This window comes from Schistocerca nitens, chromosome 1 (genome assembly GCF_023898315.1).
Source record: "Schistocerca nitens isolate TAMUIC-IGC-003100 chromosome 1, iqSchNite1.1, whole genome shotgun sequence".
NCBI lineage: Eukaryota > Metazoa > Arthropoda > Insecta > Orthoptera > Acrididae > Schistocerca > Schistocerca nitens.
The window spans coordinates 522,727,999-522,958,335 of NC_064614.1; the positions used below are offsets into that span (position 1 = coordinate 522,727,999).

Genomic DNA, 230,337 nt, shown 5'->3' on the forward strand with positions numbered 1-230,337 from the left:
TTTTGCCTTAGCAAGGAGTATCCCAAAGTGATATTCCACATAATATTGATAAATGGACATTTGAAAAATATACCCATTTACTAGTTCCCATGACTCTTAAAGTTGACGATTGTTGTAGTGGTTAAAGGAGATGAATCTAAATGTTTTTGTGGGTCTATTTATCTGGACCTGGGGTGGGGCATTTTGATAGCACGGAACTCAAGGAGTTGCATTTCTCAAAATCTGAAGCCCACCTATTTGTGCAGAGTCACTTTGTAACATTCACAAAATCATTAATTAGTTACTCTGTTAATACTTCAGTCAGCTTGACAACATTAACTGTATCATATGCAGAAAGGTACAATTCTTAGTCCCTAGGCAAATAAAATATCAGATAATTGACACAGAGCTTTAGCAGTACTTGATGCAAGTTTGAATCCTGTGGTATGCTCTGAGTAGGTGATGCTGTATCCCTCTATGAATTACTTGAACTGCCTAGTGTATGGTAGCTTGTAATATAAATACAAAATAAACCAGTCATGTACTGAACTCTGTATGACACAAAAATGTAAAGTTTCTGATGCCAATGTTATGATTGTCACAATCAAATACTTTCAGTAAGTCACATTAGACACAGAGGGTGGCATTTTATCATTTAAAAATTAGTTTTTGTAATCAGTGGAGGTATAAATGGAGGAGATTGGCTGTTTTGAAACTCAGATAGTGGTTGTAGGTATCCAATATTGACACCTGAGATCATACTATAGCTTCCAGTATGTCTTGAATAGCTTGTAATGATGTTTTGTACAGGAACTGCTTAATATGACACCATAGGAACAAATACATACAAGCAAATACATGTGATCTTGATGGAGAGCTGACACCAAGACTTTGACAGAGCCAGCATTTAAGAACTGATATGAGGGCTGAATATACTCACATATGTAACACAGTCATTCGATCCATGACAAGAGGTTACTTTAAGATTGGAACTACTACTGCCTACACTCAGTAGGGGTCTGAAATACACTGGCAAGACTCAGACAGGCAATGCAGCTATGGGCTTACCATGGCAGACTCACAGCCTCTCAAGGGCTTTTAACTCATAACTAGATTCAGCTCAATACTCAGCTGTTGAGTAACTCTCGGACCACCTGTTCACAGCTTATAGACTACTCTCTCTGACCCCAGACCCACCCTGTCCAGATCATGAGATGTTCAGAGTTCATATTCCACTGACCTTCTCATGGCATCCGGAATCTTCTCTGGAAAGTTCCTGGTTTATGTCAAGTAGCTGCTGTGGCATCTGCATCTGGACACAGTATCTTATTTCCAAATTAAGGAAACACAAGGTGGCACTTCTGTTAATGGCAGTATTTGAAATACAGATCATCCAAGGGTTTAGTCTGGAACATTCAGTGTATGGCAAAACAACCTGTTGGTGGAAGTGTTATCTCAATGTACGCAAAAGCCACTCATCATCCTCAGCCATAGCTGAGCCTTTGTTTGTTCCTAACTAGTGCTTACCACTATAAATTTAAAAGACATGATTACACTCTGCATATGGTACACATCTCTTCCTATAAAACATTTATAGACACTTACAAGAAAATGCATATTTTCCAAGGTAACAGTTTAATATTATTAAAGTCTCTTATCATACCCAATAAGAGAACAAGATACTTCCTATCACTATGATGATTACATTACATTAATACTTGTTCATAAATCATTAATATAACATTTCATAATGATGTGGAACGTGTCAGTTTAATATAAGTTTTCATGACACAGTTTTTTATTTTTTATTTATTTTTTACAGTTACTACTTCATATCTAAGAATTCATCTATTGAGTAGAAAGAGTTCTCATTCATAAATTCTTTTAATTTGTTTTTAAATGTTGGTTGACTATCTGTCACACTTTTAACGCTATTTGGCAAATGACCAAAAATTTTTGTGGCAGCATAATTCACCCCTTTCTGTGCCAAAGTCTATTATGAACTAGAATAGTCATGATTATCCTTTCTTCTAGTGTTGTAGCTATACACTTCACTGTTATTTTTGAACTGGCATCTGCAACGAACCATACAAATGTTGATTGATTCCTGCTCTCATGCAATATGATCGTCCCCAATTTGTGCAGCTCTGTCAGGGTGGTCAGTATGGAACTAGATAAGCTGCTTTGGGTGGCAACTTAGTCAGACATAGGTTTGGTTTCTGTTGATACTATTGGTAGATGGAAGTTCACAAGGCATGGCCTGCATATCATCAAGAAAGAGAAGGGTAAATTGACCAGGACAATAGCAAAATCTTTAAAGGGGGGGGGGGGGGGAGACACTGAAACTCATGGAAGTACCTCATTTTTAGGCTAAGATCAGTGTGCAATGATGTAACATTGAACAAAATTAAGCTTAATGAGAAGCTCATACAGGCAGGTACTAGAGATGTTAAAATGTCACAAGATTGTCATAAAAGCACAGTGAAAAATAGTGTTAGTATATTGCATCAGAATATCAGGGGATTAAAAAACAAAGTACATGAGCTTCTTGTTTGTATAGAAGATTTAGAAAACAAGAGAGGAAAAGATGTACTATGCCTGTTTGCACATAATATAGTCACAGATATGGAAAAAGGTAAATGTAGGTAGATACAAGCTTTCGGCCATGCAAGTAGAGACGCTATGGACAGAGGGGCAATTGCCATATATGATAAAATTTATTATAGTGTGAAAAAAATTGATTATAGTGTGAAAAATTAGGAAACTAAAAAATTTTGTGTACAGCAATATATAGAAGCATGTGCGAGTGAGCTTAAACTAAATAATGGTACTTTTATAATTGTAGCTGTGTATAGGTCCCCATTGGGAAATTTTCAGCTATTTCTGAAAAACTTGGATTCTTTGTTGTGCTGCCTGTCAGACAGAGGGAAGCAAATTATTGTTTGTAGTGATTTCAATGTAGATTTTCTGAAAGAGTCCAATAGAAAGTTAGACCTTGATGTATTACTTGGTTCTTTCAATTTGATGTCAGTTATTGATTTTCCTACTCAGATGGTACAGGGATGCAGCACACTGATAATATTTTTATAGACCAAGATAAATTTAATCAAATAAAAACCATCCCAGTTAAGAATGGTTTGCCTGATCATGATGCATGATGCATAGCTAATTACAGTATATGACATAACTCAATACAGTAATGCAAAACAGTCCTCCAAAATAGTGCATTCAGTTAATGATTTAACAATTGAAAATTTTAGGGAAAGACACAGTTAGACTGGGATGAGGTGTTCCTGATGCTAATTAAAAATTCAACCTATTTCATGAAACCTTTGTGAGTACATTTGAAAACAGTTCCCCCAAGAAAACAGTGAAATATAATTGTAAGAAACCATCTAAAAATTATGGCTAACTAAAGGGATAAAAGTATCTTGTAAACAGAAAAGGGAAACATGTCTTATAACTAGAAGGAGTAATGATCCAGAAACAGTCAAACATAAAAACTACTACATGCACTGTATTAAGAAAAGTTAGTAAAAAGTCCAGAAGTATGTGCAGTCTGGGGTCAGCACCTCTGACAATAAAATTAATACAATTTGGAATATTGCTAAACTGTAAACAGGGCAACCAAGAACACAGGAAGACTATATTTCTGTCATATTCAATGAAAAGTTTGTTAATAATAAGTTAGAAGTAGAAAATATTTTTAATAATCATTTCTTAAGTGCTGTAGAGAAAATGGGATCCAGCTATTCATTAGAAAATGCAAGGTTATATATGTAAGAGACAATACCTATGCAATTTGATAAAATTGAAATCTGACCCATCTTTCCTACTGAAATTAGGAAAATAATAAATTCCCTCAAAAATAAAAGCTCTTATGGAATTCATGGCATTTCCAATAGCGTACTAAAAGCTTACTCCCAACAGATAAGTAGAATTCTCAGCCACATATGTATCGGCTCACTGAAACAGGGCATTTTTCTCACAGACTGAAATACGCTATTGTTAAACCATTGCATAAAAAAGGGGATAGGTCTGAAGCTAACAACTACCGCCCAGTCTCACTTCTGACAGCTTTATCCAAAATTCTGGAAAAAGTAATTTATTCAAGAGTAACTTCACATATTTGTAAAAATGAAGTACTAACAAAATGTCGATTGGTTCCAGAAAGGCTTTTCAACGGAAATGTTATATATGTTTTCGCTGGTCAAATATTAAATGCTCTGAATAACTGAACATTACCCTCTGGGATGTACTGTGATCTCTCAAAGGCTTTTGACTGTTTGAATCATGAAATTCTTCTAGATAAGCTTACGTATTGTGGTACGAGTGGGACAATGCATGAGTGGCTTAATTATATTTAACTGGAAGAATGTAGAAGGTTGAAATTAACAGTACAGATAGTCTGCAAAAATCAGCAGAGTCCTCAAATTGGCGAGGTATCAAGGATGGTGTCCCATGGGGTGCCTTATTATTCTTAGTATATATTAATGTCTTGCCACTCTATATTCATGAAGATGCAAAGCTAGTTCTTTTTGCTGATGATACTAATATAGTAATCGCACCCAACAAACAAGAATTAACTAATGAAACTGCAAACAATGTCTTCAAAAAATTATTAAGTCATTCTCTGCAACTGGACTCTCAAAAAATTTTGAGAAAACACAGTTTATACAATTCTGTGCAGTAAATGACATAATCTTTCTCATCTCTGAAAAAGAAACAATTCACAGTGAATTATGTCACTCCTACCAGTGATTACAACATTTAAGCTGAAAGAGGACACACATTACACCTGATAAGCAATTTCAGCTGTCCACTGGAAAGAGGCACTTTTTTTTTTACATATACATGTACTGGCTATCATGAATACAACATTTGTGTTTGGTAAGCCATTACATATTTACAATATTTTCTTATATTTTGCTGGCTCTTTTTCTATTTTGTCCTCTTTCTGTTTGAATAAAATGTATCAACTTTGTCTACTTCTGTTACATTTTATAATGCTATGCTTTACAATGACTGACAGTTGTCATATCATATTAACTCTGTTCACAACTGTAATATTGACACAGGCTTTTCAACAATAGTTATCTGTTATTGTTCCCGATATAAACTGGTAATTCTCTGCAACATCTGCAGTATCAACAAATGCATCATGTAAATGGGTAAGAAATTTCTCCCTTGGGAATATAATTCTTCCTCTACTTCTTTAATTTATATCCAGCAATTTTAGATTGTGAAGTTGCCTAATTGCACAATCTAGGCATGTATTTAATTTTAATTCTGTTAAGTTCATTTTCATTATTAATTGTGCAGCAGTCAGCCTCCATCTAGACTGCTGCCATAAAGTCATTACTCATGATGTTAATAGATACTACATTTTCCAATTGAATTAATATTTGGCCACTATAATCCCTGCATTTGCCATGAAATGTAAATTTACCTATGCCTTTTATCAGAACATTTGTGGCTTTCCCATATACTAACATTAAGATAAACACTTTTTGTTATAATCATCAGCTGTCCCATGAATTAGTTGTAGCTTCCTAGCCTTGCAAGTTTCGTTAATAGGGTACTCATAAGAATAAAAGTCTGTTTACAAATCCTATGGTTTATTCATTTACACTGAAGTTGTTCTTTACTCAGTTTTGCAGACTATCTTTTTGCACTGTCAGTTAGAAGTATGCCTTACTTTGGAACAAGATACATATGTATTTTCTGTGTAGAATCTCTTTCCATTGGTAAAAGTAACACCTTTTATAGGGTGAACTCATTTTTCTCTACTAGTGGAACATTTAAAACATAGCTCAGCATGCTACCTGAAGCTGTTATTTGAAACAGCAGATATCCACTGTCCTTAATTAGTGCTATTGGAAATTTCTTATCTTTAATGTCATCCCTGATTAATTCTAGATACTTTACATCAAATGTTGGATTAAAATGCATGACTCTAGGGCTCCTTTCTGCGAATGAACAATGGCATTAATTTTCTTATCATATTCTCTTTCTGATTTATTAAATACATGTAGTCATGAACAATATTAACTACTTGTTTACAGCAGTTATTACAGAGAAATGCTGCAGTCTTTTATCAGTAGTGTTAATGTACCTATTTAGGGTATTTCTTTAACTCCTGTGTGCCATCAACAATAATTTCTTCATGTAATCTATTGCGGACAGTGTTTTGTTGAAACTAGTTAAAGTGGGTTCACTATGCTAACTTTTTCCTTACTAAGCCATAAAAATTGTCTTTATTGTCCTTCCACCATGTCTATTTTTGCTTTAAAGTACAAGGCATATTTCTCCTCCAGTGTACCAAATAGTATCTTATTAACTTCTTACACAAAGTGAAATACTCCACATGTGCTTTGTGTTTCCTGCTTCATCATTTGTCCTATTAGACTCTGAGCTGTCTCTATCTTCACTTTTTATACTACTCAACAGCCTAGCAAAGTAGGAGCAGTTTGTTGTTAATGCCCAGAGGGGTCCAGCTGCACGAGGAATATAATATAGATATAATTCTAGTCTTTGCAGGTATAACACGATTTTGGAGTAGTATGAGTGACAGAGACCAGAGGTAATCAGGCATAGTTTCCACTGCTCCATTGCAGAGACACTGCCAGAAACTGGGGCAGGCCTTACCGCTACCCCTCTCTCATGCCTCCACATCTCAGTACATCCTTCCACAGTGATGAATCTGTAAATCCTTCCACAGTGACGAACCTGTTTTCCTTTTCCCATCCCACATATCAAACACCTAGGAGCAGCATCAGGTTGCCAATACTGCCTCCACACTCCTGAATTACGAAACTGCAGGACTGCAGGTACACTGACATTAGTAAGATGTTTCCCTTTCTCCACCCTGCTCTTCGCCTTAGCATAGCTAAGGTCTACTGGATGCTGCATCTCATGTATACCCCCATTTCCCTGTACTCTAGCAAACTGTGCTGTCTCTCACCCCTCCTCACCCACCTGTGTGTGCATCTACAAAATGTTTGCAGCCATCTGGCTGGACCCACAGCCACAGCTGCACCCGGGCCAGAACTGCCAAAACTGTGCTCTATACTGTGCACCTCCCCCCCCCCCCCCTCCACCACATACAGACAAAACTACATTTCTTTAATTTTTTGTACACATATAAAGGAAACTTTGAAATTTGTAAGGTAGGTGTAAGATAGATGAAGTATTATTGAAAAATATTACTTAAATGAACTACATAGCTGAAAATTATTGCACATGGCAAAATCATAGTAAATAAATTTCAGATTCTACAGATTTTCTGAAATAACTGAAAATGAAACAAAATCTATGTATTATTGTTTGTGGCAGTTGTTGCATATTTATTTTATCATTATGTATAATAAATAACAGATTTTATTTGCTCCTATTAAATTATTTATAGTAATGGTCCACCAACAGAAATAAAAGAAAAATGGCTCTAATTAAGTACTGAGAACATATTCCTCTCGAAATTTTGTGTTCTGATTATAGCTTTACTTTTCATTTGTTTACTCTGATTGCAGAAAACATATTGAGATCACTGAAGTCAAATTTAGCAGTTGTGTCATATCCTTTCAACAAGATAGCTGAATTTGATGGACTGCTTCACCTATAATTGATATTAAGTAGCTTTTATTATCTTTCATTTTCTAAAACTACATTGAAATTGTCTGAAATATCCTCAAAGATACTTTGGTTTTTTGCTAAGAGCTTTGTAACCCCTACTTCATACAAAAATCAGAATATCCCAGTGGGAGTCTATGTTAGTGCACTTCATCAGCTATTTTTGTCCGTCCTGATAGCTGAGTTGTCAGCATGACAGATTGCCGTCCTACGGGCCCGGGTTCGATTCCTGGCTGGGTCGGAGATTTTCTCCGCTCAGGGACTGGGTGTTGTGTTGTCTTCATCATCATTTCATCCACATCCAGTGCGCAGGTTGCCCAATGTGGCGTCAAATGTAATAAGACCTGCACCAAGGTGGCCGGACCTGCCCTGCAAGGAGCCTCTCAGCCAATGATGCCAAACGCTCATTTCAATTTCCATCAGCTATTTTTAACGGAATTTGAAAGCAGCTGTTTCATTAACTAGCTTTGCTGTATCAATATTTAGTTTATATTTGCCACCAAATCTTCATATTTTTCAAAATAAGATACAGAGCTCTCTAACAAGAAATTAAAATGAGATGAAATTTTGTGTTATAGGTGATATCTGTTTACCATTTAACTTATTATTTTATCAGAATTTAACTTATTATTCTTTCAAATATTTTGAAGCAGCCTAGCTTAAATAGTTTCACTGCAGACCTCAGTTGGCAGAAATTGGAAAAAATAGGCAAAAGCTCTATTGCTGAACATGAGCTAGACCTCCCCCCCAGCCTGAACTTTCACTCAAATCACTTTCCATATCCTGGAGCTGTGTGGTTGGAACTCATCCTTCTGAATCTGCTTCCTGTATTCATCTCTTGGTCTCCCTCTCCAATTTTTACCACCCCACAATTCCCTCCAGTACTAAATTGGTGACACCTTGATGCCTCAGAATGTCTCCTGTCAACCAATCACTTCTTCTAGTCAGGCTGCGTCACAAATTTCTTTTCACCCCAGTTCTACTCGGTACCTTCTCATTAGTTAGATGATTTACACATGTAATCTTCAGAATTCTTCTGTAGCACCATATTTCAAAAGCTTCTGTTCTTTTCTTGTCTAAACTGTTTATTGCCCATGTTTCATTTCCATACAGGGTTACATGCCATACAAATACTTTCAGAAAAGACTTCATGACACTTAAATCTATGATTGATCTTAAGAAATTTCTCTTCTTCAGAAATGCTTTCCTCACCATTAGCATTATCAATTTTATATCCTCTCTAATTTAGCCATCATCAGTTATTTTATTGCTCAAATAGCAAAACTCATCTATGATTTTAAGTGTATCATTTCCTAATCTCTATCCCTCAGCATCACCAAATTTACTTCAGCTATGTTCCCTTATCCTTGTTTTGTTTTTGTTGGTGTTCATCTTACATCCTCCTTTCAAGACACTGTCCATTCTATTCAACTGTTTTTCGAAGTCCTTTGCTGTTTCTACTACAATATTACACACACTGACACATACTCTCTCTCTCTCTATGTCTGACACACACACACACACACACACACACACACACACACACGTGTTCACTTATGTATACTCTTTATTATAGCCACAACATTTTGTGTATTAAGCCTATATTTATAACTGTATAATTAACATACTTGCAATTTTCTAGTGTTTTTAAGCAGTATGACATAAAAGAAGATTACCATAACAAACAATTCAGAAAAATTTTACTAAGAAGTTTTACTTTTATGTAGGCACCACCAACGAAGATTAGCACTAGCTGCCACTGTAGTAAACTCTATCTCAGCCCTCTTTTACAGACATCTACCAATACTTGCAATATTTGTTTCGTTTTTGTGGTTTTTTATTTTTCCTCCTCCTTTTTTTCATATTTATCTTTCAATTCTTTTACACAATTGATTGTTTTCCAAGTGATGCTGTATAGACTAGTTTTACTATATTATGATAGTACAGTCTTGGTGCATATTTAAATTTTTTCGCTTTGAAATCTGGTGTTTCCTGATAATATGTGCTGTTGCATAGGTGCATGCTCATATTTCCAGTGTGAGCCATTGCATCATCTGTAATTCAAGACAACTCCTTTAGTCACTTAGTATGAATGGTCAGGAAGTTGTTCCTTCTTAAAATTAGTACTACATTAGGTCCTTTGGTTCTGACTACGTGTAATGGACCTCTGAACTGACTATCTTGTTGTCTGCTTACATCATATAGCAAGACTTTGTTTCCCATCTTGAATACTTTCAGATTTTTAGTTTGATTGTAGTGTTCCTTATATTTATTTTACATCTATTATTGAACTCTTTTGCACACTGATGCATTTATTATAGTCTTTCCTTGGGATCCAGTGTGTACTCATTACAATTGTACATTAATCCAATGGGGTCTTTTTGCAAAAAATAGTATATTACACTTTCTGTCACAAAACAATTAATGTGGGATATTCCCTGTTACAATGTATGGTGTCATATTAAAAACAAATACTGAATAGGTTATCCATGAATCCCAATCTGTTTGACTCATATTCACAAAGTGTCTCAGAAACTCAGTCAATGTTTGGCACAATCTGTCTAATGTACAATTACTTTGAGGATAGTACTGGTTGTTTGATTCTTCTCAGTTCTCAGTAATGTGCACACCTGTTGGAACATGTCACTGAAAAGATTACTTCCCATGTTGCTGATGACAACTGAGAGTATATCAGACTTCAAAATCATTTTTTCTAAAATACTCTTGCTACTGTCTCATCATCTTGCATCTCTATTGGCTCTGCCACTATATATTTTGTCATTACATCTTGAAATGTTAATATGTATTCATACCTTTCTTCTGTCTTGGCTGGTGGACCTAAAATGTCGATGGCACATTCCTCAAAAACACTTTCTAGAGTTTTTATTATCCTTGGCAGCATCCTTATCTTATTTTGCATGATTTTGTTTCTTTGTTAACATTCACATGTCTGTATATATCCTCGCATCTTTTTTCATACCTTCTTAGGTGAGATACTTTCTAACCCATTCAAAGGTTCTACCAATAGGCACATCATGTTCTTGTTATAGAACCCTTTTTACTTCTTCAAAACTTGACCTTTGCTTTCCTCTATCTTTGAGTAAAGGCCCTCTGTTAATCTCATCTGCAGAGGTTGACTCTCTCATCTTCAGTGTGTCTGTGGCTATCTTGATAAGGGGCCTTGTTACCTTAGGCATTGTAGTTGCCACTTTGACTTCACGAATTTCTGATAGTGATCTGTGATGATTGCCTTTCCTGTTCTTATATAGAATTTCATATTCATACTCTTCTAGCTCCAGTCTAAGCTTCATTAAGGACCAAAAATATTTCCAATCCCTGTTAGAAGTTTATGATTGGTACATATCATAAATTTGTGACCAAACACATATGGGCTAAAACGTTTCACTACCAAGCAATAATGAATAATGAATGTTTCATTTTCAATGGTGTTAAAATTTCTGTTTGCTTTATTAAGTGTCCTGGATGAACATGCTATGGGGAGATTCTTTCTCAGCCCTCCTTGGCTTAGCACTGCACCAACTGCATCCTACATCAGTTCAATTATGAATTATTTTTTGAAATCTAGATACTGTGACATTAGTGGACTTTTCTTTGTACTCCTCATACATGTTTTCATGCTTTGATGTCCAGGTATATGTGACCCCTTATAAGATCATCATATGTGTGTAGGGAAAAACCAAGTACATTTTCATAATCAAAGTGCCATCTTCTATAAAGTATGTGCCTATCCAAAATTCAAAGTGCTTAAATCAAACATTCAATTATGCAAACATAGGTGTGTAAGTTAGAGATAAAGGACAGTCTAAGAAAATATGTGAAATCAGAAATGTGTTACTGTGGAAGTAAATGTCATGTGGCTAGGGCCCTTGCATTTGCCACATGCATGATGCACAAATGAGTACAATCCTCTTGAATGATTCTAGTGATTTTACACTTCTTCATCAACAGTAGTTTCTTTCCTTCCACTTTTCTTTTACAAATTTACCCTCCACAAAGTGTGTAATGACTACAAATCATTTCCACTACCCTCCATTTTTGCATTTTCTGTAACTTCCTTTCAACTTTCTTCTTTTACTGGTGGGTACACCATAGGGTTCAGTGAAAAATGACTCACGATGTTTCAACTTTAGATGAAACTGATAATTCTTCACTTTACCTGGTCTCTCATCAAAGCATCACTATATTCCCTTAAAGTTTTTTCTAGCTCCTCTTTATCCTCTGCAGGTTCTGCTATCTGTTTTGCTATAAGTTCACTGTAAGAATCATTAGTTATTTCTCCATCACTAAATCCTTCATCTTCCTCATAAAGCCTCTACCATCTAATTCTTCTACCCCCCCACCCCCCTCCTGATCTGATTGCTATTACTGTTATTTATCATCACAATATCTATCTCCCCAGAAATTCACATCTTAAGAGTCAGTAAATGACAATATTGTCTCATTCCAATTAAAAATAACTGTTGCCTTATGCTGGTATTTAACTACTGGCACTGTAAGGATGTGCAAATAATGCTGATTATTTTGAGGTGTGTGGCTGGCAGATACTTTCACTACCAGCAATTCACATGTCTAAGTTCACACCTCCACAGCCTCACACTATGATTACCAAGATAACAGTCTAAATTGATTGATATATTAACTCTCCTTTGAACAGAGTGATATTTACCCCTTCTTTTTCAAAGAAAAGGGTGCACCAGCCTCCTTCGTAATAAAGAATGTAGTATAACACAATCATAATTAATGTCACCATGTTTTTTTTTTTAGTTTGCAGACTACAGTGTATCAAAATATCATTTTCAGGATGAGCAATTTAGAAATGAAAGAAACTGCCTCCCTTTCCAGAAGATCTATTGTAAACACTTTTACACAAATATGTCTTATTGTCTGACATAAGCCCAATACTTGGACCTTGAATCATGGATGGAAAGAGACATATGGTTGAAGAGTGAAAAATTTGATATCAGCTTAAGGAAACATTAGAATACAGATATACATTCATCTTTCTTTTTGTACACCTCGTTTTTTGGTGTGAGCATGTTTATACTGCATCTTTGCCTTTCACAGTGTTCTGATACTTACTCAATGGTATATAATTTATAGTTAAACCAAAATAAGATCTATCACAGCCTTGACAACCCAATTCATTCTCTGTATTAAACTTTCACTCAGATCCTCAATTGCTAAACATTCCTGCACAAAAGGAACATAATTTATTTTGAAAAACAATAAAAAACCATTACCTAAATCATCTTTAGTAACACTAATATTCACAGTATAAGCACCATCAACATCACAACTACTATCTATCCTATCTTTTCTCCCTCAAGTACATGATGCTCAGTCTCAACACATTTAACCTCAGCTCAAATAGATTCATCGTCGCTCTTTATACTTTCATTATTCATTAACCTCACAAGACCAAACTAATCACAATTTTCATCATCAGCATCTTTAATGAAAACTCTGTTAGTTACAAGATTCATTAAATAAGTTTGTCAAGGCATTATCATCAAGATGAACTTCACCCCTCTGTCTCTTATTTTCTTTGCCTTTCATTTCTCTTAGCATGTCTTCCCAACATTCTCTGCTAAACTATATTTTGTTTACCTGATGTGAAGTAATGTAATCTCTACTGTGGCACCCCCTCTGGAAATTACCTCTTCTATTAGTCTGAGTGTGGTATCTACTTCTTCTATCTTCAAAAATCATATCATCAAATCTTCTATTACTACCTTCCCATTGGTTACTTCTTTACTCACGACCCCTTTCATCATCCCTATGCCTATCATTCCAATTATTATTTCTCCTGTCATCATCCCTGCATCTGTCATTCCAGTGATCGTCTCTTCTGCTACGATTATGATGTTAATGTTTCCTGTTCTCTCTTCTTCTATCTCGGTCTCCATGATTATCACTGAACCATACTCCCATTCTGACAAAATTCATTTTCTCTTTGCTTATACCTCTCTCTCTCATTTCATTCCCATGCCATATCTAATTTATCAACATGTTTTTAAAATTGTTCACTAGAATCATCTTGTCCATACACTAACCTCACTGTACTGTACTTTATTTCGCATCACCTCATTAATGCAGTTTATTTGTGTTGTCTCATCTAATGGTTTATCTAATTGTATGAGTGTTTTAAGTCACTGTTCACAAAAGTCTTTCATGAGAATGCTGCCTTCTCTAAAACATAGTCCACTAAGAAATTTTGATTTGGTCCTAGCTTTCTTGATATCAGGCCAAAAAATTTGATCAAAAATGATTTTCAAGTTCTGCAACAAGTCATATTTGTATATATTCTGATTATCCCATGACAGTGCCTTCCTACCTACAAATTTCTTTACAAATTTAATTTTCAAGTTTTCTGACATACCATTACTAAAATTATCATCATGCTGGTAAACGAAGTCCACTGGGTGAATTTTGTTTACCCACGAAAATTCTTTGTTTTATACTATTCCAAGTACTGCCATGCTACTACAAAAATTTCTACTGGCATTTTCTTCAAATTCGTTTACTTTTGCTATTACTAGCACATGTACCAACATCCCCTTTTACATCTGACAGTTCTTTGTTAAATATTCTATTTGTTTCACTCAATTTCAAATTAATGCCATCACCTTCATTTTCAATCATAGAATATAATATTTTTAAGCTCCTGTCATTGCTCTCTGCCTCACTGATCAATTTGCTTTCAACCTTCTCATTTTGTGTTCAACAGAATTAATAAGTGTTTCAAATTTGGAATGCTTTGTGGTTACATGTGTTTTCAAATCATTCAAATCTACTTCCAGACCCTCAGTTGTCTCTGCAGTTTTCTCTACCTAAATTTTTATATCATCTAAATCTTTCATGATGCATTTTAATGCTTGCCTTTGCCTTGTCTCTACAAGTTTTTATGCAAATGATCTAAGTTTTTCACCTGTTGATCCAACTTTCTGTCTCATTTCTGACTCTGTTTTTCAAGTTTTTTCTCAGTCCTGCTGTCTAGTATCTGAGTTTGTTTATTTAATTTCTCTCCAATGAGTTTTGCAAGCATATTAAAAAGATTGGCACTATTTCCAAGTATGTCTTCACAACTGAAACTTTGAATCAGTGAACAAATAGTGTCTGAATCTCCACCTACTTCTTCCCCTTCTGGTTCCATATCACTAACATTATTTCTAGCTGTCTCCTTATTATCTTGTGTCAGATTTTCTACTCCCACCACCTCTTGACTGCCAACCCTACTGTTGGCACACATCATGGAAATATTATATTCAAAACACACACAAAAAAGAAAAACACTCCCTAAATAGAAAGTTTTTCACATGGCCTACTGAATTGATGACATTGTATAAAATATGAGATAATTGTAGATGGTGTACCGTGGTTTTTGTGATTTTGTGGTGGTTCACCTGCTTTTATTTCTTCATCTGTTGTCCTCGGTGTCGATGTACTGGCTGAAAAAATAGAGGGTGGAAGTGCAAGTACTGTCTACTGTAAATGATGTAGCTGACAGATGCACAGTTGCGTTTCACAGTCTTTTACTTCACTGTTCACAACTCCCCAATATTTCACAGTTGAATAAATGGCCAGTGCACTTTTGTTTAACTTTCAATAAGCCTCATTAATAGGTTGCAGGTTGGCACCACATACTGCTGCAATAGTTTACTATTGAACATCTATGAGCAATAAAAACCTAACCACAAAGTTCACAGTTCTTATAGAAACGTATGTATGGAGCAGACACTGTCATTGATTTAACACATGGTCTATTGGTGTAACACTTATTTCACTGTTAAGTTGAGGCATTGTTGTCATTCTAAGCAACACAGGTTCCTCGTCTGCAACTCGGCCGTGGACTGACTGTCTTGAGACCAAAAATCAGGCCCTTATATATCCTCACAATAATAGGCACTGAAACTACACATTGTTTGAAGTGTAATTTACAGAAATTAAAATGAAAACTTAACTCATTAAATTAACTGAATACATCAAAAATTTCTATCTCTTTAACAGTTTCTCCTAATACAAGGTTTAGGCCGAATTATTTGTTTAAATGATGAAATTAACTTATATAGTTATGCAAACAATACTTTTGATGAAATTGGAAATTACTTTGGAATTAATTAAGGGCAGCTTCATTAACATGTTTTCAAATACAGCCAAAGAGATCCTTTAAGGATACTATTAGTTGTTCATCCAAATATTTATAATTAGTACAGAATTTATATTTGTTTATACATCAACCATAGAATTTAAGTTACAAAACAATTACTGATTTCACCCTATAATGAAAGATACCAACTAGGAATAGTCAAAATAAATTATAAAAGCAGTTAAACACATAAAACTAAGCACAAAATTAGATCTGGTGTTCCCTCCCTTATAACTAAGGGTCAACTTTCCTCTTTTATGAAAATGCAGATTATACTCAAGTATGTTGATAGTAATCAGTTAAAATCGGGGGAAAAAAAAGAATGAATTTAAGAAGGCAGGTGGCAGAACGAGAGGGGAAGTAAAAATATCCCAGCTTGCTTCCTCACAATGTCCAAGTTGATTGTAGCCGCTGGTACTCACAGTTCCACAGTCCAATTTCTTTATCCTCATATTTTTTGGTTTTAGAATGTTTCAGTGCCCTGTCCAAAATTTTACTTCCAAATAAAATGGTCTTTTCAGTCTTGATGCTGAAAATGGTACACCTGGAAAATCATGACCGACTTTAGCACTTTGACCCAAATTAAATTATTATCCCAGCCCTTTCCACTATATTGTGGTGCAACTGCCTTGCTGGAGATACATGTTATCAACAGAAAATAATTCAAAACAAATGTCTTTATAAAATATTAATTTTGTCAATGGTAGCTGAAATAAATGTTCTTGAAATATGGTGGGTGTAACTCTGTTTGTTCAAAATAATACAAGATGACCAGAACTTATTTTCATCTCATTGTTTCATTGCACCTAATGATTGCACCTAATGTTTCCTGTTGAGTATCTTAAGTGAAAATTGGCCAGAGACCACCATGGTTCTCAAATGACACATTCCAGATGCACAATTTATTATGTCACAGAGAGCTGCTCAAGGACTCACATCATAATGGGCCTCCTACAAGATTTCTCACAGGTCTTATATAATCTTGGTAGCAATCAATGTATTGTTGTGTATAGTAAATTCACTAATAACAACTACAGAAGCTGTTGATAATTACAAAAAAATGTTATAATCCAGTGGTTAAAACTGAAATGCGTGGAAAGTGATACAATGACAATTACGTATCTCTTGTTTTCATGGAAAAATAAGTGAAACAATGTGAATAAACAATGTTGATTACATTTTTGTTAGTTGCACTGAAACTACATCATCTCAAGTATTCCTACCAAGTTTCCTGTTTCAAATATGAATACATTATTTTTTAGTGTGAACAGAATTTCAATACACAATACAGCAGCCCATATAAACACTTTGTTTACATTGTTAATCTGGTTTTATTTTATGGATTACAGTAATTATGAGGTAAGTAGATGTTGCTATATTAGCCAACAGCATAGCAAGCTGCCAATATGATAAACAGAGTTGTTCCACTTTTCAAACATTATAATTACATTATATATGGCATCTGTTCTGTTACTCAATTGCTCATAAATGGAAAGCCCTAATTGCAATTAAACTAATTGACTGTATGTGTTCCTACCAATTGATGGAAGTAATAGTAGTGACTATATTGACACGAAATTGTTGAAAATTATGTTACAGAGCTCAGAAGGCGAAATTACTTATATGGATTTTACATAATGACATAACAGTTAATTATACAATCCAGTTAGCTTCAAAATCATATGGAAAGTAAACTGTTTTGTTTTGGGATCAGTCAGGACCAGGAAAACATTCGAAAATTTATGTGAGTGAAGGGAACCAGTGGGATCAATGTGTAGATGCGACAATAATTTTATCAGCAGAGAGAATGTGGATATGATTCACTGCATCTAAAGTTTGCATGGGCACATAGCCATGTGTTATGTGCGGACAAGATCATTAATGATACAGGTTGTCTCAAAAGTCAGAGCTTCACTGGGTATGTGATAAATTGACGGAAAGGGTGTGTAGTTTTTAAGATGACAAGGAAATGTAGGAAAGTAGGGAATCAAAGGGATGAACACTGAGTAATGTAATGTGATAGAGAATAGGAACAAATGGAAGCAGAACTGGCTTGAAGGAGGAAGAGAAGCTGTTCGGTTAAATCAAATAATGCAAAATCTGGTACAGAATAACAACAATAAGAAAGGATGGATGCTACTCACCACACAGAGGAGATGTTGAGTGGCAGACTGGCACAATGAAAAAGACAGCTACAGATTCTTTAACTATCAGATCAAGTCCATCAGACATAGGCGACAAAACTCAAACACATTAGCATAGCTCACACACATGGTCACTCTTGTTACTGGACATTAAGGCCTGAGCATTTTGTCCCGGCTTCTCTACATTTCCTATTTATTTTATTTCTAAGCAATTTATATTGTTGTATTCCTGTCTTCCCCTGCATAGTTTAGTACTTCCCTCTTTCTTTGATGAGTTAAAAGTGTTTCTTCTTTTACACAAGGTTTCTTGACAGTTACTTTTCTTTAACCTACATTTCTCTGTCCTGCTTCTATGAATGTCCATTTTAGAGATATCCATTCCTCTTCTACAGTGGTACTCATTATCACAGTATACACAGCCTCAGAGAACTTCAAATACACCTTGTTATTCCTCAGTAGTTAAGTATCCCACTGCTCTCCACATTTATTCTTCTGGAGATTCTTTTAGGCTTCAGTCTACACTTAATCAGTACTTAATTCTGATCTGAGTTTGTATCTATTCTTGGGTATGCCTCACACTCCAACACTCAATTTCTGAATCTCTATCTGGCCATTATGAAAGCCAGCTGGAGTCTTTTCAAGTCTCTGTCCCATTTGTAATTTTTTGAAAGCATATCCACTATTATTAGCCGAAATTGGTTGCATAACTCAATCACTCTTCCTGCTTTCACATTTGTGCTATCAGACCAATATTCTCACACAACTGTGTCTTCTGTTTCTGCCCCTACTACTGCCTGGAAACCATGAACACAATCATAGAGGGATATGTCGAGGGAAAAAGACCAAGAGGAAGACCACGACTGAGGTACATGGATCAAATCGTGAAAGATGTGGGATGTAACACCTATAAAGAAATGAAGAGAAAAGCTGAAAGACGCACAGAATGTAGACAAGCTGCCATTGTAGCTGTTGCAAACCACTCCTTGGATTGACCACTACAGAAGAAGAAGAAGATGAGGGGCTATTGAAAAGTTCTTGGCTCAGCCAGGAAGTATTTGTCCTAGCCAAATGTCAGTTCAGCAACCAATAGTACATTCCTTTGCTAGATTACATACCACAATCTTCATTACTACCTTGCTTTTTGTTTCAGATGTTGGAGTTTGAAGTGTCAAACATGTATGAATTTTGAAAAAAGAGAGCAAGCATTTGGTCATCCAGTATCTGCCAAAAAAGGGCTTGAATGCATAGGAGTTTGATGAAAACATTAGGGGAGGTGTCCCCTTCCTATTTCACTTGAAAAGAAAGTGGCGGAATTCAAGTGGGGCAACACCTCTGTCCAAGATGCAACTCACGGATTTTTCCCTGATTTCCCCGTTAAAAATACACTTTCTCCAGAATGAAAACACACTTTTTCCGTGTTATTAAGTGACAGTATATTTTCCCTCAGAACTGTAAAAGTAATCAATCCTTTGCACTGTTATGTTTTTATACACGGGCGTAGAATTTCCCGGCACTTTAGAAAATAAAACTCAGGGAAGAAAACTTCTTTTGGAAAGATTATTGATGTGCAGTAAAATGTATGCTGCATATATTTGTATTATGAAAGTATAAATTTAAATGCAACCAAAACCCCGCATGTTACTTTTCAAACCATTGTAATCAAGATTGCGATGCGCTTTTGTAAGCCAGTCATAGCTCATGTCATGTGATTCCGCCAGCTGATGACTGTGAATATTCAGACCACAGGACACATGACGTAGTCAGCTAATAGCAACATCACTGTGAAGAAGCATGGATACACAAACAGGAAAACTTAATGTTTTAAATTAATATACATGGTGTTGCTACAAGAAAAGCAAAGCTTTCACATATAATATTGGTCTCTAAGCTTTCACTTATAATGTTGATATTTTTTGCATGTGTCACACTTTAAGGTATATCACACAAATTTATTTATTTATTCATCCGTCAACAAATTTCTTTGTATGGATGTCATCATTATACATACATATGTACATTATTTTGTCATATAAGGTAATGATATACAAGCTATATATAATAAATTCATAATATATATATATATATATATATATATATATATATATATATATATATATATATATATATATATGTATATGTATATGTATATTACACACACAATTTATCATTGAATTACATAATGCTGAAGAACCTGCTTCAATCAAAAGAAATATATCACAAGTCTCCTGTAGTACTTGTATGGGTAAATTACAATCTAGAATGTCCACTTTATAATTGATTAACCTGACTATTTATTTATGCCAATTTTATTCTGCATGAATTCTCTAATCGAGTAAAAACTATTTTTTAATAAATATTCTTTAAGGAATGCTTTAAATTTACATAGTTCCTTTATGCTTTTGATTTCTTTTGGCAATTTATTGTATATCTTGACACCTTGGTAAAACATAGTGATTTGGGTTTTAGTTTTATTCATTTTGTCTAGGTGCAAGCAGTTACTGTTTCTGGTTTGGTGATCATGTATGTAGTTGTTTGCTAAGTATTGCTCAATATTTTTGTGAATAAAAACTGTAGTTTACAAGATATATTCACTTGGGATAGTCAGAATACCCCATTTTTTAAATAGATCACTGCAGTGTGCTCTTTTGTGACTCTTGCTCATTATTCTTACAGCTCGTTTTTGCGATCTGAACACATATTTCATATTTTGGGCATTTGCACCCCAGAATGTTATGGCGTAACTTATTATAGAATGTATGTGTGCAAACTATGTCATTCTCTGGCATGAACTATTGCACACAGTGACTAATATTCGTAAGGCATAGCATGCTGTGCTAATTTTTTTCCCAAGCATCCTAATATGTCCATCCCATTTTAATTGTTGTTCAACATACATACCCCAAAAATTTGTGCTGGCTACACACCCTACAGTTTCATTTTGAACTTTAAGTTTTGTCATATTTGGTTTTTTCTTTGTATAGAAGTTTATGTTATTAGTCTTCTTCACATTAAGGGTTACTTTGTTGTTATTTGACCAGTTGTGAACTTCCTTAAGTGCCTTTTCAGCTTTTAGATTTAACATTTCTGGTGTCCTGTCTGTAATTATTATATTGCTGTCATCAGCAAACAACACTGTTTCTCCTTGCGTTACTCACTGTGGGAAGTCATTAATATAAATAAGAAATAGTATTGGGCCTAACACACTCCATTGAGGTACTCCAATGCTCAAATATTCTTCATCTGAAAGATGTTTCACTAAATAATTTGAGCTATTTGAAATTTGTGATATCTCCACCCTCTGCACTCTGTCTGCAAGGTAAGATCTAAACAATTTGTTTACAACCCCCCTGATTCCTAGTGCTTCAAGTTTACCTAGTAGTATTTCATGGTCAACTGTATCAAATGCTTTGCTGAGATCTAGGAAAATGCCTGTTACTTGTTTTCCTTTATCTAGGGCTTCTAGAACTACTCTTGTAAATTTTTCTATAGCTGCTTCTGTTCCCTTTCCAGTCCTGAAACCAAACTGTTCTTTGCATAGGAGTTGGCATTTATTTAAGTAGTCCATAAGTCTGTTTTTCATAATAGTTTCCATTATTTTTGAAAAAGAAGACAGCAATGAAATTGGTCTGTAATTCTCTATATTTTCTGTGTCACCTTTTTTGTGTATGGGAAGAATTTTTGCTTGCTTTAGATAATTAGGGAAGCAACCTGATGAGAACGACTCATTTATAATGTCTGCTAAGGGTTCTTTTATGCTGCTAATGCAGTCTTTTAGTATACATATTGGAACTTCATCTAAACCTGTGGATGATTTACTCTTGAATTTATGTACAATGCTACTGATTTCATCTCCATTGGTGGGTACTAAAGTAGTTGTTTATAAAGTTAGCCAGGCCCTTAGGATTATCTATTAAACTACCTTGATTTTGAGTTACCAGTTTCTTATTTTACTATATTCCAAATGGCTCTGCTTTTATTGTTTGAGTTCCGTATGGTCTTTTCATTTTGGATTCTCTTTGCTTCCTGCAACAGTTTTCTGAATGTCCTCTTGTTCCTAAGAAAAAACTGTAAGAAGGTTGGGTCACTCTTATCATTTTTGATAGATCTCAGATATTTGAGTGTTTCAGAGGATTTTCTGATACCTTTTGATACCCAAGTCTTCCTACTAGATCCCCCAACAGAAGTACTACTTTAGGAAATGTTTCCTCAAATTTTAACTTCAATATATTCATGAATTCAAGTGACAGTAAAATTTTTAGCCGAGTCCAGTGACTTGTCCTCAAAGTTTTCCACAAATAAATCAGCTACCGCAGAGGAGTTGCTCATAATAACAACATAAATGTCTGATCTTCTGGGCTCAAAATACTTCTAAATGGCTCATCATCAAACGCTCTTTGATTTAAGAAATTCATCGTACACTCTCGCACATTGTTCAACTTGCGTAAAAGGAAATTTACTTTGAAAGTAACGCTTTTCAAACCACCATTCACAATATTTTCCTGTGACCTGTTAGAAATAGGTTTGTTTCAGTAGTCGTCAGAGCGCCAGATAATAGGCGACACCCCACTTTGGCAACTGCTATGACACAGGAAGTCCATATGTTCATACATGTAAAACATTACAAGATCTTACATTATGTCATAAAAGAAAAAAGACATCAGATGATACTCCAAGAGCATCAGAATTTCGTGAACCATACTACAATGGCACATTTAAAGTGCACACTTAAAGAGCACATTCGTATGTCCAGATTCCCAATGAAGTAGGCCTCGACTTGATATTAAACATTTCAGTATGGGTTTCGGGATGTAAATTTTCTTGTAGTAGCCTACCAGTACTGTATTAACTCATTTTTGATTCTTTATTATGGCATAATAACATATGTGCTAGAAGATGAAAATGTGCACTTGAAATGCAGCGAGCAGTTGAAATTAGCCAATAGTGTGTAATTAAACACTTTGTTTCAAACACATTGACTGCCTCAATGTAAAAGATTAATAAACACCAAATTTCTTTAGCAAACCGACAAAAGAACTTAATTGTTCTACAAGGTGATTAATGCATGGCTGTCAGAAAATTGGAAATAAAATGAAATCTGAAACTAATAATGTATATTAGCCTTCCGTAATTATGTGAATTTATTTTAATTCACTTGATAGCTCCGGATCACAGAAATTCATTTTATTTTCATTTGCCGTGAGAGCAGTAAACGTAGAGGAAACAGCAAAATTACTAAATGTAAACATGGGTCACATGGAGACTACACACTTCCCCACTATAACTCAGACTGCTCTGCGCTTCAACCCCAGATTATGATATTTCTGAACCGGGGCAATACTAAGATAGTAGCGCCCCCCCCCCCCCCCCCCGCCACTCTCCCTCAAGCGTTAGAGACATGACGTCAAAAATTTTAAAAAATCGAATTTTCAAAAATATGTTCATTTCATAGCACACATCTTTCTGAAGAGTCTGATACATAAAACATATATATGTTCAAGGAAATGTAAGACATGTTATTTGGTCTTAAGTGTGACAGAGTGCAGTGCCATCCCTCTTCACACAGCATTCTTCTATCACAAAGCACTGTATTTTGCTCCGTGGAACTGAAATGTGTACATTTTGTACTGGATGTCATCAAACTATATTCAGGACAGTGGAAATTAAAATGTCCTGTGATGCCTCTCCTGCTCCCAGTCACCAGGTTTAACATCCTGCTCCTCTTTTTTTTTAAAAAAAAATACTCACAGTTAATACTGGATGGGATTATTTGTAATTGAGAGAACAAGAACTCTTCAGAAAATTTGCACTCTTTATTGCCTGTTAGCTAATAACTTTCTGTTTTGGGTGACATAAAATTAAATATAAGATACATAAAACCAGTAAAGACAAGAGACAAGCACTACAGTACACATTTATTCAATCCTTACCTCCTAGCATTGTTTTCTCTCTAATCTTGCTACAGCTTTACACGGCATGCTTTACTTTTTGCGAAAGAATCCATTACCTCATCAAAGTTTGTCAAATGTTTTGCTACATGAAAAATCGAAATATTGTTGTCTAATGCTGCGTAAGCTGTTAATACAAATAGTACCCAAGATTGGTGTGGTTTCTGGATTTGATTTCGTCTATTTTGTCACTGTCTGCTAGATAAAACAAAATAGGCCTTTCTAACACTGCACATATTGTAACACACAGCAAATAAACGAGACTATTTTGCCACAAATGGTCATTTTTATTACACGACAGAATATAATTCATGAAGACCAACACAAAATGCCTATTAGGCCTACTACAAGCAAAAAGCTTTATGTTAGAAAATAGTTTCACGTTTCATTCATACCCTCCAGTTTCTCAAGTATAAGATTGAAAAGTAGTAGTATGAGATTTTTATATAAATTTGGAGTCATCATATTCTTCCCTAATTTGTGTGATGGCCCCATTTCATCTCATTCCTCTTTCTAACAAACTATCTTCTCATGACTAATTCTGGAACTATTCCTGCCTTTGTCAAAACTTATTTGCTGGTTAACTTTACTAACCCTGCCAGAATCACCGGTTTAGTTATCCCTGATTATTCTCCGTGTAGGTGTTGTTATTTTCATACAAACCATTTTCCGCGCTACTTCCATAATAGAACTTAAGTGGCTGCTAGATGGGGACTGTACAACTGGCCCTTACTAGTGTAAATCTGGCCAAAAATTTTCTGACAAAATTTCATTTTGCTGGATACACTGAGAAGAAAATAAGTAATCTTTCTTACCTGTTATTCCTGTTAGTCGTTTATTTCCATTCTAGTAATCTGAATCTATGGATTTCCCTAGTAATTACAACAACTCTGATCATTCGCAAACCCAATCAACAACATAATCAGACAGTGATTGGCGTTCACTCGTTCAGCTTTACTCCGCTCAGCTTGTATAGCCCAGTCCCCTTTTGCCTGCAGGAAAGTTTATTTCTACATGCGACGAGGATTCCCCTGACAGAGACATCACGTACACTACGCATGCATTCAAAAATCAACTTATGATATTTATATATATTTTTTTATTTTTATTTATTTTTTTTTTTTTTTTACTATGCCACCAAACTGCTGATGTCATCGCTCCCTAGGCTTACACACTACTTAATCTAACTTAAACTAACTTATGCTAAGGACAACACATACACCCATGCCTGAGGGAGGATTGGAACCTCCAGCGGGGGGAGCCGCACGAACCGTGACAAGACCACACGGTTACTCCATGCAGATTATGATTCATTCAGAAATCAACTTACAGAGTGTGTTCAGAAACCAACAGGGATGCGCATCAAAATCATATGAGTAATTGATACACCAACATGCGGTGGATGCTAGGCGCTTTGTGAAACAAGTTTTTTTCTCCTCAAGAATATGAATTTGGCACCACACCCCACACCCCCAACCCTCATAGATCCGGGCCACTGCCCAAGAACGAATCTGGCAGCTTGGGCGCAGCAGTAAAATTTTTCCTGGTTGCATCTAGCTGCTTGTTGCGAGTGTTTACGCAGCCAAAAGCCACATTTCTGTAGCCAGAAATGGGAGAAAGTACTACTCATATGCCACCTAACTGCACATGCACATGCACATGAACCTGCTCGTAATTGCTAAAATGAATCTAATGTAAACAGTTGTGACGTCATGCTATTGGAGGCAATTTGTTGTTATGAAGCATTGCATAGTCTTCCTAAAGCCTTTGACATGTTTGCTGTTGGCAAACACTTGTATGAGCATTGTGTTTTGTTGTTGTATATGGCACATTTCCTTTGCAATGTATGTTTCATTTTTTTCTTTTTTTTTTCCTCATTCACATTTTATTGTTGCAGTATTATTCTGCAGTAGTGGGATACAGTAATATCCTTTGTTAGAGTATCGATTCTTACTAGACAAAATTACAGAAATTTAACTGAAAACTTAAACAACGAAAAGTTCCCAGGTTTTCTGGGTTTTCTCTCAGATGAAAAAATTTCCGGGTTTTTCCCAGATCTCCCGGTTGTCCTGGGTCGTATACAACTTGCTACCATTGACCCCTGTGGCTTCAAACTGCTTCAGAACCCGCATTATTCATCCAATTTGGCCCCCTCTGACTTTCATCTCCTCCCTAAGCTCAAGGGGCATCTAGCTGGAACCAGATTTTGACAAGACTATATCATGACTGTAGTGGAGGGCTTTTTTGTCATGTAAGAAGAAACATTCTACAAGAAAGGTATAATAAGCCTGCAAAACTGATGGCAAAAGTGTGTGGCCCTAAAAGGGAACTATGTTGCAAAATAACCATAAACATTTGGTCTACTGACAAACTTTATTGGGTGGGCTGAGAACTTTTCAGTCATCCCTCATACATTGTCAATATCCTCATACACTTTCTCTGTCTCTTCATCTTCTGCTTGTGAAATCAGCATGTACACCTGACCAACTGCTGTTCTCATTGATTTACCATAATTCTGACAAGAGCAACCCCATCACTGAACTGTTCATAATAAACTCACTCTGTCCTATGTTCCTATTTATAATGTATATTATGCATGTTATACCATGGCCTCATAGCATATTAATCCTGCTTCACTCCCCAGTTTCTTCCTGCATCCAGTTCCCCCTGACACCACACCTAACTGCCTCTCCTGACACCACACCTAACTGCCTCTCCTCCATAGATACCAAGGCAATCACACATTTCCTTATTTGTTGGTATATGGTGAAAGCTAGGCACTTATAGCTACCATTTTACAAAAGAAGCCAAACTATGTTTGTCTCTCCTAAGTATTTTAAGACACCTACTCACAGTGCAGAAAAACCTAAGTAGTTTCATTTTATGTAGGTTAGAGTCCAAATTAGCATAATTACATTCAGTCAATAACAAGCTTACAAGAGAACATGCATGTCTTGACAATATTTTTGTAAATTTTAAAACAACAGAAGAATCATGTTTTGTGACAGTATTTCCATGTTCTGATCATGATTCAGTATCTTTAAATTATACAAGTAGGTTTCCTCTTGATAAGAGTAATGTAAATAAGCCTGTCCCAGAAGTTGTGGACACTAGACCAGTCACAGATGAGAACATTGACAGGTTTCGTATATCCCTTTCTAACAGAGATTGGTTTGGCCTGTGTTATGACGACACACATTATACTCTAAGCAATTATCTGCCAGCAAATGTACTATTTGATAGGTTTCGTAAAGCATTTTTGGGACACTTTAATGATTGCATTCCAATAAAGAAATGAAAAGTAACTGACAGAGTCCTAAAAGCAAAAGTTCCAAATAGACAAAATACATGGTATATAAAACAGCTGTCTACTATGAAAAATCAAGTTATGTTGTTGTACAATATTTATAAAAATCTGAAAACCAACCATGCTAAATTAGCCTATGTTAAATCTAGGAATGAATACAAAAAAGCAATTGTGGAAGCCAAACAAGCACACAATCTCAGAAGTATCGAGAAATCCACCAATAAGTGCAAAGCAGCATGGACACTAATAAATAGTGTCACCAAAGATAAAAGAAGTGACAAAATTAGTATCTCTCCCCAGGAATTTAATGACTTTTTTATTAAATCAGTTGAGGAAGTAGGAAGTGCTATAATTAAACCTGAAATCAGCCCATCACAGTTACTGTCAAAAAATATTGCTAGGTCATCAACAAACACAAGTACCTTCAATTTTTCTGAGGTCTCACCAGGTTTTGTGTTAAGAATAGTGAAGCAGTTAAAATCATCAGACAGTGTAGACATATATGACATGTCTTGTAACATGCTGAAGAAAGTAATAGACTGTATAGCGTACCCCCTAACATACTGTATAAACAAGTGTATACTGGAGTGTTTTTTCCCTGATGAGCTTAAACTGTCAAGGGTAGTTCCAGTACATCAAAAAGGAGATACAAATTCTGTCTCAAGTTACAGGCCAATATCCATAGTCCCGGTTTTTTCAAAAGTTCTAGAATGCATAATTTACCAACAATTATCTGTTTACTTTGATAATATAGGATTAATAAGTGGATCACAATATGGCTTTAGGAAAAATCTGTCAACCATTGATGCCATAGACAATGTTGTTAAATACATCCATCAAGTATTTGAAGATAAATGCTTTGCTCAAGTGACTTTTTGTGACCTAAGCAAAGCCTTTGACTGTGTAGAACATACACTACTACTCGAAAAAATGGACTTTTATGGTGTTAAAGGTAACAGCCTGAAGCTATTAAGATCATATTTACAAAACCGTAAGCAAGCCATCTGTGTTGGGAAAGAAATGTCCAGTATAGAACAAGTTAACGTAGGTTTTCCACAGGGATCCGTGCTGGGCCCTTTCCTTTTCCTAATAATGATAAATGACCTGCCATCATTTATTAAATCCAGAACAGTACTCTATGCTGATGATACAATGTTTCTGAACAGCAGTAATGATCTTAATAGCCTTAAAACATGTGTTACAGAGTCAAGTGAGCAAGTTTCCCTCTGGTTTAAAGCAAATGGGTTCTTGCTTAATGAAAGCAAAACCCAGCAGATGGTATTTAGTTTAAAAGACAAGTTTCCATCAGATGATCCTAGTTGTGTTAAACTTTTGGGGGTATATTTGGATGATAAACTTTCGTGGAATCCACATATTACGTATATTAGTGGTAAATTGTCTAGGGTAATCTGTTTGTTAAGGCGATTAATGCACTGTGTACCTAAAAATTATGTTAGAGTATCTTACTACTCATTTTTCCAAAGCATCATATCCTATGGTATTATTTTATGGGGAAACTCCACTTGTGTGCATGATATACTATTGCTGCAAAAGAAAGCTATTAGGATAATTACAGGCTCACCATACAAGGCTCATTGTAAACCTTTGTTTACTCAACAAAAAATCATGACAATAATAAACCTATATATTTATTATGTTTTAATCTACACAAAAAAGAACTTACCTATAGTAAAACGCAGGGCAAATATACATTGTTACAACACTAGGACAAACAGCTGTATCTATATGCCCTACCACAGACTGTCAAAATCAGTTAACAGTTATGAACTTATGGGCCACAAATTATTTAACGAACTTCCACAAGCTATACAAAATTTACCAGAACAACAATACAAACAAACACTTTATGACTGGTAGTTGTAAACCCATTCTACAATATAAAGGATTTCATGATGTGTGATCTTAAACTGTAACGTTATTAACAATTCTGTTCTTTTATTGCATGTACTATATTGTATTATGTGTATGACTTTGTCTATTGCTGTAATGGCTTGTTTTATTTATTGACAATAAGAGCTAGTGACGGTAATATTTCTATGACCAATGTGGTACATAATTTTATCTCTCACAATCAGATTTTCTCAGTATGTTTGATTAATGCTGTGCTTCCAGGTGTTCAGTGAAGTTGTTGTTTCCATTTTATGCACGTATTTTGGCAGTCTACTCAGTTATCTCCTTAAGGTGCTGTGAGTTGCACTGTTATGTGTACTTGCTGCCCATGTGGTCCAAGTAGTGAATGTATTCAACAACTCTACCCACAGCACATGAAGGAGACAAATGTCTCAGTCATTGAAATATTGTGTGTAAAATGAAAAAACAATGTGGCTGAACACCTGGGAGCATACTATCACTGGTACTTAATCTGTTAGAATATCCATCCAGTTTCTGATAGCCCTGTGATATTTCCCCTCTCAAATGTCTATATCTAATTATATACATAGCTGAGTAAAAAATTCAATCACTGGCTATTCTTTTGATACAAAAAATATATATCAAATTTCAATCATATTGGCTGGTTCCTTCAGGGTGCAACTGTTTCCAAGCTGATGAGTGATTTGCGTACCACCATATAAACAACTGTAAACCTCCAAAATCTGAAACTGGTTTAAAATATTCCTGACACACTTCAATTGTAGTTCAACTTTATATGGTAATAAGCATTAGGGTTCCTCTGAATCACTGTCAGAAGTCAGATGGCCATATATTTTAAACTTTATTGATGAAATGTATAATCTAACGATCAGTGCATGGTTTCAGTGCACTTAATTATCAGTTCCATGAAACTGATGTTTAAGACCAACATAAAAAGTTCTGAAATGAATGTTCAAAATTTAGTATGATACTGGAGAGAAGTGCTACTGGAATTTGTCCACCCAGTTGGATGTGGAAGGAGCAAGAGCAAGAGCATGAGTTGGGGGAGGGGGACGAGGGGGGTTGTTTCAGGATAGCAGAGACTGAGAGAATAAATATTACAGAATTAAAGGGTGTACTGCAAGGACAATTACTATCTACACAAATGAGAGAAACTGGTATTTGGGGCAAGGCGGTGGTGTCTATATTCCATGGTCTGTAAAGCAGACACTGGTGTTGACAGTGCTGGGCCCAAGGAAGTATGGGTGGCAACATTTTCACAAAAAGCTGAATAGAAGTTGTATGATTATTCATAGGAAATTTTGTCCCAGCATTATTTCATGAGAAATTTGAGATTCAGACTCTCACAGAGGCTTCATGGCAATCATTATTCCTGCAAACCATTTGTGACTGGAGTAGGAAAGAAGGGAAGTGACAGTGGTACACAAAATATCTCTACTACAAAATGCAAAGTGGCTTGCAGAGTACAGATGTAGATATATTTAGAATTCTCACCAAATTTTTATGGTGTGTTTATATCAAAGTCAAAATAGTCCCATACTCTGGGACTTTGAATGTAGGGGAGCAGATCTAGCAACATTGCATCACTGTCAAGGCAATGTCATAGCAGATGTGGCTTGCCATTGCCTTCCTCCGAGCTGCTATGAATTGTCAAGCATGCATCTGTGTCATATGTGTGACTGTGATGAGTGATTGTACAGTGTTGTGTTGGAGTACTGTTGTGGATGAAGAGAAAGGGGGGTGGGGGTGGGGGTGGAACCCACTGCTATTACATAGCCTATTCCTATCAAACAACACCAAGGGAGTCATCAAGCATAATGTCCCCATCCAATGGACGGATTGCCAACAATAGCATCACATGCCGTCACTTTGTGCGATACTATTGAGAGGTTTGGAATCTAATCCAGCGCACTGGTGCAAAGACTGGACACCAGAAACTTTACACACCATTATCTGTCCTCCTCTTGCTGGCCAAATATTGGTGGTGAAAATTTTCCATCACCAGGATTCAAACCGGGTTATCTCTGAGTCAAGCACCATCTAAGAAGCATGCAATAGCAATCTCAGTTACAGACTTGGGTGAACGTTTATATACAAACAAAAAATATTTTCTTTCAGACCAGTGCCCCAGAGTAATTTTTGTTTGTTATGAGGAAAACAGAAATATTTAGGCATTGTTTGCTTCTGATCAACAAATGTACCTCGTCCTGGAGACAACACTCAGTTATCGAGAAGCTGCAAAAAATATTCTGCCCTTACTCATACTTGGAAATATACTTTAGTTTCACAACAAGACTAAAAGTTAATACCAGTTAACTACATCAGTAAGGAAAGTAAGAATTTCAGATAGTTTTTTGTTCATTTTCTGGTACTTATTGAAATTATTCATGATATCAGAGACATGGAAAAACTTGAAGATGAATGAATAAATAATTTTTATATGTTTGGCTTGTCATATTAGAAAACATGAATACATACTAAAAATATCCATGTTAAATGACACAAATAATATACAAAGATATGCTGAAAATAGACATGTAATCATAAACATTTTGATAAATAAATATTATTGAACCACTCATGTATTATAATTATTTATTGTTTGACCCATCAGTCCCTCTGTAATACAAAGATACCATTCACTACCAGATAACACAGTTCCTTTTAAAATGTGTCTTAGAATGTCACAGTATGTGACAGGTTGCTTGCTAACTACTTCAAAAGAAATCTGTATAGAGGAGGCACTAATTTTTAATAATTCATGGACTGTCTTATCTACTGAATGACAAATAGTTATCCCTGCATTCATGAAACTCTGATGACCTTTAAGATATGGGGTCATCTGCAAATGCTTTTCTGTTTACAGAAGAGTTCTGACAGGAATACTTACCACATATTTCCACATGACAGATATAACAAGTCAACTCAAAGAACAGTGTGTTTTTCATTACATCTCACTTGTGGAGACCTCTTATATGTTTGTTCACTCAAGAAACTAATTCAGTTCTGTTCAGAAGGAGCAGCGATGTACATAATTTACTTGGGGATAGTTATTGCATTAGCAGTTTTAATATATTTTGATACCTTCAAACCACACAGATTTCCACCAGGTATACTCTTTCACTTGTCTTCACAATGTTTTGTAGTTGAATGTGATGTGTTTCTTTTAGACAGATACAAATGTTCATTTTAGCAGAGATATGCCCAGATATAACTTTCATGAGCTGTTATATGAGTTGGTTTGTATTTTATAGAAAATTAATATTAAATATGTGTGACATAATTGATGCCCTGCCTCAGTAAACTGTGATCGCAGTTGTTATAGTGAACAAAAACAACTGTTTGGAACACTATTTCTTTTAATATGATAATAATGACCAGTTTTGATCTGACTATTGGATCATCTTTAGATCTGGTATGCAAAGTGAAGTTTGTCAGTAGTGATAAGAGTCCTTCTTACAAACCTTGCAGCACCAGATCTAAAGATGGTCAGCTGGTCCAATTGAAATTGGTTATCCTTAATAAAAGAAATAGTGATCCAGGTGGTGTTTCTCAATCATTATAAATACTTGTGAGTCACACGATTACATTTTACAATCACATCTCACAATTATAATGATCTCATTATTTAGAATTCTCTCCATATATCTACAATTAAATATGGGAGCTGTTACATAGAACATTAGCAGCATTCATATATTATTAGTTGACATATTATTTAAAACAAGTGGTTAGTGAAGTAACTGTTGGAAAATTTTGTATTGTTAGCCATATCAATATTGGAAGATGATCCTTGAGAAATTTCAATTTCAATTTCAGATCACCAAAATGGTTTCAATTTCTTAACAAGTCATTATACAGTCTGTTTAAAAATGAAGAAAAAAGAGAATAGTAAAATGCTAGGAAACAAAATTACATAATCAAATTAATCCCTATACACCTGAATATACCACATAGTAACTGAACAAAGTACAGCTTAACAGCCCAAGAGAAATGTTCGCAATGTAAATACATCTCTGCTCTGGTTGTTGGAACTGAAGGCTACAGTTAACTATGTCGGAGTAGAAAGATGGGCACTTTTAAATTGCAAGTATAAGATTAAAATATTAAAATATTAACAAAATAAAGTTCTTTTGTCTGAAGTGAGGCATAAGTACATAATAAAAAATTTTTACTCAGGTTTTACTTCCTGCGTGTAAGAAATGCAAAACAACTGACAGTACTTTTTCTATAAACTGATAGTCTCAGGTCTTCTAAAACAGTACTTTTTATCAAAACAGCACATCCAATGTATTTTCATTTTTAAAATGACTTTAAGAAACTGAGGGACAAATTCCATGCTGAATATCACACTGTAAGGAATCTGTCATGATTCTTGAAGTTTTCCCAGTGTAAAGAGTATTCAATGATGTTTCTGGATAGCAGGTAGATGATGTTGACATCTTGACACAATATTTCAGCTGACAACCATTCAGCCATTTTCAGGTGAGAGTTTTAGACTGAAGATTAAAGTGAATGTAGCTAACTTTAACAAAAAATTGTCACAGAGACACAATCACATTGGCACGCGCTGCAACATGACACCCCACTCCCCCTCTGTTGAGTTTAGTGTCCTTTTTCAAATATGGCTCCATTTATTGTGTGCAGGCACATGGGTAAAGGTAAATATAAATGTCATGTGACTAGGGCCTCCCATCGGGTAAACCGTTCGCCAGGTGCAAGTCTTTCAATTTGACACCACTTCGGCAACTTGTGTGTTGATGGGAATGAAATAATGATGATTAGGACAACACAACACCCAGTCCCTGAGAGGAGAAAATCTCTGACCCAGCCGGGAATTGAACCTGTGGCCCTTAGGATTGACACTGTGTTGCGCTAACCACTCAGCTACCGGCAGCAGACATGGGTTGAGGTGATATTACAGGCACGACCTCTGTCAAAATGCGATCTTGTGGAGTTAAAATTCAGATGGCAAATTAATAAAATTAATTTTCACTAGATGTGGTATTAGGCATAAAATATTTTTCTTCCACAGATATTAAAGAAATCACCAAGTCTCATGGCTTACCCAATCAAAAGCTGAAATCGCCATTAATAAGATCTTCTGCCAAATGGATTTCAATAGATTCCTTAATAATTGATTTCCAGAAGGATCTCATAAGGGCACAGATTTCCACAGCAGAATAAACCATAGAATGTCCTGTGGAGATACAGTTGTCAGCAGTGGAAGGCAAGTGTGGCAATTGCGATCAGTGCAACTTTCATGTACATGTGTGTGCAGTCTGACCACTGTAGGATCTACATCTAATCTACATCTATACTCTACAAACCACTGTGGAGTGCATGGCAGATGGTATGTCCCATTGTACCAGTTATTAAGGTTTCTTCCTGTTTCACTAATATATAGGGCACAACAAGAATGATTGTTTGAATGCTTCTGTGTGTGCAGTAATTATTCTAATCTTATTCTCACAATCCCTATGTGAGCGATAGATACGGGATTGTAGTATATTTCTAGAGACACCATTTAAAACCAGTTCTTGAAACATTTTTAATAGACTTTCTCAGCATAGTTTGTGTCTATCTTCAAGAGTCCTCAACTTCAGTTCCTTCAGTATCTCTGTGACATTCTCCCATTGGTTTAACAAATCTGTGACCATTTGTGCTGCTCTTCTCTGTATACATTCAATATCCTCTGTTAGTCCTATTTGGTACGTGACCCATATACCTGAGCAATATTCTAGATTCAATCGCACAAGTGATTTGTAGGCAATCTCCTTTGTAGACTGACTACAGTTCCACAGTATTCTTCCAATAAACTGAAATCTACCACCTGCTTTACCCTTGACTGATCCTATGTGATCATTCAATTTCATATCCATACAGAGTGTTACATCCAGGTATTTGTATGAGTTGGGTGATTCCAACAGTGACTCATTGATATTATAGTCATAGGATACTATGTTTTTTTCATTTTGCGAAGTGCACAATTTTTCATTTCTGAACATTTAAAGCAAGTTACCAATATTTGCACCACTTTGAAATCTTATCAAGATCTGACAATGTTTATGCAGCTTCTTTCAAATACTATTTCATTATATACAACTGTATCATCTGCAGTAAGTCCGAAGCTACTATTAATATTGTCTGCAATATCATTAATATACAACATGAAAAGCAAGGGTCCCAACACACTTCCCTGGAGTACACCCAAAGTTACTTCTACATCTGCCAATGACTCTCCATCCAAGATAACATGCTGTATCCTCCCTACCAAGAAGTCCTCACTTGATACCCCATACGATCGAACTTTTGACAATTGGCGTAGATGTGGTGCTGACTCAAAATGATTTGCCACACTGCAGGATATTCTGTAGATCCAGCCTTCCATAATCTCAGATCATCCTTTACTGCACAAAGAAGAACACAAGTCTTTGTAAGTGGCTGCAAGATAACTTAAATATAATCTTTTTTTAGGATTCTAACTAATTTTGGTGAAATATTGCTGACATATAAGAGGAATGGCTGCTTGTCCTCTTGATATTATTATTGGTCAAGTTTCTTCCTCCTTGAAGCTGTACTAATGTGATGTAGAGAATATCCATTATATTTTAACACAGATTTCCAATTCCTTTGCAAGGCCCTCTGTATCAGGCACAACATGTGCCCACAGCACCAATGTTCAAATGATGCCCATAGCTGGTCAAAAGTGATGACAATAAGATGCCTTCAAATACAGATCTGTATGTGTGGCCTTATGGTAAATGGTATGCGCCAGTGAACCTTTCACTTTCCAACTAACCAACCTAGATGTCCGGGAACGACAGACAGCCACCCTTCTCTACTTCCATCATAAATTGAATTTTCTCATGGACTGAAATCAGGTGCTATAAAAACTGTGACACATCTTCTTCACCATGGGACCATACTACAAAAGTATCATCAACATATCACCAGTAGACAATATTATGAAAAGGAAAGTTTCTACTCACCATATGCTGAAGATGTCACAGATAAGCACTACAAAAAAGACTCTCACAATTAAAGCTTTCAGCCATTAAGGCCTTAATCAGCAACACACACACACACACACACACACACACACACACGCTAAAGCAACTCTCACACTCATGACTGCAGTCTCAGGCAACTCTACATTCCATCCTGGATTTTCCATTGTTTGATTATCGCCAGATGACTTTTGGTTTAAGCTCTGCTGAATCACATGTCCTCTCTTTAAAGTCTACCAGAAGAGAGAGAGGACTGCCCATGACAACACCATCAATTTGCTAAAAATATTAATTGTTAAATAAAAAGTAGATTGAGGAAAAGACATGATGAGACAGCACTGTTCTGTCAGCTCTGAACTTACTGCTAATGAGTGACCATAAATATTCATTGAGTCATAGTGACTACAGCCTCCTGATTAAAATCATCAGAGCTGTGAATACAATGTGAGCATTTTCCCACAGAAGGTCTCAGTAATGAAGCGAGATGTGTAGCTAAGTCATATGTCAAAAGCCGATATTGCTCACAGTAGGCTGTAATGGTGCACTACTTTGTAAATTTTTGGGAGATCATATAACCTTGGTGGAAAAGAACTGTGATGGCAAAATTTTTTCACAACTTCTTGCAAAAGAGAAGAAGAATTCAACAATGCTGACATTTTCTTTTCTGCTCTCTGTGTGAAATCTTTATCAGTCTTCCAGTACGTTAGTTCACTCATCAAGCTATAAATCTTCTTGTTGTAGACCTCATGCAGTAACAGCACAATGACATTTCCTTTGCTGCTGGAAGAGCCACCACATGAGCATATTCCCACTCCTTGCATAGTTCAATCCTTTCCATGGAGGAAATATTGCTCTTGTAATGCAGAGCTCTCATATGATGTTTCATGCCTTAGTTCTTCTTCTGCATCACTTGGAAGAGGTCTGATAGTTTCTTCAACAACACTAATCAAATCAGCTAAGGACAAGGTTTTAGGTGTAAGTGCAAGGTTCATGGCTTTCCCAAGCACTGACAATGTCACATTGTCCAAAATCTTACCTGTAAAATTGACCACTGAGCTTGAAAAAGCATGTACTTGCTGTGACATTGCTGACAGGTGTGTGAACTTAGCTGATTGTCTTGAAGCAGAATCACTATGATAACAATCTAACTTGGCCCATGTCACACTGCTGAGCCTCACCCATGAAAGGGATGGGAGATTTGATGCAATCACCATGTGCAGATAAAACAGCTATTTTGGAATGATGTTCAGTTCATGGCAAGTAAAACGAATTCTCTCCTTCATGAGTGCTAGGCTTACCATACATGTGATAAACTTCACAGTGGTTTTGATAAAATGTGTCACTGTGGAAAAATTTATAGTGAGGCCACTGTTAAGGCACTTCAGTTGCAAAGTCTAAGAGAAAGAAGAAGGTTCTGCTGTTAGGTAGTTCTCATGGTAGAGGTGTAGGCCAGCAGTTGCAGGAAGTTTTGGGGAGTGAGTACCAGGTCACCAGCATTGTGAAGCCTAATGCAGGATTGGCTCAGGTGACTTTTAACATAGGGGGTTTATGTAGGGATTTTACTAAAGAGGATCAGGTAGTGATTGTGGGTGGGGCTGGTAATAGTATTGATAGGGATGGGGAGTATGACATAGATGGTGACCTGGAAAAGATAGCCACTCAGACTGGCAACACGAATGTGCATTTCGTGGAACTGTTTCAGCGTCACGATCGGCCTCATCTTAATACAGCCGTCAGGCGTAATAACATGAGACTTGGGGGTGCGCTGATGACAGAAGGCATGAGTCACATTTCAGTGGTGTCGGTGGAGTCTATCGGCAGGACGGGTTTCACTAGACATGGCCTACACCTCAACAGGTATGGGAAGGGGAGGTTGGCAAAACTTATAGGTGACAGCATAGGTGGGGGTGGTGGGATCACTCATGGGAAAATTCCGGTAGTTGTGGGTGTTAGAGCTGTACCTTTTTTAGATTGAAATCAGCTGATAGGTATTCCTGCTTAAGGGAAGTCTCTCTAACAAAGAAACCACTTTCTACAAAGCTTGGGTATCCGATTAATGACGGAATTAGTATATTTCATCAAAATATACAAGGTATTAGAGATAAAGTTAGTGAACTGCTTATAGATGTTGACTCTGAAATTATTGGTATATCTGAACACTTCTTAAATAAGGAGATAATTCAGAGGCTTCCTTTACCAGGATACAGGTTGGCTGGCAGCTTTTCTAGGAGCTCTTTGCGGTGTGGGGGAGTAGCCATGTATGTGAAAAACGGTATCCCATTTGAGTCAATTGATGTTTCAAAGTACTGCACTGAAAAGGTGTTTGAATGTTGTGCAGGTGTGGTTAAATTTAGTGGATCTAAACTTCTTACTGTTGTTATTTATAGATCCCCAGACTCCGATTTCACAACATTTTTGCTAAAGCTAGAGGAGGTTCTTGATTCACTTTATAGGAAATACAAAAAGTTAGTTATATGTGGTGACTTCAATATTAATTGTATAAGTGATTGTGCAAGGAAAAGGATGCTGGTAGACCTCCTTAATTCATATAATCTTATGCAAACCGTATTCTTTCCAACGAGAGTGCAAGGGAACAGTAGAACAACCATAGACAATATTTTTGTTCATTCGTCATTATTAGAAGGGCATTCTGTTAGCAAAAAGGTGAATGGCCTTTCAGATCATGATGCACAAATTTTAAGTCTAAAAGATTTTTGTGCTGCAACACATGTTAAATATAGTTACCAACTTTTTAGGAAAGCTGATCCAGTTGCTGTACAGACTTTTGTAAACCTTATCAAGTAACAAGAGTGGCAAGATGTTTATAGTGCTGATATAGGAGACGATAAATATAATGCTTTCCTCAAGACTTTTCTCGTGCTCTTTGAAAGTTGCTTTCTGTTAGAACGTTCAAAACAGGGTACTAGCACAAACAGGCAGCCTGGGTGGCTGACTAAAGGGATAAGAATATCTTGTAGAACAAAGTGGCAATTATATCAAAACGTTAGAAACAGTCACAATCTAAATGCAGCAGCCCATTACAAACAGTATTGTAAGGTGCTTAAAAAAGTTATTAGGAAGGCAAAAAGTATGTGGTATGCAGATAGAATAGCTAAGTCTCAGGATAAAATTAAAACCATATGGTCAGTCGTAAAGGAAGTGGCTGGTCTGCAGAGACAGGTCGAGAATATAGAATCAGTGCGTAGTGGGGATGTCCGTGTTACTGATAAGTCGCATATATGTACAGTACTTAATAATCACTTTCTGAATATAGCAGGTGAACTAAATAGAAACCTAGTCCCAACAGGGAATCATATAGCGCTCTTAGAAAAAAGTGTTCCGAGACTGTTACCTGAAATGCTCCTCCATGATACTGACAAGAGGGAGATTGAGTTAATAATTAAATCACTAAAGACCAAGAACTCTCATGGATATGACGGGGTATCTAGCAGAATACTGAAGTATTGTTCCACGTATGTTAGCTCAGTACTTAGCCATATCTGTAACTTTTCCTTTAGGAGTGGTCGGTTTCCTGACCGATTAAAGTACTCGGTAGTGAAGCCACTTTATAAAAAGGGAGACAGGGATAATGTTGACAATTATAGACCTATTTCTATGCCATCGGTGTTTGCTAAAGTTATCGAGAAGGTTGTATATACAAGGTTACTGCAGCATTTAAATTCACATAATTTGCTGTCAAATGTACAGTTTGGTTTTAGAAATGGCTTAACAACTGAAAATGCTATAGTCTCTTTTCTCTGTGAGGTTTTGGACGGATTAAATAAAAGGTTGCGAACGTTAGGTGTTTTCTTTGATTTAACGAAGGCTTTTGACTGTGTTGACCACAAAATATTACTGCAGAAGTTGGAACATTATGGAGTAAGGGGAGTAGCTTACAATTGGTTCGCCTCCTACTTTAAGAACAGAAAGCAGAAGGTAATCCTCCGCAATATTGAGAGTGGTAATGATGTTCAGTCCCAATGGGGCACTGTTAAATGGGGCGTTCCCCAAGGGTCGGTGCTGGGGCCACTGCTGTTTCTTATTTATATAAATGATATGCCTTCTAGTATTACAGGTGATTCAAAAATATTTCTGTTTGCTGATGACACCACCTTGGTAGTGAAGGATCTTGTGTGTAATATTGAAACATTATCAAATAATGTAGTTAATGATATAAGTTCGTGGCTTGTGGAAAATAATTTGATGCTAAATCACAGTAAGACTCAGTTTTTACAGTTTCTAACTCACAATTCAACAAGAACTGACATTTTAATCAGACAGAATGGGCATGTTATAAGCGAGACGGAACAGTTCAAGTTCCTAGGCGTATGGATAGATAGTAAGTTGTTGTGGAAAGCCCATGTTCAGGATCTTGTTCAGAAACTAAATGCTGCTTTATTTACCATTAGAACAGTATCTGAAATAAGTGACATTTCAACACGAAAAGTAGTATACTTCGCATATTTTCATACGCTTATGTCATATGGTATTATTTTTTGGGGTAATTCTTCTGATTCAAAAAGGGTATTTTTGGCTCAAAAATGGGCTGTTCGAGCTATGTATGGTGTAAGTTCGAAAACCTCTTGTCGACCCCTATTCAATAGTCTGGGAATTTTGACATTGCCCTCACAGTATGTATTTTCTTTAATGTCGTTTGTTGTTAGCAATATTAGCTTATTCCCAAGAGTTAGCAGCTTTCACTCAGTTAATACTAGGCAGAAATCAAATCTGCATGTGGAATGCACTTCCTTGACTCTTGTGCAGAAAGGAGTGCAGTATTCTGCTGCATCCATTTTCAGTAAGCTACCTCAAGAACTCAAAAACCTTAGCAGTAGCCCAAACACTTTTAAGTCTAAACTGAAGAGTTTCCTCATGGCTCACTCCTTCTATTCTGTCGAGGAGCTCCTGGAAGAGCTAAAAAATTAAACAAATTCCAGTGTTACATTCTTGATTTTCTTTATTTAAACTAACGGCTTGTCGCCTGAATATGTTTCTTATATTTCATTTCATTCTGTTTCTACAATCGTGTTATAATTTCATGTATTGACTCGTTCCATGACCATGGAGACTTCTCCTAAATGTGGTCCCATGGAACAATAAATAAATAAATAAAAAAAATAAAAATAAATAAAAACACATCAAAATTAGTGATGTGCACTAGCAGTCTCTAGTCTAAAACACTCACCTGAAGATGGCTGATTGGTTGACAGCCAAAATATTGACCTCATAAAGCTGCAGTTCAGAAATATCATGGAATTCTCTTTGCAGAGAAGATAGCATCACACATCAAGAGGTTGTACAAGTTGTGCAATAAATGAGCGTGACTGTTAAAAGTTCTTTGGGTTTTTTACTGAAGTGGTGGAACAATGGCCTCAGTTAAAAGTTTACCAGAGTGACACATTTTGTCAAGACCACTGCTATGAAGTTTATCACAAATTAGGTAAGCCTAGTGCTCATGAAGAATGAAATGATCTTTTAAATGTTACTACTTAACTTGCATTGGCCTGTGGTTCATCGATGTTGTGGATGCTGCAAATAATGAGAACATCACAAAAATTTCAAACTTGACAAATTACTTATTGACATCAGCTGATTGACAGAACTGACATAAGTGCTAAACAACTGACAAAACTGAGCTAAGCCGAACTGAAATGCACTGGCTCAAAAAGTAAACAAAATTTGACTGACTGCCTGCGCAGCCTCACTGCATCGCTTTAAATACAATTTTAACAATCACTACCAATGTTAATTTCTTACAAAATATAACTTACAATTAAGAACAATTTAATATGAACTAATTGCTGTTACATTTGTACAGGTTATAAAATATTATGTCAAATAACATAATATTTTTATCATCAACTTGCTTTTATGTGTGAAAATTAATTCACAATCTGATTTCAACAATTATTTTGATTTAACTTTAATTTTGTAATTAGTGACGGTATGGATTTTACTGCTAACATTTATTCAAAGTATACACACCGTGCTTCACCAGATTACATAAATTAAATACACAAATGTTTTCTCAAATACCAGAATTTTGTAAATTTGGGTGGTGTAACTAGCAAGAGGTTCATATCTGTGTAATTTATAAGCATCATTACTTACAATGAATTACATAAAAATGAATAATGAATGAAACATCACTGGACAATGACTGTTGTTTTCGTTTGAATCATGATGAGGTTTTTGTGTTAGCAAATTGACGAATTGCAATTATGGTAGTTAGAGTCATTAGTTATTTATTACTTTTATTTAATGATCTGATATTTAATTTGGCATATGTACATATCTTTGTTAATGACAACAATCTATTAACAATCACGAGGTTTTACGTCATTCCAGAATATTCTACATGTATTTACAAAGAACAATACCTGTAAAAGTACCCATAAAAGGCCCTAGGAAGCACTGAATCATACGATAAATACACAGATTCATATAAGAAAGGTAGTATTGGACAGTTCATAATGATCTCGGGGGGGCTGTTGCATAATAAGGAGAACACTCATTTTGCACACCATGAATGGAATGCCATTTCAAAACAGCTGTTTTATCTTTACGTGGAGGTTGCATCCAATCTCCCATCCCTATTATGGGAATGGGACAATGGTGTGATCTGGACCAAGTCAGACTGTGTCCATAATGAGTCTGCTTCAAGACACCCACCTGTCAGTAATGTCACCAATGCTTTTTGATGCCCTGTGGTCTATTTTATGGATAAGGTTTCGAATAACGTGTTGCTGACAGTGCTTGGGAAAGGCTTGAACATCACACCTATATCTAGAACCTTATCTTTAATTAGTTTTATTTAGTGCTGTTGAAGAAGCTGTTAGATCTCTTCCCAGTGACATAGCAGGTGAAATATGGTGTGAAACGTGTCTCACACTTTAGAGATCTCTGCGTCAGAAGAGTAAAATTTTCTCCATGGGAAGGGCCACACTGCACAATTAATGATAAGATCCTCACACTGTTGACCTTTCAGTGGATAAGGGAATTGCCACTGTGATGTTGCTGTATGAAATATATGACCAGAAGATTTATAGCTTGTTGAGTGAATCGATGTGCTGGGAAACTGATAAAGACCCAGCAGGGAGAGTAAAAGAAAAATGTCAGAATTGTTGAATTCTTCTTCTCTTCTACAAGTAGTTCCAAAACGATTAAGCCATAACTGCTTGGTTTCATCAAGTTTATGTGATCTCCGAAAAATTCACAGAGAAGGTCCACAATTGCATCCTATTTTGAGCCATATCATCACTGTGACATATGACTTAGCTAGACATCTTACTTCTTTACTGAGACCTTCTGTGGGAAAATGATTGCACTATATTCACAACTCTGGTGACTGTCAAAAGACTGAAATCACTATGACACAATGAATCAGACTTTTTACCAAGTTTTGATGTCACCTCACTCTTCACTCATGGATTCATTGTCAGTCATCAGCAGTAAGTTCAAAGTCGATATAACAATGCCATTTCATTATGCCCTTTCCTCAATCTATTTTTTATCCAACAATGAATGTCTTCAGAAAATTGACAGTTTTGTCATGGGCACTCCTCTTACACTTCAGGTAGCCAACTTTTATTTTTGAAAACTTTGAGGAGAGAGCACTTGATTTGGCAGAGCTGAAACCAAAAGTCTTCTGGCAATATGTTGATGATACTTTTGTAGTGTGTTTTCATGGTGAAGAAGAAGTTTCATGATTTTTGTAGCATCTGAATTCAACTCAAGAGAATATCCAATTTACAAAGGAAATGGAGAAGGATGGCTGTTCACCATTTCGGGATGCCACATGTACAAGTCTGTATTTGCAGGCATTACCAACTAAGGGCATCCTTGATGCACTGGTACATGTGAATGATAGAGACAGCCTTGCAAAGGAGCTGAAACATGTACAAAGTGTGTTCAAAGATGTAGGAAATTCTCATATCAGGTTAGCACAGCTTTACGGAGGAAGAGACATGACCACTCACGAGATCAAGAGGAGAAGGAGCTGTTTAAGTCTAGGGCATTCCTCCCATATTTTGGCAATATTTTATCAAAATTATTTAGAATCCTAAGAAAACATTATTTTAAAGTAATTGTCTGGCCATATATGAACACTAGCATTCTTCTCGGCTCAGATTACAGAACGCTGAAATCTACAGAATACCTTGCTAGTGTGGCAAAGGCTACGATGATAAGACCAAACCCACAGTACTTGAAAAGTGTGCTGAACATGATCACCACACTCACTTTTCACAATCCAGTACATCAGCCACTGCTGAGCATTGTATCTCCACAGGTCATTCTATGGATTATTCTGCTGTGGAAATCTTGGCCCCTACAAGATCTTCATGGTCTTCAAGTCTTAAGAAATCTCTATAAATACATTTGGCAGAAGATCTTATTAATCATGATGGTGCCTTTCAGCTGAATAAGCCCTGGAACCCAACATTTTCTTTAGTATCTTCAGAAAGAAAATATTTTATGCCTAATGACATGCTTAGCAACAATTAACTTTATTAAGTGGACATCTGAATTTTAGCTGTGCAAGTCCACATTCTGACAGAGAGGCCGCATGTAATATCACACATGCACCTGCACACCACAGATGGGGCAATATTCAAAGAGGAACCAAAATCCACTGAAAGGGGTTGTGTGATGGTTACTATGTACATGCATCTCTGCAGCAATTTTTGGCATAACATTAATTATGTGCATTAGCAATCTCCAGTCTAAAACACTCACCTGAAGATAGCAGAAAGGTTGCAGCCTGAAATATCATGGCAAGTTGTCAACCTCATCTGGCTACAAATCCTAAAACACCAAGGAATGCCTAGAATCTGCAGGAAACTTAAGAAAATGAGGCTAAATTCAGAGTTTTAAATAGACAAATAGCACAAAATTAATTTAATTGAACAGAGCTCTGAAAACATTTTAAACTTTGAAAGAATGGAAAATCCAGGATGGAATAATGACAACATTGTGAAAAGGACAGATAGCTTCTTTCGATATAGAGGAGACATTGAGTCACAGACAGGCACAACAAAAAGACTGCTATACATTTATGCTTTCCACCATAAGACCTTCCTCTTTAGTATCTTGCATTAATTTGATAATATCATTATTATAATCCCCATGGAATTGACAGACTGAATAGCGATAATGAAAGAGTCAAAATTTTTGTTGTATAATGGATGTGCTTAAATATTTTTTATGTTGTAGTGAAAAAAAATTAGTATACTTGCTATTTTAGTAAACACAGTTTCTTATATTTTCCCAAAAGAAGTTTATTTACTCCAAAATCACAAAGAATATTTTCATTTGGAAACTGTTGCAAAAGAACAAGAGAACAAAGTACTATTGGGTCATTTGTTCTTCATAATTCAAATAAAATTTTTCCTAGTCAGTGGACTGGGAGAGGGGCTTCATTTGAATTAATGATTTTTTGTGGAGATATACTGAGACATATTAAAGAGTCAACTGTGTCCTGCAGTAAGAGATTAGATGGTTGACCAAATCTGGTAAAGATGTCAATCACTGCCAGCTATAGAGATACTTTGGTAAATTCTAAGTGCATGAGGATAGAGCAGCATGGTTAGAACAAGATAAAAGACATTTTGAACCTTTTTTGAAATCAAAATGAGTAAATTTGTTACATTTCATACAAATAAGGACACTGCAACCACTGCTGAGTTTGTTTTTAATCATCATTTTGGAGGGAAACACGTTTATGAATATTACACCCAACTTTATTTATCTGCACAAGCTGATATGCTATAAAACACCAGACTTTTCTTCGACCTCATGTGGCAGAGAACAAAGAAGAAATAGTAGATTTTAATATTCTCACGACTCAGAGGTGAAGCACAAGCATGTACTAGAGTAGCGTGAAGAATGAAATGGTCGTTGCCTTTTCAGGGTGTCATCATGAAACTCACATTATTTAGTTAATTTAGAAGAAACATGGAAAACTTAAATCTGGATGCCTGGAAAAAGGTTTAAGTTCCACTCCTCCCAAATATGAGTCAAAATAGAGAACAGCACAAACAAAATATAAATATTCCATTGCAAACATTGTAAATCAACTCAACAATGATTATTTATGATGTTTTGTTCGTGTATAAAATATTATAAATCTTAAGTCATGAAAGCAGCCTGCCCATCTACATGTTACAGCAATCATCTTCTGTGACTTTTCTGACTTTCCCAGTGGGTCTGATGCAAATACACTTCTTGTGTTTGCTGCCAGATAATACTGTGCAAGTCCCACAATATTTCATTGAAACAACTTTTCAACATCTTCAGGTGTTGGTGGTTGGTATCATTATAGCTGCAAGAAAGGCTGGTGATAAACAAGTAGCATAATTGAAATTCAGGTCAGGAACAGGAATTACGCATGTTCAGGAAGCTGCTCACAATCGAATGGAAGTGGCACTCACAGCATCCCCTACAAGGATCTGAAGAGAAGCATTCCATGCATACATAATGTGCTGTTGGGTGCTCCTGTGGTTGAAAGATAAATTAACTCTCTGCAGTGTAATACACCAAGTCATAAATTGAAGGCCCTTTCTTCTCCTGTTGTAATCTAATGGCAGCCAGTGTTGGATTCCAGGCGGTGCTTGCAATTAATTGAAATCCCACATTCCTGTTGATAAGATTGTCCACCATATGGACCTAGAATAATGATGCTGCAGAAAAAAATTCAGTTATCTTGTAAAAATGCAATGTCCCATGTACAGGCAATGCTCTGCTGATATATCAAGATGGCCCAGGGATGTATATGAATGGTGTTCAACACAACATTCTTCCATGGTGTGACACGTCTGTCCAGTATAAGATTTCTCACCCTTGTGCGGGATCTCATACAGGGTGGCCAGAAATTGTCTGAAAAGCCTGTAAGGGTGTTGCAGGGTAGATTGTGCTGTGAAGGGGATGAAAGAGGGGATGAAAGGGTTTTTGGAAAATGTTGTTGTTAAGGAAGTTTTGAAGCTAACTCTGGAAATTAGTATTTGGTTTGTTGATCAGAAACAAAAAGACACATGTTCCAGAATTTTCAGAAATTAAACCCCTAAGGAGGTGGAACAGTGGCTGAAAGTCTTTTATTAAATAAATCATTATTAAATAACTACTAAAGTATTTTAAAGCTAAATCTATGAAAACTGCTATTCCACTTCTCAGTTATAAATAAAGAAATATGTGTTAGTGGACGAAAGTTTCAATGAAAATATCACCAAAAGAACTCAAAAGGCAGGATTAATGACAACCTTCAACTCCAGCTATCAGAATTGCTTTTTGGTTAGAAGTACATTCAGAAACGACCTAGCTTCTATGGCCTTAATTAGTGTGAAACACTTATAAAGTGTTGCAGACTGTCTACAACAAGTTTTAAGCTATTAACAATCACCACGACTAACTGACTTTGTCAGAATTGCATAGAAAAAGAAACAGATGTTTGATACATTAATTTTTCAGTGGGCCTTATACATGTTTACAAAATTATTCTTGATATAAGTACTACACAAACTATCATTAATGATGACAAAATAGATGCTATATTTAAATAGGTAGGCCTACAGGAATATCTGTTTGACATGAGAAAATTCAGTGCCAGTTGTGAGACTGACATAAATAACTGTAGAACTACTTCTCTGATTTGTCTCTTTCTTTTTTTAACTTACTACATGAAACTGAGTTAAATCCATTGGGACACTTTAATTATCTAAAGACTGGCAGCCATGTAAAGGTCACTAATTCTTTTATTAAATTTTAATACCTTGACTGAGCTTAGTTTGCATACACTATATACACTGTTTGCACAGTGTGTAGATTCATGCATGAGCAATGGACATAACAACATAGAAATTTGATTACAGAAAAAAAATATCTGTGCAGTCTGCATGAACAAAGCAGTGGGTGCTAAACAAGTGTTCTCAAAATCAATAAATTTAATAAATGAAGTATAAAAACCAGCAGCTGAGTAGTGTAAGAGGGGGAGCAGTGCTGCCTTTCAAAGTAACTGCTTTCCTCCTATCGTATACAAATTGGTATCCAGACCTTAAGGACAAAAGTAATTTTCACATGATGTTTTATTACCAAGTAACATAGCTCAATGAAACTTGAGACATACACTGAGAGAAACCTATAGTATAGTACAGAAGGTAACTGACTGAAATATGTAATGAGATGAACAGAAATGACATTTTTATCCAAAGACAATAATTAAACTGAAGTCAGACAGAAAGCAATATTAAAGAAAAGGTATTGAACTAGTATTTTTGTCAGAAACTATATCAGATCCTCATTAAATGCCTCCAATTTATCGAAACCATTCTAAACCAGAATAGTGTTCCACTTTTCAGAACTTATTGAACAACAGCTCAGTTCTTCTTGCAAAAAGAATTCTCTATAGAGAATGCCTAATAAATGAAGTCCTAGCATTGCTAAATAACAAAAATTATTCTGTGTTAGCTCAACAAGGATATTGAGTTTGTAGATCAGAAAATGATATTTGAAAAACAAAATTTTACATTATTAAAATTGGTACTGACATCCTCTTAGGTAAAATATTCTGGAGTTAAAATAGTCCCCCATTCAGATCTCCAGGTGGGGGCTACTCAGGATGATGTCGTCATCAGGAGTAACAAAACTGGTGTTCTACGGATCACAGTATGTAATGTTAGATCCCTTAATTGGGCACATAGGTTAAAAAAATTAAAAAGAGAAATGGATAGGTTGAAGTTAGAATATTGTGGGAATTAATGAAGTTCAGTCCTCCTCAGGGGACACTGCCTTAATGTAGCATGACTATTCCTATGACTTGTTCCTCTATGCTGTCTTGTGTGCTTGAGACATGTCAATTGGTGCTCTGCCTGTCCCCAAAATCAGTTTGTTGTAATTTGAGAATGTGTCCTTCTTCTTACAAAAAACAAAGTGCTGGTTTCCACACCTCACTAAGGTTGTAACTGAAGTAATGTTTGTCCGATTGATCCCTTACTTGAATCTTGATGGCTTCTTTAATCACTCAGTACCAGAATTTTGATATCTATGCCAGAACGTCAGTGTGATAATAATCCAGCACATATACTCCCAATAGTTACTGCTCTGTGGCAGACAGTTTGTCAGATTTATTGGCCAGAAACAAGTCTTGACAACCTCTAACTTGTTAAAGCATCTCTTTATGTTGACATATTTATTTTTGGCAACGTTTACTGTGAGCAGAGAGAATGAATTCCTTACATATCTCAGTTCCATACATACAAACATCAACTTTACCCTGGAAGTTGAAATGGTTAGAATGCTCTTCTTTCTGAATGACCTGTTAAAAAGAAGAGCATATGGTACAATGAGCCACACTGTATACTGCAAGAAGACACATATTGATTTGGCACGCAAAGCATTGGTACATAGGGCTACATACCCTTTCAGAAACAGTATCATCCAAAAACTAGAAAATCTGGCGACAGTTCCTCATAAGAAAGGGTACACGGAGTGGCAGCTCCAGTGAGATCTACAACCTACATTGACAATACAACCAGCAAAAACAAAACAGGAACTGAGAAGTATGTAACTATTGCATTTACTTCCTACAGTGGTGCATTATCTGGGAACATAGGATGCACTGACAGGAAATGCCATGTAAAGACGGTTTTCTGCCTACAGGCTAAAACTTGTGCTCTCACCTTTGTAGCTGAGGTGACTAACAAGTGCCTATGAGGTGTCAGTTAGAATCCTGGTGGTGGATGAAACTTTCACTGCCAATTTTTGGACAGAAAGAGGAGGAAAGGTGGTAGCATTAGTATCCTGATCATCAGCCTTTGTGCCAACATCCTGGATTAAATTTCAAACCTCTCCACAGAGTCTCTTGAAATAAGGAAATATGACACTGTTGATGGTGATCCATCTGTCAGATGGGGACATTAAGCCTGGTTGCCTCCTTGGTGTTATTTAAGAGAAGTATGTTATGTGGCAGGACTGAGTTTCACACTTTGTGTTCTCTCAACATCATCATACAAAACAAACTTAACATTATACTTCACATGTACCCATTACACTAACCTACACTCCACAAATACACATCCAACACCCTTTCACTTATACAGAAGAAAAGTGGCCATATGCATGCAGGAAGAACATCTTTTCTGTTAGGTGAATCCATCCTATGGGATTTCCCTGCCAATAATGCCATACAACTTTTACATTTACATGTACATCGCTTGGCAGTGTCTAACAAATCAACTGGTAATGTGACATGTCATACTTCGTCAGATGGTGGGAAGTGTTAAAGATCACTTCCATGAAAATCAGCAATTGACCCAAGTACTACTGCCTAACAAGTTTGCCAATGCAGAGCACTGTCTATGGAATGGAATGGATTACGGCCACACTAAGGTTCTGGCAAATATGTCAAAATGCTGAGACTTAGTCATTAAAGAATCCACAGAGACTCAAGTAGGGGATTGGCTGATTGATTGTAACTGTGGCTGCAACTTTAGTAAGCCATGGGAACCTGCACTTTATTTTATTAAGAAGAAGAAGGAAGTATCCTGCAGTTACAACTTCACTGATTTTGGGGGCAGATAGAGTACCAGTGGACATGTCTTGAGCGTGTGTCCCGGAGTGGAAACTGAGGACAGAGCAGAGTCAGAGTGATCATAGGGAAAGACACATGCTGCATGCTAACACCAAGGCAGTCGGTCCATTGGTGCAGTGGATGATGGCAACATGCTCTTTTGCTGAAATAATGTTCTAAATCTAAATCTACGTCCACACTTTGCAAATTACCATGAGGTGCATGGCAGAGGGTACATCTCATTGTACCAGTTATTAAGATTTCTTCCTGCTCCATTCACATACAGAGTGTGGTAAGAATAATTGTTTGAATGCCTCTGTGCATGCAGTAATTATTCTATGTTCATATTCTATCTTACTCTTATGACCCCTATGTGAGAAAAACATAGGGTAGTGTAGTATATTCCTACCATTTAAAGTCAGTTCTTCAAACTTTGTTAATAGGCTTTCTTGGGATAGTTTTCGTCTATCTTCATGGATCCTCGAGTTCAGTTCCTTCAGTATCTCTGTGGCATTCTCCAATGGATTAAATAAACCTGTGACCATTTGTGCTGCCTTTCTCTGTATATTTTCAATATCCTCTGTTATTCCTATAAGGTACATGTCCTACACACTTGAACAATATTCTAGAATCAGTCACAGTGATTTGTAAGCGGCCTTCTTTATAGACTGACTGCACTTCTCCAGTATTTTACCGATAAACTGAAGCCTACTACCTGTTTTACCCATGACTGAGACTATGTGATCATTCCATTTCATATCTTTACAAGTATTTGTTTGAGTTGGCTGATTTCAACAGTGACTCATTGATATTATACTAATAGATTACTATAATTTTTCCTTTTATGAAGTGCACAATTTTACATTTCCGAACGTTTAAAGCAAGTTATCAATCTTTGCACCACTTTGAAACCTTATCAAGATCTGATTGAATGTTTATGCGCTTCTTTCAAATACTACTTAATCATATACAACTGTATCATCTGCAGAAAGCCTGATGTTACTATTAATATTGTCTCCAAGGTCATTAATATACAACATGAACAGCAAGGGTCCCAACACTCTTCCCTGGAATACACCCAAAGTTACTTCTACATCTGATGGTGGCTCTCTATCTGAGATAACATGCTATGTCTTTTCTACCAAAATTTCACTTGACACCCCATATGATTGAACCTTTGACAATAAGCATAGATGTGGTACTGAGTCAAATGTTTCTTGCAAATCAAGAAATACTGCATCTATCTGATTGCCTTCATCTATAGCTTTCAGTATGTCATGTGGGAAAAGTGCAAGTTGGGTTTCACATGATCGATGTTTTTGGAATTCATGCTGGTTGGCATTGAGGAGGTCATTATGTTCAAGATGCCTCATTATGCTTGCGCTCAGAATATGTTCTAAGACTCTACAACTAATTGATGCCAAGGATATTGGATGGTAGTTTTTTGGATCACTTCTACTACCCTTCTTGTAGATGGGTGTGACCTGTGCTTTTTTCCAAGAACTGGGTACCATTTTTTATTCAATTAATCTATGACAGATTGTAGTTAGAAGAGGGGCTAACTCAGCAGCAAATTCAGAATAGAATCTGACAGGGATTCCATAAGGACCTGGAGCTTTGTTCAGTTTTAACAGTTTCCACTGTTTCTCAACACTACTGACACTAATACTTATTTCATTCATCTATTCAGTGGTATGGGAATTAAACTGTGGCAGTTCTTCTGGGTTTTTCTTCACAAAGGAACATTTGAAATCTGGCTGTTTGGCCATGAATTGTTTTGTTATACAAGGTATCTCACAGGATTCAATTGTGGGACTATTCCTGTTCTTGACAGTACTAGGTCTACTCCTGTTCTTCATTGACACAACTCGCCTATCAGAAAACATAAAACACTTCTAAAATCTGCAATTCATGCTGATGATACATATACACTTATCAGTAGTCCAATCTCAGTCACATCAGAAACATCCAAGATGATTGATGAATGGTATTCTTGAGCACAAGATGAGTCTGTAGCAGTTTCAGATGGAAGTTGCTCTGAGTGCTGCAAAGTGACTGGAAGCTGCTGTAAATGTGTGTGTTGGGTCACCTAAAGATAGTGACATACCAGATATACCAAAGATATTTCAAGTACTACCTTGTTCTATGGATACTGTCTCCTATACAGGTAGCACAGGATCTATTATCGCTTGTCCACTTGTCAATGATATGTCTTGGGACCATGTACAGGAGTGGAAGAGATAGGTGATTACTCAGGGCCCTAACCAAAAAGACTGAGATGCCGTCTCCTACCAAAACTGCAAATGTGTCAGTGATGTGTGATGGATAATGATACCCCTTAGGGAAATGGCAGCAAAATAGTGGAAGGGTCACCTCCTACACTCATATATGTCTTGGACCACATTCATTATGCTGAAGAGGCTGTTCTGGAAGCTACTGGGGGAACAACGTGTAACCAGTTGCAAATTGTAGTCTGTATTGGAATAAACAAAGCCTGTCACCTGGGTTTTGAGGTCATACTTGGTTCATTTCAGTGAATAGCTAAGAAGGTGAAGAAGATCAGCCTAGCTCATGGAGTTTCAAATGAAGCTAACAATCAGTAGCGTCATCCCTAGAACTGATTTTGGCCCTTCAACACTAAGCTGAGTAGAAGGCTTGAACCAAAAATTTGAGGGTTCTGTGACAAGATTAGGCTGTGACATATGGTTGAGAACTTTAGGGTACCCTAAATGGGTCAGAACATACTACCCATCAGAGGCTTATTCCCAGTTGATTGCTTGTGTGTGGAATGCACACAAGGTTTTTTTAGCTTAGGTAACTCTCCATCCAATCCGGATGATGATAGCTATTGGAGACCTCAAAGTATCAGTATAAGACTTAAAAAAAAAGTCCCTCAGAGATAAGACAATTAAAATCATAACGACAAATGCCATGGCATTTGCAACAAAGTGATGGGTTTTGAAGCAGTACTGAAGAGCAGTGGAGTTCACATAATACTAAATATAGAAACTCAAAAATCTCAAAACTGATAATAGAGAAATTTCTGGAGTAAATTTAAGTGTGTAACAAAAAGAAAAGTTAATAGGAAATAAAAGTGGTGTACAATTCGTTAGGATAAGTGATAGGGGTGACAAGATGTCATGCAAAATATTATGAAACGTCTTCTCTGAAAACTACTTAAAACATATGGTTTGGAAGCTCGTTTGTGATGTAATTTATTAGATCTAATGGCATCAAATAAACCTGACATTTTTGAGGATGTCAATAGTACAAAGGGCAACTAAAACAATTTCAAATTGAAAGTTCAGCAAACTCGATAGCAAGGTAGTCACACTATGTCTCAGGGAAGACCCTTGAATTTTTAGCTCTGGGCAAGGTCATGTAGAGGAACTGTGGCTAAAGTTTAGAAAAAAACAGCTAATTTAGTAGAAAATAAGTCTAGTCCTTACTTTTAAAACTTCAGATGTAGGAAAAGTTTTCTACCCTCAATCCCCAAACAGTTTGTGATGAGGGTGACTGTCCACAATACATAGTTTCTGTAAAGGAACTGCAAAAGAAACCAGTGTAACAAAAAGGACAGGGCTATAGGTACAGAGATCCTGAATGAAATATGCAGCTCTCAGTGGGATGATGGGTGAAGCCTTCAACAACTACTGTACCAGAATCTTATTGAAAGCTTGATCATATGACAAGGCTATCAGTGGTACCAAAGTTAGTGCCCAGGCACAAATGAATGACATATGAATTGCAAGTTTTTCTTTTCAAAGGAGGATCCAGGAATATTGCCTTAATTGGATACTCATGCCACTGCAGATATGAGTGCAAGACAAGTAGTAGTATAAGTGGCATTGGGGAGCAGATAAAATTGTCAAAATTGATCAAGAATCCAGGACCTGGTTTTATCTATATCAGATTATACACAGAATTTGTGGCTGAGTTTCCCTCTTTTAATTATAATGTATGGTGTGATTACAGTTAAAGTTCCAGTTTTGAAATGCTGTAAAAAATAAACATCTCCTCAGAATGACATCAAATTTAAGTAGAATATTATCAGAGAAGGGGGAAACACTATCGGAAAAAATAACAAAAATTTTACTACTAGATGGTACTCTAAGCAAAATAAAAGACATGGGTTACATAGCTGTTTGTCAGTTTGCTTCTGAGATGCTTGGTGTGACTGTCTCAATGCAGCATCACACACTGCTGCTAAAGCTCTTTTACAAGAATGGTGACTGTGTGTCAGTAGCTCTGCAGAAGTTCTGGACAATCTAGGGTATGAAAACAGACACTGGTCCAATGTCTGCCATGGGTCTGGGGAAAATGATTACAAATTTTGAAAAGACGGGTAGTTTTGAAGTGCAGTGTGACAGAGGAAGGAAAACAATCGATCTGTTGTCAGTAGAAGATGTGGTCACAGCATTGCAGGAGGGGTTGAGTGGTGGTGTGCAAACATGCAGTGTATGTGGAATTGCCTGAACATTGAATATGCCTGTGAGTACAGTGCATAGAATTCTATGAAACATATTGCATTACTACCCATACAAAATGACCAATGTTCAGGAATTGATTCATGCTGACCTGCCAGTAACAAAAACATTTGATACAGAATTTCTTACTCATGTGGAAGTGAACAATGAATGGCCATGAAACATTCTGTGGAGAGATAAATCCCATTTCTAATTCCAAGGACAATTCAGCACACATAATTGCTAAACATGGTCAATGGAAAATCCACTTGGATTTCGACTGGTATCACTTCATTTTGCAAGGGTGATAGTGCGATGGCATCATTTATCCTAGGGCCATATTTTCCCCCAAAGATGGGGGAAATTATACAAGAGTCTTCCGTGCACCAATGTCATTCCAGCCCTTCAACAGCATGGATGTATGGGCAGGATCAGTTTCATGCAAGATGGGGCTCTTCTGCTCATTTTACAGCCAGTGAAGCAGCTGTTGAGACATTTTGGAAATACTTAAATTGTCAGCCACCATTTCCCTATGCCTGACCATCCACATCACCTAGTCTTAATCCGTATCACTTCTGCCTGGGTGGTTAACTGAAAGATGCTGTGTTCAGTACTCTGATTAAATCAGAGAATGGAGAAATACTATGGGAAAAAAATAACAAAAGCTGAACTGAAGGCTCTGAGTGTGCAGCACATTCAGAAAATGACCTACAAGATACTCCAGTCTGTTGTGGGACGTGCTGTTTCTTGATTTCAACTTATGGCAGAAAATAGTGGATAGAATACTGAACATAATATTAATGATAATAATAATAATAATAAATCCCATGGAGGCCTGGGAAAAGAATTGGCCTCAGGTATGTTCCGCCAGTCGTAAAAGGCGACGAAAAGAACAAACCACTAATAGGGCTAACCCCCCTTTTTGTGTGATTAGTTGGTTCAGACAGAACTAATGAAGCCTTGGAGAAGCGCTGTCATGGTCGGGGATGACGCTTGAACCCTATGCCCGTCCACAATGGTAACGACACATAGAAAATGATTTAAATCCAAATAGAGGTGTTTTGCAGGATATGCTTTCTGCAACCACAGACAGAGGATGAGATGGTCAGATGAAGTTAACTGACACCTCGGGTTCTGTTATTACCAAGCAACAAACTTAGGAATCAACACAACTGGATACAGATCACAAGTATACACAACATTTATTACCAGATACCCAGAATTAAAATTTTTAACAGAAAAGCGACTAGCTGATCAGATCCGTGTAATAATCAAAAATAGCAGGATACCCCAGTCAGAATTAGAAAACATCAAACAACAAGTACAACAAATACTGGAACAGAATAATGTGCAATCAGAAGAAGAAGAAAATACGGTAATGGACTCAAACATCCCAGAGCAAACAAACAAAGAACAACACGCATCAATTAAACAATCAGAGGAAAACGAAATCTTAAGACAGCCACCAGAACAAGCACAAATAAAACACAAAGTGACACACATCTTAGATATAGAAGAAAAATTTCAGCTGACATATATACACTCCTGGAAATTGAAATAAGAACACCGTGAATTCATTGTCCCAGGAAGGGGAAACTTTATTGACACATTCCTGGGGTCAGATACACCACATGATCACACTGACAGAACCACAGGCACATAGACACAGGCAACAGAGCATGCACAATGTCGGCACTAGTACAGTGTATATCCACCTTTCACAGCAATGCAGGCTGCTATTCTCCCATGGAGACGATCGTAGAGATGCTGGATGTAGTCCTGTGGAACGGCTTGCCATGCCATTTCCACCTGGCACCTCAGTTGGACCAGCGTTCGTGCTGGACGTGCAGACCGCGTGAGACGACGCTTCATCCAGTCCGAAACATGCTCAATGGGGGACAGATCCGGAGATCTTGCTGGCCAGGGTAGTTGACTTACACCTTCTAGAGCACGTTGGGTGGCACGGGATACATGCGGACGTGCATTGTCCTGTTGGAACAGCACGTTCCCTTGCCGGTCTAGGAATGGTAGAACGATGGGTTCGATGATGGTTTGGATGTACCGTGCACTATTCAGTGTCCCCTCGACGATCACCAGTGGTGTACGGCCAGTGTAGGAGATCGCTCCACACACCATGATGTCGGGTGTTGGCCCTGTGTGCCTCGGTCGTATGCAGTCCTGATTGTGGCGCTCACCTGCACGGCGCCAAACACGCATACGACCATCATTGGCACCAAGGCAGAAGCGACTCTCATCGCTGAAGACGACACATCTCCATTCGTCCCTCCATTCACGCCTGTCGCGACACCACTGGAGGCGGGCTGCACGATGTTGGGGCGTGAGCGGAAGATGGCCTAACGGTGTGCGGGACCGTAGCCCAGCTTCATGGAGACGGTTGCGAATGGTCCTCGCCGATACCCCAGGAGCAACAGTGTCCCTAATTTGCTGGGAAGTGGCGGTGCGGTCCCCTACGGCACTGCGTAGGATCCTACGGTCTTGGCGTGCATCCGTGCGTCGCTGCGGTCCGGTCCCAGGTCGACGGGCACGTGCACCTTCCGCCGACCACTGGCGACAACATCGATGTACTGTGGAGACCTCACACTCCACGTGTTGAGCAATTCGGCGGTACGTCCACCCGGCCTCCCGCATGCCCACTATACGCCCTCGCTCAAAGTCCGTCAACTGCACATACGGTTCACGTCCACGCTGTCGCGGCATGCTACCAGTGTTAAAGACTGCGATGGAGCTCCGTATGCCACGGCAAACTGGCTGACACTGACGGCGGCGGTGCACAAATGCTGCGCAGCTAGCGCCATTCGACGGCCAACACCGCGGTTCCTGGTGTGTCCGCTGTGCCGTGCGTGTGATCATTGCTTGTACAGCCCTCTCGCAGTGTCCGGAGCAAGTATGGTGGGTCTGACACACCGGTGTCAATGTGTTCTTTTTTCCATTTCCAGGAGTGTAGAATACAAAGACAGAAATACAGACATTAGACCATTTTTGCATAGTCCCCCAAATAACCCACAAGCCGAAGCAACAACAACAACTATCAACACAATCATACACAACAAAATAAATGAAAATACAACTATGGAAGAGTTACAACTACTGGTTTGTATAGGAGCACTCACTACACTAAATATAGACACTAGGCAGAGACCAGAACCAACCAACACACAGAAGAAACCCACAAAACCAGCATGGCAACACAGGCTACAGATCAGAATAGAAAAACTGAGAAAAGACATCGGACAGCTGACACAATTTATAAAAAATGAAATATCAGACAAAAAACGAAAAAGGTTAGGTAAAATCTCACAACAAGGAGCGATAGAGCAATTAGATGAAAAGAAGCAGAAATTACAAGCATTGGCCGAACGACTTATAAGATACAAAAAAAGTGAAAATAGAAGGAAACAAAACCAAACATTCAACACAAACCAAAAGAAATGTTATCAGACAATAGATAACACACACATTAAAATAGACAATCCACCAAACATAACAGACATGGAACACTTCTGGAGCAACATATGGTCAAACTCGGTGCAACATAACAGACATGCATGGCGGATACAAGCAGAAACAGACACATACAAGATGATACCACAAATGCCTGAAGTGATAATTTTGCAACATGAAGTCACTCGAGCAATTAATTCTATGCACAATTGGAAAGCCCCTGGAAAAGATAAAATAGCAAATTTCTGGCTAAAGAAGTTCACCTCAACACATTCTCAGCTAACTAAATTATTTAACAGTTACATTACAGACCCATACACAGTCCCTGATACACTTGCACAAGGAATAACATATCTGAAACCTAAAGATCAAGCAGACACAGCAAACCCCGCAAAATATCGCCCCATAACATGCCTACCAACAATATACAAAATATTAACTTCAGTCATTACACAGAAACTAATGACACGTACAACACAGAACAAAATTATAAATGAAGAACAACAAGACTGCTGCAAAGGAGCATGAGGGTGTAAAGAGCAACTGATAATAGATGCAGAGGTGACATATCAAGCTAAAACTAAACAAAGGTCGCTACACTATGCATACATTGATTACCAAAAAGCTTTTGATAGTGTACCCCGCTCATGGTTACTACAAATATTGGAAATATACAAAGTAGATCCTAAATTGATACAGTCCCTAAACATAGTAATGAAAAATTGGAAAACCACACTTAATATCCAAACAAATTCAAATAATATCACATCACAGCCAATACTGATTAAGCATGGAATATACCAAGGAGACTCATTAAGTCCTTTCTGGTTCTGCCTTGCTCTGAACCCACTATCCAACATGCTAAATAATACAAATTATGGATATAATATTACTGGAACATACCAACACAAAATCATACATTTGCTATACATGGATGATCTAAAACTACTGGCAGCAACAAATCAACAACTCAACCAATTACTAAAGATAACAGAAGTATTCAGCAATGATATAAATATGGCTTTCGGAACAGACAAATGTAAGAAAAATAGCATAGTCAAGGGAAAACACACTAAACAAGAAGATTACTTATTGGATAACCACAGCGACTGCATAGAAGCGACGGAAAAAATAGATGCCTATAAATATCTAGGATACAGGCAAAAAATAGGAGTAGATAATACAAATATTAAAGAAGAACTAAAAGAAAAATATAGACAAAGACTAACAAAAATACTGAAAACAGAATTGACAGCAAGAAACAAGACAAAAGCTATAAATACATATGCTATACCAATATTGACCTATTCATTTGGAGTAATGAAATGGAGTAACACAGAACTAGAAGCACTCAATACACTTACATGATCACAATGCCACAAATATAGAATACATCACATGCATTCAGCAACAGAAAGATTCACATTAAGCAGAAAGGAAGGAGGAAGGGGATTTATTGACATAAAAAACCTACATTATGGACAAATAGACAATTTAAGAAAATTCTTTATAGAACGAGCATAAACTAGCAAAATACACAAAGCAATCACTCATATAAATACATCGGCTACACCATTGCAATTTCATAACCACTTCTACAACCCTTTAGATCACATAACATCAACAGATACAAAGAAAGTAAATTGGAAAAAGGAAACTCTACATGGCAAGCACCTGTATCAACTAACACAGCCACACATTGATCAAGATGCATCCAACACATGGCTAAGAAAAGGCAATATATACTTCTGCAACATGAGCCAAGTAAATATATAGGACGCTGTAGCAGAGGCAGCGAAAAATTCTAAGTCCCAATCAAGGTCACGTGCTGCTCGACGCGTAACACATATCTAACACGTACTTAATGTATATATACAGTGAGACGGAAGGATTCATGATTGCAATACTGGATCAAACAATAAACACCAGATATTACAGCAAGCATATTATTAAAGATCCCAATACCACAACAGATAAATGCAGACTTTGCAAACAACAAATAGAAACAGTAGATCACATCAAAAGTGGATGTACAATACTGGCAAATACAGACTACACCAGAAGACATGACAATGTAGCAAAAATAATACATCAACAACTTGCCATACAACATAAACTAATAAAACAACACGTTCTGACATACAAGTATGCACCACAAAATGTACTGGAGAATGATGAATACAAATTATACTGGAACAGAACCATTATAACAGACAAAACAACACCACATAACAAACCTGACATCATACTCACCAATAAAAAGAAGAAATTAACACAACTAATCGAAATATTCATACCGAATACAACAAATATACAGAAAAAAACAGGTGAAAAAATTGAAAAATACATCCAACTGGCTGAGGAAGTCAAGGACATGTGGCATCAGGATAAAGTTGACATTATACCAATTATACTATCAACTACATGAGTCATACCACACAATATCCACCAGTACATCAACGCAATACAGCTACATCCAAACATATATATACAACTACAGAAATCTGTAATTATTGATACATGTTCAATTACCCGAAAGTTCCTAAATGCAATGTAACATGTACCATACAGTTAAAAGGAAGTCACGCTTGATCAAGGTCCGTGTCACTTTCCATTTTTAACCAGACATAACATCTGAGAAAGGAAAGAAATAATAATAATAGTATTTATTCAACATCAAATAATCAAATACAATCCTCAGAAATAATACAGTTTCAGGACATCATACTGATTATTCTTCTGAATATGTCAATAAGTTTCAAACTAAAGATTAGTTTGTGTTAATAAATTTTACATTTTGTTGTTATCAAAACATTGCATCAGTTGTGAGTTATTTAAAACTATGTGCTTGACACACAAGATAAAGTACTCATCTAGGGAATAAAAAGGGTTTTTAGTTAGAATTTTTTTTAGCTGTCTTTGTTAGTAGGAAAGGCTGTGAAACTTTTCAGTAGGGCATTGGCTAGCTTCATCCCAGCATGGCTCTGAGCACTATGGGACTTAACATCTATGGTCATCAGTCCCCTAGAACTTAGAACTACTTAAACCTAACTAACCTAAGGACATCACACGACACCCAGTCATCCCAGCATGAAGTGCATTTTTTTTCACATAAAGCTGTTCTGTGGCTATTTACACAGTATCTAAATTTTTGTCTTGTATCATACTGGTGCAGCTCACAGCTGGAATTTGGATTTACTGTTTTCACAAGCAACATAACTTCCAATATTTATACACCTGTAATGGTATGCATAACTAATTGTGAGAACAGGTTCTGATATGTTTCCCTAGTTTGGCACCACAAATAATTCTGATAACTTTTTCCTGTAGTGTTTATAATGTGCTTAGGGTGGCTTGAGTTGTTGCACCCCAAATTTCTACAGCATAGTTTAAATTTGATGAGAATAGTGTGTGATAATCAGTTTTTAGTACACACATATCCTTAAAATATTTGCTAATCGTGTTTATGGCAAATACATTCTTCAACAGCTTTGAGGCTAAGAAATCTATATGCATGTTCCATTTGAGGTTGACATGGATTGTGATTCCCAAGAATTTTATCCAGTTTTCCTGTTTTACAATATCATTTCCTATGAATAATTTCATGTCAAATTCTATTTATGTCCTAGTGTTAAATTACATTATTGCAGACTTAGAAGCACTTACAGTGCCATCTAGTGGGAAAATTTTCATTTATTTATTTTTTTCCATAATATTTCCTTCTTCTTCGATAATATTTCTTTCAAGTTTGATCTCATTAGGAGCAGTGGTTCTTTTTTTACATGGTTTTGAAATTGGGACTTTAATTATAATCACCCCTTACTGTTGATTCTTTGGAAAAAAAAAAAAAAAAAAAACTGTGACCTGTAGCTGGAAGAAAGCAAAGCTCACATTCATCTACAAGATGGGAAACAGAAGTGATCCACAAAACTGCTATCCTATTGAATTGATGTCCATCCATTGTAGAATCTTAGAACATATTCTGAACTAAAACATAATGAAGTATCTCAGACAATGTGATGTCCTCTATGTGAACAGCTCGGATTCTGAAAAAATCGGCAGTACAAAATGCAGAATGGGATTTTCACTCTGCAGCAGAGTGTATGCTGATATGAAACTCCCTGGCAGATTAAAACTGTGTGCTGGACTAGAGCATTTGCCCACGAAAGGCAAAGGTCCCGAGTTGGAGTCTCGGTCTGGAACACAGTTTTAATCTGCCAGGAAGTTTCATATCAGCGCACACTCCACTGCAGAGTGAAAATCTCATTCTGGAAACATCCCAAAGGCTGTGGCAAAGCCATGTCTCTGCAGCCTACTTTCTTCCAGGAGTGCTAGTTCTTCAAGTTTCGTAGGATAGCTTTTGTGAAGTTTGGAAGGTAGGACACAAGGTACTTGTGGAAGTAGAGCTGTGAGGATGGGTCATGAGTCATGCTTGGATAGCTCCATTGGTAGAGAATTATAAGAGCCATGGAAGGCTCAGCACCTTGATCTTCATGCAAACCCTCATTTAAAAAGCTTCATATTCTTCCATTACCATGCCTATATATCCTATAAACAATAATGTTTATAAGGAAAATCGTAGATGAAAATAGCAAGATTGCTCCAAAAAACCAAAATATCCATTCATACAACACAAGGAGTAATCAAGATTTACATATGCACTTTTCACATACAACACTAAAACAAAAAGGACCATTGCAAGCAGGAAAAAAAAACTGTATAACAAACTACCTAAAATAATTAAGGCAATAACTGGCATGCATAAATTCAAAACTGCGATGAGTGACTACTTGCTACAGAATTGCTACTATAGTGTTGATGAATTTTTATCAACAATGTAAATATGTGAAAAATTTAAATAGTTTATACAATTAAGGCCAAAATAAGAAATGTGTACATGTAGATTTATCTGTGTATTATATGTGGTCTATTACATATATGTGTGTGTCTGTATAATCATGGCCAAAAGTATGAACTGTGTGCGAGTAAAATTTATTTGTGTATTTGTGAAATGTTATTCCCATATGTTAGAGTTATATTGTTACATACTGAAAACCATACAACAGTTTTTCTGCGAACTTTATTGCAAATTATTTGACTTGTCCTATATCATTATGTACCCCTGTACAGTGTATGATTCACAGGACCAATAAATATACAATACAATGCAATACAAGAGCACTTGCCCACAATAGGTACAGGTCCCAAGTTCAATATAAAATGCAGTTCACACTTTTCTCACATGATTTTCTGATAGCCATGATCAAGGCGGTCAGGTTGATGTAGTATTTCTTGATATCCAAAAAATATTTGACTCAGTGCCACACCACCAAAACATATTAACAAATGTACTATCATATAATGTATCAAACAAAACTGTATCAGATTAGATTCAATTTTTTTTTCCATAGACCCAAAAATGAGATGATTCTCATGGGTGTGGAGCATGTCACTAAGTATAACAAGGATACAGCATGTTATCTTGGATGGAGAGACATTAGCTGATGCAGGGAAGTATATTACAATTGTTGCTATTCACATTGTATATTATCGATCTGGCAATCAATATTAATAACAATGACAGACTTATTTAATGAAGTACCATCTGCACAAATATTCAGTCAGATCTTGACAAGACTTCAAAGTGGTGCAAATATTAGCAGCTTGCTTTCAATGAATAAAAATATAAAATTGTGCACTTCAGAATACAAAAAAATGTAGTGTCATATGACTACAATATCCAAGAGTCACAAATGAAATCAGTCAATTCATTTGAATACCTGGGTGAAAAAATTAACAGGGATAGGAGAATTATAAGTTTCAAAAATCTGAGTTATTATCAATAGGAAACAAAAACATTTTAAGTTTATATTTATTAACACAATATATACATGTTCAAAAGACAACAGCAGTAGAGTAGTAATACTTTTATTGAGCTTTTAAAAATACAAAAAATGAGAAATGCACTCACTTACGTTCAGCTGTGCTTAAGAGCACGCAAACAAGCCCAAAGACTATGCATTTAGCAAATGTCACAAAGAAATGCAATACCAGTCTCAAATGAAGAGCATTGTTCATGCCATCATCTCTCAACTTAATGCACTGGATCCACTCTTCTGGAATTGGCTTCTCTTATTTCTTGTCACATACTGGACAGAAAATAGCTGACCTGTCTGCTGTCTCTTCACGTGCAGTAGGTCTATTCTGTCTGGAACAGGATATATCCTCAGAAGCAATGTTTCTTATGTAGCTGAATGTCTCCCCAGTATTAGGTCCATAAGACGGTATGTATTTTTGTATGGATGTCATGACCTCTGATCATCTGGCTTGTTTTCTCTTACTTGTTTGCTTGGCTTCCAGTACAGGCAAGATTTCTGCTGGAGACACTGACGTTTCTGCTGTGTTCTCACTTCCCACAAATGGAGAATTTCTACCTGGGTCACTGTTGGAGGTGCTGTTCAGATCTACCACTTTAGGTGGAAGTTGTTCTGTTCATCGAGAATTCTGGTTTAGATCTTCCTGGGGTCAATCACTTATGTTTGATGGAAGGAGTACCTTATCTGAAAGCACATTGGGGTTAAATGGGTGTTTACTTGTTGCGTGGAAGGAATGCTTTGTCTTCTGAAGAGTGATAACTCATTCATAGGCATTAAGAAATACCGGGCAGATGTCACTTAACATAATTGCAGTCCCTGGCTTGTCATGCACCCATTTATCAGCTTCAGATGCATAAGCAGTTTTCAGTGGTCCAAAGAAACAATTATCTAGGGGCTGAAGTTTAGGACTGGTGTGTGGTGGCGTGGATAACAAAGTTATGATAATCTTGACAATAGAGAACAGCTTGAAGACTGCAATGCGACTTGCGATTCTTAAGTATCAAGAAGAATGGACCATCTTTAGTTGGGTTGGCATAGCCATTGAAGTGCTTTAGGTAGTCAATGAAGAAACCAGAGTTTATGAAACCACTGTCTGAGATCATGGGGAGAGTTCCTTTGGGTGCATCTTTGAAGAACGTAGGCTCCATCCTCTTTCATGGAAAGATTATGGCTGGTGGTATGAAGAAACTGATAGGGTTCATTGCACAGGCAACTGTGATGGTTTGCCCTCTTTTTGCTGACAGAACCTACACAACCAAATGTTTTCCTTTTGGAGTTATGATGTTTTGGATCTTGTTAGAACAGAAAGTATTCCTGTCAAATCCATGTTACAGATGTGATGAGCAAGAAACTTTTCCTCTTCTGCTCCCTGCTTCAAATTTTTTTAGAAATCTCTCAGTTTGAGGTTTACTGAAACCAGTACTCCTCCCTATATTGCATTTCTATGGAGTCCAAAGTGTAAGATGGTGGCTTTTGTAGAAATCTTGAATCCAGTGCTATCCAGCTGCCTTTGCATCGTTACTGAAGTGGGGATCCAACTTGTTAGCCTCTGTGCGCCCAAACGCTAATTGCATGAGCTGCAGCCTGCTGAGACCAAAGAACATAGCATAAAGATCACTGACATAGGTTGCCAATTCTTTTTCTAATTCATATAAGAAATTTTTTAAAACATCCTAGTGTTGTTGGTACAGTGCCCTAAAAGAAAACACTATCTGTAATCAGAATATTTTGAATGTAGCCTATGCATTTGTATATTGGATGCTTAATAAGGGAATACATAAACTATGTTCCCTACTCATTGCAACCAGTCTTTTGCTTAAAGTAAATTCCTATGTACCAAGAGCGGCGGCAATCTTTCATTTGCTTACTCCATTTTTTATTCATTTTCTGGCCTCATTGAGCAGCGCTTCAGTAAAGATGAACTTCCTGTCCAATTTTTGTACTTAATTTGAAGTCAGTCTGAAACAAAACCTATCCTTCAGACTCCACAACACATGCAAAATGGTATAAATTTGCAGTTGCACCCTAAAGAGTAAGCACTCACTCTTTGGGGATGTAACATGCATATTCTTTCATACAGTAACAATGATTCTACCCAAAGTCAGGAGATGGCAGCACATGGCAAATTTGCAAAACATGTGGATGCATTATAGTAGACTGAAAGACAACCTCTCAAAATGCAGTCAAGAACTGAAGGCTATTGCTCATGTATTCTGTGAATAACTTTTGCAACACAGTAACAGAATTACTTTAAGAAAGCTGAAAAGTGGTTCTTACCAGTTTCACTTCAGAAATACAGGGTTTCTTCACACAACTTCTATGAGGAGTTTCTGATACCACTCCAGACACTACTACATAAGTTGCAAGCTGATCAGTTTAATCAGCTATCAGCAATACAAGCTGCACTCTCTTTGAGACTGTGCACCCTATGAAGCAATTTGATCACATTGTTTGTTAGTTAGTCACATGTTCCAAGGATAACTTTGCTTGATAGATCATAATGATGTGGAATGAGACATTTTACATTCACATTGCAAATTAATTTGTACATAGGCTCAACTATAGGTAAAGCAGGAAGGTGACTTAGTTTCATTGGTAAGGTACTGACAAAATGCAGTCTATGAACTAGACTGTCTACATGACACTAAGGTGATCCAACATAGACCATTACCCACGTGTATAATCAAATAAGACCAACAGGGGATATTGTATGTATACAAAGAAGGGCAGTACAAATTGTGACAGGTTTTTCTCTCCCATGGGAGAGCATCATGGAAATGCTGATTCAGCTGAACTGGCCAACTCTCAACTCTTAACAACAGATATCAAGTGTCTGACAAAACCTTCCCTATGAAATTTAAAGAACCAGTATTAAGTGAGGAACTTAGAACTATGCTACAATCCACTATGTATAACTTCCACAGGGATGACAAAAACTACATTAGAGCATTTCAATATGCACACAGTGGCTTAAAAGCAGTCATTCCTCCTGCACTCCACACATGCATGGAATGGGAGGAAAACATAATAATTGATACAGCATGAAGTATCCTCTGCCACACTTCTCAGGGGTTTGCACAGTTTGGATGTTGATGTGGGTGTAACTAGTTTGAGGAGACATAGTGGTTCATAGGACCTAAATGAGATTACTTTGAGGAGAATGGAAGGTAAGGTTTTGGAACAGAAGGAAGATGCGTTACTTCCTCAAAATGTTCAGAATGCCGATCATGTTCATTTTACAGCATAAAAAATGACTAGAGCCTACATTTGAACTATCAGGCATTTTACATGGAGCTAGTCACATTAGAGGATATAGAGTAATGCTTCTAAAAATAAAGAACACTTTCTCTTATGAACATGACTGAAGAATTAATTGTGATAGTTTTACAGCCAGTTCTGCCTATATAAGGATTTACACTCGCTAGCTCCATCCAGTCCTGTTTTAGGAGCCTCAATGAAATGTTGACTCCCGGCATGTTTCGATGCAGCCACAGAATGAGCAACATTTATGGTATCACATTTAAATTATACAGTGTAGTTAGATAATTTTTTGTTTGTAAATGTAATATTAGTCAATATGTTTTGTACAATGTTTCTTATTTGTGTATGGCTGTTGATCATGACTGTACAGTTGAAACTGTTATAGCCACCAAATAATTTTGTGAGCATTAACTGAAATAAACTATAAAAATTTTGTAGTAATATTTCTTATTCCATGTGTTTCCAGTGTAAATAGAAAAACTGACTTGTATTTCATTCATGACAGTAATGCACAGATATTTAACTCTGGATGCACAGGCCAATGGCCAATTTTTGTGCTACACTCGTATATGAAATGATTGCTATTAACTACTCTTGATCTTGCAGTCAAGAAGTACAGAATTTTCTATATTCTGAATCTAGTTCATAAATTTCTGTGACTTTTGTTCTAGTATTCTTACATTTATGGAGTCCATTTCGTACACTTTATAGGGCCAAAATGGTTGCCACTCGTTGGAAATTATTTGCAGCTTCAGAAATTAAGACACCGCCTAGGTTATCTTCACCTTGTATGGGATGATTTGGCACTTTCTTATGGACCAATCATTGGTCTTAGACTTGGAAATAATCTCATTGCAGTTATCTGCGGAAAGGAAGCAGCTTCTACTGTTCTCTCTACAGATGCTTTTGATGGTCGTCCTGATGGTTTCTTCTTCCAGACAAGAACATTTAACAAACGATTAGGTAAGAAAATTTTTACATCACTTGCCTGATATTCAGTTTATAGAGTTTAATTATTTATTAAAACAATTACTCTGAGATGCTGTAAAATGAGCAAGCTTGGGCCCACATTTTCTAGTTTTTCAAGATTTGTCCTCCATTTTTGTTCCTAAAGTGCAAAAACATTTTGGGAAAAAAGTGGTGATTTTACATGTACATTTTGACACAGAATGCATAACTAATCATTCTTGTATGGGAAAAAAACTTCTTTTCCTAAACGGACTAATGTTGATGCACTATAAGAAAACTTTAATTTTTAATTTTTGGGAAAAAAGTTTTTGATCAGATGGCCAATATTGCTCATGATTTATGAAGAAATAATGTTAATGCAGGTTCTGTAAAGTAAAGTAAGGCAGAGAAAAGGCAGTTAAAGTTAAGTACTGATACTTTACTAAATATTTTACTGAGTGAAAATATTATAGATGGGAGTGTAACACAAGCAGGGGAAGTATCATTATGAGATTAGAAAAGAATTTAGTGACCCAGTTCCAAAACAGAGTAATATCCTCTCCTAATTGCACTGGGCTCATTTTTCCTTATTTTTATGTCCGAAAAATTATAGGTAATTACATCTTGTTTCCTTTCAGCTGGCTTCTTCCAAAACTTCATAGTTTCCTCCAGGCATGACGCCCTAACTTTCTTGGCACATTATAACTGACTACAATATAGTTATTTTCTTTCAGGTTTTTGTTCCATGATACATTATCTTTTTAAGCAGGGTTTTTATAAGTGTTACTGTCCTCCTGTCCACATTCCAGTTCATCACTTGTAGAATAATCAACAGTGAAGTCAGACTTGTCAGTAGAAGAGGTTATACACCACTAATTTTTTCTCTCCTTCTCATTTGCAGGTGATCCAAGCATTTGCACTTCCAAGTCTGCAGGGATGACTCATTTTCCAGGCCTCACATTTATTAATTACCTTTTTCTTCTTACAACATGTGCAGACTCTGCTCTCTTACCAATTGCTGCTTTAAGAAATGATTCACTGACACATTCAACTTTCACAGACCTTTCAACATCTGACAGCCTTTTCAGAACTGCATTTGCCTTAAAACTTCTAAATCCTGAAACCATGTTATCTTCTTTGCCTTGAAGAGTCACTATTTTTTAAGCTATCTTGGAAATGCTTCCTTAGACAGTTCTTAAATTTTTCTCCATTTGTGTTTTGCACCATTCATGTAGGATACTGTATAGAACAATTATGTAGGTATATTTAAGTGAAACTGGAGCAACTTTGTGCCAAGACAAAGTTGTCCTAGGTAACCTATATTGCAACACCAAGCATAATTTCCAAATGATATAAGAAAGTAAACAGAAATTAAGCTTTATTAAAGGGACAATGTAATTTTATACTACTTAATGTAAAGAAACTGATACTTATTTGAATTTTAAGGTTGAAATTAATCTCTACAGGCAAGATAGTTGTTACACTACTTTACCATGACCAAAGAGGGGAATTCTTGTAACAATGCTTCCAACAAGGAAAAAACATTTGGAAACCAGTGCAACCAACTTAGACTGAGACTATACATACTACCAAAGAGTATAGAACACCTGTATTTCCAGAATCTTCAGGATAATCTCCAGAGGAGAATAATTTATCTTTTCCTTGTATGTGGGACACAGTTGTTCCAAAGAGCCAATTCAGAATCATAACTCTGAATTATTAAGTCATGGGAGAACAGTACATTAAATAAGGATGATAGCAAACCAGCAGTTCAACAGTCTTGAGGAAAGATATACATCACTGTCACTTCCCAGTTCTACAAACTGATGATGAGGAATTGGCAAGGAAATAGAAACTCAGGATTTTGCCACAATGCTTGAATGTCATTCTTCTGTTTGTGAATTTACAAGTGGCTATTGTTAGAAATCCTATTGTAAGCATAGAAGAGCCAGTATAAAAACAAAGATAATAATGATGCAAATTCGTCATTTTCATTCTCTAAAATGGCAATTGCTTTAATAAGATTTGGTAAAACAAAATTTTTTTTTTATTCTGTGTCCATGATAATCTGCTTGCCTTCATCATCAGAGCTTGCTCCTTTCAAAAAGTTGTAACAATAACATCAAAAAATCTTATTGTAGAATACTCTTTTAGATGATGATCAGAATCATTGGAATTTTAGAGATGAAGCCAACTCACTCTTCTTTCAAAATGAATATTATGTTGTAATAAACAAGTTCATAAGTGTTAGCTCTGGTAAAAGGGAGAGGGTGGGTGGCAGAGAGTGGGGATCAAAGGCTGAGTGTTCACAATGGATATTTTTGGCAATTTTATGAAAGGAAGGCTCTGAACATGAACTCTGGACATCTTACACCATATTCTATTGAAGGATAAACAACATCTGACTATGGAACAAAACTAGCCTAATGTGTTTAAGGGTTTTAGGAGCTATTTATACTTACCTTCTACTGAATGCAGGTGTAAGTACAACATTACCAGTAGGCTGAACACAACTTCATTCCACATGAAAGCATTAACAACTTGAATGCATACAATGTAGGCTTTCACGGCTGGTGTTGTCTTCAGTTGAAACTTCCGGACAAAGAGGCCATGGTCAATGTATAAAATTTCCACCTAATGTTTCGTCTCCATCTGCTGGCACAACGTCAACATCCATATTTTGTCCAACTTTAAAACTTTAGTTTTAAAGTTGGACAATCAATTACTCTTAATTGAGAATGATGACGCCTTCCAAAGATAGGCATACCATCGGCATTGCATGACAAGTGGTGGTGCCCTCTATGCACTCTATAAATGTGAGAGTACCTGGAGCCTCAGTTGCAGTAGCCGGATGATGCGGGAGACATTCAGAAGATGTCTCCCGCAGATGGAGACAAAACATTAGGTGGAAATTTTATACATCGACCATGGCCTCTCAGCCCAGAAGTTTCAACAGTATTTAAGTGTGAATGTACATGGACATGTCACTGCATCCTCAGGAGGTAAAGTTCACAGTGTTGCTGATAGAAACACATGCAGGATGCTAGCTAGTCCTCAAGCAGGAGGCATGAGTTACAGGGAGGACAACTGCAGCAGAGTTAGTACTTTGTTTATGCTTTGTGCTTAATTTCCTTTACTAGATGTGAATAGCAGCTCATTTTTTTACTTATTTAGTACTTTCAATTGCTTTACTATTTTTTGTACTTGCAAAAGTTAGCCTCATTTGTAACTTTCAGTAGCAGATATGGCAAAGAACTGTGGTCCTTGAGAGAGCATGCTCATCACAAACACTTGGATTATATTGAATTACACTGTATGTACTATTTGTTCTGTAGACCAATAGAGATGACATTTTCTAGGCTGTGAAATCTGTTAAAACCTAAAATATGTAATACATATCTGCAGAGTAACTGTATTCGATGAAGTTCCTTTCGCAGATTCTAAGTGAGGTGGTCCACAGCAATATGTAAAGTCAAATATTTTACAGATGTTTCTTTTAAATCTTAATTAAGAAGCAGACCACAAATATTTAAATGTATAAATACTGAAGTGCACTGGATAATACCAGTTCTGTTGTAGCTAAGCACTATCAAAACCAAAATCAATTTTCAAGGCTTACTTATACTGATTTGCATTACTGCATTGAAGTTGTATTGGAGTTAGATATTACATACACACATCAACAAAAATTTTGCATCACCCTGGTTCCCAGAACTCTTGAAGATAGATGTTGACCGTGGATATTGCATCACAACCACAGTCCCTTTGATGGTTCAGAGTCATCACTAAACCTGCCCAATGATGTAAACAACCATGCATGAGCAGGGCCTAATAGGCGCATGGGGTCCGACAACCAATCAGTTCCAGTCATTCCACCAAGAAGGAGGTACACAGCTTGTGTTGTCTATAGTTATGCCTAGATGGTCAATACCACAGTTAGATCATGTCCACATTGCTACTTTGTGCCAGGAAGGGCTCTCAACAAGGTAAGTGTCCAGGCATCTCAAGAGTGAATCAAAGTGATGTTGTTCTGACATGGAGGAGATTCAGAGGCACTGCCTCACTCAGGCCACCTAAGGGCTACTACTGTAGCAGCTGACCGCTACCTACAGTGGCTTGGAGGAACCCTGACAGCAATGCCACCATGTTGAATAATGCTTTTCATGCAGCCCCAGGACATCATGTTATGACTCAAACTGTGCGCAATAGGCTGCATGATATGCAACTTCACTCCCGGCGTCCATGGCGAGGTCCATCTTTGCAACCACAACACCATGCAGCACTGTACAGATGGGGTGAACAACATGCCGAATGGACCGCTCAGGATTGGCATCAAGTTTGCTTCACCGATGAGTATCGCATATGTCTTCAAACCAAACAATTGCCAGAAAAATGTTTGGAGGCAACCTGGTCAGGCTGAATGCCTTAGACACACTGTCCAGCATGTTCAGCTAGGTGGAGGTTCCCTGATGTTTTGGGGTGATGCTATGTGGGACCGATGTATGCTGCTGATGGTCATGGAAGGCACTGTAATGGCTGTATGATATGTGAATGCCATTCTCTAACCAATAGTGCAACCATTTTGGCAGCATATAGGTGAGGCATTCGTCTTTGTGGATGGCAAATTGCTCCCCCATTGTGCACATCTTGTGAATGACTTCCTTCAGGATAACAACATCGCTTGACTAAAGTGGCCAGCATGTTCTCCAGACATGAACCCTATTGACCATGCCTGGGATATATTAAAAAGGGCTGTTTATGGAAGATGTGACACACCAACCACTCTGAGGGATCTACACTGAACCACCGTCGAGAAGTGGGACAATCTGTACAATGCCTTGATGAACTTGTGGATAGTATGCCACGATGAATACAGGCATGTATCATTGCAAGAGGATGTGCTGCTGAGTATTACAGGTACTGGTGTGTACAGCAATCTGGACCACTACCTCTGAAGGTCTCGCTGTATGGTGGTACAACATTGCAAGCTAACATCCCAAAGATGTTTGGGCTCACATGAGGTTCCTCTTCATCAAAAAGTTAATACAACATATAATAACAGTAATAATAATATCAGGTGCTAAATTAATGACCCATAAATGATGTAGGCCACACAGTTGCTATTTGGTTAGAATAATGTTTATTCAGAAAGAAAACTAATAGTAAAAGTGGTCGTATTTAGAGTTACTGTTACACTCAACTGCATATCCATTTGACACAGTTCAGTCACTTACAATCTCATCGCAAAATACAAGTCCAATACTCCACCTTGTAATCTACACAAAAAGTTAGAGTTGACACCAGGTGCACGGCTGCTCACCGCTCAGAGACTAAGTCCCGTGATATCACACACGCGAAATTTTCTAAGTCATTTCACTTCCTAGCTACCTAAAGACCGACTGACTGCTTTCGAGTTCCAATCCAAACTGTTCCTTTGGTGTCTAGACCAGAACTGTCCACTTTGGTGTCTCCAGCCATACTGTCCCTCTGCCCATCTCCGGCTGCATCTCCTGCGTGCTGAACATTGTCACTCAACTGACTAGTGCAGTTCCCTTCCCAGAAGCTGTCCATCTGATTGGCTACAGATTATTCTACAATATTTTACATTTTAACATATTTAAATAATCACAGCTTGACCACTTACACATTCTAACTAAGGTAACAATAATATCCATTACATAATAAACGTTAAATTCTTTTACATAAAACCAATACAATTTCCTTCTTAACTTTGAATGTCACAGCCAGTAGCCTTGCACCAATGTGCTCTCTGATAAATAAATAAAGAACAAAAGTAACTATTATGCACTAAACATTACAACAAATATTCTATTACCTAATGATTCAATGAGGTGTCATGCTGTATCATTCAGTGTGTTTTGTGTGGAGGAGATGATGATCTGGTGCTTAACTGAAAATTCTGATAATATAAATTTACTATAGTTTTTAAACAAATAAAGTTATAGAGTTGGTATGTCATTTTAATGATGCGCTATTATATGAAATGTTGATTGTTAAGATCGACCAAAGCACTCAGATTTTAGCATTCAGGTCTTTGTTACAAAACATGATAATTTCACTTTAACAGTAAATCCTAAACTATTATAGATATGATAAATATTCAAGTTTTATTGGGATCACCATGAAAATTTAAGAAAGATGGTATATTAAAATTACTGTGGCTTCATTCCTTGAATTACTACAGAATTAAATAGTTTTCATAAGTGTTTCCCTATATGGCCGATCTTAGGCCTGCCATATTTAACACTGCTACACCTCCCTGGACACAAGCAGCTCCTACGGGGTTTCCCTAAGATGTATGTTCTCGTCTGTCTCACTTGCATGCTACAGCACTTAGGCCTGATCAGCCTGGCCTCATTCAGCACAATAGATGCCTGTGAATTTCCCCATCTCATGGCGAATCTGCACTATTTGTAGCACACTGTCCTGGATGGCAGGGTTTGTTTCACAATTCCTGGAAGGCTGTCTCTTTCGGCCATGTACTTAAATGAGACCAAAATGCTCATTAACTCACAACGTGGAATGTGTGGTTTTCTTGGGCAATAAAAAGGGCGGAAATGATGTTTATGTTGATCTCTATTCCAATTTTCTGTACAGGTTCCGTAACTCTCGGAACTGTGGTGATGCAAAATTTTTTTGATGTGTGTAGTATCATATTGTGTGATACAGTTAATAATAAGTACAGCTAATGGTTTTGCTAAGAAATTCATAAGTGGAGTAGAAGTTTGCCACTGAAATAGCTCTAAACTGTTTAGGGTTTCTAGCCAGTTATTGAAAAGAATGTGTTTCTCAAGGACGTACCACTTTCTGGATGAAAGTGAGTGACCTTAAGCCCTTACGAGGATTGTGTTTAGTCCTGGTACTGCTTCAGTAAACTGACTTTTCGGTGTTAATGAAATACGTATTACTTATGACAAATTTTAGTAAAGAAGAAATATGCTGAGAAACAATATAAATTATACTCCATTCTTTGAATATGTTTCTCACAAACAGTTTTGCTTGACTTGATGAGTCTCCTCAAAATATGATATCATATGATATTATGGAGTGAAAATAAGCAAAATATGTCAGATGTTTCACTTTTACATCACATAAGTCTGACGACATCCACATTGAACATAAAGGTTTGTTTAAGTGCTTTAGGAAGTCTGTAATAGTCCCCTCTCAACTGAATTTGTTATTGAGTTATGATCCCAATAATTTAGCATAATCTTTGATTTATTTAGAAGTTTAAGTAGTTCTTTTGTATGTACCTTCTAACTAAATGTATTATTACATTTTAATCTCAAGAATGCTGTTATCTCATTCTATTGCATGTCTTCATATTGTACTTATATGTTGGGTGAAACTCTTTCAAATCTTGAAATGCACACAATTGGTTTTTTTTTGTTTCCAAAGTTGAATATCAGTGACTCGGTTAACAACTTATCAATGTACATTAGCAGCTCTGTATAAATCTACATTTGATTTTCTATTGGCAATGTTTGTATCATCTGTGATCACTATGCATAATAAATAGTAACAGAATAAATAGTAACAGCCCTTTGATGGAACCCTTTGGGATACATCTTGTGATTAGTTCCCATTCACATAAAGACTGATTACTTAATACAGGACACTTGCCTACTGATACCATTTGTTTCCTGTTAGATAGATATGATTCAACTATTTCAGAGAATTTTTTATGACATCACAATATTCTACCCTACTTAAAAGGATGCTGGGAGTTTTAGTGACAACTGTTCAGTTGATGTCACAAATGCATCATGTAGCCTGACAGGTTCTTGTACTGCTCATGTGATCCACAGAGAAATCTGATCTGGCACCAATGATCTCTTGACAGTGGCTAAAAGATCATGCTCAGTTCTGGATCTGTGTGATAGAAAACCTTTTACATGGCAAATGGCCAAAAGGTTAGTTCATATTTCTAATGAGCAGTTTAGAGAGGTGATCATAAATGATAATAAGACAGAGCCAGAAGGCTTTGCCTCTGCTGCTCGAACAGTGGCTCACCGAGGTCCAAGTGGTAACAGGTACATTGTTAGACACATGAAGGCTCTCTGTAACTCAGTAGAAAGTCTGGTTAATTCATAAAGCATGCTAGCAATGAATTATGGCTAGTGCCAATCTCATCATACTTATGTTTATCATAATTACTTCAAAATTATACACATATATCAGTGTGGGGAATGTGATTCTTCAATGTCTACAGGTGTATTTTATGATGAAATAAATCTTGGGTGAACAGCCTGGTATGAGGGTGCATAGGACACAATATTTCGGCAATCAACCACGTTTCCATCATCAGGTGCGCTGATGTACTGACCTGCAGTGGGCCGGCACCAGGTATATATAGGGCAATCCCACTCCTCCCTCAGGCGCTTCCTATGAGTCGGTGCAGTCCGCGCCCCATGCATAGTTCAGGTACAGCATCCATTCTCCCGCCATCTGGGCACTGCGTCTTAGGTCTTCTCATTCAGGAGGGTTGCCGGCACTGCTCTCGTTATTCTTCCCTCCTCCCCCAGAGTTGGTACACTCTGGGAAATATCCTTTTTCTTCTTAATCTGGGTGATCACATGTTGCCACGCCTTGCTAAGGATGTAACCACTGTCACGATTTAGTTGTGGCTCCCTTACTCTAATCTCTATGGCTTCTTTGATGACACAGTCCCAGTATTTGGAGGTCTGTGTCAGGACTTTGGTTTGGTCATAATCCATGCTGTGGAGCTCCAACAGGCAATGCTCAGCGATTGCCGACTTACTGGGCTGTTGCAGTCTAGTGTGCCATTGATGATGTCCACCGCTGGTCAGTACATCAGCGCACCTGATGATGGCAACATGGTCGATTGCTGAAATATTGTGTCCTATGCACGCTCATACCAGGCTGTTCACCCAAGATTTATTTCGTCAGTGTGAGGAATATTTTACTCACTAACCTTTCACACATGGCTCTAATGTACACTAGTATATATGGATGTTAATGGAAAATAAAGGTTGAACTGGACAGGAAAGTACTTTTGATTTTTCAGCTCCTTTATTGGAACATAACACAATTACATAAAAATTAATATGGGACATTATTAACACAGTGAAAATGACATAGCAATAAAAATGGACACAGTGGAAATAATTCCTGTAGCACACAGTAGCCTCACAGAACTAAAGGTTTCAGCAAGTGGCAAGTACGAATTTTAAACATCAGAAAATATACACAGCTGTTCCACACCTAGCAAATACAGGAAAAGAAAACTTGCAGGCACACATGTGAAAGACTACAGCAATCAGGCAGTATGTGGCACACTATCCGCTGTCATACAATCGTCACTGAAAATCTTGTTATGTGGAAGTAGTTTACAAATCTCATGAAACAGTCAGGAGTGGCATGAAAAATATCAATCTAAAACTGGTCTGTATAAACAAAATTCTAACGCTGTGCCACTAGCACTCAGCAAGGCTTCAGCAGATCCTGCAGTCACTGTTGAGGTGAAGCATCTGATACAGACTCACTGGCATCATCTTCTCTGCAAATGTACATGTCCTCGATATCACCACTGCACGACATGGCAAATCCTGTCTTCAGATCCACACTGCACAAAAGACACTTACTACAAAACACCAGCTCACTTGTGTAAGTTATATCAACTGTTCGGCAGGGAGGTGTCAGGAGCTCTTTCTGTCTCATGCTTCTCTCCACAAAAACCACAAGGCTACCATGAGGCAGTGCATGACAGCCACTTTGATACATTTTGCATGTGACCAGCAAGTGTCATCTGCTGAAGCAGATGGGTGGCAAATGAGCATGCACTGTATCGCATCACCAGACATTTCTCATCCAGTGGGGAGGGGGATGTCGTAATCAGCAACAGCAGTGGTGGCGGCAATATTATATCGGCTGTGGTCCCTGTGCTGGGTGGTGGTATGTTGTCGGCAGGAGGTGCCGTCGGCTGTGGCAGCAAGACAGGTGGTGAGACAGAGGTGATGGCGACACATGTCAGGTCCTCAGCTGGCTGCAGCACGGAGTCAATGAGGCCAACATATGCTGCAGCAACAGGCATGGTGATGGTGTGCACAGTAGGCCTTGCTTTATTCCATGGTGAGCCAGGTGACATGATGCCACACCACCAGCCTTGGCGTTGTGTGCTATTGTACGTCAGTTTGCCGGCACACTGGGGTTTTTGCAGAACAGAACAAAATTTGAGTTTAAAAAATTGAAGCATGTGCATGAGTTACACTGTATGGCACATTCTGACATTTCATAGACTCACATGGAATGATGTTGTATACTGTGGTCTGTATTTTCTGCTGTAATAGTTGACCCATTTACTGTTCAAGGGTAGCACTAAACAGCAAGGAGACTCGTGCAGTTTTCGCACCTCTGCACAAATAGTGCTGTATGTTACAAGAATGGCAGAGTGCAGCAAGATGACACAAAATGTGCCACACAGCATTATTCATACACACACATTCAATTTCCAGTTTAAGTTAAAGCTTCGGTAACTAAAAAGTGTGTAGAAATTTGTGCGTGAGATTTTTGTTCATTTACATTAAAATCAGATGGAGAATTTTGCACTTTATGTCAGGGGCTTGTAAATGTAGGTTCAGAATTGGGACATGTTGACACTTCCTAAATGTTGCCTAATCCTACAAAAGTAGCATGAACTATTAAAAGATAAGCCAATGGAATACAGGCTATAGGAATCCAGGCTATAGGCTTATATGCGTGTGCATGTACAGTGGACATGTGGACAAACATTTTGGAAAAGGTGTTACGTATCTGTTACTGCACACTTTACTTACCAAGAATAGGCACAGTGACATATGGTGTTGGTGACCACTCACTTTACTGACAAGAAAAAAATCTGGTGAATTTATTAAGAAGGAATTGAGGAAATATTATTTAATCAGCATCTTAACAAGATTTCATTTGTCACTGACTGAGGTGCAAATTTAAGCAAGTCATTGCAATTCTTTCAGCATTACTCAAATTATGAACACAAGTTTGAAACACACTTTTGACAATGATTATTTGAAAAATGAAGTTGCAGTGGTTTCTTCCATGATTTATACTGCCAAATATACTACCTGTTCCATGAAGAAAACTAGTGATGTGACATCAGTATAGATAAGCTTGAAGTCAGAAACTGACTAGGTGATGTGCTTATCTAGAATACTACATTCTGTAGTTATCAATATGATAAAATCATGGAATTGCTTGTGGAGAAGGGGGTCTCTGAAAAAATTGCTGCTTATGACAGCACAAACTGAAAAGTCATTGTAATACATGGTTTGAAGACACAGAGTTACAGTTTCTTGTTTAATAGGCATGCTGCACGTCCAGTAAATAAAAGTCTTCCTTAACTGCAAAATGACATTTTCAGTATCACGCATATTTTGGCAGTACAGTTTAACTGCCATATTATTGGTTACAAACTGTAAATACTATGAGAATTGAAAGAGGGCTTTCCCTGCCTTATAGAGGTGAAAGTCAGCATTTTGATTTTGTGCAAGATAGTAACATTTCTGATCCTGCCCTTCTGATTAGCAAAATTTGTGTCTGTTTCTGATAGAGATGACTAGTTAAATATGGTGCAACACATTTATGATGGTACATCAGTTCCAGGTAAGCTGGGACAAAATTATAACATGATAGTAATATCTTACTCTGTTTTTGTGACATATGTAAATATTTATTTTATGTCATCCGTGCTTACCTGCTAAAAAAAGACAGTGTTTTCAGAGTCAAAACACTGTGTGTCATGTTATACTCAATCTGCCCATGAGGTTGAAAGGATAGCGCCAATCTCGGCGATCTGCTTGTGAGGTGGAAGCATAACAGTAAAATCTTTTCTAAGCTATCTAATTTAGTGAGAAGAAATTTTTGTGGTCCAGGTTCAAATGTGGCTAGCAAATATATTACAGTAGACAGAGAACCTTATTTTGGACACATGAAGCAGACTTGATCCAAAATGAGTTAGATGATATTCTAACAATTCATTGTAATTATAAGGCTAACAGAAGAATTCAGAAATGATTTTGTTCCTCTTAGATTTCTAATTTCTTATGTGGTCAAATTTACATATGAAAATCTGAATCAATAATACAGATGATGTTATAAAAAGAGAGCATTTTTATTTTTCACTCTTAGACCAACCATCATTGCAAAAGTTGGTATCTAGTTAGTTACTTAATTATCTTGTGAGACTTTAAACTGTTTCAGAATTTTTGTTATTGTGTAAAGCAAGCTATTTTCTCTTATGGGTCATAAATACATCACAATTAGACAATACCATTCATGTTGATATTAGACATTACCATCCAGGAATATTCGTCTACAGTGTAACTAAATTGATCTGAATGTAGTTTCATAAGGTGGTGGGAGTGTATCAGAAGCAACACCAACCTGCAGACTACTACTACTACTACTACTACTACTACTACTACTGGTATTACATTTACAACGGCATTGCAGTGGGTGCACCAGGCCCGGCAGCCTCTGTCCTCCTCATCCCTTGGTACCTCATTCAACTATAGCCTGCTCACTCCAAGCATTCACACTTGTGAACACCGTGACTGAGCGTGGTGTGCTCGAGTGAGTGTGAGTGAGCAAAATGCCAACTTGCAGACCTCTAGCAGGCAAGTGCTTAACCAACAGCTATCCAAAAGCATGACTCACAATCTGTCCTCACAGCTTTACATTCACCATTTCCTTATCTCCTACCTTCCAAACTTCTCGCTAGTTCTCCATTAGAAGTTTGGAAGGTAAGAGATGAGGCAAAGTTGGATAGAAAGCTGTGAGGACTGGTTGTGGGTCATGTTAACACAGCTCAATTGCTCTATCACTTGCCCATGAAAGGCAAAGAGCCAAGGTTTCAGTCCCAGTCTGCTACACAGTTTTAATCTGCCAGGAAGTTTCAAATCAGTACACACTCTGCAGCAGAGCGAAATTTCACTCTGGAAGTCAGAAATATCATAATATTACCCAGTATTAAGTTAATACATTTTACTGAACTTCACCAAGACATAAACCAATTGCTCATCACTGAATGAAGTTTATATTTTTCTGTCCTGCATTGTCATCAGGTAAATAACAATTTAACTAAATCTACTTTGTACTACTAACAATAAATATAATTAAGAAACAAACATAGTGGGAACTATTGACTCCAATTTAGCTCATTATTCACCTGGACTCAAGAATTTTTAAGCACAGAGTTTAGTTTAAAATTGCACAACATGAGTCTTGACGAGATTGGAGCTTATAGAATCTGCTGTGGAACAGTTGCAGGCCTACTTGACTATCATCTGTGCTTTGTATAGTATGATTCAGTTTGAGTCCTTTAATAATATTCTCAGTAAACACTAAAGATTTTGAATAATCATTTACAATGATTGGAATATGATTTGTGTAGGGTATGGACAGGAGTGGATCCAATACTGAAGACTATTTTTCAAGCATGAAGGATGTCACTAACACCATAATAATTTAGTATTTAGTTACCCAAGTAGAATTACATGGTACACACAATTAAAGGCCCTGTTGGGGCCACAGAACATGTCTCCAGCACAGTTTATGTTGTTTATCTCTGTCAGAAATTCATTTGTAATATCATATATTGCCTTCTCTGCAGATGATCATTTACCAAATCTAGAGTTAGAGACAGCAAGCTACTGTATGCTGTGAACAATGTGTCAGTTTTCTAATGGAGGAGACACTCTAAGAAATGTTTTACATGTCAGAAAAACTTAAATGGGTCTGTAATTGGATGTGATTTGCTGATCTCCAATTTTAGAGATGTTGCTACTGCACGTTTAAGTCCGTCAGTAAATATTCCTTGAGCCATTGACTGATTACAAAGATAGCTCAAGGGTGGTTCTATCAAATCAGCACAATATTTTAATACTCTAATAGAAATGGCATTAAAGTAAGACAAATTACCATCATTCATCAGTACAACAAAAATTTCACTTAGGGTTGGTAATGTAATAAATGCATAATCTGCAAAAGGTCTGAGGTTACTATTATATTGCCTGCAAGTTCATTAATTTATAACATGAATAGAAAGGGTCTCAACACCCTTCTCTGGAGCACACCTGAAGTTACTTCTAGATCTGACAATGACTCTCCATACAAGGTAACATGCTGCATCCTACCTACCAGCAAGTCCTCAGTCCACTCACAAATTTTGCTTGATACTCCATATGATTGAACTTTGGACAATAAGCATAGGTGTGGTACTGAGTCAAATGTTTTTTGGAAATCAAGAAATACTGCATCTACCTTACTGCCTTGATCCAAACCTTTCAGTGTTCATGTGAGGAAAATGTGAGTTGGGTTTCACATGATCAGCATTTTTGGAATTCATGCTGACTGGCATCGAGGAGGTCATTCTGTTTAAGATTCCTTATTATGTTTGAGCTCAGATTATGTTTTAAGATTCTACAACAGACTGATATCAAGGATACTGGATGGTAGTTTTGTGGATCACTTCTGCTTCCCTTCTGGTAGACAGGTGTGACCTATACTCTTTTTTCAAGAACTGGGCCTGTGTTCTTCTTCAAGAGATCTATGATATATTATAATTAGAAGAGGGACTAGCTCAGCTGCAAACTCAGTATAAAATCTGTCAGGGATTCCATCACACCCAGGAGCTTTGTTCAGTTTTAACAATTTCAGCTGCTTCTCAACACCGCTAACACTAATACTTATTTCATTCATCTTTTCAGTGATCTGCAGATTACATTGCGGCTATTTTTCTGGGTTTTCCTTTATAAAGGAATATTTGAAAATGGAGTTAAGCATATCATCATTTGCTTTGCTACCCTCAACTTCAGTTCCTGTCTTATTCACTAGGGACTGGACACGAACTTTGGTGCTGCTAACAGCCTTTACATACAACCAGAATTTCTTTGCACTTTACGAAATATCATTTGACAGTATTCTCGTACCATATTCATTGAAGTTGTCATGCATTGCTCTCTTGGCAGCCAAATGTGTTTTGTTCAGCATTTCCCTATCTACAGTTCTGTGCATTGTTTTACATCTATTATGCAGTAGTCTCTGTTTCTTGAGAAGTTTCTTTACAATGATTGTATACCATGGAGATAACATCCCATTATGAACTGTTCTGCTGGGTACAAAACAATCATGTGCATGGTCAACTATTCTTTTAAACTCGAGCCGTAGTTCCTCCATGTGCTCCTGCCCTCTGCTGAAAGTTTCAAGTTCCTGATTGAGATATAATGCTACCAATTTTTTATCTGGTTTGCCAAACATGTATGTTTTTGTGCTTGTTTTAATTGTCCTTTGTACTTTGGTAATCACTGTTGCCACTATCACATCATGGTCAATGATACCAATTTTGATGTGATCATTCTTAAAGAGATAAGGTCCTACATTTGGAGTCAGTTGGGTGTTGGGAAAAGTAGTGTTAAATAGTGGCAAGGCCATGGGCATTAGGGATGTAGAGGGAGGTTGCAACAACATTAATGAGCAGGGCACCATGTGGTAAAGGAACAGGAAGAGTGAAGAGTAGGTGGAGGAAATGGTTGGCTTCTTTTATTGAGAAGGGAAGGTTATGGTAGAAGCCTGAAGGTGTTGGTCCAAGAAAGCAGAGATTCTTTCCATGGATGAACAGTAACCAGCCACAATGGGTCATCCTGGCTGGTTGAGTTTCTGGACTTAAAGAAACATATAGAAGTCAGAGTGCAGGGAGTGGTAATAGTGAGGAGAGACGTGGACTTAAGGAAGAGGTTCTGGGTTGGATGTAAGGATTCTGGTGAGACTGGAGATTCTGTTGGATTTCTGGAATTAGGTCACTATGGGAGGATTTGACAGCTGCTGGAGTCTCTTTGCCAGGTAACACCTACAGTTCAAACCCATAATGGTAGAGCCTTTGTCATCAGGTAGGATTATAAGATAAGGAACAGTTTTTAGGTGATGGGTTACAGTTCATTCTGCAGTTGTAATGGCAGCTTCCATGTTGAGAGATTTGGGGAATAATGGTGAGGCATGCTTTGAGGTCAAGAAATTCTGGAACAATAAAAGCAAGTGATTTAGGGGCAGTGCAGATGGATTGTAGTTGGATGGAGGAGTGAACTGAGTTATTCAGGGTTCAACATTGGCTTTGGCCAATTCTGATTGGTAGGGTTTATGGCAAATAATTATCCACAGTATCCACTGTAGGGGTTGGGGGAAGGAGAGAAGACCTTTAACAAGTCCAGCATGAATGAATTTGGAAGTGGGGCAAAAGGTAAGGCCTTTGAAATGCGCTGACACTTCAATTAGACTGAGGCTTTTGGAGGAAAGGTTCCTGACGGTGTTTTGGACCTGTTTAGACTCTGTATTCTGTTTGGTGGTGGGAGGGAGTTTCAGTGTAAGAGTGACTTGCAGGAATTTGGGACTGCAGAGCAGGAGAAATTTATGGATGGAAAAGAGATAATGCAATGAGATTTGGGCTGATTTACATGGTTTCACAGGACCAGGTTGGTGATAGCTGTGGACTGACGGAATTTGAATTGATAGAGATTGCTGTGCAAGGAGTAGTTTCAACCATAGATGAGTAATTTAATGGTAGAGACATTTGGCAGGGTTCCATGAGCATTACAAGAATGCAAGTACAGTATTTGAGGCTAGGTTCAGGCAAGGGATAAGGAAACTTTTCTATCGTGGTGATGATAGAAGAAGCAAGGATCCAAGGTGGAGTATAAAAAATGCATAAAAATCCACAAATTACGTAAAAATACGTGTGAAAAATCGCAAATAGGACTGAGTGAATGAACCATGACAAAAAGTGAAAGGTGAAAACGAACTAAAATTGACTTGAAAACACAATAAGATTAATGAGAAAAATAAATAAAAGAGTGATAATGTAGAATCCAAGTTGGTGAATGAATATGTGTGAAGCGAGGGGACAGCAGATGTAAAAGGACGGATTGTGGTTAGTATGTGCGTGCTGGAATAAGGAAAGAGAAAGAGGGTGAGGTGGTGTTGGTTTGGCAGATTATAGTTCAACAAGTTCATGTGGTACAGGAAAGTACAAAAAATAAAATGTGAAAATTCAAGAGAATTAGGATGAAAGAATGATGATTTTGAAGTCTGGCATCAGTTATACTGGTGGGACTAATGTGGCACATAAGATGTTGCACCAACAATCAGTGTGGTCAATAGCCATGTGTTGTGCACAGACAAGATGATTTACACAGTGGGAACCACAAGTCAGAGCTCGTGCAGTTTGGAAGGCAACATGTAAAACACAGGAATGACGAGAAAGAAAAGGATGGATACTGAGTAAATTAATGTGTTAGAGGGTAGTAACAAAGAAAAATAGTGCAGGTTAGCGGGATGGAAGAAAAGCCACTAGGAATAATCACACAATGGGAAATCCAGGATGGAATAACGACAGTATTAAGGAAACGGCAGATTGCTACTCACCATATAGAGGAAAGATTTGAGCGACAGACAGATGTGAGAGAAAGCTTGCTATGCATTTTAGCTTTCGGCCAAAAGGCCTTCTTCTAAAGTAAAAATTACACACACATTCAGACAAGCACAACTCACACACCCACATGATCACTGTCTCTGGTCACCAAGGCCAGACTGCATACAGCAAATGTGCCTGATGGGAGAAGCAATCTGTGGGTGGTAGGGGTAAGGAGGAGGCTGGTACAGGGAGGTGGAGTGATAGCAGGGTAGTATATCTGTTCTTTCTGAAGGCCTTAGCATTTTCCGCGCTCCCAAAAACAGTCATGCTGGACTTATTAAAGATTTTCTCTCCTTCAGCAGTCCCTACAGTGCAAACACTTTTTCACCAGCGACCCTATGAATCAGATTTAGCCCAAAGCCAATGTTGAACCCTGAATGACTCAGTTCACTCCTATATCCAGCTGTGATCCATCCCTGTTAACATTCCAGAATCACTCATGCTAACATTCCAGAATTTCTTGACCTCAAACCTTGCCTCAGCATCATTTCCCACATCCTTGAACACGGAAACTAATCTTATATGTGCAGAAAGAGCTGCAATCCCCCACCTAAAAACTGATCTCGACCTTATAATACTATCTGCCAACAAAGGCTCGACCACTGCGGTAGGCAAAAGGGCTTCACCAGCTGTCAGATTCGTCCACTTATGAACCTTGCCTCAGTAGCCCCATTCCAGAAATCTGAGATGATCTCTAGTCTCTCCTCAAATACTGAGGCCCATCCCAAAACCTTTTCAATGAGTCTGTCTCCTCAGACCTACCACTTCCCACACTTCTACCTCCTATATGCTTCCTAAAATCCATAAACCATCTCACAGCAGTAGTCCAAGGCCCACTGAATCTATACAATATCCTTGTCCATCCTTATGCCACATCTGCTCCCAAATCCTTGCCCTATATCCCTGTAATAGACCTAGATGCACGACCTGTCCCATACATTCTCCTACCACTACCCACTCCAGTCAGGTGACAGGCAGGGCTGCTTGTGAAAGCAGTTGTGTGATGTACAAACTAAGCTGCAACCACTTTGCTGCTTTCTATGGTCCTCAAACTTCCTTATTCCCTGTCCTTCACCTACCTGTTCCATTCCCTGCTCCTACTCTGGCATTAAACAGCCTTCTATTCCACTAGCACACCCAGTAGTCTTTTTCCGCTTCTCTTCTTTTCTACTCCCCCCCTCAAACCTCCCAATTACACCTAACAGTCCTACACTGTCCCCACTGTATCCCTGTGCACTTCCGCAAGCAACAGTACACCTTCCCCCACTCCTATCCTGTTATCCCTCCACCTACCTGCTCCAGGCTCCCCCTTACCATCTTCACCCACATATTGGACAGTTGATGTATGAGATGGTGGTCATGAGTGTGTGTTTGGACAAAATCGCAAATGTATAGCAGTCTCTGTGTTGTGTCTGTTGTGATTCCTGCTCTCCTCTATACGGTGAGTAGCAGTCTATGCTTATCATAATATTTTCATTACTTCATCCTGGATTTTCCACTGTTTGATTTTAAAATTTTTATTTTGTGAATAAATCTTTTTTTATGTGTACTGTATAATTCTCAAGGCCATTACAGCTAGAGCAAAACAACACTTTCACAAAGTTGGGGAAGGAAATGGACTTTGTTGTCCATTGGAACAGGAACAGGAAAGGGAGGTAATGATAGTGGCACGTAAAGTGCCCTCCGCCACACACCGTTGGGTGGCTTGCGGAGTATAAATGTAGATGTAGATGTAGAAGTATACCTACATATTCACTTAAAATTTTTTAAGAACTTCATAATGAACTTTAGACATGATGCCTTCCAATAATTAATCACTATGGTCTCTCATGCAGTTAAAACTTAATAACTTGTAACACAAGTTATATATTAACAATGAAAATATTACTGACAATATAATGTAAATGGACAGATAAAAAAATATACATTAAGGATACTGTAGTGAACTGAAACTATATATTAGTTCATAAACCAAAGACCTAATTTCCAACTCTGTGTGTCACCACAGGAGTGGTTTTCACAGATGGTACACATTGGCTTGAGCAACGTCGATTCCTGCAAAGGCGACTACGTGATCCAGATATTGCCGCTGAGGCCTGTGACCTTGTTGATGACTTGGCTAAGCGCTGCCAGCATCCTGTACCAATGCACACAGCTTTTGATATATGTGTCCTCAATTCACTTTGGGCAATGCTGGCTGGTAAACGTTTTGCATTGAATGATCATCGTCTCTCCGAGCTACTAAACATTGTCCACTCAAGGTACAAACTATTAGTATTATGCTTAAGAGCTGTCATTGTTATTATTTAAAAGTACTTTTGTATTCAAGAGAACTAGTACAGTGAAGTTTATATTTTACAGTACAGTACAGTAAAGTTTATATTATACACCACAATGATAATTGCAGCAAGAGTGTGTGGCCCTTTAGTCTGCCTCTTTCCTTATATGTGCTTTGTTTGTTTATTTTTTCCCTCTTTGTTATCTTTCTTTTTTCCATGTCCCTTCCTCTGTACCCTCTACTACCCCAAGCTTCCGCAGTATAGCCCCACTCAAAATGTTTTATCTGATTTTATCATGTTGGAACTTCCAGGAATGTGTAATTCACATATTATATAGATTTCCCAGTGATCATAATTACAAGCTAATACTAACCAGGCACATCCCATAATTGAGAGCAAGTGACTCACAGCTGAAATGGCTCACAGCAAGTATGGAGATGCCATTTTCACAAAACCTGAAACCCTGCTCCTGTCAACAGCATATACATTGGAGAACGAGATCAAAATTTTAACTGAACTTTCCAACTGCACAGTTACATCAGTCTATAAGCTACCAAACTCTGTTTTTTCCTTTGATGAACCAGTGAACTTAAGGAATGAGAAAGTAAACTTTGTGGTGAGAGATTTTAATTACCACAGTAATGAATGGTGATATGAACACAGTGGCAATAAAGGGGAGCTTCTACATCATTGGGCAAGTGTTAGTGAACTGTCTCTTATTCATGACAGTGAACTGCACCTTCCTTCAACAGTGGCCATTGGCAAAATGGATACAATCCAGATTTGTTTTTCATTTCTAATAGCATAGCACAACTAGCACAACAGTGCTTTAAAACAGTATGCAATCTGATGCCAAAGTCTCTCTACAGATCAATCCTGAGTCAGATTAATCCAGCTAACCAACCACAGTGTGTCCCTTTCATTCTAGATATAACTTCAAAAAAGCAGACTGGTCAAAATTCTCTTCTGTACTGGATGTCATGGTACAAAACATCAAACCAGTTCCGAAGGCATATGATCAGTTCACTAACAATGTCGAGAAGAGTTCCTGTAAGTGTTTTCTGCATAGATCAGGCTCATCTGAACTGTGCCCTGGAGTCAGAGCGGCTGCAATTGCACAAGGCCACCACCCCAGACAAATTCATATGTTACTGCAGTGGCTTAGCTGACTGTGCGGTCCGCCTCGTCGTGCCACTGTATGTGCACTTCGTACACAAGCAATGATATGACACAAAGTCATTAGTCAACAGACATAAAACTACAGTGGATCAAGATGGATGGTCAACAGCAACAGACAAAAAAAAGGAGGAGTGGCACATCTGCGCTATTTAAACCTGAGTGGGAAATTAATTTCTTTTTTGTTGTTGTTGTTGTGGTCTTCAGTCCTGAGACTGGTTTGATGCAGCTCTCCATGCTACTCTATCCTGTGCAAGCTTCTTCATCTCACAGTACCTACTGCAACCTACATCCTTCTGAATCTGCTTGGTGTATTCATCTCTTGGTCTCCCTCTATGATTTTTACCCTCAACGCTGCCCTCCAATACTAAATTGGTGATCCCTTGATGCCTAAGAACATGTCCTACCAATCGATCCCTTCTTCTAGTCAAGTTGTGCCACAAACTTCTCTTCTCCCCAATCCTATTCAATACCTCCTCATTAGTTATGTGATCTACCCATCTAATCTTCAACACTCTTCTGTAGCACCACATTTCGAAAGCTTCTATTCTCTTCGTCTCCAAACTATTTATTGTCCATGTTTCACTTCCATACATGGCTACACTCTATACAAATACTTTCAGAAACAACTTCCTGACACTTAAATCTATACTCAATGTTAACAAATTTCTCTTATTCAGAAACGCTTTCCTTGCCATTGCCAGTCTACATTTTATGTCCTCTCTACTTCGACCATCATCAGTTATTTTGCTCCCCAAATAGCAAAACTCCCTTACTACTTTAAGTGTCTCATTTACTAATCTAATACCCTCAGCATCTCCCGACTTAATTCGACTACATTCCATTATTCTCGTTTTGGTTTTGTTGATGTTCATCTTATATCCTCCTTTCAAGACACTATCCATTCCGTTCAACTGCTCTTCCAAGTCCTTTGCTGTCTCTGACAGAATTACAATGTCATCGGCGAACCTCAAAGTTTTTATTTCTTCTCCCTGGATTTTAACACCTACTCTGAATTTTTCTTTTGTTTCCTTTACTGCTTGCTCAATATACAGATTGAATAACATCGGGGAGAGGCTACAACCCTGTCTCACTCCCTTCCCAACCACTGCTTCCCTTTCATGCCCCTCAACTCTTATAACTGCCATCTGGTTTCTGTACAAATTGTAAAAAGCCTTTCGCTCCCTGTATTTTACCCCTGCTACCTTTAGAATTTGAAAGAGAGTATTCCAGTCAACATTGTCAAAATCTTTCTCTAAGTCTACAAATGCTAAAAACGTAGGTTTGCCTTTCCTTAATCTTACTTCTAAGATAAGTCGTAAGGTCAGTATTGCCTCACGTATTCCAACATTTCTACGGAATCCAAACTGATCTTCTCCAAGGTTGGCTTCTACCAGTTTTTCCATTCGTCTGTAAATAATTCACATTAGTATTTTGCAGCTGTGACTTATTAAACTGATAGTTCAGTAATTTTCACATCTGTCAACACCTGCTTTCTTTGGGATTGGAATTATTATATTCTTCTTGAAGTCTCATGGTATTTCACCTGTCTCGTACATCTTGCTCACCAGATGGTAAAGTTTTGTCAGGACTGGCTCTCCCAAGGCCGTCAGTAGTTCTAATGGAATGTTGTCTACTCCTGGGGCCTTGTTTCGACTCAGGTCTTTCAGTGCTCTGTCCAACTCTTCACACAGTATCGTATCTCCCATTTCATCTTCATCTACTTCCTCTTCCATTTCCATAACATTGTCCTCAAGTACATCGCCCTTGTATAGACCCTCTATATACTCCTTCCACCTTCCTGCTTTCCCCTCTTTGCTTAGAACTGGCTTTCCATCAGAGCTCTTGATATTCATGCAAGTGGTTCTCTTTTCTCCAAAGGTCTCTTTAATTTTCCTGTAGGCAGTATCTATCTTACCCCTAGTGAGATAAGCCTCCACATCCTTACATTTGTCCTCTAGCCATGCCTGCTTAGCCATTTTGCACTTCCTCTCGATCTCATTTTTGAGACGTTTGTATTCCTTTTTGCCTGCTTCATTTACTGCATTTTTATGTTTTCTCCTTTCATCAATTAAATTCAATATTTCTCCTGTTATCCAAGGATTTCTACTTGTCCTCACCTTTTACCTACTTGATCCACTGCTGCCTTCACTACTTCATCCCTCAAAGCTACCCATTCGTCTTCTACTGTATTTCTTTTCCCCATTCCTGTCAATTGTTCCCTTATGCTCTCCCTGAAACTCTGCACAACCTCTGGTTTAGTCAGTTTATCCAGGTCCCATCTTCTTAAATTCCCACCTTTTTGCAATTTCTTCAGTTTTAATCTACAGTTCATAACCAATAGATTGTGGTCAGAGTCCACGTCTGCCCCTGGAAATGTCCTACAATTTAAAACCTGGTTCCTAAATCTCTGTCTTACCATTATATAATCTATCTGATACCTTTTAGTATCTCCAGGCTTCTTCCATGTATACAACCTTCTTTTATGATTCTTGAACCAAGTGTTAGCTATGATTAAGTTATACTCTGTGCATAATTCTACCAGACGGCATCCTCTTTCATTTCTTAGCCCCAATCCACATTCGCCTACTATGTTTCCTTCTCTTCCTTTTACTACTGTCTAATTCCAGTAACCCATGACTATTAGATTTTCGTCTCCCTTCACTACCTGAATAATTTCTTATATCTCATCATACATTTCATCAATTTCTTCATCTGCAGAGCTAGTTGGCGTTTAAACTTGTACTACTGTAGTAGGCGTTGGCTTCGTATCTATCTTGGCCACAATAATGCGTTCACTATGCTGTTTGTAGTATCTTACCTGCACTCCTATTTTCCTATTCATTATTAAAGCTACTGCTGCATTACCCCTATTTGATTTTGTATTTATAACCCTGTATTCACCTGACCAAAAGTCTTGTTCCTCCTGCCACCAAACTTCACTAATTCCCACTATATCTAACTTTAACCTATCCATTTCCCTTTTTAAATTTTCTAACCTACCTGCCCGATTAAGGGATCTGACATTCCACGCTCTGATCCATAGAACGCCAGTTTTCTTTCTCCTGATAACGACGTCCTCCTGAGTAGTCCCCGCCCGGAGATCCGAATGGGGGACTATTTTACCTACGGAATATTTCACCCAAGAGGATGCCATCATCATTTAACCATACAGTAAAGCTGCATGCCCTCGGGAAAAATTACGGTTGTAGTTTCCCCTTGCTTTCAGCCATTCGCAGTACCACAACAGCAAGGCCATTTTGGTTTGTGTTACAAGGCCAGATCAGTCAATCATCCAGACTGTAGCCCCTACAACTACTGAAAAGGCTGCTGCCCCTCTTCAGGAACCACACGTTTGTCTGGCCTCTCAACAGATACCCTTCCGTTGTGGTTGCACATACGGTACGGCTATCTGTATCGCTGAGGCACGCAAGCCTCCCCACCAACGGCAAGGTCCATGGTTCATGGGGGGGGATTTCTTTTTTACTGCTGTTGAAAGTCGTGTCAAATGTTCAGTATGTCATTGGAGCCTCATGTATTTAAAAAAAATTGCTTGACTGAACGGCACTTTAATAGCTGTCACAAAGATCAGTTCGAAAATTTGTGGCAAGAGGAACGCCAATCAAAGCTTGAAGAACTAAAAGAAAATTTCAAACAGTATTACAGTGAAGTAAGTGTTTCCTATCATATGACTCTTTATTATTTATAGAGATGATAAATAAAACTTTATTTTATAATGTGATGTCTCACTTAGCTAAATGCCAATTATCGAATATCAGATTATCAGCAACAAGGAACATTTCTTTTTGGTTAATTTTTATATATGAGTTGCATTTAAGTTTCAGGTGCATTATTTTTGCCACTTTCTGAAAAGCCATCACACACACTCCCTCAGTCAGCAAAGTGTCATTAAGAGTCATTCTTTGCTTGTGTGTATTTGTGTTTTGATGGGTGGGAAAACATATATTGCAGTTAGATCTACATTTTCAATTAATTAAAATGCAAATATTCCAAGAAATAAAAACTTATTTTTCAACCACATTTTGCTATCCTTGCTAGCATCTAAGACTACTTTTCAGGGGAATGGGAGGAAAATGCACCTGAAACCAATCTTTCTTTGTTAGTTTTTTATTTGGGTTTCAATGAATGAAACAATTAATTGTTTAAATGATAAATGTGTTTTAAAAACAGGATTGTACAAAATTAATTGTAAGTGTATGGTGGGAAAAGTTTGCATGCAAGTTACAAATGCTAGCTGAGCATTGTGAAAGCAGCAAAACCCTTTGCAGCTGGGCTTCTCATCAAGGATCACCTGGTTGACTCAGCGGCTCATATTTGTCCAGCAGACCTCATGGAAAAATTTGATAAAATAGCTCTTTCACCTCAAACTGTTTTTCGCCAAGCCAAAGATATTGCCTCAGATATGGAGCAGCAATTAATGGAGAGAGCAGCAAACTCCATTTCATTTTATGTCACTCTTGATGAGTCCACAGATGTTGCAGACATATTTTAGCTCATCATATAGATCTGGGGCACCGATGACAGTCCGCGTGTCATGAAAGAATTTCTCGACCTTATACCATTAAAAGACACAACCACAGGTTTGGATATCTTTCTAGCCTTGGAAAACGTGTTTTAGTCAATGGGTTTAAAATGGGAATGCCTGACCAGTATAACAACGGATGTAGCCCCCGTGCTACAAGGGATACGCACTGGATTCCTGGGTTAGGTCAGGTGACAAATGGCTGAAGTCAGCTGTTCCTTATTCATGGTAGTCCATTGTCTGATACACCAGGATGCACTTTGTGTGAAGATTGTCAACATAAGAAAACGTTATGGACACAGGTGCTCGAAAGGTTAATTACCTTCGCTTGCATGGGCTCACACATTGCCAATTTAAAGAATATCAGATTGATATCGAAGCAGAATACCCAGACATCCCCTACCATGCCAAAGTAAGATGGCTGAGCAGAGGAAAGGTGCTTCATCAGTTTTTCTCCTTGAGGGATGGAATCAATACCTTTTTGGAAATGATATGACATCCAGAAGAATTACTTTGTGATCCTAAGTAGGAGGCAAATTTGGATTCTTTTAGTGACCTAACTGGTCATTTAAATACTTTGAATATTTCACTCCAAGGCAAAAATCTCTATGTTGTTGGTTTAGTGCAAACGATTCAAGCATTTAAAAAAAAAAATCTTATTTTGTGGGAAAAGAGTTGCGCAAGAAGCACTGTGGACACTTCCCTGCATTAGACAGTGTTAAAGAATGCTATTGTCATTTTCTAGAGTTTTGATTATTTGTTCATTGTAGCACATTACTGCTGTTTCTGTAATTTTACCTGTCTAGACATCATGTTTTCTGTTTAGTAACTTATGATCATTTAGATATTTCTTGATCTTGTGCTTCATCAATTTTTCTAATATTCTGGAAAATGTCAGAAGGAATGATACTGGCTGATTGTTTTCTACCTTATACTTGTTGCCATTTTTAAATAATGCCTTCATTGATGAGATTTTCAGTTTTTCCAGAAACACTCCTTTGCAAAATATAAGTTGCCCTTGTAATCTGTGAAACTTTAATTTTATGATAGAAATAGGTGCCTCGTCTAATCCTGCCAGTTTTAAGTTTCAAGCTTTTTATCACTTTTAACACTTCATGTTCATTTGTTGGCTCCACCACATGCTACATGCAGCTTTTGAACATACTGGTTTTTCTTGATTTGTAAATTTACAGCTTCATGAGGAAGTTAAATTGATGAAGCAACTGTTTATAAAATTTGGCAATTTGTTTTTTTAATACTGAAATTTGTTACATTTTTGAGAATGATATTCTTATCTTCTCATTTCTTCCCTGCTATAGTCTTCACAACATCCTTATAGCTTTTGATTTGTTTTTGACTGTCTTATTAAGCTATCATTACTGATAAATTTTGCCTTGGCAAGTCGGAATGTGTCCAAGAACAGACAGTCATATGTATCAATGCTCTGTACTTTTTTGTGCTCAGAACAAGATTTATTGCTTGCCAATGACAATGCCCTAGATTTGGCTCAGTTTTGGAGAAACATTACCTGAATGAAGATTTGGTAATGTATTTTATTGTATTTAATTGACCCAAGTAGTCATAATATTGTACAATTTGCACATATGATATTGGACAAGTCAGTATACATTTTTACAAGTAATTTTTATAAGTTATTTTTACACTTATATTACTGCAATTTTAATTGTTTCATGAAAGTTTGTTCAGTATTACAGGAAGGTAATAGACATTGCATTGTACTTTCACTTGTTCATACTTGAAGAGAACATGCTCTATAATAAGGCCTATGTGATCAATTATTAAGAAATTTGCTAACATTTATTACCTTTTTCAAGACTTCATTTACTGTGTAAAAGTTTTGTTCGAAAAGAAATTTTTTTAAATTTATATGTGAAAACTATTGGTATTTCTGTCTTCTTTTTGGTGCATTATTATACATCAGTATCCCAACATGTAAGACACTTTTTTGGTAACAAGTTGTTGAGGACTGAAACATATGTAAGCCAGACTGCTGTCTTGCATTGTAGCTATGAATGTTCATTTAACATTAATGAGCCGTCATTGCTTATTGGGTAGGCTTTAACAAATTATATAATACTATAAATGTAGACAGATGACAGCGTCATAATGCTACGTTTCTTGAAATGTTGCCTGCACGATTAATTATATCTCAGATTGCATATTATGTGTACTGCCCATGCCCCCACCCCCTTTTTTTTCATTTTAAAGATATTCTGTTGCCGGGTAAGTTCCCTCAGAATATGATCCCATACTGTAGTATGGAGTGAAAGTAAGAATAATATACTTGTGTAAGGACTAATTTGGTGATTGACTTGCTGAGTACCCTTGGAATATAACACACAGCTGACAGCTTATTTGAGATATAACTTATATGTGTATTCCATTTTCTTTCTTCAAGCCATATACCAAGAAACTTGATGGAACTCGCGCTGGAGAGCTCTTAGTTGATTAGGAACAAGTTGGAAATTTCTCTTTTTTGAGATCAGCGGCTGAAGCTTATGTAGGTTGTTTTTGTACATTTATGATGGGCTTGTTCTCACTGAACCACCCACCCAATTGTGACATAAGTGGTTTAACCCTATGATCATGGTCAACTTTGTCTGTGCCTGTCACCAGAGTACTTATGTCATCTGCAGACAGTGTTGTACGCCCTGAAGTAAGCTTTGCGTTAGTGTCATCACAATGTAACAGAGACAGTACACCATATTTAACAGGTGTTTTCTCAGAGAAGGCACAGTACACTGATGAACATTAGTATTCTTTTCTTTTTTTCAAATTTCATTTCAACTTTTTGTACTCCATTTGATAGAGATGATTCTAACCATTGGTTTGCAGTTCCTCTCACATCTTTATTAGTTAACTGTCTAAGGAGTATGGTGTACTCAATAATATCAAAACCTTTAGACAAATTTTAAAAAATATCAGCAGTAATTTCCTTACTATCCAAAGATTTTAAGGTGTGTCATGATATTCATATACTGATGTGGTTGTTGTTTTAGCTTTTATAAATCCATGCTGGTGCTCCGATATCAAAGAGAATCTGTTAATAAAACTTTCTAATCTGGTGTACAACAATTTCTCAAATATTTTTGGAAATGTGCTGAGTTGTGCTATTGGCCTGTAACTAGGTACATCATTTTTCTTTTTGTGGAGTGAGATAATGTAAGCGATCTTAAGGTGGCCAGGGAAAAATCCTTTACAAAAGGATGCATTAATTACAACTGTTAATTCCTCACAATTATTTACGATAAAATCTGGTATGTTGTCACTGCCACTAGTGTATTTATTTTTTAGTGTTTTTATAACTGTGAACACTTCAGTGTTTGAGGCTTTGTGGAGAAACATTGATGCTTTTATGGTTTCCACACATGGTGGGTGTTGAGTACTGGCTCTGTGGCAGTTCTTCTTTATCAGATTTTCAACTATTGCACTGAAATAGTCATTAAAAGTATTTATGATTTTTTCTGGTTCTGATGTCAACTCATCATTTAGATTAAGTTTCAAAGTTTAGTTTACAGCACAATGTTTGTTGTTACTTTAAGTTTTTACATATTTGCAAATGCCTTTCATTTTATTTTTAGGTGCTGTCATTAATTTATCATTATATAACTTTTTTGCTTCCTGAATTACTTATCAGTAGACAGCACAGCCAGACTTACAGTATGTTCTAAACTCATCACAACATGGCAGACAGTGTAAATAACAAGTATGTTAGCTCGGGACACATAAATGTAAATTGAGCGAAAAATGTATGACATACATAAAAATCAGTTTTTATTACCTTAAGTGCATCGTGGGTAATATTATCATTCAAGTGTCAGGACAAGGCTCTAGAAATAGTGAACTACCGTCACTTATGTGAACCCAAATGAAATGGTTCCTGAGTGCGATGTGCGTGATGTTCCCCCAAATGGAACTACATCCATTGAAAATGAAAATATGCCATGTACTAAATGTGAAGCTGATACTGAACATTTGAAAGAGTGCATCATAAATATGCAATCAACTCCTTTGCCTTGTTAATTTATGTATTTTTTGTAATTTATGTATATATAACTATGATTGTTATACAATCATATATGTGATTAATTGTATGTATTTGGAATACTTCTGGGATGAGAAATAAATAAATAAATAACCCTTAAAAAGTGTGTCTCCGGGTGATCTGTAATTCTGACTGTAGCTGCTAATAGCTACTTGTTTCTGACTACAAGTGAGACTTGCATAACTGCTAATGATTGTTATGCATAAATCTATGTGGTCTGAGTGACTCAGTACACCTCTTTTCCCTCCATGATGAAGAAGCTAATACTTCTGAAAGCTAGGATAGTTTCTTGTACTTTAGGATGTGTCTGTCAGCAGTTCTAAGAATTTCACCACCTGAAGGCAAGAAACAGCAAGCCATTCTGTCTATAATTTTGTAGCTTTCTCAGCTGAATTTTTATTTTCATGTAATTATCATATTGCATATATATCCTGTTCCTTCCATTTAATTATATCTAAAATAAATAGAAAGGATTTATTTTCCTTCATTTGCTATATTTTACAACAAAAGTCATCCAATATTATTTACATAAACATAACAAGTCCAATATCATGAATGTGATAATATATGTGCTAAATAAATAAATAAAAATAAAATCTGTACCAGTCACAGCCAGGAGAATAATCAAACAAGCTTGCAGTAGGTTTATGGCCAACAGCTTGCCCATTAATCTTACAAAGCTCATATTACATGACTGCAAATGAATCAAAATGATTCACAGTTGCCAGAAGTAGAGATCAATGGGGATACAATGCATTTGTGAAGTTTATGGGCACCCTGATGGATAATAAATTGAGATGGCACCAGCACTTGGATAAGTTAACCACATAGTCAAATTTTGCCTGCTTTGCGCATGGAAATATTACTCACAGTGTTGAACGTGCAGACAGAATTCTTTGCTTACTTTCATTCAAACTGCACTGTGGCATAATATTCTGGGGAAATGTAACTAAGGAGAAAAATTATTTATTCTACAGAGTCACACAAAAGAAAATTGTGTAAAGTTGGTAACCTAACATCTTATAGAAGCCTCTCCAGGGACCTAAGAATTCTTGCACTTACATGTCAATACACATTCTTCCTAACAGTATTTGTGGTTAGAAACAATAGTGAACTTGCAATGAACTTTGCAATCCACAACTACAATACAAGAGGTAAAGGCAATTTCCATAAGCAGAGTAAAAGAATACCTGATTTTGAATTCCTTCTGCAATTTAACAGAAAATTTGTATTAGACAGTTCCTGACAGTTTATAGGCAGCAGACAGTGGTCTGCATAAAGTTATATACAGGCTTTCTTTGAGAATTTAGATGAAAACAGCAGATAAGTAGAACAGAAGGAGCAGTGACTTTCTTTTTCAAAGTCAGTGCTTTTCTACATATATAAAGTAATCTATAAGAAATTACAATAATCAAACAACAGAAAATCAAGGATGGAATGTAACAATATTCCGAGATGGAAAGTTGCTACTCACCATATAGTGGAGATGATGAGTTGCAGATAGGCTCATGGAATCAACGAAGTCTGGCAAAACCATATCAACCAAGCCCAAGCCTCCTTGCAGTACCTTCTCTCCATCCGCAAGATTCCCCTACCATGCAATCCCAAATTCCTGAACCCATAACACACATTGAAACTCTTGCCCTGCAGGAACTTGAGCAACATGCACAATGCCACCTCAAAAAGCTCTCCATCCTGCTCACTTCCTACTCCCACCTTGGAGTGCCACTGTCCATCACCTTTACAACAACCTCCAAACCTCCCCCATGCTCCAACATAGCTGACAAACCATGTCTTGCAGACTACTACACTTATCCCACCCTCCAAAACTCCCTTCCACCACCACACAGAATCCAGAACCTAAGCAGACCCACAACACAGTTATGAACCTTTCCTCCAGAAGCCTTAGCCCCACAGAAATATCAGTCCTTTCCCCAAGGCATCAACTTTTGCCCCACTGCCAAATTCAATCATGCAGGACTTGTTAAAGACCTTTTCTCCTTCTCCCATTCCCTACAGTGGAAACACTTTTTCGTCACCAACCCTACCAATCAGACTCCACCAAAGACCAATATTAAACCTTGCCTAACTCAGTTCATTCCTCCATCCAACCGTGATCCACCACCACTGCCCCCAAACCACCTCCTGTTAACTTTCCAAACTTTCTTAACATTAAACCTTACCTCACCATCATTCCCCAAATCCCTCAACATGCAGACTAACCTTACTCCACAGAAATAACTGCAGTCCACCATCTAAAAACTGATCATGACATTATAATCCTACCTGTAGACGAAGGATCCACCACTGTTGTTCTGAACCGCAAGGATTACCTGGCGGAAGGATTCTGCCAGTTGTCAGATACTTCCACCTACAAACCTTGCCACAGTGCCACATTCCAGTAATCCAGCAGGATCTCCAGTCACTACTCAAATCCTTAGGCCCATCCCAAACCTCTCCCTGGAGCCCATCTCTCTACTCACCCCTACCACTCCCCGCACTCCTACCTTCTACATGCTTCCTAAAGTCCATAAACCTAACCACCCAGGAAACCCCATTGCGGTCGGTTACTGTGCCCTCACTGACAGAATCTCTTCCCTTATAGACTGACACCTTCCACCTATTACCTGGAACCTACCGTCCTATATAAAAGATACAAACCATTTCCTCCACTGACTCTCCACAGTTCCTGTCCCTTTATCACACGGTGCCCTTCACGTCACTATTGATACCACCTCCCTGTACACTAACATTCCTAATGCCCATGGCCTTACTGGTATTGGACACTACCTTTCCCAATGCCCGACAGATTCCAAACCAACAACCTCCTTCCAAGTTGCCATGACCAACTACACACATCAAAAACAGTTTTGCATTACCTCGGTTCTGAGAGTTCCAGAACCTGTACAGAATATTGGAACAGAGATCAACATAAACATCATTTCTGGCCTTTTAATTGCTCATAAAAACCACACGTTGCATGTTGTACCACCATACGGTGAGACCTTCAGAGGTGGGAGATCCAGATTGCTGTACACACCAGTACCTCTAATACCCAGTAGCACATCCTTTTGCATTGACGCATGACTGTATTTGATGTGGCATACTATCCGCAAGTTCATCAAGGCACTGTTGGTCCAGATTGTTCCACTCCTCAATGGCAATTCAGCATAGATCCCTCAGAGTGGTTGGTGGGTCACGTCATCCATAAACACCCCTTTTCAATCTATTCCAGGCATATTCAATAGGATACATTTCTGGAGAACATGCTGGCCGCTCTAGCCAAGCAAAGTCATTATTCTGAAGGAAGTCATTCATAAGATGTGCACAGTGGGGGTGTGAATTGTAGGCTATGGAGACGAATGCCTTGCCAATATGCTGCCGATATGATTGCGCTATTGGTTGGAGGATGGCATTCACGTTTTGTACGGCACCTTCCATGACCACCAGTGGTGTACATCGGCGCCACATAATGCCACCCCAAAACAGCAGGGAACTTCCACCTTGCTGCACTCCCTGGACAGTGTGTCTAAGGCGTTCAGCCTGACCGGGTTGCCTCCAAACACGTCTCCGACGATTGTCTGGTTGAAGGCATATGTGACACTCATTGGTGAAGAGAACATCATGCCAGTCCTGAGTGGTCCATTTGGCATGTTGTTGGGCCCATCTGTACCATGCTGCATGGTGTCATGTTTGCAAAGATGGACTCACCATGGACTTTAGGAGTGAAGTTGCGCATCATGCTGCCTATTGCCCACAGTTTCAGTCATAACACAATGTCCTCTGGTTGTAGGAGAAGCATTATTCAACATGGTGGCGTTGTTGTCAGGGTTCCTCCGGGCCATAATCCATAAGTAGTGGTCATCCACTGCAGTAGTTGCCCTTGGGCAACCTGAGTGAGGCATGTCATTGACAGTTCCTGCCTGTCTGTATCTCCTCCAAGTCCGAACAACATTGCTTTGGTTCGTACTGAAACACCTGGGCACTTCCTTCATTGAGAGCCCTTCCTGGCACCAAGTAACAATGCGGACATGATCAAACCATGGTATTGACCATATAGGCACGGTTGAACTACAGACAACACGAGTTGTGTCCCTCCTTCCTGGTGAAATGACTGGAAGTGATCAGCTGTTGGAGCCCCTCCGTCTGATAGGTGATGCTCATGCATGGTTGTTTACATCTTTGGCATGTTTGGTGACATCTTTGAACAGTCAAAGGGACTGTGTCTGTGATACTATATCCACAATCTATGTCTATTTTCAGGAGTTCCGGGAACCGGGGTGATGCAAAACTTTTTTCGATGTGTGTATATCCTCATCCACAATTACTTCTTCTTTACTTACCTACAAACAAATCCAGGGTATGGCTATGGGCACCCACATGGCACCACCCTATGCCAACATATTTATGGGCCATCTAGAGGAATCCTTCCTAAACACCCAGAATCCTAAACTCCTCGCCTGGTTCAGATTTATTGATGACATCTTTGCTATCTGGATCAGAGGACACCCTATCCACATTCCTCCAGAACCACAACAACTTCTGCCCAATTTGCTTCACCTGGTTCGACGCAACCCAACAAGCCACCTTCCTAGATGTTGACCTCCACCTCAAAGATGGCTACATCAGTACCTCCATCCACATCAAACCTAATAACCAACAGCAATACCTCCATTTCAACAGCTGCCTCTCTTTCCATACCAAGAAGTCCCTCTGTACAGCCAATCCACCTGTGTTCATCACATCTGCAGTGATGAGCAGTCCCTCTCAAAATATACCGAGGGTCTCACTGAAGCCTCCACTGACCATAATTATCCTCCCCACCTTGTACAAAAACAGATCTCCTGTGCCTTATCTTTCCAGTATTCCACCACCTCTCAGAGCCCCACTGCCTGGCCACAGAGGAGCATTCCCCTCGTAACTCAGTACCACCCAGGACTGGAACAACTGAATTACATTCTGTGCCAGGGTTTCGATTACCTGTCATTGTGCCCTGAAATGAGAAATCTCGTGCCCACTATCCTTCCCACCTCTCCCACAGTGGTATTCTGCCATTCACTGAACCTACACAATAGACTCTTCCAACCTTACACGACCCCTGCTCCCAATCCCTTACCTCAAGGCTCATACCCCTGAAATAGACCTAGATGCAAGACCTGTCCTATACATCCTTTACATCCTCCCACCACCACCTACTCCAGTCCGGTCACTAACATCACCTATCCCATCAAAGGCAGAGCTACCTGTGAAACCAGTCATGTGGTCTACAAGTTCAGCTGCAACCACTGTACAGCATTCTGTGTAGGAATGACAACCAATAAGCTGTCTGTCTGCATGAATGGCCACCGACAAGCTGTGGCCAAGAAACAAGTGGACCATCCAGTTGCTGAACACACTGCCAAACATGATATCCTTCATTTCAATGACTGCTTCTCAGCCTGTACCATATTGATCCTCCCCACCAACACCAGCTTTTCTGAATTGCGCAGGTGGGAACTTTCCCTGCAATACATCCTATGTTCCTATAACTCTCCTGTCCTCAACCTACGTTAGTCACTGTCCTCACCAATCCAGCCCCTTCCCTGCTCCCATTCCAGCACTACACACCTGTCATTCCACCCCCACACCCAGTCTTTTTTTATTTATTTTATTTAATATAATTTTTTTATTCATTTCTATTTCTCTCCTTTTCCGCTCCTCCCCCCCCCCCTCCCCACCTCTCCCCTGCCTTCCTCCTGACCTCCAGCACTTCACTGTCTGCCATTCCCACCATACTATCACTCTCCCTCACCACCCCAGCCTCCTCCTTTTCCCCACCCAGTCACAACTCACATCATGCACTGGTGCTGCTGCTCACAGTGCGGTTTCAGTTTCCTGAGACAGCAGTCATGTGAGTGAGTTGTGTTTGCGCATGCACGGGTGTTTGTAATAAATTTCAGTGCTAGTATACATAAGTAAACAGCAGTTGTTGATGTATAATGTGAGTCAGTCTACAACCCTGAAGATTCTCCTTCATGTTGGGATTTATAGAGCATGATGAGTGAATGAATTAAATAGTACTATGACATTATTCAGGATATGTTTCTGTACAGCAAAATATACAGGGTGATTAGTAATCAACACACTATTGAAGAAATCATATAACTCTTTTAGTTCTTAATCAGTTTCCTGAAACAAAAAGCATAGCATACTTTAAAATGGCAGAATTATTATACATTTTAATAGCTTCACATAAAAAGCCAAACTGTTCATCAGTTCTTTCAAATGTTGAGAACAGTCTTCTACAAATAATTCATTTTTAATTTAATTTGGGGTGTGGCACCTCCAGCACTAACAGGTTCTGATGAACACAGAAATTGTAGTTCAAAAATTGATGGTAGCAGTTCAGAGGTCTTCAAAGGCCTAAACAGTATTCTGGAAAATGGGCATTAAGCCACGCATAGACAGAAGTGCAAAATGAAGTGCAGTGCCAACTTGCATCAAGATTAGATTGTTCAGCTGGTCCCATGAGAATAAAATACCAATTATAATGAACCATAATAAACTAATTCTTTTCATTCATTAAGTCACAAAAAATATGTCAACCTATGATTATCATCTGTGTCAAGACACTCTATATTGTTGCTTCAGGGTATAGGCGACTTCCCCAGTAATTATCCTCAAATAATATAGAGTGCAATAAAAATGTGCATTAATTAACAACCTCTTTGGCACAAAATACAGCTTTATCTAAAAGACAAGACCAGTCTTTGAAACCAGCGAACAGCATTTCTCAACACTACAGACAATGGATTTACCTACCAACAACAGTGTTACCACAGAAGAAATTTTAAATGAACAATTTAGATTTTGAGACACTACAATCATGAAATTTTCACAATGGCATAATGATTAACCCTCAAGCAGGTGTGCCTATATATACTATAAAGAATGCCAATCTCAAATAACATCATACCATTCCACTGTTTTACAATTGTCAACTCTTATCTATTCTTTCATTATTGCTTCAGCTAACACAGTGATAAATTGAGTAGTCATACATCCAAGTGAGCAGCAGTAATATAAAATAAACAGTGAGCTAGGTAAGAAAAAATTTGCAATTTGTGCAAAAAAGAAAAAGAAAAAAGACCCATGTTACGAGCTAGTACCACAAACCCACAATGAAATGGTTGTCTACAAGGTAACTAATAACTGAATAAATGGCTGGTTTAGATCTTATGCAACTGTGATGTTAAATGCTTTGAGTGAGTCATTTCTGGGGAATAACATTATATGCAGCAACAGATTGATATAATGAAAGTTTATTGTTATTTAATTGAATGGTGCTTTCACTCATATAACATAAGCTTATTTTATCACTGTTTAATTACACTGTGATTTTGCTCATACAAGTTTACATTGGTAACCTAAAGAGAGCTATTCTTTACATGTATACAAGGTAAGCCACATGCCTGCTCCTGTTATGAAAAACGAAGTGCCCAGTAGAGAATAAACACAATCTGCAAAGCCATATAAAGTAAGCAGTTATATGCTTAGGATAGGACTTGGTTTAAAATACATTTCAGGTGTCAGTTCCAAATATTTGACCACAATTTTTTTTGATTCACTATGCTTTTAAGTTAAGGTAAAGTTTGTTGTGTGTCATAAATATATTTGTTCTTGGTTTTCTTCTAATGAATTTTCTGTACCACTAACAACACTGATTAATTTCAAATAAATTACAATGAAAATAGAGCATGAAGCAATGTTTGTTACTGTTTTCATTCTTTCAGTTTTCGTGCTACTGATATGTCTGGTGGGCTGCTAAACCAAATGCCATACCTCAGGTTTATTGCTCCCAGAGCCTCAGGGTATGTTACCCTTGTGAATAATTTACAGCGAATGTGGAACTTCATGAAGGTTAGTTGTAACATTAGAAGAGCTGTGTAGTGTTATAGTTCAGTACCTAAGCCTCTATGTTCTTAGATTTACTTGCCCTCTGAATGATTTCTGCACAATTTGTTCACATTATCTTTTATAGGATAAATATATTGATATACAGACCATGTTAAGTATATGCTATGAGGGGTGGTGACATGACACGTTGTGCTTCCAGGTTTTCTCATATATGAAGCAAAATAATAAGCTGTTGTTTCAAAGTTATTAGAAGATAGTACTGATCATAATTTCATATTCCTTTGGGGCAGACAGACAGACAGACAGACAGACAGACACACACACACACACACACACACACACACACACACAGTATATAAAATACAGATTTTTACTTTTTCAGTTTGTGTGTGTACATATAAACTGTTTCAGAAAGGTGGAAAAAATCTTAGATACAGTTTTTGTAAATGTAATCTATGTACAGAAATTACAGGGTCCTACAAAACAGTAATAATTACTTAATGTTGGTGAATTATATTCACAGGCTTTTGTTAATTTAAATATAGTGACTGAAGGTAGACACTGAAGGCTGATCTTTGCTACTGCTTACTTGAAGACAATAAGAATGAATTTTTGTACTATGCAGACGGATGTACAGCTTTACAGAGGATGTAAGATCCTTGTGCAAGGGCTTTACAAAGCAGGATAACATTGTGACAGAGTGTGGAGCAGAAAAAAATATTGATAGGGATCAGGGCTCCAATAGTGAGTGACCTGGTAAAAATAGCTTCTGCAACAGACCCTGCAAATGTTGGGTTGATGCCTGCTTTCAAGTGATATGATCGGCTTCAATTAAATAGCTCTGTAAGAAGTGTGAATATGGAGTTGGATTGGCTGCTTCAAGTGGCTACTAGTGCAGACATGGGTGTGGTTCCTGTTGATGGTGTTGGTAGCTGGGAATTCAGTAGGCATGGCCTGCATCTCAGTAGGAAATGGAAGGGTAAATTGACTGGGTTGATAGCAAAATCTTGGGGGGGGGGGGGGTACCTCTTTTTTAAGCTAAGGTTAGTGTCCAGTGATACAACACTGAAAGGAATCAAGTATAATGAGATCATATGAGAACAGTGAAAAATAATGTTTGTATATTGCCTCGGAATATCAGGGGATTAAAAACAATGCAGATGAACTTATTGTTTGTTTGGAAAATTTAGTAACTGAGAATGCAATAGATGTATTATGCTTATCTGAATATCACATAGTCACAGATATGGAAAGGGTAAATGTGAGTGCATATCAGCTTTCTGAACATGTGAGCAGAGAGAATATGGAAAAATGAGGAGAGTTATGTTAAAAGTTATGTTAAAAGTTATAATAGCACAAAAAATTTAGAAACTGAAAATAATTGTGTAGAGTGACATATACAAGTGCGTGCCTGTGAGCTTAAACTAAATAATGGTAAGTTCATAATTGTAACAATGACTCCACTTGAAAATTTTCAACTATTTCTGAAAAACTTGGATTCCTTGTTGTGATTTCTCTAAGACAGAGGGTAGCAAATTATTATTTGTGGGATTTCAGTGTAGATTTTCTGAAAGAATCTGAGTGAGAGAATGATCTTGAAGTATTAATCATTTCTTTCAATTTGACATCAGTTATTAACAAAGTGGGAAAAGGCAGAGTGCTACTTAAAGTAAAGAAGACATCTCAAGTTGCAAACTTGCACAATTAAAAGACACTTACATAAAGCTTTTGGCCACAGCCTTTATCAGTTAAGAGAGACACACACATCATTCACACATGCAAACAAGCACACCTCACGCACACCCAACTGCCAACTTCAGCATCTCGGGCCGAAATGCAACTATCAAGAGGGATGCAAGCAGTAGTCTGGAGGAGGCAGGGAAGAGGAATGGATAGTAGTGTACAGGTGGGGAGAGAGACAAATACTTCCTGGTGAAGTGTGCAGGAGCTAGACTGCCAACAGGTGCATTGTCAGGAGGATGAGGGGCAGGGAGTTGGGAAAAAAGGGAGCAAAAAAGGAGAGGAGCAGGGAAAGACAGGCAGATGCATTGGCAGAGGGCTGTAAATAAACAGGGTGGAATATCAGAATGGGGAGGAGATGATAGGACAGACAGGGTGGAAATTGTTGGATGGAGGGTGTGGGGATGGTAGTTTGAGGCCTTAATATTTATGGGAGCAGAGAATGTTTTATAAAGATAACTTCCATCTGTGCAGTTCAGAAAAGCTGTTGGTGGATGGAAGGATCCAGGTGGTTCAGGTAGTGAAGCAGCCATTGAAATCAAGTGTGTTATATTGAGCTGCATGTTGTGCCACGGGGTAGTCTACTTTCTACATCTACATATATACTTCACTAGCCACCAAACAGTGTGTGGTGGAGGGCACTATTTGCGCCAAAGTCATATTTCCCCCCTCTGTTCCACTCATGGACCACACGAGGGAAAATGACTGTCTGAACACCTCAGTACGAGCTCTAATTACCCTTATCTATAAATGGTGATCATTGCGTAATTTGGAAGTTGGTGGTAATAATATATGCTCTACATCGTTGGTGAAGATCAGATTTTGGAATTTAGTGAGCAGCCCCTTCCATTTAGCGCATTGTCTATCTGCAAGTATGTCCCACTTCAAAATTTCTATGAGATTTATAACGCTCTGGCAATGGCTAAATGTACCAGTCTCGAATCTTGCCGCTCTTCTTTGGACCTTCTCAATCTCTTGAACCAGACCCAACTGGTAAGGGTCCCATACAGATGAACAATACTCTAAGACTGGACAAACTAAAGTACTGTAAGCAATTTACTTTGTTGAAGGACACCATTGCTTCAGGATTCTACCAATAAACCGCAATCTAGAGTTTGCCTTACCCATTACTTGTGTAGTCTGACCTTTCCATTTGAGATCATTTCAAGTAGTCACACCCAGGTACTTGATGGATGCCACTGCTTTGTTATATGCAGTAGGTTACACTTACTAATATTGAGAGATAACTGCCAGTCATTACACCACACATTTATTTTCTGCAAATCCTCAATGATTTGTTCACAACTTTCGTGTGATACTACTTTCCTGTAGGCTACAGTATCATTGGCAAACAGTCTAATGCAGCTGTCAATACCATCAAGCAGATTGTTTATGTAAATTGTAAAAAGCAGCGGACCTATTACGCTGCCCTGGGGCACACCTGATGTTGCGCTTGTTTCTGTTGAAGTCCCCCCATTCAGGACGACATACTGCTCTCTGATGTTAGAAAACTTTCTATCTAACCACATATGTCACTGGAAAGGTCACAAGAATGTTCTTTTTGGAGCAAGTGACTGCGGAGCTGAGTCAAACGCCTTTCGGAAGTTGAGGAATATGGCATCAACCTGGGAGCCGGTATCCAGAGACTGTTGTATATCATGCACAAAGAGGGCCGGCTGTGTCTCTCGTGACCGCTGTTTCTTAAAACCATGCTGGTTTCTGCAGATGATATTCTCAGAGTCTAGAAAGGTCATTATGTGTGAACACAAAATATGTTCCATGATTCTACAACAAATCAATGTCAGTGAAATTGGCCGGTAATTTTGTGCATCTGATTTTCTACCCTTTTTATAGATTGCTATGACCTTGACCTTCTTCCAGCCCCACGGAACTTTCCGCTGTTCCACTGATCTCTGATAGATGATGGATAAGAAGGGTGCTATATTTGTAGAATAGTCAACATAGAATCTTACAGGGATACCGTATGGGCCAGACGCCTTCCTAGCATCTGAGGATCTTAACTGTTTTGCAATTCCAGATACACTGAACACTATGTCAGCCATCCTTGAGTTTGTTCAATAATTGAAAGGGGAATGGTGCTGCAGACCTCTAGCGTAAATGAGTTTTTGAAAGCTCTTGGCAACAGTTTGACAGTGGACAATCATCCTGGTGGACAGTTGGTCAGTACTCATACCAATATAAAAACCTGTGCAATGATTGCAGCAGAGCTAGTAAATAATATGGCTGGTTTCACAGGTGGCCCAGCCCCTGACAGGATAGGATAAATCTGTGACAGGACTGGAGGAGGAACTGCTGGGTGGGTGGATTGGGCAGGTTTTGCACCTGGGTGTTCCACAGGAATACGATCATTGCGGCAATGGTTGGAACTGGGAATGGCATAGGGATGGACTAGGATGTTGTGGGATTTGGGTGGGTGATGGAACATTACTTTCAGAGGAGTGGGAAGAATCTCAGATAGGATGTCCCTGGTTTCAAGGCATGATAGGTAATTAAAGCCCTGGCAAAGGATGTGGTTCAGCTGTTCCAGTCTGGGGTGGTACTGGGAGATGAAGGGGACACTCCTTTGTGGTTGGTTCTTGGGGTTGGTGGGAGGATTAGGGGTGTGAGGGGAAATGGCGTGGGAGATCTATTTGCAGATTAAGTCTGTGTGTGGCACCTGTCAGTGAAGACCTTAGTGAGACCCTCAGCATACTGAGCAAGGGAGTCTGATCACTGTAGATACATCATACCCAGGTGGCCAGGCTGTATCTGAGGGATTTTTTTTTTATGTGAAAGGGAGGACAGCTGTAAAAATGCAGGTACTGTTGGTGGTTGGTGGGTTTAATGTGGACAGAGGTGTGGATGGAGCCATCAGAGAGGAGAAGGTCAACATCTAGGCAGATGGCACCCTCAGTTGAAGAGGATCACATAAAGTGGATGGGAGAGAAGGTGTTGAGTTTGTGAAGGAACAAAGAAGCCAACAGATTGCACCCTCTCTGTCCTATCATCTCCTCCCCATTCTCATCTCCCACCCTGTTTATTTGCAGACCTCTGTCATTGCATCTGCCTGTCTTTCCCTGCTCCTCTCCTTTTTTCTCCACCTCCTTGGCCCACAACCTCCTGTTGGCAGTCTACCCCCTGCCAACTCCATGAGACAATGTTTGTCTCTCTCCCCACCCAGATACTACTATCCCCTTCCGCACCCCCTCCAGATTGCTGCTTGCATCCCATTTGATAGTTGCATTCCAGCCCGAGATGCTTGAGTTGGTGGTCTAGTGTGTGTGAGGTGTGTTTGCTTGTGAGTGTGAATGAAGTGTGTCTCTCTTTTTCTAATGAAGTCTGTGACCGAAAGCCTTATGTAAGTATCTCTTAAATGTGCCTGTCTGCAACCTGATGTGTCTTCTTTACGGTAAATAGTAATCTGTCTTTTCCTACATTGCTGACATTCCTACCTGGAGTTTTCATTGTTTGACATCAGTTATTGATTTTCCTACTTGGATATTTCAGGAAAGGAGCACACTGATAGATAATATTTTCACAGATCAAGGTAAATTTAACCAAATAAACATTTATCCTGTTAAGAATAGTTTTTCTGAGCACGACACTCAGCTAGTTACAGTATATGACATAGTTCCATATAGTAATGCAAAACAGTCCTCCAAAATGGTGCATTCAATTAATCAATTAATGATTTAATTATTCCAAATTTTAGGGATATATTGCAGTTGTTAGACTGTGATGAGGCGTACCAGGAACCTGATGCTAATTTAAACTATAACTTATTTCCTGAAAAGCTTGTATTTTTGAAAACAGTTGCCCTAAGAAAACAGTGAAATATTACTGTAAGAAACTACATAAAAAAACAATGGCTTACTAAAAGGATAAAAATATCTTATAACCAGAAAAGGGAAATTAATCTAATAGCAAGAAAAGCAGTAACCAAGAAACATTCAAATATTATAAAAACAACTGTACTATATTAAGGAAAGTTATTAAAAAGTCCAGAAATATGTGTATTATGCCTGAGAGTAACAATGCTGATAATAAAATTAAAACAATTTGGAATATTGCTGAAAGGGAAACAGGGCAACTAAGAGCACAGGAAGACTGTATGCGGTCTGTCTAAAAAGTATCCGGCCTTTGATTTTCCTGCGCAAAATAGAGACGATAGCACAGTGTCACTGGACACAGTAAAGGAAGAGACCTTTATGTGCTTGCATGAATTTTGTCCCTGCCTTCCAATGTGTCAGTCGGTGCCTGTCGGTTGCTGAGTGAGGTGCTATACAATGTGTTCATTGGGTTGAGCAAAGGTAGTGCATCAAATTTTGTCAAAAGCTTAGTGATTCTCAAAGCAAAACAATTTTTAAGATTCCAAAAGTGTCTGGAGAAGATGTGATGGGTGTAACATAAATTAAGGAGTGGTTCAACTGAATCAAAAATGACCGCACATCAGCAGAGAGTGACCATCGTTCTGGCAGGATCCAAACTGCTCAGAGTGCAGCTGTTGTTGAGAGGGTGCAAAATTTGGTGATGGCAGATCATCGTTTGACCACATGGGAGATTGCCCAAGAGGTTGGAGTGAGTAAAGGCAATTTTGCGAGATGATTTGAACATGTATTGAGGGGCTGCGAAATTCGTGCCAAAGTTGTTGGCACTGGAACAAAAAGACCTCTGTTTTGACATTGCACAGGATTTTCTTGACACCACCAACACTGATCCCAGGTTTCTGAACACCATGATAACTGGAGATGAGTCATGGATGTATGGGTTTAACTCAGAAACAAAAAGATAGTCATCGCAATGGTTGAATCCCAAGTCTCCAAGGCTAAAGAAAGTGCAGCAGCTGTGAAGCAAAATCAGGTGATGCTGACTGATGTCCATGGAATTGTGCATCATGAATATGCACTGGAAGGACAAACAGTGACAAAGGAGTGCTATCAAGATGTTCTCTGGTGACTTCGTGACACAGTTCGCAGTGAAAGACCAAATATGTGGACGGCGAAAAAGTGGCAACTGCATCACGACAACACCCCCACACATTCATCCTACCTGGTCCAAAATTTCTTGGTCAAACATGGAATTACAGCTGTTCACCAACCTCCATACTCTCCAGACATGGTTGTTTCCAAAATTGAAGATGCCACTGAAAGGATCCCATTTTGAGGGTACAGAAAACATCATGCAGAACATGCTGATAGAGCTGAACACCATTCCAAAGGAAGACTTCCAGAAGTATTCCAGCAGTGGAAGGATTGGTGGACTAAGTGTGTGCAAGCACAAGGGGCTTACTTTGAAGGAGATTAGGGTCTCAACCCTGTCAGGTATTCGAAATATTTTTTTCTGTCCAAAGATCAGATACTTTCTAGATAGGCCTCATATTACCATAAAACTGAATGAAAAGTTTATTAACAAAAAGTCAGAGTTTGAAAATATTTTTAATAATCATTTTTTATATGTTGTGGAAAAAATATGATCCAGATGTTCATTAGAAAAGGCAAAGCTATATATGGAAGAGGCAATAACTATTCAATTTGATAAAATTGAAATTCCACCCACCTCTCCTTCTGAAGTTAGGATAATAATAAACTCACTCAAAAGTAAAAGGTTACATGGAATTTATGGTATCCCAACAAAGTACTAAAAGCTTGTTCCCAACAGGTAAGTGAGATTCTTAACAACATATGTGCTAGCTCAGTGAAACAGGGCATTTTTCCTGATAGTTTGAAATACGGTATGCTATTGTTAAGACATTGCATAAAAAAGAGGATAGGTCTGATGCCAGCTTCTGACAAGCTTTTTCCAAAGTTCTTGAAAAAGTAGTGTATTCTAGAAAGAACAGAGATTCTCGAAAGAACAGATACCACCGATGACAGTGCAGCTTCAGCTGCTGATAGGTGTTGCTGATATACCTCGATGGGGACAGCGAAAAATGTGTGCCCCAACTGAGACTCAAACCCGGGATCTCCTGCTTACATGGCAGATGCTCTATCCATCTGAGCCACCAAGGAGACAGATGAATAGTGCGACTGCAGGGACTTATCCCTTTTATGCTTCCCATGAGACCCACACTCTCAACTGTCCACAATCTACGTACGTAATGTACCTAATAGATATTTGCCCATCCACTCATTACTCGTGCACACTAAGGTGACGATTCCCGTAAGAGTTCGGGCAACCTGTGCACATTTGCACAGATGAAGGTCAATGGCTGGGTAGCCTTTAATTATATATATGAAGATAGTAGCTGTTCTCGAAAGGTATCAGCTGACAGCTGGAACAGCTGAACACAAACCATAGGTCCTCTGGTAAGAGTTTGTGGGATACAACTTCAAAAGCTATTGTTAGATCCACAACGATGTCAACTAATATCTGCAGGACTTCTTTTCCCAAGAGCATTCATGTACTTTAAAAGGCTTTTACATAGTAGGTATGGTAGCTTTATAAAAGTTAAAGAAAAGTACCTTAATTTTCACAATTAAGGAGAAAAGGGCACAATCAAATGAACATTTTCAGAAATTAGTTACAACATTGTGAAATGCTTACGTGATTGTGCCTCCAAGACAGTATTTAATTTTTTCTGAAGCCAACAATAACAGGCCTTTCTTGAAAAGTAGACCTATTTTTATTACAATGAAAATTCCAGAATACAGTAAACAAAAATAAGAAAAAACAGACATTCAGATGCAACTGATAAATGCAATGCACACGTAATACAAAGAAAATTTCATTATTTTTAGCATATTCAGAGAATAGGTCAACGGATACAAATTGAAACATTAGTCTATGGGAAGTTTACATCAGTTATACACTATTCAGTTATAAAATGAAGAAATACACCAATTCCACCTAATAATTTCTTTTTTTTTTATTTGTTATTTTTTTGTCCTAGATGTTATGTCATCATTTCTAGTTTCGTAGAAGACTGTAGAGGCAAAGGAAGATTTAATTTTCTTTATTCACTTTCTAAGCAACTGTGTTTCATTAGACAACAGTTGAAATTACCTTACTTTCATAGGAACATTTTACATAAATGGTTTTGTTATACATTATTAGTCAAATACTTCAATATAATAGGATATGTAGTATCATAGTATTACAGTAGCAAAGAAATGTATTTAAGAAAAATATTACAACTTTTTGGCATCACGAGGCTAGAATATTTCCTTTATTTTAGAATGCTTTTGGATCTTGTGAGGAATGTTACCAATTTTTTCAGACAGTTACATAGCGATTTCTTCATCTTTCCTGATCTATGTAGGTCAACATTAAAGTCACCATATAGACCATAGTTTTATTTGTAACTATTTAATGATTATGATATTTAACACTTCTGTTTTAGAAATAATAAAGATAACCAGTATTTTATTGATATTTACAGTTTCAGCAGTTGCTAGCCTAATTTTTTGATCTAAGTGGCATAGGGCACTATTATATAAGATTTCTGTAGAGTGTGGCAGCTATTCCCACATGAGTTTGTGCAGCCAGATGGCCTAATGAAATAAATTTGGTCTGCTTTCTGACAATGTTCAATAATATATAGGACATCATGTAGCCTAGGTCAGTGTCAAACTAAGTTACAATAATTGAAAGTTTGTTAGTGGTTGGCTGAACATTTTTATGATATATGGGGAGTTTTTCCTCTTATTACTGGATACATCTATATCTGTTTACATACTCTGCAAGCCATCACATAATACACGGTGGAGTGTACGTTGTGCCACTGTTAGTCATTCCCTTTCCTGTTCCACTTGCGAATGGACCAAGGAAAAAATGACTGTCTATATACTGCTGTATATGCTCTTATTCCTCTTATTTTGTCTTCATGTGCTTCTGCAAGATATATTCTGGTGACAGTCCATGCAGTGCTATAATTTTTTTACTAATTTATTTTGCATTATGAATCAGCATGTATTTGGTAGGAAGTTAGACCAGTGATTATTAGTTATGTATAGACACTTTAAGTAAATAAAAGAAAAATGTTGCACACCATAAAGGAAATATCTAAATGGGATGGAAATCAGTAGATGTGATGTACTTATATAGACAAACAAATGATAATAATTTCAGAAAAATTAGATTAGTTATTCAAGAGAAAGAGGTTCACAAACTGAGCAAGCCAGTAATACATTGATCTACCACGTGTCCTTTTACAAGTTGTTATTCATCTTGGCATTGACTGACAGAATGGTCCTCCTGAGGGATATCATGCCAAATTTTGTGCATTTGGCATGTTAGATCAGCAAACTGCTGACCTGATTGGAGGGCCCTGCTGCTAATGCTCCAAACTTTCACAGCCTGGGAGAGATCCAGTGACCTCGCTGGTAAAGTCAGGGTTTGATGAGCAGGAAGACAAGCAGTAGAAACTCTTCCCATGTGCAGGTGGACATTATCTTGCTGGAATGAAAGACCAGGATGGATTGCCATGAATAGCAACAAAACACAGCTTAGAATATCTTTGATGTACTGCTGTGCTGTAAGGGTGCCACAGACAATAATAAAGGAGTCCTGCTACGATAAGAAATGGCACCCCAGACCATCACTCCTGGTTTTGGGCCTTGTAGCAGGTGACAGTCAAGTTGGTATCCCACCAATGTCTGCTGCACCTCCAGACTTGTCTTCAGCCTGGAATCTCATTGATTGGAGTAGAATTATCTTCAGTGATGAGCCCTGCTTTCAATTGAGCCCTGATGACCAGTGAAGACATGTCTGAAGATGCCCCAGACAGCAGTGGAATACCATCCTGACTGTCACCCGCCACATGGCTCAATAACCAGGAGTGATGGACTGAGGTGCCATTTCTTTTCATAGCAAGACCCCTTCTGTTGTCGCCTATGGTGCCCTTAAGCACAGAGATACATTGACAAGATTCTATGCTCCATTTTGTTGGCCTTCATTGCAAGCCATCCTGGGATTACATTTCAGCAATATAATGCCCACACACACACACACACACAGAGTTTCTGCTGCTTGTCTTCATGCTTGCCAAACTCTACCTTGAGCACCAAGGTCTCCCACATTAGAACATTTGCAGCATTATGAGTATGGCCCTACAATCATCCTCAGATTTTGATGATTTAACACACCAACTGGAAAGAATTTGGTATGATACCCCTCTCAGGACATCTATCAACTCTGTCAATCAATATCAAGCTGAGTAACTGCTTGTATAAGGGCCACATATGGACCAAGGGGTTATTGACTTGCTCAGTTTGTGAAGCTCTTTCTCCTTAATAAATCATCCAATTTTTCTGAAACTGTAATCATTTGTTTGTCAGTACATCTATCGCTTTCCATCCCTTTTAGAAAATTCTTTTTAGGATGCATAGAAAGATAATTTTCATAAAACTACAGAACTTGTTTGAAGAATGGGAACATTCAACCAATGCACAATTAAAGGAAAGGAACTATACATTTTAAAGAGTAGGACATCATTTGAATTAATTAGCCTGACTCTCATAAGATTGACATATGGTGTCCCTTATGTTTAATGGCATTGACCCATGGATGAACTGATAGTACTAGTTTATTTTCATCAACGTTAATTTATTTTGAATGCATTCATGTCATTTTCATAATATCTGAGTAATATCCCCCCCATGAACCATGGACCTTGCCGTTGGTGGGGAGGCTTGCGTGCCTCAACGATACAGACAGCCGTACCGCAGGTGCAACCACAATGGAGGGGTATCTGTTGAGAGGCCAGACAAATGTGTGGTTCCTGAAGAGGGGCAGCAACCTTTTCAGTAGTTGCAGGGGCTACAGTCTGGATGATTGACTGATCTGGCCTTGTAACACAAACCAAAATGGCCTTGCTGTTGTGGTACTGCGAATGGCTGAAAGCAAGGGGAAACTACAACCGTAATTTTTCCCGAGGGCATGCAGCTTTACTGTATGGCTAAATGATGATGGCGTCCTCTTGGGTAAAATATTCCGGAGGTAAAATAGTCCCCCATTCGGATCTCCGGGCGGGGACTACTCAAGAGGACGTCGTTATCAGGAGAAAGAAAACTGGCATTCTACGGATCGGACAGTGGAATATCAGATCCCTTAATCGGGCAGATAGGTTAGAAAATTTAAAAAGGGAAATGGATAGGTTAAAGTTAGATATAGTGTGAATTAGTGAAGTTCGGTGGCAGGAGGAACAAGACATTTGGTCAGGTGAATACAGGGTTATAAATACAAAATCAAATAGGGGTAACGAATAAAAAAAATAGGAGTGCGGGTAAGCTACTACAAACAGCATAGTGAACACATTATTGTGGCCAATATAGACAGAAAGCCCATGCCTACTACAGTAGTACAAGTTTATATGCCAACTAGCTCTGCAGATGATGAAGAAATTGATGAAATATATGATGAGATAAAAGAAATTATTCAGGTAGTGAAGGGAGACGAAAATTTAATAGTCATGGGTGACTGGAATTCGTCAGTAGGAAAAGGGAGAGAAGGAAACATAGTAGGTGAATATGGATTGGGGGGAAGAAATGAAAGAGGATGCCGTCTGGTAGAATTTTGCACAGAGCATAACTTAATCATAGCTAACACTTGGTTCAAGAATCATAAAAGAAGGTTGTATACATGGAAGAAGCCTGGAGATACTAAAAGGTATCAGATAGATTATATAATGGTAAGACAGAGATTTAGGAACCAGGTTTTAAATTGTAGGACATTTCCAGGGGCAGACGTGGACTCTGACCACAATCTATTGGTTATGAACTGTAGATTAAAACTGAAGAAATTGCAAAAAGGTGGGAATTTAAGAAGATGGGACCTGGATAAACTGACTAAACCAGAGGTTGTGCAGAGTTTCAGGGAGAGCATAAGGGAACAATTGACAGGAATGGGGAAAAGAAATACAGTAGAAGACGAATGGGTAGCTTTGAGGGATGAAGTAGTGAAGGCAGCAGTGGATCAAGTAGGTAAAAGGTGAGGACAAGTAGAAATCCTTGGATAACAGGAGAAATATTGAATTTAATTGATGAAAGGAGAAAACATAAAAATGCAGTAAATGAAGCAGGCAAAAAGGAATACAAACGTCTCAAAAATGAGATCGAGAGGAAGTGCAAAATGGCTAAGCAGGCATGGCTAGAGGACAAATGTAAGGATGTGGAGGCTTATCTCACTAGGGGTAAGATAGATACTGCCTACAGGAAAATTAAAGAGACCTTTGGAGAAAAGAGAACCACTTGCATGAATATCAAGAGCTCTGATGGAAAGCCAGTTCTAAGCAAAGAGGGGAAAGCAGGAAGGTGGAAGGAGTATATAGAGGGTCTATACAAGGGCGATGTACTTGAGGAAAATGTTATGGAAATGGAAGAGGAAGTAGATGAAGATGAAATGGGAGATACGATACTGCGTGAAGAGTTTGACAGAGCACTGAAAGACCTGAGTCAAAACAAGGCCCCAGGAGTAGACAACATTCCATTAGAACTACTGACGGCCTTGGGAGAGCCAGTCCTGACAAAACTTTACCATCTGGTGAGCAAGATGTACGAGACAGGTGAAATACCCTGAGACTTCAAGAAGAATATAATAATTCCAATCCCAAAGAAAGCAGGTGTTGACAGATGTGAAAATTACTGAACTATCAGTTTAATAAGTCACGGCTGCAAAATACTAATGTGAATTATTTACAGACGAATGGAAAAACTGGTAGAAGCCAACCTTGGAGAAGATCAGTTTGGATTCCGTAGAAATGTTGGAATATGTGAGGCAATACTGACCTTACGACTTATCTTAGAAGTAAGATTAAGGAAAGGCAAACCTACGTTTTTAGCATTTGTAGACTTAGAGAAAGATTTTGACAATGTTGACTGGAATACTCTCTTTCAAATTCTAAAGGTAGCAGGGGTAAAATACAGGGAGCGAAAGGCTTTTTACAATTTGTACAGAAACCAGATGGCAGTTATAAGAGTTGAGGGGCATGAAAGGGAAGCAGTGGTTGGGAAGGGAGTGAGACAGGGTTGTAGCCTCTCCCCGATGTTATTCAATCTGTATATTGAGCAAGCAGTAAAGGAAACAAAAGAAAAATTCAGAGTAGGTGTTAAAATCCAGGGAGAAGAAATAAAAACTTTGAGGTTCGCCGATGACATTGTAATTCTGTCAGAGACAGCAAAGGACTTGGAAGAGCAGTTGAACGGAATGGATAGTGTCTTGAAAGGAGGATATAAGATGAACATCAACAAAACCAAAACGAGAATAATGGAATGTAGTCGAATTAAGTCGGGAGATGCTGAGGGTATTAGATTAGTAAATGAGACACTTAAAGTAGTAAGGGAGTTTTGCTATTTGGGGAGCAAAATAACTGATGATGGTCGAAGTAGAGAGGACATAAAATGTAGACTGGCAATGGCAAGGAAAGCGTTTCTGAAGAAGAGAAATTTGTTAACATCGAGTATAGATTTAAGTGTCAGGAAGTTGTTTCTGAAAGTATTTGTATAGAGTGTAGCCATGTATGGAAGTGAAACATGGACAATAAATAGTTTGGAGATGAAGAGAATAGAAGCTTTCGAAATGTGGTGCTACAGAAGAATGTTGAAGATTAGGTGGGTAGATCACGTAACTAATGAGGAGGTATTGAATAGAATTGGGGAGAAGAGAAGTTTGTGGCACAACTTGACTAGAAGAAGGGATCGATTGGTAGGCCAAGTTCTTAGGCATCAAGGGATCACCAATTTAGTATTGGAGGGCAGCGTTGAGGGTAAAAATCATAGAGGGAGACCAAGAGATGAATACACCAAGCAGATTCAGAAGGATGTAGGTTGCAGTAGGTACTGGGAGATGAAGAAGCTTGCACAGGATAGAGTAGCATGGAGAGCTGAATCAAACCAGTCTCAGGACTGAAGACCACAACAACAACAACAACAACAACAACAACATCTGATACGGCTCTGTCGGAATATCTCCTTCTGTATGTATAAGGCTTTGACTGCTATACCCACTAACAGATATTAATGTAATTCCTTCAATATGTTTTGAGTCTTCCTATATCAGAGTACACAAAGCACTATTAACTATTAGCAATGCAGGATCTAAAATTGCTCTCTTATTTGCAGGAAACTATACATGAACATGAGACAACATTGACTGCAGGATGCCCAAGGGACTTAATTGATTCTTTTCTTCTGGAAAAAGAAGAAGATAAAAACAAAGCAACTTCATCATTCACAGGTTACAACATATGGCATTCTATATATACATATATATTATATATATATATTTATAATAGAGGGAAACATTCCACGTAGGAAAAATATATCTAAAAACAAAGATGATGTGACTTACCAAATGAAAGTGCTGGCAGGTCGACAGACACACAAACAAACACAAACATACACGCAAAATTCTAGCTTTCGCAACCAACGGTTGCTTCATCAGGAAAGAGGGAAGGAGAGGGAAAGATGAAAGGATGTGGGTTTTAAGGGAGAGGGTAAGGAGTCATTCCAATCCCGGGAGCGGAAAGACTTACCTTGGGGGAAAAAAGGACAGGTATACACTCGCACACACACACATATCCATCCGCACATACACAGACACGAGCAGACATTTGTAAAGGCAAAGAGTTCGGGCAGAGATGTCAGTCGAGGCGGAAGTACAGAGGCAAAGATGTTGAAAGACAGGTGAGGTATGAGCGGCAGCAACTTGAAATTAGCGGAGGTTGAGGCCTGGCGGATAACGAGAGGAGAGGATATACTGAAGGGCAAGTTCCCATCTCCGGAGTTCTGACAGGTTGGTATTATTGGGAAGTATCCAGATAACCCTTGACGGTGTAACACTGTGCCAAGATGTGCTGGCCGTGCACCAAGGCATGTTTAGCCACAGGGTGATCCTCATTACCAACAAACACTGTCTGCCTGTGTCCATTCGTGCGAATGGACAGTTTGTTGCTGGTCATTCCCACATAGAAAGCTTCACAGTGTAGGCAGGTCAGTTGGTAAATCACATGGGTGCTTTCACACGTGGCTCTGCCTTTGATCGTGTACACCTTCCGGGTTACAGGACTGGAGTAGGTGGTGGTGAGAGGGTGCATGGGACAGGTTTTACAGCGGGGGCGGTTACAAGGGTAGGAGCCAGAGGGTAGGGAAAGTGGTTTGGGGATTTCATAGGGATGAACTAACAGGTTACGAAGGTTAGGTGGATGGCGGAAAGACACTCTTGGTGGAGTGGGGAGGATTTCATGAAGGATGGAACTCATTTCAGGGCAGGATTTGAGGAAGTCGTATCCCTGCTGGAGAGCCACATTCAGAGTCTGATCCAGTCCCGGAAAGTATCCTGTCACAAGTGGGGCACTTTTGTGGTTCTTCTGTGGGAGGTTCTGGGTTTGAGGGGATGAGGAAGTGGCTCTGATTATTTGATTCTGTACCAGGTCAGGACGGTAGTTGCGGGATGCGAAAGCTGTTTTCAGGTTGTTGGTGTAATGGTTCAGGGATTAGGGACTGGAGCAGATTCGTTTGCCACGAAGACCTAGGCTGTAGGGAAGGGACCGTTTGATGTGGAATGGGTGGACTGATGTCCAGGCAGAGCTTCAAGGAATCCTCAGAACCTTAGGCCCCCTTCAAAACCTTTCACCTGACTCCATCAACCTCCTGATCCCACCGACACCCCGCACCCCTACCTTCTACCTTCTTCCCAAAATTCATAAACCCAACCATCCCTGCCGCCCCATTGTAGCTGGTTACCAAGCCCCCACAGAGCGTCTCTCTGCCTACGTAGATCAACACCTTCAACCCATTACATGCAGTCTCCCATCCTTCATCAAAGACACCAACCACTTTCTCGAACGCCTGGAATCCTTACCCAATCTGTTACCCCCGGAAACCATCCTTGTAACCATTGATGCCACTTCCTTATACACAAATATTCCGCACATCCAGGGCCTCGCTGCGATGGAGCACTTCCTTTCACGCTGATCACCTGCCACCCTACCTAAAACCTCTTTCCTCATTACCTTAGCCAGCTTAATCCTGACCCATAACTTCTTCACTTTTGAAGGCCAGACATACCAACAATTAAAGGGAACAGCCATGGGTACCAGGATGGCCCCCTCATACGCCAACCTATTCATGGGTCGCTTAGAGGAAGCCTTCTTGGTTACCCAGGCCTGCAAACCCAAAGTTTGGTACAGATTTATTGATGACATCTTCATGATCTGGACTCACAGTGAAGAAGAACTCCAGAATTTCCTCTCCAACCTCAGCTCCTTTGGTTCCATCAGATTCACCTGGTCCTACTCCAAATCCCATGCCACTTTCCTTGACGTTGACCTCCATCTGGCCAATGGCCAGCTTCACACGTCCGTCCACATCAAGCCCACCAACAAGTGACAGTACCTCCATTATGACAGCTGCCACCCATTCCACATCAAACAGTCCCTTCCCTACAGCCTAGGTCTTCGTGGCAAACGAATCTGCTCCACTCCCGAATCCCTGAACCATTACACCAACAACCTGAAAACAGCTTTCGCATCCCGCAACTACCCTCATGACCTGGTAGAGAAGCAAATAACCAGAGCCACTTCCTCATCCCCTCAAACCCAGAACCTCCCACAGAAGAACCACAAAAGCGCCCCACTTGTGACAGGATACTTTCCGGGACTGGATCAGACTCTGAATGTGGCTCTCCAGCAAGGATACGACTTCCTAAAATCCTGCCCTGAAATGAGATCCATCCTTCATGAAATCCTCCCCACACCACCAAGTGTCTTTCTGCCGTCCACCTAACCTTCGTAACCTGTTAGTTCATCCCTATGAAATCCCCAAACCACTTTCCCTACCCTCTGGCTCCTACCCTTGTAACCGCCCCCACTGTAAAACCTGTCCCATGCACCCTCCCACCACCACCTACTCCAGTCCTGTAACCCGGAAGGTGTACACGATCAAAGGCAGAGCCACGTGTGAAAGCACCCATGTGATTTACCAACTGACCTGCCTACACAGTGAAGCTTTCTATGTGGGAATGACCAGCAACAAACTGTCCATTCGCATGAATGGACACAGGCAGACAGTGTTTGTTGGCAATGAGAATCACCCCTGTGGCTAAACATGCCTTGGTGCACGGCCAGCACATCTTGGCACAGTGTTACATCGTCCGGGTTATCTGGATACTTCCCACTAACACCAACCTGTCAGAACTCCGGAAATGGGAACTTGCCCTTCAGTATATCCTCTCCTCTCGTTATCCGCCAGGCCTCAACCTCCGCTAATTTCAAGTTGCCACCGCTCATACCTCCCACAGAAGAACCACAAAAGTGCCCCACTTGTGACAGGATACTTTCAACATCTTTGCCTCTGTACTTCTGCCTCGACTGACATCTCTGCCCGAATTCTTTGCCTTTACAAATGTCTGCTCGTGTCTGTGTATGTGCGGATGGATATGTGTGTGTGTGTGTGCGAGTGTATACCTGTCCTTTTTTCCCCCAAGGTAAGTCTTTCCGCTCCCGAGATTGAAATGACTCCTTACCCTCTCCCTTAAAACCCACATCCTTTCATCTTTCCCTCTCCTTCCCTCCTTCCTGATGAAGCAACCATTGGTTGCGAAAGCTAGAATTTTGTGTGTATGTTTGTGTTTGTTTGTGTGTCTGTCGACCTGCCAGCACTTTCATTTTGTAAGTCACATCATCTTTGTATATATATATATCACATAGCACAAGGCAATTTCCAGCATCTGTATTCATGTGGTAAAAATTATAGTAATGCAGAAAATTTAAGGGTTAGTAAGAAAACAAAAGTGAGAAAATAACTTGCCAAAATAGTAATCTTGTCTGGTGTAGTCCCCAACAACCAGTCCTTCCAACTCATCCCATCCAGTTAGGCTCCCGTGACCTGGGATTTTGGGCAACTTTTACAAACCCTCCCCATTTCCTAGATCTCATGAGTCTTCCTCCTCCACACCTCCCCCTTCCCCTTCCGCCCCTCTGCCAGAAGGAGCAACAGGCTTCAAAAGCCTGCAAATTACAATACTTCTATGAGTGTGATCGGCTGCCTCAGTTTGATGAGTAGACTTTTTATCTAACCAGTAAAAAAAAAAAAAAAAAAAAAAAAAAAAAAAAAAAAACTGATTAAGTAGTTCATTTTCAAACTAATTGCTCTTACAGAATTCATCAAAACAATACAAAGATTTTCTGAATTAAAATTTTCAGCTTGACAAGATACAATGTATAAAACCACTCACATAAATTATTTTTTAAATTTAACTTTTATATAGAACTTCTCAAAACTGATATGACCAATAATCAATAATAAAGGTACCCATTTTAAAAAGAACACACACACACATGCTATAACTCACTTATGAATAACCAATTTCAATTAGAATAGAATATTTATTTCCCCTTAAACACTATTACATACAATCACAGTTGTGATAAAAAATTTATACAAATATATAGTTACTACATTAAGGTATTCTTACATGGACTCTTGCCTTATTATGTTACAAGATGGCTATTATGTAAGTTATTACTTTAGTAAAGTACATTGTTATGAATAGAGATGTGGAAATGGATTAATAATTGCTTGAATAATTGGAAAAATTGCATGTAGGCTTTCACGGCCGGCGTCTTCAGTAATTAAAACTTCCGGGCTAAGAGGCCGTGGTCCAATAGTAGAAATACTTCTCCCTGACGTTTCATTGCCAGCTGCGGGCAACATCATCTGAGGTGAGTCTATGACTGGCTGCTAGGCCGTGGAGGTCCTGTTTATATAGAGCACGTAGAGGGCGCCACCACTCGTCACATGTTGTCAACAGTAAAACTATCTCTGGCTGACGTCATTACTCTCGATCGAAGGTAATCGATTGTCACATCTTTGGTATAAAGTCGATCGCCATATCTTATCTAACTTCAAGCCTTCTTCTTTCCTGTTAAAATTATTGTGGTGTTTAAAATCTCTACAGCCCCTCTATACATACGTGCATAATAATGTGATGTCTTAGCTAGCACACTCGTCTCACTAAATTTTATTTCATGGTCACCCGTTTCAAAAACATGTTCCACTACAGCCGATTTGTCCGTGTGTCCCAGTCGACAGTTCCTTTTGTGTTCAGTTAGGCGAGTATTGATACTTCTTTTAGTGGTTCCGATGTAAACCTTCCCACAACTACACGGAATTTTGTACACACCAGGAGTAGCTAAAGGGTGTCGTGCATCTTTCGCCGATCTTAAGCATTCACTAATCTTCTTGGTGAGTCTGAAGATTGTTTCAACTCTGAACTTGGCCAGCACTTCCCCGATAAGGTCTGTAATATTGTGGATGAATGGAAAAAAAACTTTCCCCACTGATGTCTGTTGTTGTTGCACGTTTTCGGGCATTTTTCTTCTGGGATGGAGTGCTCGATCTATCTCCTTGCCAGCGTACCCATTTTTCTGGAAAGTGGTTCACAAGTGGTTTAGTTCCTCTTGCAAATAAGCTGGCTCACAGATTTTATTAGCCCTGTCCGCCAATGTCTTGATAATACCTCTCTTCTGCCTGGGATGATGGTTCGAATCCTTATGAAAATAACGATCGGTATGCATATCTTTTCTGTAGACTTTGTGACCCAGAGTCCCATCTGCTCATTTAATTACTGAGACGTCCAAAAAATTAATCTGTCCATTACTCTCTGTCTCCATAGTGAATTGTATTTTTGAATTGATGCTATTCAAATGCTTCAAAAAATGGTTCAGTTCTTCTTCACCATGATTCCTTATGACAAAAATGTCGTCCACAAACCGATACCACTTCAAAGGCCTTTTTCTGGCTGACTGCAGTGCTTGCTGTTCAAAAAATTCCATAAAAATATTAGCAACGGCTGGACTTAGAGGACTACCCATTGCCACTCCATTAATTTGTTCATAGAACTCATTATTGTACTGAAAATAAGTTGTGGAAAGACAATGTCTAAACAAAGCTACTATATCAGTAGGAAATATGTCAGATATGCAAGCAAGGGCTTCGTTGACAGGAACCATGGTGAACAGAGACACCACATCAAAGCTGACAAGAATATTACTGGGACTGACGGTAATCTCCTTCAATTTTTCGATGAAGTGCGTAGAGTTTTTAATATGATGATCAGTTTTTCCAATAAATGGTTGTAACAGGGTGGCAAGATGTCTAGCCAGCTCTTGAGTAGGGGATCCAATAGCACTTACTATCAGTCTCAGTGGGACATTAGGTTCATGCACCTTAGGTAGCCCATATAATCTAGGAGGATAAGCTTCTGTTTTGCAAAGATCTTTTTTATCCTCTGAAGGAATAGAAGACTTTTTTATTAATTGATTGGTAACTGTCAACACTTTCATTGTAGCATCCCTTTTCAACTTTTTATAAGTGGTAAGATCCAAAAGGTCACTGATCTTCTTGTGGTAGTCTTCACTCTTCATCACCAAGGTAGCATTTCCCTTGTCAGCAGAAAGTACAATAATACTCTTGTCCGCATTAATCTCCCGTAATGCTTTCTTTTCTCCTTGAGACAGATTACTGCTATGTGGCTTAGCTTTACACAGTATCCTGGCTGAGTAAAAATTTTGAAGGTAATTTATGAATCTGTGCACAATCTTAGGTGAACTTCGACTGATACAAATATCAACAGTCCTTTAATATCATTACATTCAAGGTCAATAAACATAATTTGCATTATGTACTACTGCTTCCAATAGTGTGCGGTACCAAATAATCACCGCAACCTTTGAAACTATCAATCTGTCACACGAAGCACAATATTTTTAGTATAAGTACACCAAGTTCAATAGGTGCCTATCAAGTCTAAGTCATTACCTTCACATTAATTCCATTGTGTTTAGTCTTGAGTGTGACAATGTCAATGCAGGTATGCTACTCCAGATATGGTGTGGATTATTCTTGTCTGCACTGAACCTCTTGATGCAGAGTCTCAGCAGCAAGTGAAATGATGAACAGATAGGGTTTGAACTCATAACAGTGCAAATAAATATTCCTTTTCTAATAACTTTTTATAATATTTTTCATGAACAGTTAAAATACACATTTTTAAAAATGCTGGTATGATGGAGCCAAGCATATGTCCATATGCCACCACTTTGCAAAACAAAAGGGTGAAGACACATGAATTAGTAAACTGATGAGCATCTTTCTTACTTTGTTTCATACAGATATTTAACAATGAATCGAAACATTATCCTTGCCACAAAACAACTCGTTAATTTTGCTTTGGCGATGCCTTTGCTTTAAGCTAATTCTGTTTACATATAGCTTATACATAATAAAAGGAAAGAAAGAAAAATAATATGATTCAATACAATTGCCCCAGCCCCTGTGCACTGACATATAGAGGTGCACAGTGCCTGAGATTATTTCCCAGTTTATAAAGTTTGTACTGCAACCATAAAGACAATTTTAAATATATAATTTAAGAATGAATTTTCTTTTTCAATTACAGATGAACAGTTATTATCTGTATGCCTTGATTTGTTCATGGCTGGCTCTGAAACAACAAGCAACACACTCAGTTTTGCTATTTTATACATGATGAAATATCCAGAAATACAAGAAAAAGTGCAAGCAGAACTTGACTCTGTTGTTGGGAGGACCAGACTGCCATCTCTTGCTGATCGCTCAATGTAAGTTGGAAAACTTACACACCTTATGCAAGCATAAACAAAACACCGTCAAGCATCTAGAAAGGACTAACAGAACTATGTTACTGTTCAATATTAGTAATTTTATTTCATAAAACATACTACAAAGTTATGGTTGCAACATCCTTTGTCAGACAGTTAAGATGAAATATTTATCCAAAGTGGTAAAATTGCTTAGTCAAATAGCTACATGTCTCACACAAAGTTCTATTTTGTCAGTAAATGAAAATAGTAATAGCATGATAAAAAATACATGTATGTATGTTATACACATTCATTCTGTTATACAAAATTAATAAAACAGAAGGATAAAATTATATTTCAATTGATTTGATTTTGTGCAAACCACTGACACACATGCTTGAGAACAATGAAGATCAAAACTAATATAGTAAGAAAAGTTCTGACATAATGTAAATAATTTAAAATCAAAATAGATCACTTTCTAGACAGTAGAAGTACTGAGTTGTTGACAGGTCCACAAAATGCTGCTTTAATCTGGGGTGATACTAAGTGATGAGTGGTGTGCTCATCTTTAACTGGTTCATGAGTATTAGGGATGTGTGCGGATAAGGCTTGGAAAATCTGTTTGCAGACAAGGTATGTGAAGTAGTACCTGTTTGTGGTTACCTTTGTGAAACCTTCAGCATACTGGACAAGGGAATTATTGTTACTGCAGATATGCCAGCTGTGGGTGGGCAGGCTAAACCAGTGCAATTCTTTGGTATGTAAGGGATGACAGCTGTTGACATGCAGGTGGTTGGCAGGCTTGATACAGCTGGAGGTATGACTGGTACCATTGGAGAGGTGGAAGTGAAATTCCAGGAAAGTGGCTTTTTGGGCTGAGGAGGACTAGTTGAAGTGGATGGGAGACTGGGTGTAAAGTTATGGAGGAATGGGGTAGTACATCTTGGCCCTGGGTCCTGATCATGACAATATCATCAATGAAACTGAACCACACAAAAGGGTGCTGTTTTGGGAGGCTGGGAATGTTTCTACAAGATGGTCCATAAACAGATTGGCATAGGAGGGTGTCATTCAGGTGCCTATGGCCTTCTCACAGATTTCTTTATATTTCTTCCTCTCAAATGAGAAGCAGTTTTATGTGGGGATATAATTGGTAATCTGCATAAGGAACGAAGTAGTGGGTTAGGAATCAGAAGGATGTTGGGAGAGGTAGTGTTTGGTAGCAGCAAGGTCATGGGCATGAGGGATGTCGGTGTGTAGGAAGGAACTGTCAACAGTGACAAGTAGGGATCCAGGCAGCAATGACACGTAAATGATCAAGAATTGGTGAAGGAAGTGTTATGTGTCTCTAATATGAGAGCACATAAACAGCAACAATGGGGCTTCCAGGATTGTTGGGTTTATAGAATTTGGAAAGAATGTAGAAGATGAGTGTGCTAGGGGTCATTCAGGTGAGGAGGGAGATGAAATCGGGAGAAATTATGAGATGGGCTAAGGATTTGAGTAAAGACTGGAGGTCGCGTTGGGCTTCTAACAAGGGGAAGGCCTCAGACATGGCCAACCAATTTAGCTCAGATTTGGCTGGTCACTTGTGTACAATCAAAAACAAAGGACTCTACGATATTTTGGGTCAACACCCCCACAATTTTGAGAAAATCACCCCTAAAGATTATAACGAGCAATCGACTCAAAATTGGAGTGATCGATAGATAATTGTACATAGAGCATTTTTCATCATCAGGTATGGAGTCCACAAATGCAAACTTTTCCAGAAACTGAGGAAAGAAACTTTTATAACTGCTGCTTCTGTACCCACATGGTAAACGCTTTTTGCCGACAAAACCGACAGTGCTGATAGTGCAACAGCCAAGGTAACTGGCTGGGAATCAGAAAACCCGGGTTCAAATCTCAAAGAAACCTAGCAGATGTTATACTTTTCATTTGTATTTTTCCATATCTCAATTGATAGGGATGGGAGGGTTAATAAGGTAAGTAAATAAATAAGGGATGATAATAATAAGGTAGGCAAACTAATTTCCCAAATGACATAAGTTAGTAAAGTGTTAAACTTTTAAGCCTTGTCACATAACAACACCGAGTAAGAGAGCTGCAAATTCCTCATGAGGGATCACAGATAGCCAACCATGCAACACTCGTTTACAGTGAGGCACAGGACAGAATCCATGCAGGGAGAGTTATGTTGTCCCAGTTGCGTCTTCGTCATATCATAGTTGTGAACCTGGAAGAGTGAAGGTGTCCAGCATGAGCCTTACAGAAGTCAATCAGAAAGAGCTGTTTTCCTGTCGTGAACCTCACAGATACATGTAGTGATTTTTCCATCATTAATGTGCCCAATGAAATATGTTTTGTGAATGAATACAGTGTTCTTCCATAAGTAACATATGACGAGTACTGTATGTAGCCGTAGTAACTAGTTATTGTTTGTTGTGTCATATCTTTCAGGTGCATAATCTGAATAATGGAGGATGTACACCCTTTGACTAGTGCTGTAATATATAGTTGGGAGCCTGTCACAGACAATGGCAAGTGGGAAGTTACCAACGCTGTGTTTTGGTTTGTAGAAGTGCTGCAAGACAGATGCATTATCAATGCACTACCGGAAGCAGGCAGTTCTGTTTCTCGGCGTTCCAGATTGATAGGAGCGGCTATCATCGAGCAATTTTTGGAGCTGATGAACGAGATAACTTTTGTTAATACTGAAGTACTATACCATGAAGACGAAGTAGAAGGAGATTCAGTGGAAGATATCCTGACAAGTGAATCGAAAAATGGTCATAACACTTTGGAAATCTCCACGTCACTGGGAATATGTGCTTCATCAGTTTCCAGTCAGTATTATGAACTGGTTACTAAGCAATTGAACTATGGTGCTATACTCCTTGAAGTAAAAGTAAAGGCAGTAGTGCTAGCCAGGACTCATCCAAATTGGAACTTACAAACACTGCAAAAGAATGGAGCAAGAACAGCCCTGAAAAGGAAGGACTTGAAATTGTGGGAAAGTGATATCATTGAAGGAGGGACAAGATACGACAAATACCAGGTGAGAAATAAGTGGACATATGACCGATTTGTCGAATCTCGTTGGTGTAACGAGAATGTAACAGTGAGAATACTTCAGGAGTGGGCTGCAGGTGCAGCATTTCAATATATGGGCAACAAGGATTTTACGTTTGCTGCATCATTATCTTGGGCAAGAAATTTCAAATCAGAGTATAAAATTCGTCAATGGCACGTCACTAAATACGTCTCTCATAAGGAGGTACAAAATATAGAAGATATACAGAAAGTGGCAGCTCTTTACAGCATGCAAACGACGTCACATATGACCAGTTTTAATTACGATTACATGATCAACACCGATCAAACAGGATGCGAGTATCGGGTGAACATTCGATGCACGTTATTGCATAAGGGAGAAAAACGAACCCTTGTAGCAGTTGGTAGTAAAAACAAATTAACACATTTGTACACGGCGCAATATGCCATCACAGCCTCTGGAAAAGTGTTGCCTAAGGTTTTCCTGTGTTTACAAGAAACGAATGTTACATTTGGTCCTTGGGTTATAGAAGAGGTCAATTGTTTAACCGACTCATTGAAAGATGTTTACATTACCTGCTCCAAATCCGGGAATCTGACAAATGCGATTTACAGAACATTTCTTGAGAATGTTTTAAAACCATACGTTTCTGATAACAAGTTTTGTCTAATTTTGGATTCCTGGAGTGGACGAATTAACACTACAATATATGGCACAATTTTTATAGATGGCAAGGGTCAGCCGACGTGCACAGTAAAAGTAATACCACCAAACTGCACACCTGTGTGCCAGCCATGTGATATTTATTTGTATCGCCAGGTTAAAAACTTTATTTCCAGGTTTCAGAATTGCAGTGTGCTTCTGGAAACCCAGCCGAAAGTGTACAACCGCACAGATGCAACAACTACATCTACATCTACATGATTACTCTGCAATTCACATTTAAGTGCTTGGCAGAGGGTTCATTGAACCACAATCATACTATCTCTCTAGTCTCTACCATTCCACTCCCGAACAGCGCACAGAAAAAACGAACACCTAAACCTTTCTGTTCGAGCTCTGATTTCTCTTATTTTATTTTGATGATCATTCCTACCTATGTAGGTTGGGCTCAACAAAATATTTTCGCATTCGGAAGAGAAAGTTGGTGACTGAAATTTCATAAATACACTCCTGGAAATGGAAAAAAGAACACATTGACACCGGTGTGTCAGACCCACCATACTTGCTCCGGACACTGCGAGGGGGCTGTACAAGCAATGATCACACGCACGGCACAGCGGACACACCAGGAACCGCGGTGTTGGCCGTCGAATGGCGCTAGCTGCGCAGCATTTGTGCACCGCCGCCGTCAGTGTCAGCCAGTTTGCCGTGGCATACGGAGCTCCATCGCAGTCTTTAACACTGGTAGCATGCCACGACAGCGTGGACGTGAACCGTATGTGCAGTTGACGGACTTTGAGCGAGGGCGTATAGTGGGCATGCGGGAGGCCGGGTGGACGTACCGCCGAATTGCTCAACACGTGGGGCGTGAGGTCTCCACAGTACATCGATGTTGTCGCCAGTGGTCGGCGGAAGGTGCACGTGCCCGTCGACCTGGGACCGGACCGCAGCGACGCACGGATGCACGCCAAGACCGTAGGATCCTACGCAGTGCCGTAGGGGACCGCACCGCCACTTCCCAGCAAATTAGGGACACTGTTGCTCCTGGGGTATCGGCGAGGACCATTCGCAACCGTCTCCATGAAGCTGGGCTACGGTCCCGCACACCGTTAGGCCGTCTTCCACTCACGCCCCAACGTCGTGCAGCCCGCCTCCAGTGGTGTCGCGACAGGCGTGAATGGAGGGACGAATGGAGACGTGTCGTCTTCAGCGATGAGAGTCGCTTCTGCCTTGGTGCCAATGATGGTCATATGCGTGTTTGGCGCCGTGCAGGTGAGCGCCACAATCAGGACTGCATACGACCGAGGCACACAGGGCCAACACCCGGCATCATGGTGTGGGGAGCGATCTCCTACACTGGCCGTACACCACTGGTGATCGTCGAGGGGACACTGAATAGTGCACGGTACATCCAAACCGTCATCGAACCCATCGTTCTACCATTCCTAGACCGGCAAGGGAACTTGCTGTTCCAACAGGACAATGCACGTCCGAATGTATCCCGTGCCACCCAACGTGCTCTAGAAGGTGTAAGTCAACTACCCTGGCCAGCAAGATCTCCGGATCTGTCCCCCATTGAGCATGTTTGGGACTGGATGAAGCGTCGTCTCACGCGGTCTGCACGTCCAGCAAGAAAGCTGGTCCAACTGAGGCGCTAGGTGGAAATGGCATGGCAAGCCGTTCCACAGGACTACATCCAGCATCTCTACGATCGTCTCCATGGGAGAATAGCAGCCTGCATTGCTGCGAAAGGTGGATATACACTGTACTAGTGCCGACATTGTGCATGCTCTGTTGCCTGTGTCTATGTGCCTGTGGTTCTGTCAGTGTGATCATGTGATGTATCTGACCCCAGGAATGTGTCAATAAAGTTTCCCCTTCCTGGGACAATGAATTCACGGTGTTCTTATTTCAATTTCCAGGAGTGTAGATCTCGCCGTGACGAAAAACGTCTTTGCTTTAATGACTTCCATCCCAACTCGCGTATCATATCTGCCACACTCTCTCCCCTATTACATGATGATATAAAACTATTCACAGCATAATTCATAACCACCTTTCAGCACCGATGTTTCAGGCAATGATACCATATGCATGGTACGCATCAAAACTAATTCCCGAAAAAGATGTATTTTTAAATGTAAACCAAGTTTGTTTTCTGCCGACTCTTTGGAAGGAACAGTGTAGCTGTTGAAAGATTGCGTTCATTAGATGTTCTTGGTTCTGTGAGTATATTTGTTTCAAATGTTTATTTGACAGGTACCATCCATCTAGTTGTTCGAAGAAAAGTGAGGACACGTAACAGTGACTGGAAAAGCCATTTTAATGTGACCTGGAGTAACATTTTAGTTGTTTACTATCCCAAGAGGTTTGAGAAATTTATTTGCCTACCTTATTATTATCATTTGTTATTGATTTACTTACCTTATTAACCCTTCTATCCCTACCAATTGAGATATGGAAAAATACAAATGAAAAGAAGAACATCCGCTAGGGTTCTCCAATTCCCAGCCAGTTACCTTGGCCGTTGCGCTATAAGTGCTGTCGGCGAAAAGCGTTTACCATGTGCGTACAGAAGTGGCAGTTGTAAAAGTTTCTTACCTCGATTTCAGGAAAAGTAGGCGTTTTCGGGCCCCATACCTGATGATGAAAAATGCTCTATTTACAATTATCTATTGATCCTGCCAATTTTAAGTAGATTGCTCGTCATAACCTTTAGGGGTGAGTTTCTCAAAAACATGCCATTAGAGATGACTGCCATTGCTGCAGTATTTTCAGATCTTCTAAAAACCACCTTTTACATCAGTCAAATCATGATGACTTATGGTGGTGTTTGTAAATGTCCTGTTGTAATTTAGCAAGCATAATCCAAACACTTTGTACAAGAGTCACAACATTTATAGAACTGAAGTCCGAACACCGTTAACATTCACAAAAGTCACTAGATGTAAACCTGAATGATTTGTTGGTGTTTTGATTACTCAAAGAAGCAGTGAATAGCAAAATTTCCATTGTGATAAAAGGATACAACACATAGTATGTAGATAGTTGTTCATCGTGTCACTTCCTGAATAATATTTTTTAATATTCACATATTTTGTTTGATTTGCTCTTATGTATAATTTTTAACCAATACCAAGGAAATTTATGAATGCTTCATGATTGAAAATAATGTTGTACAGATCACAATTTAATTATTGCATATTTAAAAGTCATGAAAGAAGGATGTAGACATAGAAGAGACCAAAGAGACCATAAAGTTTCCAAGTGATAGTATAATGGTAAGACAGAGATTGAAACCAGTTTTTAAACTGAAACGCATTTCCCATGGCAGACGTGGAACTGGACATAATTTATTGGCTAAGAACTGCAGATTAAAACTGAAGAAAATGCTGAAATGTAGGAAATTAAGGAGTTGTAAGTTGGATAAATAAAAATAATCAGAAGTTTTTGAGTTTGAAAGGGATCATTAGACAACCATCAACAGAAACAAGGGAAAAGAATAAAACAGGAGATGATGGGTAACTTTGAGAGATGATATTATACTGAAGACAGCCAAAGCTCAAGCGGACAAAAAGACAAAGCCTAATACGAGGGCCGTTCAGAAAGTAACCTCCGGTTGATTTAAAAAAATACACCAAGTTAAATAAAAATATTTTAATATATACATCTTACAACTACATCTTTGCACTATTTTTCTACATAGTCTCCATAGCGATTGAGGCACTTATCGTATCTCTTCACAAGCTTTGAAATTCCTTCTGCATAAAAATCACCCGCTTGTGCCTGGAGCCAGCCTGTGACCGCATCTTTGAGCTCTTCGTCATCATCAAACCGCTGTGACCCGAGCCATTTCTTCAAATGCATGAAGAGGTGATAATCACTTGGCGCCAGGTCTGGGCTGTAAGGTGGATGGTTGATAACGTCCCACTTGAAGGACTCAAGAAGGGCCGTTGTTCTGCGAGCAGAGTGAGGACGGGCGTTATCGTGCAAAAAAACGATACCGGAAGTCAGCATACCACGGCGTTTGTTCTGTATAGCCCGTCGTAACTTTTTTATTGTTTCACAGTACACGTCTTGATTAATGGAAGTACCACGTTCCATGAATTCAACCAACAACACCCCTTTGGCATCCAAAAACACCATTGCCATCAGTTATCTGGCAGAAAAATCTTGCGAGGCTTTTCTTGGTTTGGTAGGCGAATTTGAATGTGCCCACATCTTTGATTGTTCTTTTGTCTCAGGGTTCACGTACTTAATCCAGGTTTCGTCACCGGTCACGATTCTGTTTAACAATGGTTCTCCTTCGTCCTCATAACGTGACAGAAAGTCTAATGCAGAGGCCATTCTTTGAGTTTTGTGGTGGTCGGTAAGAATTTTGGGCACCCATCGTGCACAGAACTTACGGTAACCCAATCTTGCTGTCACTATCTCGTACAAGAGAGTCTTAGAAATCTGTGGAAAACCAGTAGACAACTCCGACATTGAGAAACGTCGATTTTCACGAACTTTTGCATCAACTGTCTGAACGAGTTCGTCAGTCACCAATGATGGTCTACCACTCCTCTCTTCATCATGAACGTTTTCTCGTCCACTTTTAAATAAACGTACCCATTCACGGACAACTCCTTCACTCATAACTCTTGGTCTGTACACGGCACAAAGCTCACGATGAATAGCTGCTGCAGAATATCCTTTGGCTGTAAAAAACCTTATGACAGCACGCACTTCACATTTGGCGGGGTTTTCTATTGCAGCACACATTTCAAACTGCCACAAAAACTAAACTAGCGCAGGTACGACGTTCACTCAACCACGGCTTGATGCCGACTGACCTGTTGAGTGTGTGAACGCACAGATGGCGTCGCTACTCCCCCCACAACCTGCACTGTGACCAATCGGAGGTTACTTTCTGAACCGCCCTCGTAGATAACTTTGATAAGACATAGATACTGAATTTAACCGATGAAAGGAGAAAATATAAAAATGTAGCATATGGAGAAGGAAAAAGCGAGTGGAAATATCTAAAAATGAGATTGACGGAGTGCAAAATGGCAAAGCATGAATGGCTTGAGAAGACATGCAAAACTGTAAATGACACATAACTATGGAACAGACAGATGTTGTGTATATGAAAATTAAAGCAAGTTTTGGAGAAAAGAGGAACAGGTGACAGAATATCAAGAGCTCTGATGGCAGTCCACTACTAAGTAGAGAAGGGGAGACTGAAAGGTTGAAATAATATACAGAAGAGTTACACAAAGAAAGCAACTTGAAAATTGTATTATGAAAAAGGTAAGGAAGTAAATGAAGATGAGAAAGGAGATACAACACTTCATACAGAATTTGACAGCACTTAAGACTTAAATTGAAACAAAGCCCCTGAGATAGAGGTCATTTCCTCACAATTTTTGAGATCCTTGGGAGAACCTATCATAACAAAATGATTCCACCAGCTATACAACAAATATGTCACAGGCAAAATACATAAGACTTCAAAGAGATATGTAATAACCTCAGTACCAATTAAAGCAGGTGCAGACAGATGTGAATATTATCAAATCATCTGTTTAATAAGCTATCGTTACAAAATCCTATCATTAATTATTCACCAAAGAATGGAAAGACTGGTAGAATTTGACTTCAAGGAAGATCAATATTCTTTTCAGAGAAGTTTGGGAACATATGAGGCAATACTGACACTACAGCTTAACTGAGAAGATAGAGTAAAGAAAGGTAAATTTAAGTTTATAGCATTTGTGAATTTACAGAAAGCTTTGACAATGTTGACTAAAATACACTTTGAAATTCTGAGGTTATCAAGGATAAAATTACTTGGGTGTAACACTTTGTAGGGATATGAAATGGAACGATCACGTAGGCCCAGTCATGGGTAAAGTAAGTGGCAGTCTTCCACTTATTGGTAGAATACTAGCGAAATGCAATCAGTCTACAAAGGAGACTACATACAAATCATTCATGTGGCCCATCCTAGAATATTGCTCAAGTGTGTGAGACCTGTACCAGATAGGACTCACTGGGGATATTGAATGTGAACACAGAAAGGCAGCATAAATGCTCAAAGATTTATTTGACACATGGGGGAGTATCACAGAGGTGCTCAAAGAACTGAACTGGCAGGCTCTTTAAGACAGAGATAAAATATCCCAAGAAAGCCTACTTGCAAAATTTCGAGAACCAGCTTTAATTGGAGACTCTAGGAATATACTACAAGCCCTTACTTATCACTCCTGTAGGGATCATAAGGACAAGAGATATTCAAACAGTCATTCTTCCCAAGCTGCATACAAGAAATGTATTTCCTATTACAGATCAGATTTGCCATGCTGGAAATCCTCATGAATTGGGTACAGGAAGGCATTTCATTTTCTCATTCCATTACACTATGGGTCCTGATTTTTTCTCAGTCACAACAGGTGCTCTGTCTCTAGACACAGACTCAAAAATTCCACAACAAACATACATTTTCTACACTAAGAGAGACACATCCACTGTGTGACTGTGTGACTGCAATATCTACACTTTCATAGAGTGATAAAGAATGGGAAACAATGTCTTTACAAAGCTTTTGCAAGCTGGTTCTGAAAAACTTTGGCCATAATTTGTATGAGAAGTATGACTGTCATGTTTGATAACAGAACCACATGAAATTTTTCTAGCTGAATGCACATAAACCCAGAACACTGTTGTCAATATATACCCACCAGAAATCTCATTCCTACATAACTGTCAGTCCTTTCCACAGGCCTCACCATCAGCCCACACTCAACTTCAGTCATGCTGGATTTGTACATACATACATTAATCCTTGTTCCAGAGTTCACGAATACGACATTTTGTAATGATGTGGAATGTGTCACTCTTTCAGACTTTTAATACTCTTTGGCAAATGACCAAAGCTTTTTGTGGTAGCATAATTCACCCCTTTCTGTGCCAAAGTGAGATTTAATCCAGAATATTGAATATCATCCTTTCTTCTAGTGCTGTAGCTATACACTTCGCTGTTATTTTTGAATTGGGATGGGTCATTAATGACATATTTCATAAGTGAATATATGTATTGCAAAGGTACTGTGAATATCCCAAGTTTCTTAAATAAATGTCTGCAAGGTGATCTTGGGTGGGCTCCAGCTATTATTCTGATTACACGCTTTTGTGCATGAATACTTTCTCTCTTAATGACAAATTGCCCCAAAATATGATGCCATATGAAAGCAATGAATGAAAATAGGCATAGTAGGCTAATTTACTGATATGTTTATCACCAAAATTTGCAATAACCCTAATAGCATAAGTAGCTGAACCTAACCATTTCAGAACATCATTGATGCATTTCCTCCAATTCAATTTCTCATCAAAGCACACACCCAGAAATTTTGAGTATTCTACCTTAGCAACAGACTTCTATCAATAGTCTATATCCGTGTGTGTGTGTGTGTGTGTGTGTGTGTGCGCGCGCGAGTGTATACCTGTCCCTTTTTCCCCCTAAGGTAAGTCTTTCCACTCCCGGGATTGGAATGACTCCTTACCCTCTCCCTTAAAACCCACATCCTTTTGTCTTTCCCTCTCCTTCCCTCTTTCCTGATGAAGCATCCGTGGGTTGCGAAAGCTTGAATTTTGTGTGTGTTTGTGTTTGTTAGTGTATCTATCAACATACCAACGCTTTCATTTGGTAAGTTACATCATCTTTGTTTTTAGACATATTTTTCCCGCGTGGAATGTTTCCCTCTATTATATTCTTTTCATTGTGTTTGATAGAAATACAGTCTTCCTGTGCTCTCGGTTGCCCTGTTTCCCTTTTCACAATATTCCAAATCGTTTTAATTTTATTATCAGATGTGCTAATCTCAGACATAATGCACATACTCCTGGACTTTTTAATAACTTTTCTTAATACAGTACAGTAGTTTTTATAATGTTTCATTGTTTCGGGATCATTACTCCTCCTAGCTATAAGATACATTTCCCTTTTCTGTTTACAAGATATTTTTATCCCTTTAGTAAGCCATGGCTTTTTGCGTGGTTTCTTACAATTATATTTCACTGTTTGCTTATTAGGGAAACTGTTTTCAAATATACTCACAAAGGTATCATGAAATAGGTTAAATTTTAAATTAGCATCATGTTCCCTGTACACCTCATCCCAGTCTAAATTAGCATCATGTTCCCTGTACACCTCATCCCAGTCTAACTGTTGCAAGCTTTCCCTAAAATTTTGAAGTGTTAAATCATTAATGGAACGCACTACTCTGGAGGACTGTTTTGCATTACTGTATGGAGCTATATCATTTACTGTAACTAGCTGTGCATCATGATCAGACAGACCATTCTTAATAGGAAAAGTTTTTATTTGATTAAATTTATCTTGGTCTATGGAAACATTGTCTACCAGGGTGCTGTTTTCCTGTACCATCCAAGTAGGAAAATCAATAACTGATGTCAAATTGAAAGAACCAAGTAATACTTCAAGGTCAAGCTTTCTATTGGACTCTTTCAGAAAATCTACATTGAAATCTCCACAAACAATAATTTGCTTTCCTTTGTCTGACAGGTAGCACAACAAGGAATCCAAGTTTTTCAAAAATAGTTGAAAATTTCCCAATGGGGCTCTATACATGGCTACAATTATAAAAGTGCCTTTATTTAGTTTAAGCTCACATGCACATGCTTCTATGTGTTACTCTACGCAAAATTTTTTAGTTTCCAAATTTTTCACACTATGACTGATTTTAACATATATGGCAACTCCTCCTCCCTCCATAGTGTCTCTACTTACATGAGCTGAAAGCTTATATCCACCTTCATTTACCATTTCCATACCGGTGACTATATGATGTTCAGACAGGCATAGTACATCTATTCCACCCTCAGTTTCTAAATCTTCTATACAAGCAAGAAGTTTATCTACTTTGTTTTTTAATCCCCTGATATTCTGATGCAATATATTAACATTATTTTTCACTGTACTGTTATGTAAATCTTGTGATATTTTCACATCTCTAGTACCTGCCTGTCTGAACTTTTCATTAAGCTTAATTTCAATTGATTTAGGATGATTGGATACTGATCTTAGCCTAAAAAAGTACTCTCATGAGTTTCAGTGCCCCCCCCCCCTGCCTTAAAGATTCTGCTAACATCCCAGCCAGTTTACCCTTCCATTTCCTATTGAGATGCAGGCTGCAGGCCACGTCTTGTGAAGTCCAAACTACCAATACCATCACCAGGAACCAAACCTATGCTTGAGAAAGTAGCTGTCCGAAGCAGCTAATCTAGCTCAATATTGACCTTCCTGACAGAGCTGTTCAATTTGGGCCAGTCATACCACATGAAAGCAGGATCCAAGCCAACATTTGTATGGTTGATTGCAGATGCTGTTTTTACCAGGTCACACTCAATATTGTAGCCCTGATCCCTGTCAATACTGTTTCTCACTCCACCCACTACCACAACATGATCCTTCTTTGTAAAACCTTTGCACAATGATCCTACATCCTCTATCACTTGGCTAAGACATGCACTGGGCTTGAAAATACTTGTGACCTGTCACCTAATTTTTCCTGCATATTTTTTTTTTTTTTTTTTTTTTTTTTCAACAGTTGGTTTCCTAGTGAAAGTCCCTTGAGTGCTGACTACACTTACATCTACTTGAGCCTGTTCCTTAGCTGATTGAGATAGCAAGGCAAATCTATTGTTTGTGCCAATGATGAAACTGTCTGATACTGTTCTCTTTCTGTGGCCCCTGTTCCTTGCTACAACTTCCCACCTGTCTTCACCCTCCTACCCACTTAACCTCATCAGTTCCTCCCTAGCACTAACCAGTTCAGCCTGAAGGGCTCTAATCTTCCCTTCCTGTTCCACTATTTTCCTATCCCTTGAACATAATCTGCAATACCATGGAAGAAACCCATTTACTTCCCCAATTCCCATGCCACTACATTCACCCCAATGTAACCATCTGTCACGACAGCTGCACAGAACCCCAGAACTAACTTTCCTGCAGCAGCTCAAACACTTCTTGCTCATGGTTATTTACAATATTTTTTCCAAAATTTATCTAGGCAGTAACAATAATATTCTCTTAACTACAGATCATAAAAGCCACTAAAGTTATGTGGAACACTAATATATGTGTATATGTTAAAGACAGCTCTACTTCTACCAATTTCTGCAGTGGAAACACTTCTTTGCCACCTATCCCTGGTACCAAACGGAACTAGTTCCACCATAAATGTTGGCTTTCTCAGTTTGTACACCCACCCAGTTGTGAGCCCCCTTCCCCTCCCACCTACCCACCACCTGCTCAACTTGAGGAATTCTTTAGCTCAAATTTGGCCTCACCATGCTTCCCCAGGTCCTTTCTCAAGAATATAAACCATCATTGCAGACAAAGGCTCCAATATTATCTTGATGAATCTTAGTAACTACCTGACAAAAGGCTTCCACCAACTATTTGACTTCAAAATCTAAGATGTGATGTTAGCAGCTCCATGATAATCTACCTGAGTGTGCATAAGGGTGTAACTACTATAAAGAACAAAATCTCTATAGTTGAATTACAATGTCCGGCTCTTTATTTATGTGTGTATCCACTGTCTAACAAATAAAACTATATGATTAGCACTTGTCATCATTTATTCTTTTTTTTGTATTCCATTCAACATTTCCCCCTGTTATATATATTTTTAGAAATTTTAAATAGTTCTGTAAATTCTTGTTTCCTTTTTATGTTTCAATTTACTGAAAATATATATGTGTTAATTTTCTTGTATTTTAGGATGCCATATACTGAAGCAGTTCTAATGGAGATACAGAGAAGAGTAAACACTGCTCCTACTTCTGTTGCCCATCGAGCTGTTTGTGATACAGAACTCTTTGGATACAAAATACCAAAGGTAACAGAGCCTGATAGAAGGAATGGTGTTGGTTATAGTTTTATACCTAACATTTAGATACCATTCACAATATTTCTGAATGATCTGATGCCTTTGCACTCATGTTTCAGCCAGACTGAATGACACTTGTAGTTCACAACAGTTAATTTAAGGTCTACAGCTCACTGTCTAGTGGTTAGCATCGCTGTCTCCAGATTTTGGGGTCCCAGGTTTGATTACAAGCTGGCTCAGAGATTTTCTTTGTTTGAGGGTTGGATGTTTGTGTTGCAATGATAGTTTTATCTCATCATCATGAACATGTACAGGTCACCGAAGTTGCATCAAATAGAAAGACTTGCACAAGGCAGTTGAACAATCCTAGACATGGTCTCTCGGACAATAAAGCCATTCAATAATTTAATTTATGGAGTTGTGGACAACTGACTCTCTCTCTCTCTCTCTCTCTCTCTCTCTCTCATGATCATGAATGTACTAAATGCTTTTCACTGACACATCAATGAGTAACAAGTTATTTTTCAGTTAGCTCTCCAAGTGGTGTTATCTATCAGTGAATATGAGTAATATTTTTGCTTTTTTACTGCAAAGGCTAAGCTTCATTGCTAAAACCATTATTCAGTCTTCAGCTTGATAATTTTGTTAAATCACTACCCTCTTCGTAGCTTAAAAAATTTGTTCCCTGTGTTTGCCTGATCCCCTTTTACCAAATAATTTGCCTTCAAAAATGCTTTTCACACACATTATGTCCAGGCATACGGCTAGAAAATTTTGTCAGTCTCTCTTCTCTTTCCTTTCAGCCTTCTTCATTTATTTTTGTTAGGACTTCTTGATTTGCTTCTCTATGGCTCCACCTCATTCTAAGTACTCTCATCCATATTCACACTTTCATTGCTGATTACCTTTTTACTTACTGTTCAGTTCTCACCATCACAGAGTAGTGCACCACAGACAAAATATTTTGCAAATACCTTTCTTAGTCACGGATCTGCTCATTGAGAGACTTATCTTGACCTGGAACACTAATTCAGAAAAGGCTGCTCACTATGTAGTTTTCCATAGTGTGCTTGTTATGTCCAACACTGATTGCTTGCTAAATAACAAAACTGTTTTATCTGCTCCATGTAACATATTCCAAGTGTCATATAAGTGATGATATGCTGACCACTCTTTCCTGTTAGTAACAGTTTTGTTGTTTCAGCATTTACATTAACTTTACACTATTACAATGTGACTGCCATCACTTTCCGTATTATGTTCACATTCTTTTCTGTGCCCTCCGCTACAGCATTACAACAAATCATTTGCAATGGACTTTTCCTTAGTTTAACTGAGTTCTTGTTGTTCTCTTTTTTAAGATGTTAGTCCTTTTCTCAATTAACATGCAATATATCACTTCTGGCTGCAACAGTCAGTGATTGCTGGTCATTATTGTGAGCAACAGCATTTATTTTCTGCCTTTGGGGGCCAGGAACTGTTCTCACACCTGTAGATAAGTGTCTAGTTTTTGCTTAATCCAGCTGAAGGATGGTGGCCTGGCCTGACCTGACAATTTTCAGTGATGAGTGTTTCCTACTGAAGGCTATTATTTCCTAATACCCTTTGGACAACAAACTTCTGAACATGTCAGTAGGCAGCAGCACTTTACAGAAGAACTATGAACGTTAACAGGAAATGGCCAACTGCAATGCCTACTTGCTGCTCTGGAGGCTAATTGGCCCAAGGGCCTGCATGTTAAAATAATTTTATGGAGCAGGTGGGAGTAGGCAAATTAAAGGAGTCAGTTGGAAGTGCTAGTGGAGGAAATTTGGAGCCCTCCGAGGTAGAAGTGGTGTGATTGTGTGTGTTTTGGCAGTCTGTAGTCAGGGATCAGTAAAGTTCTCTCAGTGTGGAAACTTTAGAAAGTGTAGACAGATGGTTCAGGAAAAAGCCATCTAACAGAGTTCTGAGCATCTAGCTATCTGGGAGTGTTACCTAATGAATGACATGGATCCGACTTTCCAAAATCCTTATTAGCTTGTACCCCAACATGATAGGTACAATAAGCTGTAACATCACATTCAGAAAAGTCCCAAGACCAGGAAGATTACTTACACCACTATGTCCCCTAACTACAGCTACTGTATACCAATCATTTAAAGTATGTAGTTCTTGTATATGTCCATGCCCTCTTTGACTTTAGACTGTTTTCTTGTGTTGTTTACAGAAAAATTGTAGATATCAGTTGGTGACAGTTTACCAACTGATTGAAGTGTCTGTTGTACAATCCAGTGGTCAGAAGTGGGAGCTTTTGGAAAGTAGTCAGACTGCTGCAGGGCATTAGTTAGTGGTGCAGCAGAAGCAACTATTTTAACCCCATCCTTTGTGTCAAGGCAAGTCAGGTAACCCTTATTTAGCTGGACAGCACATGTGTGACAGTGCACAGAAATTATTCAATTCTGTCAACTGGAACTTCACCAGGTGATATGGAAGCTCCAAGATCACAGAAAGCAGGAACATTTCGAACACACTGAACAAGTGTGGTAAAAACAGACAGCCCTACTTCACACCTTTCTTAATTTTAGTTTCCTTGCAATATCATGGGCACTTGCATAGCTTCCACCTTTCCATTCCATTCCAGTTAACAAAAATCCAATTTTCTGTGTTGAATGCATTTTGTACATCAATATAAGTTACAAACTCAGGGTGTTCCCTTTCATTATTCATTCTGTGTCATCTGTAATGTTAAAACTGGTTGCCTAGTTGCCTTCATCAGCATACTATACTCATGGCTTGCATTAGCATATGCATAACAATAATAATAATTATTATTATTATTATCATTTTGTTTTAATTTAGAGCCTGCAATTATTGTTATTGCTATTATTTGATGTGTCAACAGCCTGTCAGTATTTTGCTGGCCTGTGAGTCATTTAAAGAGCCTCTGTGAGCTGGTAACATACTTCAAAAGTTACCTCTGGTCGCAACAGCAATAAAAAAAAAAAAAAAAAAAAAAAAATTGCAATCACTCACCTATAGTGGATCAAGTGGATTGATGGGTGGTGCACAGAAACACACAACACAGGACAGTATTCACACTAGCTTTCAAGCACTAACTCTTTCTCTAGCAGAAGTATATACATTCACACACACAACTACACAGGCACCCAAACACACACTCAGTGGCCATGGCGAGACTGGTTATCAATACCCTATTACTGAAAGCAGTTGCCTGAGCTGATGGAAGTGGGGAGGGGAAGTGAAAGACACAAGTAGGGGGTAGTGGGAAAGAGACCAGTCTTAGGACAGATGCCTCTGTGGCTGCACAACAAGTCAAATGGAGTACTTGGGAGGGGAAAAAGAAGAGGGGTAAAGAGAGAGAAAAGTGATGATGAAGAGGGAGAAAGGGAGGTGAGAGTGAAGGGCAAGGGGTTGAAAAGGGAAGAGAGGGTGGGGGGAAAGGAAAAGAGATGGAGGGGAGAGAATGTGTGTGTGTGTCTGTCTGTGTGGGGTGTGTTGTGTGTGTGTGTGTGTGTGTGTGTGTGTGTGTGTGTGTGTGTGTGAGAGAGAGAGAGAGAGAGAGAGAGAGAGAGAGAGAATAAGAATGAGAATTCCTGCATGGGTTGGGGAGGAAGAGTGGTGGGAGCAGGCAGTGCATGATCTGCATGGAGAAGGAGGGGTTTGGACAGAAGAGAGAAGGGAAAAGATAAGGGGAAGTGATGGGAACAAATTAGTGGAGGTTGGGGCCAGGGACATTGCAGGAGTGCAGGATATATTGGATGTTGGAAAGACAGTTCCCATCTTCCCATCTGCATAGTTCATAAAAAGTTGTGTTGTAAGGAGGTATCCAAATGGCCTTCAAAGTGAAGCAGCTGTTGACGTCATTCGTGTTTTGGTGTGGAGCATATTTAGCAACTGGATGCTCAGGCTTGTGGTCAGCCAAAGTTTGGTGATGGCTATTCATGTGAGTAGGCAGCTGGTTATTTGTCATGCCCACTTAGAATGGGGTACAGTAATTGCAGCATAGCTCACACATAACATGGCTGCTTTCTCATGTGGCCTTGCCTTTCATTGAGTAGGAAATGCCTGTGACTGACTGTGGTTGAAAGTGGTGGGCAGGTGTATGGGACAGATCTTGCACCAGGGCTGACCACAAGGGAATCACCCACAGGGTGCAATATTGGAAATAGGATTGGAATAGGGATGAGCATAGGCAAGCATACACTGAGCGGGTGGCAGAACACTATTTTGGGAGATGTGGATAAGATTTTGAGTAGGATATCCCTCATTTCAGGGCAAGAGATAGTCAAAGTGTTGGTGGAGGATGTGGTTGAGCTTTTTAATGTCAAGCTGACACTGGGTGATCAGAGGAATGGCTGGTTAACATGTTTACTAGTGTCACAGGAGCAGAATGGGCGATTTGTTTTTGGATAGGGTATTGTCTGTAAGTAAAGGCTCTGGTAAGGTTATCAGTTAATTTTGATAACTCCTTCCACTGAAGATGCAGTATCTGTGGATAGAAAGGCTGTAAGGAAGAGGCTTTTTGATGAGAGGTGGAGATCAACATCTCGGAGAATTCAATAGATTTATATAACAGTCTGCACCAACTGTCAGATATGTCCACCTAAAAGTCTTGCTGTAAGAATTTTAATCCAGAAATATAGTACGACCTCCAATGTCTGCTAAAATCTGGGGGCCAATCAAAATACTTCACTTGTGAATTCAAGTCTCCTTCTTCAACATCACAGGTTTTAATGAACATAAACTAAATACAAATAAACCACAGAAAAAATTGAGTCTGGAACTAAACAAAAACAAAGACTTCTAGAACTGCCTATCTCTTGGCAATTAAAGTACTCAAGAGATTTACTGTATAACTCAAATGTTAGTGCTGGAGAACACTGCAACTTTGTCAGCCTGGGGAAGCACTCTAACATGAACCACTCTCTCTGTGTAAGTATGTGCTGTTGGTTCAAACACACAGCAGGCACAACATGTAGTTGCATAAAGACCACACTATGTTAGGAAAATAGACAGGTTTAAAAAAAAAAAAAAAAAAAAAGAGGAGAGAGAGAGAGAGAGAACAAGTAGACCAAGGTCATCATAAATAAGTCCACTGTAAAGCATGTAGTACATGTCAGTGAGCTTAGACAAATGAAGCTAAAATGGTCTGGTTTGTTGGAGTCCTTACAGCTGCTGATGTTGTTAACCATAATGAGTTTGTGCCAGTGAATGTATTAATCTGTAATGTGCCTGGTGACCTCACTTGATGCATAATTACATCAACTGATCCATTGATATATCCACTGGCATTACAAGACCATTTCTTTCTTTTTGTTTCACCCTCTCTTTGCATACTCACCTACTTCTCAGTATCAATAAATGCAATCATCCAGGTGCTCCACTCTAATTGGCTGCCATGTTTCAATGGAGAGGATTTCTGCTGTAGTGGACAACCACTACCAACTCACTACCTGCAATGTATCTTTACACACCAACAATAATAACTATAGCAACCTACACCAACAACCTCTTCCAGGCTTCCCCCTCTCATGATTACCCCATAGATCAAAACATAAACAAAGCTTCCTCATTCACTGTGATTTTTCTGGCAATATTTTATAAATGTGCATGTCTTTAAAAAAAGAACTAGCACATTAAAACTGTTACAGAATTTTAACTGCAAATTAATATAACTACATGTTTCATCTTATATAACTGTATATGAATTCACTCACCATTTTAATCATTACACTTCTTAACATTATTCACAACTTTCGTTCTTCTAAATTCTATACTAAAATGAACAGTACTTTGTGACAGATACTTCAGTGACAAAGGAAAAATAAACGCACTGAAAATTACATTCATTAGTATGTGGAAGGTAGTGAAGATGTGTAACTTTGTATATAGAGCTTCTTTTTCTTAGAAGATACTGCTAAGCATTGTAAGAGTGAACATGTTTCATATTTTCCCTTCAGAAATGTCATGTAAATACTACATTCAGTGCATGGTCAGATTGATTTTTCAATTTTTATTTATGGTTTACTATTCAAATTACTCTATATTTATGCTTCGAAAAAAAAAAATCATCATTTTTTTTATTCTTGTGTGTGTGTGTGTGTGTGTGTGTGTGTGTGTGTGTGTGCGTGTGTTTGTGTGTGTGAGAGAGAGCGAGAGAGAGAGAGAGAGAGAGACTTGACACAGGAAATTTATTTTGAAATCAGGTAATATGTCCTGTATATTTCAGGGAACAACAATTCTAGTTAGCATATGGAGTGTACACATGGATAAACAACACTGGGGAGATCCAGAAAACTTCAGACCAGACAGATTCATTGGAAAAGATGGAAAGATAAAACATGATACCTGGTTTCTTCCTTTTGGATTAGGTATGAGGAAACATATTTAACTATTTGTTGAAGCACTTTGAAGGCAGTTTGTTTATTGCCATATGTGGTTTGCTTCTTTTATTTGATGATGCTTCACAACTGCAAATAAAACTAGTTTGTAGCTTTTATTCATTATAGTTTTCCAGTTTTATTTATGAAATTTTGCTTACATTAAATAGCATTGCACATTCTGCACAATTTTATGAAATATGACCCATTTATTCCTTGTATCTGTACATCAATGGGCAAAGGGCATTTTTAAAGGAAGGAATGGATGTCGGTGTTGCTTCCTGTTTCTGCAATGGAAGGCTGCTTAACCTCACATTTAAGCTTATACAGGGTGCTTTTGCTAAATGGAGACAAACTGGAAGAAATTATCCCTGAGAGGATTGGGAGCAAAAAAGGTCATACGGACATTTGACCAAAAATGTGTTACAAGGAAAGTACATGCACTACAAAGGTGGAGATCAAAGATCTTTGATAGTGGCTCTGGTATCAGGACCAGACATGTGGTCCAATAGTGTGAGGTAAGCCAGGCAACCATGTGGAACATTCACCACAAAAACTGCCACTATCAGGGACTCACCTCCATGGCAACAATTTTGTCACTGGTTTGTCACATAGGCCACTACGGTGCTGGCATTTCTGTCATCCATTCTATTCACAGATGAGGCTATCTTTATGAAGGACAGCATTGTGAACCTTCACAACAACCACCTGTGTGCATCAGAGAATACCCACAGTATAATGGTGGTGAACCATCAATACTGGCACAGCCTCAATGTGTGGGTCGGGATTGTTAACAGCCATCTTGTGGGCCCAGTCAACCTTCCACAAAGCCTTACCAGCAAGGGCATATCTGCTCTTCCTGTTGGTGAGTCTGCCTCCCTCACTAGAAGACATGCTTGTGGTGGCACAAAAGGTAATGTGGCTACTAATTATGGTGCTTCAGCTAGCTGTCCTCTGGAATGAGGACTTAAAAAACTAGTAAAGACAAACATTACCACTTGCATCATGTGTTCATATGTGTGCTATCAATCACTGAAATACACACTGTCAAAGATCTTTTATCCCTACCTTCAAGTGGATGTACCTCCCTTTGAACACTTTTTCAGCCATATGTCCATATGACCTTTTTATCCTTATCCTTTCAGGGGGTTTTCCTGCAGTTTGTCCTCATTTAGCAGAATCAACCTGCATAAGCATTAACACACAGTAACGATAAAAACTGGCAATTCTGATTACTGCTTGCAAGGTTTCTCATTTTGGGACATTAAATTCTTATCTCTCTTCCCTTCTTTCCAAATGACTAATGCAATTTAAGAGGCTGAATTTTGTCTTTTTCTTCTTTGATTTTGTTCTAACTAGGAACACAAAGAAACACACCATAAGGGAGATACAATTTATTTGGTCACAAAGTGATAACAACAAGAAAACAGTGTAGATAAAGTCACAGAGTGGCAACAATAACAATACAGTGAAGGTGGTTAAATGTCTAAAAAATATTAACAACTGAAGGCCTGGAGGCCTGTGCTTTTCCTTGTAAAGATCCTGTCCCGATCAGGCATCATTAGTGTAATGCATTGCATGCATGGCGGGCCAGGTGATGGCAGTCAGTGACTGTGCTGCCCCTGGCAGCCACCTTATGTAGTTACAGGCATGTCACTTGAATGTCAGTGAGAACTACACTTGCCGTAGTAGCTCGGCTTATGCCCACTGTGGGTGGCAGGTGTAATAACCAGAGGTTATTACAAAAAGATCAGGCATCACGATCCAGTGACTGGAGAGACATCCGTGGCATCCAGTGACTGGACAGACATCCATGGCATCTGTCCAGATGAAGACAAAGCAAGTCCTCCTGGTCGAATGAGGGGTCAAGGCTCATGGGGAGCCAGGACTAGGCATCTATTTTCGCATGTTGGGGTTGAAAATGGGTCTCAGAATCGTACAGAACAAAGCCCAACACTGAAGATGATGAGTGGCTTTGTCTGGTAAGGACACAGAGAGACTGAACAAGAAAACCAAGGGCTTATAATTTACAACTAAATGAAATTTTTCACTATAATAGAACACATGAATTTTTTTAAGCTGTAGACAATAGCAAGAGTTTTTTTTCTAACCCAGAATAATGTTGCTGAGCTGAGTTGAGTGTTTTTGAGTCAGAGGCAGTAGGCTGTTTGGAGCTGTCTGATTGACGGTGGGCCAGGATGACTCTCACCTCGTACTCAGATGCATCCATAGCCAGGACCAGATGCTTGTCAGGTTGAAATGTTCCAAAACACGGAGCAGAGTGAAGATGATACTTAAGCTGTACAAAAGTATGCTCACAAGCTGCAGACCAGATAAAAGGAGAACATTTCGGAGGCAACAGGAGCAAGGGGTGGGCGGTAAAAGTCAGTCTGGAAACAAATTTGTGATAGTATGCCACTTAGCTGAGTTCCCTTAGATTATACAGATAAGGAAAAGCAATAATGGCAGCCACATATTGCTTCATGGGACGAATGCCTCAGTGAGATTACATTTGAGGTGCACAACCTGTAGAACAGTAAACAAAGAATGGAAATCATGTAGGTGATCCTCCGTGGTAGCACCTGCCACAGTGATATAATCAAGATAGTTAATGCAATGAGGGACAACAGTCATAACCTGTTCTAAAAAAATGTTGAAAGATGGCAGCACCAGTGACCCTAAACATTAGCTGTTGATACTGATAGTGGCTGAAAGGCATATTAACTGCAAGCAACTATTTTGATGCCTCATTCATTGGTCTGGCTTCGGCCAAGTTGATATTTGGAAAGCCAACTTTGCATACAACTGCTCCAGGCATGGCAGAGCGTACATAACTGTGACTGACTGTGCATAAATAGTGACCTTGAAGTTGCCACAGAGCCAAAGCTGACTTGATGGCTTTTTACAACTACTAAGGGTGTAGGCCATTCGCTTGAAGAAATTAGTATAATCCCAACCAATGTCAAGCAATCAAGCTCCGTCTTAACATAGTTGTACAAAGCTACTGGCAGTGGCTGTACCCAAGAAAAGAAAGGGCAAATGGAGGGTCTGAGAGTGTTGTGTGCAAGGAAATTATTTGCACAACCTAATCCTAGGGGAAACAGATCCAAAAACTAAGAACACAAAGAATCCAATTCATGATAAAGCACTTGATCTGACATCAGATGCACAGCATCCATAATAGAAAAACCAAAAGCAGCAAAGGCTTCTAACACAAAAAGAATTTTGGCACTCACGTCATTAATCACCAAGCACATAATGGGACAGACAACTGATTTGTAAACTGTGTGGGCCATGAGCTGGCTGACAATAGGGATCTGCTGTTTGTTGTAGCTTACCAATTGATGCTAAACTGTGCCAGTGGCAGGGTCTAAGCCTGGTGTATGTCTGTGAGTTGAGCAGGGACATGGCAGCCCCTTGTCAACTTGTAGAATTAATGACTGATCCATCAGTTGTGCTTCAATGAAAAGTTTGTTCTAGCCTAGTGGTACAGAAAACACAATGACAAAACAGTGTGAATATTGATATTTATTGGTTCCTGAAATGACTCCTGGGGGAGGCAGAGATTGACATATTGCTGCTATGTGATCTTTTTACATTTATGGCAAGAAGCCCACTTCTTGGGGCAGGCTGCCCGCTGATGCTGTACAAAACAACAGAGGCATGAAGGAAGTGATGTTCACTGTTCCTGCTGCTGGCAACATGTTTGTCTGAGTCAGCCCAGTTGGTTTGTTTGTACTGTGGTGACCAACTCTTCCCTCAGCATGCTAGACTCCATGCACTGGGGCTGCAAGTTCGTAACAACATGGGCCCATGGTGTGGAAGACCTGAAACAACTGTGCAGTATTCCTCCAGTGTGAGGTCCTCAAATTGAAGGGCCTGCTGATGCACCTAAATATCACAGCTCTGACAATGGTATCCACGAGAAACCCCCGAGACTTAGCCGTGATGAATAATGATTGAGGTTGTCATGCAAGCTCAATACGATAGTTGTGGTTGTTTCTGATGTTGGTAGAATTCAACATCCACAATGACCACATGTGTACAATTACACTGTTATGGGAAAGTAAACTAGACATATCATGAAAAGAAAGTGATTCTGGTTCTTGTAGAGGAACTAACTGGTACAATAAGTGATACATACAAGATTGTATCCATAATAAGAGAAGAGCTTGACAGACTTTCTCGTTGAACACTCAGAACAGCACAAATGTTGGCGAAGCCACTTCTTTGAAGCATCCACAGATTGATCATGGGGGGAAGGAGGTGGAGGTTCTTGCACCTGGGTTAATATAGCTATCAACCATTGCAACTTAGCCATATGCACCTACTGATGTTGAAGAAGTGACTTGAGTAAAGCTTCCATGGAAGAGCCAAATAGTTGAAAATCACAGAAGCCAAAACACATGAAAAATTCACCCTCGCTCATCGCCACTTGGATTCTAACTAGAAATGCAATGAAGCACATGGCCATAAAAGAGGTACAGTCTATTGGGTAATTGAGTAAATACACAAAAAATACAGTGTAGACAGAGTCCTGGAGTTACAACAACAACAGTATAGTGAAGATAGTTACACCTCTTGAAAACATTAACAACTGAGTGCACAAAGGCCTGTGGCTGTCCATCAGATGTCACTGGTGTAGTGCTGCGTGTACATGGTAGACCAGGTGACAGTGGTCAGTGGGGGTACAGATTGAATGCTGGCATCCACTATGCTTGCTATACCAATAACATGACATTGCTACATTTTTCTACTATTTTCTTTTGTTCCCTAAATGTGAAATTTCATTTTCTTCTTGCTTATTATATGAGAATTACTGTGCTGGAGAAGTTGCTATGTATATTCTAGACAAGCATTATGAGTTTTCTCAGGTTATCAGCCAAGTCAAGGCAGCATTCTGCAGCAATGTTTCAATAAGTTTTCTACATGTTATCTTCAGGTGAAGATGACAGGTCTGAAGATAACACCTTGAAAAGTTGTTGAAACATTGCTGCAGAATCATGCCTTGACTCAGCTGATAACCCCAGAAGACTTCATCACGGAGATTCACCGAGAAAGTCTAAATTTGTGTGAAGCATTATGAATCACTAATACTTTTTTCCTTGTTAAAGTTCTGTGAATATTACATTATATTACATGAATAATATTCCATGGATCCAAAGGACGTTAACACTCTGGGATACAGAAAAATATCAGTGATGTATATTTTATTGAAGTGAAACACAAAATAATAATTTAACTATGTTCAGCATTATAGTATTACAGTGCTAATTCTAAGTATACTCTAATATAACTACTTAACTCTGAGTTCCTGTGATGACACACTTCAATTGAATACAAGATGTTGCCCAACAGAAAACTAATTTCCACTTAAACTCTACTATTTACCCACATGACCCATATTCTGACACACTGTTGTATACATATGTACCCATGAATTGAACTCATTTTTGTACTTAAGTTAAACTGTTGCACTCTTTGTAGAAACAGATGTATGTCACAAGGACCACATGCTGGTGACCATCATCTCCCTGGAGGAGGAAACAGTGTGCTTTATACAGAGCCACATTAGTATTCTGCATCAGTAGTTGAGAAGCTTGTCTTCCCTTACATATAGTCACCTGTGCACTCAATGATGCATGACACTGCTCATAAGGGGATTTATACATTTGTCACTGTAGGTATTGCACAGGACTCTTGACTGCTGCATTCAACATTTAGTTGCCCCATATTACTGCCTTACTTGAGTAACCAATAGGATATCACCTCCTTCCTAGATTTTGTAAGTAAAGAAGAGTGTCCTGGATGGACTGAACCAGCTTTTCTGTTGTGTACATGCACTGGACTAATTTAATGCCCACCTTAAGAATTCCCTATTCGTTTGGCATGTGACACAATTATACTAATAGGTCAAACTGTTAGGCAGCCAAGGTAGCCCTCTTCTGCATTAACTCACTCATAAAAAGAGATATGTAATTGCTGACATAATATTTTCTGAAAAGACAATTTATAAGTGAGATCTGGGGCAATCTTCATCTTGTATTGCAGAAAAGTGAAAAATGACTGAGCTTTTTGAGCATCCGGGGTATGAGTTGGGTCTATGTCTGAGCAAGAACTATAATCAATGCCAGAAGTGGATCTTTAATGGCTTTGTGTCATGTAGGTGATTTACTAAAACTGTCCACATGCTGGGTTAAGCAATCAGATGGAATGACTGGGGATCAGACTTAAACCTATAGATTTGGTGAACCATGGGGCTCACCACTAGACGGACAGTGTTGGTTTACAAGCCTCTGCACAGAGGCTGGCAATGGCACTGTCCAGAACTGTTGTGTGTGTAACACCCTCATGATCAGTACTTCAAAGATCTCTAGACATTTGGTCCTTGATGATCCGTGTAACTGACACTCATAATAGAGCCAAGATAAACCACTTTATAAAAAACTCTTCGAGACATGTGACTAAGGCAATTTATGACATTCACATTAAAAATTGTGTAACTCTTGACCCTTTTGGTGGACTGTAAATGTGCCTCATATTGTGGAAATGTATGCATACAGTTTTGTAAGATTTGTAGTGCATATAAGAAGCAAAACATAATGAAATTGTCTATGGATATGAATTCAGTAAGCCAAAGATGCTGTTAATTGCAATAGCTGTGTTGATCACCATGGTTTAGGGATAGTGGCTTTCAAAACCAATCCAGCAACTAAGAATTACGTAGCATGGGGATGCAGTCTTTCTTATCAAGTTTTAAATCTGTATATCAAAGAAGTAATGAAGAAGTTGAAACAAAAATTCAGAAGTGGGACTAAAACTGAATGTGAAAGGATGTCAATGATAAGATTCATGATGACACTGACAGCATCTGAGAAATAAGCAGGAATTGCTGGACTCACTGAATGGAATGAATATTATACTGAGCACAGAACATGAATTGATGGTAAACCAAAGACATACTGAAGTACTAAGTGAGCAGCAGAAACAAGATTAGTAGTAATCTTAACATGAAAATTGGCAACCATGTAGTACACAAAGTGAAGGAATTCTACCTTGGAAGTACAATAAAAAGAAAGATGAAGCAAGAGGATGTAAGAACCCAGGCTAGCACAGGCAAAGAGCTTTTTGACTGAAAGAAGTATGCTAGGATCAGATATAGACCTTAACTTGAAAAAGAAATTTTTGAGAATGTTTACTGAGAATGCTTTGTATGAAAGTGTTTAGTGGACTGTGGGAAAATCAGAGAAGAAAGGAATCAAAATATTTGAAATGTGGTGTTACAGAAAGATGTCAAAAATTAAGAGAATTGATAAGATAAATCAGGAGGACTTCCACAGAATAAGAGAGGAAATGAATACTTGGAACTGTTGGAAACAACTACATTTTTCCTTTGCTGCCACCTTGTACAGTAGTTTGTTGGTTTTTCATGTTTGCTCTGTTTTGTAAGTATATCAATGAATAAGTATGGGGTACGGGGTGTTCAAAGAGTCTGTCCGCAGTGCCGTATGATTTTAGCTGCACGTGTCTTATGCCACAGTGAATATACCAAAATGAAACTCACTGCAGTATCATTGTGCATTTATTGTTTCATTGAAAAGTATGGTACCCACAATCTGATGTCTAGAAATTGCAATCCAAACTTCTATTTTCACAGAATGAAGTGGTTCCTCATGAATACACAGTGGATTTGCAGTGCTCCACAAATGAGAATTTTGTGAGTTCATGTATCCAGACAAATGAAATGACGCCTCATCAATGAAAAATGTTTCATTAAGAATATCCCTTCCAGTCTGTTGAACAAAATTTTTGAACCATTGACAATAATGCAGTTTCTGGCCATAATCAGTATTTTTCAGTTCTTGCATGACTGTCACTTTGTATGGGGAACGTTCTAATTTTTTCCTTACAGCTGTGTGGGCCATTCCGACACTAACATCGATTTCCTGGGCAAGTTTTCTTACTGATTTGTTTGGATTCATGGACATTTTATCAGAAATATTGAGTAGTTTATCCTCAGACAAAATGGTAGGATGACCACTTCTTGGTGCATCTGTCACTGAACTCATACTTTGAATTTTGTTAGTCAAATCTCGCACAGTATCATGATGTGGGACTGTTGTCTCTGGAAAAACTGAATTAGATGTTTGATGAACTGAAACTGTGTATTTACCACCAGCTTTGAACACTTGTTTGACTAAAAGCACATGTTATTTAATGGTTAGCATTTTAACACTGACAAAAATGAAACAAACGAACAAAGGAGCTAAACTCAAATGTTCACATCAACACGTATCGCCACACACCAAGGATACTACTGACGCTGGATGAGATAAACGAAACAATGGAATGTTGGGAGAGTCCACTTGAAGGGAAATAACCCAGGCAGGTGAACAATCATACGGCACATGCGGCTAACAATCATATGGCACTGCGGAGAGACTTTTTGAACACCCCGTAGTATGGCGTATGTGAATTTCATTCATCACAGTCATCATTGCACTGTCTTAGAGTGTTTATTGGAGTCAATATCCAGTAGGTTGTGGACCCAAGAAGAGATCAGTGAAGTTTCAACATTGATAAAGTACCGTTTGTGCAAAAACTGATAAATTAATATTGCACGTATCTGTGTGAAATCAATTGCCATGATTTTTACTTGCAAAGTTATCATATTTTGCATGTGTCCAATGTGGTGCTATCATAATTTTGTTAATAAACTTTTGAGATCTATTTGTTGAACTACCTGAACATATTTATGATGGCTTTTGGTGAACAATCAATGTTTAATTTTGAAAAGCTGACAGGCATGGCTATCTTCAACAACTGGAAGTATACAAGGGAAATGTACCTGAAACACAAGGGACTATGAGAAACAACTGCTGGTGCTGATGAAAATCCAAAGAATGTACAGAAATCATTATCCAAAATATATTTAACTGTAAATTCATCAGCATGAAGCAATTACTGCTACAGAAGCATGGCAAAATTTACTATCAGCATTCAAAGATAAGAGTTTATCTACTTACTTTGGGCTGCTGCAATACTCAATGAATGCACAATTGGCTTCTGGGATGGATTTGTCAAAAATTATATCACTTTCTCAACAAATTCAGAGCACTGGTAAGAAATTGGACGATGATTATATAGTTGTGATCATGCTAAGTGAACTCCGAAGATTTCCAGCCCTTGATTATAGCAACTGAGAATTTGGGCTTCAATTTAGTGAGTTAGTGGTTATTATAGAATCAATGAAACACAAATTGCCTTTGACAGATGAAATTATAGATTTGGCACTGGCAGTTCGTAAACAGAACAGTAAACACCAGAAGTTGAAAATCAACTGCAATATATGAAAACCCAAGTTGTTTAAATGTTATAAATATCAGAAAGTTAGTCATAAAGTGGGTGAGTGTAGAACTAAGAAGAAACCAAATTAATCTTCAGATTGTGGTCATACCACGAAAGCTGAAAATGAAAATGCATTAATGGCTCTAACTGCATCTTCATATGATGGAGGTGGCTGCTATGTAGATTCCAGGAGTAAAAGAGACTCATTTAACAATTTCCAATTGGCCACAATTGCAAAAGTTACAGTAGCCAATAACTGCAATCTCGAGGCAAGTGCAGGGGGTAACATTCATCTTGACGTTACCTATGATGACAAAAATAAGCAGATAACCATTAACAATGTAGCCTGTGTTCCAGGCCTTAGATGTAACTTTCTGTCAGTTAGTCAAATGACAAGATATGTATTGTGCACAACCTTTTCCTAAACCATCACACAGAAGAACAGGAGCTCTACTTGGCATACTACACATTGATCCTTATGGCTCTGTGGAACGAGCACACTATTTCTTACTTTTACAGACAAAAAAGTCAGTTGATTATGGGCTAAACATAGCAAAATAAGTCTCTGATGCTTTCATTGAGTTTAAAGCATGGGTAGAAAATGAAATTGGTTGAAAAATTAAAATAGTTCAAACAGATAATGGAAAAGAATTTGTTAATCAGCATATGAAGTCATTCTTAAAGGAGAATGAAATGTAATATGAACCTGCAATTCCTTACACACCAGGACAAAATGGAGTTGCAGAATGCCTGAACCAGTTTATCATTGAAAAGGCATGACTGATGGTTGACAGATGCAGGACTATGCAATCATATTTTGGGCTGAACCCATTGACAGTAGTGCTACTGTCGTCGCAACTGCCGTCTGCTTCACATCTGCTGTGCAGCAAGCTATGTTAATTTAAGTCTTAACTGTGTTAATTTAAGTCTTAACTGTGTTTTTCTTACTTGTCACTTCTTTTTCTGCGTGTTTTTGCTTTTAGGAAGCTTTAATTTTCGAGTACTAGTGATAGTGTTCCATAGATTTCGTGTTTGTTTTGAATACAGTCCAGAGACAGGTAGTGCTTATTTTCATTGTTTCCAACAAAAAGTGTCTAGTAACCACAGTTTAGTCAGCTATCAGCTGCCTTTAGTGAATTAGCAGTCTAGTTAAAAGTTGTTTAACTCTCCACAGTCAATTGTTGATTTCTTAGGATGGATAGGACCTGTGACTGCTGTGTATGGACACAGGAGGAGCTGGCCACTGTAAGAACGGCTGAACGTGTTGATGGCCACGGTCAGCCATCTTCAGGCTGCTGCCTTGGAGTGTGGTGCATTGCATGGTACACCCCAGGTGTTACGTGTTTCACCCACAGTCCCTGCTGTCGAGACATCTTCGCGGGTACGGGGCGCGGTTTGGCCACCCTCTCCCCAAGGGGAGTGACGGGTTCAGCGGCGTTCACTTCGCACGAAGCGGAGGGTCAATGTGGAGGCAAGCCATGTGGCATCACCCACTCTGCCTGTGAGTGGACATGTGGTCGCTCCTTCAGCAAGGTCTGAGCAGGCACATGGGGAGGGGGGGGGGGGTTATTAGTGATTGGGAGCTCCAATGTTAGGTGGGTGATGGAGCCCCTTAGGGAAATAGCGGAAAGGTCGGGAAAGAAGGCCAGTGTTCACTCTGTCTGCTTGGCGGGGGGATCTCATCCGAGATGTTGAGGAGGCCCTGCTGGCGGCTATAGAGAGCACTGGGTGCACCCAACTGCAAATTGTTGCTCATATCGGCACCAATGACTCCTGCCGTCGGGGTTCAGAGGTCATCCTCAGTTCATACAGGCGGTTGGCAGAGTAGGTCAAGGTGGAAAGTCTCGCTCATGGGGTGTAATCTGAGCTCACTATTTGTAGTATTGTTCCCAGAACTGATCGTGGTCCTCTGGTTTGGAGACAAGTGGAATGCTTAAACCAGAGGCTTAGACGATTCTGCGGAGATGTGGGGTGCAAATTTCTCGACCTCCGCTATCGGGTGGAGAAATGTAGGGTCCCCCTGAATAGGTCAGGCATGCACTATATGCAGGAAGCGGCTACAAGGGTAGTGGAGTATGTGTGGAGTGCACATGTGGTTTTTTTAGGTTACAGAATTCCCTCCCTAGGCCAGACAAGACGCCTCCTGAGATGCGACATGGTAGTAGTAGGCAAAACGCAACAGGGAATAACAATATTAATGTGGTGATAGTAAACTGCAGGAGTGTCTGTAGAAAGGTCCCAGAACTGCTCTCATTAATAAACGGTCACAATGTCCACATAGTACTAAGGACAAAAAGTTGAAAGATGTAAACAGTAATGAAATTCTAAACTCAGATTGGAATGTATACCGCAGAGACAGGCTGGACAGTGAAGGGGGAGGAGTGTTTATAGTGATAAAAAGTGCAATAGTATCGAAGGAAATTGACGGAGATCCGAAATGTGAAATAATTTGGGTGAAGGTAACAGTTAAAGCAGGCTCAGACATGGTAATTGGATGTCTCTATAGGCCCCTTGGCTCAGCAGCTGTTGTGGCAGAGCAACTGAAGGAAAATTTGGAAAATATTTCGAGTAGATTTCCTGACCATGTTATAGCTCTGGGTGGAGACTGGCAGACTCAAACGTTTATAACGGGTGGCAGGGACAAAGAATCCAGTGAAATTTTTGTAAGTGCATTATCTGAAAACTACCTTGAGCAGTTAAACAGAGAAATGACTCGTGGCAATAACATATTATACCTTCTGGTGACAAACAGACCCGAACTATTTGAAACAGTTAACGCAGAACAGGGAATCAGCAATCATAAAGCAGTTACTGCATCAATAATTTCAGTCATAAATAGAAATATTAAAAAAGGTAGGAAGATTTTTCTGTTTAGCAAAAGTGACAAAAGGCAGATTTCAGAGTACTTGATGGCTCAACACAAAAGTTTTGTCTCAAGCACAGATAGTGTTGAGGATCAGTGGACAAAGTTCAAATCCATTGTACAATATGCATTAGATGAGTATGTGCCAAGCAAGATCGTAAGATATGGAAAAGAGCCACCGTGGTACAACAACCGAGTTAGAAAACTGCTGCGGAAGCAAAGGGAACTTCACAGCAGACATAAACATAGCCAAAGCCTTGCAGACAAACAAAAATTACACGAACCGAAATGTAGTGTGAGGGGAGCTGTGTGATAGGCATTCAATGAATTCAAAAGTAAAGTTCTATGTACTGATTTGGCAGAAAATCCTAAGAAATTTTGGTCTTATGTCAAAGTGATAGGTGGATCAAAACAAAATGTCCAGACACTCTGTGACCAAATTGGTACTGAAACAGAGGATGACAGACTAAAGGCTGAAATACTAAATGTCTTTTTCCAAAGCTGTTTCACAGAGGAAGACTTTACTGTAGTTCCTTCTCTAGACTGTCACACAGATGACAAATTGGTAGATATCGAAATAGTTGACAGAGGGATAGAAAAACAATAAAAATCGCTCAAAAGAGGAAAGACCTCTGGACCTGCTGGGATACCAGTTCGATTTCACAAAGAGTACGCAAAGTAACTTGCCCCCCTTCTTGCAGCAGTGTACCGTAGGTCTCTAGAAGAGCGTAGCGTTCCAAAGGATTGGAAAAGGGCACAGATCATCCCCATTTTCAAGAAGGGACATCGAACAGATGTGCAGAACTATAGACCTATATCTCTAACGTCTATCAGTTGTAGAATTTTGGAGCACATATTATGTTAGAGTATAATGACTTTTCTGGAGACTAGAAATCTACTCTGTAGGAATCAGCATGGGTTTCAAAAAAGACAATTGTGTGAAGCCCAGCTCGCACTATTCGTCCACAAGACCCAGAGGGCCTTAGACACGGGTTCCCAGGTAGATGCCATGTTTCTTGACTTCCGCCAGGCGTTCGATACAGTTCCCCACAGTCGTTTAATGAACAAAGTAAGAGCATATGGACTATCAGACCAACTGTGTGATTGGATTGAAGAGTTCCTAGATAATAGAATGCAGCATGTCATTCTCAATGGAGAGAAGTCTTCCGAAGTAAGAGTGATTCCAGGTGTGCCGCAGGGGAGTGTTGTAGGACCGTTGCTATTCAAAATATACATAAATGACCTTGTGGATAACAACGGAAGTTCACTGAGGCTTTTTGCGGATGATGCTGTAGTACATCGAGAGGTTGTAACCTTGGAAAATTGTACTGAAATGCAGGAGGATCTGCAACGAATTGATGCATGGTGCAGGGAATGGCAATTGAATCTCAGTGTAGACAAGTGTAATGTGCTGCAAATACATAGAAAGAAAGATCCTTTATCATTTAGCTACAATATAGCAGGTCAGCAATGGGAAGCAGTTAATTTCATAAATTATCTGGGAGTAGGCATTAGGAGTGATTTAAAATGGAATGACCATATAAAATTAATCGTCAGTATAGCAGAAACCAGACTGAGATTCATTGGAAGAATCCTAAGGAAATGCAATCCGAAAACAAAGGAAGTAGGTTACAGTACACTTGTTCACCCACTACTTGAATACTGCTCACCGGTGTGGGATCCGTACCATGTAGGGTTGATGGAAGAGATAGAGAAGATCCAATGGAGAGCAGAGCGCTTCATTACAGGATCAAAAGCGTTACGGAGATGACAGATAAACTCCAGTGGAAGACTCTGCAAGAGAGACACTCAGTAGCTCGGTACAGGCTTTTGTTGAAGTTTCGAGAACGTACCTTCACCGAGGAGTCAAGCAGTATATTGCTCCCTCCTACGTACGAGGGCAGTTCAATAAGTAATGCAACACTTTTTTTTTTCTGAAACAGGGGTTGTTTTATTCAGCATTGAAATACACCACGTTATTCCCCAATCTTTTAGCTACACAACACTATTTTTCAACGTAATCTCCATTCAATGCTACGGCCTTACGTTACCCTGAAATGAGGGCCTGTATGCCTGCACGGTACCATCCACTGGTCGATGTCGGAGCCAACGTCGTACTGCATCAATAACTTCTTCGTCATCCGCGTAGTGCGTCCCACGGATTGCGTCCTTCACTGGGCCAAACATATGGAAATCCGACGGTGCGAGATCGGGGCTGTAGGGTGCATGAGGAAGAACAGTCCACTGAAGTTTTGTGAGCTCCTCTTGGGTGCGAAGACTTGTGTGAGGTCTTGCGTTGTCATGAAGAAGGAGAAGTTTGTTCTGATTTTTGTGCCTACAAACACGCTGAAGTCGTTTCTTCAATTTCTGAAGAGTAGCACAATACACTTCAGAGTTGATCGTTTGACCATGGGGAAGGACATCGAACAGAATAACCCCTTCAGCGTCCCAGAAGACTGTAACCATGACTTTACCGGCTGAGGGTATGGCTTTAAACTTTTTCTTGGTAGGGGAGTGGGTGTGGCGCCACTCCATTGATTGCCGTTTTGTTTCAGGTTCGAAGTGATGAACCCATGTTTCATCGCCTGTAACAATCTTTGACAAGAAATTGTCACCCTCAGCCACATGACGAGCAAGCAATTCCGCACAGATGGTTCTCCTTTGCTCTTTATGGTGTTCGGTTAGACAACGAGGGACCCAGCGGGAACAAACCTTTGAATATCCCAACTGGTGAACAATTGTGACAGCACTACCAACAGAGATGTCAAGTTGAGCACTGAGTTGTTTGATGGTGATCCGTCGATCATCTTGAACGAGTGTGTTCGCACGCTCCGCCATTGCAGGAGTCACAGCTGTGCACGGCCGGCCCGCACGCGGGAGATCAGAGAGTCTTGCTTGACCTTGCGGCGATGATGACACACGCTTTGCCCAACGACTCACCGTGCTTTTGTCCACTGCCAGATCACCGTAGACATTCTGCAAGCGCCTATGAATATCTGAGATGCCCTGGTTTTCCGCCAAAAGATACTCGATCACTGCCCGTTGTTTGCAACGTACATCCGCTACAGACGCCATTTTAACAGCTCCATACAGCGCTGCCACCTGTCAGAAGTCAATGAAAATATACGAGACGAAGCGGGAATGTTTGAAAATATTCCACAAGAAATTTCCGGTTTTTTCAACCAAAATTGGCCGAGAAAAAAAATGTGTTGCATTACTTATTGAACTGCCCTCGTATATCTTGCGAAAAGACCATGAGGATAAAATCAGAGAGATTAAAGCCCACACAGAGGTATACTGACAATCTTTCTTTCCACAAACAATAAGAGACTGGAATAGAAGGGATAACCGTTAGAGGTACTCAAAGTACCTTCTGCCACACACTGACAGGTGGCTTGCGGAGTATGGATGTAGATGTAGATGTTGAACACAGTGATTTATCGGAAGAAATTAGCTCCAACAAAAGTTGTTCAGAATGTTACTCCTGAAGAATTATGGAGGAGCCATTAAATAAATCTGAGTCACTTACGAATCTTTGGGTGTTGAGCATCTGTATGTATACCAAAAAGTAAACAAATGAAATTAGAAGACAAGTCCAAGGAACCTCCCTTTGTTGGATATTGCACAGATTCTAAAGCATACTCTCTGACTGATTCAGATTCACCAAAGACAATAGTGAAAGCACACAATGTGCAATTCATTGAAAATTCAAAATGCAATTACGAAAGCGACATCATGAACAGTAATCTGACTGATGATAGTAGTATGAGAAGCAATCAGCCAGCAGCAGCACATATCAGCATCAAAGAGACAACAGAACCAACACAATCTGCTGATGTTGATAGAAATGCAGTTTACCTTGAACTGGCACAAAGTGACACAGAACAGACAGTGAATGGCAATGTACAAGGGACATTCAATAAGTAATGCAACACACTTTTTCTGAAAGCAGGTTGGTTTCAGTCAGGATTCCAGTACACCATATTATTCTCCATTCAGTGTGATGGCCTTGCACCACCTTAGGGGGAGGGCCTGTATGCCCACATGGTGCCACCCTACTGGTTGATGTCAGAGCCAACATCTTGCTGCATCCAGAACCTCCCCATCGTCATCATTGGTCATCTTGAATGAGAGTTCCACACGGTCCTACAATGCAGGAGTCACAGCTGTGTGTGGCCGGCCGGCACGCGGAAGATCGGACAGGTTTGTGCGATCTTGTTGCAATGACGACAGACGACTTGCCCAACAATTCATATTCTTTTGTTCACTGCTAGGTCTCCATAGACATTCTGCATGCACCTATGAATATCTGTGATGCTCTGGTTTTCCACCCACAGAAACTCAATGACAGTTCTCTGCTTGGAATGCACCTCCGTTACAGGTGCCATTTGAAGGCTACATACAGCCTAATACTTATTGGAGTTTCACAAAACTGTACGTGATGAAGCAGGAATATTCCACAATGTCCCACAACAAATTCTGCATTTTTCAACCCAAACTGGCTGATAAAAAATGTGTTGTATTACTTACTGAATGTCCCTCACAGACATGGACACTGATCAGCCAGATACATAAGCTGTCCAGTAAGAAATACAGTCAGAAATTAATAAGACATCATGTTAAAGAATGCCAAACATCAAGCATTGTAATATGATTATGCTTGTTTTACTAGTACTTCTGGGCCAAATTTGTATAAAGAACGAATGTGTCATGGTAATTATGAAAAATGGAAGGAAGCCTTAAGTGATGAGCATAATTCATTATTTGAAATGTGACTTGGTCTTTGACTGATTTGCAATGAGGCATATAGATGATCAGTTCAAGGAGAGTATTAAAAGTCAAAGAAATGTCATGTGGTGAAGTGTCACAAGGCTCATTTTTTCACAATATGTAATTCACAGATGACAGGAGTGTACTTTGATTGAATATTCTCATCTGTTATTGATCATTCTTCACATCAGAACCTTTTAGCTTTAACAGTTGAATTTGATCTCAATGCTGAACATGTTTATGATTAGCCTCTATTATTATACATATGGTAACCTTGATGAAGAAATTTACATTCATCAACCTGAAGGCTACATGATGAAGGGGGAGGAGATGAAGCTGTGTAAGATGAAGAAAGCATTTTATGGTCTAAAACAGGCATCATTCCTTTGGAGTTGGAAGTTGGATGCAACATTATGTAAAATGAACCATAAATCAGAATATGATCCCTGCATTTACTACAGAATTAAGAAGCAAAATAAACTCATTCTAGTCACATATACAGACAACTTGATTAGCTCCTCACATATAAATAATAGCAGGAAGAAAGAACTCAAGAAAGAATTACGACTAGCGTCACATATGGAATGTTTGGGCTATGTAAAACTTCTGGCTAGAGAGGCGCTAGTAGTATGTGAAAGGAGGGTGCGTGATAGTGAATGAAACTTTATCATGCTAAACTTGTTTAAATTAAAATTATTACATTAAAAACTGTAGTGACCCATGTCAGATTCCACACCCATGATCTGGGCACAAAGCTGTACACTTTCAGATGTGCGCCGGCTGACAGTTTATAGAGTCGAGCCTGGTCAGCCTTACTGTCAGCCAGATGTTTACTTCAACCAGTGTAACTAGGACTAGTGGGACCACCACTGCACAGCCAGTGTTTTTTTCTTTACCAAGATTCTTGAGGTAATAAAGTGTTGTGTTCAAGGTAATAAAGTGTAGTGTTCATTATTATCTGTGTGTTCTTGTAGCTAGAACAAAAATCAGATTATATTTAACTGTGTACATATTTAAAATTAATAAAATGTCAACAAATAATAAGTTACCATCTAAAAAGAGTCATTGTGGTAAACGCAAATTATGTAGAATTGTGCATATTGCAAATAGAAACAATAGCAAAAAGAACCAGTTTCAGACCCCTATTTCCACCCGGTTTTTGAGATGTTGTATTTGAGAGTTACACATGTTTTCCGATCTTATTCTCCCCCCCCCCCCCCACACACACACACACACATACACACCACCATCATGTCCCTACATCCACCTCCTTCCTTCCTTCTCTCTACCCCCATTCCTCTCCCCTTTCCGTACCTCCATCGACCTCCCACACCTCAACCTGGTTCTTTCTGCTATTTTTCTATTTGCACTATTCAGTTTTACATAATTTGTTTTTACCACAATGATCTTTTTCAGGTAGTGGTTTACTATTTGTTGCCATTTTATTAATTTTAGAAACATACACAGCTAAATGTTATCTGGTTTTTAATGTACAATTTAAATTTTAACATTTTAAACAAGTTCAGCATGATAAAGTTTCATTTGTATTATGCAACCTCCTTGTACATATTACTACTGTCCTCTCTTGCCAGCTTTCTTCTGCCCACCTGTTCTGTACATGATGCTAGTACACTAGTTGTACATTAGCGAGGAAATACCAGATGACAATAACCATGTTGTGCAAGTTTTAATTATTACTGTAGCGGCAATACTGTTTGGGATAGGGAAGGTCAGTTTTGGTGTTATACTTCTAAGCGTGCAAGTTACAGCCAGGCACGGGCCTGTTTACAGTGAGTTATGCCACCAGCAGCTGCGAAGTAAAATAGAGGCCGCAGGGGCGTCACTAACAAAGCATTCAAGAGAGGCAGCTCTCCTGGACAGCGGGGAGTGTCACACCACCATCTACACACAGCAGCAGATGGGGCGCCAGTGTTCCAGTCCACAGCGGGTTGCTGGTTTGACCCTCTGAGGCCGATGCGGGGTCCATAGCCAGCCAGGGGTGGGCCAGTCCATGGCTCGCTACTGTGAGCAGTCGTCTCGGCTCCCAAAATGCACCAGAGATATCCAGGACGAGGGCTGCAGATTGAGCTGCCGGATCGCAGGCGCTTGTTGTCTCCGTGACCCAAGCCACACCGGTGGGGATGCATAGTGTGGGCCACCTTGCAGTTGCCAGCGGGCGGTGCTGAGGCAGCGCAGGACAAAGGTTGCCGAGTCGGCTGCCGGTGCAGCCCTGACATCGCCACAACTCCGAAGCCGTACAGGGCCGACACACCATAGGGCATTGCACGAGTAACTGAGGCAGCCATTCCACAACAAACCATTTCGCAGATAGCAAAGTGGTGTCCTCAGCATTACGGGACCCGGTGACACAGACTGAGAGGAATGGGGGCACTGTAGGTGGAAATAATAAATCACTTGGAAAGCTCAGACGAGTCTTAATAAGTTGCCTTCTACTTCCTCCCACTACATTTGGTGTTGCTGTTACATTCAGAGTCAGAAGTTGCCACTACATCACAGAGGTGAAATTTTATATCTGACTGATGCCTCTGGGCTACATTTTAATGCACCTCTGGCACAACATGTAATTCACTAAGTCTGAATAACTTTTGTGTTCATAATGAGATACACTGTACCTGTGTGTGTATATATATTTCATGTTTTCACTGTTATCTTGTTTAGGTGGTCAGTATTTCCTTCTGAATAAGACATTTTATAAATGTTGAAACCCTGGTAAAGGGGTTTTAATTCAACTTATGGCACAATGTGCCATCTTGAAGTGTCACCTGAGCCAGGTCCTACCACAGAAGATTGGAAATGACCATGGGAAATGAACGCTGGTGGCCCCTCGTGAAGACAAGGATCCATGCAGTATCTCACAGAGAGAAACAATGGTGGCTGGACTGCCGAGAGGAGGCTTGGGGGCTGGTGGAATGTATGAGAGATAACTGTGACTGATGTGGTTGGCCATAGAGTTTTGCTGATGGGGTTGACCTGACCTGTGGAGTGGAATGATAAGAAGTCAGAAGAGCATAAGGGCCTCATCCAAACAAGGATGGTGGTGGAGCTTGGACAGCTCAGATTTAAAGGAAAAGATTAAGCATTCAGTTACATCATCACAGTCAGGGTGAAAGGGCTCAGTACACATCAGAATAGGGCCATCTGCTTCACAGGAAGTGGAGAATCCTACATAAACAAACTGAGGCCCACTATTTGTGACAATAGTTTCTGCAAACCCATCAAATGATACAATAAGAGACAGAATTTGAATGGTCTGCCCAAAAAGACATCAGCATACTGCAGGTACTACTGTCAGCCATGTAGCCCACAGAGGAGGAAAGACCCACAGCCATTGACCTCTGGCAGCACTCGGGTTGCCACATGGTGGCCAGAACAAGGAAGGCCATCCTTTGTCAGCCATCTGAAGAGCTGGTCTGTGAAATCCATGCTTGCATAACTCATCTGTGTTGTTGGTTGCTGGCTGAGCAGGTGAAAAGCCTTGGCACAGCAGTTGTCACATATGCATGCAACTCACTGTCCTGGTTGCAATGCTGAAACCATAAATTCTGGTGTATCATCAATTGGTTCTAATATTTTGGCAACAAATGACATGAAATTACATTGCAACCTTTACACTTGAATTGCTCTCAAATAAGTTGGAGTCAACTGGTGAATTTATTTTTTTCCTGCAACTCTTGAAGCCAAATAAAACCTTTTTTCCAAGATGTTCTGGCTGATTCTATTTGAAACTTACCAACAAAAATGAATTCAATGTTTCATAAATATTCACAATTTTTATGCTGCACATGGGAACACTGGAAAATAGAACAACCATAAATAAATATAATTAGCCACCTGAGAAAATAATTAATGGTTTATGCATTTTTGCATAGCTTGTAATTAAAAACTTTCCTCCTCAATATTACTGCCAATATTCAAAAATTTCTTTGATTTCTTTGCAAACTGTATAGATCATATTCACCAAGCTATAGTCCTGAAAATTCCTGTTTCTGGGCGAAATTGCTAGCAAAACAGTAAAATGTAGAACTTTAGTGTTGATTAGATGTGAGAGGACTAAGTTTGGTAAAAAAAAAAATTATCTTTATGTCCATAACCCTCTGGAATGATTGAACAGTAGTTTGCACAAGAAACTTGAGTGCATAACTGTAGACTTTCGAGGAAAAGAAAAAAAAAAACATTTGTAGAAATTTGATATTTTATGGTGAAAAAGCTTCTGTTTCAAATGGTAGTTAACACAAGTATGGATCAGGTATCATTTCTTTGGCAGAACATTTGTTTATAGGCAACCTCACCTTGTCTACCTCAAAACCTATGAACACAGACATGATACAACTTACAGGCTCCACTCCCTTTGTCAGAAAAGTTCCAGGACAGGTTCTTTTAAGAGCAGAAAATTGTTCTTACGAAGTGTGGTGCTTGTAAGCTTATTTGTCACAGCACGTTGGATGTCTTTCATTCACAGAAAGAAGAAAAAATCACAATGTGAAGGGTCAGATGAAGGTAGAGGGTGTGGGATGGCAATAACAGAACTTCTGGTGTTATATAAAGTAGTGTGGGGTCTTGCACTGTCAAGCAGTAAGAACCAGGACTGAGAAGGCCACAAAACAGGATGGAAACATTGAACTGCTTGCTGCAAACATTTCAAGACTTAGATATACAGAGTTTGGTTCACTGTTTGACCTGAGGAACATACTAATGGTGAACTTCACTATCGAAGAATGTGATCAACATTGTCATTGTTCTCGAAGGTTGTTGTTCGACTTTTTTCAAGGCTGGTGAACCAGGACTCCAACATACAACACTCTGATGCTGTGGTGTGTGTGTGTGTGTGTGTGTGTGTGTGTGTGCGCGCGTGTGTGTCATACTGGCAGCACCAACTTTACTTTCATACTCAGCAATAAATCTTTGACAGAAATATGGGATCACATCGAGCTCCATCAACTAGTTCAGGTGAAATGCTTTGTCTTTCCTCTTTCTGTTAGTGTTTGAGGAACAAGTTTTGCATTAAGTTACTGTTTCACTAAATCTTTACATAAAATCTTATGACTCACATCACAATTCAGATTAAGTTCTTCTGATATTGTACACACAGCTACACAACAGTCTTCATGCAATAACTGCCTTACACGCTTCATGTTTGCGTAGGTATGTGCTGTAGACAGGTGACCAGCACTAGAACTGTCTTTCACTGAATCTCTGCCTTCACAAAACCTTTTGCACCACTCAAAACATGACTTCTTGAAAGTGCCTCGCCTTTATATGCTTGCTTAATCATCATCCAGGTTTCACTAGGGGTTTTCTCAAGCTTAATGCAGAACTTAAAGCTCACTCTTTGCTCTCAATCAGCATCCATTGCGACACCGTAACTAATGCACCAAGAACTCAAACAGTGTGTTGCTAAACACAGCCCTGCCACCTAATGAGTTTTCGAGGGAACATGTTCGAGGTCATTTCAAGGATGCACACATACCAGGTAACATAAAATCAATATTTGTTCCTTTTAAGTATTGTAAACTCAGAAATAAAAGAAACTGCACTGGAACTTTTCTGAAAAAGGGTACATAAAAAAGCTACTACAAAATAAGATGAACTACATAAAAGAGATCAAGTTACTTCAGCTTGAGAGAAATTTTGTTGTGTCAAAATTTATTGTCAAATTTGAAGGTCATTTATGCCAAAAATAGAGAGCCAAATGACATAAAACTTACAGAATGTGCATAATGAAAATAGTCCAACTATCTTGGGACATTCTGCAGCATTACCACAATTAGCCAACGAATCATAGCACTTCAAACATGGCTAAATTTTTTGAAATGCTGCAATGACAACTACGCAGCCTTCACTTAAGAGGCCTGTGCCCACAGAGTATTAAAATTTGGGAGCTACAAATTTGTAAATCCTCCATTAGTTGTTTAGAAAACCTGCACACCAAATTTGTCAAAATCGAAGATTGTGAAGTGGGGATCCATACACCACTTGACAAGGAATCATCCTGCTTACTAAGATGCCATGTAAATTTGCTTCAAGCCCAAGGTTATGAAGTACTATGACAAAACTGTATCAATGTTGGACATGGCACAGACTGGGGAAAGTTGACTAAATTTATTGACAGTAATCCTATTTTAGAGCATATTCAATTTTTGTAAAATCTAACATTCTATCAAACAGCTTTGTGATAAAGTGATTGACAATTTTGTTTGCACTGTGATGTGCATCTGGAATGAAGTATTTTTTAATTTATTGTAATCTTTATGATTCTACAGGTAGACGCAGGTGTCTCGGAGAAGGTCTTGCGAGGAGCACTATGTTTCTGTTTTTCTCAACAGTGTTACATAGCTTCAGCATCAGTGTGCCAGCAGCCCATCCTGACCCTTCACTTGATGGTTATGATGGTGTCACTCTGTCACCTAAGCCTTTCTATGCAACCCTCACACCAAGATTATAGCACAACTGATTTACTTGATCTTGATTTTACATGTTTATTCCATAATGTTTAGTATGTGTGCAGGAAATTCAGACTTGCTTGTTTTGATATATTCATGAGATGATATTTAAAATTCATTTCCAGTATTAGAATAACGCTTATCAGTTGAAAGTGGTGGAATTTACACTCATTTATATAATACTAATCACACACACACACACACACACACACACACACACAAGAGAGATGGGGGTGGCAACTGAATGGCATTAATTACTGTTTTTCTTGTGCAGTATGGGACAAGTGGGCCTATATTTTCATTCGTTTTATGTTTTTATGCTTCATTGTATTCTTAAGTAGCTATCCTATATTTTATACAGAAAACACGGTATTCCCTAACACTTGTCACTTCATAGTGCAGCATGTGTGTCTAAGTTTAAACACATGGGAAGAATTTAAATAATTACTCATATTATGAACAAAGACATTTTACTAGATGTATTACAACATAATGTGCTAACTAAGACTTGAAATGTCATATTTGAATTATTCAGATAAATTATAAAGGTGGTAAGAAAGGTGTATATCTAATGTTATTTAATAATCTGCTTATGTGCTGTCTCTAATTTTATTTAATTACCTGCTTGTATGCCATATTTAATTTTATTTAACTACCTGCTTGTATGCTGTATACCACTTGATTAACAGGCACCTCACTTCAGATTTTTGTATTAGAATATAGAATTCCATTCTCAATTTTAGACAAGCACAAACTCTTTGTTGAAAATCTTCTGTTATATATTCGACAATATTATGAAAAGGATAATTTCTACTTACCACATAGCAGAGAAGCTGAGTTGCAGATAGACACAACAAAAAGACTGTCAAACAATAAGCTTTTGGCCAAAAAGGCCTTCATCAGGATCAGACAAATCCCCCCCCCCCCCCATACACACACACACACAAATGTAGTCCACACACATATCCACAGTCTCTGGCTGCTGAGGTCAGAGCACGAGAAATGGCACATGGAAAAGCAAACTGCGTGGAGGGTGTATGAAGGAGACTGGGGAGGAGAGGGGAAGGGATAGCAGGGTAGGGGCAGAGGACAGTAAAGTGCTGCTTGCGGGAACATACAGGGATGAGGTGTGGAGAGGATAGTGCAGCTAGGTGCAGTCGGGAGGTTACACAGTGGGCAGGAGGAGTATCAGACGAAATAGAGGGTGGTGTATTGCTGGAATGGGAACAGGGAAGGGGGTATGTGGATAAAGGACAATGTCTAACAAACGTTGAGACCAGAAGGGTTATGGGAGCCTGGGATATATTGCAAGGAGAATTCCCACCTACGCAGTTCAGAAAAGCTGGGGTTAGTGGGAAGGATCCAGATGGCATGGGCTGTGAATATTGAAATGAAAAACGTTGTGTTGGGCAGCATGGTCCAGCAGTTTCTTGGTTACAGTTTGCCAGTGGCCATTCAAGTTTGTTGGTTGTCCTGCTCATGTAGAATGCAACTTAGCTTGTAGATCACATGACTGGTTTCACAGGTAGCCCTGCCTTTGATGGGATAGGTGATGTTTGTGACTGGACTCGAGTAGGTGGTGATGGGAGGACGTATGGGATGGATCTCATATGTAGGTCTATTATAGGGATGTAAGCCATGAGGGAAGGGGTTGGGAGCAGAGGTTGTGTAGGGAAGGACGTGAATGTTGTGTAGGTTCAGTGGGCAGCAGAATACCATTGTGGGAGGGGTGGGAAGGATTGTGGGTAGGATATTCCTCATTTCAAGGCACAACAAGAGGGAGACAAAAGATAGAAAGATAGTTCGACTACCTCTCATCACGCTCTGAAATGAGGAATGTCCTACCCACAATCCTTCCCAACCCTCCTGCAGTAGTCTTCAGCCACCCACAGAACCTACACAGCATCCTCATCCATCCAAAACAACCATTGCTCCCAACCCCATGCCTCATGACTCATATCCCTGTAATAGATCTAGATGCGAGACCTGTCCCACACATCCACCCACCACCATCTACTCCATTCCAGTCATGTGATCTACAAGCTGTCTGTCAGCATGAATGACCACCAACAAACTGTGGCCAAGAAAATGCTGGACCACCCAGTTGCTGAGCACTCTGCCCAACATGACTTCCTTCATTTCAGTGACTGCTTCACAGCCTGTGCCATCTGGATCCTTCTCATCAACACCAGCTGCACAAGTGGGAACTCTCCCTGCAATATATCTTACAGTCCCAAAACCCTTCTGGCCTCATCCTTTGTTGCAAGCTAGCCTATGGTGGTAGCAATTCTCCGTCTGCCAAAAGACGAAAAAGTTGTAACCACCATACACAATAGGTGCCACATTTATCAATAGGACAAGGAGATCTGACTTTAAACAGTGGCCCCTGTGTGGATCACCCTTGATTTGGGTAACTAGACATATAAGTAATTTAATTACTTCAAACCCACAACAAATTAAATGACATCGCAGGGAATGAGAATGAGTGTCATTGAAAAATTAATGACAAGGTTCCACGGTTTCACAAAGAGATCTACTAACTAATATCAAGGTCAAGAGAGAACAAACATATCAACAGAAACTTCAACTGTGTAACATTTCATTTCATTAACATGAACTCAGGTTGGTTGGCAATAGACTTGGGGAACCTAACTAGAATTTACGTGAAAATGAGACTGGCTACTGTAAGTGGAAGGATGCGAATCTAGGCAAGCACACTCTGCTGTATTGTTCCACTGATTGGTCTCTCATGTCAAGATACAATGAAGCATGCAATGGAAACTGGGAGTGACTACTGTGAGTACAAGGCTAGTATGAAAAAAGATGGTCATGAAAATGACTGATACGCTTCTGAATTTGCCGAAGCTGTGCAACATTAGCGATATAGCTGGTGAAAGACGAGACGGCATCATATGCGTCCAGGTGCTGCTGAAGCATCGTACTGCAGGATATGACCCTATGTCTGCCGGTGATTGTCTCACGATCCTGAAAATATGGTTTTGTCCGGGTGTCCAGCCGTCGGTAAAACTAACTGCTCTCTCCGTATAAATGGAAGAGATCTAGCGACTGTACTCCATGACGGTTGAGAAGCAAGTCCCCCTCCCGTTGCTCAAAACCTTCCAAAAAACAGCCGCACTGCCCCCCCCCCCTCCCCCATGTTCTTGAATAAACTTATCATGGCCCAGCAGTGGTTACCATGCCAGTCATGTTTTCTAGCAAGGAGACCCGATCTTTCTCAACCAATCACTGCAGTGCAGTACACATTCTGTTCTCCTCCAAAAAACCAGCACACAATGCCTGGATGTCCTGCAGCCAAAGCCCTGGCGTATTTCACAAGATGAGGGAAGCTTACTAATGAAAACAAGCTCTGTATAGTCCATAAAACGATTTAGTGGGTGCTGTTTTGGCGAGGTGCGGTGGCATCTAAGAAACATGGCATCCGGAGAAATTCGTTGAACCATCTCACAAGGTATGCTGTTCTTGTAATAAACACATTAGCCGGGTGCCAACCCAATGCCACTTTACCTGGACCTGCACACAGGATAAGGAGACCAGGCTCCCACACCATGTCCACTCGGTAATAAAGCAGTTAGGCCGGTGCTGCCAGTTTCTAAAGAAGTCTCATTTCGCATTCAGCCACAACGTTCCCACCCTCTTGCTTGGCCACTAGCAAAGCAAGGCCAGCTGCCGGAATGGTGGCTCACAAACCACTGCCCTGTTGAGCCCACGGCCAGTTTCGGTGACTACAAAAGGAAGGCAAGCAATGAGAAGGTGCCTAAAACTTGCCTGCTGCTCGAGGAAAGTTCTAAAGCTGCCCCTAATGCAATGGTCACCTCCAGTGTCCAAAAATCTGTCTCTATAACCGATTTTAATTCTCCTACAGCTACTGAAGTCATGCAAGTACTGTGAGATCAATCAGTGGTTTACCCTAACCCTAATAGTTCATCAGATTAATGTCATTCAGGGAAAATTTAGATACACCAGAGGAAACCTCTTGGTTCTTAAAGATAGCTTTATCTTTCCAGTTAGCAAAATGCAGTATTCTGTCTATAACATTCTTCAATTGTACTAATAGCAATAATGGCAATTCCTATAGTTTTATTTCTCTGTGAACCATTCTGAGCAGTGGTATTGGACAAGTTATGTTTATGTGGAGTTCAAAATCATACAATTACACAAATTTATCAATAAAATGAATTACGGTATTGTCTTAACATAAGTACCAGCACCTAAAATCACAGACTTTTTAGCATCTTCCGTGGAAACAACCAGAAAACATAGTCAGACGCCAGTATACATATACATGTACAGTGTTTGTCATTAGCTGCCCCTCTTATTCCCACTGCTTCTATCTTATTTACTAGAATCTTATGATCAACAGTACCTTCATTAGTCTTTAGGAAGTGTGCATGCTGTGTGGATGCAGGAGGAGTCAGACACATTCGCAAACAGCTGAAAGTGCTCTTTGCTATGGTCAGCTGCCTTCAGACTGTTGCCTTGGGGAGTAGCAGAGGCCAAGAATCTGATGCTCCTCATGTTTTGCCCATGGGCTCTGCTGCTGAGGCACCTCATAGCATATACGAAGTGGTGGATCTGCCCTTACAGCAGGGTGAGTGGTGGATGGTAACACATTCACATCACTTAACTGGGAGGGCCAATGTGGAGGCTGGCCATCTGGCCTCACCTATTTGCTCTGTGAGTAAGCAGGTGGCTGTTCCTTCAGCAGGGTCTGAGCAGACACATGTGGGCAGGGGTTTGCTAATGATTGGGAGCTCAAATGTTAGGTGCGTTATGGAGAACCTTAGAGCATCCAAGATCAGGAAGGAAGCCAACGTGCACTTGGGTATGTCTGCTGGGATGCCTTATCAGAGATGTGGAGGAGGCCTTGCCTGAGGCTATTGGGCATGCAGGGTGTAGTCATCTGCAAGTTGCAGCTCACGTTTGCACCAACAATGCCTGTCGCAAGGGTTCTGAGAGTTCTGGGAAGCACCAGGGAGGGATAGTGAAGGCCATTAACCTCATGTGGAGTGCAAGCAGAGCTCACAATATTCAGCATTGTACCCAGAGCTGATTGGGGTCCTTTGGTTTGAAGCCAAGTGGAGTGTCTCAACCAAAGGCTTCGTAGATTCTGTGATGGTCTTGGCTGTAGATTTAAGTGATAGTTTGATATACTCTGATGGACTTTTACCAGTCAATACACAGATAGTGAAATCAGACCACATTCAGAGTAATGACACTTTGCTGTTAAAAATGTATCAGTAAATTGTCAATGTGTTTGTAACAAAGACCCTTAATTTACTGCTCTCCAGGAAAGCTCTCATGTTCAAATTATTCTTTGGACTGAGAGTTGGTTGAAACCTGAAGTAGATAACTCTGGGATACAAAGCGAGTTGGAAAGGCAGATTAGATGCCATAAGAGGGCACTGTATTCATTTCAATCAACAAAAATATCGCCACTATTGAGTTCAAAGTTGAATGTGACAGTGAAGTTATCTGATCACATATAACAGGTGCAGGTGAAACCAAGTTAATTACTGGATGTTTTTACCAGCCACCCAATTCCACTGACAGTTCTAGAGTCTAAGATCAGTAACATATAAATAGCCAGATCATGCAATACTAGTTGCAGGTGACTTTAATCTACCGAGTACAGACTGGGACATCTATGGATTTATTGCAGGGGCTACAGACAGGTAGTCTTGTGAAGTACTTTTGACAAGCTAGTTTGGCAGCTCCCACACACAATGGAAATATCTTAAACCTTGTAGCTACAGACAGGCTGGATCTTACCGACAGCATCAGTATACAGATAAGGATTAGTTATCATGATGTCATCATAGCAACTATGGTTACAAAAGTAAAAATGGTTACAAATCAGTAAAAAAGGCTAGGAGAGAGTTTCTGCTAGCAAGATCAGATAAGCAGTTGTTAGCATCTCACTTAGCTAATGAACTGAAATTATTTAGTCCCGTTATAATGGACAGAGGGATTATGGGCAAAGCTTAAACAGATTGTATGATGGAAAAGACTCACCATGGTTTAACAATGAAATTCGGAAAATGTTGAGAAAGCAAAGGCTATTGCACTGTCTGTTCAAATGCAAACACACAAATGATGACAGGCAAAGGTTAGTAGGGATTCATTTGTCTGTGAAAAGATCTACAACTACCACAATAATTCCTTAACAAAAGCTTTGGCTGAGAATCCAAGAAAATTCTGATCCTATGTAAAATTGGTAAGTGGGCATAAGGCTTCCATCTAGTCAGTCACTAACCAGTCTGTTGTGGCAATTGAAAGATGTCGTTTGAAAGCTGTAGTTTAAGAAATTGTTCACATAGGAGAATCATTCAAACATACCATTATTTTACCATCAAACTGACCCCTGTATGGACAACATAGTAATAAGCACCTCTGGCATACACAAACAACTGAAAGAGTTGAAAACAAATAAGTTACCAAATCAGGATGGAGTCCCAATTCAATTTTACAAAGAATACACTATGGAACTGGTCCCTTATTTACCTTGCATTCATCATGAATCTCTCTCATCCAGAGCAATGTCCCAAGTGACTGGAAAAAAGCCCAGGTGACCCCTGTATATAAGAAGGGTAAAAGAACAGACCCACAAAATTACAAACCAATATACAGGGTGTCTTAAAATGAATGTATAGGTTCTAAGGCTTTGTAGCATTTATTACATTCAACTTACAGTTATAAATAATAATCAAATGAAAGAGCAGCTCAAACAGTTTTTCTTACAAGTGTTCACTTAGGTGAAATGTCAAGTCATCACCAAAGACGACACAATCCAGAATATATTCATCATAAAGCAGCAATGCTTCATTTGCAAAGTTGACACATAAACTGTATGCTGTAGGCGTTTTTCAGCTTGTAACAACTGCAGATCATAAGGATGTAGTTGTAAGCGTCTCCTTAAAGCTCTTCACAGAGACATCACTAGAAATACTAAATCATGACTAGCCATCCAAACTGATTTCTTGGTGCTGTGTGTAAAAGGTTCTCACTCGTCCAGCACATTCTTCAGTCACTCTGGTTCGTTCCACTCTCTTCCCTTTGTGCACAGGTATACAAACAAAACTGTTTGGGTTACTCTTTCATTTGAAGTATTATTTATATCTGTAAGGTGAACATAATAAATGCTACAAAGCCTCAAAATCTGTATATTCATTTAGAAACATCCTGTACTTAATATCAGTTTGCTGCAGAATTCTTGAACATATTGTGAGTTCGAATATAATATATTTCCTTGAGACTGAGAAGCTTATGTCCATGAATAGTGCAGTTTTAGAAAGCATCGTTTGTGAGGAAACTCAGCTCACTCTTTCCTCACATGACATACTGCAAACTATGGATGAAGGGCAACAGGCAGTTTACACATTTCTAGGTTCCCAAAAAGCATTTGGCACAGTACACCACAGCAGACTGTTAACAAAAGTTTTTTGACAAAGAATAATTGTACAGATGTATGTATGTGTGTCTGGATTAGGTAATGTGTTATCGCAGTAAGGAATCAATGCGAATGACCAATGCATACACATTGATGGGATTATCTGATGTGTGAATAAATATTCTATTTATGAGCTCAAGGCCTTGTAAGTTCTTTTTGCTTTGGAAATGTTTCATTACTACACTGAACGCACCACCTTTCGACTTGTGACTGATAACCAGGCACTGAGCCGTGTCTTGGGCAGGACTCCTAAGACCAGGCAAATAATGCAATGGGCTACCCGAATACTGGCATTTAGATTTGAGGTTGTGTACATTAAGAGCACTGAAAATTGGATTGCCAGTGGTCTTATTAGACTAGTTAACCAGCAAAATACTACAGATCAGGATATGTTACTAAGCACGCCTGCGCAAGTTCATTTAATTTTAAGAATCCTCCCATCACTGTACAAGGGGATTAGGCGCAATCAAGAATAAGATGTAGTCATTGAGGTCATTAAGAACTGACAAAATAGAGACAAGTTGGTGCCCCATATTCACTTAAGGAACAACTGTTGGGCTCTACAGAAAAAGGTGATCGAAAGCTAAAGTGATGGCACTAACATTATAACTAATGATAGCAGAGCTGCATCAGACCAGCCCCTAGACTGAGGGCCACAACAACAGCATTACTAGGGCCAAATACAGCAAATGTTTGTTGTAAACAATGCACTGCTGCTTATGTGGTAGCACTTCTAGTTGGAAACAACAAAGTGAATTTGGGAAACACACTGACATGGACCAACATGTACTTGTGACCATTCTGAGTTCTAGGCAGTGCTCCTAAAAAAGCCCACTTATAATTTTTCAAAGAGGGTCTCAACTAGGGTGGATGTCAAGAAACTGATCTTAGTGTTTCTCCCTGGCTTACTTAGAGCACAAATTTGACAATGCTTTACTCTATCCTTAATGTGCCCACTCATGCCCTTCCACATAAACTTCCTGCAAATTTTCCCCAGATTATTAAATAATCAAGATGTCCACCCACTGGCCACTCATTAAAACATTTAACCCTTTCAAGGGTAGCAATTCAGTGAAGATTATTTTTGCTGTCCTATTACAATTGTGATAAACTGACAATATTTATTTTTTGATAATTTTATTTTAGTGATTTAATGCCAAAAACTATAGGTGGTGCCTATATCACCAAGGCACCTTTGTAAGGTATTAAAACTTTGATGGTAAATGGATTTACCTCTTCCCTTTTGTGAGCTGTTATGTGAAAACAACGTGTAACCTGAATACCCAAGCACGTTTAAAAATGGTTTTGCATTTATGTGGGAGCGAAAATTGATTGTGGAAGTGAAAAACCGGTATCTAGAAACGGATTTATCTAGAAAAGGATTTCCAGAATATATTTTGGAGTGTTTACATGTTGTTGTTGTGGTCTTCAGTCCAGACACTGGTTTGATGCAGCTCTCCATGCTACTCTATCCTGTGCAAGCTGCTTCATCTCCCAGTAAGTACTGCAGCATACATCCTTCTGAATCTGCTTAGTGTATTCATCTCTAGGTCTCCCTCTACGATTTTTACCCTCCACACTGACCTCCAATACTAAGTTGGTGATCCCTTGATGCCTCAGAACATGTCCTACCAACTGGTCCCTTCTTGTCAAGTTGTGCCACAAACTCCTCTTCTCCCCAATTCTATTCAATACCTCCTCATTAGTTATGTGATCTACCCATCTAATCTTCAGCATTCTTCTGTAGCACCACATTTCGAAAGCTTCTATTCTCTTCTTGTCCAAACTATTTATCATCCATGTTTCACTTCCGTACATGGCTACACTCCATACAAATACTTTCAGAAACAACTTCCTGACACTTAAATCTACACTCCTGGAAATGGAAAAAAGAACACATTGACACCGGTGTGTCAGACCCACCATACTTGCTCCGGACACTGCGAGAGGGCTGTACAAGCAATGATCACACGCACGGCACAGCGGACACACCAGGAACCGCGGTGTTGGCCGTCGAATGGCGCTAGCTGCACAGCATTTGTGCACCGCCGCCGTCAGTGTCAGCCAGTTTGCCGTGGCATACGGAGCTCCATCGCAGTCTTTAACACTGGTAGCATGCCGCGACAGCGTGGACGTGAACCGTATGTGCAGTTGACGGACTTTGAGCGAGGGCATATAGTGGGCATGCGGGAGGCCGGGTGGACGTACCACCGAATTGCTCAACACGTGGGGCGTGAGGTCTCCACAGTACATCGATGTTGTCGCCAGTGGTCGGCGGAAGGTGCACGTGCCCGTCGACCTGGGACCGGACCGCAGTGACGCACGGATGCACGCCAAGACCGTAGGATCCTACGCAGTGCCGTAGGGGACCGCACCGCCACTTCCCAGCAAATTAGGGACACTGTTGCTCCTGGGGTATCGGCGAGGACCATTCGCAACCGTCTCCATGAAGCTGGGCTACGGTCCCGCACACCGTTAGGCCGTCTTCCGCTCACGCCCCAACATCGTGCAGCCCACCTCCAGTGGTGTCGCGACAGGCATGAATGGAGGGACGAATGGAGACGTGTCATCTTCAGCGATGAGAGTCGCTTCTGCCTTGGTGCCAATGATGGTCGTATGCGTGTTTGGCGCCGTGCAGGTGAGCGCCACAATCAGGACTGCATACGACCGAGGCACACAGGGCCAACACCCGGCATCATGGTGTGGGGAGCGATCTCCTACACTGGCCGTACACCACTGGTGATTGTCGAGGGGACACTGAATAGTGCACGGTACATCCAAACCGTCGTCGAACCCATCGTTCTACCATTCCTAGACCGGCAAGGGAACTTGCTGTTCCAACAGGACAATGCACGTCCGCATGTATCCCGTGCCACCCAACGTGCTCTAGAAGGTGTAAGTCAACTACCCTGGCCAGCAAGATCTCCGGATCTGTCCCCCATTGAGCATGTTTGGGACTGGATGAAGCGTCGTCTCACGCGATCTGCACGTCCAGCACGAACGCTGGTCCAACTGAGGCGCCAGGTGGAAATGGCATGGCAAGCCGTTCCACAGGACTACATCCAGCATCTCTACGATCGTCTCCATGGGAGAATAGCAGCCTGCACTGCTGCGAAAGGTGGATATACACTGTACTAGTGCCGACATTGTGCATGCTCTGTTGCCTGTGTCTATGTGCCTGTGGTTCTGTCAGTGTGATCATGTGATGTATCTGACCCCAGGAATGTGTCAATAAAGTTTCCCCTTCCTGGGACAATGAATTCACGGTGTTCTTATTTCAATTTCCAGGAGTGTATACTCGATGTTAACAAATTTCTCTTCTTCAGAAACGCTTTCCTTGCCATTGCCAGTCTACATTTTATATCCTCTCTATTTCGACCATCATCAGTTATTTTGCTCCCCAAATAGTAAAACTCCTTTACTACTTTAAGTATCTCATTTCCTAATATAATTCCCTCAGCATCACCTAATTTAATTTGACTACATTCCATTATCCTCGTTTTGCTTTTGTTGATGTTCTACTTATACCCTCCTTTAAAGACACTGTCCATTCTGTTCAACTGCTCTTCCAAGTCCTTTGCTGTCTCTGACAGAATTACAATGTCAACGGCGAACCTCGTAGTTTTTATTTCTTCACCATGAATTATATTCGTACTCCAAATTTTTCTTTTGTTTCATTTACTGCTTGCTCAATATACAGATTGAATAACATTGGGGAGAGGCTACAACCCTGTCTCACTCCCTTCCCAACCACTGCTTCCCTTTCATGCCACTCCACTCTTATAACTGCCGTCTGGTTTCTGTTCAAACTATAAATAGCCTTTCGCTCCCCGTATTTTACCCCTGCCACCTTCAGAATTTGAAAGACAGTATTCCAGTCAACATTGTCAAAAGTTTTCTCTAAGTCTACAAATGCTAAAAACGTAGGTTTGCCTTTTCTTAATCTAGCTTCTAAGATAAGTCGTAGGGTCAGTATTGCCTCATGTGTTCCAATATTTCTACAGAATCCAAACTGATCTTCTCCAAGGTTGGCTTCTACCAGTTTTTCCATTCGTCTGTAAATAATTCACATTAGTATTTTGCAGCCGTGACTTATTAAACTGATAGTTCAGTAATTTTCACATCTGTCAACACCTGCTTTCTTTGGGATTGGAATTATTATATTCTTCTTGAAGTCATACATTTTGCTCAGCAGATGGTAGAGTTTTGTCAGGACTGGCTCTCCCAAGGCTGTCAGTAGTTCTAATGAAATGTTGTCTACTCCCGGGGCCTTGCTTTGACTCCGGACTTTCAGTGCTCTGTCAAACTCTTCATGCAGTATCATATCTCCCATTTCATCTTCATCTACATCCTCTTCCATTTCCATAATATTGCCCTGAAGTACTCCTTCCACCTTTCTGCTTTCCCTTCTTTGCTTAGAACTGGGTTTCCATCTGAGCTGTTGATATTCATGCAAGTGGTTCTCTTTTCTTCAAAGGTCTCTTTAATTTTCCTGTACGCAGTATATATCTTATGCCTAGTGAGATAAGCCTCTACATCCTTACATCTGTCCTCTAGCCATGCCTGCTTAGCCATTTTGCATTTCCTGTCGATCTCATTTTTGAGACGTTTGTATTCCTTTTTGCCTGCTTCATTTACTGCATTTTTATATTTTCTTCTTTCATCAATTAAACTCAATATTTCTTCAGTCATCCAAGGATTTCTTCTAGCCCTCGTCTTTCTACCTACTTGATCCTCTGCTGCTTTCACTACTTCATCCCTCAAAGCTACCCATTCTTCTTCTACTGTATTTCTTTTCCCCATTCCTGTCATTTGTTCCCTTATGCTCTCCCTGAAACTCTGTACAACCTCTGGTTTAGTCAGTTTATCCAGGTCCCATCTCCTTAAATTCCCACCTTTTTGCAGTTTCTTCAGTTTTAATCTACAGCTCATAACCAATAGATTGTAGTCAGAGTCCACATCTGCCCCTGGAAACGTCTTACAATTTAAAACCTGGTTCCTAAATCTCTGTCTTACCATTATATAATCTATCTGAAACCTGTCAGTGTCTCCAGGCTTCTTCCATGTATACAATCTTCTTTTATGATTCTTGAACCAGGTGTTAGCTATGGTTAAGTTGTGCTCTGTGCAAAATTCTACCGGGTGGCTTCGTCTTTCATTTCTTCCCCCCAATCCATATTCACCTACTACGTTTTCTTCTCTTCCTTTTCCTAATATCGAATTCCAATCACCCATGACTATTAAATTTTCGTCTCCCTTCACTACCTGAATAATTTCTTACATCTCATTATACATTTCTCAATTTCTTCGTCATCTGCAGAGCTAGTTGGCATATAAACTTGTACTACTGTAGTAGGTGTGGGCTTCATATCTATCTCGGCCACAATAATGCATTCACTATGATTTTGTAGTAGCTTACCCGCACTCCTATTTTTTTATTCATTATTAAACCTAATCCTGCATTACCCCTATTTGATTTTGTATTTATAACCCTGTATTCACCTGACCAAAAGTCTTGTTCCTCCTGCCACCGAACTTCACTAATTCCCACTATATCTAACTTTAACCTATCCATTTCCCTTTTTAAATTTTCTAACCTACCTGCCCAATTAAGAGACCTGACATTCCATGCTCCAATGTGCAGAATGCCAGTTTTGTTTCTCCTGTTTAAATAACGAACCGGAAATGGTATTGTGAAACTGGATTATGAAATCTGGTTTTTGGGAGCCTCATGTGAACACGGAAGTGTAAATTTGTTTGATGCCGCTGACGTTCTTTGTGAGTCTTAAATTCCATATCAGGTTGGAAGGCGACCCAATTTTCAGCCGTTCTGCGCATTCCCCTCCACTAGCCACTAGCAGCCAATAATATCGTTCTCTTTACGAGCGGCTAGCAGCGAGTACAGCTAGACAGCGAGAATCTCGCTCCTACACGCTGCATTGTTGCCGTACTTCGGGAAAACCGCATTATTCATTCAACTGTCAGTTTTCTTTTGTTTGTTCTTGTAGCAGTATAGGTGTGAATGTGTGAATATATATCTGTAACATGTTTAAGGACGATTAAAAGAAAGCCAGGTGACGGCAATAAATGTGAAGTGCTTCACGAGCATTTATAACTTTTTCAAACGTGAATTTGAAACCAGGTCTCCTACTGCTGACAGTTGAAGACACAAGAACGGACTCCAGAACCATGTGGTGTCAGCAAGAGGTATGTAAAGAGAATTATAAACGAAAGTGTCAGAGCTGTAGGAACCATAGAAAAACTTGGTTTCGGGTCATCTGGAGAGCATCGAAATCGCAAGGAACCTGTAACACAAATGGATGGTTTTAACAACGATGTTTTAAAGAGCTCCATGTGAATGATGACTGCCCGACATCACAAAAACGTGTTACAGTTGTGGAGGAAGAAAATACCTTCAATGGTAAATGCTTCATCAATGTAAAGAATTTTAAAAGAGGTTGGTTCCTGATATGTTAAGAACAGAGCTTTTAGTTCAAAGTAGTGCCACAGGTAATTCACGAACTGCATGCCATGTAAAGATTCACGATATAAGAGAAGGGGGTAGTTCCAAAATGTATTATCTTGATGAAACATCAGCCAATTAGAAACATTCCAGAAACATTTGCTGGAGGTTTTAAAGTTTTCATAGTAATAGGTTCTCGGATAATTATTCTGTATGTTGACTCTTCTTCCGGTTTTGTTTCTGGGAGTAAACTTGTATTTACATGTTAAGAAAAACAGCAGTGACTACCATTCGAAAAATGAATGCTGTCAGTTTCGTGATGTGATTCAAAATTCTTGTCAGGGCACCCATCAAATGGGGTAGTATTTGTTGGGTAGTCCCACAACCACAATCATTGTGTACACAGTCTCAGGCAGCAGTATGGCAGAGAGATGATGCCTACCAGACACTCTGCAGTGGAAAGCCATAGGAAGAATGGAAGCTTCAAAGTCGGTCGCTGCCAGTTATAATTCAACTGTTACAGAGAAAATACCAAGTGTAAATACCAGAAAAGCAGATTTTTTTCCCTGGCTTAAAAATAAAAATATTAAGCACCGTATAAAACATACTCGTGCCGAACTGCAGCTTGTTACTTTATACAAGTCATGTGACAGAACATACAAGCTTGACTTCCTTACGTGTGAATGGGGTAACACAGTTTTGCGTTAGTAGTGTGACAAAGAGAGCATCACCCCACTCTGCACAACTATCAAATTTATTCAAGATGGCGGATCCAATATGGCGGCGATAAATGTGGCAATGATGTCATGGTAGGAAGTTCAAATTTTCGCGGGAAAATAGGTCAATTGGGCTACCTACACTAACTTAACCCCATCCCCTGCCCTCCCCCAGAGGCCGGCCGAAATGGCCGTGCGGTTAAAGGCGCTGCAGTCTGGAACCGCAAGACCGCTACGGTCGCAGGTTCGAATCCTGCCTCGGGCATGGATGTTTGTGATGTCCTTAGGTTAGTTAGGTTTAACTAGTTCTAAGTTCTAGGGGACTAATGACCTCAGCAGTTGAGTCCCATAGTGCTCAGAGCCATTTGAACCATTTGAACCCTCCCCCAGAAGGTGGCGGGATGTTCAAATTTTGCCAGAAAGAAGGTCGCTTGGCTTCCTCCACTTACCTAAGAAAATGGCGGGGAAATAGGACACTTGGGCTACCTCCACTCACTTAAGTCATCCGATCACCACACCTTCCTTGGTATTGGCGGAAAAACGACTCAGCCTGTGCTGGATAGGATGGACGTAAGTCTTTATTTTGCATGCAGTGTTTATTTACACAATCTGAGGGAGTAGCTCTATCTAGTATGTTCACCATGCGGTCCGGAGTGCAGCTAACCTAATACACAGTACTGCCACCAGAGGGTGCTATCGTTCCATGGCGGTCTGGGGGGAAAATGGCGGGAAAAGAACTCAGCCTATGCAGGGCTGCTGGAGGGAAAGGAGTGTACTTTATTTGTTTTTGGAATAATTTATTTAGGGACTGATTTCACCTAGTTTATTTATTTCACTGATACAAAACACTCGCCCTGACATGCTTGAGGTCACAGTAAATAGTCTACAAACCTGCAAACTACTCGTAAATCACCGATATAATGCAGTACACTGATGTACAGACATGAAAACAACTCAAAATTGTCAAAATAATGCATGTATAATGCTCTGCACACACGATTGCTAATTGTAAACTGTCGAAAAAATGCATTGCGCAGCGTACAGACCTGCAAACTAGTCGTAAATCAACAAAATAATGCAATTCACTAATGGGCAGACACGCAAACAACTCGTAAATTGTCAAAATAATGTATGTAAAACGCTCTGCAGACACAATCACTAATTATAAACTGTGAAAATAATCCATACAATTTATTTACAGACGGATTTCACATAGTTTATCAGGGTGTATACGGGGACAAGGAAAAAAAATATCCCGGATTATTCCCAGATTTCTCCCAGATATCCCGTTTTATAAATATGCTTTTCCCTGGGCGAAAATACACTTTTTCCGTGCTAAGTGACAGTACGTTTTCCGTAGATTTTCCCTCGGAACTGTAAAACTTATCAATCCTTTGAATGGTTAAAGTTTTATACAATCGCGTAGAACTTACCGGAAAAAAAAGAAAAGACGAGGGAGAGAAGTTTTGGAAAGACCTTTGATTTGCAGTAACATATACGTTGTATTTTTTCGTATTACGAAAGCATAAATTCGAATTGCACCAATCACAGCACGTTAGTTTCAGGAGCGCTTTAACCGAGGTTGCGATGTCCTTTTGTAAGCCAGTCATATCTCAAGCCACAAGATCTCGCCAGCCTATGACAGCAGATATTCAGAGCACAGGACACGTGTTATAGTCAGCCAACAGCAAGATCACTGGTTACATAGCGCGAACACACAAGAGGAAAAGTTAACGGTTTACATTAATATACACAGTATAGCTACAAGAAAAGCTAAGCTTTCACATATAATATTGGTCTCTAAGATTAACACGCTAGAACAGAAGCTAAGCTTTCCCATGTAATATTGATCTTGTTTGCGTGTGTTCTACTTTAAGATACATCACACAAATGTGTCAGTAAATTTAAAATTATGACATAAATGTCTGGGCTCGTAATTCTTGTAAGTGGCTGGTCATCAAACTGTTCAGTGTCGAACGCTCTGTGATTTAGAAATCCATCCCACTTTCTCACACGTAACATAATTCATCTTGCGTAAAAAGAAATTTACTTTGCAAGTAACGCTTTCGTAACCACCGTTCGCAATACTATCCGGAGACTGTTAGAAATAGATTCGATTTACCAGTTGCCACAGAGAGCCAGAAAACAGGCATTATTGTGCGTGTGCAGCTGCAGTGGTGTTAGGAAGCCCGCATGTTCGTATATATAAAGCACTAAGAGAGCTTACATTACACCATAAAAGCAACAGGGCATCAGAGGATACTCGAAAGAGCATTAGAATTTCGTAAACCATACTAAAATGCATAATTCGGCTTGAAGTGCAAATTGGTTTTTTCCATATTCACAATGACATAAGTCCCATCTGATATTAAGCTTTACAGTGTGGTTTTTGGATGTAAATTTTCTTGGAGTACCAGTACTCTACGATCTCATTTTTGGTTCTTTATTAGACTGCTACTAACTTGGAAATAAAATAAAATCAGAAAACAAAATAATAATATATTTTTACACTCCGTAAATTATGTGAATGTATTTTACACTTGATAGCTCCCGGCCACAGAAATCCGTTTTGTTTTCATTTGACGTGGGAGCTGTACACGAAGAGAAGCAGCGAAATCACGTAACGTAAACACGGGTCACATGGAGGCTAACCCCTCCCCACTACAACTCAGACAACTCTATGCATGCCCGAATCTGACAGCTAGGGCGCGCGAGAAAAATTTTTCTCGTTTGCATCTGGCTGGTTCAAATGGCTCTGAGCACTATGGGACTTAACATCTATGGCCATCAGTCCCCTAGAACTACTTAAACCTAACTAATCTAAGGACATCACACAACACCCAGTCATCACGAGGCAGAGATAATCCCTGACCCCGCCGGGGATCGAACCCGGGCGCGGGAAGCGAGAACGCTACCGCACGAGCATTTGGCTGCTTGCTGCTACTGCCGATACAGCTAACAACCAAACTTCAAGTAGCGGGAGAAGGTACTGCCATACGCGAGTGAACTGCGCATACGCATCAGCCCGCTGGCAACTGGTCAAACGAACCTAATGTGAACAGTTGTGACGTCATGCTCATGCAAGCAGTTTATTGTTACGGAGAATTACATACTCTTCGCCCTACAGCCTTTGACATATTATTGCTTTTTGCAGACGCTTGTGCGTGCACAGTGTTTTGTTGTAAATTGCGCATTTCCTTTGCCACTAAGGTTTTATTTTTTTTTCCTCTCCTTTATTGCTGCAGTATCATTCTCCAGTAGCAGGATACAGTAACATTCTTTGCTAGAGAATCAATTCTTAAAAGTCAAAATTACAAAAATTTAACTGAAAGCTAAAACAATGAAAAATTCTCGGGATTCCGTAAAATTCCCGGGTTTTTCCCGGATTTCTCGGTTGTCCCGGGTCGTATACACCCTTTTTATTTACTACACTGATACAAAACACTCGCTCTGGCGTGCTTGGGGTCACAACAAATAGTCTACAGACCTGCAGATTACTCGTAAATCACCGAAACAATGCAGTACACTGATGCGCAGAGACGCAAACAATTCGAAAATTGTCAAAATAATGCAGGTAAAAGTCTTTGCAAACACGCTTGCTAATTGTCAACTGTAGAAGTAATGCATTGCACAGCGAACTGCCCCTCCACTACAGAACTCGAAGGCACGCACGTCGGGCGTTGCACTCACACCAGTCCCATACGTGAGACGCCTCTGAGCCCTGCGTTCATGTTTACCATTGCTGGCACGATGCCTCTCTAACTGCAGTCCAGCAAAGACTTAATTGCTGAGCGACTCACCATTGTAGGAGCAGATAAAAGGTTCTCAATGTTAAACTGACGTCATATGTTTAAGTAAATAACAGCCAAGTCTCTCTCTCTGAAAGCGCTATAGAAATGTGTTGCAATGCTTCCCACAATAGCACAGGGTGCACTGTTCGTAGCGATCCTAACGGGACATGCGAGATGCGTCTAGCCGTGCACGTTTTTACCTTCCCAGTGTGGCTGATGCATTGAGGCAAAATGTTCGCGTGGAGACTCACGATCGCAGGTGCAGCTAAAAGGTTCTCAATGTTATACTGATGTCACATGGCTATGTAAATAAGAGCCTAGACTACCTCTCAGAAATAGTAAAGTGCCACAGAAATAGTTAATGGTCACTTTCATAGGAGCTTTCGTGATGTCTCAGCATGTCTGCATGGAAATTCTTGTCCTAACAGAACCTGTTTGCAAAAATAGATCTGAATAACGCCGAATGCAGTGCTCCTGATTGTCCTAACGTGGCACCCCCACCATCACTTGTTATCCTTCCTGGAAATTGTTATGTCCTGCTTTCAATGACTATCTCCAAAACGCCTCCCAGCATGAAGCATGTCTTGTGAATGAACAGTGCATTCTGCTAGGCTCTTACTGAATTGACCTGCCAAATTACTGATGCTGCCAGTTTGGAAGCACTGTCTGCCTTTTTCTTTCCACAGACGAGACTTTCAGCAGCAAAACTATTTTGTACAGATCGCCATATTGCACTGACAGTTAAACCCTGCAAAAGTGGCCTACAGATCATCAAATATGGAAAGACTCTTGCTCAATTACACTGCTCTGTCACTGAGTACGGAAGCTTGAATATCTCTACATACCATATCAATGTAGGAAACACACAATCCGTATCCTGTACCACACAAAATCGCCCCCTTTTGCATCATGCATATAGCTATCGACCGCCAGACACTCATACATCGATGAAGACAAACAGCATAAGTGTCGTAACTGCGACCGGAACGCTCGCAGGGTTGAAGTGACGGAACGTGCGGCGAGACCCGCAAACAGCAACACAACACGAGAGGACGGACACGACTAATGAAGGACAGAAAGAACAACAAGAGCGAAACAACGGAGTCACAAGGAAACCTAACAACCACATCCACTCGTACACTGAACAAGAAAGTAAGTAAGCTGTCTAACACGAGGCGATGTGTCCAAAGACGTATGCTAGATTAGACTTGCTGGCTGAGTAAGAGGCAGTCGCTTAAATACTGTATCGTTGGTGCCGCTGTTGGCAGCTGGAACCACGTGTGCCACTGTGGCGTCCTCACACTAAATGCAGGCCAGGAGGCGCGCGCTGCCACAGCTTACGGTGCGCGACGGTCCAGAGACCTCTTGGGGTCTTCGATGTCCATGATGTCTGGTGGGAATTCAAATTCCGCAGCGCGCGGCACCAGAATAAGCACATGCACCATATATACTCCATATATTCCCAGGAGGAATGCTGTTGCATCAGTGGTTGGTGTTGATATTACTGTAAAATTGCTAAAATTGTTTGCACTATCAACACTGATGTTAGAATTACAGTACATCGGTGGAGCCTTTTCCATTCCATCAGTCCACTGGTATGCTGTTGATTACCACATAATGATTGACTGACATCACTTGTTTGAGATGGAGAAAGAGTCTTGGTGGAGGGGCAACACCTTCTGGGGGGCAGCTAGCACCGAAACAGTGATCACGTACATGACTGCAATATTGAGAATCAATCGAAACAGGACACAGAGTCATCAGCTATCCTGTCACTATGACAGATGAGTTTAAATGTAGACGTCATCAATCCCTTCGGATGGCAGTCTGAAAACGCTCCATAACACTGCAAAATTCTTCCAGTTTCCTTATGTTGTGACTGTCTTTTATTTAAAATCATCCAGTGTGTGTGTTTATTATGGTACCAGAAGCAACAACATGATTTGCACTATGCGACATCTAGTTTTCTGTGAAAGGCAATGGATCACAATGTGTTAGTGACAGTTTAGAACCTGACACCCACCTGGAGTCATGGCAGAAAAACAAAATGTATGGCAGTGTACAAAGCGTGTTACAGTAGATAATAGTAGTGTTTCAAACAACAACACAGGGTCACTGGGAGCATCTCTTGCGACTGACAGTATAGCCTGTGGGATACAGCCATCCTCCTACAGTGCAGGTGATGAAACTTTAAACTGGTCTGTGCAGCGGATCAATACCTGTATATTTAATAGGATCACCACATGTGCTTGGTGCCAGCATGCAGACGGTATTTGTTTTCGATATATGGGAGGAGAGAGATGTGGTAAAAAACTTATCGAGTTCTCTATCGGTTGAAGTTAGTGGAGCCTTTATGGTTCGTAATTTTTCTCTGTTGGATGGTACAGAATAAAGATGATAGCATGTTGTGGCAATAAACGTGAATGGGCCCTGAGGTACGTGAATCTGCTTCGGACTGCAGTACTCGTATGTAGTTTGGACATGCACCACAATGCAGTAACAAAATTCTTGTCCTTCTCCCAGTTCCTGTACTATCTTTTATACTACTTCGTCTTGCAGCAGCAGGCTTCATTTGGCGCTGACCTTACACATCATACACTGTTGGCGGAGCTACGACAACATGTTCTCATCTCCATGAATGGTCAAAACACAGTCCTGTCACATAAGCTCAGGTCACTCTGTTTCTTCACTGGTTGTAAAAGGTTGTAGATATAGCTCTCTCCAACTTCTGCTCAATTCCGACTTAAATTGGAACGATCACACATGCAAAACTGCACGAACGGCAGCAGTACATGAGACTATGTTAATCAATTCAACTGTAAAAAGCTAAGGAGCATATTATTAGCAAGATGAGAAATATGCAAAAGTGAAATTCCAAAATGAGCACTTCTCAATTGGGAGTAAATCAAAACAATCAGAATGGCTGAAAGAGAGCACAATAACATGAGCCATAAACGAATAAGAGCTAAGCAACTAAGCAAATAAGAGAATAGGCAAAAATGAGATGCCAACAAAATAAGAGCTGGCCGATTTTTTTTTCCTTTATTGTGATTTTAAAACCTGTGGAACAGGGAGGCTGGCAGCAGCACAATACGCCGCTCTTCAGCCGAAGAGAGTACAATGATATAAACAGAGAAGATACATCACTTGGAAAAACGGCGGGAAAAAACAGTAGACACATGAACATAAAAAAAAAAAAACATGAAGCCGTTCACACTCGATGACAATCCACACTACGAACTGTTGACACGACGCACAAACACTGAAGAAGACGATGGCACTGGTGAACGATGGAGTGTGACGGTGAACACTGAACACTAGACATGACGGCACACACGAAACACTGATGGCGGTGATCTCCGGCGTGCGAATGTCCACTTAGCGTGTGCGAGTCCGGGGACCTGCCAAGAGGGGAACAGGGGAGAGGTGGGGGAGAGGGGAGAACAAGGATGCCAATGGCTGAGGAGATCGGGGCAGGAGGAGAGGGACAGGGGAGGGGAAGCCCGGGGGAGGAGGGGGGAGAAATGGAGGAGGGAGGGAAAAGGGAGAGAAGGGAGGGAGGGTGCCCAGAGGAGCAAGCACAGGAGGAGGGCGGGAGGATCAAAGTTGGTAGGAGGGGTAGATGGAGGGGAGGAGGGCATCATCAGGGAGGGGGAGCTGGCGGAAGCCACCTTGGGAGAGGATAAGGAGGGTGGAGAGATGGAGACCGGGTGGGACGTGCGAGTACAGGCGCGGCAGCGGGCGGGGGTGGGAGAGGATCGGGGAGACGAGCGGGTGAGGAGGATCGAGTTTGTGGGAGGTGTACAGGATCCGTATCCTAGCTGGCCGAACTCCGTGGGCGCTTATATACGGTTGCGCTCGTGGCGGCACCTCGCGGCCCGTACGCGACACGCGCGCCTGCGATTGCAATGCACTCTTAGCGCTCGCGGCGGCGTCTAGCGGCCCGTACGCAAGTTGTGCGGTTGCTGTCGCAGGTCGACCCTTAATCTATGATGTTACACCACCCAAGTAAATTATCCGGTTGACTGCTTCTACACATTTCGCGCCTTTATTTAGTTGAGGCAACATTGATTGTCGTGTGTGGATCTAGCGGGTGAAAGACAGGTGGAAGACACCCTTGCTGGTTTTCTAGACATGAGAAACACCTTAGTTGATTTTGTAAATTATAAGAATGATCTGGAATCCGTTACATCACCAACATCGGTGTTCATGAGTGGAAATATCAGATTCCTCTATTTTTTTCGAGTTCTCATATAAAGGTCTTCGCATATGGAATACGTTTCTGGCTATTCAGTGGCTTACAGCACGCTCCACCTCGCCACAGTTTAGATTTTCTCGAGAAATAATTTCCAGTCTATATCTATACTGTGTGAGCGATACTGCTGTGCAAACAATACTGCTGTGTACTTGATATCGATAAGTATCGCGTAAATGGTATAATATTCTGGCAAACCATGTGAAAATACATGTGTTCTTCTCTCAGAGTTTGGAGATGGGTATACTAAACAAGCAAGCAGGTGGGGGCCAGAAACAGTAACGCCTTTATGCCGAGGGGAAACGAGCTCGACTTTGTACAACAATTTGGAGAGTGACTTTGGTCCGCTGAGGACGCTCTGGTCACGCGTCGGGAGAGGATGACTTGTGACCATAGGCTGCGGTGGATGACTGCCAGACCTCACGCGAAATATCTAGTGCTGCTAGGAGTATATAGGGTGCATGTGCTTATGCTGTTGTCACAGTATATGTATGTGTGTCTGGCAGTCGATAGCTATATGCATGATGCAAAAGGGAGTGATTTCGTATGGCACAGGATACAAATTGCGTGCTTACTACACTGATATGGAACGTGGAGATCGGATTCATGGTGAAATATTCAAGCTTCCGTACTCAGTGACAGAGCAGTGTAATTGAGCAAGAGTCTTTCCATATCTGATGATCTGTAGGCCACTTTTGCAGGGTTTAACTGTCAGTGCAATATGGCGATCTGTACAAAATAGTTTTGCTGCTGAAAGTCTCGTCTGTGGAAAGAAAAAGGCAGACAGTGCTTCCAAACTGGCAGCATCAGTAATTTGGCAGGTCAATTCAGTAAGAGCCTAGCAGAATGCACTGTTCATTCACAAGACATCCTTCATGCTGGGAGCGTTTTGGAGATGGTCATTGAAAGCAGGACGTAACGATTTCCAGGAAGGATAACAAGTGATGGAGGGGGTGCCACGTTAGGATCATCAGGAGCGATGTATTCGGCGTTATTCGGAGCTATTTTTGCAAACAGGTTCTGTTAGGACAAGAATTTCCATGCAGACATGCTGAGACATCACGAAAGCTCCTATGAAAGTGACCATTAACTATTTCTGTGGCACTTTACTATTTCTGAGAGGTAGACTAGGCTCTTATTTGCATAGCCATGTGACATCAGTATAACATTGAGAACCTTTTAGCTGCACCTGCGATCATGAGACTCCACGCGAACATTTTGCCTCAATGCATCAGCCACACTGGGAAGGTAAAAACGTGCACGGCTAGACGCATCTCGCATGTCCCGTTAGGATCGCTACGAACAGTGCACCCTGTGCTTCTCTGGGAAGCATTGCAACACATTTCTATAGCGCTTTCAGAGAGAGAGACTTGGCTGTTATTTACTTAAACATATGACGTCAGTTTAACATTGAGAACCTTTTATCTGCGCCTACAATGGTGAGTCGCTCAGCAATTAAGTCTTTGCTGGACTGCAGTTAGAGAGGCATCGTGCCAGCAATGGTAAACATGAACGCAGGGCTCAGAGGCGTCTCACGTATGGGATGTTGTGAGTGCAACGCCCGACGTGCGTGCCTTCGAGTTCTGTAGGGGAGGGGCAGTTCGCTGATATGTCCAATGAGTGTTTGCGCACTGCATTATTTTCGGCTACTTAAGTGTTGTGAGCATGTTTGCATAGAGTTACACATGCATTATATTTTTACAATTTATGAGTTGATTTCGTGTCTGTTGCATTATTTTGTGAACAGGTGTGCAAGCTGTGCAGTGCATTACTTCTACAGTTGACGATTAGCAAGCGCGTTTGCAGAGCCTTTTACATGGATCATTTTGACAATTTATGAATTGTTTGCGTCTCTGCACATCAGTGTACTGCATTATTTCGGTGATTTACGAGTAGTTTGCAGGTCTGTAGACTATCTACTGTGACCTCAAGCATGTCAGGGCGAGTGTTTTGTATCAGTGAAATAAATAAACTAGGTGAAATCAGTCCCTAAATATACTGTTCCAAAAATAAATAAAGTACATTCCTTCCTGTCTCCAGCAGCCCAGCACAAGCTGAGTTCTTTTCCAGACATTTTCCCCCCAGACCGCCATGGAACGATAGCACTCTCTGGTGGCAGTACTGTGTAGTAGGTCAGTTGCACTCCGGACCTCATGGTGAACACACTGGATAGAGCTACTGCCTCAGATTGTTTAAATAAACACTGCATGCAAAGTAAAATCTTACATCCATCCTAACCAGCACACGCTGAGTCGTTTTTCCGCCAATTCCAAGGAAGAGGTGGCTGTTGGATGACTGAGGTTAGCGGAGGTAGCCCAAGTGTCCTATTTTTCCCGCCATTTTCTTGGGTTAGTGGAGGAAGTCCAAGTGACCTTTTTTCTGCCGAAATTTGAATGTCCTGCCATGTTCTGGGGGGCGGGGAAGGGGAAGGGTAGGGGAGGGGAAGTTGTTAGGTTAGCGGAGGTACTCCAGTTGACCTATTTTCCGGCCAAAAATTGATCTTCCCGCTATGACATCATTGCGACGCTGCCACATCATCGCCACCATCTTGGATCCGCTATCTCGAATAAATGTGGCACCAATGCAGATTGGTGTGACGCTCTCTTTGTCCCAGTACTTGCTTTTACCCACGTGTCACTGTCAGTGTAGCCCTATGCAATTAATTTGGGCAAAGGATAAGCCTATATGGGAGAAAAAGCTTCAGAAAGAGTAATTTGACAGGGAAGTGATTTTGGATATAAGCCTTGAACCAGTCATTGTAAATTTACAATGAGATTGTTTGGAAACAGACTTAAACAGAAGTACTGTGGTATTATAATGTAGACTTTGGAACAAAGTAATAATGTTTCTTAGTTTTAAGACTTATGGTTTAAAAAATGTGTTTGTCAACACATCAGTTGCATACATAATAATAGAACTTCCTAGTCTTTTTGATAACGATTTTGCATCCTTTGAATCATACAGAAAACAATGTTCAACATACTGCCCAAGGAGAAGTTAAGTTTCTCCCACCATGTTGTATGCTCTAATAAAACGCGAGACTGCAGCTGGACGAATTCGTCAAAAGTCCGATACTTCCACATATAAACTCCTGTCATTTTCAAGGATTTAACTGGATAAGGCCCCAAAATGACAGTAACTGTTACTGGTCGTGATATTGGTAGTTTTCGAAGTTATCAGTCATCATTTCCTGGATTTATTCACAGATTATGGTTTTTTGTTCGCTCGTTCAGTGGATTATAAATGTGATCTCTCACTGTAATGTCGAACGAGTTAGTTTACACTTATAATGCCCGTTAACAGCGAAAAATTGACAGCTTACTGACCATTTTTACGATAGTCTTTTCATTAGTCTTTACTACCACTAATTCTTTTTTACGCACAGTGATTACACTTAACTACAGTCAAACATATAACACAGACACCTTATACACATTTTTAAAAATTCTATTGAGTAGAAGCAGTTGTCAAGCAAGTATAATGATTCCGTTTGTGCTTGAAGTTAATTTTGTTGTGTATTAACTTTTTAATTATAATTCAGTTCAAATCGCAATAAATGACAGTTACTGAAAGCAGTTTCAATAATCTTGTCGTTAGACAATTGTCATTTAGAGAAAAATTTTTCTTCACGTCTTCACAAAGCTGTGTCAGCTGTACTCACCTCCCAATATGACGCAGAGTTCATCTGTGGAGCACTGGGCGCAACGTCGTCAAGACGTAAATTAATATTTCTGTCATGACGACTGATCGAAATTGGTTTTAGTATTTACTATTCCCCTCATCGATTTGAACGTATAATACGATGTACCATAGGCAAATGGGCCTGACTTGTCCGCAGCACGCAGTTCGGCAACATGGGCTTTGCCGCTCTCTGCTGCCACGCATGCGCAGTTCTCATCCTTCCACTGCTCCGCCTCTATGCGCGGAAGCGTGAGACGAGCTATAGTAGTATTGCATTTCTACATGAAACGATTACATTCCGATAAAGACTGTAATCAACTTGTATATTTTTCTTCTGTCAATTGACATCAAATAACGTGTTACATGAGTTCTGGTGTAGGAACATCTGCTGTGGATCAGATTTTGTTAGAAAAAGACTGTTCAGACTTACAAATTCTTGCAGAATTGGCGTTGCTAGCACGATTAACAAATAATTTTTATAATATCAGAACATTACCTTCAGCAGTCTTAGTGCCAGTTTTGCATCTGAATTGGATTTGTCTACATTCACAATGCTGAATATCCCTATTCATCAAAATATCACACACAACCTTCCCAGTCAAGAGCCATAGATTTGTGGAAGGTGTTTCAAGGCCAGTGGCACTGTTAGAATTAGCTCTGGTTCATGGAGGGAATCTAGCACGAACATGCAGCTCTTCTGTTCAGCACACTACACAGATCTTTGTAAGTTGATCGTGTCGGTTCACATGAAGCAACCAGTTGGGCTCATCTTATAGGGAAAAAATGTAATGGTAATTTGGGTAATGCACGTTGATTGTACAGGGCCAGTGAATAAGAGACACATTAAACTCCACACAAGAGGTAGCTACTTCTTTCAACTTCATCCAGACAGATCTGTGATAGTCTAAAAATTGTGGTGCACCGTCCAGTGCAAAACCAACGCATTATTTCGAGACTGCGTGCAGTTGTTCAGTTCCTCTTCAATTAAGGAGGAAGATATTTCTTTTGTAGTCTCTCTTACCCACAGCAGACTCAAGGCCAACTCACACTGCCCGTCAAGGCACCATCACGTCAAGGTGTATTCACACTGTCCGTCACGTCACAGCACGTCAAGTCACGTGACTGCTGTCCGTAACTGTACTATTCGCGGGAACTGCGAAGTTTTCAAGATGATTTTCAACTGTTTTTACATGCGAAATGCACATACACAACACGATATGTTATATGCGTGGATGCAAGATTCCATATTTGTACAAAAATGACTTTTATTGGACTCAAGTGGTTTGCAGGTTATAGGGATGACTTTTATATAAGAAAAGTGCAAAACAACACAAAGACGGTGCGTAGGTCCAAAATAAGGTCATTACGTGGTACAGAAGGGGAATTATATTATACAAAGGGACTGAGAAAGAGAAACCTATATTTCATATTCTGGAAAGTGGAAGCATCTGTCTTTTTTTTACGTCAAATTGAACCCAGGATTACTAAAAAAGTTTTACGAGCTGCCATCACGTCGCGTGAATATTTGGTTTAAGGTTAACTTTAGTTGCTAGTCCAATGCAAATTTTTGTGCATTAGTCATATCACACTCAATACCCTTCACTTCAAGATATATAGGTTTACTTTACACGTTGTAACACAATAAATACGCATGCCACAAATACATATTTAGACAAACAACTTACAGTGTCTGAAGGTTTCAGTGTATTTCTTTATGTAACACTAAAAATCAGTGACGGCCGGTGGGCTGTCCTAACAATCGCGTGCGACATTTTGTCTCTCCACCCTCCGTCTAACAGTTTTTTGCTCTGATACCAAAATATAAAAAATTATGCACAAATATATAGTTTTCAATATTTTTCAGGCAAGGCTAATTTATAGAATAAAATTAAAACGATGTTTTTACCTTAATGGGTTTAGGGACAAAGTGCATTCTCCTCTGTTTCCCCTCGGCAAAGTGGTCAATTACAACCTCATTAAAATTGTGCACATTTAAAAGTGCTTTTTCTGTAGAGCACATACCTAACTCGTTCAGGTTCTCTTCTTTCATTGTATTTCCGGTGAAAGTCTTTATTCTTTTCAGTGTGGAGAAACACCTCTTACTTTCCACTGTTGTCACCGGTATTGTAAAATAATTCGCAATAGTTTCACTGATTTCGGTAAAACGGCTTCTAAATTATTCTCGTTGATACAATTCAGAAGTGTTAAAGCTCCGTTTGCAGTTTGGAAATCATTCCTACAGTATATGGCTGTCAATTCCTGTCCCAGTTCATTTTCATTCAGGCCAAACAATTTAACTGTTGTCTGAAATTCTTTGTCAGGGAATAACAGGATGTGGACTGGAACATAGCTGCTAACAAGTGATTTCTACATGCGGAACGATCGTCAAGGTCACAGATTTCCTTTGCAACAGTTTTTCGTGAGTCTACAAAACGGAAACGTTTGGTGTTGGCGATCTCTTCCTTTCCATTCCCGTTAGTTACCACAATTATGATTAAGAGAATTCCTCACAGTAGAATCGCTGACTTGAAATCAGAGATAATAACTTTCACACTATCAACATCTCTACGTTGCAGCTGATTACGTACAGTAAGGCAGGAGCTTACTGAAAAACTCAAGCCAAAAGAGAAACTGTTGGTCGTTATTGAGAAGTTTCCCAAGTCCAACTGCATTCCTGGTTGTTCAGAAATCATTGCTATCACCATCCTCAGAGATCCCCAGGCACTCAGCTATTTCTTTCTTATATTTAAATATGGTCTTCACACATCGCATTTTTAAAATTCCAACTTGGCTATTTCTTTCTTATATTTAAATATGGTCTTCACACATCGCATTTTTAAAATTCCGTCTTGTGTCGGCATTTCCTGGAATACGTTTCTTTACAACATTATCCAGTATCAGTTCACAGATCGCGTTTTAAAATTCCATTTTGTGTCAATATTTCTTGGAATACTTTTCTTGCCAACATTATCCTATATGGCAGTTTTTTTCGCTGACTCTGAAAACAAACTAGAGAATCCCTGTAAACTGCTAGAAAATATTCTAAGTTTTTCATGTTGTGTTGCACAGCGCTCTACAGTGAGTTAGAGTTGGTGGGAATAATATTGTATAAAATTTGCTCTTTCACACACTGCTTTCACTTTTGTCTGCACCCCATTGTACCTACCGCTGATAACTGAAGCTCCATCATAACTCTGTGCCATCAGTTTTTCTGGAAAGTCGACAATCTCTTGCTTGTTAAGTTCGTTGAACACTTCACTACACTTCACTCTACAGCGGAGTGTGCGCAGAGATGAAACTTCCTGGCAGATTAAAACTGTGTGCCGGACCGAGACTCGAACTCGGGACCTTTGCCTTTCGCGGGCAAGTGCTCTACCGACTGAGCTACCCAAGCACGACCCAGGCCCCGTCCTCACAGCTTTAATTCCGCCAGTACCTCGTCTCCTACCTTCCAAACTTTACAGAAGCCCTCCTGCGAACCTTGCAGAACTAGCACTCCTGAAAGAAAGGATATTGCGGAGACTGGCTTAGCCACAGCCTGGGGGTTGTTTCTAGAATGAAATTTTCACTCTACAGCGAAGTGTGCGCTGATATGAAACTTCCTGGCAGATTAAAACTGTGTGCCGGACCGAGACTCGAACTCGGGACCTTTGCTTTTCGCGGGCAAGTGCTCTACCGGCACACAGTTTTAATCTGCCAGGAAATTTCATATCAGCGCACACTCCGCTGTAGAGTGAAAATTTCATTCTAGAAACAACCCCCAGGCTGTGGCTAAGCCATGTCTCCGCAATATCCTTTCTTTCAGGAGTGCTAGTTATGCAAGGTTCGCAGGAGAGCTTCTGTAAAGTTTGGAAGGTAGGAGACGAGGTAATGGCGGAATTAAAGCTGTGAGGACGGGGCGTGAGTCGTGCTTGGGTAGCTTAGTTGGTAGAGCACTTGCCCGCGAAAGGCAAAGGTCCCAAGTTCGAGTCTCGGTCCGGCACACAGTTTTAATCTGCCAGGAGGTTTCACTTCACTACTTGTTCCCGCAGTTGTATGATCTTTGCATGCTATGAAATTTATGAACCTTACATATAATTCCCCTTTAAATTCATATCGAACAACAAATTGAAATGAGATCAAGGTTGCACAACCTGTCGTTTCATCAACTTCAATTGCGACGTAATCCTTCTGTGATATTTCTTTGCACATCGACTCACGGCAAACAGAATAAATAGAGTCCAGCAGCTTGTTCTGAATTGTTTTGGAACGCCCCAAAAACACACGATTATCGATTTTTTCAATATATTTTGAAATTCATTTCTGTCATTAGACTGACCAAACCCCGGAAAATACCAGGATTTTCTGGAGTATCTATTTCGTCAAGTCCCCTTAGTGCAAGTTAAAACTTCCCACCGAACTTGGTACAGTCGATCAACTAGCGAACGATGTAACAATTATAGTATGAAAGCTTTCACGATCGGATGGCATATCTTCTGGTAAACCTTCCGGGATGTAAGGTCGTGGTCCATGAAACTCTTCAGCTCCTAACGTTTCGTCCAGAGCTGCGCTGGACATCTTCAGACGGGTGTTTCTCCTCCGGTGAGTCTTGCCGACTGACGGGTCGGACGTCTGAGAGCGACTTATATATTGAAGAAAGTGGGCGTGACCAGAGTTGCACGTGATATGTAGAGATAAGCTTTGTCAGAGACAAAACTTAACTATCGATCGTAATCTCGTCACGGATAAAACTGTCTAGCAATTCTGTAGAGCTACTGTCCAAATATCACTAAGTTTCACGGTCTCTTTTTTCCGATTAAAATTATCCCTATGTTTATATATTTCAATTGCTTCTCTACAAAGCCGTGGGTAATAGTTCGTCATCGTAGATAACATTTTTGTTTCGGAAAACTTCACTTGATGATTTCCTGACTGAAAAGAGTGTTCTGCTACAGCCGATTTATCTGTTTTTCCTAATCGCCAAAGACTTCTGTGTTCTTTTAACCGTGTATTTACGCTTCTTTTTGTTGTTCCAATATAAACTTTACCACATGTACACGGAATTTTATATACGCCACTGGCTGATAGAGGAGCGCGTTCATCTTTTACAGACCGGAGAACATGACAAATTTTCTTCGTTGGGCTGAAAACATGATACTAGACCTGTGTAGTTAATTCAGTTGACGTTTTTTTTTAAAAAAAAAAAAACTTCGTCAGCTAAGTGTTTACTGTCTGTCAGTTCATCTGTGGTCCAAACACTTTCTGCAACATTCATCAGCAGACACGTGTAACAGAAGATTCTCATTTCACGTCCACACAGCCAGTCCACACGTTTATATAAAGAAGGAGTAAATTTTCTGTTAATACTACTTTTGCTTTTGCACGCGTTTTGAGTCTGTACAACGTTTAAATCAGGTCTTGACGATTCTAACCTTTTCCGTCCCAACTATCTCTCAAAAGTAAAATATTGACTACCAGTACTTAAAATACTGTTTACACGATTTACATTATTCATTTTCAACAGCAAAGTAGCCTATCAGTTAGTCACTGGGTCAGAATTTCAAACAGTCTGTTTCACAAAGAAACAGCAAATCTACTTCCAGAGGCGTGGCACTACTCGTTTACTTCGACCGCTTCGCGCGGATGCCTTCCGAAGCAGCCGTACACAACGTACTGCCCCTATCCAACTTCAAATACCTCACTCTTCAACAATCCAAAAACATTGATCATTTGCTTACAGAGGCCGCTAATCTACCAATTCTAAAATCATTAATCATTCGCGTTCATGGGCTGGTGGTATATAAAAATGAAATGAGTCGATTTTTGATTCACGATTCGTGCATAACGCAGCCTTTCAAGTGACAGATGTTAACGGTAGGGCGCCGCCGTGGAGTCCTCAAGGAGTAGCCGCCAATGCAAAAATGCCTGACAACATACAAATAAATTCCACCTACTAATCGGTCTGATTCTACCCACAGTACTTTTTTCACTTCAAGTTGCAGCAATGTCGCCATTAATTTCAGTGTAAAATATTACACGGGGTACTGGTATCTACAAAAATCCATTTTATAAATGTGGTAGAGGGCAGTTATTTCAGTATGTTCATGTCGTACAATACAGGCTGCTGTCTCACTGCTTCAGTTAATGTGTCGTCGTTTATTATAAATTTAACAAAAGAAATAACAAATCGGTACAATTTATAGCAAATAATGAACAACAAACAACTGATGTCAACCACGATGAAACGAAATATTGAAATCTGCCCATGGCCATGTATCGGGAGGAAATGTGCTTGTCGGTCACGTGATCAGCAACCGATGGATGACGTCATCCATTAAAACTTTCCTCCAAAAAAACCTTGACGGTGACGTGATGTGACGGACCAGCCAGTGTAGATGCCGCCGTTTGAAATACATTGCACAGTGTTTTGAAGGGACAAGACGTGACGTGGTGAGATGGCCAGGGTGAAATGGCCTTTAGAAACGCAATCAAAATCGATCTATCAGTTCAGTATTTGAATGAAACATACAAGTGTTTCTGAGCGTAAATATCACTAGATTCTTCCACAAAAAGAGCGTATGAAAATACAAATATAAACATACGGAAATTAGCATGGGGTTTTGTAGATTGAAGATCAGTGGTCAAATTTTTAATTGCTGTTGCTAAATATAGTACATGCAGAGTATTTGCGCCTCCATCCGCCGGAAAGGGAAACGTAAAGTCATGGACAGAATTTATGAGCCCCTTGCCCTATCGTTATGTTGAACTGGACAGTGTAACTGTCTCTTACACAGCATAACATGCAAGGAGAAGAACTATTACCAACATATCGTCAACAGGCATGGAGTCAAAGAACTATCCGAGCACTAACAGGTTTTTCAGATAATGGGGGGGAGACTATACTGCTGCTAATTCATTTCTCTCTTATATTTCTATATTGTCAGTGAAGCCTCACATGGTCAGAGCGGAAGAGACAGCGGTCTTAATGTGGTTTATTAAATAACAAATTTTTAAAAGTAAAAACTAGGTCTAGGCATTAAAAGCTTTTACTTTTAATTAATGCCTAGACCTAGTTTATACTTTTAAAAATTTGCTTTCTATATTGTGTTCGATAAACTAACGAAAATGCTATTTAGTATGCACTGTACTAATACAAATGAATTAGAACTTGCCATGATAATATTACGAAAATTGTCTTCTTTAATACCACAAAATATATGAAACTGTCACGAATTAGCACGATAAAACACAATTTCGGCTTCAGAACTGTCTGTGTCTACGTTCAGTCCACAGTCATATTGAAGCAGCGTTACAGGGACTACTACGAAAATATGCACACGTAGCAGTAGAGGTAGATACGTGACGAAGCCCAGTTAACATATCATTCCGCGCTACGATTAAATCAATATAATTGACGGAAGCAGAAAAAGCAGGTAGTTCCTAGTTTGCAGTTTTGTAAGTTTTTCATCTTTAGATCTTGAGAGTACAGAATCAAGGTGGTGACAAAACGTATTGAGGACGAAGTTGTCTTGAGATTTGTTTATGGATTCAAACTTCCTGGCAGATTAAAACTGTGTGCCCGACCGAGACTCGAACTCGGGCAAGTGCTCTACCATCTGAGCTACCGAAGCACGACTCACGCCCGGTCCTCACAGCCTTACTTCTGCCAGTATCTCGTCTCCTACCTTCCAAACTTTACAGAAGCTCTTTAATCTGCCAGGAAGTTTCATATCAGAGCACACTCCGCTGCAGTGTGAAAATCTCATTCTGGAAACATCCCCCAGGCTGTGGCTAAGCCATGTCTCCGCAGTATCCTTTCTTCAGGAGTGCTAGTTCTGCAAGGTTCGCAGGAGAGCTTCTGTAAAGTTTGGAAGGTAGGAGACGAGATACTGGCAGAAGTAAGGCTGTGAGGACCGGGCGTGAGTCGTGCTTCGGTAGCTCAGATGGTAGAACACTTGCCCACGAAAGGCAAAGGTCCCGAGTTCGAGTCTCGGTCGGGCACACAGTTTTAATCTGCCAGGAAGTTTCATATCAGCGCACACTCCGCTGCAGAGTGAAAATCTCATTCTGTTTATGGATTGTCGATCTGACAGCTAGTGGGTCTTCCACAGAAGAGGTAAAAATCTTGACTCCAGCGAGATTGGAGCCGAAAACCAACACGGTTCTCCCCTTGAAGTGCGAACAATTTTCTGCTAAACTAACATACAACTAAAGCAGACGGCCGGCCGCGGTGGTCTAGCGGTTCTAGGCGCTCAGTCCGGAACCGCGCGACTGCTACGGTCGCAGGTTCGAATCCTGCCTCGGGCATGGGTGTGTGTGATGTCCTTAGGTTAGTTAGGTTTAAGTAGTTCTAAGTTCTAGGGGACTGATGACCACAGATGTTAAGTCCCATAGTGCTCAGAGCCATTTGAACCATTTTTTTTTAAAGCAGACGCACGCCCTCTTTGTCCCAGTGACAGCTAAGACAGACAATTCGCAATGTATGTGGTGAAGTAAGCGGCAGTTTCTGTTGCAAAGCTTTCTGCACTCAAAAATATAAAATTGCGACCTCTATGTCATCCCGTAAGAGTGAGGAATTCGTACTACTTAATTTAAAGGAGAAGAAAACATCGAGTGAATTTACCAGGATAATTCTGAGCCTCTCCAAGAATTTAATCAACGCACACTTTTCTTCCCGAAGCGTATTCTACCGTGTTGCTGATTCTCCGTTGGACTAGCGAGCAGCAGAATACATTTACTCAGCCGACGCGTTCCTTTAGCTGGCAGCACGGGGGGGGGGGGGGGGCGCTTCAAAGACGTCTTGGTGCTGGTTGCACTGCATTGACTGGGAGCAGAAATATCTAGTAAGGTCAATGAGTGTTATTCACATTTCTGTAACTATGATTTGGAGCTAAAGCGTGGTTACGAATTATATCTAGATGCACCAACTAAAATTCAAACATCATAAATAAAGAGCAGGGAGAATTATTTCGCCAGATCTCCTCTTCTGTAGCTGTTATTGGTATTTTATGTTTTTCTGTCGTACACTAACGACGCCTCTAGGTTATCACAACATTCATATGAGAATTATCGAAGTGTAGTTGTTAAAGCGGACTGCTACGTTAAATATTACTGAACGTGTAGCCGAATCTGACTCAGTGGACGACGCTAATTGTAATTTCATTTCGTCTTTGAGACTACTGGAAATAAATTTCTTTTATTTCACGTCTATGTCATAGACTTGTAGGTCCTCAGACTACCGGTTTCGGTCAGCAATGACCATCTTCAGTCTGAGGACCTACAAGTTTGTGACCACAGACGTGAAATAAGAGAAATTTATTCTACATTTTCGGGTCACTATTCCATTCGTGATCATGTCACAGCTTGTGAGACTATTGGAAAGGCTTAGTAATTCTTTGTCTCATAAACTGCTTATCGGCTCATGCTTGATTAACAAGTTGAGGGTCAGATAAACAGCACAAAACAAGAAGGACTAATAGGAATGGACTCTAAACATCTCATTCTTTACGTCACTGCGGAATAAGCCGAAAAAGTTGAATGTTGATAATTCAAAGAATTTGTATGAAATTAAATTGATGAAATAAATTAAACGTTTCGAGATCAGACTTAAACAATTGCTTCAATAAGTGCTCATGAAACAAAAAAGAAAGATACACCACGCAGGAATTATCCGAATAGCACAGAAATCGATAGATGTAATGTACATGTGCAAGCAAACAAATTATCACAATTTCGGAATAATTGGATGATTTATTCGAGAGAAAGATCTTCACAAATTGAGCAAGTCAATAATGTATTGGTCCACCTCTGGCCCTTATACACGCAGTTATTCTACTTGGCGCAGATTGACAGAGTTGTTGTATGTCCAGCTGAGGGAAATCGTGCCAAATTCTCTCCAGTTGGTGCGTTAGACCGTCAAAACCCGAGCTGGTTGGGGGGCCCAGCCCAAAATGCTCCATAGCTTCTCCACTGGGGAGAGATCCGGCGACCTTGCTGGCCAAGGTATGATTTGGTAAGCACGAAGACAAGCAATAGAAACTCCCGCCATGTGCGGGCTTTACTGCTAGCCCAGGACTGCTTGTCGTGAACGACATCTTCGGCCTGGAGTCCTCAGACTGGAGTACAATTATCTTCAGTGATGAGTCCCGCTTCGAACTGAGCCGCGATGACGTGTCTGGAGACGTCCTGGACAGCTGCGGGATACCAAGCTAACTTTCACCCGCCATTTCTTTTCGTAGCAGGACTCCTTTGGTTGTCATCTGTGGACCTTTACTGCACAGCAGTTCGTCGACGTCATTCTACGCCCCATTTTGTTGCCCTTCATGGTAAGCCATCCTGGACAGCTAGACAACGCCCACACACATAAGGCGAGAGTTTCTACTGCTTGTCTCCGTGCTTAGTAAACTATATCTTGGCCAGCAAGATCGCCGGATCTCTCTCCAATTGAAACGTTTTTAGCGTTATGGGCAGGACCCACCAACCAGCTCGGGATTTTGACAATCTAACGCGCCAGTTTGACGGAATTTGCACGATATCTGTCTCCTTGATCCGCGAGATGAGGATAAAAAAGTCATCAGTTCTATACCATTGCCATTTATATAGCAGTCAGATTACCTTCACATAAGTTCCAAATTCATACAACTGAACTGGAACCATACACTGCTTCCAGTCTCCACATAACGCCCAACGAACACCCTGCAATTTCATCGGAAAGTGCGGTTAACAAAGGGAACCCACCAAAGGTCACTTACTGACATAATTAAAGCTTCACTTGGTGAAAGAAGGGTGAGAATGAAGGGACATCTATTTTGTCTTAGGTGGCAACACGCAATAATTTTTGAGAAAATGCCAGACAAAAGTTTGATGTCACTTCATCAGTTCGCGCATGTGGCTTTTAAACCTAGTGAGATGGTAGCACAGTGGCTTGGAAAAGTATAAATACTAGTATTACTATTTTTACTTCGATTTTTTATGTTTGTACGTCCGGAGAACCATTGCATTCCGCAGGTTGGTACATACCGTTAAAACATTCAAAGCATAAAATTTCAGAGCATCACGAGCAACACGTGAAGACCCATATGCCACAGTCACAAGTTTTAGTGTGAATTTCTTTAGGAACAGCAATCTCGTTAACATTGCTAAATGCCTCGTGATCTGGCGATAGTTTCACGGCAAACCAAGCATTCAAAGTTTTTCTCGAAAGCTGGAGCCTACAACTGACTGTAGGTCTGGGCGGGTAATTTTTAAATTGAATCACTTCTCCTTGTGATTTCCGTTTGCTGTGCCTTCAGAACAGGGCATTCTGTAACGGGCGAAAGTAATTTCTCAACTGTGAGTACAAGTATACGCCGTCACCAGCAGTTATATTGTAATCGTTACGAGTAGGTTATATTTTCGTCCCTTTGTTTTTTTATAGCACGAATTACAGTTTTGATTAAGACTGACGGCCCGCATCTCGTGGTCGTGCGGTAGCGTTCTCGCTTCCCACGCCCGGGTTCCCGGGTTCGATTCCCGGCGGGGTCAGGGATTTTCTCTGCCTCGTGATGGCTGGGTGTTGAGTGCTGTCATTAGGTTAGTTAGGTTTAAGTAGTTCTAAGTTCTAGGGGACTGATGACCATAGATGTTAAGTCCCATAGTGCTCAGAGCCATTTTTGATTAAGAATGACGTATTCGAGACATAACTTTTGACACTTTTTTTCCTCGTTTCACATTATCATCATGACTGCTTCTCCTTTCACGTTATCAGATGATGAAATCGAACTTGGACTGCAATCATTCACTTGTTTAATTTTCTTTTGAGTCCTATTTTTCGGTCACTGCGAGAGATTTCCTCGCACGATTTGCTTTACTGATTTGAAACAGTGGGCAACAATATTCGATACAGAATAATAACCCAAAACAAAGTAATCAGAACAACAGTAATTATATTCCGAACTGACAAGTGCAAAATCAATCCGTGTGGCTAATTGAAGTGATGGTTGATGATCAGCGTTCAAATGGCCTACTAACAGACTAATTATCACACCGAGCGCTCGGGCTGTGGTCGGGAACAGTGTCGGGTGCAATAAGCAAAAACAGATCAATCTGATTCATTATAATAATGGTGCTGGTATACGTGATGAATTGTTCTCTGAGGAAAATTCCTGCAAACAGGAAGGAAATACAGTGATATGAGCTACACTTGGAGCTGAATTAGGTAAAGTACCTAGAGTAGTAATAACTGACACCAGGCCAGCGGCGAACGTTGTTTCTTATAATTTGTTTAAACAAATATGGGAGAAGGGTACACCTTCCACATTACCAGTGCAGGACTGTAGAATTACTGGAGAGATAGGTACCAGGTCAAAGAATATTAGTTGGCAAACTCAGCTGAAAATACTGACAGGAAATGGAGCATTTTATTGCACGTTCCTGGTGGTTGAGAATTTGTCGGCCAGCTGTATTATTGGTGTAGGATTTTTGCAAGAGAAGTATGCAAAAATCGACTTCTCGGCAGTCAAATGCAATATTACAGTTGATGGGGAAAATATAAGTCTGGATTTGCTCAAAATAAAAGTTCGTCATGCCAAATTCTACCAGCCAGTCAAAATAATTTTTTTAGGTATTGAACCTCCACTGACAGGTGGTAATTCCATTGCTGTAATCAAGTGTGCTAATGCTGACAACAACAGGCAAGATCTCGAGACAATATTACCACATAAGGTTCTAGAATCAGATTACTTAAGCGAGCAGCAGAGAAATTAGCTATGCAATCTCTTATACAGATATCTACATGCCTTTGAAGAAAAACCACGTGTAATAAAAGAAAACGTATGTAACACGCAAGTGAAGGATCATGAAACGAACTGTCACAGTAAATATTTCATTTCTGTTTTCATGTGCATAGTAAGAGTTAGTTCTGAGAAGAAGTGTCTCAAAACAATTATATGGATATTGTAAAGAGAAGCTGAAATGCGTTTAAAGGACTGCAAAAAGGCATCTCACGAAATAAACTGTACATAGTAGTATAGATTTCTAAACAGAATTTGAAGATAGTGTGTTAGTTTCAAGATTATTCATTTATACGAGGGCTATTCAGAAAGTAGGGAAGGTTTTGCCATTAAAAAAAACTAAGTACAAGAAATACATTTTATTACCTACATCTGAAAGAGCGACTGACATTCTACTTTTCCACATAGTCACCAAACACATTGAGGCACTTATCACAGCGGTGGACAAGCTTCGAAAGACCCCCGTCGTAAAATTCTCCCGCCTGAGACTTCAGCCAGGGAGTCATGCTCGCCTTGGGAGTTCCACGTCATCAAAGCGCTGCGTTGCAAGCCAGTTCTTCATCTTGGTAAACAAGTGGAAGTCGCTTGGTGCAAGATCGGGGCTGTAGGGCGGATGAGGGAAAATTTCCCATTTGAATGAATTAAGGAGTTCTTTAGTGCGGTTTGCAGTGTGAGGTCGGACACTGCCGTGCAAAAACAAAATTTTGGACGTCAGCTTTCCTCGGGGCTTGTTTTGAACTGCTCTTCTAAGTCCGTGAAACTTGTGGAAAAGAAAGCGAAAGCTCCGTTATTGTGAATCGACGGTTTTCACGAATCGTTTCATCAACTTTAGCGACAAAGATCGTCAGTCACAATGCTCGGGCGCCCACTCCTCTCTTCATCATGAACGTTGGTTCGGCCATTTTTAAACCGAATGCACCATTTCCGGAAGGAACATTCACTCATTACGTTGTTTCCGTACACTTCGCACAGTTTACGATAAATTTCTATATGTTTTAGGTTTTTTGCCAACAAAAACCGTATCACAGACCGCACTTTACAACTGGCTGGATTTTCAATTGCAGCGCTCATTTCAAATTCGAATATCGAAAAAACCAGTCGCGCAGAGACGTTCCCACAGTCACGGATGGATGCCGACTGAGCTGCCGAGCACGCACATACCAAAATATACGCGATCGGCGCGAGTCTAGCGGTGTCAGACGGAAACATTCCCTACTTTCTGAATAGCCCTCGTACTTTGGCTCCAAAATATGTGATTAGTTGTAAATAGTTGTGCACCATTCATGTCAAAAATACATGTCCCACAAACTCAAGATAAAAGTTTCGAATAATAGTGTATGTACTCATGTACATAAATACTGAAGGACATGGTTTCTATAGGATGATGTTCTGTGTCAATGCTTTAGCCAGCAGGCAGGGGGCTCAGGTCAGCTATGTTGCAATTAATCTACGTGCTCATTTTGGCACTTGCTGTTGTCCTCAGATATTAGTTTTGCATTTTAGAGTTATTTTTTGCGTGCTTTCTTATCGGCAGGGTACAAGATTGGGAATGGCCCTTGAACTGGTTTTACCTTGGAATAAAGATATAACTGGGTGCCATATACGAACGAAACACAACATGTAAAGCACGGCCTCAGAACACAAAAAATAATGGATAAACACAGTTCGCACCGCGTATTTTCGAAGATATTGCAAAAACTGATGTAATTCATGTTCCGATGTAAATATTAAACAAGAAGCGTAAAGTGACGTCGTATCCAACGATTCTCTACATAGCGAACAAACAAGCTAATTTGGAAGTTAGATGAAACGCGTAGCTCCAATATCAGCGTTATTTCACTCAAAAGACTGTTTATAATTGAAATGAGTAACAAAACGAATGCCAAAGTCAATGCTATTAAAGACTTCCAGAGAAAGCCGTAGTACGTGAACTGATCTTTGTGTGCAAATAAACAAAACTGTGCAACGGAACTAGTCTGTGAGAACAGTGAAGATACTAGTGTTGCAAAGTGCATAGTAATGTTGACGCTTACCTTCAGTGAAGTGCTCAATCACGTGTGCAGGTGCAGCATCCCGTGTAGAAACTCTTCGTTAAAGCAAAAGTAGACGCTCTAAAGGACTCGCACTGCTACGAACCGAGTATACACAGCATGCAACGTAAACCGCACCTCGACAATGTTCCGCTCGAAGCTCTGGATTGTCGGCTGGAATATGAGCCAAGTGATGGCCCAGTACTCCAGATTTCAAGACATAGACACTTGTCACCGCTAAACTATGAATTCTCTTTTAGTGCAAATAGTGATAGCGTAATATGCCAATAAGTAAATTGCAATGCTCATTGCAAAGAAATGAAAATCACAATGCAATCGGAAAGATATGATAACAAGACAAGAGTACAGATAGCAAAACTTCACTGCAGCCAACAAAACGCAAACAAAAGAAATAAATGGACAAAATTAACCGTAAACTATCACCACAAACAGAATATACAATCATTATATGCATCCATTGGACAATATATGTACTAATACACCCTCTTTCAGCCGAACCGCGTGATTGTATGCTTGTATATTAAAGTTTAATCGATTGTATTACATGTACCCCATACCCGAGGTTCCTGTCCTGCGAAGGAGCAAGATATAGTCACCTGTATCTGTACTCCGTCGATCATAAGAATAAACCTGATGCAAACAAACACAAACACGCTGTAGCACACCTACACTGGTGTTGTGTTGTTACCCTCTTGGAAGTCGGTCCTAATTATGTATTAGATACAGTATTACTAAGTTACATTAAATGGAACTTTAAGTTCTTCTAACGTATTAAAAGCCATCAATGTTTTTCATAATCACGCTTTAGCTATGTAGTTTCTATTTTAAAAATCATACACAGTCACAGCATCTGCACTGTTGTGCTCTGATTGTCGCGCTGTTGATACGCAGTATGAAAATGGCTGAGGCTGCTTCCTTTTCCGTAAAGAAACACGCGTGTGGAACACGGTTAAAAATGCCGAGAAATAGGTTGCCCTTAATGTTTTTCATAAATTTACAGAAATAATCGGATCTGAAGCTTTCCGACGGACTGTATTACATACAGTTAACAGATGCATGCACGATAGATGTATGGCGGTGTCGGTAATGTATAATCCGTTCATCATAAGAATAAACCTGATGTAAACAAACACAAACACGATTTCATCATAAGAATAAACCTGATGTAAACAAACACAAACACGATGATAGGTCAGAAGCCGTAGCACACGTTAGCTGGTGTTGTTACGCTGTTGGAAGTAGGCCCTACTTATGTATTAGATATCTTATTACTAAGTTACGTTAAATGAAACTTTAAGATATTCTAATGTATTATCAGCTATCAACATTTTTCTTAATCACGCTTCAGCTACTTTGTTTTTATTTCAAAAATCGTATATAGTCACAGCCTTTGCAGCGTTGTACTCTGTCGCGCTGTTGATACACAGTACGAAAATGGCTGAGACTGCTTTCTGTTCCGTAGTGAAACACCTGCGTGGAAAACGGTTAAAAAGTGACAAGAAATAGACTGCCCTTAATGCCCGGCGCGCAGGCCGCCCAATGTGAGTGTAATAAGACCTGCACCAAGGCGGCCGGACCTGCCGCCCCGTAAGGGGCCTCCCGGCCAATGACGCCAAACGCTCATTTCCATTTCCAACGTTTTTCATAAATTTAAGGAGATAATCGGCTGTTAAGTTTTCCCAGCGTTATATATATATATATATATATATATATAATGCAGTTGAAAATGTTTCCTAGTCGAACGTATAGCGCAGTCGGTAGTGTAAAGGTACGTAAATGAAAAGCAGTTATTAGTGCATTGGTTCAAATCTCCCCAATATCATTTTTTCTCGTTCAATTTGAAATATCTGTATTCTTAATTGTAAAGCTCATCATCATTTTTATGAATAATGCACGTCTTCTTGTTTCTCATTACATATTGGCCGCGAAATTCCTGTTTCCATTTCAAATACAAATTCTTAATTATCGGTGTTTTATGAGAGACTGTTCATAAAAGTTGTTTACATTAAGAAAACATAACAATTTAATTTTTTAAGGCAAAAATGAAAAACCAAATCCTCTTTATTTGGACTGTGTACATAGTGTTATACCACAGATGACGTAAGTGCCGCAGAAACATAAAAAAAACAATCATTTTCACAGCATCAAGCACACCATACAAATGCTGCAGTTTTACATTTGCCACTGTACCCTTACAATATGAACGCAAAAGAACTGATTCGGAGCCAAGTTATGGCATATGGCCGAGAAATGACAAGTGTGTTAATCTGCCAGACGTACTGGAAGTAACGCTTTGCCGAACGCTGGCGTGGGCGCGTGGGGCGGGGGGGGGGGGGGGGGTGGCATGGGACGGCACATCAGAAAAGAAGAGTATAAAATGGGTGCCTGGTTCGCTTCGTGGATTCTGTGGTTGACTGAGTCGTTATAAACTTAGCATATGACTGTTTCAGAACCGAAAGGTATTTCTCGGATTCGGATAAGGAAGGAGCTAAGAGATTACCAGACAATAAGTTCAGTGGTTTTAGTATTCAACAATACAGTGAAATTCCTGCAGTATGCTTTTGCATCACACATAGCTCACTCAGAAAAATCTAAGTTAGGAATTTTCACCATTCTTGTTTGTAATTAGAATACTACGTTAGGTGAACACGAAACCATTTTATGCTTTACGCCTGGTCAGCTAAGAAGTGCGCGGTAGTGCTGGAGTTTTGCCGAATATTATTACATTCTCTTTAAAAATTAAATGACATTCGAAGCTATATTGTTTGTTTGTTCGTCTCTTTTTTACGTCTGAACTGCATGTGCTCACATGATTGCAGGTTAGTTGAACCACTGGCTGGCCAGTGCTGTCCAAGTTTAATGCGCCGGTAAAGCTGTTGTCCCGCATTATCGCATAGTCAATGTGCATAAAACGTATCCTTATGATCGTACTAGACCTGTAGTGGTCATAGCATGGCTTCCGCGCCACGTGAAACGAAATCCAATCAGATTCAAGCAAACGCGGAAGAATACATGGCTTAATGTTTACATCAGGTTTATCCTTATGATGAACAGAGTATAGTAACCAAGTGCAAATTCTGGCATGTCTTCCCAAGTTCCTGTCCGCACCTGAGGGCCATGGTACCAACTACCATCTACCAGTAAGAACCGTCGTTCCGGAAATCCGTCGCAAGATCTTTCATCGCACTACAAATCATTGTATTCAATGTTGTAAAATTGAAAAATTCTTAGCGTAATCGAACTAAAATCTGTAAACACTTACGATTTTGATTTGTGGGAAAGAACGTGTATGACGAACTCACATAACGAGACCTTTAACTGAAAAAACTAAATGATAACAGACTCTTACGCCAAATAATTGTTTAAAAACTGAACATTTTGTTTAATAATCCTGTTTGACCTGTGTTATCATGAACATTTTATGGACTTCAGAATTTAACGTGTCTTCAAAATGACGTGACAAATGCCTGTGAATGTCTGCAATATTTGTACTGCCTTGTAACATGTAAAATATTATTGTGCTGTGCTATCCAAATATTCAAATAATTTTCAATGAAGATACAGGATGAGGACAGTACGTCCATCCATTGGTCTTTTACCATTGGTCTTGGGACGGCGCCTGAATAGATGGGCTAATAATTACAGTAGAGGTACATGTTAGAACACAAGCCTCAGACAAATAACAAGGGCAACAGTAAAGTGTAAATGTAAATGTAAACGTACTCAAATAATCTTCCTTTTTCTGAAATGAAAGATGAGGTATCCAAGTAACATGTAAAACTGTGAACTTATGACCATGATCTGTGAAAACAACAAATGGAGTGAAGTTAGTTAAACGTTGATCAAGAGTCAAAACAGTGTGATCTCATCATTTAGGGGGCATGTTATAACGTTCCCAACTTCTACACAAACTTACCAAGTAATGTAACTATGCCAGACACATCTGGATAATATACCGATAATCATACAAAGGTCATAATGTGTAATTAGTATAAAACAAGAGCACCACTCTCTTGTCTTTTTTGTGCTCTGTTCTTTTGCGCTTTACTTTTTGCCATTGTGCTTGTCTCTCTCGGTTAGATTGATTCATGTCACGTAGTTAATTCTGTGGATTCGATGAAATGTCATTGATCTTTCTTGGACTCTTATTTAATTATTTGCAACTCGACTGTTATTAGAAATCAGAATATCAAGCACATGCATTTGAATATCGCGCGTTTCATGTAGAGGATCTTTTGTTTCAAATATTTAGTTGTATGAAACAGTGTAATATGACTTTTATTTCTTTAAAATATACCGTTAAAGTTTAACCATATTTCATTTATAAACCTGTCCTTCCTTCACAGATTCGTAATTTTATGCTTCTTCTTAAGTACGGAAGCATTTCTTTTGGGTGCTACAGTTTGGTGCGCCATTTCATGCACTGTAGTCTTTTTTTCTTTTTTTGTGAAATACGATAGTACCTGCAATCGTTTCAATAGTACGAAGTTCGATAGTCAGATGAACACTAATTTCCGTAAGGAAACATATTTAAATTCACCGTCAGTAACAAATTTTACCAAAAGATTTGGTCTCCATGCACCAAAACCGTCTGTCGTTGCTACTTTCAGAAGAAATTGCATCTTTCGTAAAAGTTCTGTATTAAGTCAGCCATTTATGGGAAGAGGCCCCAATTTCTTTCAACGTTGTCGCCATTGCTTTTCATTCTAATATAAAACTAGTTCACAGCCCGAAATTGCCTTTCATATTAATTGCAAGTAAAATAATTAAATTCCACTTAACGGGCGGAGACGGTTAATTGTGCGTCGACTTGGTGGCAATTTGCTGGTACAGTGCAATGACAATTTACGCATATTCTCATTTTCTGGAAAACTCAAAAACAACTTTTCAGGAACTTTTATAGATGTAATTGTGCAATATGGTACCACAAACCATTTGTAGTCCATTTTCCGAAATGTGAATTCCAAAACAAGACATCACTGTGAATTAACATTGTGACAGTAGGAGCAACGAACTAACCAGTGACGTCACAGGCTTCACATAACTAGAATAGAGCGTTTTAGTGGGCTTTCAAATTATTTGTATTTCGTTTCTGTTTTTATAGTAGTATACTGAAATTCAAGGGGAAAAAAGCATGTTAGGAGCATAACATGACATAATTAATCATTTAAGATAATATCCAGAAAAAAGTCAAATACCCCTATTCTATGTCTTTGAGCAAGCACTATTTTTACATTAGAACAAATTTTGAAATATGCGAAGTTAAATATTCTTACTAGTTAGTCCTCTCGCAGTTACACAGTGCGGATCACTCCAAAAATTATATTCTTTAACACAGAAATTATATACAGTATTAGTCATGACATTGCTCAGGATTTTAGGTACCAATAATAAATGGAGAAGTTTGCGATTATTAAGTTCAATTCTAAATGAAGAAATGTTTCACTTACGTCTGTTACTATACCAATTTGCGCTGTACACTTGTGTTCAATATTTATGATAATTAGCGTGTGTAATCTGCGTAACAAAGTAAGAATAATCGTGCTCTCGTCCTGCTTCTTTGAATCCAAATGCTAGACAGGTGTAGATAACGAAGTTAACGAAACATGACCGAAAATTACTCAACGATGTGGCATTATAAGTTCTGGCAGCTACTGAACTGCAAAGATTTACTCACTGAATGAAAAAAAAGTAGGTGACAGTGAATAGAGTATTTCTTTTTTGTTATGTAGCCTTAAGTTTAATCTCATTCACAGTATATCATAGTTTTCACTTCACATTCATTTCTCCTCATACACTTCACCAGCATAGAGTTAATTTACATCAACCTGTCCTTCAGGCAAATTTTTTTTTTCTTTATTGATTCTCAATTCCCCCCGAAGGGGGCGGGCTGGCAGCAGCTTAGTACGCTGCTCTACAGCCTACAGACTATTTTTTTTAAAGGAAGAAGAAAGAAACAAGGAAAAACAGGCGATAAAATGGTGACTTAAAGTGTAAAATGGCGTAAAAATGCGGAAAGTTAAAACAGAAAGCAAAAGGGGTTGGCAATGTTGATAAAATACACAGGAATCAGACAAGTAACATAGTAGACACACAATTAAAAAAAACATGGCGACAGTCTGGTTTCTGTTCGCAAGAGATAAAAAATCACACCCAGCGACAGTATGATGGCTGTTCGCTACACTTCCCAAAGACACAACACGGAACACTCACTGGAAAACCACACACTGTAAAACACTGCACGAAAATGGCGGCACAAATATGACACTACCGAGCCAAAGGCAGATGGGGGGGGGGGGGGGGGTTACTACAGGCAAATCGACAACGTTACCTAAATATAATTCTCTGTAGAAAGTGTGTGTGTAGTTATAGAGTTCCTATCTTAATTGCTACACACAAGAGTAAAATACCAATATGCAGATATATACATATACACAGCATTTCTTGGATCACAGTAACCTACATATACAGGGTGGTCCATTGATCGTGGCCGGGCCAAATATCTCACGAAATAAGCGTCAAACGAAAACACTACGAAGAACGAAACTTGTATAGCTTGAAGGGGGAAACCAGATGGCGCTATGCTTGGCCCGCTAGATGGCGCTGCCATTGGTCAAACGAATATCAACTGCGTTTTAAAAAAATAGGAACCCCCATTTTTTATTACATATTCGTGTAGTGCGTAAAGAAATATGAATGTTTTAGTTGGACCACTTTTTTCGCTTTGTGATAGATGGTGCTGTAATAGTCACAAACATATGGCTCACAATTTTAGACGAACAGTTGGTAACAGATAGGTTTTTTAAATTAAAATACAGAACGTAGGTACGTTGGCCATTTTATTTCGGTTGTTATAATGTGATACATGTACCTTTGTGAACTTATCATTTCTGAGAACGCATGCTGTTACAGCGTGATTACCTGTAAATACCACATTAATGCAATAAATGCTCAAAATGAAGTCCCTGAACCTCAATGCATTTGGCAATACGTGTAACGACATTCCTCTCAACAGCGAGTAGTTCGCCTTCCGTAATGTTCGCACATGTATTGAAAATGCACAGACGCATGTTGTCAGGCGTTGTCGGTGGATCACGATAGCAAATATCCTTCGACTTTCCCCACAGAAAGAAATCCGGGGACATCAAATCCGGTGAACGTGCGGGCCACGGTATGGTGCTTCGAAGACCAATCCACCTGTCATGAAATATGCTATTTAACACCGCTTCAACCGCACGCGAGCTATGTGCCGGACATCCATCATGTTGGAAGTACATCGCCATTCTGTCATGCAGTGAAACATTTTGTAGCAACATCGGTAGAACATTACGTAGGAAATCAGCATACATTGCACCATTTAGATTGCCATCGATAAAATGGGGGCCAATTATCCTTCCTCCCATAATGCCGCACCATACATTAACCCGCCAAGGTTGCTGATGTTCCACTTGTCGCAGCCATCGTGGATTTTCCGTTGCCCAATAGTGCATATCATGCCGGCTTACGTTACCGCTGTTGGTGAATGACGCTTCGTCGTTAAATAGAACGCGTGCAAAAAATCTGTCATCGTCCCGTAATTTCTCTTGTGTCCAGTGGCAGAATTGTACACGACTTTCAAAGTCGTCGCCATGCAATTCCTGGTGCTAGAAATATGGTACGGGTGCAATCGATGTTGATGTAGCATTCTCAACACCGACGTTTTTGAGATTCCCGTTCCTCGCGCAATTTGTCTGCTACTGATGTGCGGATTAGCCGCGACAGCAGCTAAAACACCTACTTGGGCATCATCATTTGTTGCAGGTCGTGGTTGACGTTTCACATGTGGCTGAACACTTCCTGTTTCTTTAAATAACGTAACTATCCGGCGAACGGTCCGGACACTTGGATGATGTCGTCCAGGATACCGAGCAGCATACGTAGCACACGCCCATTGGACATTTTGATCACAATAGCCATACATCAACAAGATATCGACCTTTCCTGCGGTTGGTAAACGGTCCATTTTAACATGGGTAATGTATCACGAAGCAAATACCGTCCGCACTGGCGGAATGTTACGTGATACCACGTACTTATTCGTTTGTGACTGTTACATCGCCATCTATCACAAAGCGAAAGAAGTGGTCCAACTAAAACATTCATATTTCTTCCTGTACTACACGAATATGTAATAAAAATGGGGTTCCTATTTTTAAAAAACGCAGTTGCTATCCGTTTGACCTATGGCAGCGCCATCTAGCAGGCCAATCATAGCGCCATCTGGTTTCCCCATTCAAGCTAGACGAGTTTCATTCTTTGTAGTTTTTTCGTTTGATGCTTATTTCGTGACATATTTGGCCCAGTCACTATCAATGGATCACCCTATATATGTGTACAATATAATAATTTGAAATGTACTGTGGCATACAAACACGTCGTTCAGTGATGTAGCAGAAATTTTGGTCTGATCCATCTCTGCCACCTCATATTTTTCGGAAATGAAAGAAAGTCAAAATGTGAAAAATGCAATTGCCCAGGGATGCACCTGTATCAGGAGCTCACATAATGGGTAGGAATGCAGAATCCCTAAAAGTAAACAAACATCATATCCAACGCAATGGTAAATTTTTTAAATTATATATATAAGTTTTTACCATTTAAATGATAACTAGAGGAATGATGGCATACTTGGTTTCACTGCTGCAAACCTTATATCTCCTACTATACTTAGATTTTAAATAATGGAACTGAAAGAAAGTTTTTCGTTGTTTACGTTATTGTTACTCCGAGGTGTGCAAAGGAATCATAGACAATGCGTTTCAGCTGCTGATAAATGCTTGTTCCAATGAACGCAATCAATCGTCATAATTTTCTGTTCGAAATGAATATGGCATTTGCTTGTTGCATTTTCTTCAAGTTTTGTCGTTAAATTGCGTTGCACTCAGGGCACAGATAAACATTCCCACAGTCACAGTAAAGATTATTGCTCATGACTTTTTGTATGTATAGCATTTGCGAAGTGAACTGTATGTGAGTTTAGCACTACCAGTTGTCTGTGTTAAACAATACATAGTTTGTATTCTAACCACTTCAATGCTTCGCAGAATCACTTAGCATCTACACACCCAATACTAGTGTGCATATTTACCACTCAGCAACACGGCACTGATGTTGCTGTCACATTGAATTCAAACATCTGGTAATGACTGGCAATCTTAATATTCACTTTAGTTTGTTGTGCATATGGCCTGCATTAATCAATATCTGTCTGAATGGCTATCACACAGAATGTTGGAAAGTGTTCACCTTCAAATGGTTCAAATGGCTCTGAGCACTATGGGACTTTATATCTGTGGTCATCAGTCCCCTAGAACTTAGAACTACTTAAACCTAACTAACCTAAGGACATCACACACATCCATGCCCGAGGCAGGATTCGAACCTGCGACCGTAGCGGTCACGCGGTTCCAGACTGAAGCGCCTAGAACCGCACGGCGACACCGGCCGGCTGTTCACCTTCAACCAACCACACGTACCTGGACAACACTGCTCTCAGTTCCCTTCGAAATGTGCAGGGTTCGAGTTTGGGAAAGTACTATCAGATGTTTTTCGCTGTGCAGTATAAAGTTAGCGCCTCATGTAATTGTGGAGCAGTGTAGGCACTATTTCACACTGTTTGCACTCCATCATGCAATGAGGCATGGTATCCTGAGAAGGGAGTCAAGAGTCCCTAAAATCACTTCACAAGCTGACTGTTCACAGACTGTTTACCATGAACTACCAAGATTTAAGTGATTACCCCAAATGATTGTTACTAATGCCATTAAGATTACACGAGTAAACATGAAACATTACAAAATACAGTGAATCATTTAAACCAAATATATGCAACTCTGTATGCATACATATAAATAACTGAATCAAAGTTCCTCTTGATCGATCTTAGCTGACAGGTTTGTGTACATGTATTGTGTGTGAACTGAATCACAGCAAAAACACACAGTGTTTCCCTCCACCAAAATGTTTAATGCCTGCAGAGAGTGCATGTCACCTGGCAGAGCGGTAACATTTCGTCGTGGCTGAGGAATAATTCGTAGCATTTAGAACAGGAGAGTGTTCATATATGTGTATTTCATTGAATCAACTAACCTGCTTTAAGTAATATAAATAGAATTTAGCAATGAAATGAAATACATCACAATGTAATCATTAAATTGAAGGCAAGGGGAGGGAGGAGAAAGGAAAGAGAAGAAACTGATGTATCAGCTGCTTTGGGACTTTATGTGGGATTGCCAGAGATGAGTGAAAATGTGTGCTAGACCATGACTCAAACCCAGATCTCCTGCTTACTAGGCAGTGGTGTTAATCACCGCACCATCCAGACACAGTGTTTATCACAAATGCATGGACTATCTCGGCATACTGCCTGGCCGACCCACATTTCCACCTACAGACATCTACCCGCAGTCTCTGTCCATGTCCTCCATGCTCACTAATTTTAAATTCCCACTGGAGGTGACACAATATTGTGCATCTGTACTGAAGATTGTGGATTTGCTATCCATCAAGGCGAATCTATTGTATGAATGAATGATGAATGGTGGTGGAATGCTTAACATGTACCCACAGTTGATTGAGACTGCACTCTTCTCATATACACCCAAATTTCCCCACAAATCTTGAACCTTTTAGGAACAGAATCCACGGCTTTTCTTAGCATCTCATCTGGAACATATTCAAACACTTCACGGATATTTTGTTCAAGACTGTTAATATCCTTACATTTTAACTTGTAGGCTTCTTTCATAGCCCTACCCCAAAGGAAGAATACGCAAGGGGTTAGATCAGGGCTGCTTGCTGGCCATTATTTCAGTCCCTCATGGCCATTCCATCTGCCGGGGTAATAGTCATCAAGTCATTCGTTCACTGGGATTGCTTTGTGGGGTGAAACCTTATCCTGCATGAACAGCAATTCCATTCCATTTTTCCATTCATGAATGACAGGCCGCACATATGTTCACAGCATCTCCAGGTATGATGCACCATTCATGATTTTGCATATGTATGGACCACTGAACTGCTTGACGTGATCCCACACCAGATGGTTACCTTTGGTCTTATTTCATTTTTTCAACCATTTGGATCCATATTGGATCAATAGTTACAATTGTGATGGTCCACAAAGCCTCCAAAGCGGAGTGTTACGTCATCAGATCACAGGATATTGTCATAAAGTCGCAATAATCATCTCCCAAACCAAGCTTAATCTCCCAAAATTGCATTATGCTGTCACAATCCTCATCGAACATTTGTTGTACGTAATGTGGCTTCCAAGGTAGAAAAAATAGCTCAATTTTTAAAATGGCCATTATCATGTGATGTGACGATCCCACTTTCCTAGCAGCTTGTCTTGTTGATTTTGAAGGGCTCTGTTCCATTATGTGCTGAATAACATTCACATTGTCTTCTGATTTGGACGTCGAGGGTCTTCCAGATCGACTTGAATCTTTCACACTGCCAGTTGTCTTTAATTTCTTATGATAGTTTTCTACTGGATTAGGTTTAATCGTTGTATTCCTACCTTTCTCTTGCTTTCTCCATCTCTGAACTAGCACCACTGACAACCAAACTTCATACCTGGAAGCAGTCTAGCTCTGTCTACTTCATTGAGTACATCAGCCATTTTTTATCTTTTCACTCTATCAACCTTTGAAACCCCGAATTAGTTAACGTTGTTATGTGCCGCAAGAGCTTTCTAGGAGAATCAAAATTAAAAATAGGTATTGAATTTACAGCTACCTTATATATATTCATCAAATACTGTACATAACAATCAATTCCATTAAATATACATGTTGCTGTGTGTTACATACAGCTCTAATTGCTCACCCCTCATTCGTTGAATTGCTTTAGATCTTTATAAGAACATCGCCCACTCACTGACTCGGGACAACCTAGCAGATAACTGCCTTGATGTGGTATTCTGGCTACCACATATGGCCCAGAGTACAATAATTACCACTTTTTGATCTGTTTTGTCACTAGAGCTTGCTTGTGATGACACCTTAGAACTTTGTGACCCAGTTGACAGGTAATCATCCATCCTAAATTACTGTCAAAATATTACTTACATACCTGGCATACTACACCAACTTTGAAAAGATACCATACACTAGGAGCACAAAGCTTACTCCTGCCCTACTCCTGGACAATGCTCCACAGGCATCGTGGGCCATTACCTGCAAATGTTGTGTAGGTAAAATCAAATGCCCACGAACATTCGAAGGTTTTTGCCTTTTGGCAAAGCAGACAAGTTTTTAGTACTTGCTGTACCTTTTTCCTCAAGTTTTTAAAATATCAATATTCGCTAATTTTCTTAAGATAGAATTAATCACTCCAAGATAAACCCATGTGTGGTGAAAGTACCAACTAAGTCTATCTTCTGCCTCAGCAGGTATACACTTAGAAGACCATGCCACTGGGCACCTCAGAGAACTGAGCTTTGAAGGTAGGTTCTCTGGCCAAATTTCTCATTGACTCTTAGCCAGTTGGGATCAGTATCCTGCATCTGTACCATATTTCTGCACAGGTTCAGGAAATACCATCAGTTGGTTTCATCTTGTTAAAGCACTCCGTGTTCAGGCCACAAGTGGCCCATCGGAACCATTCAACCCCTTGTCATCCTCAGCTGAGGATGCGGCGTGTGGTCAGCACACCGCTCTCCCACTCGTCACAATGGTTTTCTTTGACCGGAGCCGCTACTATTCGGTCGAGTAGCTCCTCAGTTCACATCACTAGGCTAAGTGCGCCCCGAAAAATGGCAACAACGCATGGCGGCCCGGATAGTCACCCCCCAAGTGCCAGCCACGCCCGACAACGCTTAACTTCGATGATCTGACGGTAACCGGTGTATCCATTGCGGAAAGGCCGTTGCCCTTACATTTCGTTAGGTTTACATTAATGTCACAGAGTTGATGACAAAAATTTTTTACATCATCTAATCGTGCAGGTAGCCTAAACAGCGTGTCAGCCACAACATTATCTTGGCCCCTGATATGTATGATTTTGAAGATATATTCCTGCAGGCCAGCGATCGCCTCTCCAATCTGTCATGTAACGATTTAAATGCCAGTAGAAATCTGAGTGCTTGACCGTCACAGTATAAGTGAGGTGGCCACACAAGTAATAGTCAATTCTTTTTAGGAGCCAAACTACAGCCATTACTTCTAGTTCCTTAGTGGAACCGAATCCCTTTCAGCAGTTGACAATCCTGTTTGCAGAATCAGTAGTAGAGATGGTTGGCTTACCATTGGTAGAATAAATCTGGAAGAGTCACACACCCACACCAATATTCAGTGGATCGGTTGACAGGCAAAAATCTTGGCTTATGTAAGGATGGTAAAATATCTTATCATTGCAAAGCTCATGTATAATTTTTCCGTTGTGGCTTGAAAGTTTCCTAATAGATAGCCTCCTTCCGAGATAATGAAGCCTGTACCAGATGTGGTTTCAATTCAGAGGAGCAATGTTGACACAAATTTAGAGTTGGATACCAGGTAACTATAAGAACAGGACACTGTTGTAGGCCGGCCGTTGTGGCCGAGCGGTTCTAGGCGCTTCAGTCCGGAACCGCGCTGCTGCTACGGTCGCAGGTTCGAATCCTGCCTCGGGCATGGATGTGTGTGATGTCCTTAGCTTAGTTAGGTTTAAGTAGTTCTAGGGGACTGATGACCTCAGATGTTAAGTCCCATAGTGCTCAGAGCCATTTGAACCATTTTTGACACTGTTGTAGAAGCAACGAAGAAAGCGTACTACATTTAAAAGAATGCAAAATCTTCAAGAGTGGTGATGTTTTACAAAAGCATAAATGGTTTGTGATTTGAAGAGAAAACCCCAGAAAGGTAAGTACGGCACCAGTGGAGCCGCCAGGAGAAACGGAAACTGAAGAACTCGGAAGAAGAGCGGGAGAGGAGAAGAGAAAGAATGAAGAGGTTCTGGGAGAAGAAGAGGAAAATGCAGTCCACAAAGGGGCTACCTGTGGTCCTACAGAGGCCGTAACGCAAGAAGAAGAAGAAAAGCTCAAAATTTAGCTTGGACTTCAGATGTTTTTAATAGTTTTCACAGTGAAACTCTTTCTTGAAATTTGCAGTAAATCCAAAAGGACTCTTGTCGTACGTAAGATGTTAGAAGTCGAAACCTCGGTGACGTGCAGGAAAGGGAAGCTCCCCACAAAATCATTCAAATCTAAGAGCAACGACGTTGTGCGTCAGAAAACGTTTTACTGAATGAAAATTATTAGGGGTGGCCCACTTAGCATGAAAGTACAGCTATCACACCTCACACAAACATATTAATGAAAGGGCTCATATAACTACAAAAGAAAACTAACGGTCACTATAACAATTTGGTTTATTACCATAAGATGTCAAACAAATGATTTGTCAATTGAATTAAACATATAAACAATTAATGTATGGTCAAAGGGTTGTAATTATGAACTGTAGTCTTGGCACAAGTAGTTGGGTATATGAAAGCATTATATGGTATTATACTGCAGTTGAAGCTAGAGACTGCGTAAATGGTTAATGATTTGAAGAGAAACCCCCAGAAAGGTAAGTACGACACCAATGGATTCGCCAAAATGTATGATGGTAGCAACTAGTTGACTGTAACGTTAAAATTGCACAGTTAAACCCAGATGTAAATTAACTCTCTTCGCGCCCCATTCAAACCACAGACTGTATCACTAGCTCGTGCTTACCACCCTTAAATGGTGCGAGTGTGGAAGACAGCGCCAGTAACGGGTGTGAGTTCTCAGTTCAGATCAACATCTGTAATCTGCTCTGCGTTTGTCTACAATGACCCATCGATATCCTGGCAGCAAGTGTTTTCTCTCCAGCCTCCCTGGAGCAAGTGGTTTCTGGCTTTACGCTCTGAAACTTGGCTGGATCTGCCTGTGTAGGACGTTCACTGACCAGTTGCAGAAGACATTGTGAGCTCTAACAAATAATAGTTTTAAAAACAAGTTTAACAAATTGCTACTCTTATGGATTTTGTCAAGTCTAACCAGTAATTGTGTGGCATGGGAAGGAAGGCAGAAAAGGTGTACCAATGCATGACAGGTTTCCAATCCCGGCCAACCAAAAGACTTGCATGTAGACACGTGAGGGTAAAATGTGCCTTCTAACGATTTTTGTGAGTCAGTAACAGGGCCTCTTACTTGGATTTAAACTAACATTCCTTCTTGCTGTGGCTGCAGACAATGTCTGACTTCATGGAGTGCTTCACCTTGCTTTCAGATCTTATCCCGCCAAAAGGATTCCTTCTAGCGTTTTGCACAATGCGGTTTTTATGGCACGAAGGCCAACTTCCGATATTCCTGCTGTGTGGATGCAGGACACAGTGAGTTCCCTAGCCTACACCTGGTCGGGGCTGCTTTCAACGCTGAACAAGTTTATGATATTCTGATCCTGTTAAGTCAACTTCCAAGACTGAGGAAAATAACAGGTCCCCATCACCATTATGAGAGGAAAGGAGAAGAAGAAGTAATTAGCTGTGCAATCATTGGCAGCAGTGAACTACTGTAGGCTCTTTTCAAGCACTTTTAAAGGATTGACTATACTGACTATTAGGATGTGCGTATTATATAATCAGATAGGTCGCATGAAAGTTTGGGGATAAACTGCCATGTAACGCAGGGGCAAGATACAATTAATACCTTAAATGTGCGATAGCAATGTTAATATTACCAATGACATTTCCACTAAAACGGGATTACTAAACGCCAGTTCCCTAAATTCCTTCATCAAAGGAGATGCAGTAAATATTCCAGAATTAAAATCAAGAGCAGCTGCCAACATGAATAATTTAGAAGTATATACCATCGCTGTAGCGAGGGAACTCAGCCACTTAATAAAGGCAAGTCTTCTGGTACAGGCTGTATACAAATTAGGTTCCTTTTGGAGTGTGCCGATGTTATAGCTCTATATTTAACAACCATCCACAACCACTCACTTGGTGAAAGTTCCACATCTGAGGCTTGAAAGTAGCGCAGTTCACACCATTTCACAAGAAAGGAAGCATGGTAATCCGCTGAATTGTAGACCCAGATCACTGACATTAATTGGAAGTAAGATTTTAGAACATGTAATGTGTTTGAACATTGTGAAATACCTAAAAAGAATTATCTATTGGTACATAGCACGGATTCAGAAAATATCGTTTTTGTGAAACACAACTGAACCTTCATTGACACGAAATAATGATTGCTGCCGACAGGGGATCTCAATTTGATTCCATGTTTCTCGGTTTCAAAAATCTTCTGACA

At 39.5% G+C, this 230,337-nt stretch overlaps 1 protein-coding gene across 1 annotated transcript; it reads left to right on the forward strand.

Moving 5' to 3' along the window:
• The first annotated feature begins 32,089 nt into the window (after positions 1–32,089).
• On the forward strand, positions 32,090–173,231 carry LOC126236278 (methyl farnesoate epoxidase-like). The gene is made up of 9 exons (XM_049945443.1): positions 32,090–32,174; positions 68,411–68,662; positions 88,156–88,408; positions 105,984–106,110; positions 120,903–121,017; positions 128,242–128,422; positions 142,924–143,041; positions 149,265–149,406; positions 172,678–173,231. Exons 1-9 carry the CDS (start codon positions 32,090–32,092, stop codon positions 172,857–172,859), a joined length of 1,455 nt encoding a protein of 484 aa, XP_049801400.1. The 3' UTR covers positions 172,860–173,231.
• Positions 173,232–230,337: the final 57,106 nt, after the last annotated feature.

Excerpts from the sequence above, each read along its gene's own strand:
- LOC126236278 (XM_049945443.1), top strand. The coding sequence starts at position 32,090 with ATGTACATAATTTACTTGGGGATAGTTATTGCATTAGCAGTTTTAATA. Across the intron at positions 88,409-105,983 it reads CTAAACATTGTCCACTCAAG|TTTTCGTGCTACTGATATGT; the intron begins GTACAAACTATT and ends TCATTCTTTCAG. Across the intron at positions 149,407-172,677 it reads GTTTCTTCCTTTTGGATTAG|GTAGACGCAGGTGTCTCGGA; the intron begins GTATGAGGAAAC and ends ATGATTCTACAG.